The 288358-nt window shown below is 47.2% G+C and overlaps 4 protein-coding genes across 9 annotated transcripts in view; 2 read left to right on the forward strand and 2 right to left on the reverse strand.

Moving 5' to 3' along the window:
• Positions 1-19453: 19453 nt before the first annotated feature.
• On the reverse strand, positions 19454-67869 carry LOC135054612 (gastrula zinc finger protein XlCGF26.1-like). Of its 2 annotated transcripts, none has more exons than XM_063957806.1 (7): positions 67666-67869; positions 46517-46665; positions 38599-38739; positions 36430-36508; positions 36206-36303; positions 35790-36054; positions 19454-32029 (listed from the first exon to the last, which is right to left on the reverse strand). In XM_063957806.1, the coding sequence occupies exons 2-7, from the start codon at positions 46592-46594 to the stop codon at positions 30798-30800; spliced, it is 1893 nt and encodes a 630-aa protein (XP_063813876.1). In that variant the 5' UTR covers positions 46595-46665; positions 67666-67869; the 3' UTR covers positions 19454-30797. The 2 variants fall into 2 exon arrangements, with proteins under 2 accessions (XP_063813876.1, XP_063813877.1); XM_063957807.1 differs by lacking the exon at positions 67666-67869 and adding an exon at positions 67346-67556.
• Positions 67870-104426: 36557 nt separating this feature from the next.
• Positions 104427-147294, reverse strand: LOC135054608 (oocyte zinc finger protein XlCOF6-like). Of its 3 annotated transcripts, none has more exons than XM_063957797.1 (8): positions 147091-147294; positions 129952-129995; positions 128015-128163; positions 110376-110501; positions 109119-109197; positions 108903-109000; positions 108086-108668; positions 104427-107005 (listed from the first exon to the last, which is right to left on the reverse strand). In XM_063957797.1, the coding sequence occupies exons 3-8, from the start codon at positions 128090-128092 to the stop codon at positions 105186-105188; spliced, it is 2784 nt and encodes a 927-aa protein (XP_063813867.1). In that variant the 5' UTR covers positions 128093-128163; positions 129952-129995; positions 147091-147294; the 3' UTR covers positions 104427-105185. The 3 variants fall into 3 exon arrangements, with proteins under 3 accessions (XP_063813867.1, XP_063813866.1, XP_063813868.1); XM_063957796.1 differs by having other exon boundaries at positions 104427-107008; XM_063957798.1 differs by lacking the exons at positions 109119-109197; positions 110376-110501; positions 128015-128163; positions 129952-129995; positions 147091-147294 and having other exon boundaries at positions 104427-107008; positions 108899-108986.
• A 6-nt stretch (positions 147295-147300) lies between these two features.
• Positions 147301-200320, forward strand: LOC135054616 (zinc finger protein OZF-like). 3 transcript variants are annotated; one of them, XM_063957815.1, is made up of 7 exons: positions 147301-147504; positions 166885-167051; positions 180242-180433; positions 181105-181228; positions 196068-196165; positions 196319-196514; positions 199122-200320. In XM_063957815.1, the coding sequence occupies exons 2-7, from the start codon at positions 166974-166976 to the stop codon at positions 200036-200038; spliced, it is 1605 nt and encodes a 534-aa protein (XP_063813885.1). In that variant the 5' UTR covers positions 147301-147504; positions 166885-166973; the 3' UTR covers positions 200039-200320. The 3 variants fall into 3 exon arrangements, with proteins under 3 accessions (XP_063813885.1, XP_063813886.1, XP_063813887.1); XM_063957816.1 differs by having other exon boundaries at positions 196343-196514; XM_063957817.1 differs by lacking the exon at positions 196319-196514 and having other exon boundaries at positions 196068-196169.
• Positions 200321-263314: 62994 nt separating this feature from the next.
• LOC135057111 (uncharacterized) overlaps positions 263315-288358 on the forward strand; it is a 194019-nt gene continuing 168975 nt past the window's right edge. The window contains exons 1-5 of the mRNA XM_063963010.1: positions 263315-263375; positions 268009-268113; positions 271701-271798; positions 286094-286757; positions 287964-288358. The exon at positions 287964-288358 is cut by the window's right edge and continues 762 nt beyond it. Coding sequence (XP_063819080.1) covers positions 268053-268113; positions 271701-271798; positions 286094-286757; positions 287964-288358 — 1218 coding nt within the window. The 5' untranslated portion in view covers positions 263315-263375; positions 268009-268052. The remainder of the gene's footprint in view (positions 263376-268008; positions 268114-271700; positions 271799-286093; positions 286758-287963) is intronic.

Below are 288358 nucleotides of genomic sequence, written 5' to 3' on the forward strand. Positions count from 1 at the left end.
GATTGTGCTTGGTTTTCAGGGAAGTCTATACAGTCTGCTTCTGCACAGCGCTCTCACAGTATGATCCTCCAAAGTCCTCCACTTCCTGGTATTTGGGCCCAAAACCAATGTTCCCTCCAAAACCAGTCATGGACATCGCCATCTTGGTTCCAGTCAGCTGACTTTCTACTGACCAATCCTGTAAAGTCTGGTGCTCAGCTGATACTTTCAGCCAATCCAGAACAAATCAGGTATATAAAGCTTAGTGCTTTACAGGGCCAAGGTTGCCAGTTCCATAAGTCACGCACTTCTGTGTGTGGGCATCCTAGCTGTGCTCCCCTGCTGAACCAGTCTGCTGATTACACTTTCTGTGACGTAGTTTTTTCCAGTGTTAAACCTGGCGTCAGAATTTATCTAGTGCATATTCCTGTCCATCGGTGCAAATCCGATAATTCAGACCATCGGTGCAAGTTCATTATTCCTAATCATTGGTACCAGTCCCAAGTCTTCAGAACCAGTCCGATATCTCTCGGTCATGGGTTCCTAGGCCGACTCCCGTTCACACCTTCTATTTTCATACCAGTGGTATTGTTCCTGCTCTGTGGTCCTAGCCACTACCACCTGAAGGTCTAGTAGCTAAATCAAGCCCTCCAGCTTTACATACCCAACTCCATCTAATCCTGAATCAAAGTCCGATACACAAATATCCCACAACCTGAGAATTCCCTGTTTGCGATACATGGCGATCAAGGCTATTTCCACAAAGTTAGATGTTCAAGAAGTAATACGGTGTTCAGTAGGGTCAATTCTTCTGACCAAAAGGGTCTTATCACAGAGCATAACCGGAATATATGGAAAATGTGACCTTTATCACTATAGTTATAGCAGCACATAGTGGATTTGGTGTGCCACATAGAATGAAACCTACCGTACCAATAGGACCAAAGTTTTTATTCACACTTGTGGACCAATTATAAATTTGATAATATATAAATATGTCCAAATTAGATGAGTATTGAGCACATTGATACAAAAAGGGCTGAAGAGTATTGACTGAAAATAAATGGATCAAGGAAGGTACTCCATTATTATGCCACACCTGTAGGTTCAAGTACGGTATCTAGATAACCTATCCCAAACCTTAAGGAAGGCTTTAGTGGTGGAGAGCATGCCAGGTGAGGTAGTTCAGGAGCCATAACAGATTCTACATTTAACCAGGGTTTAACGATGTGTAAGACCAATCTCACAAATGGACCTACAGACAGGTGCCTTGATAATTCAAGAGCTAGGGGGAGCAAAACCACCCTCACTTTAGGAAGAGTTATATGAGAGTAAAAAAATAATTTGGGGGGATTTCTTCCACATGTGGGACATAAAAATATGGTGGAATGTGCCTAAATAATGGGACAGCATAGGATCACATCAATCTAGGTAGTAACAACATCTTATAGGCCAGAGAGATGTCCAAGCAGAAGATATTAGGCATTTAGTCAATCCATTGTTTAAGTGGGATCACATCTTGGATAAATATCTCATCAGGAAGCTGAACAAAGGGGCATCAGATGTGTTAAGTTTACAGAATGCGGCCTGGCTATAGTGGGCAAGGAGCAAATGTAGGTAAGACAATAAAGTCTCAGGCATAGAAACAACAAAATAACCAGCGAACAAACATAACTTTGTGGCTTTGTGGTTATAATCTCTAATCCGTATACCTGGGGATTCCTCAGAGGGGTGCAATTTACTATCTAGAAGTTCTATAACCAGAACAAAGATAATTGTAGAGACGGGGCACCCTGCCTGGTGCCATTCATGATAAAGACCTCAGACAAGAATCCATTGCTCAAACCTTCCATGGATGAAGAGTCTTAGAGCACCAAACATGAAGTAGCCAAGTAGGTTGGTAGGTGACCTAGGGGTAAATGTACTAAGCAGTGATAAAAGTGGAGAAGTGGCCCATAGCAACCAATCAGCATTGACGTAACATTTCTAATTTGCATACTATAAAAGTATACAGAGCAGCTGATTGGTTGCTATGGGCCACTTCTCCACTGGCTCACTTCTCCATTTTTATCACTGCTTAGTACATGTACCCCCTAATCTGAGTTATGGTTGTAAAGACTTGGTATAGTAAAGTGGCCATTGGTCAACTCCCTGCTGGATACACAATTATACATCCTGGGGAGAGATAACATGATGGATCCTAGGTTGGGTTTTTCTTCATTATGTGAGGCCACCAGTTCCTCAACTTTGGTATCTAGATGGTCTCTAATCTTGGAGATATCTGCATTTAGGGCCCAATTCAGTAATGTAAGTAACCCCGATGGTTTGCGTTCAACATCAATAGGAAGAAATCCGCACATACGGAGGATGTGTACTGTGCATGTGCAGGTCCTTATCTGCAAGATCACTTGCATTGTCCCCAAGCCATTGGGGAGTGGGATGGAGGTGGCAACGAGGACCATCTTTTAAAATGGGGACGTGTCACCCCTATTTTGAAGGCATGTCGAGGCCAGGTTATGTGTCTTCCACTGCAGATTTCAGAGTTCCAGCAGAGAAGTTACGTCACCCATTGTGAGCAAGTTAAGTGATGAGTGTGTCCGTGATAGTGTTCAGATGCTACTGATTCAGATATAACACTCAGATCTGGGATGTCGGCGGAAGGTGTCTTTTCTTCGAATATCTCCTGGGGCATTAGCAAATTTTGGCATCACTGATTGGCTGAGAGCATAGGAACCAGAACGGCAGCTTTTCTCCATTCATGCTTACAAGTGACCGGGAATGGCCCGCCATTACATGCTAGCGCAGTGCTGTCCATTTGGGCTCATTTTTACATATTTTGTTCTCTATGGACACAAAAGGAGCTGATCCAAGGGGTTGGTTTGACATTTATGTTTGTTCCATTTTGAGTAAAGAATTAAAACATATAGTGCCCATGTCTTATCATTATTTTAATATATTCTTTACAGGCAGACTACAGGTGCAGCGGACCCTTAATGTACGGGCATGCTGACACTTGTTCCATAAGACATGGAAGGCTTGCTGGAACCCATCGTCCGGAAAAACAATATTATTTTGTGTTTTGTACCCATTAACCACTTGCCTGGCATGGTGGCATCAGATGCGACCATACCTGCAAGTGCTCTATCTGACCTGGTCGCACGGGATGCAACCAGTCAGATAGCAAGTGTTAGCAGCGGCAGGGAAGAGAAACTTCCCTCCGCTGCTGCTGTCAGAGAGACCGGAAGGTCCCTCTGCCTCCCTGCACTCTCCCCGTGTCTGCCGTGCTGACGATCACTGCTGATCGGTCAGCACGGCAGGATCTGTCCTCTCCAGCGGCTGCAGACAATGGCAGCCACTGGGGAGTGTAAATAAACCCTCCCTAGCTGCCCCCAGACTCCCCCTGCATACCTCGAGGCTGTCTCGGCTTTCAAAACGAAAGCCGCAATGTTCTGATGGTCGCAATGTTCCTGATCAATGTTTGGGAAAAATTATTTTACAAAAAAAATCAAAAAAATATTTTTTGGCCTTTTTTTTAAACTAAAATCATTTGGGATAGGGTTAAATTCATGTTCTTCACCTAATTCACTCAGAAAAAACCCGACAATATCAGAGCGTTTTTTTGCTAAATAAATCGTCAGTTAAGTGGTTAACACTGCACCCAACACCCAGGAGTTTTCAGCCCAGTCATGGGGGTTCGTCAGGAGTGGGTCCCCACATTCACTACTTTGGAAAATTATTACCTATGTAATAGCTGCAATCAACGTGTCCGTTTTTAAAATTCCCCAATGTTTATTTAAGGATTTTTCTATCTCTATATTGGCTACTAAAATATATTATGAAGGCCCAACCAATTTGATTTTTTTCTTGTTGATATCCTTAGTACGTGGTTGTAATAGTTCTTTTCGATCAATTAATGCTACTATTTTCTTAGTATTCTCTATCTTTTCTGTCTGATACCCCTATGCTTCAAACTTATTTTTCATTTTTTCGGCCTGTATCTCATAGACCTCAGATTTCGCACAATTACATTTTAAATGTCTTAATTAACCCTCCAGGATTGACCCCAGCCAATTAGGGTATGGCAACTCGTTGCCTCGATTTCTAGACCCGAATCAGTTGGTTTCTTGTAATTCATGTTATGGATAGCATTGTCTTCTATAAAAACTATCAGGTCTAAAAAATTTATGCTGGTACTATTTTCAAATGTAAAAACAGGTTTGTATTAAGATATTAAAAACATTCTTTTAAAAAGGTCCTCAACTCCCTTCCAGTAGTCAATATATCTTTTCCATGACACCATGTTCGCTCCAATGGGGCAATGGTTCTAATTAGTATCTTCCTCCCACTGACCCGTAAATATATTGGCATAACTTGGCGTGATTTTGGTGCCCATTGCTGTACCGATGCTTTGTAAATATAAAGTATTATTAAATTAAAAATAGTTATTCTCTAAGATGAATAATACTCACTTTTGAATAAAATCCTGTAAAATCCTTTTCTATTCCGCTGTTGTCTAGAGCTTTGGAAAGTGCTTTAAGGCCCGCATGATGCTCAATAATAGTATATAGAGAGCAGACGTCTGCTGTAACCAATATCAATTCCTCTTCCCATTAAATGTTTTCAATAGCATTTAAAAAGTCCTTGGTATCTTTTAAATATGCCCGGTTCTTATCAAGCAAAGGTTGTGAAAAGAAATAGATGAACTCTGATAAATTTGAAGTCACCGAGCCGATCCCTGACACAATCGAAAGTCTGGGGGTCTGACTGGGTCTTTGTGGACCTTAGGTATTATATAGAGAATTTGTATTACCAGTTCTACAATATACAGAAATTTCCTCTCCCTATCTTCCAAAGTCCCCTTAGATTTACATTCCTCCAATAATTTATTTAGTTTCTTCAAAATATTGTTAGTAGGGTCTGCTTTTAATGTCTGATAAAGAGCAGTAAAACTTAATTGTCTCAGGACTCCGTCATTATTCTCCATTGTTATTATCACAACCCCTATTGTGTTGTATATCATAGGAAAGGGCATAAAAAAAAATAAGATTTTAATACCTACCGGTAAATCCTTTTCTCCTAGTCTATAGAGGCTGCTGGGGTCCATTTTAGTACCATGGGGTATAGACAGTTCCGCAGGAGCCTTCGGCACTTTAAGACTTTTTAACTAGTGTGAACTGGCTCCTCACTCTATGCCCCTCCTCCAGACGTCAGTATAGGAACTGTGCCCAAGGAGACGGACAACTTTGAGAGAAGAGTTAATTTAAACTAGGGCGAGATACATACCAGCCCACACTCTACAGACATGCCACCTAACATGGCCATAACATAACCCATGCCAACGTGCATGTACAACGTAACAGCCAACAGCTGTAACCAATCAAAACACGAGAACTGTGTAAAGAATTACAACTCAAATATGCAGAAAAAATTAGCACTGGGCGGGCGCCCAGCATCCTCTACGGACCAGGAGAAAAGGATTTACCGGTAGGTATTAAAATCCTATTTTCTCTTACGTCCTAGAGGATGCTGGGGGTGCATTTTAGTACCATGGGGATGTACCAAAGCTCCCAGTACGGGTGGGAAAGTGCTAATGTTCCTGCAGAACTGACTGACCAAACTAGAGGTAGTCAGCCGCCAAGGTGTCAAACTTGTAATATTTAGCAAAAGTGTTTGCACCTGAATAAGTGGCTGCTTGGCAAATCTGCAATACCGAGACACCCCGGGCAGCCGCCCAGGACGAACCCACTTTCCTCGTAGAGTGGGCCTTTACCGAAGTCGGTATAGGCAAGCCTGCCTTAGAATGAGCGTGCTGAATCGTACCTCTGATCCAGCGAGCAATAGTCTGCTTAGAAGCAGGACACCCAATCTTGTTGGGGTCATAAAGGACAAACAAAGCCTCTGTTTTCCTTATCTGAGCCGTTCTTGTCACTTGCCCTGACGACATCCAAGGACTTGGAAACGACTTAGGTGTCAGAAGCCACTAGCACCACAACAGATTGGTTGATATGGAAAGAAGACACAACCTTTGGAAGAAAACGCTGACGTGTCCGCAGTTCAGCTCTATCTTCATGAAAAATCAAATAAGGGCTCTTGTGAGACAGAGCCCCTAACTCAGACACATGTCTGCCTGATGCCAAGACCAGCAGCATGACCACTTTCCAAGTGAGAAACTTCAACTCCACCTCATGGAGAGGTTCAAACCAGTCCGATTTAAGTAACTGCAACACCACATTAAGATCCCATGGCGCTGCAGGAGGCACAAAAGGAGGTTGGATGTGCAGAACACCCTTCATGAACGTCTGAACCTCAGGAAGGGAAGCAAATTGCTTCCGAAAGAAAATGGACAAAGCCAAAATTTGGACCTTGATAGACCCCAATCTCAAGCCAGCATCCACACCTGCCTGAAGAAATAAGAGGAGACGTCCTAATTTAAACTCCACCGCAGGAGACTCTCTGGATTCACACCAAGAAACATATTTCCTCCAAATACGATGGTAATGTTTGGATGTTACCCCTTTCCTGGCCAGGATAAGTGTTGGAATGACAGCATTGGGAATACCCTTACGGGCTAGGATCTGGCACTCAACAGCCATGCCGTCATTTGTAGCCGCAGTAAATCTTGATAAACTAACGGCCCCTGCTGAAGCAGGTCCTTTTGAAGAGACAGAGGCCAAGTGTACTCCACGAGTAACTCCTGAAGATCCGGATACTATGCCCTCCTTGGCCAGTCTGGAGCAATGAGAATTGCCCAAACCCTTGTTCTTCTGATTAACTTTAGAACTCTTGGTATTAGAGGAAGTGGAGGGAATAGATACACTGACTGGAACACCCACTGGGTCACCAGTGCATCCACAGCCACTGCTTGTGGGTCTCTTGACCTGGAACAGTATGTCGGAAGTTTCTTGATGAGACGTGAAGCCATCATGTCCACTTGAGGAATGCCCCAACGACTTGACACTTCTGCAAAGACCTTTTGGTGAAGGCCCCATTCTCCTGGATGGAGATAGTGTCTGCTGAGGAAGTCTGCTTCCCAGTTGTCTACTCCCGGAATGAAGATTGCTGATAGAGCTCTTGCATATCTTTCTGCCCAGAGTATTTTTTGTAACCTCTGCCACTGCCGCTCTGCTTTTTGTTCCTCCCTGACGGTTTATGGGAGCTACTGTTGTCACATTGTCCGACTGGATCTGTATGGGTAGATCCTGAAGAAGATGCGTCGCTTGTTGGAGGCAATTGTAAACAGCTCTCAACTCCAGAATGTTTATGTGGAGAAGCATTTCTTGACTTGACCATCTTCCTTGGAAGCTTTCCCCTTGCGTGACTGCTCCCCACCCTCAGAGATTTGCATCCATGGTCACCAGGACCCAGTTTTGAATCCCGAACCTGCATCCTTCCAAGAGGTGAGATGTTTGCAGCCACCACAGGAGTGAAATCCTGGTCTTTTTTGACAGAATTTTCTTCTGATGCATGTGTAGATGCGATCCAGACCACTGGTCCAACAGGTCCCACTGGAACACTCTGGCATGGAACCGGCCAAATTGGAGGGCCTCGTAGGCCGCTACCATCTTTCCCAGCAGGCGGATGCATTGATTAACTGTCACGCGTGCTGGTTTCAGAACTTGTTTGACCATCGCTTGTATCTCCAGAGCCTTTTCCACAGGAAGAAAAACTCTTTGCACTTCTGTGTCTAGTATCATTCCCAAAAATTACAACCTCTTCGTCGGTTCCAATTGGGATTTCGGAAGGTTCAAGATCCATCCGTGGTGCTGAAGTACCGAAAGGGACAGAGCAATGTCCTCCACCAACTTCTCCCTGGACCTCGCCTTTATGAGATCGTCCAGATAAGGAATTATTTTGACACCCTTCTTGCGAAGGAGTACCATCATCTCTGCCATCACCTTGGTGAACACCCTCGGAGCCGTGGAGAGCCCAAAGGGCAATGTCTGGAACTGGTAGTGGCAGTGGCAGTTCTGTACTGCAAACCGCAGGTATGTCTGATGTGGAGGGTAGATGGGAACATGCAGGTAAACATCCTTGATGTCCACAGATACCAGAAACTCCCCTTCCTCCAGACTGGAGATCACCACTCTGAGGGACTCCATCTTGAACTTGAATCGTTTTAAATATATTCAGGGACTTTAGGTTCAGAATAGGCCTTACCGAGCCATCCGGCTTCGGTACCACAAAAAGGCTTGATTAAAAACCTTTACCTTGTTGCAATTCCGGAACTAAGGAAATTGCCTTGTCTTCACATAATTTCTGTATTGCACTCAGCACTTTTGCCCTGTCTTGGGCAGAAGCTGGTAAGGCTGATTTGAAGAATCGTCATGGGGAAGATCTTTAAATTCCAACGTGTACCCCTGGGACACTATTTGTAGCACCCAAGGGTCCAGGTCTGAATGACTCCAGACCTGGCTGAAGAACAGTAAGCATGCCCCCACCCGATCGGACTCCCGCATGGGAGCCCTAGCGTCAAGCTGGGGATTTTGCAGTGGCAGCTGCTGGCTTCTGTTCCTGTGAACTAGCGGGTGTTGTAGGCTTTCTGCCTCTACCTCGACCACTTCCAGCAAAGAAGGGGTTGCCTTTTTGTATTTGTTGGGCTGAAAGGACTGCATGGTGTTAGAATCATACGCCTTCTTAGGGGGAGCATATGCGGAAGGCAAAAATGCAGATTTGCCCAACGTAGTGGAAATCATGGCATCCAGCTTGTCACCAAAAAGGGCCTCCCCGTTATAAGGGAGTGTCTCAATATTCCTTTTTGATTCCACATCTGCATTCCAGTGGCGAACCCATAGAGCCCTACGCCCTGAAATTGCCATAGCTGTGTCTCTGGAACTTAGTAAACCCACATCCTTCATAGCTTCAACAAAATACCCTGCCGCATCCTTGATGTGGCTGAGGATGAGGAGTACTTCATCCTTATCCACAGTATCAATGTTAACCATTAAATTGTCTGCCCATTTTTCTACCGCATTACCCACCCACGCCCCAGCAATGGCGGGCCTGAGTAACGTACAGTTAGCGGTATATATGGATTTAAAAGTCGTCTCTAACTTACGGTCAGCAGGATCTTTTAATGAAGTGGACCCCGGGGCAGGCAAAGTGATTTTCCTAGAGAGCCTAGAAATGGAGGTGTCTACCACTGGGGGCGTCTCCCACTTGCACCTGTCCTCAGGGAATAAGTACGCAACCCGTATCCTCTTGGGAATAGTGAATTTCTTCTCAGGGTTAACCCAGGCGCCTTCAAAGAAATTATTCAGATCCTTTGACGGAGGAAAAGTTATCTCCTGTTTTTTATTCAGCCTAAAATAATATTTTCCCTCAGGTGTAGGTGCACTGTCAGGAAACTAACACCTCTTTGATAGCCACAATCATACATTGTATGCTTTTGGACAATTTGAGGTCTACCTCTCGTAAGTCCCCGGTGTCAGCATCCGTATCGGAATCTGTGTCAGTGTCCCCCCTCATAATTTGTGCAAAGGACCTTTTCTGGGAACTGGAAGGGACCCTGGTAGATGAACCAGAGGAATCATTAAATAGCGCATCCTCCACAGACTGTCTCCAATAAAGTCTGTTTCTCTGCGTCTGAGAACTTTTGTGCCAACATGGAAATATTACATTGCAACTTTCTCACCCACTCTGGCTCCTTCTGTGAAGGAAGGGCCTTTACCTCACCCTCTTGGGCATCCAATATAGGTTCCTCTGGAGAAGACTCCCCCCCCCCAACTTCTGACATGCTACACGCATGTACCCCCACACACACAGACCCCTTACCCACAGGATCTATCGGGGACAGACCTTTAGGGAAGCCTGTAGAGGAACACAAGGGGATTTGCCAGCTCACACTCAGCGTTATGTATGTAATGTGCAGCACACACCCAAAACGCTTATATCTACTTAAATATGTATATAATTAATGGGGTAATTCCAAGTTGATCGCAGCAGGAACTTTGTTAGCAGGTGGGCAAAACCATGTGCACTGCAGGGGAGGCAGATATAACATGTGCAGAGAGAGTTAGATTTGGGTGGGGTGTGTTCAATCTGCAATCTAAATTGCAGTGTAAAAATAAAGCAGCCAGTATTTACCCTGCACAGAAACAAAATAACCCACCCAATCTAACTCTCTCTGCACATGTTATATCTACCACACCTGGGGGTAAATTTGTTAGCAGTTGGGCAAAACCATGTGCACTGCAGGGGGTAAATTTACTAAGGTGGGAGATTTTTAGAACTGGTGATGTTGCCCAAAGCAACCAATCAGATTATATCTATTATCTGCTAGAAGCAGCTAAATAAATGGTAAGTAGAATCTGATTGGTTGTCATGGGCAACATCACCAGTTCTAAAAATCTCCCACCTTAGTAAACTTACCCCCTGCGGTGCACATGGTTTTGCCCAACTGCTAACAAAGTTCCTGCTGCGATCAACACAGAATTACCCCCCTAAGCTCCTTCCCTGTGGTAATTCTGGTACTTGTAGTAGCCTGGCAGAGAAGAGCAGCGTGGATCCTCTCAGCAGCGTCTGCAGGAGAAAATGGCGCTGAGCGAGTTGGACGCCCTGAAAAGCTCTGCCCCCCTAATAATGGCGCGTTTCCCCTCGGACAGGGGAATCTTTATACTGGCCCCCCCCCCGGGGTCCCCATCGCTGGGGAGACACATAATATTCATTATAGCCAGCAGAGAGAGGTATCATGCCGCTCAGAGCGTGCCCCCCCCGCGCGTTCTGCACCCGCTGAGAGACATGGCACGCAGTGACCCACTGTTTACAAGCCACCACGATGACCGGAAGACCTTCGCTGCCGGACTCCGGTAATATACTCACCAGTCTTTCTTCTGGCTCTGTTAGGGGGTGGCGGCAGTGCACCGCGAGCCATGGGTTCGCTGTGTTCAGTACCCTCAGGAGCTAATGGTGTCCTGTCAGCGGAGAAAAGAACCATTAAACTAATTGAGAAGTTGGTTGTATTCTCCCCCCCAAGTCCCACGAAGCAGGGAAGCTGTTGCCAGCAGCTTCCCTGTAAAATAAAAAACCTAAGTCTTTTCCAGCAAAGCTCTGCAGAGCTCCACTAGAGTGCGTCCAGTCTCCTGGGCACATTTTCTAAACTGAGGTCTGGAGGAGGGGCAAAGAGGACGGAGCCAGTTCACACTAGTTAAATAGTCTTAAAGTGCCGAAGGCTCCTGCGGAACAGTGTATACCCCATGGTACTAAAATGGACCCCAGCATCCTCTAGGACGTAAGAGAAACACAGTAAAATGACACCACTCCCACCTCTAGCTTAATTAGGAGAGCTGCTATGGTGATTTGAAAGTATTCTGGTTGTGCGGTTTTGACAGATTTTTGAAAACTTTATATAGACATAATTTGGAAACGGCATAAGATATTTAAATACATTTTATTTGTCGTAGAGATACATACATACATATACACATATATAGTTGTGCTCATAAGTTTACATACCCTAGCAGAATATGTGATTTTCTGGCCATTTGTCAGAGAATATGAAGGCTAACTCACAACTTTTCTTTCACTCATGGTTAGTGGTTGGGTGAAGCCATTTATTGTGAAACAACTGTTTACTCTTTTTAAATCATAATGACAACAGAAACTACCCAAATGACCCTGATCAAAAGTTTCCATACCCCAGTTCTTAATACCGTGTATTGCCCCCTTTAACATCAATGACAGCTTGAAGTCTTTTGTGGTAGTTGTGGATAAGGGCTCTTTATTTTCTCAAATGGTAAAGCTGCCATTCCTCTTGGCAAAAAACCTCCAGTTCCTGTAAATTCTTGGGCTGTCTTGCATGAACTGCCCGTTTGAGATCTCCCCAGAGTGGCTCAATGATATGGAGGTCAGGAGACTGAGATGGCCACTCCAGAACCTTCACTTTATTCTGCTGTAGCCAATGACTTGGCCTTGTGTTTTGGATCATTGTCACGTTGGAACGTCCAAATACGTCCCATGCGCAGCTTCCGGGTTGAGGAGTGCAAATTTTCCTCCAGTATTTTCTGATAACATGCTGCATTCATCTTGCCATCAATTTTGACCAAGTTTCCAGTGCCTTTGTAGCTTACACATCCCCAAAACATCAGCGATCCACCTCCGTGTTTCACAGTAGGAATGGTGTACCTTTCATCATAGGCCTTGTTGACTCCTCTCCAAATGTAACGTTTATTGTTGTGGCCAAAAAGATACATTTTGGTCTCATCACTCCAAATGACTTTGTTCCAGAAGTTTTGAGGCTTGTCTCTGTGCTGTTTGGAGTATTGTAAGCGGGATGCTTTGTGGCATTTGCGTAGTAATGGCTTTCTTCTGGCGACTCGACCATGCAGCCCATTTTTCTTCAAATGCCTCTTTATTCTGCATCTTGAAACAACCACACCACTTTTTTTTTCAGAGTCCTGTATTTCAGCTGAAGTTATTTGTGTATTTTTCTTTGCATCCCAAACAATTTTCCTGGCAGTTGTGGCTGAAATTTTTGTTGGTCTACCTGACCGTGATTTGGTTTCCATAAAATCCCCCATTTTCCATTTCTTAATTAGAGATTGAACACTGCTGATTGGCATTCTCAATTGCTTGGATATCTTTTTATATCCCTTTCCTGTTTTATACAGTTCAATTACCTTTTCCCGCAGATCCTTTGACAATTCTTTTGCTTTCCCATGACTCAGAATCCAGACACTTCAGTACAGCACTGGATGAAAGATGTAAGGGTCTTTCAGGAGTCCAGAAACTCACTGACCTTTTATACACACACACTGATAACAAGCAAACAGATCACAGGTGAGGATGGTTACCTTTAGTAGCCATTCAAACCCGTTTGTGTCAACTTGTGTGCATGATATCAGGCCAAAATCTCCAGGGTATGTAAACTTTTTGATCAGGGTCATTTGGGTAGTTTCTGTTGTCATTATGATTTAAAAAGAGTAAACACAGTTGTTCGACAATAAATGGCTTCACCCAAACTGTTAGGCGCCGGGGTCCGCTCGTCGGTGCGGCCCGGCGCCTAGCAACCAGGGACGCCGTACGCGGACAGCCGCCGGCTCCCTGGCAACGCTAGACGCCGGGCGCACGGAGCCGCACGGACCCTAGCAACGGGGACGCCACTGACGGACCGCGTTCCCCGTTGCTGGGTCCAGAGTCTAATGAACCCACACCTGTTTCCTGGCCGTGCAGCAAGGCAGCTGCACGGCATGTTGGTAATTAGCCCTGTCAAGCACCTGATTGGAGGACTCCCGTTTATATGCACTCTCTGGACTTCTCACAGACGCCGGTAATAGCTTCCTGTATGCTGTATCTGTTTGCTGAGAGTGTTTCCAGTCCTGCTTTATCCGGTCGTTCCTGTCCTCAGTTGTCCTGCACTCGGAAGTCGTCATCTGTTCCTGGAGTCCTGACTGAGCACCGTTAAACATCCATGGGTGTTCGTGAGTCGCGGCGTAGCCGTGTGTTGCGGCTTGGCCGCTTTATTACTCATTAATTGTTATTTGTGTTCCGGAGCTTTTTGCGGAGGATTCCGCTCCCACAGATCCACTCTGGTATCCAGCGGTGCTGGTTAGGAGTACGGACTAGTGGATTTTGGTTGTCCTTTTATCTGGCGGTTTTTCCGCGCATACTTTAAGTTTGGTTGGTTGGCTTGTTGCCCTTGGCCTGTTGTTAGTCAGAGGTCCTCTTGTCATCATCCTGCCTCGGATTTCCCTTTGTCTCTCACTAAGACCGGGGGGCACCGGAGTTGGGCAGACATAATCCGCCTTTCAAACGTGGCTGCCAGGGGCTCAAGAAACCATAGTCTCGCAAGGGATTTCCGATAGCACGGGTGAGACAATAGAGTTAGGGTGCCAGGGGCAACTAGGCTTTCCTGCTCCCGTAACCAGCATTCCCCTTCCAGTACTCTGGCCATTGTCTTAAGATCTCCTCCGGCCAGGAGTACTGGAATCATAACATTATTACCGGCCATACCAAAACTTAAAATTAAACAGGGTTTGATTTTTTCCGTATTTCAGTTTTGTAAGAGTTATCGGCCTCATGAATCCCACAGGTTTAGGGCCAAATCCTGGCCAGCTCCTAGTCAACCAGATTCAAGAACTTACTCAGATGGTTCAGGATCTTTCCCTTCGGGTGAAGTCGCAGGAAGATCTTTTACGAACTTCCCCGAGGGTAGTCCCAGAACCAAAAATGCACTTGCCTGACCGTTTTTCTGGTGATAGGAAGGAGTTTTTTAATTTTAAAGAATCCTGTAAACTTTATTTTCGTTTAAGACCGATCTCCTCAGGTACTGAATCTCAGCGGGTCGGAATTATTATTTCTTTGCTCCAGGGGGATCCTCAGACCTGGGCTTTTGGTTTAAAAGCTGAGGATCCGGCATTGTTGTCAGTAGACGCTTTTTTTGGGTCTTTAGGGCTTTTGTATGATGACCCTGATAGAGAGGCATCCGCTGAGAGTCAGTTACGCGCTCTCAGACAGGGTAGAAATCCTGCAGAGGTTTATTGTACAGAGTTTCGCCGTTGGTCGAACGATTGTGGCTGGAATGACCCAGCCCTGCGCAGTCAGTTTCGCCTCGGCTTATCTGAGTCTATAAAAGACAGTCTCCTGCAGTATCCCGCTCCTGAGACTCTCGATAAACTCATGGAGCTTTCTATTAAGATTGATCGTCGTCTCAGAGAGCGGAGGGCGGAAAAAGGAGCACCTGTCAGGTCTTCTCCATGTGTATTTTCAATTCCTGAGGACGTAGAGGAGCCCATGCAGATGGGTCTCTCCCGGTTGTCTCCAGAAGAAAGAGCCAGAAGGCAAAATTCTGGTCTTTGTTTGTACTGTGGGGGTAAGGGACATTTTGCCCGTAATTGTCTGAACAAGTCGGGAAACGCCTCGACCAAGTGAATTGTGAGGGGGTTCACTTTGGTCTGCAGCTTATCTCCTCGAATAACTCCCTTTTAGTCCCAGCTAAAGTTTCCTTTGGCAGCCTCAGTTCTTCGGTGTCGGCTTTTGTTGACAGTGGAGCTGCAGGGAACTTTATGGACTTAACTTGGGCCAAGGCCTTAGGTATTCCTCAGTTAGCCTTGGGTAGGTGTATCACCATGCATGGTTTAGATGGGAGTCCCTTGTCCAATGGGGTTATTTCCCTCTGTACACCCCCTGTACTACTTACGGTAGGAGCTCTTCATTCCGAAAAGATAGAGTTTTTCCTTACCCATTGCCCAGCAGTTCCAGTGGTTCTGGGTCACCCTTGGCTGGCCTTTCATAATCCCACCATTGATTGGCAGTCGGGGGAGATTTCACAATGGGGTACCATCTGTAATAAGGAATGTATTACGTTTCCTGTCAGAATAGCTGCTGCCATTCCCGAACTCATTCCCGTGGAATACCAGGACTTTGTTGATGCGTTTTCCAAGGGCAATGCGGACATTCTGCCTCCCCATCGGCCTTATGATTGTGCTATTGAGCTAATTCCTGGTGCCACATTGCCAAAGGGAAAGTTATATGCATTATCCGGGCCAGAAACTGCGGCCATGAATGAGTACGTTAAGGAGAGCCTAGGGAAAGGATTTATCAGGCCATCTAAATCCCCTTTAAGTGCAGGCTTCTTCTTTGTGGAGAAAAAAAATGGATCACTCAGACCTTGCATTGACTTTAGAGCCCTGAATAAGATCTCAGTTAAAAATACTTATCCTCTGCCGCTGATTTCTGTCCTCTTTGATCAGCTGCGTTCGGCTGTGATTTTTTCTAAAATTGACCTGAGGGGAGCGTATAACCTCATCCGAATCAAGTCTGGAGATGAGTGGAAGACGGCTTTCAGTACTCAGTCGTGTCACTACGAGTATCTGGTGATGCCGTTCGGCTTGTCTAACGCTCCGGCAGTTTTCCAGGATCTCATTAACGATGTGCTCCGTGACTTTCTAGGAAGATTCGTGGTCGTTTACTTAGACGACATCCTGTTTTATTCTGACTCAATTGAACAACATGTTACCCAGGTGCGTCAGGTTCTTCAAAAATTACGTGAAAATCATCTATATGCCAAGCTGGAGAAGTGTGAGTTTCATGTCATGGAGGTATCCTTTTTAGGGTACATTATTTCCCCTCGGGGATTCTGTATGGAACCTAAGAAGCTCCAAGCCATCCTTAGTTGGGCGCAACCCACCAACTTAAAAGCTATTTAGCGCTTTTTAGGGTTTGCGAATTATTATAGAAGATTTATTCATTCTTTTTCCGACCTGGTTGCTCCCATTGTGGCACTGACTAAGAAGGGAGCGGATCCTACCAACTGGTCACGTGAAGCGGAGTTATCCTTTCAGGCCTTGAAACAAGCTTTTGTCTCAGCTCCAGTCCTCAGACATCCCAACCCAGAATTGCCCTTCATTGTTGAGGTTGATGCCTCGGAGGTTGGAGTGGGGGCTATCCTATCTCAAAAGGATCCGGAGTCTCTGGAACTACATCCTTGTGCCTTTATGTCCAGGAAATTCTCATCCGCTGAATCCAACTACGATGTTGGTAACCGGGACTTACTGGCTATTAAATGGGCTTTCGAGGAGTGGAGGCATTGGCTTGAGGGAGCAACACATACCATTTCAGTATTGACTGACCACAAAAATCTTCAGTACATCGAATCAGCTAAGCGGCTGAATGCCCGGCAGGCTCGTTGGGCTTTATTTTTTACTCGTTTCAAGTTTATTATCACTTTTAGGCCAGGTTCCAAGAATACCAAGGCGGATGCCCTGTCACGCAGTTTTCTTCCAGTTCATAATAACAGTCCTGTTACTCCCATACTTCCGTCTTCAGTCATTTGGGCAGGCCTCACACAGGATTTATTTACCCAGTTAAAGCAGCTTCAACATCAAGCTCCTGGAAATACTCCTGCTGGTCGTCTTTACGTCCCTGAGTTTTTGAGAGCTACTGTTTTGACTGAGTTTCATGATAGCAAAGTTGCCGGGCATCCGGGGATCTCTAAGACTTTGGAATTAGTCTCCCGCTCAGTATGGTGGCCTGGTCTTTCTAAAGACATTAAGGAGTATGTTTTTTCTTGTCAGGTCTGTGCACAGCATAAGGTTCCCCGTTCCTTGCCCATCGGGCAACTTATGCCCTTAAATGTTCCTCTCAGGCCATGGTCTCATATTTCCATGGATTTTGTGGTAGACCTCCCTCTGTCAGCCAGACTCCGAGTCATATGGGTGGTGGTGGACCGTTTTAGCAAGATGGCCCATTTCATTGCTCTTCCCCGACTGCCATCTGCCCAGGGATTGGTTGTTTTGTTTCTCCACCATGTTTTCAGACTTCATGGGTTGCCCACTGATATTGTTTCTGATCGGGGTCCACAATTCATTGCACAATTCTGGAAGTCTTTTTGTGCCTCATTAAAGATTAAATTGTCTTTAACATCCGGCTACCATCCCCAATCCAACGGGCAGACCGAGCGAGTTAATCAATCATTAAAACAGTATTTGCGTTTGTACTCAGCCAAACTCCAGAATGATTGGTCCGAGTTTCTTCCTTTGGCGGAGTTTGCTTACAATAATTCTTGTCATTCCTCCACTAATGTGTCTCCATTCTTTTCAGTATTTGGTTTTCACCCCAGAGCTAATTCTTTTTTTCAACATTCTTCTGTTTCCTCGCTAACCTTAACCTCTCATCTCAGAGTCATTTGGAAAAAAGTGCACCTTGCTCTCAGAAAAGCGGCATTTCGAGAGAAAAAAATTTCTGACAGGCTCCGACGTCCTTGCACTTTTAAGGTGGGAGACAGGGTATGGTTGTCGACTCGTAACACTAGACTTCGACAAACCTCAGCTAGATTGGGCCCCAAATTTATTGGACCATTTCATATTATTAAAAAAAACCCAGTTGCTTTCCGGTTACGTTTACCAAAATCTCTTCGGATTGGTAATACGTTTCAATGCTCCCTGTTGAAGCCATACATTTCTTCCAGTAAATTTCCTCGGAAGATCTCTCAGGGAAGACCTCCAGGGGACGTACAGGGACAACAGGAGTTCCTGGTGGAGAAGGTTCTCGATTCCAAGTTGTCCAGGGGCCGGCTTTATTTTCTGGTTCACTGGAGAGGTTATGGTCCAGAGGAAAGGTCCTGGGTCCTGGATAAGGATCTTCATGCCCCAAGGCTCAAGAGGGCATTTTTTCGGGAATTTCCTGGGAAGCCTGGCTTTAGGGGTTCCTTGACCCCTCCTCAAGGGGGGGGTACTGTTAGGCGCCGGGGTCCGCTCGTCGGTGCGGCCCGGCGCCTAGCAACCAGGGACGCCGTACGCGGACAGCCGCCGGCTCCCTGGCAACGCTAGACGCCGGGCGCACGGACCCTAGCAACGGGGACGCCACTGACGGACCGCGTTCCCCGTTGCTGGGTCCAGAGTCTAATGAACCCACACCTGTTTCCTGGCCGTGCAGCAAGGCAGCTGCACGGCATGTTGGTAATTAGCCCTGTCAAGCACCTGATTGGAGGACTCCCGTTTATATGCACTCTCTGGACTTCTCACAGACGCCGGTAATAGCTTCCTGTATGCTGTATCTGTTTGCTGAGAGTGTTTCCAGTCCTGCTTTATCCGGTCGTTCCTGTCCTCAGTTGTCCTGCACTCGGAAGTCGTCATCTGTTCCTGGAGTCCTGACTGAGCACCGTTAAACATCCAGTGGTGTTCGTGAGTGGCGGCGTAGCCGTGTGTTGCGGCTTGGCCGCTTTATTACTCATTAATTGTTATTTGTGTTCCGGAGCTTTTTGCGGAGGATTCCGCTCCCACAGATCCACTCTGGTATCCAGCGGTGCTGGGTAGGAGTACGGACTAGTGGATTTTGGTTGTCCTTTTATCTGGCGGTTTTTCCGCGCATACTTTAAGTTTGGTTGGTTGGCTTGTTGCCCTTGGCCTGTTGTTAGTCAGAGGTCCTCTTGTCATCATCCTGCCTCGGATTTCCCTTTGTCTCTCACTAAGACCGGGGGGCACCGGAGTTGGGCAGACATAATCCGCCTTTCAAACGTGGCTGCCAGGGGCTCAAGAAACCATAGTCTCGCAAGGGATTTCCGATAGCACGGGTAAGACAATAGAGTTAGGGCGCCAGGGGCAACTAGGCTTTCCTGCTCCCGTAACCAGCATTCCCCTTCCAGTGCTCTGGCCATTGTCTTAAGATCTCCTCCGGCCAGGAGTACTGGAATCATAACACAAACACTAACCATGGGTGAAAGAAAAGTTTGTGAGTTATCATTCATATTCTCTGACAAATGGCCAGAAAATCACAAATTCTGCTAGAGTATGTAAACTTATGAGCACAACTGTACATATATACTTCCCATATACCAAATTCTCTGAAAATATGAGCTGGTGATGTAAAAATGTAACAAAAAGTGTGTTGATTTGACACGGAATCACCCTTAACTACTGTATATGTAACTGTAACCACAATGGCTTTCAGGGTGCTGGGAGCAGTGATTGGTCAGTGTTTCCCTAGATACACAGACCATTTCACCTGAGCACCGATATAAAAAAAAACACTCCCTCGCAGATCCTTTACCAGCATTTTATTAAAAGAAACAGCTTTAAAGACATATTCAATATAAAAACAAATCTTCAGCGAATTATCACAGCTATCAGCAGGTAAGAGGGTATCAGAGACGTATAACATTGGGAGGCTCTTACGTAATGGGATGACATCACGGCATCTGGGTTACAGAATGTGCCTACACTGCAGGATCATATGGAGAGACACAGCCGTGATGCTGTCATACAGAACATGTAACTGCCCCTCTGATGTAATGTGCAGGTAATCTCACCATAACGCTGCATCTATATTACATGTACTCAGGTAGCAGGGACGCAGAGATGGCTGGATTAGGTGTTATACACAGCTATTACTCTGGCGCAGGTTACTCAGTGATGCTGCGTCTGTATTACATGTACACCGGTAGCAGAGACGGCTGGATTAGGTGTTATACACAGCGATTACTCTGGCACAGATTACTCAGTGACGCTGCGTCTGTATTACATGTACACCGGTAGCAGAGACGGCTGGATTAGGTGTTATACACAGCTATTACTCTGGTGCAGGTTACTCAGTGATGCTGTGTCTGTATTACATGTACACCGGTAGCAGAGACGGCTGGATTAGGTGTTATACACAGCTATTACTCTGGTGCAGGTTACTCAGTGACGCTGCGTCTGTATTACATGTACACCGGTAGCAGTGATGGCTGGATTAGGTGTTATACACAGCTATTACTCTGGTGCAGGTTACTCAGTGATGCTGCATCTGTATTACATGCACACCGGTAGCAGAGATGGCTGGATTAGGTGTTATACACAGCTACTACTCTGGTGCAGGTTACTCAGTGACGCTGCGTCTGTATTACATGTACACCGGTAGCAGAGACGGCTGGATTAGGTGTTATACACAGCTATTACTCTGGTGCAGATTACTCAGTGATGCTGCGTCTGTATTACATGTACACCGGTAGCAGAGACGGCTGGATTAGGTGTCATACACAGCTATTACTCTGGTGCAGGTTACTCAGTGACGCTGCGTCTGTATTACATGTACACCGGTAGCAGAGACAGCTGGATTAGGTGTTATACACAGCTATTACTCTGGTGCAGGTTACTCAGTGATGCTGCGTCTGTATTACATGTACAACGGTAGCAGAGACGGCTGGATTAGGTGTTATACACAGCTATTACTCTGGTGCAGGTTACTCAGTGATGCTGCATCTGTATTACATGTACACCGGTAGCAGAGACAGCTGGATTAGGTGTTATACACAGCTATTACTCTGGTGCAGGTTACTCAGTGACGCTGCGTCTGTATTACATGTACACCGGTAGCAGAGACAGCTGGATTAGGTGTTATACACAGCTATTACTCTGGTGCAGGTTACTCAGTGATGCTGCGTCTGTATTACATGTACACCCGTAGCAGAGACGGCTGGATTAGGTATTATACACAGCTATTACTCTGGTGCAGGTTACTCAGTGATGCTGCGTCTGTATTACATGTACACCGGTAGCAGAGACGGATGGATTAGGTGTTATACACAGCTATTACTCTGGCGCAGGTTACTCAGTGATGCTGCGTCTGTATTACATGTACACCGGTAGCAGAGACAGCTGGATTAGGTGTTATACACAGCTATTACTCTGGCTCAGGTTACTCAGTGATGCTGCGTCTGTATTACATGTACACCGGTAGCAGAGACGGCTGGATTAGGTGTTATACACAGCTATTACTCTGGTGCAGGTTACTCAGTGACGCTGCGCCTGTATTACATGTACACCGGTAGCAGAGACAGCTGGATTAGGTGTTATACACAGCTATTACTCTGGCTCAGGTTACTCAGTGATGCTGCGTCTGTATTACATGTACACCGGTAGCAGAGACGGCTGGATTAGGTGTTATACACAGCTATTACTCTGGTGCAGGTTACTCAGTGACGCTGTGTCTGTATTACATGTACACCGGTAGCAGTGATGGCTGGATTAGGTGTTATACACAGCTATTACTCTGGAGCAGGTTACTCAGTGACGCTGCGTCTGTATTACATGTACACCGGTAGCATAGGCGGCTGGATTAGGTGTTATACACAGCTATTTCTCTGGAGCAGGTTACTCAGTGACGCTGCGTCTGTATTACATGTACACCGGTAGCAGAGACGGCTGAATTAGGTGTTATACACAGCTATTACTCTGGTACAGGTTACTCAGTGACGCTGCATCTGTATTACATGTACACCGGTAGCAGAGACGTCTGGATTATGTGTTATACACAGCTATTACTCTGGTGCAGGTTACTCAGTGACGCTGCGTCTGTATTACATGTACACTGGTAGCAGAGGTGGATGGATTAGGTGTTATACACAGCTATTACTCTGGCACAGGTTACTCAGTGATGCTGCGTCTGTATTACATGTACACCGGTAGCAGAGACAGCTGGATTAGGTGTTTTACACATCTATTACTCTGGTGCAGGTTACTCAGTGACGCTGCGTCTGTATTACATGTACACAGGTAGCAGAGACGGCTGGATTAGGTGTTATACACAGCTATTACTCTGGTGCAGGTTACTCAGTGACGCTGCGTCTGTATTACATGTACACCGGTAGCAGAGACGGCTGGATTAGGTGTTATACACAGCTATTACTCTGGTGCAGGTTACTCAGTGATGCTGCGTCTTTATTACATGTACACCGGTAGCAGAGACGGCTGGATTAGGTGTTATACACAGCTGTTACTCTGGTGCAGGTTACTCAGTGACGCTGCGTCTGTATTACATGTACACCGGTAACAGAGACGGCTGGATTAGGTATTATACTCAGCGGAACATGACACGTTTCAGTGCAGACGTGCAAATTCCTCAGGGTAAATTTCCTGTTGTATTTCCAGTATTTCATAATGAGTGACCCAATCAACCAAGGAATTCAATCAAATACTTATCAGCTGCAGAAATGAAGCAGTGTGCAGCCAGAAAACACCATATACAGCGCTGAGTAACAAACACTTTCCCTCTTCCAGTCTCTGTTCCCATTATCTCACCAGTCACATTATTTCCCCATGGTCAGTGCAGTCCGATCAGTCATTGCTCCTTCCCAGTCACAGGAGGTCATTGTGTGATGTGTATAATCCTATTCTCTAATAGTACCTTTTACTCTTAGCAGAGACATGCCATAGAAAACTCCATACTGTGTATATACAGTATATCAGATGCGTGCAGTATATTACATGTCACTTCTTCTATACTGCCCTTCTCTTAGTGTTCCATCATCATCCTCTCATTATGTACATCACACACTAATATCCCCGCGCCCCAAATTCAGCTTACATCATTGTAGTTACCCAAGATTTTAACATTTTTGCTTTTTGAATGTTTTTTCTTTGCTTTTTTAAGCATTTACTGCAGACAGATGTAGACACTGATCAGCCATTACATTAACACCTCTGACAGGTGACGTAACACTGTTTGTCTTATTATAATGGCTCCTGTCCAGGGATGGGGTGTCTGTTTTTTACCTATCTAATACACGGGCAAAAACAGACACCCAACTGACTTTTCAAACATTTGAATTCCCCCCCTCTGTATCTAAAGTTGATTTGTTGGAAGCAGGAGAAATGGACAAGTGTAGGGACATGAGCAACACTGACAAGGGCCACATTGTGATGGTTGGACAGCTGGGTCAGAGCATCTCCAGAACAGCAGGACTTGTGCGGTGCTCCTGGTATGCAGTGGTTAGTACTACAAGAAGTTGTGCAAGGAAGGACAACCACAGTCACGGGCCCCCAAGGCTCACTGATTGGAGAGTGAAAGCCAGCTCGCCTGTACCCATCACACAGAAACGCTACTGTAAGATAAATATATGTTATGGTAAGAACTTACCGTTGATAACGGTATTTCTCCTATGTCCACAGGATCACAATGGGACATGATGAAGCGACAGCGGATTTGCACCAATTGGTCAAAGATTTCCGGCCTCTCAGCATGCAACGGGCCTGTCCATATATCCCTGCCTCAGGCAAATCAGTTGTATTCCAAAGCTCAAGGCAGGAGCATCATAGATAGCCCTAATCAGATGATAAGAACACACATGCACACCTTTCCGTACAAGAAGGAGGAGGTTAGTGAGTAAAACGATCCTCAAATCAGGTGCGTCGGGGTGGGATCCCTGTGGACCTATGAGAAATACCGTTATCAACAGTAAGTTTTTACTATAACATATTTCTACGGCAGGGTCCACAGGTTATCCACAGGATAACAATGGGATTTCCCAAAGGAATATATGGATGGGGACGCTAATGAGAGGCAAAGGTAACCAAGGCATAATGTCTAATGAATGTGTTAATGGAAGACCATGTGGCTGCCTTACATATCTGTTCTGCTGAAGCACCACGTTTTGTTGCCCATGATGGACCTACCTTACGAGTAGAGTGAGCAGAGACATTAGCCGGAACAGGGAGATCAGCCTGAGAATATGCTTCTGAAATCGTCATCCAAAGCCATCTTGCCAGTGTCTGCTTATCAGCAGGCCATCCTCTCTTGTGAAATCTGTAGAGAATGAAGAGAGACTCTGTCTTTCTGATGGCACTGGTACGATCCACGTAGAACCCTAATGCACGGACCACGTCCAGCGATGCATCTCCCGCAGAAAGGTCCAGTACCTGGAAAGCTGGGACTACAATTTCTTCATTAAGGTGGAATTTAGAAACCACCTTCGGAAGATACCCAGATCTAATTCTGAGAACTGGGAAACGACATGATAATGCCTCTAGATCTCATACTTTTCTAGCTGACGCCATAGCCAGTAGAAAGAGATCTTTAACTGTGAACTATTTAAGATCCCTGCATCAGTCGATCTGGACGTTGAGGGAGCAGAAGTGGAGCATCCATCGACGTTCTCTGCAGATCTGTGTACCATAGCCTTCTGGGTCAAGCCGAAGCTATTAGTATCACGGCACCTTTCCTTGCTTTATCTTTCTCACTACCCTGGGTAATAGGTTGACTGGAGGAAACACATAAGCCAGATGAAAGTCCCATCTCACCAACAGGGCATCCACAAAGATTGCTCTGGGATCCTTTGTCCTTGACCCGGATACAAGAACTTTGTTGTTCAGACAGGATGCCATAAGAGCTATCTCTGGCAACCCCCACTTGTCTACTAGAGTCTGGAAGACCTCCAGGTGTACAGCCCATTTGCTTGCCTGAGAAAGTCCGCTTCCCAGTTTAGGACTCCCGGAAAGAACACTGCGGACAAGGCTGGATGAAGTTCTGCCCACTTTAGTATGTGACTTCCCTGATGGTTGAGGTACGCTACTGCCGTCGCATTGTCCAAGCGGATCTGGACTGGTTTTCCCCGAAGACTGTCCTTTGCCTGAATCAGTGCCATGTATATGGCCCGAAGTTCCAATATATTTATTGGCAGGCCACCTTCTTCCTTGGTCCATTGCCTCTGGAAACACAACCTTCCTGACACTACTCCCCAGCCCTGGAGACTGGCATCTGTAATCAGAATTTCCCAATCTGATATCCAAAAGGGTCTCCCCTTGTCCAGATGGGATGTCTGTAACCACCAGGCTAATGACCTTCTTACTTCTATCATAAGAACCATCGTCTGTGTTTTTATCATCTGATGCAACCCATTCCATTAGACGCTGCAGAAGCCTTGAGTGGAATTGTGCATACTTCACAATGTAGAATGTTGACACTATGAATCCCATCACACGCACTGACTGTGTAGCAAGTCCTGAATCCTTGACTGAACCTTGGATATCTTGTTCAGAGGTAACATTACTCTCTGAAGACTTGAATCCAGTACAGCCCCCAAGTGAGTCATCCACTGTGATGAAACCAGAGACAATTTCGCCCAATTTATGAGTCACCCGTGGGTCTGCAGACACGATATTGTCTGTTGCAGATGACATAGGAGCAATTCCTGCGACTGTGCCAGGATTAAAAGATCGTTGAGGTATGGAAAAATTCTTATCCCCTGCTGGCAGCGATAAGCTGCCATTACCACCATAATCTTGGTAAATACTCTGGGGTCTGTGGATAACTCAAAAGGTAGAGCCTGGAACTGAAAATGCTGTTGGAGGATAGCGAACCTGAGGTAGCACTGATGGGACAGTGCTATAGGAACATGTAGGCAAGCATCCTGTATATCCAGGGATACCATATAATCCCCTGGCTCCATGGCCAAAATGATGGAATGTAAAGTCTCCATGTGAAACCGAGGCACCCAAATGTATTTGTTCAGCACTTTGAGATTGAGAATGGCTGGAACAGAAATAGGTTGGAGTAAAAACCCTGTCCTCGTTGTGCATGAGGAATTGGAATGACTACTCCTGACTGAAGCAATTTCTGAACTGCCTCTTGCAAAGCCCTGGCCTTCATCTATACCCGAGACGGCTGGTACAAAGACACCTTTGAGGAGGGTGCCTCTCGAAGGCAAAAGCATAACCTAGAGATATCGCTTCCTGCACCCAGGCATCTGTTGTAGACTGCTGCCAGATCTGTGCAAACTGAAGAAGTCGGCCCCCCACCCTGGGATCCCCCAGGTGGAGGCCCGCACCATCAGGCCGATGGCTTGTCTGTCTTACCGACCGGTCCCCTGGTAGCCCAATGCTTTTTAGTCTTACCAGACGTGGTATTGGGACTGCCTGCTATCACTTTTACCTTTAGCTTTTCCTTTAGACCGAAAGGGCCAAAAAGCCAGAATTTAGGTTTGAAATTGTATGTGGAAGGAAGCTTTACTTTCTTGGAGTCTGCTTCTGACTCCAAAATAATTGTCAATTCTTTACCAAAAAGAATATCTCCAGAAAAGGGCAAAGATTCCAAAACCTTCTTAGATTCTTAATCAGCTTTCTACATACGTAACCAAACTGCTCTGCGAGTAGCTATTGTTGAAGCTGATACCCTGGAGGCAATAGTACCCATATCCAATGCTGCTTGTTCCAAGAACATTGCAGCCTGTTTCATATGTGCTATATGGGATTTTGTTCTAGATACTATTGAAAAATCCCCATCCAATGCATCAGCCCAGGCAGCCACTGTCTTTGCCATCGAAGCTGAAGCCATGGCTGGCCTTATGACTGCCTTAGACAGGGGAAAAAATGTTTTTTAGAAAACCATCCACCCTCCTATCCGTGACAACATTTAATGATGTTGAAGACAAAGGTAATATAGATTTTTGCACTAATTGAATCACATGCATATCTACTTTAGGAGCCACCTCCCTTTTTAAACAATCCCCAGCTGGAAAAGGATAATTAAAATTCAATTTCTTAGGAATTCTAAACTTTTAGGCCTCGGCCAAGCTTCTTCCATGATTTCTATCATCTGACCCTGGAAACTCAGTCTTAACTGTTTTGGGACGTTTAAACACAGGTGCCTTGGTTTTTAACACAGGCTCCGCTGAATCTTCTAAGGATAGAATGGCTTTCATTGCGTTAATTAACTCAGCTATATATCCACTGAGCTGAGACCTTCCACCTACTCTTCGTATGCCGAAGTTAAATTAATTGAGCTTTCATCCTCCGATCAATCCTCATCTGAACCATGTGTAGCCTGTGAGGATGAAGATATACTTAACACCGGCTTGTCAGCATGTTTCTTTTGAGAGGCAGCTGCTGGAAATGATACACCACAGGTGGGAAGCTGCATGTAAGGGTTAATCAAGTAACCTATCCCTGGTACACGAGTTGGAGAAATAATAATAATAATAATAATAATAATTTTATTTATATAGCGCTCTTTCTCCAACAGGACTCAAGGCGCTTTACAGACATCAAAAACAATGCACATGATACAGAGGATTTGAGTAATACAACAATAGACAAGCAACACAGACATAAAAGAAAAATCTTAAGTCCACAGAAAGCATAACGCAGGATTGGTGAAGGCATTTTGGGTAATAACTTCCAAGGGTTGTGTATTCCACCCTTATAGGTACCAAGTGCAGCAGCCATCTTGGGCGCTAAGCGTAGGATTACCCAGGTGGAATAGTCTACCCCTAGAAGAGATGACACAAAATGGGGGTGATTTCAGAGTCCTACAGTTTAGAGTAGGGTTCCAACAAAACCACAAGGTCCATGTATTTTTTCATCCCATCCACAAGTGTACCATATGGGGCAGCCATGTTGGGCGCACTTTGAAGGTTACACTGTGGGAGGTGAGCCATGCAAGGGCCAAGTTCATATATGGGAAAACTGATGCTTATGTAATAGTATGATGTACCCTGCATGTAGGGCACAATGGAAAGGTGTGAAATCAGTGGAGGTAAACATTACAGGAAAACACATGGTGGGTTGGAAGCGAGCAATGGAGAGAAAAAATAAAAAAAAAAAAAAAAACACAATAGCAGGTAACTAGTGGCAGAAGTAGGAGTGGGATAACATTTTGATCAGATCTTAGTTCGGTTGGGTATGAGAATGAGGGGGGCATACTCAGACGCAATGGGGATGTCCCTGCTGATCCCGGTCCTGGTGCTCTTCCCCCACAGTTCCCTGTTCATCTTGATGGTTAGGCCCAGGGACAGACTTGATGTTCTCAGACAGAGAGGTTGTAAGCATGGTCTTGGTGTGCTCATGTTTGAGGCGAGGAGAGGCCACATAAAGTTCCAGAGTTTTTAGGTTGTAATGCAGGCCTTTTGTTAATTTGTAAGTTTGTTTGACTTCTGTTTTCCTTCGGTTTAACACAGGTATAACACTGCTATTGATATTAGCTGCCACTTAATAACTAGCCACTTCATACACTAGTCACTGCAACGTCCTTATAGGCCTGACGTCCTATACTATACTGGTTAAGTAAGTCTACAAACACATGCTCTTTGTGATTACACCCCCTCCCCCACACAGCAACCCTCAACCAAAAGGTGATAATCAACTACCAACTGTGAGATCACTAAGCCCCAGTCAATCACAAGGTTTTTGCTGACTACAGATATTAATCCACTTAACAATTTACCAAATATATCTTTTTAGCAATAAACACACAGTGATCAGCTCTCTGCTGTAGTTACCAAATATATCTTTTTAGCAATAAACACACAGTGATCAGCTCTCTGCTGTAGTTACCAAATATATCTTTTTAGCAATAAACACACAGTGATCAGCTCTCTGCTGTAGTTACCAAATATATCTTTTTAGCAATAAACACACAGTGATCAGCTCTCTGCTGTAGTTACCAAATATATCTTTTTAGCAATAAACACACAGTGATCAGCTCTCTGCTGTAGTTACCAAATATATCTTTTTAGCAATAAACACACAGTGATCAGCTCTCTGCTGTAGTTACCAAATATATCTTTTTAGCAATAAACACACAGTGATCAGCTCTCTGCTGTAGTTACCAAATATATCTTTTTAGCAATAAACACACAGTGATCAGCTCTCTGCTGTAGTTACCAAATATATCTTTTTAGCAATAAAAATTATCCTTTCAGGTATACATGATAAAGTCTGTGCAAACATAGCCCAAGGTGGACCAACCGGCACCTGAATCTCCATGTATTTTTCAAGAACCCCTGGTGAAAGCTAAAACAATTTGCACACAAACCATCCCGAACCAGATCCTGAGAGGATAACACAGCTTTGCAAGACAAACATGATATGAGTGTTGGTGTTGCTGTGAGTGTATCTTCCTCACCGTTGCCACTCTTAGACATGATAAATAATCAAACACTTCCACAGTGTACTGCACAATTTGTGACTGTAATCACTTTAAGATTTTTAAAGTGACATACAATCCGACCCTACCCATGCACTAGCATTGAGAATCGGAATAGAACAAAACTGACAGAATATAGTAAAGTCAGCAATCACACTAGCAGTCAGTCACATGTTATACATTAGTATAAGAAGCAATACGAGCACATCATCAACTACATTCCAAGTATGTAGAACATATTACTGAATCATGTTAAAATAGATCTACCGTATTCAGACGCATTGCGTAAGAAACAACAATAAATGTATACAGACTCATATGCAATAGGCACTTATCTAACTATTCATACTCAAAAAGGTAGATAGAGACTTAGTGCTGTATTACCCACACTCAGTAGAGTGGGATACAGGGAGACTCACTTCGCTTCCAGGACCGATTAATATGTTAGCTAACTGGATCCAGACGCTACTAGTGTACACTGCCGCTCCATGAACCTATAGTGAAACAGACGCTCAGTGAACACAGACGCACCAGTCACACAGCCGCCTATGCTGCGACTGGGTCCCCTTTGTGTACAGCATCTGAGACGGAAGCGGGAAACAGTTCATTGTGGGAGACTCGGAGGAAACTGGTCATGAACCGGGTGGGGGAGGGGCGGCCAGGAGAGCACCTGACTCCCCACTGCTGACATCAATCCTAGGTATCGTGGCCTCATACTAATCCTGGAGCCTCTGATCCCTAAGGCCTAGCGCTGGAGCACCCGAGGTGGCAGCCACGTCAGCGACTGTTTGGTAGTCTCCTCCCAAAACAGTGCGGCTGTGTCCATATTCCCCTTCTAAGTGGAACCAATGCCTGACCTTCTCCCCGTGCTCCAGCCACAGCCTGGTAACATCTGCTGGACCTGCTAGTATATCCGACACAGACGCCCGCCAAAACAGCACTGTACTTGTGGGTAAGCATTGTCGCGACCCAGCGGAGAGTTGTTGAAGCGACTCTTTCTAAGGTACGTATAAGATGCTGTTTAGAAAGATTGCTCAGAAAAATATTAAGACTATAAAAATAAAATAAGAAAGCTTAGGGCTGCTAAAAACCAGCGGCCCTCTGACCATGGTCTGGCTCCTGCCGCACCAAACAAAAAACTGATTTGCCTGAGCCAGGAGGTGGGGATATATGGTCGGGCCGGTTGCATGCTGGGAGGCCGGAAAGATTTGACCAATTGGTGCAAATCCGCTGTCGCTTCATCATATCCCATTGTTATCCTGTGGATAACCTGTGGACCCTGCCGAAGAAATTACTGATAAAGTTAACGCTAGCTATGAAAGAAAGATGCCCGATCACACACAGGGCAGACCGGCCTAAGTGCCGATATGGACTCCTGCTCACCGCCGGTAGCTCCTACACTGGGCCTGTGAGCGTTGGATATATCAGTTTCTTTTAGATCATATGGTCTGCCTGGTGCGCATGCATCGTTTATCTGGGAAATGCTCTGTCAATTTTGCATACAAACCTCAATCAGGCCCTCAGTACATGGAAATGGTTACACACCTGTGTGAGTTCTCTCATGTTTAACAAAAACTGGTTCGCATGTAAAACGCTTCCCACACTCAGAACATGGAAACGGTCTCTCACCTGTGTGACTTCTCTGATGTGTAACAAGATCTAATTTCTGTGTAAAACATTTCCCACACTAAGAGCATAGAAATGGTTTCTCACCTGTGTGATTTTTCATGTCTAACAAGATTTGATTTCTGTGTAAAACACTTCCCACACTCAGAACATGGAAATGGTTTCTCACCTGTGTGACTTCTCTGATGTGTAACAAGAACTGATCTCTGTCTAAAACATTTCCCACACTCAGGACATGAATATGGCTTCTCACCAGTGTGACTTCTCTGATGTATAGCAAGAACTGATCTGTATGTAAAACGCATCCCACACTCAGGACATGGAAACGGCCTCTCACCTGTGTGAGTTCTCAAATGTCTAACAAGATTTGATTTATCTATAAAACGCATCCCACACTCAGGACATGGAAACGGCCTTTCACCTGTGTGAATTCTCTCATGTCTAACAAGATCTGATTTCAGAGAAAAACACTGTCCACATGTAAAGCATGGAAATGGTCTCTCCCCGGTGTGACTTCTTTCATGTCTAACGAGCTCTGATTTCACAGAAAAACTTTTTCCACACTTAGAGCATGGAAATGGCCTCTCCCCTGTGTGAATTCTCTCATGTATTACAAGATATGATTTATGTAGAAACCGCTTCCCACACTCAGAACATGAAAACAGCTTTTCACCTGTATGACTTCTCTGATGTCTATCAACAGCTGATTTCTGTGTAAAACATTTCCCACATTCTGGACATGGAAATGGTTTCTCACCGTTGTGACATCTCTTATGTCTAACAAGAGTTGATTTCTGTGTAAAACATTTCCCACACACAGAACATGGAAACAGACTCTCACCTGTGTGACTTCTCTCATGTAGAACAAGATGTGATTTCTGTGTAAAACATTTCCCACACTCAGGACATGGAAATGGTTTCTCACCGGTGTGAATTCTCTGATGTGTAACAAGATTTGATTTCAGTGTAAAACACTTCCCACACTCAGAACATGGAAACGGCCTCTCACCTGTGTGACTTCTCTTATGTGTAACAAACACTGACTGACTTACAAAACTTTTACCACATTCAGAGCAGGTAAATACTGAATTACCTGTAAGACCAGCACTAGGAGTACCAATATTTAAATAATTGGGAGAACATTTTCCATGATCAGAGGGACCAGATGATATATCAGCACTGTGAGGTACAGGATGTACATTTGGAGATATGGGGATGTCTCCCGGAAAATCTTGGGTGATGTTATCTTCTATTTTAATATTTGAAGACAAAATGAGATTTCCCTCTGAGGTCTTCCCGCTTGTGCTTCCACCTGCTGGAAATAAAATATGAAAATAGATTTTTGTTGCCTTGAGGAACAAATTTTCATACTGTTAGTGAGATCAAGATGTTCAGTTGTTTTATTTTAATTTCACAACTACAGGTTATTACACTCAATAGGACTGCACATATAAAACACTGGCTTAAAATAGAAACAGGTCTATTTGATAAGTTTGTGAGATATCAAACTTGTCCTAGTGGCCTATGAGAACACCAAGGCTATTATCTAAGGTCAGTTCTCCACAAACGGAAAGCAAAATAGTAGGAGGCCCCTCACACACTAATATAGTTCTATATGCATCAGTGCCCAAGCTATCACAGTGCAGGTGAGTAGTGTGGATGTTAGTTATGTGATATCACTACTGCTTTGTGAACACATCTTCAAAGGTCCCATGTGTCTCACAAGCAGATGTTGATCCCATCACGGTGCAGACATTCATTCCTACATAACACCATCATGTTTCTCACAGACAGGATGCGATGTAATGGAAGCCAATAACGGCAAAATGTCTGCTACTGTTGCAAACATTGGTCATTTTGCAAAGTTGGCTAATGCAAACCAGCTTTTTCGGACGCTTTCGGCTCTAAAGTAGAGAGACTGATAAAATGTTGATTCTAGATGCTTTCGCCATGTTAAGTTTACAACTCTGCCAAAAGTAATGAAGTCCGATATTGCAAGTCGGACACAAAACGGGATGGGTATGCAGCTTGCCGCCACCGGAGAGTGGGAATAGCCCTTCTAGTCGGCATGCCACTGTCGGGATTTAGAGGGGGGGGCAGGATGTAGCCGTCGGTAATGTGACCACCGGTTACATAACTACATCCCCACAAAACTGCTCTAAAACTCTCAAATTTAGAGGTGTTTTTTTTTTTTTGCCCGAGTTTGTTTACGACAATGTTACACAACAATAAGAAACTTTTCAAGCACATTTGCAATAAACACTTTTCAATTTTTGCCACTTTAATTTTTGAACTCTTCATTGACACTTCCGGGGGGGGGGGGGGGGGGGGCCGGAACCCCTGTAAAAATGCTCCACGTACGGTACATGTCATTTTTACATAATTTTTCCCGGGAAACGTGCACAAGCAGTTCCAGCTGACTGGCTTTGAGGGCGTGGCTCTTGAAGCTTCACTCCTAAGGGCCAAAAGATTTTCTGAGGCGGTCATTCAAACTATGTTGAAGCCCGTAAACCGGCTTTGGCTCGGATTTATTATAGGGTCTGGAATTCTTACTTCACCTGATGTGTGGCTAAGAATTATGATGCATACAAGTTCAGCACGGCCAGACTTTTGGCTTTTCTGCAACAAGGCCTAGATTTAGGTCTCCGTCTGGCCTCCCTCAAGGTTCATATATCTGCCTTGTCAGTGTGGTTTTAAAGAAAAATTGTGTCTCTTCCTGACATTCATACTTTCACTCAGGGTGTTTTAGGGATTCAGCCTCCCTATGTCCCTCCTGTGGCTCCAAGGGATCTGTCTATTGTTCTCGATGCCCTACAAGAGTCTCCATTTGAACCTCTGGAGTCTGTGGACCTTAAATGTCTTACCCTTAAGGTCGTGTTTCTGCTGGCTATTGTGTCTGCTAGGAGGGTGTCAGACTTAGACGCTTTGTCATGTCTTTCACCCTTTCTGATTTTTCATTGTGACCGTGCAATTCTTCGAACTCACCCCGGGTTATCTACCTAAGGTGGTGTCCTCGTTCCACCTTAACCAAGAGATTGTGGTTCTGGCCTTTATCTCTCCCTGTTTATCCTCCAAAGAGCAGTCTTTGGATGCAGTAGAAGCTCTCCGTATATATGTTGCGAGGACTGCCTCCATCAGGAGGTCAGATTCTCTTTTTGTCCTTTTTGGTTTTCACAAACGTGGCAGGCCTGCGAATAAGCAAACTTTGGCCAGACGGATTAGAATGGTGATTGCACAAGCTTATGCGCAGTCTGGACTCCCAGCTCCTGCTGCTATCAAGGCCCATTCTACTCGGTCTTTTGGACCTTCTTGGGCGGCCCCCGTGGCGCGTCCAAAGAACAATTGTGCAAGGCGGCTACGTGGTCCCCAGTGAACACGTTCATCAGGTTCTATGCCTTTGATACTTCCACCTCCCAGGATGCCGGGTTCCTGTGCCCGCTACAGTGTGTCCCCTCCCATGAGGAACTACTTTAGGACATCCCCGATGTTATTCTCTCTGGAATACCAGTGTACCTCGCTGCAGAAAAGGAGATTTATGGTAAGAATTACCATAGTTAAATATCTTTCTGCGAGGTACACTGGATTCCACAGGGCGCCCACCCTGACACACTTAGCTTCTTTGGGTTTGTATGGCATTAGCCGCTGGTCCCTTCTCCTGTCGTGAGAATGTGGTTCTCTGTGGCCAACATCTACCGTCTCTCTTACCTGCTACTGCATTGGACTGGTTAACAAACTGAGCTTGTGCCTGGAGGAGGGGATATAGAGGAGGCGGTGCAGTGCATATTGGGAACAGTCAAAGCTTTAGCCTGTTGGTGCCTCGGATCAAGATCCAACTCTACAACCAGATGTTATTCCCTGTGGAATCCAGGGTACATCGCAGAAAGAGATTTAACAATGGTAAGTCTTACCATAAATCTCCTTTTATCATAGGAATATCTTTCACATTTCAGCAAATAACAGTTTCTGTTAACTTACCAGGACTAGGTGGGGATGCTGGGCGGTCTGTGTCCACTATATGCACTCCTGGGAGGACCTTCGGGGGGATGATTTGTTTGAACTCCTCTTCGAAGGCCATGCAGTGGACCGGTGGGGCTTGTACTCCTCCTGTCCTGAGACTTTGGTGGCGCTCCTCATCCATCTTGCCCTTCAGGACCATCTTGGTGTCTCCATATCTCTTCTTCAGGTCCCGACGGCAGAAACAGACCGCATTAACCATGCCCTGGATCGACCTCCACATAGCCTTCTTCTGGGATGCAGGAGTCCTGTACGCCTGTTCACCCAGCAGGCGTGGGTACACTTGCACCATGGTATGGACTAGAGTGCAGTTCTCAAACAAATACCTTACACTGCGCACAGTCCTGGTCCTGCCATGTGCTGATATTCCAGCCTCTTCATCCTCGTCCTCCTCAGTATCCTCCTCAGCTGTCTCTTGCATCTCCTTCTCCTCTCCTGCCTCTATGTCAGACACAGGCTGCTGCTGGGACATGGCTTCCTCTACCAGCCTCCTCCTACTCTCTCTACCCATTTGCCTGGATGCCATGCCTACTCAGAAAATGCCAACCACTGCTATCTCCTCACTCTTAAACCACCTGCTCTTCTCAAAAACGCCTACAACCTTTCAAAGGATAAAATGAAGGGTGTGTGGTTAATATAGGATGTGTGATTCTTTAATCATGTGAATTTTGAGGGCCAATGGGTAACTCTCTCTCGCAACTGTGTACTAAAAAATGCATTCAGATAGGTCAGAAAATGATGCACATACATTTAAGACGCATTCCGGTTGGTCCGTAAATATCAGACGTTTTCTAGTCTAAATACCTCAACACCTCAGATCAGAGATGATAAAGACGCAAAATAGTTGCATGCCAATACATTTGCCCAAGTTCCGGAAAATAGACGCACATTTGTAATGTCCGTTGCGATGCGTTCATTTACCGGGCAGCATTATCGGCTTCAATTACATGCCGGACATAGTGTCTATGAGCCAATGGTGATCCCCCACAATGCAGATATTCCGTCTTGGAGAGCGGCAACACCATCACAAATCTGTTCTGTAATAAGTGTTTATTACTCACCTGTGCTGATATCTGTAGGTATTTCCTCCTCCTTACACTGCTGATCACTCCCCACATGCATCTCTTCTTCTTCTTCTTCTTCATCTATAACTTCTACCTTCATATCAGTCACATATGTCTCTTCTTCTCCCTCTATATCTTCTGCCTTCATATCAGTCACATACGTCTCTTCTTCTCCCTCTGTATCTTCTGCCTTCATATCAGTCACATACGTCTCTTCTTCTCCATCTATATCTTCTATCTTAAAATAAGTAACATACTCGCCCTAATACACAAAAAATGTAAATAACATCTTACTAATAAATGGTCACTGAGCTAAGCAGTATAATATCACTGTGTAAGAAACACACAGACGCATTACACATCGTATAGCGACAGTCACTTTGGTATTTGGAGAAACACTCAATCCCACCTACCTGATCCTCCTGTGGGATCCTGTGATTCTCCTCTGTACAATCCTGGGAATACAGAGGACTGGGACATCTCTCTGGGGTATCTCTGTTACTGGGTCCATCTGTAGGAGACACACAGTGACTGAGTACAGTGTATATATGTGATTATCAGATGATGTGTGTATATAGGGACCCCCATACCTGCTCTCCCCTGTACAATACATGACAGTCTCCTGTCTCTCACTTACCCAGTGATGTGAGGGGCCGGTGATTCTCCATCATCACGTCCTTGTACAGACCCCTGTGTTCCTCTATATACTCCCTCTCCTGCATGGAGACATAGACAGTGACATCCTGACACCTTATAGGAACCTGACACACACAGTGATACAGTCATCACCCAGACACGTCCCCTGGTGTTACTGTATAATGTCCTATTCCCAGCAGTCACCTCTCCAGTCATCACCCAGACACATCCCCTGGTGTTACCGTATAATGTCCCATTCCCAGCAGTCACCTCTCCAGTCATCACCCAGACACGTCCCCTGGTGTTACTGTATAATGTCCCATCCCCAGCAGTCACCTCTCCAGTCATCACCCAGACACATCCCCTGGTGCTACTGTATAATGCCCCATTCCCAGCAGTCACCTCTCCAGTCATCACCCAGACACGTCCCCTGGTGTTACTGTATAATGTCCCATCCCCAGCAGTCACCTCTCCAGTCATCACCCAGACACATCCCCTTATGTTACTGTATAATGCCCCATTCCCAGCAGTCACCTCTCCAGTCATCACCCAGACACGTGCCCTGGTGTTACTGTATAATGTCCCATTCCCAGCAGTCATCTCTCCAGTCATCACCCAGACACATCCCCTGGTGTTACTGTATAATGCCCCATTCCCAGCAGTCACCTCTCCAGTCATCACCCAGGCACATCCCCTGGTGTTACTGTATAATGCCCCATTCCCAGCAGTCACCTCTACAGTCAGCATCCAGACACGTCACCTGATGTTACTGTACAATGCCCCATTCCTAGCAGTCACTTCTCCGGTCATCACCCAGACACGTCCCCTGGTGTTACTGTATAATGTCCCATTCCCAGCAGTCACTTCTCCAGTCATCACCCAGACACATCCCCTGGTGTTACTGTATAATGTCCCATTCCCAGCAGTCACCTCTCCAGTCATCACCCAGACACATCCCCTGGTGTTACTGTATAATGCCCCATTCCCAGCAGTCACCTCTACAGTCAGCATCCAGACACATCCCCTGGTGTTACTGTATAATGCCCCATTCCCAGCAGTCACCTCTCCAGTTATCACCCAGACACGTCCCCTGGTGTTACTGTATAATGTCCCATTCCCAGCAGTCACCTCTCCAGTCATCACCCAGACACATCCCCTGGTGTTACTGTATAATGTCCCATTCCCAGCAGTCACCTCTCCAGTCATCACCCAGACACATCCCCTGGTGTTACTGTATAATATCCCATTCCCAGCAGTCACCTCTCCAGTCATCACCCAGACACGTCCCCTGGTGTTACTGTATAATGTCCCATTCCCAGCAGCCCCCTCTCCAGTCATCACCCAGACACATCCCCTGGTGTTACTGTATAATGTCCCATTCCCAGCAGTCACCCCTCCAGTCATCACCCAGACACGTCCCCTGGTGTTACTGTATAATGTCCCATTCCCAGCAGTCACCTCTCCAGTCATCACCCAGACACGTCCCCTGGTGTTACTGTATAATGTCCCATTCCCAGCAGTCACTTCTCCAGTCATCACCCAGACACGTCCCCTGGTGTTACTGTATAATGTCCCATTCCCAGCAGTCACCTCTCCAGTCATCACCTAGACACATCCCCTGGTGTTACTGTATAATGTCCCATTCCCAGCAGTCACCTCTCCAGTCATCACCTAGACACATCCCCCGGTGTTACTGTATAATGTCCCATTCCCAGCAGTCGCCTCTCCAGTCATCACCCAGACACATCCCCTGGTGTTACTGTATAATGTCCCATTCCCAGCAATCACCTCTCCAGTCATCACCCAGACACATCCCCTGGTGTTACTGTATAATGTCCCATTCCCAGCAGTCACCTCTCCAGTCATCACCCAGACACGTCCCCAGTGTTACTGTATAATGTCCCATTTCCAGCAGTCACCACACAGACACATCCCCTGGTGTTACTGTATAATGTCCTATTCCCAGCAGTCACTTCTCCAGTCATCACCCAGACACGTCCCCGGTGTTACTGTATAATGTCCCATTCCCAGCAGTCACCTCTCCAGTCATCACCCAGACACATCCCCTGGTGTTACTGTATAATATCCCATTCCCAGCAGTCACCTCTCCAGTCATCACCCAGACACGTCCCCTGGTGTTACTGTATAATGTCCCATTGCCAGCAGTCACCTCTACAGTCAGCAGCTGAATGATCTTGTTGGTGAGATCCAGGATCTTCTGGTCATTGTGTCTCTCGTGTAACAGTGAGTGAGGTGGAGGCACAGTGATGGAGGGACAGCAGGAAAGTGTCTTCTTTACTACTTTATACTCCTGTGTATTTAGAGAGACAACATAGAAAAATGAATAAAAAGTATTTTTTATGATAAAAAATAAATAAAAATAATACAACTGTGTAACTTATAAGGGGGACAGCGCTGCAGGAGAGGTAGGCTGTAAGACTGTAATCATATTTTTTCTATAAATGATCCCACAGAGGCTGCTGGTCACAGCTAATATTACCAGCTACATTCAAATGTACACGCCTTATATACAAAACTTCTACGGAATGTTTCTGTAATATGTCTGACTGGTTGCATCCTAGACACCAGAGTCACAAGGAGAGGAGCCTTCCAGATCCCCTCACCTCCCCAGTCATGTTCCTGTTTTATTACTATAGATATTAGTGATGTCACTGTGACGCTCACAGATCCCCTCAAATCCCCAGTCATGTCCCTGTATTATTACTATAGATGTGATGCCACTGTGATGCTCCCAGATCCCCTCACCTCCCCAGTCATGTCCCTGTATTATTACTATAGATATAAGTGATGTCACTGTGACTCTCCCAGATCCTCTCACCTCCCCAGTCATGTCCCTGTATTATTACTATAGATAAGATGCCACTGTGATGCTCCCAGATCCCCTCACCTCCCCAATCATGTTCCTGTATTATTACTATAAAGTGACATCACTGTGACACTCCCAGATCCCCTCACCTCCCCAGTCATGTCCCTGTATTATTACTATAGATATAAGTGATGTCACTGTGACCCTTCCAGATTCCCTCATCTCCCCAGTCATGTCCCTGTATTATTACTGTAGATATAAGTGATGTCACTGACACTAGAACAATATTTGAAGCGTCTATGTTGTTAATATAAAAGTAAGAATAAATAAGCTGCGTTTCCGAATTCCGATGTTCATCTTCTATAAAGGGGTTGTGCTGATCCCCTAAAAATAATATAGCTCAAAAGAATGGAGGTTTATAGTGGCACTCATAGGATCAGACACACGGTTTAAAAAATATGTCCCTGGAGCCTAAAGATATTTAAAAAATGATACATTTATTTTACAAACAAATCAAACATACTTAATACGGGCGTGGCCACGGCGGTAAGAGGGTAGGGAGCGGGACGCAGGAGCTTTCCGGGACATTAATCCTGACCCTAATCCTGGGCCCTTCCAGAAGCTGACTTGCGGCTGCTGCCGCCTTCGGGCTCCCTGGGGCAGCGGCGGGCGTCACCGGACAGCTCCCGCGGGTGTCTCCAGCCCGCGCCGGCCGCCGCTCACAACCCCGGCTTCGATTTGCGGAGCACCGCCGTGCTGCCGCGGGCGCAAACCCGCGGTGAAGATTGCAGCCGACAACAGCCTGGGGTGACTGGCGCCCCCTGGAGCTTGTACCTGGTTGCTCCTGATCCCCTGGTGCCTGGGCTTGGAGTCTCTGAGGGAGGAGGGGTGAGGCTGTGGGCCCGGTGGCCATCTTGGAGACAGCTCTCTATACAAATCCCCACTGCACTGTCACTGAGGGGGCTGCAGGGCTGAATGTAGTGACCCTGGACACATTGCCCTGCCTTTCACAGCTCTAGTCCTTATTACAATATATATCCTAGGGTCTCCTCCCCCCTAATCTGGAAGACCTCAGCAGCCCTCTGCAGCGGTCTGTGTCCGCAGTCTCTCAGCAAGTTACGACGATGCAAACTAAACTCCTGGATATGGAGGGCCGCCTCCGCAGAAACAATGAGAGTTGTGGGCCTGCCTGAAAAGGAAGAGGGGGCACATCCTGAGGACTTTCTGGAGTCCTGGCTCAAAGAGGCACATGGTGCAGACTCCTTTACATCCCAGCTTGCGGTGGAGCGAGCTCACAGGGTACCTTTCCAGCCTTTGCCCCCAGGTGCCCCACCACGAACATTTATTGCCAAATGTTTGCATTATAAAGACCGGGGCTCTGTCTTGCGTCTGGGCCGCGCGAATGACCCCCTGCTTTGGAATGGTGTCAGAGTGTCGGCATTTCCAGACTTTGCGGCGGATGTCCAAAAAGATCGGGCCCAAATCCTGCCCATGAAGCGGCGTCTGTGACCTGAATCTCCCCTGTTCGATGCGGTTTCCCTCCAGGCTGTGTGTGGTGGCGGGCGGGGAAACCAAATTCTTCAGCTCTCCGAGGGAAGCGGAGGCCTGGCTGTACAGATATGCTCCGGGTGTCCGTCAGCTGGCTCCGGCCTGACACTCAGGTTTGTCCTTACGCGGGCCTAAAGTATGCAAGTTTATGTCCGGGGACCACCCTCTTGCTCTAATGGGTCTGGACTTTGCTGCGTAGTGTTATGTACGCATAGGTTTTTTTTTACATTGATATTCTAGGTCTACGCATAGGTTTGCCGTAGGCTTTTGGATCTCCAGGGATAGAGTTTTGTTAGGGATATGTGTATACCACAGTTCGGGGAGGTATACGGGGAGGGGGGGGGGGGATGTTGTGGAGTTGCTGTTTGTTTTTCTCTAGGATTTTTTTTTTTTTTTAGTTTATTGTTTTCAATATATTTGCATATCAAATTGTGGGCTGACGTTGTGTTATTCTGTGGGATTGGCTTGCGGCTCGGGGTCTGCGGACGGCATGGGTTACGGGATAAAGCTTTATATAAGCGGGTGGGTGCCTGGATACATTTGATAATGGGGCTTCCTCTCCACCCTGCGGGGTCTTTGTGCGATGTGTCCCAGATGGCAATAAGGCCGACATGCCTGCCTTAAAACTTTTGGCGTGGAATGTCCGGGGCATTAACAATAGAGTAAAGCGTTCCCTGGTACTTAAAATTATTAGGAAATATGGCTCGGACATTGTTTGCCTGAGTGAAACTCACCTAGAGGGAAATAGACTGTTGTCGCTCCGCAGACCTCGGGTGGGATGGGCATATCATTCCTCTCACTCCTCCTTTTCTCGAGGGGTGTCGGTCATGATAAAAAAAGAACTGTCCAGTTTGAATTAATCACGGTAAATACTGACCCTTATGGCAGGTTTGTGTTTCTGGAATGCAAATTGAACTCCCGTAATTTTTACCTTCTGTCTGTATATGTTCCTCCACCATTCTCGTATGACGTTTTGCAAAAAGCTGCCTCATTTATTGCCTCTTCTCCTCATAACCCTGTTATTTGTTTGGTGGACTTTAATAATGTGTTAGACGTTTCCCTGGATAGATGGAAGTCTCCTCAGGCTCCCGGGGCGGAGGGTGGCCCATCTAAATCTAAATTTGCGTACTTTCTGGATAACATGCAGTGGGTGGACGCCTGGAGGGTTCGGTATCCTACGCTTAGGCAGTTATGTTTTTCGAGCACGCATGGCTCATTCTCCAGAACTGACCTGGCCCTGGTCTCACCCGAGCTTTTACCTAGAATCTCGGATGTGCATTATGAGGCACGGGGGGGTTTATGAAAATTCACCCCTGATGTTATCTTTAGACGTGGAGTGCCAGGGGGGACAGTCATATTGGAAGTTACATCCGTCCTGGTTGGCAGACATAGCGCAGATGTTTCTCTCATATTTTAAAGGGGTATATGAATCTCAGCTGACGTGCTCCATGGAAGACTTGGACTTGTATTTGAATAATATACCCCTCTCCAAACTTTCCCCCGAGGCTAGAGACATGTTGGACGCTCCTTTGACGTTAGAAGAGGTAACTGCGGCAGTGGGCTTGTCTCCTAAAAGCAAGTCTCCGGGAAGCGATGGTATTCCCACTGAGCTGTACAAACAGTACATACAGTTCTTTGGCCCTAAGTTGTATGATATGTATACGGATATATTTACCACTAATCAACTTCCTCCCTCAATGTCCGAGGCTGTTATTATAGTGTTACCGAAGCCTGGTAAGGCCCCCAGACTCTTAGAGGCCGATTTCTCTCATTCCTACCAATGCCAAGATCCTGGCAAAAATTTTGGCAGTCCGGCTCAACTCGGTTATTACATCCATGATACATGAGGACCAATCTGGCTTTATGCCATGAAAGTCCCCGTCCATCAACCTGCGCAGACTGTACACTATTCTGCAAGCTCCTCGTGACTTCCCCTCGGACTCGGTCGTGGTCTCATTGGATGCGGCTAAGGCATTCGACAGTGCTGAATGGTCCTATCTGTGGGGAGTCATGACCTGTATGGGCTTTGGCCCTAATTATATACAATGGATCAGATTGCTATATCAAAGTCCATGCATCAGGATCTTGGTAAACGGATACATTTCCTCCTCTTTTACTTTGTCTCAGGGTACCAGACAAGGATGCCCCCTCTCCCCTGCCCTATTTGCCATAGCCATTGAGCCTTTGGCTTGCCTGATCAGGACGCACCCAGACATTGGGGGAATCGCTACAGGCCCCTGCATAGACAAAATAGCTCTTTATGCAGACGACCTGCTGTTATTCCTACGTGATTACGCTACAGACATGCCTATTGTGCTGCAGGTCATTGAGAAATTTGGCAGCTTCTCTGGTCTCCGTATCAACTGGTCCAAATCATTTATTATGCCCGTTATTGGTTCTTCTCCCCAAGTCCCAAAGCTATCCCTGCTGCTATGCTGGACAGGCCAGTTTAAATATCTTGGAATCCAAGTTACTAATGTCCCGCCGGATTTTATACCTTTGAACCTTGACCCACTCATGCAACTGATTGTGCGTAAGTTGAGAGCTTGGTGTAAACGCCCGCTGACAGTGACGGGTAGGGTTAGCCTCATTAAAATGATAATTTTGCCCAAACTATTGTATATTCTTTTGCAAACCCCTGTGTACATCTTCCCGGCCTTCTTTAGGAAATTGAATAGTATATCATCGTCCTTGGTATGGTCCAACAATAGGCCTGGAATAAGGCTGAATACCCTCACTCGACAAAAAACTGATGGTGGCTTGGCCCTGCCCAACTTTCAATTATATTATTATGCGGCACAGTTGTCACATATTAGCACTTGGATCCGGGATGGAGAAGCTGGTACTTTATATTGGGCGTTCCTCAGGTGCTACTATCCCGGTCTTTCTCCAGCGCAGGTTTTGCTGGGAGGGAGTGCTTCCCGGTTCTCTCCCCCTATCGTTTTTCAGGCCATGAAGATCTGGCTAGCATTGAAGGGTTTGCTCGGGTACGATGGTATCGACCTGGATACTCCCCTCTGGCACTCCGCTTTGTTTCCTGAGCTGGGGTCCCTGGAGGGTGGGGTAGTGTGAGCACCGTACTCCATAGTTTCCATATCCCAGCTGTATAGTGATGGCATATTGAAATCGTTTCAGCAACTAAAGGAAGAGTTTGGTCTAGCAGGCTCTTACTTTTATAGATTTCTTCAACTCTTTCACGCCTTGCAGTCACAGTTCAGGGATTCTCCCCCGCTGTTCCTCTCCTTCACCATAAAGACTTTTTTAAAGACACTGGGATGAGTTAAGGTGAGATCCTTCACTTACTCGTACCTTCTTAAAACATTTCACGCAGACTCTCTCTCTCGAGCCTTCATGAGCGCTGGGAGAGTGATCTGGGCCCCATGGGCGAGGAGGACTGGGAAGAAGCGCTGGGGTACCCATGTATGGTCACTAAATCACTAAGGTTTCAACAAATACAACTCTTCATTTTGCACAGATCATATAGGACGCCGGATAGGTTGGCCAGGTTTGGGGTTGGCAATGTAGCTGCCTGCCCTAAATGCGGGGCTGCTGGGGGATCCTTCTGGCACCTTGTGTGGGAGTGTCCATCCTTGCAGGCGTTCTGGGCTGGGGTCGGGTCGATTCTGGAACACACAGGGACACCAGGAGGCATGCTGACCCCGTGATTCTGTATTTTGGGAGTGGGAAGTTATGATCCCGGGCCTAGGTGGGAGGGACTCTATTCTCGCAGTATTTGCCCCCTGGCCAAGGTGTCTATTGCACAGACGTGGATTGCCTCACATTCCCCTTCGTTATCTGCCTTTAAGGCCCTGGTGAACGATACCCTTTTGAAAGACCGCTATGTATATCTGAAACATAATGCCACTTCTAAATAAGAGAAAATATGGTCCCCTTGGATTGACTCTGCCTATTCCTCCCCTGCTCTTAAGATTGGGTTACACTGAGCCCTAATGGCGGTGCGCTCTCCGGGTTTTGCGATGCCGAGCTGGGCTAATGCGTAATGCTCATCTTCCATAGTTGTGTCGATTTAGGATTATTATGCTTTTAGTTTTTCTATGTGTAGGTTTGTTTAGTTTCTTACTTTTTTTTTCTTTTCTTCTCCAGTGTTTTTATTTTATTTTTGTAGGCTATACTAAAGCCTACTAGTTGGGAACCAGGGAGAAAATTTTAAATGTTATGTATGTTGATGATAATCTGTTTACAGACATCAGAAATAATGTGTATTGCGGCTTTGGCAGACACTGGGATTTGTACAATTCAGAAATGTTTCCTCTTACTCCTAGCGATCGGGGTGATAATTTGTTCAGAATAATGGGTAACGCCAACTTTGTATTCCAGTGTACACTGAAATGTCTAACGATACTTTCTTGAATAAATGTACTCTATTCAAACCCGCCCTTCCCCAAAAAAAACCAAAACACATACTTAATACACCTATGAATAGGAATAAAACTCAATTCAGTGGCAATTAAAACAAGTTTGTATCAAGCCACCAGGTTAATAATATCTCTAAGAGAACGGTATTAGACGATCATTAATTAAAAGTCTGAAATAGTTGGAATCCAGTGATACTTGTGTGGTATATAATTCCGAAGCACTTGACTTATAGTAACAGTCAGAATTGATACAATTTTTGTAGCAAGCGCCGCCAGAGATTCCGCACTAGGATACAATGTATCAGCGAGCCCAGTAAAGTTAGATAACAAGCGCTATGTAGGCAGGATTGACTGACCCCAGGCGTCCTCGGGTTGAATTACACACGGGGATACTGTCTGCAGCTGTGACAGAGCGATAGCCCGGTTCCTTGTAGCTTGTGATTCAAGACTGGACAATCGGTGCTGCTGCCTGGTAATGTTGCAGAATAGGCACGGCAGACACCTGAAGCAGATTGAATGGGACTTGTTGCAGGTCCTGTTGATGGACTTGGCAGCGTCGGTTGTTAAAGCTGAGTGGGGCACGGCGGACACCAGAGTCACACTGGGACTTGAAGCAGGGTCCCGTTATTTGATAAGGCTGCGGCATCTTTGCAGTCTCGGCAGTGCACTGGTATAGAAACGGTTCACTGGTATAAGAAGTTACATTTTATACTAGCGCCGAATCTCTGGCGGCGCTTCCTACAAAAATTGTATCAATTCTGACTGTTACTATAAGTCAAGTGCTTCGGAATTATATACCACACAAGTATCACTGAATTCCAACTATTTCATACTTTTAATTAATGATTGTCTAATACCGTTCGTTTAGGAATATTATCAACCTGTTGTCACCGTGACCCAGATCTCCTCACCTCCCCAGTCATGTCCCTGTATTATTACTATAGATATGTGACGTCACTATGACACTCCCAGATCCCTTCACCTCTCCAGTCATGTCCCTGTATTATTACTATAGATATAAGTGATGTCACTGTGACACTCCCAGGTCCCCTCACCTCCCGTCATGTCCCTGTATTATTACTATAGATATTAGTTGTGACACTGCCAGATCCCCTCACCTCCCCAGTCATGTCCCTGTATTACTACTATAGATATAAGTTGTGTCACTGTGACACTCCCAGATCCCCTCACCTCCCCAGTCATGTCCCTGTATTATTACTATAGATATAAGTGATGTCACTGTATCGCTCCCAGATCCCCTCACCTCCCCAGTCATGTCCCTGTATTATTACTATAGATATAAGTTGTGTCACTGTGACACTCCCAGATCCCCTCACCTCCCCAGTCAGTAGGTAGATAATCTCCAGGGTGAGATTTAGTATCCTCTCAGACATATGACTGCTGTCTTTATCCATCCTCAGGAAATCAGAGATCGGTCTCCGGACACTTCTAGTACAGATGCTTCAGTTCCTCACGGCTTGGTTGTCTATGAACAAATATAAATAATTATAATAAACACCAAAGAGTACACCTATACATCATCCTCTTGCCCAGAGCCATACAGCCCTGGTCAGTATTTCTCAGATGTTCTATTGGACGAACGCAGGAATAAGGTACAAAATACCCAGGGGTATTCGGGCGCTGTGAGGCGAGGTGCTTGGCTAAGCAGCAGCCAGTTTTTAGGGGAGTCACTCCCTATAGGATAACAAAGAAAAGGAAAAGAAGGCTGCGCTGTCAGAGGAAAGAACAGTACCATTCACTAAGTGTGTAAATTTTAAAACAATTTATTAAAAAATAATAACTCTTTAAAAAAAACAGTATTTTGTGCCAAATAAGCCAATTATAAGCAAGAAGTGATTTTGCCAATTGTATAAGATGGATGAAGTTTACCCCAGGTAATGATTCAGGACTGATGTTTTATATTCTCTAGGATCCGTTCCACATTTTGCCCATAGATGATATGTCCAGTAAGATTCCACTGTAAAGAGTCCCTTTTAGATGGTATTATAGAGAGTCCAAATGAAAGTTCCAGATGCCGCTAGAGGGTTATTGCAATGTCCCATGTATGGTGGGTACCTCATGCAATGCGGAGATAGGATGATGCCTCTCTAGGACTCCACTGGATAGCTGGTAAGCGATGTGGGCCGGTTCGGGTCCAATTCAGGGTTGTCCGGTTCCAGAGGGTAAATGACTGACGCGTTTCGCTGCATAGACCGCGCAGCTTTTTATGCAGCGAAACGCGTCAGTCATTTACCCTCTGGAACCGGACAACCCTGAATTGGACCCGAACCAGCCCACATCGCTTACCAGCTATCCAGTGGAGTCCTAGAGAGGCACCATCCTATCTCCGCATTGCATGAGGTACCCACCATACATACAATGTCCCATGTATTTATTATTTATTTATTTATTAACAGTTTCTTATATAGCGCAGCATATTCCGTTGCGCTTTACAATTAGAACAGATTGTAAGCTTGCGAGCAGGGCCTTCCTACCTCTATGTCTGTCTGTTTTTACCCAGTTTTGTTCTATTACTGTTGTTCTAATTGTAAAGCGCAACGGAATATGCTGCGCTATATAAGAAACTGTTAATAAATAAATAAATAATAAATACATGGGACATTGTAATAACCCTCTAGCGGCATATGGAACTTTCATTTGGACTCTCTATAATACCATCTAAAAGGGACTCTTTACAGTGGAATCTAACTGGACATATCATCTATGGGCAAAATGTGGAACGGATCCTAGAGAATATAAAACATCAGTCCCGAATCATTACCTGGGGTAAACTTCATGCATCTTATACAATTGGCAAAATCACTTCTTGCTTATAATTGGCTTATTTGGCACAAAATACTGTTGTTTTTTTTAAAGAGTTATTGTTTTTTAATAAATCGTTTTAAAATTTACACACTTGGTGAATGGTACTGTTCTTTCCTCTGACAGCGCAGCCTTCTTTTCCTTCTCTTTGTTCTATTGGACGAACTTCATAATACTGGTCACGGACGTCACACAGCGATATAATGCTAATAGTAATACCAATGGTCCTGTCATGTAATTTCTTCCATTTATAATCTCCCACAAAAACATCACATAAAAATGTTCCTGCTCCAGTGATACACACTAATCATTACTATTCACAGGTCACACTAATATCACACAACTGATACACACTGATCACTATACAAAAGGTCACACTGATATCACACGCAGATCACTATACACTGGTCATACTGATATCACACACCTGATACACATTCATTACTATACACTAGAGATGAGCGGGTTCGGATGTAACGCCAGAATTAACGCCAGTTCGGTTTTATCCGGATGTTTCGTATTGGCTGTCCAAAACACGTGATGTCAGTGAGCCAATAAGATGCCGTTTTGAGAACTTAGTAAATCCGAGTAAAACCGTACCTGCTCATCTCTACTATACACAGGTCACACTATCACACAACTGATCCACACTAATCACTATACACAGGTCACACTGATATTTCTCACTTGGGTCATTCCATGTCAAATCAACACACTGATTTTTCCTCACCAGCTCAGATTTTGATATAATTTGGTATATGGAAAGCATATATGTAGTTTAAGAAAAATCCAAAATATTATTTAAATATCTTAGACTACATACTCTTCATATACCAAATTGTATCAAAATCTGAGCTGGTAAAGTAAAATCAGTGTGTGGATTTAACACAGAATAAACCCCCTCCCTCTAGGAAAGCTTTTGATTGAGCCAGGATGCCATGAGGTCGACCTCACTGATCCACCAGCTTCCGTAACATGTCCAGATGAAGGGCCCATTCGCCGGAGTGCAGATCTTGACGACTTAAGATAATCCACCTCCCAATTTTCTGCCCCGGGAATGAACACTGCAGATATTGCAGGAACATGTTTCTAAGGCCACTCTAGAATGCAAGTATTGCCAAACAACGTTGTTATCCCCCTTGCTGATTTAAATATGCCACAGATGTGGAATTGTCGGACTGTACCCATATCAGATCAGAATCCGCTTTATTGGCCTGGTATACTTACGTATACTAGGAATTTATTTGTGGTTTGCTATACAACAGCCAAGTAGGCAACAGACAAGCAGGTTGTGGGGGGGGGGGGGGGGGGGCAAGTAAAGTAATACAGATAGGTATACCTTAGGGACACAAGTGAGTTACATGTACGTCTAGTCAGTCAATGTTCAGGAGTTCAGCAGGCGGGCCGCTTGGGGAAAGTAACGTTTGAGGCTTCTGGTGGACCCAGCAGGGACGGCCCTGTAACGCCTGCCTGAAGGAAGCGCGTTAAACATGCTGTGGCCGGGGTGTAGCTGGTCCTTTACCATCTTCGTTGCCTGCTTTTTAGCTCTGGACTGGTCCTGGACTGAGGGAAAGTCGGCCCTGATGATCTTCTCTGCGGTTCCTTTTGGAGCCTGTCCCTAGCGCAGGCGGAGCCGTACCGTACGAGTATCGAGGAGCACAGTACCAACTCTACAATCGCAAAGTAGAAGAGGAGCAGAAGCTTCTGTGGGATGTTGAACTTCCTTAGTTGCCTGAGGAAGAACAACCTCTGCTGCATTTTCCCAACAGTGGTGTCAGCGTTGGACCCCCATTTAAGGTCCCAGGAGACTGTGGTCCCCAGGAACTTGAAGGTGTCCACTAGCAATACCACACTATCAGCAATCATTAATGGAGGCACACTAGCTGACTTCTTCCTGAAGTCCACTATCATCTCAACAGTTTTGGGGGTTGAGCTCAAGGTTGTTGTGGCTGAACCACTTGGTCAACTGTTCTACTGCCCGTCTATAGGCCGATTCGTCCTGGTCCTTGATGAGGCTGATGACGGTGGTGTCGTCGGTGAATTTGATTATCTTTACTGGCTGCGCCTCTGAGGTGCGGTCATTTGTGTACAGGGAGAAGAGCAGGAGTGAGAGGACACAGCCCTGAGGGGCCCCTGTACTAATGGACCATGCTTGATAGGTGAATTCACCTGCTTTCACCACTTGTGTCCTATCTGTCAGGAAGTCTACTATCCAGGAACAGGTAGCTTCTGGGACCCCTAGGCAAAGTAATTTGGGGTGGAGGATGCTGAGGACGATTGTATTGAAGGCCGAGCTCAAATTGACAAACAGGACCCTCGCGTATGTACCGGGAATGTCTAGGTGCTGTAGAATGTAGTGCAGGCCCAGGTTGACTGCATCCTGGACACACCGATTCGATCGATAGGCGTACTGTAGGGGGTCGTCACAGTTTTCAGGTGATTCAAAACCAGACACTCAAACGTTTTCATGACCACAGACATCAGTGCTATCGTCCTGTAGTCGTTCAGGTTCGTGATAGAGGGTTTCTTGGGGATCGGGACAATAGTGGACCTTTTGAGGCAGGGAGGGACTTTCTGTAGGTCCAGCGATTTGTTGAAGATCTTGGTAAATATGGGGCCGAGCTGACCCGCACATGCTCTCAGGGCAGATGGTGACACTCCATGAGGACCCAGAGCTTTCTTGGGTTTGGCCATTTTGAACAGTGCCTCCACCTCGTCTTGGGCGACTTGCAGTGCCTGGAGTTGGCCGTTGGTGTTCGGGGCATTGTAGAGGTGATGGTTTTGGACGCAGGGGACTTTTGCGAACGTACAATAAAAGTGGTTCAGCTCGTCTGCTAGGTCTTGGTGCATGGTGCTGGACTTCAATGTTTTCTTGTAGTTGGTTATGGATTGCATACCTTTCCATACAGATACGAGGTCATTGGTGGAGAGATCGTTTGTCAGCTCGTCTGAGAACCGCTTTTTTGCAAGACTGATTTCTTTAGTCAGAGAGTTCCTAGTTCGGTTGTATAGTGCTCTGTCACTGCTGCTATAGGCCTCCTCTTTGGCCGGACAAAGTTGCCTGAGCTGGGCGTTGAATCAAGCCTTGTTGTAAATGCGGTAAGTCTTGGTAGGTACACACATGTCCTCACAATAGCTGATGAAGGATGTGACAGTGTCTGTCAGGTTGTTCAGGTCGGTTGCCGAGGCTTCGTAGACCCCCCATGCCGTGCAGTCGAACCAGGCCTGGAGCTTTATATTAGCCTCGTTGGTCCATTTCTTAACAGTCTTGATGACAGGCTTAACCACTCTCAGCTTCTGTGTATAGTTAGGTAGTAGGTGGACGAGGTAGTGGTCAGATAGGCCGAGTGTAGCACGCGGGATAGACCGAAAGGCAGACTTGAGGGTAGTGTAGCAGTGGTCAAGGGTGCGCCCTTCCCTAGTGGTACACGGGACTTGTTGTTTGTACTTAGGTAGCTCCTTGCTCAGGTTAGTTCTCTTGAAGTCGCCCAGCACTATAAGAGAGTCTGGGTGTTCTATGTCGGATATGCATACGGTCAGGAGGGGCAGGGCTTCGTTCGTGCAGGTGAGGGATGTACACTCCCACAAGGACAATTGAGTCAAATTCCCAGGGGCAATAGAAGGGGTTGCAGTTGATACTTAGCATCTCCAGGTGAGGGCTACATGATTTGCCTAGGATCGTGACATTGGTGCACCATATGTCATTGATGTAGAAGCAGATGACACCACCCTTCGTTTTTCCTGGACCTTGGATCGATCAGCCCTATTGTCTGCAATATGGTCGTCCAGCCACGTCTCCATAAAAGCAGAGGACGGACGACCCTGTATTGCCTGACCCTGCACTGCTCAGAAGGAGGGAGTTTGTCCAATTTGTTTGCCAGTGAGCACACGTTCGAGAGCAGGATTGTGAAAGTGCCGACCAGTGCCCTCGCCACCTCACTAGGGCACCTGCGTGACAGCCTCTTCTCTGAACCCAGGTCCTTCTACTGGGGCCGACATGAGGGTCTCCGTCATTCTCTTTCCGGGGCCACTGATCCGCCAGTCTGTCGCCGCCCGGGCTGCAGGGGGCCACAGCCACTCAGTCATTCACTTCGGCATCCACAACGTCTGCATCCATGCTACACAGGGCAGCGAGGGCTGCAAGGGCCACTGATTTGCCCGCTGACAGGCCCGAACGTGGGGTAAGCACCGCGGGAATGCTCCAAATAAGGAGGGCTTCCCTGCTGTATTTGGTCACCGGTGGGGTAGACAAGAGCAGGGGAAGAGGGGAAACAGGTATTTTGCATAGCTCCAAGGCAGCCATCTGCGGTGCCATCTTGGATTGTAATTGCTATTGCTATAACCTATTGCTTCTCTTTAATCCAATGGGTAGATTTGAAACAAGTGATAAATAAAATAACTGTTTTTTTCTGTTGCTGATTTAGAAAATTATTCCAGGACAAAGCAGGCTTGTGGAAAGGTGTTAGAAATCCAATTCCTATTGTGTAGGTGTGAAAAATCTCAGTGTGAGAGGCATTTTAAGTAGATTTCTTGTGGGGGTAGTGATAACATGCGTCCTAGGGAATGGCTGGGGTCCTGCAATTTGAAATGAATAGTGACCCTTCAGCAATTCAGAGCCTGAATATACTGTATATTAGTTAATTAATGCAAGAAGTCAGAGTTATTTGTTGCTCAGAGAATAGAGGTGAATGATATCCAAGTTAGGGGCTGGATGGAGACAAAGATAGGTTGTAGTCCACAGTACCTTGTCTGGGATGTCCAATGTAGAGTACAGTCTATTCAAAACGGAAAGACTTCTCAGTGGAGAGATGCAGAGGTTTCAATCCAGTGTGCATCTCAGCGTAGGAATGCAATCCGTTGGTTTTGATGAGATGTCCGCTTAGAGTAGTACAAGTTAAAAGGCAAGTCCTTGGCTATTTATGATAATTCATAGGTCAGTTGTGGTGAATTTAAGCTGTTTTATGGAGATGATCAGGAGCATGCAAAAGGTGAGGCAACCATCCTGCCCCCAAGAACAGATGAATGACGCAGTTAGCTCGCAGAATATCACCCCGAGTTCCAGGACAATTATTGGTGAATGCCTTCTGGCGAGAAAACCAACCTGAAACAGCAATACCACCCCACCCCCACCCCTGTAGGCAGGCATCTGTGACCACTAAGATCCAATCCCAGATCACGAAAGGGCAACTGGCCTCGAGATGGTCGGCATTCAGCCACCATACAAGGGAGTTACGAGTCTGAGGTGAGAGACGGACCAGCTTGGATAAGTAAAGAGGAGACCATGTCCACTGAGACAGCAGGTCCAGTCGAAAACTCCTGGAGTGGAACCTGCAGAACAAATCACCTTGAAGGAGGACACCATCTTGCCCAGCAAATTGATGCATCAGTGGATTGACAGACAGTGACTGCTTTTTCAGTACCAACCAAAAAATGCACTATAAAGCCTGGATCTTTTCTGGATGAAGAAAAACCCACTGCAAGGATGTGTCGAAAATCATGCCCGGGAACAAAAGGTGTTGAGACATCAGAAGTGGACTAATGAGCTTTGAGAAATGAGAGTCTGATGAGTGAGAGCCACATGTTCTGTCAGTGACTCTGCTGATGACGGAGCCTTTATAAGAACATCAAGATAGAGGACGATGGTTATCCCCAGGGAGCAAAGATGAGCTACCATCACCTTTGCGAACACTTCAAGTGCAGATGACAGGCCGAATAAATGCTCTCCAAAATTGGAAATGGGAGTCCTATATGGCAAACTGAAGGAACGCCTGATGCGGCTCCCAAATGGAAATGTGTAGGTTTGCATCCTAAATGTCCAAATATACCTGAAGCTCCTCTGGCTTCATACTCACAATAATGGAGTGTAAGGATTCCATTTTGAAGCTGTGGAAGAGCAAATGTACATTTAACATTTTGAGATTCAAAATAGGCTGGACTGAACAGTCTGGCTTCAGAATCACAAAAAGATTTACGTTAAAAAATCGTTGAGTCCGCTGATGGACCGGAAATGGAATGATCAGAATCCAGACATTTGTCCACCGCCAGTAGTAAGGCCTTCCATTTATGTGAAGAGTCCATAAGCCGGTGGAAACAATGCAACAGGAGGAGCAGTTAAAAACTCTATTCTGTAACACATCAAAACAATTTTGCAAAGCCAAGAATCTGAAAAAGTTTGAAACCAGAGGTCTTTGAAAAGAAACAGATGAGCACCCACCACGGGAGCCCCCCAGGTGGGGAGGAAGACCGGCTTGGCTGTGGGCTTGGAATCCAGATGACAGGATGGACTGGAATGATGACCGCGCAACTTACCTCCTCTGGTAGCTGACAAGGCTCCTCTGGTTTTGGACCGAAAAGATGGTTCTAAGTAGGTCCATCTAGGAGTTAAGGTAGAGTAAAGTAGGGGAAGGTAGAAAAGTGCTCTTGCTCCTAACCCCATACCAAAAGCAATGATCTTGTCCAGCTCAGGGCCAAACAAAACCACTCCAGAAAATGGAAGGGTCTCTAGAGCACATTTTGAGTCAGCGCCTGCCTGCCAGCCACAAGACACAAACCACAACGGCCTAAGTTGAAATCCTAGAACTGATCTACCCCACATCTGGAGTCGCCTCTCCCAGGCACAAAGCAGATTAATTAATATTTTCTAATAAAGAGATAAGGTTGATCTAGAGGCCTCCAACTAGTTGCCCTGCACACTTCTCCACTGCCTTGTTTACCCATGCTGAAATTAACACAGGGCAAAGAGAAATTCTAGCCAAGGTATACATCCAAATCCTCCAAAACTTCCCCTTCTTCTCGAGAGGAGCAAGCTGAATCAGAGTCGCCCAATAGCAGCGTCAAGGGAAGATGTGTCTTCTTAGATGGTCAGCTAGTGGAAATTTCAGACGTCCTAGAAAATTCTAACAATCGTTCCAAAGAGAAGTACGCCACTATTAAGTCCTACACTGAGCAAGCGAGCCCCTGCACCCATATCGGTTCAGTGGACGACTGAAGAGACCCTCGACTAGGTCCTCTAAAAGGGTATCCAGAAGGGCTGGAGATATGTGGCAGCTCAGGATAGAGAAATCTGCCTTTAAGCAACCAATTGTTGGGTAGCTAGTCTCCACTGGTTCCAAGTCTGAGTTTCCACAGGTGGCGGAGCCATTAATGGGAAAGACATTGGGTGGAGTCACACACTGCCCCCTAGTCTGACTGTGGGTGCAAAAAAAATAAGAATTTACTCACCGGTAATTCTATTTCTCGTAGTCCATAGTGGATGCTGGGAACTCCGAAAGGACCATGGGGAATAGCGGGCTCCGAAAGAGGCTGGGCACTCTAGAAAGATTTATGACTACCTGGTGTGCACTGGCTCCTCCCACTATGACCCTCCTCCAAGCCTCAGTTAGGACACTGTGCCCGGACGAGCTGACATAATAAGGAAGGATTTTGAATCCCGGGTAAGACTCATACCAGCCACACCAATCACACCGTACAACTCGTGATACTATATCCAGTTTGACAGTATGAAAACAACTGAGCCTCTCAACAGATGGCTCAACAATAACCCGATTTAGTTAACAATAACTATGTATAAGTATTGCAGATAAACCGCACTTGGGATGGGCGCCCAGCATCCACTACGGACTACGAGAAATAGAATTACCGGTGAGTAAATTCTTATTTTCTCTGACGTCCTAGTGATGCTGGGAACTCCGAAAGGACCATGGGGATTATACCAAAGCTCCCAAACGGGCGGGAGAGTGCGGATGACTCTGCAGAGCCGAATGAGCAAACTCAAGGTCCTCCTCAGCCAGGGTATCAAACTTGTAGACTCTTGCAAAAGTGTTTGAACCCGACCAAGTAGCAGCTCGGCAAAGTTGTAAAGCCGAGACCCCTCGGGCAGCCGCCCAAGAAGAGCCCACTTTCCTTGTGGAATGGGCTTTTACAGATTTAGGGTGGGCAGTCCAGCCGCAGAATGTGCAAGTTGAATCGTGCTACAGATCCAGCGAGCAATAGTCTGCTTAGAGGCAGGAGCACCCAGCTTGTTGGGTGCATACAGGATAAATAGCGAGTCAGTTTCCCTGACTCCAGCCGTCCTGGAAACAAATATTTTCAGGGCCCTGACTACGTCTAGTAACTTGGAGTCCTCCAAGTCGCAAGTAGCCGCAGGCACCACAATAGGTTGGTTCACATGAAAAGCTGATACCACCTTAGGAAGGAATTGGGAACGAGTCAACAATTCCGCCCTATCCATATGAGAAATCAGATAAGGGCTTTTGCATGACAAAGCCGCCAATTCTGATACACGCCTGGCCGACGCCAAGGCCAACAGCATGACCACTTTCCACGTGAGGTATTATAGCTCTACGGATTTAAGTGGCTCAAACCAATGCGACTTCAGGAAATCCAACACCACGTTGAGATCCCACGGTGCCCCTGGAGGCACAAACGGGGCTGAATATGCAGCACTCCCTTAACAAAAGTCTGAACTTCAGGCAGTGAAGCCAGTTCTTTTAGGAAGAAAATGTACAGAGCCGAAATCTGGACCTTAATGGAACCAATTTTAGGCCCATAGTCACTCCTGACTGTAGGAAGTGCAGAAATCGACCCAGTTGAAATTCCTCCGTTGGGGCCTTCCTGGCCTCACACCAAGCAACATATTTTCGCCATATGCGGTGATAATGTTTTGCGGTCACCCCTTTAATAGCCTTAATCAGCGTAGGAATGACATCCTCTGGAATGCCTTTTTCCTTTAGGATCCGGTGTTCAACCGCCATGCCGTCAAACGCAGCCACGGTAAGTCTTGGAACAGACAGGGCCCCTGCTGCAGCAGGTCCTGCCTGAGCGGCAGAGGCCATGAGTCCTCTGAGATCATTTCTTGAAGTTCTGGGTACCAAGCTCTTCTTGGCCAATCCGGAACCACAAGTATAGTTCTTACTCCTCTCCATCTTATTATTCTCAGTACCTTGGGTATGAGAGGCAGAGGAGGGAACACATACACCGACTGGTACACCCCCCCGGTGTTACCAGAGCGTCCACAGCTAACGCCCGAGGGTCCCTTGACCTGGCGCAATATCTTTTTAGCTTTTTGTTGAGGCGGGACGCCATGATGTCCACCTGTGGCCTTTCCCAATGGTGTACAATCATTTGTAAGACTTCGGGATAAAGTCCCCACTCTCCCGGGTGGAGGTCGTGTCTGCAGAGAAAGTCTGCTTCCCAGTTGTCCACTCCGGGAATGAACACTGCTGACAGTGCTAACACGTGATTTTCCGCCCATCGGAGAATCCTTGTGGCTTCTGCCATCGCCATCCTGCTTCTTGTGCCGCCCTGTTGGTTTAAATGGGCGACCGCCGTGATGTTGTCTGACTGGATCAGCACCGGGTGGTGATGAAGCAGGGGTCTTGCCTGACTTAGGGCATTGTAAACGGCCCTTAGTTCCAGAATATTTATGTGTAGGGAAGTCTCCTGACTCGACCATAGTCCTTGGAAGTTTCTTCCCTGTGTGACTGCCCCCCAGCCTTGAAGGCTGGCATCCGTGGTCACCAGGACCCAGTCCTGTATGCCGAATCTGCCGCCCTCTAGAAGATGAGCACTCTGCAGCCACCACAACAGCGACACCCTGGCCCTTGGAGACAGGGTTATCAGCCGATGCATCTGAAGATGCGACCCGGACCACTTGTCCAACCGATCCCACTGGAAGATCCTTGCATGGAACCTGCCGGATGGAATTTCTTCGTAAGAAGCTACCATCTTTCCAAGGACTCGCGTGCATTGATGCACCGACACCTGTATTTATTTTAGGAGGTCTCTGACTAGAGATGACAACTCCTTGGCCTTCTCCTCCAGGAGAAACACCTTTTTTCTGTTCTGTGTCCAGAACCATACCCAGGAACAGTAGACACGTCGTAGGAACCAGCTGCGACTTTGGAATATTCAGAATCCAGCCGTGCTGTTGTAGCACTTCCCGAGATAGTGCTACTCCGACCAACAACTGCTCCCTGGACCTCGCCTTTATAAGGAGATCGTCCAAGTACGGGATAATTATAACTCCCTTTTTTCGAAGGAGTATCATCATTTCGGCCATTACCTTGGTACATACCCTCAGTGCCGGGGACAGACCACGGCAACATCTGGAATTGGTAATGACAGTCCTGTACCACAATTCTGAGGTACTCCTGGTGAGGAGGGTAAATGGGGACATGCAGGAAAGCATCCTTGATGTCCAGTGATACCATGTAATCTCCTTCGTCCAGGCTTTCAACAACCGCCCTGAGCGATTCCATTTTGAACTTGAACCTTCGTATATAAATTTTAGAATGGGTCCCACCAAACAGTTTGGTTTCGGTACCACAACATTGTGAAATAGTAACCCCGGCCTTGTTGAAGGAGGGGTACCTTGATTTTCACCTGCTGGAAGTACAGCTTGTGAATTGCCGCCAGTACTACCTTCCGAGGGCAGCAGGCAAGGCTGATGTGAGGTAACGGCGAGGGGAAGTCGCCTCGAATTCCAGCTTGTATCCCTGTGATACTACTTGCAGAACCCAGGGATCCACCTGTGAGCGAGCCCACTGGTCGCTGAAGTTCCCGAGACGCACCCCCACCGCACCTGGCTCCACCTGTGGAGCCCCAGCATCATGCGGTGGACTCAGAGGAAGCGGGGGAAGATTTTTGATCCTGGGGACTGGCTGTCTGGTGCAGCTTTTTCCCTCTTCCCTTGTCTCTGTGCAGAAGGGAAACGCCTTTGACCCGCTTGCTTTTCTGAAGCCGAAAGGACTGTACCTGATAATACGGTGCTTTCTTAGGCTGTGAGGGAACCTGAGGTAAAACATTTTTCTTCCCAGCTGTTGCTGTGGATACGAGGCCCCAGAGACCACCCCCAAACAATTCCTCACCCTTATAAAGGCAGAAACTCCATGTGCCTTTTAAAATCAGCATCACCTGTCCACTGCCGGGTCCCTAATACCCTCCTGGCAGAATGGACATTGCATTAATGCTGGATGCCAGCCGGCAAATATCCCTCTGTGCATCCCTCATATATAAGACGACGTCTTTAATATGCTCTATGATTAGCAAAATAGTACCCCTGTCGAGTTAACAATCTGACAGGGTAACAGACCACGCTGCAGCAGCACTATCCATGCTGAGGCAATCGCAGGTCTCAATATAGTACCTGAATGTGTATATACAGACTTCAGGATAGCCTCCTGCTTTCTATCAGCAGGCTCCTTTAAGGTGGCCGTATCCTAAGACGGCAGTGCCACCTTTTTTGACAAACGTGTGAGCGCCTTATCCACCCTAGGGGATATCTCCCAACGTGACCTATCCTCTGGCGGGAAAGGGTACGCCATCAGTAACTTTTTAGAAATTACCAGTTTCTTAACGGGGGAACCCACGCTTCTTCACACACTTCATTCACTCATCTGATGGGGGAACAAAACACTGGCTGCTTTTTCTCCCCAAACATAAAACCCCTTTTTAGTGGTAGTTGGGTTAATGTCAGAAATGTGTAACACATTTTTCATTGCCGAGATCATGCAACGGATGCTCCTAGTGGATTGTGTATAGGTCTCAAACTCGTCGACACTGGAGTCAGACTCCGTGTCGACATCCGTGTCTGCCATCTGAGGTAGCGTGCGTTTTTTGAGCCCCTGATGGCCTTGAAGACGCCTGGGCAGGCGCGGGCTGAGAAGCCGGCTGTCCCACGGCTGTTACGTGTCGGTTAATACCTTCCACATATCCACCCACTCTGGTGTCGACCCCGCAGGGGGTGACATCACATTTATCGGCACCTACTCAGCCTCCACATAAACCTCCTCATCAACCATGTCGACACAGCCGTACCGACACACCGCACACACACAGGGAATGCTCTGACTGAGGACAGGACCCCACAAAGTCCTTTGGGGAGACAGAGAGAGAGTATGCCAGCACACACTATAGCGCTATATAATCAGGGATTTACACTAACAGGAAGTGATTTTTCCCTATAGCTGCTTTTTATATATCTATATACATAGTTTTGCGCCTAAATTTAGTGCCCCCCCTCTCTTTTTAACCCTTGAGCCTGGGAACTGCAGGGGAGAGCCTGGGGAGCTGTCTTCCAGCTGCACTGTGAAGAGAAAATGGCGCCAGTGTGCTGAGGGAGATAGCCCTGCCCCTTTTTCGGCGGACTTCTCCCGCTTTTATATGGATATTTTGGCAGGGGATTTTACACATATATAGTCTTATTTGACTATATTATGTGTTTTTAGCCAGTCTAAGGTACTCTAATTACAGCCCAGGGCGCCCCCCCCCCCAGCGCCTTGCACCCAGTGACCGGAGTGTGGTGTGCATGGGAAGCAATGGCGCACAGCTGCAGTGCTGTGCGCTACCTTAAGGAAGACCGAAGTCTTCTACCGCCGATTTCCAGGAACATCTTCTTGCTTCTGGCTCTGCAAGGGGGACGGCGGCGCGGCTCCGGGACCGGACGACCGAGGCTGGGCCTGTGTTCGATCCCTCTGGAGCTAATGGTGTCCAGTAGCCTAAGAAGCCCAAGCTAGCTGCAAGCAGGTAGGTTCGCTTCTCTCCCCTAAGTCCCTCATAGCAGTGAGTCTGTTGCCAGCAGATCTCACTGAAAATAAAAAACCTAAATATAACTTTCTTTTCTAAGAGCTCAGGAGAGCCCCTAGTGTGCATCCAGCTCAGCCGGGCACAAGATTCTAACTGAGGTCTGGAGGAGGGTCATAGAGGGAGGAGCCAGTGCACACCAGGTAGTCCTAAAGCTTTCTTTAGTTGTGCCCAGTCTCCTGCGGAGCCGCTATTCCCAATGGTCCTTACGGAGTTCCCAGCATCCACTAGGACGTCAGAGAAAATGTTCTTACATTTTACGTAGTTTATGAACGACAACACTCTTTTCTGCAGGAACCCTGGCTGCGTAACACTTCCCAGCCAGGCTGCAATGAGGGAGGGGGCAGGGTACACCATGAAAAAACAATATAGTACAGCAGCAAGAAAAGGAAAAATAAGATTTTACTTACCGGTAAATCTATTTCTCGTAGTTCGTAGAGAATGCTGGGACTCCGTAAGGTCCATGGGGAATAGATGGGCTCCGCAGGAGATAGGGCACTTTAAGGAAGCTTTGGACTCTGGGTGTGCACTGGCTCCTCCCTCTATGCCCCTCCTCCAGACCTCAGTTAGGAAAACTGTGCCCAGAGGAGATGGACAGTACAAGGAAGGATTTTTGTAAATCTAAGGGCGAGATCCATACCAGCCACACCGTATAACTTGTGATACACTACCCAGTCAACAGTATGAACAACAACATAGCCTCGGTTCAACCGATTAACTATAACATAACCCTTATGTAAGCAACAACTATATACAAGTCTTGCAGAAGAAGTCCGCTCTTGGGACGGGCGCCCAGCATCCTCTACGGACTACGTGAAATAGATTTACCGGTAAGTAAAATCTTATTTTCTCTAACGTCCTTGAGGATGCTGGGACTCCGTAAGGACCATGGGGATTATACCAAAGCTCCCAAACGGGCGGGAGAGTGCGGATGACTCTGCAGCACCGGATTAAGCAAACAGGAGGTCCTCCTCAACCAGGGTATCAAACTTATAGAACTTTGCAAAGGTGTTAGACCCCGACCAAGTAGCTGCTCGGCACAACTGTAATGCCGAGACCCCTCGGGGAGCCGCCGAAGAGCCCACCTTCCTAGTGGAATGAGCCTTAACCGATTTAGGCAATGGCAAACCTGCCGTAGAATGCGCCTGCTGAATCGTGTTACAGATCCAGCGAGCAATAGTCTGCTTTGAAGCAGGAGCGCCAACCTTGTTGGCCGCATACAGAACAAACAGAGCTTCAGTCTTCTTGATTCTAGCCGTTCTGGTCACATAAATCTTCAAAGCCCTGACCACATCTTCCACGTGAAGTATTTCAACTCCACAGTTTTGAGTGGTTCAAGCCAAGGTGACTTGAGGAAACGTAACACCACGTTAAGATCCCAAGGCGCCACCGGAGGCACAAAGGGAGGCTGAATATGCAGCACACCCTTCACAAAAGTCTGTACTTCAGGAACAGAGGCTAATTCTCTTTGAAAGAAAATGGATAAGGCCGAAATTTGGACCTTTATGGACCCTAATTTTAGGCCCAAAGTCACTCCTGTTTGAAGGAAGTGAAGTAGAAGGCCCAAATGGAACTCCTCCGTAGGAGCAGCTCTGGCCTCACACCAAGAAACATATTTTCGCCATATACGGTGATAATGTTTTAACGTCACGTTTTTCCTAGCCTTGATCAGGGTAGGAATGACCTCCTCCGGAATACCCTTTTCTGCTATGATCCGGCGTTCAACCACCATGCCGTCAAACGCAGCCACGGTAAGTCTTGGAACAAACAGGGCCCCTGCCGCAGCAGGTCCTACCTTAGAGTAAGAGGCCACGGATCTTCTGTGAGCAACTCTTGCAGCTCCGGATGCCAAGTCCTCCGTGGCCAATCTGGAACAATGAGGACTGTTCTGACCCTGCTTATTCTTATTATTCTCAACACTTTGGGTATGAGAGGAAGAGGAGGAAACACATAGACCGATCTGAACACCCAAGGTGTCACCAGAGCGTCTACCGCTACCGCCTGAGGGTCCCTTGACCTGGCGCAATACCGCTTAAGCTTTTTGTTGAGACGGGATGCCATCATGTCTATTTGAGGCAGTCCCCACCGACCGGTAATCTGTGAGAAGACTTCTTGATGAAGTTCCCACTCTCCCGGATGCAGGTCGTGCCAGCTGAGGAAGTCCGCCTCCCAGTTGTCCACCCCCGGGATGAACACTGCTGATAGCGCGCTTACATGCCTTCCACCCAGCGTAGAATCCTGGTAGCTTCTGCCATGGCCACTCTGCTCCTTGTTCCGCCTTGGCGGTTTATATGAGCCACTGCCGTGACATTGTCTGACTGAATCAGAACCGGTTTTTCCCGAAGCAATTCCTCCGCTTGACGCATTGCGTTTTATATGGCCCTCAACTCCAGGACGTTGATGTGGAGACAAGTCTCTGGTCAAATCTAGAGACCTTGGAAATTTCTTCCCAGTGTGACTGCTCCCCAGCCTCGGAGGCTTGTGTCCTTGGTCACCAGGACCCAGTCCTGAATGCCGAACCTGCGACCCTCTAGTAGGTGAGCACTGTGCAGCCACCACAGGAGAGATACCCTGGTCCTGGGAGACAGGGTGATCCCTCGATGCATTTGTAAATGGGACCCGGACCACTTGTCCAAGAGGTCCCATTGAAAAGTCCTCGCATGGAACCTGTCGAAAGGGATGGCCTCGTATGAAGCCACCATCTTCCCCAGGACTCGCGTGCAATTATGCACTGAAACCTGTTTTGGTTTTAATAGGTTCCTGACCAGGGCTATAAGCTCCTGAACCTTTTTGATCGGAAGATAAACCTTTTTCTGGTCTGTGTCTAGAATCAGGCCCAAAAAAGACACGCTTTCCAGCTACTTCTCCCGAGATCTCGCCTTTATGAGGAGATCGTCCAAGTATGGGATAATTGTGACCCCCTGCCTGCGCAGGAGCACCATCATTTCCGCCATTACCTTGGTGAAAATTCTCAGGGCCGTGGAAAGCCCAAACGGCAACATCTGAAATTGGTAGTGAAAGTCCTGCACTGCAAATCTCAGGAACGCCTGATGAGGGGGGAATACCGGAACATGAAGGTAAGAATCCTTTATGTCCAGGGACACCATCCAATCCCCCCCATCCAGGCTGGCGATGACCGCCCTGAGTGATTCCATTTTGAACTTGAACCTCTTCAAGTACAGGTTCAGGGATTTTAGGTTTAAAATGGGTCTGACCGAACCGTCCGGTTTCGGGACCACAAACAGGGTGGAGTAATATTCCTCTCCTTGCTGGAGATGAGGAACTGTGACAATCACCTGTTGAATATACAATTTTTGGATTGCTGCCAACACTAGCTCCCTCTCTGACGGGGAAGCCGGCAGAGCCGATTTGAAAAACCGGCGAGGAGGCAAGTCTTCGAATTCCAGCCTGTATCCTTGAGAAACAATCTCTAATGCCCAGGGATCCACCTGCGAGTGAACCCAGACATGGCTGAAAAACTGAAGACGAGCCCCCACTAGATCTGCCTCCCCCTGGGAAGCCCCAGCGTCATGCGGTGGACTTTGAAGACGCAGGGGAGGACTTTTGCTCTTGGGAACTAGCTGTGTGCAGCTTCTTTCCCCTGCCTTTCCCTCTGGCAACAAAGGACGATCCCCGTACCTTTTTGTTTTTATTGGAACGAAAGGACTGCATTTGATAATGAGGTGCTTTTTTTGTATGCTGCGGGGGGACATAAGGTAAGAAATTTGACTTACCAGCCGTAGCAGTAGAGACAAGGTCCGAGAGGCCGTCTCCAAACAACTCCTCCCCTTTGTAAGGCAAGGACTCCATATGCCGCTTTGAATCGGCATCTCCCGTCCCGTCGGGTCCACAAGAGCCGCCTAGCAGAAATAGACATAGCATTTATTCTGGAGCTTAATAAACAAATGTCTCTCTGAGCATCTCTCATATACAAGGCAGCATCTCTGATATGCTCTATGGTCATTTGAATGGCATCCCTATCTAAGGTGTCAATCTCCGTAGATAAGGAATCTGCCCATGCCACAACCACACTACAAACCCAGACCGACGCCATAGCCAGTCTAACAATAGTACCTGAATGAGTGTAAATGTGCTTCATGGTAATTTCCTGCTTGCGATCAGCAAGATCCTTGAGGGAAGCCGTATCCTGAGAAGGCAGTGCCACCTTTTTGGACAAGCGTGTCAGCGCCTTGTCTACTTTAGGCGAAGATTCCCATCGTATCCTATCCGTTTGTGGAAAAGGATACGCCATAAGAATCCTTTTGGGAACTTGTGGTCTCCTATCCGGAGATTCCCAAGCCTTTTCGCACAATTCACTCAGTTCAAATGAGGACGGAAAGGTGACTTCAGGCTTTTCCTCTTTATACATGTGCACCCTCGTGTCAGGGACAGGGGGTTCCTCAGTAATATGCAAAACCTCTTTAATGGCAATAATCATGTACCGAATACCTTATGCCACCCTCGGCTGTAATTTTGCATCTTCATAGTCGACACTAGAGTCAGTATCTGTGTCGGTATCTGTGTCATCGATCTGGGATATGGTGCGCTTCTGAGACCCCGAAGGGCCTGGCGCCACAGGGACAGGCATGGACTGGCTACCTGACTGATCCCTAGCTTCTGCCTTGTCTAACCTTTTATGCAATAGATTGACATTTGCATTCAAGACATTCAGCATATCCACCCATTCCAGTGTCTGCGTTGCCGACAGGACATTCAAGCACTCCCCCTCCACATAAAGCGAGCCTTCCTCGTCAAACATGTCGACACACGCATACCGACACTTCACACACACAGGGAACCTCTTTTCTGAAGACAGTATCCCCTTCAAGGCCCTTTGGAGAGACAGAGAGAGAGTATGCCAGCACACACCCCAGCGCAATGACCCTGAAGACCAACACAAAATGTTTTTCCCCCAGCCGCGCTGTATAATATGTTATCCGCTAATTACGTGCCCCCCCCCCCTCTCTTTTAAACACCCCTTCACCGTGTATAAGCAGGGGAGAGTCAGGGGAGCTTCCTCTCAGCAGTGCTGTGGAGAGAAAATGGTGCTGGTGAGTGCTGAGGGAGAAGCCACGCCCCCTCGGCGGCGGGCTTCTGTCCCCCTCAAACTTACAAAAATATGGCGGGGGCTCTTAAATATACATGTACAGTGCCCACCTGTACACGTATATTGTCTTTTGCCATAATAGAGGTGTTATATTGCTGCCCCCCCTGCGCCCTTACAGTGATAAAGGGTGCGCCCTGCACCCTTACAGTGATAATTGCTGGTGTTATATTGCTGCCGCCCCCTGCGCCCTGCACCCTTACAGTGACCGGAGTATGTGAGGTGTATGGGAGCAATGACGCACAGCTGCAGTGCTGTGCGTTACCTCAGTGAAGCTGAAGGCTTCTGCAGCCTGACGTCTTCTGACTTCGGTTCTTCTGGCTCTGTGAGGAGAACGGCGGCACGGCTCTGGGGGTGGACGCCCAGTAAGAACCTGTGTTCACCCCCTCTGGAGCTAATGGTGTCCAATAGCCGAAGAAGCAGAGCCTATCTTAGACAAGAAGGTCTGCTCCTCTCTCCTCAGTCCCTCGATGCAGGGAGCCTGTTGCCAGCAGTGCTCCCTGTAAAAAAGTAGAAATAAATCCAACAAAAATGCTTCAAGGCAGAGAACTCAGGAGAGCTCTCTGCAGTGCACCCATCCTGCTCTGGGCACAGTGTAAAACTGAGGTCTGGAGGAGGGGCATAGAGGGAGGAGCCAGTGCACACCCAGAGTCCAAAGCTTCCTTAAAGTGCCCTATCTCCTGCAGAGCCCGTCTATTCCCCATGGTCCTTACGGAGTCCTAGCATCCTCAAGGACGTTAGAGAAACCAGAAATTACAAATCTGACAGTAGGGAACCACTAACATGGCGGGAGTTGAGTGACAGAACCCAAAACACTGCCCAATGAGTAGAAGCACGTGTACTGATTTTCACCGCACAGAAGTATCACAGCGCCCTCCCAGTAACTCACAGACCCCTGGTATGAGGGGAGGAATGCTGCCAAACTCAGAGGACGAGATGCTGCAGTGTCTGTAAGATGGCTGCTAGCTGAGCCGTGGCTGCTGCGGTCATCTAAACTGAAGGCCTGCAGATGTGTGCTATTCAGGGAGAGGTTGGATTGGGACCTCCTCCTACAGAGCTGACAGACCGACCGGAAACCAAAGGGGGACCCCTAGGCAAAAGAAATCCCCCAGTGCAGCAGTCCGGACGAGGGCACCCCATTGGTGGATACTGATGCTAAGCTTCTCCCCCTAGCCTTCCCACCGCGGCTCTGCAGTTGCACCGAAATGGTTGTTCTGGTGGGATAAAGGAAGCCACCATATACGGGACACCGGGGTGAGGCGCCAAATTCAAACTACTGATGCCGCCGCACCAGATGCAAACTCCCACTGGCACTTTCACTCCCACCCGCAATCACCACTGCCAACAGCACTCTTTCCCAGTATGCCACTCCTCTCTCCTAGTACCAATCTGACCCTTTATAAGTCAACTCTCCCTCCCAGTATCACGTCTGTCAGTACCTAGCAACCATCTCTCCCAGTACCAGTTACCCCACCCCCCTCTCCCAGTAGCAGTCACCCCCCCTTTCCCAGTACCAGTCACCTCCCCACACCCAGTACCAGTCAACCCCCCACTCCCAGTCCCCCTCACCCAGTACCAGTCACACCACCAACCCTCCTCTCCCAGTAAAAGTCACCTCCCCCTCCCTCAGTACCAGTCACCCCCCTTCTCCCAGTACCAGTCACACCGCCACCCCATCTCCCAGTAGCAGGCAGACAGGCCCAGGGGACAGGCAGAGGAAGGACCAGAAGGTAGATGCTAGAATCAAGTGGGCTAAGGGACCTTTTCCGTAAGGGGGAGGAGTTACGACGCAAGGGGGAGGAGCTAGGCCAGCGGGATAGTTCCTCTACTATCCACGCCACCAACTATTACCTTTAGTAATTAGGTGGTGAGCGTTCGCCCGTAGCTCCTCCCCCTGGTGACGTAGCTCCTCCCCTCAATACGTCACAAGGTCCCTTCAGCCCCTCCGATATAGAACCAACCAAGGACAGAACTTACTGTAGCAGAGGATCCCGGTCAAGGTTGAGAGGCTAGATCCAATGGTAGCAATCACCAGGGGGAGGAGAATGAGAAAGGTCAGAGGGCGCGCAGCTGGGAGCGAGGCTTGGCTTACAGAGAGTGCGGGTCACGTGGGGGGAGTGGTGGCAAGAGCGAGGTTCGGCATACAGGAAGTGCGGATCACGTAGGGGGGGAGTGGCTGCAGGAGCGAGGCTTGGCATTCAGGAAGAGCGAGTCACGTGAGGAGGAGTGGCGGCAGGAATTAGGCTCGGCATACGGGAAGTGCGGGTCACGTGAGGGGAGTAACCATAGAGACGAGGTTGGGATACGGGGAGGGGGGAGCAGCGGGTGATGGGGTGTATGTGCAGGAATAGCGGGTGAGATGGGAGCATGTAGCTGATGTGCGGTGACTGCTCCCCCCCTGCAGCCTGCCCGCTGCCTCCAGCTGCTGCGTGTCTCCCCATACAGGGGCTGCGGCTGCAGGGGGGTAGGGGGGAGAGATACAGGTATATACACATACAGGGGGACAGGGAGGTGTAGGTAGGTAGGTAGGTAATAGATAGATAGATAAGCCGTTCTGTGCTGTATATCTTTAGGGAATCAATGCTACAAGCACCAGCATACCCATATATGCTGGACACACTGGGACATGTAGTGCACCGGGTGAGGGGATTTGGGTGTGACTCCTCATTCCATGTAAGTATCCAAGATCCCTGACGTAGCAATGAGTGAACATGGACCAGCCGCCGGACAGGGTGTTACCTTGTTCCCTGATAGGGCGCTCAGGGGCGACTGCAGCTGATGGTATACAGGTGATCCCGCCTCTGGCTTCTCTGCAAGAGAACAACGAAATCTAACACCCAGATAATGTGGGAAAGTGTATAGCGCTCAGTGTAAGGGGAACACATATACAGAAGTGATATAACGATTACCTCCAGATCCTAACTTACCCCAAATATTATAGTTCATGGCAAGCAGCCACTTATTACTGTCACAGAGATGTTTATTAATAATGATGTTGTTATGTAATATGGTGGCGATTTATTACATGACTGCCTCTATATACTGTATATTCTATACATCTATGACTGAAATAAGTTGTATGTGATGAAAATGTATGACACGTATCTCCACTGGATGTCTAATTATATTGCAGTGTGCCATAGCTTCTTTAATGATGTCACTGCACCCATCATTTCAGGGCCAGTACGGAGGCCCCCAAAGCAGCTCCAACCTCGCCCCACTACCAGCTCCCGGACTACAATTTGCTGGCCATTGTCCCTCTCCCGTCAGTTCCAAATAAACTATTAAAAAATAAGTTGCAATGACAAAAGAAGAATCACCTGGCCTCATCAGCCTTGTGTGCCGCCCTCCACCAAGTGCCGCCCCTAGGCACCTGCCTTATGTGCCTAGTGGGAAATCCACAACTGGGTATGACTAAACTTTATGTTATAACACCACACACACACACACGATATCAATGACAGTGTAAAGGGATATGAATAAAGTAAAGCCTATGTTAAATCAGAGGCAGTCAGTATATGTAATACCAAGCTCAGAGTCATGTAACATAAGTCGCCTAAGGCTGGATCACTGCTAGTGAGGTCCATGTTTACGGAACGGGATGCACCAGACTACAGGGCGCTGATATGAGTTGTTACTATATAAAGATTCAGACATCAGATAATGTCAAGGAAAATGGGATTAAATCCTGAACAGAACTATTTGATCGCTGAAGTCATGGTATCACATAGGGACTTAGGGGGTCATTCCGACCCATTCGCACGCAGCGGTTTTGCGGTGCGAACAGGTCTGAACTGCGCATGCGTGGCGTGCGCACTGCCCGGCGACGAACGCTGCCAGGCAACGGAGCGCCCAGCCCATAAAAAAAAGACGCAGCGCTGGACGGAAGAAGACTGACAGCGGAGAGGCGTTCCAGGGCGATAACTCACCGTTGGAGGCCATTTTCGGGAAGTGGTAAGAAGAACGCAGGCTTGTCAGAGGACGGATGTCTGACGTCAGGACCGGGACCTTCATCGCTGGATCCGTCGCACAGGATTTTTGCAGGAAACTTTTTAAGCATAGCAGGGCTGCATAAGCCAGGCATGTCCAAACTGCGGCCCTCCAGCCGTTGAGAAACTACACTCCCCAGCATGCCCTGACACAGTTTTGCTGTCGGAGAATGCTCAAGCTGTGTCAGGGCATGCTGGGATGTGTAGTTTCTCAACAGCTGGAGGGCCGCAGTTTGGACATGCCTGGCATAAGCGATCGCAGCCCTGCTATGCTAAAGTACACTCCCCCATAGGCGGGGATTAGTTGATCACAGCAGCAGCAAAAAGTTGCTGGCTGTGATCAACTCGGAATTACCCCCTTAAAGAGATCTGCATGAGCCACTGCTCTCCGCTGCATATAAGTGATCTATATGTCTCTCTGACGTCTGTCCTCCATGTGTAATGACACTGGGGGTCATTCAGAGTTGATCGTAAACGATCATTCACACTGACATGCGGGGGAACGCCCAGCACAGGGTTAGTCTGCCCCGCATGTCAGTGCCGCCCCCCCCCCTCCCCCGCAGAAGTGCAAAGGCATCGCACAGCGGCGATGCTTTGCACTTCAAGAGTAGCTCCCGGCCAGCGCAGCTTTAGCGTGCTGGCCGGGAGCTACTCATCGCTCCCCGACCCGCAGCGGCTGCGTGTGACGTCACGCAGCCGCTGCATCCCGCCCCCCGTTCGGTCCGGCCATGCCTGCGTTGGCCGGACCACGCCCACGAAACGGCGGCCAAACGCGACCGTTCCCCCCTTTCTCATCCAGCGACCGCCTCTGCCTGTCAATCAGGCAGAGGCGATCGCAGCCCTGCTACGGCCTTCGGGCATCCGCAGTAGAGACCCGTTCACTCGGCTGCGACAAACAGCAGTGATCGAACGGGTCAGAATGACCCCCACTGAGTGGACACACGGGTGTGAGAGCAAAAACTATTGAATTATAAGTTGACCATCATTTCTCTTACGTCCTAGAGGATGCTGGGGACTCCGTAAGGACCATGGGGTATAGACGGGCTCTGCAGGAGATAGGGCACCTAAAAAGAACTTTTACTATGGGTGTGCACTGGCTCCTACCTCTATGCCCCTCCTCCAGACCTCAGTTAGATATTGTGCCCAGAGGAGAATGGGTGCACTGCAGAGAGCTCTCCAGAGTTTTCTGTTGAAGAAGAATTTTGTTAGGTTTTTTATTTTCAGGGAGTCCTGTTGGCAACAGGCTCCCTGCATCGTGGGACCGAGGAGAGAGAAGCAGAGCTGCCTTGTCAAGTTGGGCACTGCTTCTAAGGCTACTGGACACCATTAGCTCCAGAGGGAGTCAGAACACAGGTCTCACCTGGGGTTCGTCCCGGAGCCGCGCCGCCGTCCTCCTCACAGATGCAGAAGATAGAAGCCGGGTGAGTATGAGAAGGCAGAAGACATCATAGGCGACAGAAGACATCAGATCTTCATGAGGTAAGCTGCGCGCCATTGCTCCCATTCACACACACAGAGCAGCACTGAAGGGTGCAGGGCGCAGGGGGGGCGCCCTGGGCAGCAATAAACCTCACATGTGGGCACTGACAAGGTAGATTAGGGTGCTGGGCAGTAATTCTAAGATCCCCCGCCATTTTCTATTTAAAAAAATCACCAGGACCGAAGCCCGCCGTCGGGTGGGCGGAGCTTGATACCCAGCACTAACCAGCGCCATTTTCTCCACAGAAGCTGCATGAGGAAAACGCTGGCTCCCTGGTCTCTCCCCTGCTGAACATTCAGGCTGGAAAAAAGAGGAGGGGGCATTTTGAACGCAGTAAGTGGGAATCTGGTCATTTTATATATATAAAAGCGCTATCTGGTCATATCTTTCCAGTGTTATTAAGCGCTGGGTGTGTGCTGGCATACTCTCTCTCTGTCTCTCCTAAGGGCCTGGTTCGGGTTTTGTCCCCTTATAGGTTAATCCCTGTGTGTGTGGGGTGTCGGTACGTGGTGTCGACATGTCTGAAGCGGTAGGCTTTTCCAAGGAGGAGGTGGAGCAAATGAGTGGTGTGTCCCCGTCGGTTGTGCTGACTCAGGAATGGATGGACATGTGGCATATGTTGAATGCAAGTGTGGCATCCTTACATAAGAGGCTTGATAAGGCTGAATTAGGGGGGACATCAGGGGGTCAATCCTCGGATTGGACCGACTCACAGGGCCCATCAGGGTTTCAAAAGCGTCCCTTAACACAAGACACTACTACCGACACGGACTCTGATTCCAGTGTCGACTATGACGAAGTGAAATTGCACCCTAGGGTGACAAAAAGCATTCAGTGTATGATTGTGGCAACAAGGGATGTGTTGAATATTGCGGATGAACCCTCGGTCCCCGACACAAGGGTGCACATGTTTAAGGGAAAGAAACAGATTATAAATTTTCCCACATCTCATGAACTAAATGATTTCTTTGAAAAAGCTTGGGAGACTCCGGAAAAGAGACCGCAGATACCCAAAAGAATGTATATGGCATACCCCTTCCCTAAACAGGACAGGGAGCGTTGGGAATCACCTCCCACTGTGGACAAGGCCCTGACGCGCTGACCAAGAAGTGGCGCTACCGTCTCCTGACACAGCTGCCCTTAGGGACCCTGTAGATCGCAGGCAAGAGACTACCTTAAAGTGTATTTATTCTCATACTGGAGCAGTCATTAGACCGACAATTGCGTCGGCATGGGTGTGTAGCGCGATTTCAGCTTGGACAGATGAGCTGACAGCTGATTTTGATAAGATGGATAAGGATACTATATTCTTAACTCTAGCCCATATTAAAGACGCAGTCTTATTTATGAGGGATGCTCAAAGGGACATTGGTTTGCTGGCTTCTAGGGCCAATGCCATGTCTATCTCTGCGAGAAGATCCTTATGGACTCGCCAATGGACGGGTGATGGAGATTCCAAAAAATATATGGAAGTTCTACCCTATAAGGGAGATGTATTGTTTGGGGATGGGCTGACGGACCTGGTTTCCACAGCTACAGCAGGTAAATCAAACTTTTTACCATTTATTCCCAACAGCAAAAGAAAGTACCACCCTATCAGATGCAGTCCTTTCGGTCGCACAAGTCCAGAAGAGGTCGGGGATCCTCCTTCCTCGCCAGAGTTAAGGGCAGAGGCAAAAGAGCACCTGCTTCGGCAGGTGCCCAGGAACAAAAGTCCTCCCCGGCTACTCCAAAGCCCACAGCATGACGCTGGGGCTCCCCTGAGGGAGTCCGCACCGGTGGGGGCACGTCTTCGACTTTTCAGCCAGGCTTGGGTCAGCTCAGGCCTGAATCCTTGGGTGTTGGAAATAGTTTCCCAGGGTTACAAACTGGAATTCGAGGAGGTGACCCTGCGCAGATTTTTCAAATCGGCCCTACCAGCTTCCACATCGGAACGGGATGTAGTCTTAGCTGCAATTCAAACACTGTGTCTACAGCAAGTAATAATCAGGGTTCCCCTGAACCAGCAGGGAGGAGGTTACTACTCAACCCTATTTGTGGTCCCGAAACCGGACGGTTCGGTCAGGCCTATTTTGAATCTGAAGTCCCTAAACCTGTACATAAAAAGATTCAAATTCAAAATGGAATCACTCAGAGCGATAATAGCCTATATGGAGGAGGGGGAGTTTATGGTGTCTCTGGACATAAAGGATGCGTACCTTCATGTCCCCATATATTCCCCCCATCAGGAATACCTGAGATTCGCTGTACAGGATTGTCATTACCAATTTCAGACGTTGCCGTTTGGGCTTTCCATGGCCCCGAGGATTTTCACCAAGATAATGGCGGAAATGATGGTGGTCCTGCGCAAGCATGGAGTCACAATTATCCCATACTTGGACGATCTCCTAATAAAAGTGAGATCCAGAGAGAAATTGCTGAGCAGCGTGGCGCTCTCTCTGAGAGTGCTCCAGCAACACGGTTGGATTCTAAATCTACCGAAGTCACAGTTTATTCCGACAACTTGGCTAACGTTCCTAGGTATGATACTGGATACGGAACAAATTAAGGTTTTTCTCCCACTGGAGAAAGCCCAGGACATCCAGAACATGGTCAGAGACCTGCTAAAAACGAAAAGGGTGTCAGTTCACCAATGCACTCGAGTTCTGGGAAAAATGCTGGCGGCCTACGAGGCCATTCCCTTCGGAAGGTTCCATGCAAGGACTTTTCAATGGGACCTTCTGGACAAGTGGTCCGGGTCCCATCTGCACTTACATCGGAAAATAACTCCGTCCCCAGGGGCCACGGTGTCTCTCCTGTGGTGGTTGCAAAGTACTCACTTGCTGGAGGGTCGCAGGTTCGGAATTCAGGATTGGATCCTGGTTACCACGGACGTGAGCCTCCGAGGATGGGGAGCAGTCACACAAGGAAGAAATTTTCAGGGACTGTGGTCAGACCAGGAGTCCAGTCTACACATCAATGTGTTGGAACTCAGGGCCATTTACAATGGCCTTCGACAAGCGGAGAATCTTCTTCGAAACCTACCGGTTCTGATTCAATCAGACAATGTCACAGCAGTGGCTCATGTGAACCGCCAAGGCGGGATAAGAAGCAGAGTCGCGATGGCGGAAGCCACCAGGATTCTTCACTGGGCGTAAAATCACGTAAGCGCTCTGTCGGCTGTCTTCATTCCGGGAGTGGACAACTGGGAAGCAGACTTCCTCAGCAGACACGATCTCCATCCAGGAGAGTGGGGACTTCATCAAGAAGTCTTTGCAGACGTAACGCGTCTTTGGGGAACTCCTCAAATAGACATGATGGCGCAACACCTCAACAAAAAGCTTCGGAGGTATTGTGCCAGGTCTCGGGACCCTCAGGCAGTAGCAGTAGACGCTCTGGTAACACCGTGGGTGTTCAAATCGGTCTACGTGTTTCCTCCTCTTCCTCTCATCACAAAAGTGTTGAGGATCATAAGACGAAGAAGAGTACAGACGATATTCGTTGTCCCAGACTGGCCTCGAGGGGCCTGGTACTCGGATCTACAAGAGATGCTCACAGGAGATCCCTGGCCTTCCCCTCTGAGGGAAGACCTGTTGCAACAGGGGCCCTGTGTATTTCAAGACTTAACGCGGTTACATTTGACGGCATGGCGGTTGAACGCCGAATCCTAGCGAAAAAGGGGATTCCGGGAAGAGGTCATCCCTACTTTAATAAAGGCTAGAAATGAGGTGACGGTAAAACATTATCACCGTATCTGGCGAAAGTATGTGTCTTGGTGTGAGACCAAGAATGCACCTACGGAAGATTTTCATCTGGGTCGTTTTCTCCACTTCCTACAGACAGGAGTGGATATGGGCCTGAAATTAGGCTCTGTTAAGGTACAGATTTCGGCCCTCTCGATTTTCTTTCAGAAGGAATTGGCTTCTCTTCCAGAAGTCCAGACGTTTGTAAAGGGAGTGCTGCACATCCAGCCCCCTTTTGTGCCTCCAGTGGCACCATGGGACCTGAACGTGGTGTTGCAGTTCCTAAAATCACACTGGTTTGAACCGCTTAACAAGGTTGAGTTGAAATTTCTTACCTGGAAGGTGGTCATGTTGTTGGCCTTAGCATCAGCAAGGTGAGTGTCAGAATTGGCGGCTTTGTCACACAAGAGCCCCTACTTGATTTTTCATGTGGATCGAGCTGAATTGAGGACACGTCCGCAATTTTTGCCTAAAGTGGTTTCTTCTTTCCATATGAATCAACCTATTGTGGTGCCTGTGGCTACAAGTGACCTGGAGGATTCCAGATCCCTGGACGTAGTCAGGGCCTTAAAGATTTATGTAGCCAGGATGGCTAGAATTAGGAAAACAGAGGCTCTGTTTGTCCTGTATGCTGCTAATAAGATTGGCGCACCAGCTTCGAAGCAGACTATTGCTCGCTGGATCTGTAATACGATTCAGCAGGCTCATTCTACGGCTGGATTGCCGGTACCAAATTCGGTTAAGGCCCATTCCATTAGGAAGGTGGGTTCTTCTTGGGCGGCTGCCCGAGGCGTCTCGGCATTACAGCTTTGCCGAACTTTTGCTAAATTCTACAAGTTTGATACCCTGGCTGATGAGGACCTCATGTTTGCTCAGTCGGTGCTGCAGAGTCATCCACACTCTCCCGCCCGATTGGATGCTTTGTTATAAACCCCATGGTCCTTACGGAGTCCCCAGCATCCTCTAGGACGTAAGAGAAAATAAGATTTTAAACCTACCGGTAAATCTATTTCTCCTAGTCCGTAGAGGATGCTGGGCGCCCGTCCCAGTGCGGAAACTCTGCAAGACTTGTATATAGTTGTTGCTTACATAAGGGTTATGTTACAGTTGACATCGGTCTTGGACCGTTGCTGTTTTTTGTTCATACGGTTAACTGGTTATGTATGATCCAGGTTACATGGTATGATTGGTGTGGGCTGGTATGAATCTTGCCCTTGGATTTCTAAATCCTGCCTTGTATTGTCCATCTCCTCTGGGCACAGTTCTCTAACTGAGGTCTGGAGGAGGGGCATAGAGGGAGGAGCCAGTGCACACCCATAGTCAAAGTTCTTTTTAGGTGCCCTATCTCCTGCGGAGCCCGTCTATACCCCATGGTCCTTACGGAGTCCCCAGCATCCTCTACGGACTAGGAGAAATAGATTTACCGGTAGGTTTAAAATCTTATTTTTTCTACTTCTCACCCGTTACACCTGGATCTTCCTGGACTAATTTGCGATGGGTATATAATTCTGTATTGTGAGCACCTAAACATACGGAACCATATTGTCATATTTCACAGATTATGTTCCTGTTATAGTTGAATGATTCATTTCCAGATAAAAAGAAAATAGATTCTCCTATATTTACGTAAATTGGGGGCTGATGTCCCAGAGATTCCAATGGGCCCCAGCCCCTCTGAGCTCTCGGGGAGTTCAGTTCATGTGTTCCACTTACCTGCGCTAATACTGTATTTAGCAGAGCACAGGCAGAAAGAGCCGCAGGCCGGCGACCAGCACAGTAAAGTTTTTTTGCATGCCACTGTAGTGCGGGAGATGTCATGACATCATACCGCTGGATTGGAGACGAGCTGAGCAGCAGTAGCCTCAGTAGGAGCTAACTGTGGGCTGGAGAGACATGGGTTGGAGGGGCTGTAGATTAAGTGACACAGGGGTGGAAATGAAGACATGGGGCGACTCAGGTACTGCTGGAGAGACAGGATGATAGGGCTGAGAATGTGGGGGATGATCCTGAAAGACAGGTGGTGAGAGTAACACTGAGACGTGGGGACTACGCTGAGAGACAGGGGTGAGGCTGAAAGACACAAGGAGATGAGGCTGAGCGACACGGGAAATGAGACTGAGGGGTCTATTCATGTAAAAAAGTAAAAATGGTTACTTATCACTATACATTGCATCGGTTCGATACGATATATAGCTGTAATAAGTAGCAATTCATGTATACGCACCTCTTCGGGGATACGATCCAGTAACCTAGGGTCCAGCGGTGAGGTGTTCTCCAGGCGGTCCCTTCTGCGATGAATGGAGTCGGCTGGCTGGTCTCTAGGCGCATGTGTCACCGGCTGACCTCCCAGGAGGCTGTTGGAAGGTCAGGGGGCGGATCCAGCACGGATGGCAGGCAGAGAACAGGGAAGCATTGCGCTTCCCTGCCATCTCTGCATCGAAGTTCAGGTTGCGCCATCCTGAGATGGCGAACCTAAACTCCACGGAGCTGAGCTGTCCATTCCTTCATGAATCGCACTCACCATACAAAAGTATGGTGATGCCATTCAGCTGCAGACCAGGTGCGCCGCTAGGAATGTCAGGTACTTCTCCACGGTAACCTGATCCGTGAATAGCGCGAAGCAGAGAAAAGCCCTGTTTTCTGTAAAAGCATGTGTTATGGTAGACTTAATGTCGATAACTCTGTTACTCTGAAGTCCAGAGTATCCACAGGATCTACCTTGGGATATTAGGTAGCATCAGTGGAACGGGCACCAAACAATCTCAGCTTTTCAGGCTACCGGGATGCAACGGGCCAGCCAGCTATATCCCCGCCTTCCAGCTCAGAAAATTCAGTTTGTTCCAAAGCTCAAGGCAGGAGCAGAATTATCGAGGGCAGACCTATTCAGGCAAGAAGAACCTACACACACTTCCGTACCAGAGGAAAGTAAGAGGTTAGTACGTGCAAAGATTCTCAAATCAGTTGCGTCAGGGTGTGAACCCTGTGGATACTGTGGACTTCAGAGAAACAGAGTTTTCTCTTGCGTCCTAGAGCAGAGATTTTCAACCTTTTACAACTCGCGGCACAAGATTTAAATATTGCCAAGGCACATTCAAATAATGGTGATGCATGGTGCAGTTGCGTGTCCTAGGATGTCATGTCGCAGCTTCTCCATAGGTAATGCCTTCGCTACTTCTGAGAAAGCCAGAAGAACCCAACACTGCCCGGGCCCAAAATTAGAACTGGCTCTGCAACCACTAAACCCACCAGTATTGATCGTCCCATGGCCACAGTAGTGGCAAAACACTGACTGGCATGGCTGTGGCTTCTATGGCGGCACACCTGGACACTGCTCAGGGCACACTAGTGTGCCACGGCACAGTGGTTGAAAAACACTGTCCTAGAGGATGCTAAGGTCCACATTAGTACCATGGGGCATAGACGGGTCCACCAGGAGCCATTAGCACTTTAAGAGTTTAATAGTGTGGGCTGGCTCCACCCTCTACGCCCCTCCTACTAGACTCAGTTTAGAAAATGTGCCCGGAGGAGCCGGTCACAGCTAGTGGAGCTTCTTTATTTTTTGTTTTTTTTCTAAGAGTAAGTTAGGCACATGGAGGCTGCTGGCAACAGCCTTCCTGCTTCGTGGGACTTGGGGGGGAGTAGTGTCCGCCCTGTGGGGTCTAAACCACTATCTCCGCTGACAGGATGTTAGCTCCTGAGGGTGCTGTTTGCTAGCTGCCCCAGGCGACCACTCACTCCCGCAGAATGCCGCCACCCCCTAACAGAGCCAGAAGATTGTGGTGGCGAGTGAGTCAAAGGCCCCCTCGGCAAGCGGGGAGCCGGTGTGAAGATGGCAGCAACAGGGTGGGAGCGCAGTATTAACTGCACTCCGGAGGCTCAGCGGTACTTTGTGCGGCCCTGTGAGGGGCGCCCTAAGCCAACGCTATACCCTACACTGGTCAGCAAGCTTGTCAGGGACCTCGGTACACTGCCAGTAGAATTCCCCAGGCCAGTCTAAAGAAATGAAGAGCGTGAAGCAGCGCCATGTTCAGGCGATGGAGCTTCTCAGAGCGGACCCAGCAGCGTTTAGCGCCATTTTCCTGCCTGCAGATCCTATACAGAGATACTGACAGGGAACGCTGTCCCTCCACACGACTCCAGCTATCCCGTGCGGTACCAGGGGGTTGTAGAAGGTGTGAGGCTGTTTTATTTACTGTGTAGTCTATTAAGGTGCTCAGTAGGTGCTGGGTAGTTGTATTGCATCTACCTGGGAAGCGCTGTGTGTGTGCTGGCTCCAAACTCTGTGCTTCTCTGAGGGATTTGGGGGAAAAACTGTCAACATTTTCCTGTGTGAGTGTGTATGTATGCTTCTCACTTAACCATGTCCAGGCACTCTGTGTCTTATACTGCAGAGAACGCTTCTTCTCCAGAAGAGTCCATTCCTTGTACCCAGGAATGTACTGTATTGTCTCAGATTCCTGTAACTGAGCCTGACTGGCTAAACTTTATTAGGGGACTGATCACTGAGATCTCTACTAGGGCAACCCATACTGAGACTGAAACTCAGGTTTTAAAGAAGTCTTTGGGGTATATTCAATTAACGTCGGATCCATTCCGACATGTATTTGTCGGAATGGATCCAACAACTCCTATTCAATCCCATCTTAATTCGGTTTTGGCCCCGTTTTCGATATAAACACATGGATCGGTAGCTATTCCGCCGATCCACGTGCTTTTCGACAAGTCGAATTTATCGACTTGTCAAAAAAATTTGCAAAATATTGAATAGGTCGAATCAGGATTCGACCTTAAAAAGTCGAAAACTACCGTCTTTTCGACAGACGGCAGTTTTCGACTTCAATTGAATATACCCCTATTGCAGTGTGGTCAGGTTCCATTCCCTCTAATGCCCCTAGCGTATACCCACGGAAGCATGCACTTGCCGAGATTATGGAAGATGACACGGATACAGACTCTGACACGGCAGACGGTGATGGGGATGTGCTGAGGGGGGCGGCATCCCTTGCAAAAGGGGTGTAGTTGATGACTGAGGCCATTAGAGATGTGTTAAACATTGCGGACACACCACCTGAACAGGTTGAGGAGGCTTACTTCACAGACAATAAGAAAGCCTCGCTAATCTTCCCTGCGTCCAAAGAAGTAAACGCTATATTTGTTAAATCCTGCGAAGACCCGGAGAAAAAATTCCAGATTCCCAAACGGATTCTGGTTGCTTTTCCCTTCCCTGAAGAGGATAGGAAAAGTTGGGAGACCACGCCCATTGTTGACGCGTCTGTCTCCAGGCTGTCAAAAAAGGTGGTTTTACCTGTCTCGGGTTCTACCACGTTCAAAGAACCGGCTGATCGTAAGATTGACACTACGCTCAAATCCATATAGACTGCTTCAGGGGTGGCATTAAGGCCTTCTATTGCCTGTGCATGGATTTCTACAGCTATAGTGAAGTGGTCAGGCACTGTAATAGAGGGCTTCGATACACTGAATAGAAGTGATATTGAACTGTTTTTACGTCACATACAGGATTCTGCAGCGTTCATGGTGGAATCCATGAAGGATCTGGGTACGCTGAATGCACGGATATCTTCCATGTCTGTCTCAGCTCGCAGGGGACTCTGGCTACACCAATGGTCTGCCGACGCGGAATCCAGGAGGAGTGTGGAGAACCTACCCTACACAGGTCAGGCTCCATTTAGGGAAGCGCTATATGTGTGGATTTCCACGGCAACCGCGAGTAAGTCACCTTTTCTTCCCTCAGCTCCACCTTCTACGACGAAACCCGTCTCTTCATCTGCTTTGCAGTCCTTTCGGGCCGCTAAGACAAAGAAGTCCAAGCCTTCTACCACCTTCTTCAGAGGAGGTTGTGCTAAATCCAAAAAACCTGCACCTGCAGGTTCCCAGGACTAGAAGCCTACTTCTAGTACCTCAAAATCCTCAGCATGATGGTGAACCGCACAGCCTGTAAGACGGTGAGGTGGGAGCAAGGCTCAGACGTTTCAGCCATGTTTGGGTGTCATCCAGCCTGGATCCCTGGGTACAGGATATTGTGTCCCAGGGGTACAGACTCGAGTTTAAAAATCTCCCGCCTCACCGATTCTTCAAATCAGGCTTGCCAGCTTTACTGACAGACAGAGCTATCCTACAGGAAGCTATCCAAAAATTGGAAAATTCGGAGGTCATTGTTCCAGTTCCACCTCAACTACAAAACAAGGGTTACTATTCGAACCTTTTTGTGGTACCGAAGCCGGATGGTTTGGTCAGGCCAATTTTGAACTTGAAATCCTTAAACCCTTATCTAAGGGAGTTCAAATTTTAAAATGGAGTCTCTGAGGGTGGTGATCTCAGGTCTGGAGGAAGGGGAGTTTCTGGTGTCCCTGGATGTCAAGGATGCGTACCTCCACATTCCCATTTGGTCGCCGCATCAGGCTTATCTCAGGTTTGCACTGTTAGACAATCACTATCAGTTTCAAGCACTGCCATTCGGTCTCTCCGCGGCACCAAGGGTCTTCACCAAGGTGATGGCAGAGATGATGGTTCTCCTCCGCAGGCAGGGGGTGAACATAATTCCATATCTGGACGATCTGCTGATAAAAGCATCGTCCAGGGAGAAGTTGTTATAGTCCATTGCTCTCACGACTCATCTGCTCAGGGAGCACAGTTGGATCCTGAACCTTCCAAAGTCACATTTGGAGCCGACAAGGAGACTGTCTTTCCTGGGGATGATCCTCGACACGGAGGTGCAGAGGGTTTTTCTGCCGGTGGAGAAAGCGTTGGTGATACAGACAATGGTCCGGGATGTCTTAGAGCCTGCCCTGGTATTGGTTCATCAGTGCATTCGCCTTCTGGGGAAGATGGTTGCCTCTTACGAGGCTCTGCAGTATGGAAGATTTCATGCTTGGTGTTTTCAGCTGAATCTACTAGACCAGTGGTCGGGATCTCACCTTCACGTGCACCATAGGATACGTCTGTCGCCGAAAGCAAGGATTTCACTTCTGGTGGCTGCAACTGCCTCCCCTTCTGGAGGGCCGCAGGTTCGCGGTTCAGAACTGGATCCTTCTAACCACGGATGCAAGTCTCAGAGGTTGGGGAGCAGTCGCCCAAGGGGAAACCTTCCAAGGACGGTGGTCAAGTCAGGAATCTCTTCTTACAATAAACATCCTGGAGCTAAGAGCCATGTACAACAGTCTTCTTTAAGCAGCACACCTTCTGCACGATCAGGCAATTCAGGTGGACAATGTAACGACAGTGGCCTACATAAACCGACAGGGCGGAACGAAGAGCAGAGCTGCAATGTCAGAGGTTACAAAAATCCTCCTCTGGGCAGAAAGGCACGCAGTGGCGAATTCAGCAATCTTCATTCCGGGAGTGGATAACAGGGAAGCGGACTTCCTCAGCAGACACGATCTCCATCCAGGAGAGTGGGGCCTCCACCCAGAGGTGTTCGCGGAGGTAACAAATCGTTGGGGAGTACCTCACATAGATATGATGGCCTCCCGCCTCAACAATAAGCTTCGGAGGTACTGTTCCAGGTCGAGAGACACACAAGCAGTGGCTGTGGACGCACTGGTAATGCTGTAGGTGTTCAAGTCAGTGTCTGTGTTCCCTCCACTTCCTCTCATTCCAAGAATTCTAAAGCTTGTCAAAAGAACAAGAGTTCAGGCGATCCTCATTGCTCTGGACTGGCCAAGGAGGGCTTGGTACGTGGATCTGCTGGATCTACTGCTGGAAGATCCAAGGCCTCTACCTCTTTGGGAGGATCTTCTGCAACAGGGGCCGTTTGCTTATCAAGACTTGCCGCGGCTAAAAATGGAGGTTGAGCGCCAGATCTTAGCTCGGAAGGGTATTCCGAGCGCGGTTATTCCTACACTGATACAGGCTAGGAAGGGAGTAACGTTTAAACATTACCATCGATTTTTGGAAAAAGTATGTGTCTTGGTGTGAATCCAAGAAATATCCTGCGGTGGAGTTTCAACTTAGACGGTTTCTCCTATTCCTGCAAGCAGGTGTGGATATGGACCTGCGATTGGGATCCCTAAAGGTCCAGATTTTGGCTTTATCCATTTTCTTCCAGAAACAATTGGCTGCCCTCCCTGAGGTTCAGACCTTTTTGAAAGGGGTTCTGCACATCCAGCCTCCCTTTGTGGCACCGACGGCACCCTGGGATCTTGACGTGGTGTTGCATTTCCTGCAATCGGATTGGTTTGAGCCTTTACAGGAGGCTGAGGTAAAGTTTCTCACGTGGAAGGCTGTCACATTGTTAACCTTGGCTTCTGCACAACGTGTGTCGGAATTGGGGGCTTTGTCCTGTAAAAGCCCCCATTAGGTCTTCCATGAAGATAGGGCGGAACTCAGGACGCGTCAACAGTTCCTTCCCAAGGTTGTGTCTGCTTTTCATATTAACCAACCTATTGTGGTGCCAGTGGCTACTGACTCCTCAATTGCTTCAAAGTCTTTGGATGTTGTGAGGGCTTTGAAGATTTATGTGAAGAGGACTGCTAGTCACAGAAAATTGGACTCTCTGTTTGTCCTTTATGATGCCCAGAAAATTGGGTGTCCTGCTTCTAAGCAGACGATTTCTCGCTGGATCAGGTTCACTATCCAGCATGCATATTCTACGGCAGGATTTCCGTGTCCAAAATCTGTTAAGGCCCACTCTACTCGCAAAGTGGGTTCTTCCTGGGCAGCTGCCTGGGGTGTCTCGGCTTTGCAGCTTTGCCGAGCGGCTACTTGGTCTGTGTCGAACACGTTTGCTAAGTTTTACAAGTTCGATACTTTGGCCTCTGAGGACCTCCAGTTTGGTCAAGCAGTTCTGCAGGATCCTGCGCGCTCTCCCTCCCATTCTGGGAGCTTTGGTACATCCCCATGATACTAATGTGGACTCCAGCATCCCCTAGGACGTAAGAGAAAATAGGATTTTAATTACTTACCGGTAAATCCTTTTATCGTAGTCCGTAGACGATGCTGGGCACCCACCCAGTGCTTTTGTATCCTGCAGTGGTTCTTTGGTTCAGTACTGCCATGTTCTTAAGTAAGTTCTGTGTTTCTTTACTGGTTTCAGTACGGTTTCAGCTGTTACTGAGTTTTCAGGCTTGTTAGCCTGGTTTGCCTTGTTTGTGTGAGCTGGTATGAATCTCGCCACTGTGTATTTCCTCCTCTCAAAGTATGTTGTCTCCTTGGGCACAGTTTCTAGACCGAGTCTGGTAGGAGGGGCATAGAGGGAGGAGCCAGCCCACACTATTAAACTCTTAAAGTGCCAATGGCTCCTGGTGGACCCATCTATACCCCATGGTACTAATGTGGACCCCAGCATCTTCTACGGACTACGAGTAAAAGGATCTACCTTGGGATGTCCCAAAGCAGCAACTAAGGGAGGGGACGCTCCTGATTGGACAGGAGAATCCTTCACCCGAATGCAGCATCCTGAGAGGCAAAGGTATCAAAGGCATAATGTCTAATGAATGTGTTAATTGATGAGCATGTGGCTGCCTTACAGAGTTGCTCAGCTGAGATGCCATGGTGGGCTGCCCATGAAGTACCTACCGCACGAGTAGAGTGGGCAGAGACATTATCCAGGATAGGGAGATCAGCTTGAGAATATGTTTCTGAGATAGTCATCCGAAGCCATCTAGCCAGTGTTTGCTTATTGGCAGGCCATCCGCTCTTGTGGAATCCGTATAGGACGAAGAGAGTGTCTATCCTTCTGATGGCACTGGTACGATCCACGTAGAGCATGAATTACGTCCAATGATGCATCTCCCGCAGAGAGGTCCGGTACCTGAAAAGCCAGAACTACAATTTCTTCATTGAGGTAGAACTTAGAGACAACCTTAGGAAGATATCCAGATTTAGTTTGAAGAACTGCTCTATCTGGATGAAATACCAGAAATGGAGGATGACACAATAGCGCCCATAAATCTGATACTCTTCTAGCTGAAGCAATTACCAGAAAAAAAAGAACTTTAGCTGTCAACCATCTGAGATCCACACAATTCAGTTGTTCACATGGGGAAACTTGAAGTGCCTTGAGAACTATCCCTATGTCCGAGGGAGCTGTAGGGGGAACAAAAGGAGGTTGAATGTGAAGCATTCCTTGGAAAAAAAGTGTGAACATCCTGTAGGTGTCCAATTTTTTTTTGGAACCATACAGTTAATGCTGACACTTGTACCTTTAAGGAAGCTAGACGGAGACATTTGTCCATTCCTGCTTGAAGAAAAGCTAAAATTCTTGAAACTCTGTACTCATATTTCTTGGCAGCACACCACTGAAAAGGTGTATGCCACATCCGGTAATAGATGCGAGCCAAAGATGGTTTCCCTGCTTTAACCATCGTCTGGATTACCTCTTGCGAGAAGCCTTTCACTTTAAGGATGGATGTTTCAAGAGCCACGCCCTCAAAGACAGTTGATCCAGATGTTCATAGAGACAAGGACCCTGAATCAGTAGATCTGGACGTTGAGGCAGTAGGAATGGAGTATCCGTGGACAGCCTCTGCAGATCTGTGTACCTATTTGTTCTGGGCCACAAGGGTGCTATTAATATCACGGCGCCCCATTCCTGTAATGTTCGAATCACTCTGGGTAATGGGGAGATTGGTGGAAACACGTATGCCAGACAAAAATTCCACTCACTGACAGGGCATCCACGAAGATCGCTTTGGGATCCTTTGTTCTTGACCCATTTGCGGATACTTTGTTGTTCTGATGAGAGGCCCTGAGGTCCACTTCCGGTAGTCCCCATTTGTGTACCAGAATCTGAAAGACTTCTGGGTGTAAGGCCCATTCGTTTGCATGAATTTCGTGCCGGCTGAGAAAGTCTGCTTCCCAATTTAGGACTCCTGGTATGAATATCACTGACACGGCTGGATGATGAAGTTCTGCCCACCTTAACGTGCAGCTTACCTCCTTCATTGCCCTTTGACTTTGAGTGCCTCCTTCATGATTAAGGTACACTACTGCTTTGGCAGTGTCTGAGCAAATCTGAATCGGTTTGCCGTGAAGAATTTATTTTGCCTGGGTAAGTGCCATGTATATGGCCCAAAGTTCCAGAATGTTTATGGGCAGGCAACTTTCTTCCCGGGTCCAGCATCCCTGGAAAAAGTACTGTTCTGTCACGACTCCCCATTCCTGAAGACTGGCCTCTGTTGTCAGAACCTCCCAGTCTGAAATCCAATAGGGTAGGCCTCTGTCCAGATGGGATGTCTGTAGCCGCGAGGCTAATGACTGACGCACTTCCTGGGGAAGACCTACAGTCTGAGTTTTTATCGTTTGATGCTGTTCCATTTGGAGAGAATCAGATGTTGAAAGGGTCTTGGATGCAATTTAGCATATTCTACCATGTCTAGTGTCGAGACCATTAAGCCCAAAACTCGCATTGCTGCATGGATGGATATTCTTCGGCTGTGTAGCGACCCTTGAATCCTTGACTGTATTGTGGATATTTTGTTCAGAGGAAGAAAAATTCTCTGAAGACTGGTATCCAACACAGCCACTAGATGCGTCATCTGTTGTGATGGGACTACGGAGGACTAGCAGATGGCATTTGATGAGTTTCCTGGGACTGAGCCAGGATTAACAAGTTGTGTAGATATGGAAAAATCCTTATTCCCTTATGACGAAGGATAAGCTGCCATAATCAGCATAATGTTAGTAAAAATAACCTTTGTTGAATTCTCTTGGATTAACTAAATTAACCATCTTGTTGCTGTTTGGGTTGTTAGGTAAAATTAATGAATTGAAAATGGATTTATAAAAATCAATTATTATTTATTCAAAGGGCCACGCCCGTATACAGGGAAGAGGGACATCCTCTCGTCCTGTGTCAAATCATTTAACAACAACATACACGTATCAACAATGAGTTTTATATAATACAAAGTAACGCCCCTTTTGTATATCCCTCCCATATGATTTCATTCTTCTGGAATACAATGTTAGGCAATATTGGGACAATTGTCAAGAATACTAACAAGATACTCGTGATATATTGAACTGTGTCCATATTAGGAATTACATCTGGTTTCTATGAGCTTTTAGAAAGTGCGTAGTTGGAAACAATACTCAGCCAACAAAGTTGTTTTTCTCTCAGGGTGTGTATAAAGTTCAAGATGAATTTGCTATATCATCTAGCTAGAAACAAGATGGATTCTGTTATGCTTTCATATTATACTAGTGAATATGAGAACCCTTTGCTTATTGGATGTATACATAATATACGTACTATCCCGTAGTGCACACACATAACTGTTAGGCCTTCAGCAGGTTGCCTCAGTCCCAGTATTCGACAGCTCCACCCTTTGATCAGGGACATTATCCATGTGCCCTGTCATCTCAGGAGAATTTCTGGGAACGTATAGTTTGCTAATAATCATTTCATGTAGTATTGCTATTCTGCATTTGACAGTAGCCTTCTAAATACAACATAGGCCACACCTGTATGCGGTGAACATCAAATGAATGTCTATAATCACATCGGGGTGGGTACCAAAGAATAGACCTCATCACAGAATACATCATCACATACAATCACATACAATATATTTAAAAAACATTTTCCTATCCTGAAAATGTAATACTAGGATTTAAACATTTATCTTTTCCAGTCCATATCATAATGCCTTGGTTAAAGTTCTTCTTTTATATCATGGACCTCCTTTATATACTTGGCATTACACGTATCAGGATCCGTAATGTCTTTGGTCAAATAAGCACAGCAGTGAGCTCAAAGTGCTGTTTCCGGAAATCAACAATATCCTCCAATTTGTGGTATTAAAGAATGTAGAACAATATGGTATCGTAATAGTTCATGTCCAATGTCCTGGAATCATCATAAATGTCCACAGTTCTGGAATATCCTATCATAAAGATCAATCATGTTATCAATAATTTAATTGAAATAAAACGTCAACTTCCAGTTGATTAATCATACGACTTCATTAGCCATAGGAGAACTTATTAGCCACCTTTACCACTTCGAGGTTTTATTGATACTCTGGTGGCAGGAACATGTTTCCTGATTACTGAGTCAATTACTCTTTTTAGGAATAGTTCATCCTGCAAGAAAACTTTTCTCAAGTTATTATGTGTTTTTGTATAAAATTGCTAAATCAATCTTCTTAAATAACAAACATCTTTAGAATTAATAGGTAACCGATTATATATATCATATCCTAAGGACATGGTGGCAACTACCATTCCCCGTTATGTATGATATCTTCTTTTAACCTTTGAATCTACTCCTGGTAAAATACATTTATTAAATCATAAACTTTAATGAACATCCTATGTAACCATTACTATTTATATACCTAACTCATTATATCTAGCACATCTAGAAACCTTAGGTTAGTATATTGTAACAATCATTTCACATTCCCTTAAATCAACCTTTTCTATCTACATAAGATAATTTTTTTTTTATTTTTTTTTTCGTGTATTATTGACCTATTTTATTTCCACTAACTGAAATACCCCCGACATTTGTAACTAATATTATCACCAGTGGTTCTTTCTTGAGATACTGTTGTATCTATACACATGTACCGTGTTTCACTATTATCACGACTCTATAAAGTTTTGGTAATCACATCAAATGTAACTTGCATAGAGAACTTTGGCCTGCTAGTGTCTATGTATACATATCTAACAATTATAATAGTCTTAAACAATGATTAGCAATACAATTTATATAGCTGCAGTACTTAAAATCTTTCCAACAATTAATGGTATTGCTGGACTGGATACTCCTCAGAATAATATCCTAAATTATTTAAATTATCCATGCATTAATCTATACATCTGTCTTCAAGTGGAGTATAATACTCACAACCACGTCTTTCAAAGTGTGTGATCGTTACACCAGTCATAAATCCCTCTGGATTTCCTGCTTAGAAAAGAAAAGAGGAAGGAAGGGTCTTATTGAAATAATTCCCATCCACAATAATGGATGAGTACTCATACCTACACCACACGTTTGCTCGCTCTCTCTTCAAAGAAAAATAAATGAAGTCCTAATGCTGTTATAAATAACGTCGCTCCCGTATACTTTCAGAAAAGTTAAAAGTTCTGTAGGATATTAGCTTATAAGCACATAGTCTATTATCAATGATCAGAATCATCTCTATCTTGATTGAAGGGTTCATTCAAATACAACTCTGTGGTAGTAACAGTAGTAACAGTCTCTGTATTGTATATCCATACAATTGTTTTTAGTGTTAGGTTCCTTTAAGCTCTGGTCTCTGACCTTTTCATTTCATTGCAAGCTCATGGATCTAGGTGTCCTTCTTCTGCAGCCTTTGCAACGGCTGTATCAGAGTCAGCGGTACTTGCCAAGGACCATCCTATGCGATCTGTAATGGAACCAAAACATAAGCAACTTCTCACCATAACACCGTCTTCACTCTCTTTAGTGATTGTCCTGTGCCGGACTGTGTGTTTTCGTGTTGATTAAATATCTTTCCAAGGTTCTTGCAGCTTTTGATATTCTTGTAACTGTTTAAATACTTTGTGTGACACATTTGAATCGTCAAATAATTTTGTAGTTTTGAATCAGTCTCTGGATAATATATCTTTGCGGGATAACATATCTTTGCTGGATTCCAAAAAGAATAACAAAAAAAATGATATAGAAGAGAGACAAAGCAGAGGCTTAGGTGTAATTCTACCACTATTGAACCAACGATTGGACCATGCCATGATTCAAATTCTGCCTTTCCTGTCTCTTTTGTAGATTAATAATGCTTAATTCTTTAAACTTTCCTTGTCACATTATGACTTTTTATTCTCAACATTACACATATTAAACACAAAATATTTTTTCAAACTCCTATAAACTCTTTCTATCAGTAAAGAAACTTTACTGTCTTTGAAACAATAGCTCACACCTCTGGCCTTATTATTCATTTCTCAAATAACCCCTTAACACCTGTTACACATCCCATAGTTCCTTTTTAGCATTACACTATGTTGTATTAAAACAATGTTGTTGTTTTTTTTAATCAACCCAACCATCTGCAGTAAACATGCTATAGCTTTCTTTATCACCATCACGATCCCTCTTATTATCACATAAATTATTTTGGTCCCATGCCAAAACACAATGTACACTTCTCCATTAAACTTCATCCCACTATAGAAAGCTTGTGAATCTATTTCATGACATTTCCCCTTAATGAAAATTGGCAACAACACTTTATTATTAATAATACTAATTCACTAATTCCCCATCCCATTATCCCCTATGGATGCTCGAGAAATTATTCTCCTGTTAATCAGTTTTTTTTTTCCTTTTAAATGCAATGTAAAATGCGATGTAATCATTATAATTTTCTTACTCATCCACATTATATTCCTTATACTCCCCACTTTTGGGGGTGAGGAAGACAAGTATGCAGCTGTATCTAAGTTGTGGTGGATCCTGTGAATCATCAGCAGGAAACACTCTGAGCTGGGCATCACTGTGCCACCAGAGGAAACCCTACCAGGATAGGTTCTTGGACAGGGGAATCGGGTGACGAGGGTCAGTGAAGCAAGTAAAAGGACTGATACGCTGAATAAACCATCTGCGGTGGTGCCTAGGCTATCTTCAGCCTCGGACCCATGTTGCTTCTTTAAGCTAGCCCACCGCAATCCCATTATATGTTGAGAGATTTACATCTATCACACGGTCACTTTAACTGGTCCAGATTCACCCATGCACTTTATATATGTAGTATGTCAGTGAGTTTATGTGTCCTAATAAACACATTTTTCATGGAACAAATCATGTGTTACAATTTCCCTGTTAGTTCATATATCCCCTATTGAGTGAAGGGATATATCTTCAAATCTGAAATCCCTCCGTAAGCTACACTATTGCTATATTATATCTGAGTTGTATACTGTTATAGGTAAAATGTACACATCATATAAATCTACTGCTTAACCTCAGTATTAAACCTATATACTCAGTATTAAACATATATGTTCTTGCTTCTGCATAAGTGGATGGTTTGGCTCTGACTGTGTATCCATAATGTTTTATTTATGATAAAGTGTAATATTATATTACCTTCTATAATTTCTTTGGTTATGAACTTGAATGTATGCATATAGCATTTCCAAAAAAAAAAATTACTGTATCTAGAGATTTATCATCTGGTCATACATATCTATCTATCAATAAATGTATACCAAGGCTCAACCCTCTAAGGGTTTTAACTATCTTTGGCCTAGCGCCAAATAATGATCTAGGTAGTTAACTATGTCAGCACACCGTTGACTTTTGTCTTGCGACACCTTGTGGTCTTTTCTGTAAAAAAAAACATAACTGTTTAGTATCTGACACCAACACTTCAGTTAATTTATAGCACAAAGGTATATCATCCACATACTGGTTACATTTCTTTACTTATTTCAACATATCATTCAGACTGGCCAGTCCACACAAACTCTAAGTTTTTCATGCACACTCTTATTTGCTTCCAAGCAAACTTTTCTTGGATTGTGTCCATCCTATGGAATGTCTTGGCACATATACATATTCACTGAAAAATCACTTACAAACTTAACAACGCTCCTATTTTTATCTGTGCTTTTGTATACGATTATATCCCCACACTTCCTGGCTATGGAACCTGGTTCATCACTGCATATTGTGCAGTCCACTAAGAACTTTTGCAACGTATTATATCGATGCCTATACAATGAGATGGATTTTAGCAAGCATATTTTTTTTTTACCTCACGAACCCAGGGTAAGTGATATATAGATATGCTATGCATCCAACTTAATCTGTTCCTACTTTATTCTTCCTGGAATCGTAGTGATTAATTGCTTGTCGCAATCTTTGATTTACAGCATATACATTAAAGAATGCGTATTCCTTTATCTTTCCCTATGATTTTAGCTGCTGCTTTGAAAACTCTTTTCCCCCCGTATAGCTCACCAGAGTTAGGGCGTTGTCTTCTTGACTGCCTGCCAGATGCAGATCTGTTAGCGTTAACGCTGTTAGCGTATCTCCAGCAATCTGTTGCTGGGATTTTTTTGTTCTTATATTTTCTGATTACAGTTATGCTGTAGAAAGAAATTGGCAGCATTTTCTACAGGTTATCTGGTAAAGATATTAGCTTTTTATATTAAAACTAGAGTAGATAGTTTGTATAACAAACATTTCTAGAGTATTGCTTATGCAGAGGTTCCCAAACTGTGTGCCGTAGCTACCTGGGGTGCCTCGGACACTTGCAGGGGTGCCCTGGGTTGATGGTCTAGTACCAATTCAAATTATTCAGTGCTGGTGGCTGCCAGTCATAATATATGTGGCCCAACAGAAGCAAATCTTGTCCCTCACCACACAACTGACTCTAAGGATGACATATAAACGCCATCTACTCCTTTTTTTTTTTTTTTACATTTCTTCCTAGGGGTGTTGTGAAAAAAATTCTGATATTCTAGGGCTACATGATTAAAAAAAAATTGGGAACCACTGACTTATGCTTATTATGATCCATCTTGTTAGATGAAAAAAAATTAAAGCTCACTGAACACTTTTTTTTTTTCTTTACTGCGTCATGGCTTACACTGCTGCTGGAAAGGAGGGGGCACGTTTCTGCGCTGTTAAAACTCTCCGTGTTCTCAGTGATTCACAGCATAGGAAACTGAAGTGTTTTTTTTCTTTTTCTTTTTTTTCTTTTTCTTTCTGCTGGCAGACCTTCTCACAATATATTGCATTAAAGAATATTTGCGTATTAAACAATACCATATGGAAACTTCACTTCATAGTTAGATAGTAACATTAGATAAACACATATTTTTAACTACAGATCTGCCAAAAGCCATTTGAACACGGACATCAACTTTTGTTTCCTCCGTTCACAAATATATATATATATATATATATATATAAACCTTATTATTTCAAAACTTGTAACCATGCCAATCACAGACATAAGGTTTCCATTAGACCCAGATCTGAGAATATACTTAACTGAACATTATGTTCCACACACAAAACATCATAACACAAAATTTAAATACAGTTTGCAAACTTCAATTTCTTGCAGATTTCAACAGTTTTGCCGATTTCAAAATACGCTTAGTATTGGTTGATCCGGCCAATATTATACAGCATGATTGAAATGCAAAACATATACTGTACCCTTTGTCACAGTACTATACAAAATTTGTGCTTCTATGGAATATTTCTTCCATACATGATATGCACACTTAGGGTTAATCCTCCCTGCCCTTCCCATACGCTGGAAAAATTTGCAATCCCTGCAATTTTTCACACACGCGACACGTCTGTCAACTGGGAAGCTGCAGTAGATCCTCTTATCACAGCTACAATCATAAAGCAACATGCCTTGTTATGGTTAGCACAACACCTCTTATGGTTAAAACAACCAGCAGCTCTTAGCAGCTCAGTATTGCAATATATACTTACACTCAGTTACATATAATCCCTATAACCTCGGGTTGTTCACTCTATTTTTTTCTAATGTACCCTTCTTATACACGTGTAGCTGACTAACAAGGGGAGGTGATCTATGTGCTTTTTACTTTATTTGGCTCTTGGTCCAAAGCACTTATTCACGCAATCATTCATAGAGTGAAAAACACAGGTTCTTTGCTCAAATCTTTGAATTAATTTTGGTATTCTTATTTACATGCAACAGCATCTGTCAATCATAATTTCCGAGTTACTTGGTCCTTCAACCGATTTGGACATAATATTGGTATTAATTTTACAAACAAGCAACAACAAACAGGTCCCTGAGTTATTTTACTAGTTTTTTTCAATCTCTCCACTCATACTTCTCATATTATAAAAAATACAATCACACAGACAGCTGGCAGGTATAGAAACAGCATGTACTGGAATACAGCACATACCATGGTATTCTATACTTACCAGTGCTGTAATGATTTGGGATGTTCCTTCCATCATCAGCTGCTGGCTGGCTGGCACACCCCTTTGAGAATTTGATGAAGAGATCGAGATCTATAGTTCCAACGATTACGAGCCCCCATCTGTTGAATTCTCTTGGATTAACTAAATTAACCATCTTGTTGCTGTTTGGGTTGTTAGGTAAAATTAATGAATTGAAAATGGATTTATAAAAATCAATTATTATTTATTCAAAGGGCCACGCCCGTATACAGGGAAGAGGGACATCCTCTCGTCCTGTGTCAAATCATTTAACAACAACATACACGTATCAACAATGAGTTTTATATAATACAAAGTAACGCCCCTTTTGTATATCCCTCCCATATGATTTCATTCTTCTGGAATACAATGTTAGGCAATATTGGGACAATTGTCAAGAATACTAACAAGATACTCGTGATATATTGAACTGTGTCCATATTAGGAATTACATCTGGTTTCTATGAGCTTTTAGAAAGTGCGTAGTTGGAAACAATACTCAGCCAACAAAGTTGTTTTTCTCTCAGGGTGTGTATAAAGTTCAAGATGAATTTGCTATATCATCTAGCTAGAATCAAAATGGATTCTGTTATGCTTTCATATTATACTAGTGAATATGAGAACCCTTTGCGTATTGGATGTATACATAATATACGTACTATCCCGTAGTGCACACACATAACTGTTAAGCCTTCAGCAGGTTGCCTCAGTCACAGTATTCGACACCTTGGAGCTGTTGCCAGTCCAAAAGGTAGCACCTGGAACTGGAAGAGTTGCTGGAGGATAGCAAACCTGAGATAGCACTGATGGGAAGGTGCTATATATAGGTACATGCAGGTAAGCATCCTGAATATCCAGGGATGCCATAAAATCCCCCGGCTCCATTGCCAGGATAATGGAACGCAATGTTTCCATACGGAATCGAGGCATCCAGATATGTTTGTTCAGAGCTTTGAGATTGAGAATGGGCCGGTAGGACCCACTTGGTTTCTTACTAGAAACAGGTTGGAATAGAAACCTCAACCCCTCTGTGCTGAAGGAACCAGTACTGTCATGCCTGATTGTAGCAACTTGAGAACTGCATCTTGTATTCGTTTCCACAGGAGACGGGCTGGTAAAGAAGAATTTCTGAGGAGGGTGTTTCTTGAAGGAGAAAACATAACCGTGAGACACCACTTATTGCGCCCAAATATCTGTGGTGGACTGCTGCCAAACCTGTGCAAGTAGAAGAATTTGGCCTCCCACCCTGGGGACCCACAGGTGGAGGGCCGTGCCATCAGGCCGATGGCTTATCTTCTGGTTTAGAAGCCGTGCATCTGGTTGACCAAGCCTGCTTGGTGTTAGTCTTACCAGATTTATCTGATTCAGACTGTTTACTGTAAACCTTTCCCTTTGCTTTACCTTGGGTCCGACAGGACCGGAAAGCCGGAATTCTGGGTTTAGCTTTGAAGAAAACTTCACTTCTTTGGAGTGTGCTTCAGACACAAGAATATTGTCCAACAAGACAGGGATTCCAGAACCTTCTTGGATTAAGAGTCAGCCTTCCATGCACGTAGCCAGACAGCTCTGCGAGCTGCTACTGAGGAAGCTGATGCTTGAGAAGCTACCGTACCCATATGCAGGGCTGCTACTTCCGTAAAAGCAACTGCTGCTTGCTTTATACATGCAATATGGGATAACTGTTCTTTCGCTGCCATAGAAAGATCATCTTCCAACGCTTCTGCCCAGCCTGCTACTGCTTTAGCCACCTAAACTGTGCCACAGCTGGACTAGCAACTGTGTCAGGGAAAAAATAGTTTTAAGAAAACCATCAATCTGGCTTAATTAGGAGAGCGGCAATGGTGATTTGAATATATGCTGGGCGTGTGTTTTTGACAGATTTTTGAAAACTTTACATAGACATAATTTGGAAATGGCATGAGATATTTAAACAGAATTTTGTATTTGTCTTCAACTCCATACAGTATATACTCTCCATATACCAAATTTTATCAAAATCTGAGCTGGTGAAGTAAAATTTTAACAAAAAGTGTGTTGATTTGACACAGAACCACACCGGCTGTCAGGTCGCTGGGTGCGGTGATTGGTTCAGTGTTTCCCTAGATACACACAGTGACGGCTGAGCACCAATAAAAAACACTCACTCACAGGTCCTTCACCATCATTTTATTACAAGAAATACAACTTTACATATTCATTATAACAACAAATCTTCAGCGACTGATCACAGGTAACAGCAGGTAAGAGGGTATCGGGGACACATAACATCGGGGGCTCTTACATAATGGGATGACATCACAGCATCTGGGGTACAGAATGTGCCTACATTGCGGGATCATATGGAAAGAGACAAAGCCGTGATGCTGTCATACAGTACATGTAACTGCCCCTCTGATGTACTGTGCAGGTAGTGTCACCGTAATGCTGCGTCTGTATTACATGTACACCGGTAGCAGAGACGGCTGGATTAGGTGTTATACACAGCTATTACTCTGGCGCAGGTTACTCAGTGATGCTGCGTCTGTATTACATGTACACCGGTAGCAGAGACGGCTGGATTAGGTGTTATACACAGCTATTACTCTGGTGCAGGTTACTCAGTGATGCTGCGTCTGTATTACATGTACACCGGTAGCAGAGACGGCTGGATTAGGTGTTATACACAGCTATTACTCTGGCGCAGGTTACTCAGTGATGCTGCGTCTGTATTACATGTACACCGGTAGCAGAGACGGCTGGATTAGGTGTTATACACAGCTATTACTCTGGTGCAGGTTACTCAGTGATGCTGCGTCTGTATTACATGTACACCGGTAGCAGAGACGGCTGGATTAGGTGTTATACACATCTATTACTCTGGTGCAGGGTACTCAGTGATGCTGCGTCTCTATTACATGTACACCGGTAGCAGAGACGGCTGGATTAGGTGTTATACACAGCTATTACTCTGGTGCAGGTTACTCAGTGACGCTGCGTCTGTATTACATGTACACCGGTAGCAGAGACGGCTGGATTAGGTGTTATACACAGCTATTACTCTGGTGCAGGTTACTCAGTGATGCTGCGTCTGTATTACATGTACACCGGTAGCAGAGACGGCTGGATTAGGTGTTATACACAGCTATTACTCTGGCGCGTTACTCAGTGACGCTGCGTCTGTATTACATGTACACTGGTAACAGAGACGGCTGGATTAGGTGTTATACACAGCTATTACTCTGGTGCAGGTTACTCAGTGATGCTGCGTCTGTATTACATGTACACCGGTAACAGAGACGGCTGGATTAGGTGTTATACACAGCTATTACTCTGGTGCAGGTTACTCAGTGACGCTGCGTCTGTATTACATGTACACCGGTAACAGAGACGGCTGGATTAGGTGTTATACACAGCTATTACTCTGGAGCAGGGTACTCAGTGATGCTGCGTCTGTATTACCTGTACACCGGTAGCAGAGACGGCTGGATTAGGTGTTATACTCAGCTATTACTCTGGTGCAGGTTACTCAGTGACGCTGCGTCTGTATTACATGTACACCGGTAGCAGAGACGGCTGGATTAGGTGTTATACACAGCTATTACTCTGGTGCAGGTTACTCAGTGACGCTGTGTCTGTATTACATGTACACCGGTAGCAGAGACGGCTGGATTAGGTGTTATACACAGCTATTACTCTGGAGCAGGTTACTCAGTGACGCTGCGTCTGTATTACATGTACACCGGTAGCAGAGACGGCTGGATTAGGTGTTATACACAGCTATTACTCTGGTGCAGGTTACTCAGTGATGCTGCGTCTGTATTACATGTACACCGGTAACAGAGACGGCTGTATTAGGTGTTATACACAGCTATTACTCTGGAGCAGAGTACTCAGTGATGCTGCGTCTGTATTACCTGTACACCGGTAGCAGAGACGGCTGGATTAGGTGTTATACACAGCTATTACTCTGGAGCAGGTTACTCAGTGATGCTGCATCTGTATTACATGTACACCGGTAGCAGAGACGGCTGGATTAGGTGTTATACACAGCTATTACTCTGGAGCAGGTTACTCAGTGACGCTGCGTCTGTATTACATGTACACCGGTAGTAGAGACGGCTGGATTAGGTGTTATACACAGCTATTACTCTGGCGCAGGTTACTCAGTGACGCTGCGTCTGTATTACATGTACACCGGTAGCAGAGACGGCTGGATTAGATGTTAGACACAGCTATTACTCTGGTGCAGGTTACTCAGCGACGCTGCGTCTGTATTACATGTACACCGGTAGCAGAGACGGCTGGATTAGGTGCTATACACAGCTATTACTCTGGTGCAGGTTACTCAGTGATGCTGCATCTGTATTACATGTACACCGGTAGCAGAGACGGCTGTATTAGGTGTTATACACAGCTATTACTCTGGTGCAGGTTACTCAGTGATGCTGCGTCTGTATTACCTGTACACCGGTAGCAGAGACGGCTGGATTAGGTGTTATACACAGCTATTACTCTGGAGCAGGATACTCAGTGACGCTGCGGCTGTATTACATGTACACCGGTAGCAGAGACGGCTGGATTAGGTGTTATACACAGCTATTACTCTGGAGCAGGTTACTCAGTGACGCTGCGTCTGTATTACATGTACACCGGTAGCAGAGACGGCTGGATTAGGTGCTATACACAGCTATTACTCTGGTGCAGGTTACTCAGTGACGCTGCATCTGTATTACATGTACACCGGTAGCAGAGACGGCTGGATTAGGTGTTATACACAGCTATTACTCTGGTGCAGGTTACTCAGTGATGCTGCATCTGTATTACATGTACACCGGTAGCAGAGACGGCTGTATTAGGTGTTATACACAGCTATTACTCTGGAGCAGGGTACTCAGTGATGCTGCGTCTGTATTACCTGTACACCGGTACCAGAGACAGCTGGATTAGGTGTTATACACAGCTATTACTCTGGTGCAGGTTACTCAGTGATGCTGCGTCTGTATTACATGTACACCGGTAGCAGAGACGGCTGGATTAGGTGTTATACACAGCTATTACTTTGGCGCAGGTTACTCAGTGATGCTGCGTCTGTATTACATGTACACCGGTAGCAGAGACGGCTGGATTAGGTGTTATACACAGCTATTACTCTGGTACAGGTTACTCAGTGATGCTGTGTCTGTATTACATGTACACCGGTAGCAGAGACGGCTGGATTAGGTGTTATACACAGCTATTACTCTGGAGCAGGTTACCCAGTGACGCTGCGTCTGTATTACATGTACACCGGTAGCAGAGACGGCTGGATTAGGTGCTATACACAGCTATTACTCTGGTGCAGGTTACTCAGTGATGCTGCATCTGTATTACATGTACACCGGTAGCAGAGACGGCTGTATTACGTGTTATACACAACTATTACTCTGGAGCAGGGTACTCAGTGATGCTGCGTCTGTATTACCTGTACACCGGTAGCAGAGACGGCTGGATTAGGTGTTATACACAGCTATTACTCTGGAGCAGGTTACCCAGTGACGCTGCGTCTGTATTACATGTACACCGGTAGCAGAGACGGCTGGATTAGGTGCTATACACAGCTATTACTCTGGTGCAGGTTACTCAGTGATGCTGCATCTGTATTACATGTACACCGGTAGCAGAGACGGCTGGATTAGGTGTTATACACAGCTATTACTCTGGCGCAGGTTACTCAGTGATGCTGCGTCTGTATTACATGTACACCGGTAGCAGAGACGGCTGGATTAGATGTTATACACAGCTATTACTCTGGTGCAGGTTACTCAGTGACGCTGCGTCTGTATTACATGTACACCGGTAGCAGAGACGGCTGGATTAGAGGTTATACACAGCTATTACTCTGGTGCAGGTTACTCAGTGACGCTGCGTCTGTATTACATGTACACCGGTAGCAGAGACGGCTGGATTAGATGTTATACACAGCTATTACTCTGGTGCAGGTTACTCAGTGACGCTGCGTCTGTATTACATGTACACCGGTAGCAGAGATGGCTGGATTAGGTGTTATACACAGCTATTACTTTGGTGCAGGTTACTCAGTGATGCTGCATCTGTATTACATGTACACCGGTAGCAGAGACGGCTGGATTAGGTGTTATACACAGCTATTACTCTGGCGCAGGTTACTCAGTGATGCTGCGTCTGTATTACCTGTACACCGGTAGCAGAGACGGCTGGATTAGGTGTTATACACAGCTATTACTCTGGTGCAGGTTACTCAGTGATGCTGTGTCTGTATTACATGTACACCGGTAGCAGTGACGGCTGTATTACGTGTTATACACAACTATTACTCTGGAGCAGGGTACTCAGTGATGCTGCGTCTGTATTACCTGTACACCGGTAGCAGAGACGGCTGGATTAGGTGTTATACACAGCTATTACTCTGGTGCAGGTTACTAAGTGACGCTGCGTCTGTATTACATGTACACCGGTAGCAGAGACGGCTGGATTAGGTGTTATACACAGCTATTACTCTGGAGCAGGTTACTCAGTGATGCTGCGTCTGTATTAGATGTACACCGGTAACAGAGACGGCTGGATTAGGTGTTATACACAGCTATTACTCTGGAGCAGGTTACTCAGTGACGCTGCGTCTGTATTAGATGTACACCGGTAGCAGAGACGGCTGGATTAGGTGTTATACACAGCTATTACTCTGGTGCAGGTTACTCAGTGACGCTGCGTCTGTATTACATGTACACCGGTAGCAGAGGCGGCTGGATTAGGTGTTATACACAGCTATTACTCTGGTGCAGGTTACTCAGTGATGCTGCATCTGTATTACATGTACACCGGTAGCAGAAACGGCTGGATTAGGTGTTATACACAGCTATTACTCTGGTACAGGTTACTCAGTGACGCTGCGTCTGTATTACATGTACACCGGTAGCAGAGACGGCTGGATTAGGTGTTATACACAGCTATTACTCTGGTGCAGGTTACTCAGTGACGCTGCGTCTGTATTACATGTACACCGGTAGCAGGATGGCTGTATTAGGTGTTATACACAGCTATTACTCTGGTGCAGGTTACTCAGTGATGCTGCGTCTGTATTACATGTACACCGGTAGCAGAGACGGCTGGATTAGGTGTTATACACAGCTATTACTCTGGTGCAGGTTACTCAGTGACGCTGCGTCTGTATTACATGTACACCGGTAGCAGAGACGGCTGGATTAGGTGTTATACACAGCTATTACTCTGGTGCAGGTTACTCAGTGATGCTGCGTCTGTATTACATGTACACCGGTAGCAGAGACGGCTGGATTAGGTGTTATACACAGCTATTACTCTGGTGCAGGTTACTCAGTGACGCTGCGTCTGTATTACATGTACACCGGTAGCAGAGACGGCTGAATTAGGTGTTATACACAGCTATTACTCTGGAGCAGGTTACTCAGTGATGCTGAAGCTGGTGATGATAGATCTTGATGTTATAAGAACTTTGGGGGTAATTCAGACCTGATCGTAGCAACAAATTTGTTAGAATTACCCCGAAGGTTTTGCCCAACTGCTGAGTTGATCGCAGCAGGAACTTTGTTAGCAGTTGGGCAAAACCATGTGCACTGCAGGGGAGGCAGATATAACGTGCAGAGAGTTAGATTTGGGTGTTTTTTGTTTTTGTTTCTGTGCAGGGTAAATACTGGCTGCTTTATTTTTACACTGCAATTTAGATTGCAGATTGAACACACCACACCCAAATCTAACTCCCTCTACACATGTTATATCTGCCTCCCCTGCAGTGCACATGGTTTTGCCCAACTGCTAACAAAGTTCCTGCTGCGATCAACTCAGAATTACCCCCCATGTGCAGTGCAGGGGGGGCAGATATAACATGTGCAGAGAGAGTTAGATTTGGGTGGGGTGTGTTCAAACTGAAATCTAAATTGCAGTGTAAAAATAAAGCAGCCAGTATTTACCCTGCACAGAAACAAAATAACCCACCCAAATCTAACTCTCTCTGCACGTTATATCTGCCCCACCTGCAGTGCACATGGTTTTACCCAAATGCTAACAGATTTGCTGCTATGATCAGGTCTGAATTACCCCCTTTGTACTGAATAAAACAATTGCTGCAATATTGTGGGAAACTCAGGGGAACGTGACGCGTTTCGATGCAGACATACACATTCCTCAGGGTAAATTTCCTGTTGTATTCCCAGTATTTCATACTGAGTGACCCAATCAACCAAGGAATTCATTTAATTATTAAACAGCTGCAAAAATTAAGCCCTGTGCAGCCAGAAAACACCATATACAGTGCTGAGTAACAAACACTTTCCCCCTTCCAGTCTCTGTTCCCATTATCTCACCAGTCACATTATTTCCCCATGGTCAGTGCTGGCCGATCAGTCATTGCTCCTTCCCAGTCACAGGAGGTCATTGTGTGATGTGTATAATCCTATTCTCTAATAGTACATTTTACCCTTATCAGCCAGACATGCCATAGAAACTCCATACCGTGTATATACAGTATATCAGATGAGTGCAGTATATTACATATCACTTCTTCTATACTGCCCTTCTCTTAGTGTTCCGCCATCATCCTCTCATTGTGTACATCACACACTAATATCCCCCTGCCCCAAATTCAGCTTATATCATTGTAGTTACCCAAGAGTTTAACATTTTTGCTATTTGAATGTTTTTTCTTTGCTTCTTTTAAGCATTTACTTCAGACAGATGTAGACACTGATCAGCCATTACATTAACACCTCTGACAGGTGACATAACACTGATTATCTTATTATAATGGCTCCTGTCCAGGGATGGGATATATCAGGCAGCATGAGAACACTCCATAGCTAAAGTTGATGTGTTGGAAGCAGGAAAAATAGGCGAACCTAAGGTTGTAAGCGTCACGGACAAGGCCCGCATTGTGATGGCTGGACAGCTGGGTCAGAGCATCTCCAGAACAGCAGGACTTGTGGGGTGCTCCTGGTATGCAGTGGTTAGTAACTACAAGAAGTTGTGCAAGGAAAGACAATCAGAGTCATGGGCATCCAAGGCTCATTGATTGGAGAGTGAAAGCCAGCCCATCTGGACCCATCACACAAAAACGCTACTGTAAGAGAAATTCCTGAAGACCAGCCTGAGTGCTGATGCTGACATCTGCCCACCGCAGATAGCTCTTACAATGGGCCTGTGAACGTTGGATACATCATGGTTTCTGTTAGATCATGTGATCTGCCAGGTGCGTGTGCACCTGGGGAATAGATGGCACCAGGATGGGAAGGCAAGCTAGTGGAGGCAGCTAGATACTCTGGCAACGTTCTGCTTGGAAAACTTGGTTCTAGCACCATTAATGAGGATGTTACTCATCACCTACCTAGACATTGTAGCGGACAAGTACACCCCTTCATAGCAGCAGCATTCCCTGACGGCAGTGGCCTCTCAGCAGGATAATGCACCGTGCCATACTGCAAAAACTGTTCAGAAAGTTTGAGGAACGTGATAAAGAGATGAAGGTGGTGACCTGGCCTCCAAACTCCCCAGATCTCAATCTGATCAAGCATCTGTGGGATGTGCTGGAGCCATGGAGGCCTCACCTCACAGCTTACAGGACCTAACGGATCTGATGCTGACATCTTGGTGCCAGGTCTTGTGGACGTGTCAGAGCTGTTATTGCTGCACAACAGGGAGATATTAGACAGGTGGTTATAACGATATGTCTGACAGGTGTATGGGTAAAGAAAATTACCAAGGTAGGATGGCGCTGGCAATTGTTGTGGATCCTCAAGTTGCTGAATAAAAGGGCTAGTTAGACCCTTATTGGAAACAGTAAAAGATAAAAACAATTCAGCGCTAGTAACTGGTTAGGTATATAAAATAAGAAATTTATTTAGGACATAAACCATCAGTTTCATGCACATTGGCATATAATTACTGTTGCAACAGATAAAAAATAAAAAAATACCAAGATTAAAAATTAGGGCAAAAATCAACACTGCTGAATTTAGTGAATATTTCTTGAAATGCTGGGTATATTGTAAGAAGCCTTATCCTAGGGAATTTTTGTACGGTGTTACCAGTTCACTGTATTGAGTCCTCCAATAGGTAGCACTCCTTGGAAATGGAGATCCTCTCACTGGTTTGCTTGTCCTGTGCTGGTACTGGTAGAGGTAATGAACCGTAGCAAGGTCCTGATGTTGTTACCTTCCCAGAAATTGCCCCAAAGGGGTCACCGTTCCCAATGGATGGATTACAGGCAAATCTCGCAGTTTAAAGGTCCAAGTCTTTAGCACCAACGCGTTTCGCTGCTAGCGCAGCTTTTTCAAGGTGGAAAAAGCTGCGCTAGCAGCGAAACGCGTTGGTGCTAAATACTGGGACCTTTAAACTGCGAGATTTGCCTGTAATCCATCCATTGGGAACGGTGACCCCTTTGGGGCAATTTCTGGGAAGGTAACAACATCAGGACCTTGCTACGGTTCATTACCTCTACCAGTACCAGCACAGGACAAGCAAACTAGTGAGAGGATCTCCATTTCCAAGGAGTGCTACCTATTGGAGGACTTAATACAGTGAACTGGTAACACCGTACAAAAATTCCCTAGGATAAGGCTTCTTACAATATACCCAGAATTTCAAGAAATATTCACTAAATTCAGCAGTGTTGATTTTTGCCCTAATTTTTAATCTTGGTATTTTATTTTTATTTTTTTATTAATTTTTGTCTGACAGGTGTATGCTTTACCTACACTTTACCATGACTCAATGTTTAGTATTAACTTTCTACATTCACTAACTCTGATAGGCATCCGGCTAAAAGCCATGTGTAACCCAGACATCCATAAGGAACGCACATAGGGGCAAATTCAGACCTGATCGCACACTAGCTCTTTTTGCAGCGCTGCAATCAGGCCGGAATTGTATTGTATTGCCCCTCACTTGCTCCAAAATGCCATAAAACACTCCTCAAGATCTCACAAGTACTAAAAAGCTCCACAAACGCCAGTCAGTCCTACTCACACACACTTATACCACCCACGCATCCCCACATACCAATCTGTTCTCCTGATGTGGATTTTCTGAAGTGTAACAAGATATTTTAGTGTAATGTATTTTGTGAACGCAGGGCCTGATGTTGATCTGTAAGGAATTGCGCAGATGCAGGGAAGCAGCTGTACAATACCGTACAAATAAAATGCAAATGTAGGAGACGTCTGTAGGAGATAAGACACCTCCTGCTCGCATCCGTGAGATCATTGGGCTGTATTTGAGTACACACCACTGGATCATCATCACAACTTGTGATGGTAGCAGACCTTGATCAGTCTGCGGATCCAGATAGCAGGGTCCAGGAAGTCTGCGTCCAATGATACATACTTATACGCAAACCATTAGGGTTGCATACAAACCCAAATCAGGCCCTCAGCAAATGGAAATGGTTACGTACCTGTGTGAGTTCTCTCATGTTTAACAAGATTTGATTTCTGTGTAAAACATTTCCCACACACAGGACATGGATATGGCTTTTCACCCGTGTGACTTCTCTCATGTTTAACAAGATTTGATTTCTGTGTAAAACTCTTTCCACACTCAAAACATGGAAATGGCTTCTCACCCGTGTGGCTTCTCTGATGTGTAACAAGAACTGATTTGTGTGTAAAACGCTTCCCACATTCAGGACATGGAAATGGCCTTTCACCCGTGTGACTTCTCTCATGTCTAACAAGATTTGATTTCACAATAAAACGCTTCCCACACTCAGGACATGGAAATGGCTTCTCACCTGTGTGACTTCTCTTATGTCTAACAAGGTCTACTTTCAGAGAAAAACATTTTCCACACTCAGGACATGGAAACGGTTTCTCGCCTGTATGAATTCTTTGATGAGTAACAAGATTTGACTTCAGTGTAAAACATTTCCCACACTCAGGACATGGAAATTGACTCGCACCTGTGTGACTTCTCTCATGTGAAACAAGAGCTGATTTCTGTGTAAAACATTTCCCACACTCAGAACATGGAAATGGTTTCTCGCCTGTGTGAATTCTCCGATGTGTAACAAGATTTGACTTCAGTGTAAAACATTTCCGGCACTCAGTACATGGAAAAAGACTCTGACCTGTGTGACTTCTCTCATGTGAATCAAGAGCTGTTTTCTGTGTAAAACATTTCCCACACTCAGGACATGAAAACGGTTTCTCGCCTGTGTGAATTCTCCAATGTGTAACAAGATTTGACTTCAGTGTAAAACATTTCCCGCACTCAGAACATGGAAATAGACTCTCACCTGTGTGACTTCTCTTATGTCTAACAAGATCTACTTTCAGAGAAAAACATTTTCCACACTCAGGACATGGAAACGGTTTCTCGCCTGTGTGAATTCTCTGATGAGTAACCAGATTTGACTTCAGTGTAAAACATTTCCCGCACACAGAACATGGAAATAGACTCTCACCTGCGTGACTTCTCTCATGTGAAACAAGAGCTGATTTCTGTGTAAAACATTTCCCACACTCAGGACATGAAAACGGTTTCTCTCCTGTGTGAATTCTCCGATGTGTAACAAGATTTGATTTCAGTGTAAAACATTTCCCACACTCAGGACATGGAAATTGACTCTCATCTGTGTGACTTCTCTCATGTGAATCAAGAGCTGTTTTCTGTGTAAAACATTTCCCACACTCAGAACATGAAAACGGTTTCTCGCCTGTGTGAATTCTCCGATGTGTAACAAGATTTGACTTCAGTGTAAAACATTTCCCACACTCAGGACATGGAAATTGACTCTCACCTGTGTGACTTCTCTGATGTGAGTCAAGAGCTGTTTTCTGTGTAAAACATTTCCCACACTCAGGACATGGAAACGGTTTCTCGCCTGTGTGAAGTCTCCGATGTGTAACAAGATTTGACTTCAGCGTAAAACATTTACCGCACTCAGGACATGGAAATAGATTCTGACCTGTGTGACTTTTTTGATGTCTTATGACTGACTGATTATAATTTTTTTTACCACATTCAGAGCTGATAAAGACTGAATTACCAGTAAGAGCAGCACTATGTGTAGCAATAGTTGAGGTATCGGGAGAACATTCCCCATGATTACAGGGATCAAATGATAGATCAGCACTATGAAGTACTGGAAGTATATTTACAGTAATGGGGATGTCTCCCAGAAAGTCATGTGTGATATTATCTTCTTTTTTAACATCTGGAAACAAAATGAGATCTCCCTCCGAGGTCTTCCCGCTTGTGCCTCCATCTGCTGGAAATAAATGTATGACAATAGAATATTGTTACCTTGAGGAGCAAATTATCATACTATTAGTGAGATCAAGATGTTCAGTTGTTTCATTTCAATTTCCCAACTACAGGTTATTACAATTATACATGTACATACAGTAAATAGGACTCTATTGCTGCACAGAGAAAACAATGACTTATAATAGAACTGGATCCATCTGATAAGTGTGCGAGCTACAACACTTGTCCTAGTGGCCTCTGAGAAAGTCCAGGCTATGAGCAAATGACTTTTCACCATCAGTGGAAAGCAATAATACAGGAGGCTCCTCACACAGTGCACAAGCTATCACAGTGCGGGTGAGTAGTGTGGGTGTTAGTTATGTGATACCGCTACTGCTCTATGGTGGTCATTCCGAGTTGTTCGCTCGGTAAATTTCTTCGCATCGCAGCGATTTTCTGCTTATTGCGCATGCGCAATGTCAGCACTGCAACTGCGCCAAGTAAATTTGCTATGCAGTTAGGTTTTTTACTCACGGCTTTTTCATCGTTCTGGTGATCGTAATGTGATTGACAGGAAGTGGGTGTTACTGGGCGGAAACTGGCCGTTTTCTGGGTGTGTGTGAAAAAACGCTACCATTTCTGCGAAAAACGCGGGAGTGGCTGGAGAAACGGAGGAGTGTCTGGGCGAACGCTGGGTGTGTTTGTTACGTCAAACCAGGAACGACAAGCACTGAACTGATCGCAGATGCCGAGTAAGTCTGGAGCTACTCAGAAACTGCTAAGAGAGGTCTAATCGCAATATTGCGAATCCGTCGGTCGCAATTTTAAGAAGCTAAGATTCATTCCCAGTAGGCGGCGACTTAGCGTGAGCAAATCTGCTAAAAGCAGCTTGCGAGCGAACAACTCGGAATGAGGGCCAATGTACAGAGGAGGCATCATCTTCATAGGTTCCATGTGTCTCACAAATGGTGCCCACAAGCTGATGGTGATCCCATCATGGTGCAGATATTCCTACTATGAGAGCGGTAACACCATCACGTTTCTCTTGGTAGGAAGCAGCAAAACTAAATCTGTTCTGTAACAAGTACTTATTACTCACCTGTGCTGATATCTGTAGGGATTTCCTCCTCCTTACACTGCTGATCACCTCTCACATGAGTCTCTTCATCCTTTGTATCTTCTCTCATATCAGTCACATACATCTCTCTTTCTCCCTCTATATCTTCTGCCTTCATATCAATCACATACGTCTCTTCTTCTCCCTGTATATCTTCTGATTTCATATCAGTCACATACGTCTCTTCTTCTCCCTCTATATCTTCTGCCTTCATATCAGTCACATACATCTCTTCTTCTCCCTCTATATCTTCTGCCTTCATATCAGTCACATACGTCTCTTCTTCTCCCTCTATATCTTCTGTCTTTAAATCAGTCACATACGTCTCTTCTTCTCCCTCTATATCTTCTGTCTTTATATCAGTCACATACGTCTCTTCTTCTCCCTCTATATCTTCTGCCTTCATATCAGTCACATACGTCTCTTCTTCTCCCTCTATATCTTCTGCCTTCTTATCAGTCACATACGTCTCTTCTCTCGCTATATCTTCTGCCTTCATATCACTCACATACTTCTCTTCTTTCCCCTCTGTATCTTCTATCTTAAAACAAGTAATATATTCATCCTAATACAAAAAAACATTAAAATAACATCTTACTAATAACAGTCGTTGAGTAAAGCAGTAGAATTACACATCATATAGTAACAGTCACTTTGGTACTCATTGAGACCAGGGGCCATATGTAATGGAGTCTTGGCCGGGGGTGTGGTTTTCTGACCAAACTCAGAGTTCGGCCGGGAACCCGCACCTCTGGCCAACTCGGACTTCATTACATATGGCCCCCTAAATCCTACCTACTTGATCCTCCTCTGGGGTTCTGTGATTCTCCTCTGTACAATCCTGGGAATACAAAGGACGGAGACATCTCTCTGGGGTATCTCTGTTACTGGGTCCATCTGTAGGAGACACACAGTGACTGAGTACAGTGTATATATGTGATTATCAGATGATGTGTGTATATAGGGGCCCCCATACCTGCTCTCCCCTGTACAATACATGACAGTCTCCTCTTACCCAGTGATGTTAGGGCCCGGTGATTCTCCATCATCACGTCCTTGTACAGACGCCTGTGTTCCTCTATATACTCCCCCTCCTGCATGGAGACAGATAGTGACATTCTGACACCTTATAGGAACCTGACACACACAATGATACAGTCATCACCCAGACACATCTCCTGGTGTTACTGTATAATTCCCCATTCCCAGCAGTCACCTCTCCAGTCATCACCCAGACACATCCCCTAGTGTTACAGTATAATGTCCCATTCCCAGCAGTCACCTCTCCTGTCATCACCCAGACACGTCCCCTAGTGTTACTGTATAATGTACCATTCCCAGCAGTCACCTCTCCAGTCATCACCCAGACACGTCCCCTGGTGTTACTGTATAATGTACCATTCCCAGCAGTCACCTCTCCAGTCATCACCCAGACACATTCCCCGGTGTTACTGTATAATGTCCCATTCCCAGCAGTCACCTCTCCAGTCATCACCCAGACACGTCCCCTGGTGTTACTGTATAATGCCCCATTCCCAGAAGTCACCTCTCCAGTCATCACCCAAACACATCACCCGGTGTTACTGTATAATGTCCCATTCCCAGCAGTCACCTCTCCAGTCATCACCCACACACATCCCCTGGTGTTACTGTATAATGTCCCATTCCCAGCAGTCACCTCTCCAGTCATCACCCAGACACGTCCCCTGGTGTTACTGTATAATGTCCCATTCCCAGCAGTCACCTCTCCAGTAATCACCCAGACACGTCCCCTGGTGTTACTGTATAATGCCCCATCCCCAGCAGTCGCCTCTTCAGTCATCACCCACACACATCCCCTGGTGTTACTGTATAATGTCCCATTCCCAGCAGTCACCCCTCCAGTCATCACCCACACACATCCCCTGGTGTTACTGTATAATGTCCCATTCCCAGCAGTCACCTCTCCAGTCATCACCCAGACACGTCCCCTGGTGTTACTGTATAATGTCCCATTCCCAGCAGTCACCTCTCCAGTAATCACCCAGACACGTCCCCTGGTGTTACTGTATAATGCCCCATCCCCAGCAGTCGCCTCTTCAGTCATCACCCAGACACATCCCCTGGTGTTACTATATAATGCCCCATTCCCAGCAGTCACCTCTCCAGTCATCACCCAGACACATCCCCTGGTGTTACTGTATAATGTCCCATTCCCAGCAGTCACCTCTCCAGTCATCACCCAGACACGTCCTCTGGTGTTACTGTATAATGTACCATTCCCAGCAGTCACCTCAGTCAGCAGCTGAATGATCTTGTTGGTGAGATCCAGGATCTTCTGGTCATTGTGCCTCTCATGTATCGGTGAGTAAGCGATGGAGGTACAGCTGGGAGGTGTTTTCTTCACTACTGTATAATCCTGTGTATTGAGGCAACATAGAAAAATTAATTAAAAGTATTTCTTCAGGATCCATAGGATACTATGGGGTTGTAGGAGGTAGAGGACCAGGATGTATTGCAGCTTTGCATCCCGGTTCTGGAGACCCCCGAAGGCCCTGATGTTGCCGCCCAGTTCGTCCGCTCGCCCACTAGGCCACCAGAGATTACAATGGCATCGGGGATTTCTCTTATGAGGTCAGCCACCCTGGGGTTAACGTCAGTAAGGGAAGGAGGGCTCTCCCCCAATATCTCCTCCCCTGGCACAGAGCATGATCCATCACTGAGGTTTCCCGCCTTTGAGCTGCTCATTTAAAACCCTCCTCCCCCAGTGAGACGCTCAGGGGCCATTTTTTCAGGTTGCCTACTGTAGCAGGTCTCAGGAGGGTGCTGTCTCCCTGTATACCTCTCCTCCGGGTCCAGGTTTATACAGCATGTGATCCTGCCAGCCATTGAGTCTTGCGTAGTTGATTCAGTGCCAAAATTATTTATGCGTTGTGTGGGAATTGTGAATATATCTGCTGTCGTGATTTACTGTGTTCTCAACTGTCCGCTTCATCTATCCCTGTGCTTCCTCCCTAACCCATTAACAGGTGTATAGGAGTGTATCTACCTCAGTCTGGGAAAGGTGTCACATTGCATTGTGTGGCTTTACTATGTGTTTACCACCATGTTTGCTACAGATAAGGGGAAGGAGGCTGGGGCTCCTACCTCGATTATGTGCAAGTCCTGTTTTGCTGGGTTGTCTCCTCAGGATTTTGTGCAGGTGTTTAAAGTGTTATGTCCCACTACAACAACAGACTTCCTCAGCTTCTACTCCGGAACCACCTTGGGTGTCTTCCTTATCTCAGGTAATGGCACAGTTAGTAGATAATTTGTCTTCTCCTACTCTGTCTCCTACTATGGGTTTTCAGCAGCAATTACAACCTGCATTTGTGGCCCCCCAGTTACAGATCCATGGATGGAGACTTTTCCACACTCTGTTCAGAGTTTAGCACAAACCTCTGTTGCTCTTCAACAATTGTTACAGGACGACAGACAGAACATAGGGGGGGTCATTCTGACCCGAACGCTCGCTGCAGTTTGTCGCAGCGCAGCGTTCGGGTCGGAACTGCACATGCGCCGGCGCTGCAGTGCGCCAGCGCATGGCAGTCGTCGTTGCCTAGCGATCGCCTCTGAGTCAGAGGCTGTCGCTGGTCGGGAGAGGGCTGACGGCGGCGTTAAGCCGCCGTTTAGAGTGGTCCAGCCAACGCAGGCGTGGTCGGACTGTTTGGGGGCGGGCCACGGCGGCTGCGTGACGGCCAGCGGCTGCGTGACGGCCAGCGGCAGCGCCGAACAACTCCCGGCCAGCCACAGAAGCTGCGCTGGCCGGGAGTTACTCCACAAATACAAAAGTATCGCCGCTGTGTGATGCTTTTGTATTTGTGCGGGGTGGGGGAGGCGGACAGACATGCGGGGTGGACTAGCCCTGTGCTGGGCGTCCACAGGGAAGATGATTGTAGCTGTGCTAAATTTAGCACAGCTACGATCAACTCGGAATGACCCCCACAGCTAAGGCGCATAGACATGTCTGCACAAATGTCAGATTCTGAAGCATCATCTGATCAGGAGTAGGATACAGGTGCCTCAGATCCCGAGTTTGCCTTGGTTCAAGAGGAACACAGTTCTAAAGTGGATGTTCCTCCCTTACTGCGGGCAGTAAAAACAATTTTGGAAACTGAGGAGGATCCGGTTCCTAGGCCTAAGGCTCCATTATTTAAACGACAAAATGCTGTTAAAATAGAATTTCCTCTGTCGGATCATCTTTCCGAACTGGATTATACCGACTAAGTGGTTCCAGATACCAAAGATTCTTAAATCTTTTTATCCTCTTTCAAATAAGGAATGTACTAAGTACATTCAAAAAAGGTACTTGAATCTATTACTTTCATAGAAGATATTTTTTGGGCGCTGAGTTGGACAAGATAGTCTCCACTGTGTCAGCTTCATAGGCTACCATCAGCTGCTGACCCAAGGCCCAGGATATCAACCTTCCGGCCTCAGGGGAAGGCTAGGGGTCAGTCCCTTTGTAAACAGACCAGCTCTTTTAAGGCCAAGGCTCGCTCCAAGCAGCCATGGCCTGCCAGATGGCCAGCTGCAAAGGGAACCCGGAAAAAGGATAACTCCTCTGCCTATCAGTACGGACCTCCCCCTGGGGGATCCCAGGGTGGGAGACCAACTTCTTAAGTTTGCAGATACCTGTCATCAGAATAGCACGGATGCCTGGGTACAAGAAGTGGTCTCCCATGGATACGCTCTCTCTTTTCAGAGATATCCTCCTCAACAGGTCTTCCAGCAAGGCTTTAGCTGTGCAACAGGCCATTCATTCCTTTTTACAATTAGGAGTTATAATGCCAATGCCCCCACTACAATAACGGCATGGACAGGCTTTTACACCACACTGTTCCTGAGCTGCAAACCAAAGGGCTCTTTTCGACCCATAGTCAACCTCAAGGCTCTCAACAAATTCATAAGAGTTCCCAAGTTTCACATGGAAGCCCTCCATTCCATTGTCCTGGCATTGAAACCTGGGAACTTTATGGCTTTCCTGGACATTCAGGATGCAATGCCAACCATCAGCAATACCTCAGGCTTGCTATCCTTCACCAGCATTATTAGTTCTGAGAGTTGCCCTTTATACTACCCCTTTATACTATCTACGGTCCCTTGGGTCTTTACCAAGATTATGGCAGTAATGACTGCACATCTCAAGCATCAGGGGGTCAGAATTTTCCCATACCTCGATGGCCTACTCATCTTGGCTCAGTCTCCGGAGGTTTTGCAACAACATTTCCATCTGACTATCACCTTCAATGGACACACGGGTGGATCATCAATTGGAAGAAATCCACCCTGTCTTCGTCCCAAAGGATATTACATCTGGGAGCCATCCTAGATTCTCAGGCTCAGATGATTTTTCTGGCAGCAGACAAAATAACTACACTCCACTCTCGTCTGAGCAGTTTTCTTTGACACGAGTGGATGTCCATCCACTCAGCCATGCAGGTTTTGGGATGCATGACCTCCACCTTGGGCAAGATGGAGTATGCACAATTTCACTCCAGACCAGTTTAGGTCCAGTCCGACAATGTGACTACAGTAGCCTACCTCAACCATCAGAGAAGCACGCAAATTCTAGCCGTCATGAGAGAGGTGACGCATAGCCACACTTGGGCAGAATGTCATCTTCCGGAAATATCAGCAGTGTTCCTCCCAGGAGACTTCCTGAGCTCTACATCTAGAAGTCTCTCAGGATCTAGTGGACAAGTGGGGCCTACCAGAGGTGGATCTCATGGCATCTCGAAATTCAGTCTGGCATACATCTTCCCTCCAATCCCACTCCTTCCGAGAGTGCTTCGCTATTTTAAGCAGGAAGGAGGCAACATGCTCCTCATAGCTTCAGACTGGCCAAGGCATCCTTGGTTCGCAGACTTGCAGGGTCAGTCAATCGACACTCCTCTCAGACTTCCTCTATGGCAAGATCTGTTAATTCAGGGTCTGTGCCTACACCAGGGGGTAAATTTACTAAGATGGGAGTTCTATTTAAGATGGGATGTTGCCCATAGCAACCAATCAGATTCTATGTATTATCTTCTAGAAGGTGCTAGATAAATGAGAAGTAGAATCTGATTGGTTGCTACGGGCAACATCCCATCTTAAATAGAACTCCCATCTTAGTAAATTTACCCCCAGGACCTGATTCGGCTGTCTTGGACAGCGTGGCTCTCGAGACATCCCTTTTTAAGTCTAGGGGTTTCCCGAGCGCGGTTGTCCAGACAATGCTTAAAGCCCATAAGCCGGCTTTAGCAAGGATCTATTACAGGATTTAGCACACCTACTTCCAGTGGTGTACACCCAGGAGCTACAATCCTCCTACTTTCAGAGTTGCAAGAGTTCTTGCCTTCCTTCACGCAGGATTGGACTTAGGTCTTCGCCTAGCAACCCTTAGGGTATACGTATCTGTCCTGTCTGTATGGTTCCAGTGAAAAGCTGATTCCCTACCAGATATCAGAATTTTCTTTCGGGGGGGCCCTCCGCATTCAACCTCCGTTTGTCCTTCCGGTGGCTTCGTGGGTCTTGTCTTTGGTTCTACAGGTGTTACAAGCAGCTCCTTTTGAACCATTAGACTCTGTGGACTTAAAGTGGTTAACGGGAAAGACTCTCTTCCTCCCACTGCCTCTGCTCGCAGAGTGTCTGATTCAGCTGCAATTTCGTGTCGCTCTCCTTTTTTGATTTTTCATCCAGGGCTGTCCTCAGGACTAGGTCTGGATACCTTCCTAAGGTGGTCTCCAAATTTCATATCATTGAACAGATTGTGGTTCCAGAAGTTCAATCTCCAAACCCTTCCACAAGTGATGTATTGTTGAATTTAGTGCGAGCACTTCAGATTTATTTGGCGCTAACTAAGTCTATCTGTAAATCTGATGCTCTTTTTGTTTTGTATGGTGTTCACAGGAAAGGTTGGTCTGCTAACAAGCAGACTTTGGCTTGTTGGATTCGAATTACCATTTCTCAGGCATACATGGAAGTGGATCTCCCTGTTCCTAGTGTGCTCGGTCTGTGGGGACTGTGGGTGGCTAGTCATGGAGCGTCTGCCAAACAGTTGTGTAGAGCGTACATATAAGTTCTCGGGTACTTCTCTTTTGATACACCTCTCAGGGTGCTGCTTTTGGGTGATGAGTTCTCCAAGCTCAGCCACGTCCCCACCCTTAGGGGAAACTGCTTTGGGACATCCCCATGGTATCCCTGTGGATCCCTATGGACCCCGAAGAAGAAAAATAAGATTTTACTCACCGGTAAATCTATTTCTCGTAGTCCGTAGTGGATGCTGGGGACTCCGTAAGGACCATGGGGAATAGACGGGCTCCGCAGGAGACTGGGCACTCTAAGAAAGATTTAGGACTACCTGGTGTGCACTGGCTCCTCCCCTTATGACCCTCCTCCAAGCCTCAGTTAGGACACTGTGCCCGGAAGAGCTGACACAATAAGGAAGGATTTTGAATCCCGGGTAAGACTCATACCAGCCACACCAATCACACCATGTAACTCGTGATAGGAACCCTGGTTAACAGTATGATAACAAAAAAGGAGCCTCTGAATAGATGGCTCGCAATAACAACCCGAATTTTTGTAACAATAACTATTAACAAGTATTGCAGACAATCCGCACTTGGGATGGGCGCCCAGCATCCACTATGGACTACGAGAAATAGATTTACCGGTGAGTAAAATCTTATTTCTCTGACGTCCTAGTGGATGCTGGGAACTCCGTAAGGACCATGGGGAATAGCGGCTCCGCAGGAGACTGGGCACAAAAGTAAAGCTTTAGGACTACCTGGTGTGCACTGGCTCCTCCCCCTATGACCCTCCTCCAAGCCTCAGTTAGATTTTTGTGCCCGGCCGAGAAGGGTGCACACTAGGGGCTCTCCTGAGCTTCTTAGTGAAAGTTTAGTTTTAGGTTTTTTATTTTTAGTGAGACCTGCTGGCAACAGGCTCACTGCATCGAGGGACTAAGGGGAGAAGAAGCGAACCTGCCTGCTTGCAGCCAGCTTGGGCTTCTTGGCTACTGGACACCATTAGCTCCAGAGGGACCGAACACAGGCCCAGCCTCGGAGTCCGGTCCCAGAGCCGCGCCGCCGGCCCCCTTACAGAGCCAGAAGCAAGAAGAGGTCCGGAAAATCGGCGGCAGAAGAGATCAGTCTTCACCAAGGTAGTGCACAGCACTGCAGCTGTGCGCCATTGCTCCTCATACACACCTCACACTGTGGTCACTGAGGGTGCAGGGCGCTGAGGGGGGGCGCCCTGAGCAGCAATAAAAACACCTTGGCTGGCAAACATACATCACATATAACCCCCAGGGCTATATGGATGTATTTTAACCCCTGCCAGAATCCATAAAAATGCAGGAGAAAAGTCTGCGAAAAAGGGGCGGAGCCTATCTCCTCAGCACACTGGCGCCATTTTCTCTCACAGCTCCGTTGGAGGGAAGCTCCCTGGCTCTCCCATGCAGTTACTACACTACAGAAAGGGGTTAAAAAAGAGAGGGGGGCACTAATTAGGCGCAGTATTAATAAAACAGCAGCTATAAGGGGAAAAACACTTCTATAAGGTTATCCCTGTATATATATAGCGCTCTGGTGTGTGCTGGCATACTCTCCCTCTGTCTCCCCAAAGGGCTAGTGGGGTCCTGTCTTCTATCAGAGCATTCCCTGTGTGTGTGCTGTGTGTCGGTACGATTGAGTCGACATGTATGAGGAGGAAAATGGTGTGGAGGCGGAGCAATTGCCTGTAATGGAGATGTCACCCCCTAGGGAGTCGACACCTGAGTGGCTGAGCTTATGGAAGGAATTACGTGACAGTGTCAGCTCTTTACAAAAGATTGATGACATGAGACAGCCGGCTACTCAGCCTGTGCCTGTCCAGGTGTCTCAAAAGCCATCAGGGGCTCTAAAACGCACGTTACCTCAGATGGCAGATACAGACGCCGACACGGATACTGACTCCAGTGTCGACGATTAAGAGACGAATGTGACTTCCAGTAGGGCCACACGTTACATGATTGAGGCTATGGAAAATGTTTTACATATTTCTGATAATACCAGTACCACTAGAAAGGGTATTATGTTGGGTGAGAAAAAACTGCCTGTAGTTTTTCCTGCATCTGAGGAATTAAATGAAGTGTGTGATGATGCGTGGGTTTCCCCCGATAAAAACTGTTAATTCCTAAAAAGTTATTAGCATCATACCCCTTCCCGCCAGAGGATAGGGCACGTTGGGAAACACCCCCTAGGGTGGATAAAGCGCTCACACGCTTGTCTAAACAGGTGGCACTACCGTCCCCGGATACGGCCGCCCTTAAGGAACCTGCTGACAGAAAGCAGGAAAATATCCTAAAATGTATATACACTCACACGGGTGTGATACTGCGACCAGCAATCGCCTCAGCCTGGATGTGCAGTGCTGGGGTGGCTTGGTCGGATTCCCTGACTGACAATATTGATACCCTAGATAGGGACAGTATATTACTGACTATAGAGCATTTAAAAGATGCATTTCTATATATGCGTGATGCACAGAGGGATATTTGCCGACTGACATCAAGAGTAAGTGCGCTGTCCATTTCTGCCAGAAGAGGGTTATGGACAAGACAGTGGTCAGGTGATGCTGATTCCAAAAGGCATATGGAAGTATCGACTTATAAAAGGGAGGAGTTATTTGGGGTAGGTCTAACAGACCTGGTGGCCACGGCAACGGCTGGGAAATCCACATTTTTACCCCAGGTAGCCTCTCAACATAAGAAGACGCCGTATTATCAGGTGCAGTCCTTTCGGCCCCATAAGGGCAAGCGGGAAAAAGGCTCCTCATTTCTGCCCCATGGCAGAGGGAGAGGAAAAAGGCTGCAGCAAACAGCCAGTTCCCAGGAACAGAAACCCTCTCCCGTTTCTGCCAAGTCCTCAGCATGACGCTGGGGCTTTACAAGCGGACTCAGGCACGGTGGGGGCCCGTCACAAAAATTTCAGCGTGCAGTGGGCTCACTCACAGGTGGACCCCTGGATCCTTCAGGTGGTATCTCAGGGGTACAAATTGGAATTCGAGACGTCTCCCCTTCGCCGTTTCCTAAAGTCTGCTTTACCGACGTCTCCCTCCGACAGGAAGACGGTATTGGAAGCCATTCACAAGCTGTATTCCCAGCAGGTGATAATCAAGGTACCCCTCCTACAACAGGGAAAGGGGTATTATTCCACGCTGTTTGTGGTACCGAAGCCGGACGGCTCGGTGAGACCTATTTTAAATCTGAAATCCTTGAACACTTACATACAAAGGTTCAAATTCAAGATGGAATCACTCAGAGCGGTGATTGCGAACCTGGAAGAAGCGGATTATATGGTGTCTCTGGACATCAAGGATGCTTATCTCCATGTCCCAATTTACCCTTCTCACCAAGGGTACCTCAGGTTTGTGGTACAGAACTGTCACTATCAGTTTCAGACGCTGCCGTTTGGTTTGTCCACGGCACCCCGGGTCTTTACCAAAGTAATGGCCGAAATGATGATACTCCTTCGAAGGAAGGGAGTTTTAGTTATCCCTTACTTGGACGATCTCCTGATAAGGGCAAGATCCAGGGAACAGTTGGTAGTCGGGGTAGCACTATCTCAAGTAGTGTTGCGGCAGCACGGTTGGATTCTCAATATTCCAAAATCGCAGCTGATCCCGACGACACGTCTTCTATTCCTAGGGATGATCCTGGACACAGTCCAGAAAAAGGTGTTTCTCCCAGAGGAGAAAGCCAGGGAGTTATCCGAACTAGTCAGAAACCTCCTAAAACCAGGCCAAGTGTCAGTGCATCAGTGCACAAGGGTCCTGGGAAAAATGGTGGCTTCCTACGAAGCAAATTCCATTCGGCAGATTCCACGCAAGAACTTTCCAGTGGGACCTGCTGGACAAATGGTCCGGATCGCATCTTCAGATGCATCAGCGGATAACCCTGTCACCAAAGACAAGGGTGTCTCTCCTGTGGTGGTTGCAGAGTGCTCATCTTCTAGAGGGCCGCAGATTGGGCATTCAGGACTGGGTCCTGGTGACCACGAATGCCAGCCTGCGAGGCTGGGGAGCAGTCACACAGGGAAGGAATTTCCAGGGCTTGTAGTCAAGCCTGGAGACATCACTTCACATAAATCTCTTGGAGCTAAGAGCCATTTACAATGCCCTAAGCCAAGCAAGACCTCTGCTTCAAGGTCAGCCGGTGCTGATCCAGTCGGACAACATCACGGCAGTCACTCACGTAAACACAAGAAGCAGGAGGGCAATGGCAGAAGCTGCAAGGATTTTTCGCTGGGCGGAAAATCATGTGATAGCATTGTCAGCAGTGTTCATTCCGGGAGTGTACAACTGGGAAGCAGACTTCCTCAGCAGGCACGACCTCCACCCGGGAGAGTGGGGACTTCACCCAGAAGTCTTCCACATGATTGTAAACCGTTGGGAAAAACCAAAGGTGGACATGATGGCGTCCCGCCTAAACAAAAAATTGGACAGGTATTGCGCCAGGTCAAGTGACCCTCAGGCAATAGCGGTGGACGCTCTGGTAATACCGTGGGTGTACCAGTCATTGTATGTGTTCCCTCCTCTTCCTCTCATACCAAAAGTACTGAGTATTATAAGACGGAGGGGAGTAAGAACTATACTCGTGGCTCCGGATTGGCCAAGAAGGACTTGGTACCCGGAACTTCAAGAGATGCTCACGGAGGACCCGTGGCCTCTACCTCTAAGAAGGGACCTGCTCCAGCAAGGACCCTGTCTATTCCAAGACATACCGCGGCTGCGTTTGACGGCAGGGCGGTTGAACGCCGGATCCTGAAGGAAAAAGGCATTCCGGATGAAGTCATCCCTACCCTGATCAAAGCCAGGAGGGATGTAACCGCAAAGCATTATCACCGCATTTGGCGAAAATATGTTGCGTGGTGCGAGGCCAGTAAGGCCCCGATGGAGGAATTTCAACTAGGTCGATTCCTGCATTTCCTGAAAACAGGAGTGTCTATGGGCCTAAAATTGGGGTCCATTAAGGTTCAAATTTCGGCCCTGTCAATTTTCTTCCAGAAAGAACTAGCTTCAGTTCCTGAAGTTCAGACGTTTGTAAAAGGGGTACTGCATATACAGCCTCCTTTTGTACCTTGGGATCTCAATGTAGTTTTGGGGTTCCTAAAGTCACATTGGTTTGAACCACTTGAATCTGTGGAGTTAAAATATCTCACATGGAAAGTGGTCATGCTGTTGGCCCTGGCCTCGGCCAGGCGCGTGTCAGAATTGGCGGCTTTATCCTGTAAAAGCCCTTATCTGATCTTCCATTCAGACAGGGCGGAATTGAGGACTCGTCCTCATTTTCTCCCTAAGGTGGTTTCAGCGTTTCATCTGAACCAACCTATTGTGGTACCTGCGGCTACTAGTGACTTGGAGGACTCCAAGTTGTTGGACGTAGTCAGGGCCCTGAAAATATATGTTTCCAGGACGGCTGGAGTCAGAAAATCTGACTCGCTGTTTATCCTGTATGCACCCAACAAGCTGGGTGCTCCTGCTTCTAAGCAGACTATTGCTCGTTGGATTTGTAATACAATTCAGCTTGCACATTCTGTGGCAAGCCTGCCACAGCCAAAATCTGTAAAAGCCCATTCCACAAGGAAGGTGGGCTCATCTTGGGCGGCTGCCCGAGGGGTCTCGGCTTTACAACTTTGCCGAGCAGCTACTTGGTCAGGGGCAAACACGTTTGCTAAATTCTACAAATTTGATAACCTGGCTGAGGAGGACCTGGAGTTCTCTCATTCGGTGCTGCAGAGTCATCCGCACTCTCCCGCCCGTTTGGGAGCTTTGGTATAATCCCCATGGTCCTTACGGAGTTCCCAGCATCCACTAGGACGTCAGAGAAAATAAGAATTTACTTACCGATAATTCTATTTCTCGTAGTCCGTAGTGGATGCTGGGCGCCCATCCCAAGTGTGGATTGTCTGCAATACTTGTACATAGTTATTGTTAACTAAATCGGGTTATTGTTGTTGTGAGCCATCTATCCAGAGGCTCCTCTGTTATCATGCTGTTAACTGGGTTCAGATCACAAGTTGTACGGTGTGATTGGTGTGGCTGGTATGAGTCTTACCCGGGATTCATAAATCCTTCCTTATTGTGTATGCTCGTCCGGGCACAGTATCCTAACTGAGGCTTGGAGGAGGGTCATAGGGGGAGGAGCCAGTGCACACCAGGTAGTCCTAAAGCTTTACTTTTGTGCCCAGTCTCCTGCGGAGCCGCTATTCCCCACGGTCCTTACGGAGTTCCCAGCATCCACTACGGACTACGAGAAATAGAATTATCGGTAAGTAAATTCTTATTTTTCTCTAACGTCCTAGTGGATGCTGGGGACTCCGTAAGGACCATGGGGATTATACCAAAGCTCCCAAACGGGCGGGAAAGTGCGGATGACTCTGCAGCACCGAATGAGAGAACTCCAGGTCCTCCTCAGCCAGGGTATCAAATTTGTAGAATTTTGCAAACATGTTTGCCCCTGACCAAGTAGCAGCTCGGCAAAGTTGTAAAGCCGAGACCCCTCGGGCAGCCGCCCAAGATGAGCCCACCTTCCTTGTGGAATGGGCTTTTACTGATTTAGGCTGCGGTAATCCCACCGCAGAATGCGCCAGCTGAATAGTGCTACAAATCCAGCGCGCAATAGACTGCTTAGAAGAAGGAGCACCCAACTTGTTGGGTGCATACAGGATAAACAGCGAGTCAGTCTTCCTGACTCCAGCCGTCCTGGAAACATATATTTTCAGGGCCCTGACTACGTCCAGAAACTTGGAATCCTCCAAGTCTCTAGTAGCCGCAGGCATCACAATAGGTTGGTTCAAGTGAAACGCTGAGACCACCTTAGGAAGAAACTGAGGACGAGTCCTCAATTCTGCCCTATCCATATGGAAAATCAGATAGGGGCTTTTACAGGACAAGGCCGCCAATTCTGACACACGTCTGGCCGAAGCCAGAGCCAACAACATGACCACTTTCCACGTGAGATATTTTAAATCCACGGTCTTAAGTGGCTCAAACCAATGTGATTTTAGAAACTCCAAGACCACATTGAGATCCCAAGGTGCCACTGGGGGCACAAAAGGAGGCTGAATATGCAGCACTCCCTTGACAAAAGTCTGAACTTCAGGTAGCGAAGCCAGTTCTTTCTGGAAGAAAATCGACAGGGCCGAGATCTGGACTTTAATGGACCCCAATTTGAGGCCCAAAGTCACACCTGCTTGCAGGAAATGTAAGAAACGACCCAGTTGAAATTCCTCCGTTGGGGCCTTCCTGGCCTCACACCAAGCAACATACTTCCGCCAAATGCGGTGATAATGCTTTGCGGTGACATCCTTCCTGGCCTTGATCAGGGTAGGGATGGCTTCTTCCGGAATACCCTTTTCCTTTAGGATCCGGCGTTCAACCGCCATGCCGTCAAACGCAGCCGCGGTAAGTCTTGGAACAGACAAGGTCCCTGCAGCAGCAGGTCCTGTCTGAGCGGCAGAGGCCAAGGGTCCTCTGCGAGCATCTCTTGAAGCTCCGGGTACCAAGCTCTTCTTGGCCAATCTGGAGCCACGAGAATAGTTCTCACTCCTCGCCTTCTTATTATTCTCAGTACCTTGGGTATGAGAGGCAGAGGAGGAAACACATAAACCGACTGGTACACCCACGGTGTCACTAGAGCGTCCACAGCGATCGCCTGAGGGTCTCTTGACCTGGCGCAATACTTTTTTAGCTTTTTGTTGAGGCGGGACGCCATCATGTCCACCTGTGGTTTTTCCCAACGGTTTACCAGCATCTGGAAGACTTCTGGATGAAGTCCCCATTCTCCCGGGTGGAGGTCGTGCCTGCTGAGGAAGTCTGCTTCCCAGTTGTCCACTCCCGGAATGAACACTGCTGTCAGTGCTAACACATGATTCTCTGCCCATCGGAGAATCCTTGTGGCTTCTGCCATTGCCCTCCTGCTTCTTGTGCCGCCCTGTCTGTTTACATGGGCGACTGCCGTGATGTTGTCTGACTGTAACAGCACCGGCCGGTTGTGAAGCAGGGGTCTTGCCTGACTTAGGGCATTGTAGATGGCCCTTAGCTCCAGAATATTTATGTGCAGCGATATCTCCTGAGCTGACCACAGCCCCTGGAAATTTCTTCCCTGTGTGACTGCCCCCCAGCCCCGAAGACTGGCATCCGTGGTTACCAGGACCCAGTCCTGTATTCCGAATCTGCGGCCCTCTAGTAGATGAGCCGTCTGCAGCCACCACAGCAGCGACACCCTGGTCTTTGCCGACAGGGTTATCCGCTGTTGCATCTGGAGATGGGACCCGGACCATTTGTCCAACAGGTCCCACTGGAACGTCCTTGCGTGGAACCGTCCGAATGGTAACGCCTCGTACGAGGCTACCATTTTTCCCAGGACTCGTGTGCATTGATGTACCGACACTTTTCCTGGTTTTAGGATGTCTCTGACTAGAGATGACAATTCCTCGGCTTTTTCCACTGGAAGAAACACCCTTTTCTGGTCTGTGTCCAGAATCATTCCCAGGAACAGAAGACGTGTCGTCGGGACCAGCTGTGACTTTGGAATATTGAGAATCCAGCCGTGCTGTTGTAGCACTTCCCGAGAAAGTGCTACCCCCACTACCAACTGTTCCTTGGACCTCACCTTTATCAGGAGATCGTCCAAGTACGGGATAATTAAAACTCCCTTCTTGCGAAGGAGTATCATCATTTCGGCCATTACCTTGGAAAAGACCCTCGGTGCCGTGGATAACCCAAACGGCAGCGTCTGGAACTGATAGTAACAGTCCTGTACCACAAATCTGAGGTACTCCTGGTGCGGAGGGTAAATAGGGACATGCAGATACGCATCCTTGATGTCTAGGGATACCATGTAATCCCCCTCCTCCAGGCTCGCAATAACCGCCCTGAGCGATTCCATCTTGAACTTTTGATGTAAGTGTTCAAGGCTTTTAAATTTAAGATGGGCCTCACCGAACCGTCCGGTTTCGGTACCACAAATAGTGTGGAATAGTAACCCTTTCCTTGTTGAAGGAGGGGTACCTTTACAATCACCTGCTGTGAATATAGTTTCTGAATAGCCTCCAACACTGCCTCCCTGGCAGAGGGTGTTGCTGGTAAGGCAGACTTTAGGAAACGGCGGGGGGGGGGGGGGGAGCGTCTTGAATTCCAGCCTGTACCCCTGAAGAACTACTTGAAGGACCCAGGGATCTACCTGTGAGCAAGCCCACTGTGCGCTGAAATGTTTGAGACGGGCCCCCACCGTATCCTGTTCCGCCTGAGCAGCCCCAGCGTCATGCTGTGGACTTACCGGACGCAGGGGAGGACTTCTGCTCCTGGGAACTAGCTGTGTGTTGCAGCTTCTTCCCTCTACCTCTGCCTCTCGGCAGAAAGGAGGAGCCTCTAGCCCTCTTGCCTTTCTGGGGCCGAAAGGACTGTACCTGATAATACGGTGCTTTATTTTGCTGCGGGGCAGCATGTGGCAAAAAGGTCGATTTCCCAGCAGTAGCTGTGGACACGAGGTCCGAAAGACCATCCCCAAACAGTTCCACCCCCTTATAGGGTAAAACTTCCATGTGCCGCTTTGAGTCGGCATCACCTGACCATTGCCTAGTCCATAACCCCCGTCTGGCGGCAATGGACATCGCGCTTACTCTTGATGCCAGCCGGCAAATATCCCTCTGTGCATCACGCATGTATAAGACTGCGTCTTTTATATGCTCAAGCGTTAGCAAAATATTGTCCCTATCCATGGTATCAATATTATCCAACAGGTAATCTGACCACGCAGCAGCAGCACTGCACATCCAAGCTGATGCAATCGCAGGTCGCAATATAATGCCTGAGTGTGTGTAAATAGCCTTTAGGGTATTTTCCTGCTTTCTATCCGCAGGTTCCTTCAGGGCGGCCGTATCCGGAGACGGTAGTGCCACCTTCTTTGACAAGCGTTTCAGCGCCTTGTCTACCCTAGGGGGTGTTTCCCAACGTGACCTATCCTCTAGTGGAAAAGGGTACGCTGCCAATAATCATTTTGAAATTATCAATTTCTTATCGGGGGAAGTCCACGCTTCCTCACACACCTCATTTAATTCGTCAGATGCAGGAAAAACTACAGGTAGTTTTTTCTCACCAAACATAATACCCTTTTTTTTTTTTTTTGTGGTACCTGGGGTATTATCAGAAATGTGTAAAACATTTTTCATTGCCTCAATCATGTAACGGGTGGACCTATTGGAGGGTACACTAGTCTCATCACCGTCGACACTGGAGTCGGTATCCGTGTCGACGTCTGTATCTGTCACCTGAGGTAGCGGGCGTTTTAAAGCCCCTGATGACATTTGAGACGCTGGAACAGGCACAAGCTGTGTAGCCGGCTGTCCTATGTCGTCAAACCTTTTGTGTAAGGAGTTGACACTTTCACGCAATTCCTTCCATAAGTCCAGCCACACCGGTGTCGACCCCTCAGAGGGTGACAACACATTCACAGGCATTTGCTCCGCCTCCACATCATTTTCCTCCTCATACATGTCGACACAGCAGTACCGACACCCAGCAGACACACAGGGAATGCTCTTACAGAGGACAGGACCCCACAAAGCCCTTTGGGGAGACAGAGGGAGAGTATGCCAGCACACACCAGAGCGCTATATATCATAGGGATATCACCTATAAAAGTGTGTTTTCCCCTTATAGCTGCTATATATACTGCGCCTAATTTGTGCCCCCCCTCTCTTTTTTACCCTTTTCTGTAGTGCAGGACTGCAGGGGAGAGCCAGGGAGCTTCCTTCCAGCGGAGCTGTGAGGGAAAAATGGCGCCAGTGTGCTGAGGGAGAAAGCCCCGCCCCTTTTTCGGCGGGCTTTCTCCCGCTATTTTAATGTATCTGGCAGGGGTTAATATACACCTATATAGCCCCTGGGGCTATATATGGTGTTAGTTTGCCAGCCAAGGTGTTAATATTGCTGCTCAGGGCGCCCCCCCCCAGCGCCCTGCACCCATCAGTGACCGCAGTGTGTGGTGTGCATGAGGAGCAATGGCGCACAGCTGCAGTGCTGTGCGCTACCTTGGAGAAGACAGAAGTCTTCAGCCGCCGATTTTCCGGACCTCTTCTTGCTTCTGGCTCTGTAAGGGGGACGGCGGCGCGGCTCCGGGAACGGACGACGAGATCGGTGCCTGTGTTCGAACCCTCTGGAGCTAATGGTGTCCAGTAGCCTAAGAAGCCCAAGCTACCTCCACTTGGGTAGGTTCGCTTCTTCTCCCCTTAGTCCCTCGCTGCAGTGAGCCTGTTGCCAGCAGGTCTCACTGAAAATAAAAAACCTAACAAACACTTTCTTGCTAGAAGCTCAGGAGATCCCCTAGTGTGCATCCAGCTCAGCCGGGCACAGAGATCTAACTGAGGCTTGGAGGAGGGTCATAGGGGGAGGAGCCAGTGCACACCAGGTAGTCCTAAATCTTTCTTAGAGTGCCCAGTCTCCTGCGGAGCCCGTCTATTCCCCATGGTCCTTACGGAGTCCCCAGCATCCACTAGGACGTTAGAGAAATAAGAGTTATGGTAGAACCTACCTTTGTTAACTCTTTCTCTTCAAAGTCCATAGGTTCCCCTCTACTGTGAGTGTGTTTCTTGAGTGTACCATTCTTCCTTCTCCTCTGCCTGCTCCTGCCGTAGGGCTTGTTCACAATACTGACTAGGCCTCTGGCTGGGGGCGGGGTATAGGGCAGAGGGACCAGTGCATCCTGGTATCTGAAAGCTTTAACTGTTGGTGCCCTGTCCTCTACCTCCTACAACCCCATGGTATCCCTGTGGACCCTATAGACTTAGAAGATAAAGAGTAAACAAAGGTAGGTTCCACCATAACTTTTATTTATTGTGCAAAAAAAAAAAGATTAAAATATATATATATATATATATATATATATATATATACATATATACATATACAACTGTAATTTTTAAGGGAGGCGGAGCTGCAGGAGAGGCCTGTAAAACTATTATTACTATAAAGGAGCCTATAGAGGTTGGTGGTAAAACCTAATATTACTAGCTACATCCAAATGTACATGTCTGATATACAAAGTTCTATGGAATGTTTCTGAAATATGTCTGACTTGGTGCATCCTAGAGACCAGAGTCACAAGGAGAGGCGCCTCCCAGATTCCCTCAAATCCCCAGTCATGTCCCTGTATTATTACTATAGATATCAGCGATGCCACTGTGACACTCCCAGATCCCCTCACCTCCCCAGTCATGTCCCTGTATTATTACTATAGATATGAGCGATGCCACTGTGACACTCTCAGATCCCCTCACCTCTCCAGTCATGTTACTGTATTATAACTATAGATTTAGGTGAGGTCACTGTGATACTCCCAGATCCCCTCACCGCCCCAGTCACGTCTCCCTGTATAATTACTATAGATATTAGTGGTGTCACAGTGACACTCCCAGATTCCCTCACCTCCCCAGTCATGTCCCTGTATTATTACTATAGATATTAGTGGTGTCACAGTGACACTCCCAGATTCCCTCACCTCCCCAGTCATGTCCCTGTATTATTACTATAGATATAAGTGATGTCACTGCGGCACCCCCAGATCCCCTCACCTAACCAGTCACATCTACCTGTATTATTACTATGGATATAATTGGTGTCACAGTGACACTCCCAGATCCCCTCACCTCCCCAGTCATGTCTCCCCCTATTATTACTATGGATATAATTGGTGTTACTGTGACACCCCCAGATCCCCTCACCTAACCAGTCACATCTACCTGTATTATTACTATGGATATAAGTGGTGTCACAGTGACACTCCCAGATCCCCTCACCTCCCCAGTCATGTCCCTGTATTATCACTATAGATATAAGTGGTGTCACTGTGACACCCCCAGATCCCCTCACCTCCCCAGTCAACAGGTAGATGATCTCCAGGGTGAGATTTAGTATCCTCTCAGTGTTAGGACTCCGGACCTTCTCCATCCTCAGGAAATCAGAGATCGGTCTCAGGAAAATTGTAGTACAGATGCTTCAGTTCCTCACTGCTTGGTTGTCTATGAACAAATATAACAATTATAATAAACACAACAGAGTACACATATATCATCCTCCTCTCTCCCTTCCCCCTTCCCCCGAGCCTTATATCCCTGGTCAGTGTTTCCCAGACGTTCTGTTGGGCCAACTTCATAAGACTGTTCACTGACCATCACACTGATATCACACTCCTGATACACACTGATCACTATACACAGGTCACACTGATATCACGCACCTGATACACACTGATCACTATACACAGGTCACACTGATATCACACTCCTGATACACACTGATCATTATACACAGGTCATACTGACATCACTAACCTGATACACACTGATCACTATACACAGGTCACACCAGTATCACACACCTGATACACACTGATCACTATACACAAGTCACACCGATATCACACACCTAATACACACTGATCACTATACACAGGTCACACTGATATCACTAACCTGATACACAATGGGGTCAATTCTATTCGGCAACTTAAGAATAGCGCCGGGAATTAGCTCCCGACGCTATTCAATTCATCTGCTAGTGACCCGCAATTGTCGGAATTCTTCTCTCATCCCCGGGGGATGAGAGAAGAAACCCGACAAAAGTGCTGCCTCGCGGCCGGCGCGAGGCTGATTCTGTCGGGAATCAGCCTTGCGCCGGGGAGTTAAGTCGGAGAATGCCCGTTCTCCCGACAATTCAACCAGTTTAGTTGGCGAGAACGGGACATCGCCGACTTAACTTTAGCTGAATTGAATAGCGTCGGGAGCTAATTCCCGGCGCTATTCTTAAGTTGCCGAATAGAATTGACCCCAATGATCACTATACAGAGGTCACACTGATATCACACACCTGATACACACTAATCACTATACATAGGTCACACACTGATATCACACACCTGATACACACTGATCACTATACACAGGTCACACCGATAATACACCTGATACACACTGATCACTATATACAGGTCACCCTGATATCACACATCTGATACACACATCCCTATACACAGGTCACACTGATATCACACCTGATACACACTGATCACTATACACAGGTCACACTGATATTAATAACCTGATACACACTGATAAGTATACACAGGTCACACTGATATCAATAACCTGATACACATTGATCACTATACATAGGTCACACTGACATCACACCTGATACACACTGATCACTATACACAGGTCACACAGATATCACACCTGATACACATTGATCCCTGTAGACAGGTCACACACTGAAATCACACACCTAATACACAGTGATCACTATACACAGGTCACACACTGACATCACACACCTGATACACACTGATCCCTACACAAAGGTCACACACTGACATCACACACCTGATACACACTGATCCCTATACACAGGTCACACACTGACATCACACACCTGATACACACTGACATCACACACCTGATACACAGTGATCACTATACACAGGTCACACACTGAAATCACACACCTGATACACACTGATCCCTACAAACAGGTCACACACTGACATCACACACCTGATACACACTGATCCCTATACACAGGTCACACACTGACATCACACACCTGATACACACTGAACACTATACACAGTTCACACTGATATTATAAACCTGATACACACTGATCATTATACACAGGTCACCGATATCACACCTGATATAATAATAATAATAGGACACCACAGGCCGCTCCATCTGTATTACATTAATAACAGGACACCACAGACCACTCCCCCTCTATAACATAACAGGACACCATAGACTTCTCACCTTGTATAGTAATTACAATAACAGGACATCAAAGGCTGCTCCCCCTGTAAAATAATAATAACAGGACATCAAATGTTACTCCCCATGTATTATAATAACAGTACACCACAGGCCGCTTCCTCTGTATAATATTAATAACAGGACACCACAGGCCGCTCCCCCTGTATAACATAACAGGACACCACAGACTTCTCCCCCTTTATAATAATTATAATAACAAGACACCACAGCCTGCTCCCCCTGTATAATAGTAATAACAGGACACCACAGGCTAGTCTCCCTGTATTATAATAATCACAAGACACCACAGGCTGCTACCTCTGTATAATATTAATAACGACACCACAGGCCACTCCCCCTGTATAATAATAACAACGGGACACCACAGGCTACTCCCCATGTATAATAATATTAATAATTATTATTAATAACAGGACACTACAGGCTGCTCCCACTGTATAATATTAACAGGATGCCACAGGCTGCTCCCCCTGTATAATATTAATAACAGGACACCACAGGCCACTCCCCCTATATAATATTAATAACAGGACACCACAGGCCGCTCCCCCTGTATAACATAACAACTACACCACAGACTCCTCTCCCTGTATAATAATTATAACAGGATACCACAGGCTGCTCCATCTGTATAATAATAACAGGACACCACAGGCTGCTCCTGCTGTATAATAATAATAATAACAAGACACCACAGGCTATGGGTGTAGTATGGTATGCCGGCGCTTGGGCTCCTGGTGACCAGCATACCGGCGCCGGGAGCCCGAGCGCCGGCATACCGACAGCGTGGCGAGCGCAAAGGAGCCCCTTTCTACGCACGCCACACTATTTTATTTTTCCCTCCAGGGGGGTTGTGGACCCCCACAAGGGAGAATAGCTGTCGGTATGCCAAGTGTCGAGATTTTGGCGCCGGTATACTGTGCGCCGGGATCCCGACATTCGGCATACTGAAGACCACCGCAGGCTACTACCCCTGTATTATAATAATAACAGGACACCACAGGACGCTCCCTCTGTATAATATTAATAACAGGACACTACAGGCCGCTCCCACAGACTTTTCCCCTTGTATAATAATTATAATAACAGGACGCTACAGGCTGCACCCTTTATAATAATAATAACAACAACAGGACACTACAGGCTGCTCTCCCTGTATAATAATAATAATAATAGGACACCACAATCTGCTCCCCTTGTATAATATTAATAACAGGACACCACAGGCCACTCCCCCTGTATAATATTAATAACAGGACACCACAGGCTGCTCCCCCTGTATTGTAAAAATAACAGGACACCACAGGCCGCTCCCTTTGTATAATATTAACAGGACACCACGGGCTGCTCGTCCTGTATAATAATAATAATAACAACAACAACAACAACAACAGGACACCACAAGCTGCTCCCCCCTAGATAATAATAACAACACCACAGGCTGCTCCCCATGTATAATAACAGGACACTAGAGGCTGCTCCTCCTATATAATAATATTACCAGGGCACCACAGGCCGCTCTGTCTGTATAATAGTAATTAAAGGACACCACAGGCCGCTCCCTCTGTGTAACATAACAACAGTACACCACAGTCTTCTCCCCCTGTATAATAATTATATTAACAGGACAATAGAGGCTGATCCCCTGTATACTAATAATAACAGGACACCACAGGCTGCTCCCCCTGTATAATAATAATAATAATAATAATAATAACAGGACACCACAGGTTGCTCCTTCTGTATTATAATACTAATAGGATACCACAGGCCGCTCCCTCAGTATAATATTAATAACAGGACACCACAGGCCACTACTCCTGTATAATATTAACAGGACACCACAAGCCACACCCTCTATAATATTAACAAGACACCACAGGCCACTCCCCCTGTATAATTTTAACAACAGGTCACCACAGGCCACTCCCCCTGTGTAATAATAACAGGACACCACAGGCTGCTCCCTCTGTATAATATTAATAACAGGACACCACAGGCAACTTCCCCTGTATAATAATAATAATAATAGGACACTACAGACTGCTTCCCCTGTATAATAATAATAACAGGACACCACACGCTGCTCCATTTGTATAATAATAACAACAGGACACCACAGGCCACTCCCCCTGTATAATATTAATCAGAGGCCAAAAAAGGCAGCTCCCCCTGTATAATAATAATAATAACAGGACACCACAGGCTGCTCCCCTTGTATAATAATAATAATAATAATAACAACAGAACAGCACAGGCTGCTCCCTCTGTATAATAATAACAACAGGACACCACAGGCTGCTCCCCTTGTATAATAATAATAATAACAACAGGACAGCACAGGCTGCTCCCCCTGTATTGTAAAAATAACAGGACACCACAGGCCGCTCCTCTGTAAATTATTAAAAGGACACCACAGGCCACTCCCTCTATAATATTAACAAGACACCACAGGCCACTCCACCTGTACAATTTTAACGACAGGTCACCACAGGCCACTCCCCCTGTGTAATAGTAATAACAGGACACCACAGGCTGCTCTCCCTTTATAATATTAATAACGGGGCACCACAGGCCACTCCCCCTGTATAATATTAATAACAGGACACCACAGGCCACTCCCCCCTGTATAATATTAATAACAGGACACCACAGGCCGCTCCTTCTGTATAATATTAATAACAGTACACCACAGGCTGCTCTTTCTGTATAATAATAATAATAACAACAACAGGACACCACAGGCTGCTCCCCCTGTATAATAATAAAAACAGGACACCACAGGCTGCTCCCCCTGTATAATAATAACAACATCAGGACACTATAGGCTGCTGCCCCTGTATAATATTAAATACAGGACCCACAGGCCGCTCCCCCTGTATAATAATAACAGGACACCACAGGCCGCTCCCCCTGTATTATAATAATAACAGGACATCACAGGCCGCTACCTCTGTATAATATTAATAACTGGACACCACAGGCTGCTCCCCCAGTATAATAATAATAACAGGACACCACAGGCTGCTCCCCCTGTATTATAATAATAATTATAATAACAGGACACCACGGGCTGCTCCCCCTGTATAATAATAATAATAATAATAATAACAGGACACCAAAGGCTGCTCCCCCTGTATAATATTAAATACAGGACACCACAAGCTGCTCCTCCTGTACAATAATAACAGGATACCACAGGCCGCTCCCCCTGTATAACATAACAACAGGACACCACAGACCTCTCTCACTGTATAATAATAATAATAATAACAACAGGACACTACAGGCTGCTCCCCCTGTATAATAATAATAATAATAATAATAATAATAATAACAGGATACCACAGGCTACTCCCCCTGAATAATAATAATAGGACACCGCAGTCTGCTCCTCTTGTATAATATTAATAACAGGACACCACAGGCTGCTCCCCCTGTATTGTAAAAATAACAGGACACCACAGGCCGCTCCCTCTGTATAATATTAATAACAGGACACTACAGGCTGCTCCCCCTGTATAATAACAACAGGACACTACAGGCTGCTCCCTCTGTATAATAATAATAATAGGACACCACAGTCTGCTCCCCTTGTATAATATTAATAACAGGACACCACAGGCTGCTCCCCCTGTATTGTAAAAATAACAGGAAACCACAGGCCGCTCCCTCTGTATAATATTAATAACAGGACACTACAGGCTGCTCCCCCTGTATAATAACAACAGGACACTACAGGCTGCTCCCTCTGTATAATAATAATAATAATAATAATAATAATAATAGGACACCACAGTCTGCTCCCCTTGTATAATATTAATAACAGGACACCACAGGCTGCTCCCCCTGTATTGTAAAAATAACAAGACACCACAGGCCACTCCCTCTGTATAATATTAATAACAGGACACCAGGGGCTGCTCCCCCTGTATAATAATAATAATAATAATAATAATAATAAGATTTTAAACCTACCGGTAAATCTTTTTCTCCTAGTCTGTAGAGGATGCTGGGGACTCCGTAAGGACCATGGGGTATAGACGGGCTCCGCAGGAGACATGGGCAGCCAAAAGAACTTTCTAGTATGGTGTGCACTGGCTCCTCCCTCTATGCACCTCCTCTAGACCTCAGTTAGAGAACTGTACCCAGAGGAGATGGACAATACGAGGAAAGGATTTTGTTAATCTAAGGGCAAGATTCATACCAGCCCACACCAATCATACCATATAACCTGGAATACACCTAACCAGTTAACAGTATGAACAAACAACAGTATCGGTCCAAGACCGATTCTAACTGTAACATAACCCTTATGTAAGCAATAACTATATACAAGTCTTGCAGACTTTCCGCACTGGGACGGCACTGTATTTTCTCTTACATCCTAGAGGATGCTGGGGACTCCGTAAGGACCATGGGGTTTATACCAAAGCTCCCAATCGGGCGGGAGAGTGCGGATGACTCTGCAGTACCGACTGAGCAAATGCTAGGCCCTCATCAGCCAGGGTATCAAACTTGTAGAATTTAGCAAAAGTGTTTGACCCTGACCAAGTTGCTGCTCGGCAAAGCTGTAATGCCAAGACGCCCCGGGCAGCCGCCCAAGAAGAGCCCACCTTCCTAGTGGAATGGGCCTTTACTGAATGTGGTAACGGCAATCCAACCGTAACATAAGCCTGCTGAATCGTGTTACAGATCCAGCGAGCAATAGTCTGCTTCGAAGCAGGCGCGCCAATCTTGTTGGCAGCATACAAGACAAACAATGCATCTGTTTTGCTAATTCTAGCCGTCCTAGCTACATACATTTTTAAGGCCCTGACTACATCCAGGGACATGGAATCCTCCAAGTCACTCGTAGCCACAGGCACCACTATAGGTTGGTTCATATGAAATGAAGACACCCCCTTGGGTAAAAATTGAGGACGAGTCCTCAATTCCGCTCTATCCACATGAAAAATCAAGTAAGGGCTCTTGTAAGACAAGGCCGCCAATTCTGACACACGCCTCGCAGATGCCAAGGCTAACAACATGACCACCTTCCAGGTGAGAAATTTTAACTCCACCGTTTTAAGAGGTTCAAACCAGTGTGATTTAAGGAACACCACGTTCAGGTCCCATGGTGCCACTGGGGGCACAAAAGGAGGCTCGATGTGCAGTACTCCTTTTACAAAAGTCTGGACTTCTGGAAAAAAAGCCAATTCCTTCTGAAAGAATATTGACAAAGCCGAAAACTGTACTTTAACAGAGCCTAACTTTAGGCCCATATCCACTCCTGTCTGTAGGAAGTGGAGAAAACGACCCAGATGGAAATCTTCCGTAGGAGCATTCTTGGTTTCACACCAAGAGACATATTTCTGCCAGATACGGTGATAATGTTTTGACGTCACCTCCTTCCTAGCCTTTATTAGAGTAGGTATGACCTCCTCTGGAATACCCTTCTCCGCTAGGATCCGGCGTTCAACCGCCATGCCGTCAAACGTAACCGCGGTAAGTCTTGGAACAGACAGGGCCCCTGCTGTAACAGGTCCTCTCTTAGAGGAAGAGGCCAAGGATCTTCTTTGAGCTTCTCCTGAAGATCTGAGTACCAGGCCCTTCGAGGCCAGTCTGGAACAATGAGTATAGTCTGTACTCTTTTTCGTCTTATGATCCTCAACACTTTTGTGATGAGAGGAAGCGGAGGAAACACATAGACCGACTGGAACACCCATGGCTTTGATGAAGTCCCCACTCTCCTGGATGGAGATCGTGTCTGCTGAGGAAGTCTGCTTCCCAGTTGTCCACTCCCGGAATGAAGACAGCTGACAGAGCGCTTACGTGATTTTCCGCCCAGCGAAGAATCCTGGTGGCTTCCGCCATCGCGACTCTGCTTCTTGTCCCGCCTTGGCATTCACATGAGCTACTGCTGTGACATTGTCTGATTGAATCAGAACCGGTAGGTTGCGAAGAAGATTCTCCACTTGTCGAAGGCCATTGTATATGGCCCTTAGCTCCAACACGTTGATGTGTAGACAGGACTCCTGGTCTGACCACAGTCCCTGAAAATTTCTTCCTTGGGTGACTGCTCCCCATCCTCGGAAGCTCGCGTCCGTGGTTACCAGGATCCAGTCCTGAATGCCGAACCTGCGACCCTCTAGAAGGTGAGCACTTTGTAGCCACCATAGAAGAGACACCCTGGCCCTGGGGGACAGTGTTATTTTTTTATGTAATTGTAGATGGGACCCGGACCATTTGTCCAGAAGATCCCATTGAAACATCCTTGCATGGAACCTGCCGAAGGGAATGGCCTCGTAAGTTGCCACCATTTTCCCCAGAACACGAGTGCATTGATGAGCTGACACTCTTTTCGGCTTTAGTAGTTCTCGGACCATGTTCTGGAGGTCCTGGACTTTTTCCAACGGGAGGAAAACTTTCTTTTGTTCCGTGTCCAGTATCATGCCTAGGAACGGTAGTCGAGTTGTCGGAACCAACTGTGACTTTGGTAGATTGAGAATCCTCCCATGTTGTTGAAGCACTCTCTGAGAGAGTGACACGTTCTCCAGTAATTGCTCTCTTGATCTCGCTTTTATCAGGAGATCGTCCAAGTATGGGATAATTGTGACTCCTCGCTTGCGCAGGATCACCATCATTTCCGCCATTATCTTGGTGAAAATCCTCGGGGCCGTGGACAGCCCAAACGGCAACATCTGAAACTGATAATGACAATCCTGTACCGCGAATATCAGGTATTCCTGATGAGAGGGATATATGGGGACATGAAGGTAAGCATCCTTTATGTCCAGTGACACCATAAAATCCCCCCTTCCAGGCAGGCTATCACCGCTCGGAGCGATTCCATCTTGAATTTGAATCTTTTCAGGTACAGGTTCAGGGATTTTAGGTTTAAAATGGGCCTTTCCAAACCATCCGGTTTCGGAACCACAATTAGGGTTGAATAATACCCTTTTCCCTGTTGGCTCAGGGGAACCCTGATATTCACTCGCTGTTGACACAGCATTTGAATTGCAGCTAGCACTACTTCCCGCTCTGGGGTAGAAGCTGGTAAGGCCGACTTGAAAAATCGGAGTGGGGGCACCTCTTTGAATTCCAGCTTATAGCCCTGGGAGACTATTTCTATCACCCAAGGGTTCACGTCTGACTGTACCCAGACTTGGCTGAATAGTCAAAGGCGTGCCCCCACCTGTGCGGACCCCCGCAGGGGAGCCCCAGCGTCATGTGGTAGACTTATCGGAAGCCGGGAAGGACTTCTGCTCTTGGGAACCAGCCACAGCAGGTGTCCTCTTGCCTCTACCCTTACCTCTGGTGAGGAAAGAGGAGCCCTGACTTCTCCTGGATCTATGCGACCACAAGGACTGCATCTGATATTGTTGGGGTTTCTTTTGCTGTTGAGGAACAAAAGGTAAAAAGGTAGACTTACCCGCGGTAGCTGTAGAGATCAGGTCCGTGAGGCCGTCCCCAAACAATACATCACCTTTGTAAGGTAAAACCTCCATATGCCTTTTTGAGTCTGCATCCCCCGTCCATTGGCGGATCCATAAGGCTCTTCTTGACGAAATAGCCATAGCATTGGCTCTTGAACCCAGTAAACCAATGTCTCTTTGAGCGTCCCTCATATATAAGACTGCGTCCTTAATATGAGCTAATGTTAACAAAATTGTATCCCTATCTAGGGTATCAAGGTCAGCTGACAGTATCCGTCCAAGCTGCTACTGCACTACATACCCATGCCGATGCAATTGCCGGTCTAAGCGAGGTCTGAGTGTAGATAGAGTTTAGTGTAGTCTCTTGCCTGCGGTCCGCAGGATCCTTGAGGGCCGCTGTGTCAGGGGATGGTAGCGCCACCTTCTTGGAAAGGCGTGTTAAGGCTTTGTCCACTGTGGGAGAGGATTCCCAACGTACCCTGTCCTGTGTAGGGAAAGGGTACTCCATAAGAACCCTTTTGGGAATCTGCAGTTTCTTATCTGGAGTTTCCCATGCTTTTTCACATAACTCAATAATTTCATGGGAAGGAGGAAAGTTTATAACTTGTTTCTTTCCCTTAAACATGTGTATCCTCGTGTTGGGCACCGAGGGCTCATCAGTGATATGTAACACATCTTTTATTGCAATAATCATGCACTGAATACTTTTTGCCACCCTGGGGTGCAATCTTGCTTCATCATAGTCGACACTGAAATAAGAGTCCGTGTCGGTATCTGTGTCCCTTTGTTAGGCGCCGGGGTCCGCTTGTCTGCGCGGCCCGGCGCCTAGCAACTAGGGACGCCGTGCGCGTACAGCCGCCGGCTCCCTAGCAATGCTAGACGCCGGGCGCGCTGAGCCGCACGGACCCTAGCAACGGGGACGCCACTGGCGGACCGCGTTCCCCGTTGCTGGGTCCTGTTAAATTAATAGGTGCACCTGTTCTCTGGCCGTGCAGCAAGGCAGCTGCACGGCATTTATTCTAATCAGCTCTGTCACCAGCTGATTGGAGGACTCCTGATTAAATACACTCTCAGGGCTTCTCACAGACGCCGGTAATAGCTTCCTGCATGCTGTCTTGTTTGCTGAGAGTCAGTTTCAGTCCTGCTGTATCCGGTCATTCTAGTCCTCTGAAGTCCTGTACTCGGGAGTTATCATCTCGTCCCTGGAGTCCTGACTGATCACCGTTTATCATCCAGTGGTGTTCGTGAGTCGCGGCTTTGCCGTGTGTAGCGGCTCGGCCGCTTTACCCATTATATTTTGTGTTTGGAGCAATTGCAGAGGGTTCCGCTTCCACAGGTCCACTCTGGTATTCGGCGGTGCCGGGTAGGAGTATTGGACAAGTGGATATTTTGGTTGTCCTTTTCCCTGGCGGTTTCTCCGCACATACCTTAGGTTTTTAGTTAGCTTGTAGCCCCTGGCCAGGTTGTCTAGTTAGAGGGCCTCTTGTTATCATCCTGTCTCGGACTTCCCTTTGTCTCTCACTAAGACCGGGGGGCATCGGAGTTGGGCAGACATAATCCGCCCTTCAAACGCGGCTGCCAAGGGCTCAAGAAACCATAGTCTCGCAAGGGATTTCTGACAGCACGGATGAGACAACAGAGTTAGGGCGCCAGGGGCTATTCCCTTCCCCAGCATTCCGTTCCAGTGCTCCGGTCCTTGCCATACGATCTCCTCTGACCAGGAGTGCTGGAATCATAACATTATTACCGGCCATACCAAAACTTTAAATTAAACGGGGTTTAATTTTTTTTTTCTCATTCAGTTTTGTGAGAGTTATCGGCCTCATGAATCCGACAGGGTTAGGGCCAAATCCTGGTCAGCTCTTAGTCAGCCAGATTCAAGAACTTACTCAGATGGTTCAGGATCTTTCTCTTCGGGTGAAGTCGCAGGAAGATCTTTTGCGAGCTTCCCCAAGGGTAGTCCCTGAACCAAAGATGCATTGGCCTGACCGTTTTTCTGTGGATAGAAAAGAGTTTTTTAATTTTAAAGAATCCTGTAAACTTTATTTTCGTTTAAGACCGACTTCATCTGGTACTGAATCTCAGCGGGTTGGGATTATTATTTCTTTACTCCAGGGGGATCCTCAGACCTGGGCATTTGGTTTAAGAGCAGAAGATCCTGCATTGTTGTCAGTTGACGCTTTTTTTAAGTCTTTAGGGCTCTTGTATGATGACCCTGATAGAGAGGCGTCCGCTGAAAGTCAGCTGCGCGCTCTCAAACAAGGTAGAAATCCTGCGGAGGTTTATTGTACGGAGTTCCGCCGTTGGTCGAACGACTGTGGCTGGAATGATCCAGCCCTGCGCAGTCAGTTTCGCCTCGGCTTATCAGAATCTATAAAAGACAGTCTCCTTCAGTACCCCGCTCCTGAGACTCTCGATAAACTCATGGAGCTTTCTATTAAGATTGGTCGTCGTCTCAGAGAGCGGAGGGCTGAAAGAGGAGCACCTGTAAGGTCCAGTCCGTGTGTATATTCCATTCCTGAAGACGTGGAGGAGCCCATGCAGATGGGTCTCTCCCGGCTGTCTCCTGAGGAAAGAGCCAGAAGGCAAAATTCCGGTCTTTGTCTGTACTGTGGGGGTAAGGGACATTTTGCTCGTAACTGTCCGAACAAGTCGGGAAACGCTTTGACCAGGTGAATTGTGAGGGGGTTCACCTAGGTCTGCAGCTTATCTCCTCGAATAACTCCCTTTTAGTTCCAGTTAAAGTTTCCTTTGGCAGCCTCAGTTCTTCTGTGTCGGCTTTTGTCGACAGTGGAGCTGCAGGAAACTTTATGGACTTAACTTGGGCTAAAGCCTTAGGCATTCCTCAGTTACCTTTGGGTAGGTGTGTCACCATGCATGGCTTAGATGGGAGTCCGCTGTCCAATGGGGTTATCTCTCTCTGTACACCCCCGGTACTACTTACTGTAGGAGCTCTACATTCCGAAAAAATTGAGTTCTTTCTTACACATTGCCCAGCAGTTCCAGTTGTTCTGGGTCACCCTTGGCTGGCCTTTCATAATCCCACCATTGCTTGGCGGTCGGGGGAGATTTCACAATGGGGTACCTTTTGTGATAAGGAATGTATTACGTTTCCAGTCAGAGTAGCAGCTGCCATTCCTGAACTCATTCCTGTGGAATACCAGGAGTTTGCTGATGTGTTCTCCAAAGGCAATGCGGACATTCTGCCTCCCCATCGGCCTTATGATTGTGCTATTGAGCTAATTCCTGGTGCCGCATTGCCAAAGGGAAGATTATATGCTTTATCCGGGCCAGAAACTGCGGCCATGAATGATTATGTTAAGGAGAGCCTAGGGAAAGGATTTATTAGACCATCAAAATCTCCTTTAAGTGCAGGCTTCTTCTTTGTGGAGAAAAAGGATGGCTCGCTTAGACCTTGCATTGACTTTAGAGCCCTGAATAAGATCTCAGTTAAAAATACTTATCCTTTGCCGTTGATTTCTGTCCTCTTTGATCAGTTACGTTCGGCTGTGATTTTTTCTAAAATTGACCTTAGAGGAGCGTACAACCTCATCCGAATCAAATCTGGAAATGAGTGGAAGACGGCCTTCAGTACTCAGTCGGGTCACTACGAGTACCTGGTGATGCCGTTCGGCTTGTCCAATGCTCCAGCAGTTTTTCAAGACCTCATTAACGATGTGCTCCGTGACTTCCTAGGGAAATTCGTGGTCGTTTACTTAGACGACATCCTGATTTATTCTAAATCAATGGAACAACATGTTACCCAGGTGCGTCTGGTTCTTCAAAAGTTACGTGAGAATCATTTATATGCCAAGCTGGAGAAGTGTGAGTTTCATGTCACGGAGGTATCTTTTTTAGGGTACATTATTTCCCCTCAGGATTTTCCATGGAACCAAAGAAGCTCCAGGCCATCCTTAGTTGGGCGCAACCCACCAATTTAAAAGCAATTCAGCGCTTTTTAGGGTTTGCGAATTATTATAGGAGGTTCATTCATTCTTTTTCTGACCTGGTTGCTCCCATTGTAGCCCTGACAAAGAAAGGAGCGGATCCTACCAACTGGTCGCGTGAAGCTGAGTTGTCCTTTCGGGCCTTGAAACAAGCCTTTGTCTCGGCTCCAGTCCTCAGACATCCCAATCCGGAATTGCCCTTTGTTGTGGAGGTTGATGCCTCGGAGGTTGGAGTGGGGGCTATCCTTTCTCAAAAGGATCCGGAGTCTCTGGAGTTACATCCTTGTGCCTTTATGTCCAGGAAATTCTCCTCCGCTGAATCCAACTATGACGTTGGTAATCGGGAGTTGCTGGCGATAAAGTGGGCTTTCGAGGAGTGGAGGCATTGGCTGAAGGGAGCAAAACATACTATTTCAGTATTGACTGACCATAAAAACCTGCAATACATCGAATTGGCTAAGCGGCTTAATGCCCGGCAGGCACGTTGGGCGTTATTTTTTACTCGTTTCAAATTTATAATCACTTTCAGGCCTGGTTCCAAGAATACCAAGGCTGATGCCCTGTCACGCAGCTTTCTTCCGGTTCACAATAACAGTCCTGTTACTCCCATACTTCCATCTTCGGTCATCTGGGTAGGCCTCACACAAGATTTATTTACCCAGTTAAAACAGCTTCAACACCAAGCTCCTGGAAATACTCCTGCTGGTCGTCTTTACGTTCCTGAGTTTTTGAGAGCTACTGTTTTAACTGAATTCCATGATAACAAAGTTTCCGGGCATCCGGGAATCTCTAAGACTTTGGAGTTAGTCTCCCGCTCAGTATGGTGGCCTGGTCTTTCTAAAGACGTTAAGGAGTTTGTTTTTTCATGTCAGGTTGTGCACAGCATAAGGTTCCCCGTTCCTTGCCTATCTGGCAACTTATGCCCTTAAATGTCCCTCTCAGGCCATGGTCTCATATTTCCATGGATTTTGTGGTTGACCTTCCCCTTTCAGCCGGATTCCGAGTCATATGGGTGGTGGTGGACCGTTTTAGCAAGATGGCTCATCTCATTGCTCTTCCCCGACTGCCATCCGCCCAAGGGTTGGCAGTTTTGTTTCTCCGCCATGTTTTCAGACTTCATGGGTTGCCTACTGATACTGTTTCTGATCGGGGTCCACAATTCATCGCTCAATTCTGGAAATGTTTTTGTGCCTCATTAAAGATGAAATTGTCGTTAACATCCGGTTACCACCCACAATCCAACGGGCAAACTGAGCGAGTTAACCAATCATTGAAACAGTATTTGCGTTTGTATTCAGCCAAACTCCAGAATGATTGGTCTGAGTTTCTTCCGTTGGCGGAGTTTGCTTACAATAATTCTTGTCATTCCTCCACTAAAGTGTCTCCATTCTTTTCAGTTTTTGGTTTTCACCCCAGAGCTAATTCTTTTTTTCATCATTCCTCAGTCTCCTCGCTAACCTTAACCTCCCATCTCAGAGCCATTTGGAAAAAAGTGCACCTTGGTCTCAGAAAAGCGGCCTTTCGAGAGAAGAAATTTTCTGACAGGCTCCGACGTCCTTGCACTTTTAAGGTGGGAGATAGGGTATGGTTGTCGACTCGTAACATCAGGCTTCGACAATCCTCGGCTAGATTGGGACCCAAATTTATTGGGCCATTTCTCATTATTAAAAGAGTCAACCCAGTTGCCTTCCGGTTACGTTTGCCAAGATCTCTCAGGATTGGAAATACGTTTCATTGCTCCCTGTTGAAACTATACGTTTCTTCCAGTAGATTTCCTCGGAGGATCTCTCAGGGTAGATCTCCGGTGGATGTACAGGGACAACAGGAGTTCTTGGTGGAGAAGGTTCTCGATTCCAAATTGTCCCGGGGCCGGCTTTATTTTCTGGTTCACTGGAGAGGCTATGGTCCGGAGGAAAGGTCTTGGGTCCTGGATAAGGATCTTCATGCCCCGAGGCTCAAGAGGGCATTTTTTCGGGAATTTCCTCGGAACCCTGGCTTTAGGGGTTCCTTGACCCCTCCTCAAGGGGGGGGTACTGTTAGGCGCCGGGGTCCGCTTGTCTGCGCGGCCCAGCGCCTAGCAACTAGGGACGCCGTGCGCGTACAGCCGCCGGCTCCCTAGCAACGCTAGACGCCGGGCGCGCTGAGCCGCACGGACCCTAGCAACGGGGACGCCTGGCGGACCGCGTTCCCCGTTGCTGGGTCCTGTTAAATTAATAGGTGCACCTGTTCTTTGGCCGTGCAGCAAGGCAGCTGCACGGCATTTATTCTAATCAGCTCTGTCACCAGCTGATTGGAGGACTCCTGATTAAATACACTCTCAGGGCTTCTCACAGACGCCGGTAATAGCTTCCTGCATGCTGTCTTGTTTGCTGAGAGTCTGTTTCCAGTCCTGCTGTATCCGGTCATTCTGGTCCTCTGAAGTCCTGTACTCGGGAGTTATCATCTCGTCCCTGGAGTCCTGACTGATCACCGTTTATCATCCAGTGGTGTTCGTGAGTCGCGGCTTTGCCGTGTGTAGCGGCTCGGCCGCTTTACCCATTATATTTTGTGTTTGGAGCATTTGCGGAGGGTTACGCTTCCACAGGTCCACTCTGGTATTCGGCGGTGCCGGGTAGGAGTATTGGACAAGTGGATATTTTGGTTGTCCTTTTCCCTGGCGGTTTCTCCGCACATACCTTAGGTTTTTAGTTAGCTTGTAGCCCCTGGCCAGGTTGTCTAGTTAGAGGGCCTCTTGTTATCATCCTGTCTCGGACTTCCCTTTGTCTCTCACTAAGACCGGGGGGCATCGGAGTTGGGCAGACATAATCCGCCCTTCAAACGCGGCTGCCAAGGGCTCAAGAAACCATAGTCTCGCAAGGGATTTCTGACAGCACGGATGAGACAACAGAGTTAGGGCTATTCCCTTCCCCAGCATTCCGTTCCAGTGCTCCGGTCCTTGCCATACGATCTCCTCTGACCAGGAGTGCTGGAATCATAACACCCTTATTTGTGAGAAGGGACTTTTCTGAGACCCACGACGGGTCCTGTGAGTCGGTATAATCCGTAGATTGATTACCTGCCGACGCACTGGACTCTGCTTTGTCCAGTCTTTTATGCAGTGAAGCTACACTAGCATTTAACATATGCCACATATCTATCCAATCCTGAGTCGGCACCGCCGACTGAGACACACCACTCATCTGTTCCACCTCCTCTTTGGATAAGCCTTCCGTTTCAGACATGCCGACACACGTACCGACTCCCCGCACACACTGGGATATAACTATAAGGGGACCATTTCCTAAAGAAGGCCCTTTGGAGAGACATAGAGAGAGTATGCCAGCACACACCAGCGCCAACTGACCCAGGAAATAAAAAAACCCAGATAGCTTTTATATATATATAAATGTATATAGATTTTCCCACTCACTGCGCCTTAATTATGTGCCCCCCTCTCTTTTTTTCAGCCCTCTGATGCTCAGCAGGGAAGAGTCCGGGGAGCCAGCGTTCTCTGCAGCCTCTGTGGAGAAAATGGCGCTGGTTAGTGCTGAGGGATCAAGCTCCGCCCCCTGAGCGGCGGGCTTCGGTCCTGCTCGTGAATTTGAAAAAAATGGCGGGGATCCGTAGTTTACTGCCTCCGCAGCCTAACTACATACTTTTTTGCCTAAAACGAGGTTTATTGCTGCCCAGGGCGCCCCCCCTGCACCCATCAGTGCCATGTGTGTGTGTGTGTAAGTGTGGGAGCAGGAAGCTGCGCGCTTATCTCATGAAGATCTGAAGTCTTCTGCCGCCTGATGTCTTCTTATGTCTGAAATACCCACCCGGCTTCTTTTTTCCGGCATCTGTGAGGAGGATGGCGGCGCGGCTCCGAGACGAACCCCAGGGTGAGACCTGTGTTCAGACTCCCTCTGGAGCTAATGGTGTCCAGTAGCCTAAGAAGCAGAGCCTATCACTTAAGTAGGTCTGCTTCTCTCCCCTCAGTCCCACGATGCAGGGAGCCTGTTGCCAGCAGAGCTTCCTGAAAATAAAAAATCTAACAAAATTATTTTTACAGAAAACTCAGGAGAGCTCCCTGTAATACACCCTATCTCCTCTGGGCACAAGATCTGAACAGGTCTGGAGGAGGGGCATAGAGGCAGGAGCCAGTGCACACCATACTAGAAAGTTCTTTTGGGTGCCCATGTCTCCTGCGGAGCCCGTCTATACCCCATGGTCCTTATGGAGTCCCCATCATCCTCTAGGACGTAAGAGAAAATAACAGGACACCACAAGCTGCTCCCCCTAGATAATAATAATAACAGAACACCACAGGCTGCTCCCCATGTATAATAACAGAACACTAGAGGCTGCTCCTCCTATATAATAATATTACCAGAACACCACAGGCCGCTCTGTCTGTATAATATTAATGAAAGGACACCACAGGCCGCTCCCTCTGTATAACATAACAACAGTACACCACAGACTTCTCCCCCTGTATCATAATTATAATAACAGGACACTACAGGCTGCTCCCCCTGTATTATAATAATAATAATAATAATAATAATAATAATAACAGGACACCACAGGCAGCGCCCCCTGTATAATAATAATAACAGGACACCACAGATCACTCCCTCTGTATTATAATACTAATAGGACACCACAGGTCGCTTCCTCAGTATAATATTAATAACAGGACACCACAGGCCACTACTCCTGTATAATATTAAAAGGACACCACAAGCCACACCCTCTATAATATTAACAAGACACCACAGGCCACTCCCTCTGTATAATTTTAACAACAGGTCACCACAGGCCACTCCCCCTGTGTAATAATAATAACAACAGGACACCACAGGCTGCTCCCCCTTTATAATATTAATAACAGAACACCACAGGCCGCTCCCTTTGTATAATATTAATAACTGGACACCATAGGCTGCTTCCCCTGTATAATAATAATAATTATAATAACAACAGGACACCACAGGCTGCTCCCCCTGTATTATTATAATAATAACGATACCACAGGCTGCTCCCCCTGTATAATAATAATAATAACAGGACACCACAGGCTGCTCCCCCTGTATAATAATAATAATAATAACAGGACACTACAGGCTGCTCCCGCCGTATAATAATTATAATAACAGGACACTACAGGCTTCTTCCCCTGTATTATAAAAATAAGAGGACACCACAGGTCGCTCCCTCTGTATAATAATAATAATAACAGGACACCACAGGCCACTCCCCCTGTATAATAATAACAACAGGACAAAACAGGCTGCTCCTCCTGTATAATAATAATAACAACAGGATATCTCAGGCCTCTCCCCCTGTATAATAATAACAGGACACCACAGGCTACTCCTCCTGTATAATAATAACAGGACACCACAGGCTACTCCTCCTGTATAATAATAACAGGACACCACAGGCCGCTCCCCATGTATAATATTAACAACAGGAAACTAGAGGCCACTCCCCCTGTATAATATTAACAGGACACCATAGGCCACTCTCCCTTTATAATATTATCAACAGGACACCACAGGACACTTCCCCTTGTATAATTTTAACAACAGGTCACCACAGCCCACTCCCCCTGTGTAATATTAACAACAGAACACCACAGGCTGCTTCCCCCGTATAATAATAATAACAAGACACCACAGGCTGCTCCCCTTGCATAATAATAATGACAGGACACCACCGGCAGCTTCCCCTGTATTATAATAATTACAGGACACCACAGGCTGCTACCCCTGTATAAAAATAGTCACCATCTCCTGCTGCTGCAGCTTCTTATTGCTCTGAACAATCTACCGGAAGAGCGGTAATCGGGTGGAACGCAAAGGGCGGAAGTCGGGTGGAACGCAAAGGGCGGAAGTCGGGTGGAACGCAAAGGGCGGAAGTCGGGTGTGTAGCGCTCCAGGCGGAGGACTGGCGGTAATTACATACATAGAGATACGGGGAGGGATATAACACGGTGCAGGCAGCGGGTGTGGAATCTGAAGGGGGCTGCAGGGGGCCAAACATAATAATGACACAATTTGGATAGTGCTCGTGATGTGACAGGTCACGAGGTACTGGATGAATTTCGTATCTTCTCGGAGGTGCACATTTGACACCCCAGAGGGTGAAGGAAGGAGAGTGAGATCTCAGTCAAATAATACGGAACCAATCAAATGGTCCAAGTAAGAATTATATTTTATATTTTTATGGAGATATACTAATGCTGCATTAAGACTGCAAATGCCGGATCCTACCCGGTAAGACAAACGTGTACTTACCGGGTGGGATCCGGCATTTGCGCTCCGTTGCAGGCTTTCCGACCCGGCAATATACAGCAGGGGCGGGGGTGGAGGCGGCGCCGGGAGATAAGCTCATCTCCTGCGCCGCCTCTCCCTATCTTGTGAATGGGAACCGTGTCGCATCGACACGGCTCCCATTCACACCGCACCTGACCCAGTAATCAACCCGGGTAAAACCCTTCTTTTTTACCGGGTTGATTTACCGGGTCAGGCGACCCGCTAATTCAGCCAGTGTGCTTTCACATCGCACACTGACCCGGGTCGACACGATACCGGGTTATTTGTGCGATGTGAAAGGGGTATTAACTATCTGCAAGCTGCATAACTTACAACTACTGGACTATGGCTGTCTGTTGAATGATCTCATTTCAAAAGAAGGTAAATATCTGAAAGATTAAGACACACAGAACATAGTGCAACCAATTTTTGGTAATAAATATAGGAGGTGTTTATTTGTTCAACTCACATAAATATGAGTCAATATTGCATATCGTCCACCAGGTGGCGTCGATCCTTAGTTCTCACAATAGATGGTTTAGAACATTAATCCTCACAGATGCACTGGAAGCTCAAGAAGATAAATATATGGTGCAGTAGAGCTTAACCATAAAACACGTTTTTTATTTTGACAAAAACACACTTACATCAAACAGAAAATTAAAAGCATTTCTCTAACGTCCTAGTGGATGCTGGGGACTCCGTCAGGACCATGGGGGGGGGGGGGATTAGCGGCTCCGCAGGAGACAGGGCACAAAAATAAAGCTTTAGGATCAGGTGGTGTGCACTGGCTCCTCCCCCTATGACCCTCCTCCAAGCCTCAGTTAGGTTTTTGTGCCCGTCCGAGCAGGGTGCAATCTAGGTGGCTCTCCTACAGAGCTGCTTAGAAAAAGTTTTTTAGGTTTCTTATTTTCAGTGAGTCCTGCTGGCAACAGGCTCACTGCTACGAGGGACTTAGGGGAGAAGAAGTGAACTCACCTGCGTGCAGGATGGATTGGCTTCTTAGGCTACTGGACACCATTAGCTCCAGAGGGATCGAACACAGGCCCAGCCATGGAGTCCGGTCCCGGAGCCGCGCCGCCGACCCCCCTTGCAGATGCCGAAGATGGAAGAGGTCCAGAAGCAGGCGGCAGAAGACTTTTCAGTCTTCCTGAGGTAGCGCACAGCACTGCAGCTGTGCGCCATTGTTGTCAGCACACTTCACACAGCAGTCACGGAGGGTGCAGGGCGCTGGGGGGGCGCCCTGGGCAGCAATGTATAATACCTTTTTTATGGCTAAAAAATACATCACATATAGCCCTTGAGGCTATATGGATGTATTTAACCCCTGCCAGATCTCACAAACTCCGGAGAAGAGCCCGCCGAAATAGGGGGCGGGGCTTATTCTCCTCAGCACACAGCGCCATTTTCCTGCTCAGCTCCGCTGTGAGGAAGGCTCCCAGGACTCTCCCCTGCACTGCACTACAGAAACAGGGTAAAACAGAGAGGGGGGGGCACTTTTTTTGGCGATATTACTATATTTAAGCTGCTATAAGGATACAACACTTATATAGGGTTGTTCCCATATATATTATAGCGCTTGGGTGTGTGCTGGCAAACTCTCCCTCTGTCTCCCCAAAGGGCTAGTGGGGTCCTGTCTTCAATAGAGCATTCCCTGTGTGTCTGCTGTGTGTCGGTACGTGTGTGTCGACATGTATGAGGACGATGTTGGTGTGGAGGCAGAGCAATTGCCGGTAATGGTGATGTCACCCCCCAGGGAGTCGACACCGGAATGGATGGCTTTGTTTATGGAATTACGTGATAATGTCAGCACATTACAAAAATCAGTTGACGACATGAGACGGCCGGAAAACCAGTTAGTACCTGCCCAGGCGTCTCAGACACCGTCAGGGGCTGTAAAACGCCCTTTACCTCAGTCGGTCGACACAGACCCAGACACGGACACTGAATCTAGTGTCGACGGTGAAGAAACAAACGTATTTTCCAGTAGGGCCACACGTTATATGATCACGGCAATGAAGGAGGCTTTGCATATCTCTGATACTACAAGTACCACAAAAAGGGGTATTATGTGGAGGGTGAAAAAACTACCTGTAGTTTTTCCTGAATCAGAGGAATTGAATGATGTATGTGATGAAGCGTGGGTTAACCCAGATAGAAAAGTGCTAATTTCAAAAAAGTTATTGGCATTATACCCTTTCCCGCCAGAGGTTAGGGCGCGCTGGGAAACATCCCCTAAGGTGGATAAGGCGCTCACACGCTTATCAAAACAAGTGGCGTTACCGTCTCCTGATACGGCCGCCCTCAAGGATCCAGCTGATAGGAGGCTGGAAACTACCCTAAAAAGTATATACACACATACTGGTGTTATACTGCGACCAGCCTCAGCCTGGATGTGCAGTGCTGGGGTGGTCTGGTCGGATTCCCTGACTGAAAATATTGATACCCTGGATAGGGACAGTATTTTACAGACTTTAGAGCAATTAAAGGATGCTTTTCTTTATATGCGAGATGCTCAGAGGGATATTTGCACTCTGGCATCGAGAGTAAGTGCGATGTCCATATCTGCCAGAAGAAGTTTATGGACACGACAGTGGTCAGGTGATGCGGATTCCAAGCGGCATATGGAAGTATTGCCGTATAAAGGGGAGGAATTATTTGGCGTCGGTCTATCGGATTTGGTGGCCACGGCAACTGCCGGGAAATCCACCTTTTTACCTCAGACCCCCTCCCAACAGAAAAAGACACCGTCTTTTCAGCCGCAGTCCTTTCGGTCCTATAAGAAGCGGGCAAAAGGACAGTCATATCTGCCCCGAGGCAGAGGAAAGGGTAAGAGAGGGCAGCAAGCAGCTCCTTCCCAGGAACAGAAGCCCTCCGCGGGTTCTGCAAAGCCCTCAGCATGACGCTGGGGCTTTACAAGCGGACTCAGGAACGGTGGGGGGTCGACTCAAGAATTTCAGCGCGCAGTGGGCTTGCTCACAGGTGGACCTCTGGATCCTGCAGGTAGTATCTCAGGGTTACAGGTTGGAATTCGAAAAGTCTCCCCCTCGCCGGGTTCCTAAAGTCTGCTTTGCCAACGTCTCCCTCAGACAGGGCGACGGTATTGGAAGCCATTCACAAGCTGTTTTCTCAGCAGGTGATAGTCAAGGTACCCCTCCTACAACAGGAAAAGGGGTATTACTCCACGCTATTTGTGGTACCGAAGCCGGACGGCTCGGTAAGACCTATTCTAAGTCTGAAATCTTTGAACCTGTACATACAAAAATTCAGTTTCAAGATGGAATCACTCAGAGCAGTGATAGCGAATCTGGAAGAAGGGGACTTTATGGTGTCCCTGGACATAAAAGATGCTTACCTGCATGTCCCAATTTGCCCTTCACATCAAGGGTACCTCAGGTTCGTGGTGCAAAACTGTCATTATCAGTTTCAGACGCTGCCGTTTGGATTGTCCACGGCACCTCGGGTCTTTACCAAGGTAATGGCCGAAATTATGATTCTTCTGCGAAGAAGAGGCGTATTAATTATCCCTTACTTGGACGATCTCCTGATAAGGGCAAGGTCCAGAGAACAGCTGGAGGACGGAGTAGCACTAACCCAAGTAGTGCTGCAACAACACGGGTGGATTCTGAATTTTCCAAAATCTCAGTTGACCCCGACAACACGTCTGCTGTTCCTGGGAATGATTCTGGACACGGTTCAGAAAAAGGTGTTTCTTCCGGAGGAGAAAGCCAAGGAGTTATCCGAACTTGTCAGGAACCTCCTAAAACCAGGAAAAGTGTCTGTGCATCAATGCACAAGAGTCCTGGGAAAGATGGTGGCTTCTTACGAAGCAATCCCATTCGGCAGATTCCACGCACGAACTTTTCAGTGGGATCTGCTGGACAAATGGTCCGGATCGCATCTGCAGATGCATCAGCGGATAACCTTATCGCCACGGACAAGGGTGTCTCTTCTGTGGTGGTTGCAGAGTGCTCATCTGTTAGAAGGCCGCAGATTCGGCATACAGGACTGGGTCCTGGTGACCACGGATGCCAGTCTGAGAGGCTGGGGAGCGGTCACACAGGGAAGAAACTTCCAGGGAGTATGGTCAAGCCTGGAGATGTCTCTTCACATAAATATACTGGAGCTAAGAGCGATTTACAATGCTCTAAGCCTGGCAAAACCCCTGCTTCAGGGTCAGCCGGTGTTGATCCAGTCGGACAACATCACGGCAGTCGCCCACGTAAACAGACAGGGCGGCACAAGAAGCAGGAGAGCAATGGCAGAAGCTGCAAGGATTCTTCGCTGGGCGGAAGATCATGTGATAGCACTGTCAGCAGTGTTCATTCCGGGAGTGGACAACTGGGAAGCAGACTTCCTCAGCAGACACGATCTACACCCGGGAGAGTGGGGACTTCATCCAGAAGTTTTCCACATGATTGTGAACCGTTGGGAAAAACCAAAGGTGGATATGATGGCGTCTCGCCTCAACAAAGAACTGGACAGGTATTGCGCCAGGTCAAGAGACCCTCAGGCAATAGCTGTGGATGCTCTGGTAACACCGTGGGTGTTCCAGTCAGTGTATGTGTTTCCTCCTCTGCCTCTCATACCCAAAGTACTGAGAATTATACGGCAAAGGGGAGTAAGAACGATACTCGTGGCTCCGGATTGGCCAAGAAGAACTTGGTACCCGGAACTTCAGGAGATGCTCACGGAAAATCCGTGGCCTCTACCTCTAAGACGGGACCTGATTCAGCAGGGACCGTGTCTATTCCAAGACTTACCGCGGCTGCGTTTGACGGCGTGGCGGTTGAACGCCGAATTCTAAGGGAAAAAGGCATTCCAGAAGAGGTCATTCCTACACTGGTTAAAGCCAGGAAGGAGGTGACTGCACAACATTATCACCGCATTTGGAGAAAATATGTTGCGTGGTGTGAGGCCAGGAAGGCCCCCACGGAGGAATTTCAATTGGGTCGATTCCTACATTTCCTACAAACAGGATTGTCTATGGGCCTCAAGTTGGGGTCCATTAAGGTTCAAATTTCGGCCCTGTCGATTTTCTTCCAGAAAGAATTGGCTTCAGTTCCTGAAGTCCAGACTTTTGTAAAAGGAGTACTACATATACAGCCCCCGGTTGTGCCCCCAGTGGCTCCGTGGGACCTTTAATGTAGTTTTGGATTTTCTCAAATCCCATTGGTTTGAGCCACTCAAATCGGCGGATTTGAAATATCTTACATGGAAAGTAACCATGCTACTGGCCCTGGCTTCAGCCAGGAGAGTGTCAGAATTGGCGGCTTTATCGTATAAAAGCTCATATCTGATTTTCCATTCGGACAGGGCAGAACTGCGGACGCGTCCTCATTTTCTGCCTAAGGTGGTGTCAGCGTTTCACCTGAACCAGCCTATTGTGGTGCCTGCGGCTACTGGCGATTTGGAGGATTCCAAGTTGCTGGACGTTGTCAGGGCATTGAAAATATATATTTCAAGGACGGCTGGAGTCAGAAAATCTGACTCGCTGTTTATACTGTATGCACCCAACAAGCTGGGTGCTCCTGCTTCTAAGCAGACGATTGCTCGTTGGATTTGTAGCACAATTCAACTTGCACATTCTGTGGCAGGCCTGCCACAGCCTAAATCTGTCAAGGCCCATTCCACAAGGAAGGTGGGCTCATCCTGGGCGGCTGCCCGAGGGGTCTCGGCATTACAACTCTGCCGAGCAGCTACGTGGTCGGGGGAGAACACGTTTGTAAAATTCTACAAATTTGATACCCTGGCTAAAGAGGACCTGGAGTTCTCTCATTCGGTGCTGCAGAGTCATCCGCACTCTCCCGCCCGTTTGGGAGCTTTGGTATAATCCCCATGGTCCTGACGGAGTCCCCAGCATCCACTAGGACGTTAGAGAAAATAAGATTTTACTTACCGATAAATCTATTTCTCGTAGTCCGTAGTGGATGCTGGGCGCCCATCCCAAGTGCGGATTGTCTGCAATACTGGTACATAGTTATTGTTACAAAAAAATCGGGTTGTTTCTTGTTGTGAGCCGTCTGTTCAGAGGCTCCTACGTTGTCATACTGTTAACTGGGTTCAGATCACAAGTTGTACGGTGTGATTGGTGTGGCTGGTATGAGTCTTACCCGGGATTCAAAATCCTTCCTTATTGTGTACGCTCGTCCGGGCACAGTATCTTAACTGAGGCTTGGAGGAGGGTCATAGGGGGAGGAGCCAGTGCACACCACCTGATCCTAAAGCTTTATTTTTGTGCCCTGTCTCCTGCGGAGCCGCTAATCCCCCCCCCCCATGGTCCTGACGGAGTCCCCAGCATCCACTACGGACTACGAGAAATAGATTTATCGGTAAGTAAAATCTTATTATATCACCCATTGGGATCAGCACCGGAGACCAAATTCCAAACAGAGCCAGCTGTAACTGTGTTGTGGATGGATTTCCGGATAGCAGGAACCTTGTTTTATGGTTAAGCTCTACTGCACCATATATTTATCTTCTTGAGCTTCCAGTGCATCTGTGAGGATTAATGTTCTAAACCATCTATTGTGAGAACTAAGGATCGACGCCACCTGGTGGACGATATGCAATATTGACTCATATTTATGTGAGTTGAACAAATAAACACCTCCTATATTTATTACCAAAAATTGGTTGCACTATGTTCTGTGTGTCTTAATCTTTCAGATATTTACCTTCTTTTGAAATGAGATCGTTATGACACCAATGTAAATATGAGCATTACTGAAAAAGTAAGCTGTTAAAGAAAATCCTATTTTTGGGTGAATTAAGTAGCGCCGGGTGTGGTCACTACATTCTGTTTTCTGGTTTTATTCTGGTCTTGGTGAAGGCTAATTGTACCACACAGGCTGCCACTATATACATTTTAGCGCAGATCAAACCACACTATTTGTTTTGTCTGTTGAATGAGATTTTGGGCACTTTAGAACATATGTATTAGATTTGATTTTTCACGCTCAAGGGCCCTACACATTGGCCGATCCGCCGCCGAGCTGCCAGACGGCGGATACGGGCGACCCAACGGCGGACGGGCAGTGACGGGGGGAGTGAAGTCCCCCCCCCCCGTCACTCGGCTGCATTGAAGTGCAGGCAAATATGGACGAGATCGTCCATATTGGCCTGCATGTACAGCCGACGGGGGACTAGCAATGAACGAGCGCGGGGCCGTGCATCGTTCATCGCTGGAGCCTCCGCACTCAAAGATATGAACAGTATCTCGTTCATTTATGAACAAGATCTTTCATATCTTTCAGTGATATCGCACAGTGTGTGGGGCCTAGTACACTTTTTGCACATATGGGTTGTATGTTTCATTCACTTAATTTTTCACATTTATTCACATTTTTTATGAGGACACGTTTACTTACACACTTATAATACATATATTTTTATTCATTTAATTAAGCAGTGTATTTTCAATGTATCACATATATCACCAGTCCACGAATCAATATCCTGTGGAATAATCCACTCTCTTGAACACTTTTTAGTCATATTTATTTTTATTTCTTCTACTTAATCACATTTTATTCACATACACAATTTAAAGAATTAAAGAGAGAGACTACCAACGCACATATAATTCAATATAAATTAACAATGCACCAAACGCACCAGATATCTACAAAAATGCTCACGTACTGCCGAGCGACAGTGCAGGAAATCACGCTCTAAAGCAGACTTCCCCCATTTCAAATTCATGCTCTCATCCTTCAGTGCTGCCCTTTCCCTCGCTAAACAGTCATACTTCAAAATCCTCATCTCTACCCAGTCTTCCAACCCCCAGCGCCTCTTTGCCACTGTTAACTCCCTCCTCTGCACACCACCACCTCCTCTCCCTTCCTCATTGTCTGCTCTTGACTTTGACACTTATTTCACATACAAGATTGACTCCATACGTCAGGACATCACATCCCACCAGACAGCAATCAGCCACCACCCATCCCTTGCCACCCCTCCCCTTCCCTCTTACCAACTCTGACATCTTTGTCCCATGTATCTGGTGAGGAAGTCATGGCCCTCATCTGTTCCTCCACCCCCACAACCTCCCCACTTGACCCTATCCCCTCCCGCCTCCTCCGCTACCTCTCTCCTTCTGCTTGTTCCCATCTTGCCCACCTTCTCAATCTCTCCCTCTCATCAGGCACTGTCCCCTCTGCCTTCAAGCACGCTCTCGTCTTCCCTATTCTTAAAAAACCTACCCTTGATCCTAACACTCTCTCCAACTATCGACCAATCTCCTCCCCTTTGCCTCCAAACTTCTTGAGCGTATTGTCTATAATTGCCTCACTGCCTTTCTTTCCTCTCACTCACTGCTTGACCCATTCCAGTCTGGTTTCCGTTCTCTCCACTCCACTGAAACTGCCCTCACAAAAGTCTGCAATGACCTCCATGCAGCCAAATCTAAGGGCCACTACTCTCTGCTTATTCTTCTTGACCTCTCTGCAGCTTTTGACACTGTGGACCACCCTCTCCTTCTGCAAATCCTTCACTCTCTTGGTCTGCGTGATACTACCCTCTCCTGGCTGTCCTCCGACCTATCTGATCGTTCCTTCTCTGTCTCCTTTCATGATGCTACCTCCCCCCCACTTCCACTAACTGTTGGTGTCCCCCAAGGCTCTGTTCTTGGTCCTCTCCTTTTCTCTCTCTATACGTCCTCTTTAGGTGAAGTCATTAGTTCTTTTAACGTCCAATACCACCTCTATGCTGATGACACTGAAATCTACCTTTCCACCCCACGGCTCTCCTCACTCGTACCTCCAACTGTCTTTCTGCTATCTCTTCCTGGATGTCCCAGCGCTTTCTGAAACTCAACATGTCTAAGACTGAGCTGATCATCTTCCCACCGTCCCGCACAACCTCACCTCCCACAATCTCATTATCCATTGATGGCACGACTATCCCCTCTAGCCCCAAGTACGCTGTCTTGGCGTAATCCTTGACTCCTCCCTCTCCTTCAAACCACACATTCAGCACCTCTCAAAAACATTTCCAGGATCAGACCTTTTCTCACCCAGGATGCCACTAAGATCATTATTCACTCACCTATTATTTCCAGACTGGACTACTGTAATCTCCTCCTAACTGGCCTCCCTGACAATTACCTCTCTCCACTCCAGTCTATCCTCAATGCTGCTGCCCGGCTCATCTTCCTCACCAAACGCACTATGTCTACCTCCCCTCTCCTACAGGCCCTCCACTGGCTTCCCTTCCCTTTCAGAATCCAATTCAAACTTCTCACACTCACTTACAAAGCTCTCACCCACTCCTCTCCCAGTTACATCTCTGACCTTATCTCCCTTTACACTCCCACCCGTCCTCTTCGCTCTGCTAATGCACGCCGACTCTCCTGTCTTCTGATTACGTCCTCCCACTCCTATCTCCAAGACTTTTCACGTGCTGCTCCCTTTCTCTGGAATTCTTTACCTCTCCCCCTCAGACTCTCCACCTCTCTACAAAACTTCAAACTGGCTCTTAAGACCCATTTCTTTACCAAACCTAGCCATATCTCATCCTAACCCTCTGTTCCACGCTCTCTATGTATCCCATCTGTGTCACCCCTGTCTGTCTAACCCTCCCCTTAGAATGTAAGCTCTTACGAGTAGGGCCCTCTTCCCTCATGTGCTTATCCTTTTCTTACTTTAATAATCCTCAACTGCCCAAATGCCGCAGTTTTTTTGGCCACCTGGAACTTATCTCTATGTTGTTTACTGGTGTAGATATGCTTAGTTACCCTGTACTTGTCCTATATTGTCTTCAACTGTAAGTCACTGTTTTCCTGTTTTGATTATGTGCATATGTACGCTGTAATTGGGCGCTGCGGAACCCTTGTGGCGCCATATAAATAAAGGATAATAGTAATAATAATAATAACAACAATCCCCATGCAATGTAAATATTAGCAGAGAATATATTACATGTCTGTTTTTCCTACAATATTAAAATTACAATTTATAAGACATCTGTATATTTTATGACCAGGAATTTCAGGGTGGTATTCATGTGACCGCCGGTCAGCTGACCGACAGTCACATGACCTCCACCACCAGCCTGACGGGTCACTGTCCCGATGGTCGGCATGCCAACCAACAGGGACTATTTCCACTCGTGGGTGTCCACGACACCCATAGAGTGGGAATAGTACCCATGGCGACCGCAGGTCGCCACCGAGCCCGCAGCGTGGCGAGCGCAGCAAGCCCGCAAGGGGCTTGCTGCACTCGCCCCTCCCCGCCGGGATCCCGGCGTCGGTATGCTGCCGGGATCCCGGCGTCGGTAAGCTGACCGGCGGTCTCCTGCCTACACCCGGAATTTCACTGTACTACCAACTGAAAGGTGAATATTAGATTGTTTGGTAATATACATACATATATATATAGAGAGAGAGAGAGAGAGAGCTTTATCTTGGTATAGTCCACAAAGAATATTACTTTCAAAGGGAGATTACATCTTTATTATTTGAAAATAGCACTCAAACTTTCCTCTTCACCCAATTATGCTGGTGCCCGGGTCCCGAGAAGTGATGAAGACGGGGCAGCGGGAACTGGATTTCTTAAACACACGACAGGTGCTAGACGATCAGCATCATAAGAGCAAGGAGATTTGACCAACAATGACGTAATCCTAAATCTCGTGACCACATATTCGGCTGTAATTGGTTCACTCACCCTAAAGCCATTGTGAAACGTGCACGTGGACGTTTCAAGAGCGCCGTTAGCATGCCCGCCGGGTCTACTGTGTGTTAATGTGTAAATGTTTAATGTAATAAGTTGAAATGTGTGTGAAATACCTCATGAGAATAATAATGCCTTCAAGTGAGCCACAGTTAACAAACTGTGTTAAGTGGGACATGTACAAAGAATGAGATTGTAGAGAGAACGGTGTCTCAGTCGCTATATGAACACCCTCTAGTCAAGTGCATGAACCCACTGCTAACATTAACATGTACAAATCAGTATCGTTGTGAACTACCATATGATATTAAGTGAAATATAATTACCTCTTTTATTCGACACTAGTGTGTAAAATATTATGCTGACTATGCCCTAACCAACAGTGTATGCCTATTGGTTAAAATACCATATGGCATACACTAACAGGGCCAGCGGAATATATTTATGTCACTGAACAGAGACAGCTGTAGCTGGCTACGATATAAGATACGTTACGTGGGAGCCAAACAGCAATATCACATTCTGTCAAATATTATAAATCCTAAGGTACAAGCGGTTTACATCTATCCCGCTGAACACGGCCAGCTGAAGCAGGCTATGATATTATATACTGTGTAGAAGCCAAATAGAAATATTGCACTCAATAAAACGCCATATCATAGTATATTTAATTCAGTCATGAGCTCTTCTGAATGAGGGAGTTGAGCATATAAGCTACGGCATTTGCAGCACTGACCGAATGGCAACATTGTATGACATAGCACACTGGAGGTCATTCCGAGTTGTTCGCTCGTTGCCGATTTTCGCTGATGCGATTTGTTGCTAACTGCGCATGGTACGCAGCGCGCATGCACTAAGTTATTTAACACAAAACTTAGTAGATTACATGGTGTTCGTACAACGCTTTTCAGTCGCACTGCTGTTCGGTAAATGATTGACAGGAAAGGGGCGTTTATGGGCGGCAACTCAGCGTTTTCACGGCGTTGGCTAAAAAACGCAGGCGTGTAAGGGAAAAACGCGGGAGTCTCTGGAGAAACGGGGGAGCGGCTGGCCGAACGCAGGGCATGTTTGTGACGTCAAACCAGGAACTAAACGGACTGAGCTGATCGCAATCTGTGAGTAGGTCTGGAGCTACTCAGAAACTGCAAAGAATTATTTATTAGCAGTTCTGCTACTCTTTCGTTTGCAATTCTGCTAAGCGAAGATACACTCCCAGAGGACGGCGGCCTAGTGTGTGCAATGCTGCTAAAAGCAGCTAGCGAGCGAGCAACTCGGAATGACCGCCACTGTGTTACAAAAAAGCTCATTCTAATTAACCATAAGCAATAGGCTCTAAGGGAGTCGTGTCCTTGTCATATTATATCACACCTGTGTTCATTGCTTTCAGGGCAGATACGACACACCAATATAAAATCAACCCTTCTCATGATACTGTACACTGAGATATTAGCTCATTTCAATTAGCTATGAGCAATAAGTTCCAGGGTAGTTGTGCTCCAGTTATATCAGATCATACTTGGTTCACCGTATGTCCTGTGAGAATGATTACAGCTAAATGTGCGCAATGAGGTTTACCATTGACTGATGCTCACAGTTCCTCTTAATAATAAAAATCATAAACAGCTTTACTGATTTGGGGAGGTGCACAACTGACCTAACATGTGCGATAAGTAGTGAAGATATTACACCACTCCAAACTTACTATCCCAGTTCTTTTACTGTATTGAGAAATTTACTATAGACCTAATAGCAGCAATTTGATACTGCATACTAAGGATATTAAAAGTTCAACATCCTTTTTGCACCTATAGGTGATTTCACAAGCTCAATAAGCTCTTAAAATCACAGAGTGATAAATCCCTGTGCAATCCATTATATATCAACACAATTGATCTGTCCCAAAGGAATCTACGTATTATTATAGATATAGGAGAAGGGACACTAATTGATTGAGATCAATATGCAAAGGCAGATCATCCTTTTCTAATTGGTACTGCGATATATATATTTTCAATAGCCTGATGGATGTATCACAATATAGGTACATGTGTGGTAACAAATATAATCAAGGCAGATCTGTGCAAAAATCATACAGTGGATTTGGTCCCATGAAGTGTTAACACACTGATAAATAACATAAAATAGCGTAAATAAACACACAGTGTACCCAATTTTAAATCGATATGATATCTTTAATTGTCATGTCTTTTCCACATATTTTTCACATCACTTTTTAATTGATTACTATTAAAAGTAATTTTTTTTAATATAACCTTACCTCTCTCTATAGTGCGCCAACCAAGAGACAATCTTTCTTTGTTTTGTGTTACTGCATCTCACGGGTACACAGTCTCTTTCAAGAGACGTCCCCCTTGCCAGTTTTGTGCCATGACTCTTCCTTCAGATCCATTAAAGGCGCAAGCAATGCAAACGGTTGTCAGTTCTCTCCTGAATACAGGAGTTGTTGTGCCGGTACCTCAGTCCCTGAGAGGCAGAGGTTACTACTCGACCCTTTCTAGTCCCGAAAACAAATGGGTTCTTCTGGCCTATACTCAACCTCAAATATCTGAACAAGTTTGTGAGAGTACAAGAAAAGAGGGGCGAGTCAGTTAAATCCTTTGGCGCATAGGAAAAGGGGAACAAGGGAGACCTATGGAAACGATACAGATTGCTTCCCTAGGTGTATTTCAACTAAGCTAGAAGGGAATGATCTGCGTACCCCCACTCACACTGTACGGGGGTGAGATGTATCCATAAAGGTATCTTTTTCAATCGTAAACCGATGTTTACAAATGTCCAGGCGTTATATCAAGCAGGCAATCAGAAATGTTGAAATAAAGAGACAGAGAGTCGTACCCCAACTCACATGAGAAGAAACTCGATGACTCCTATCAAGGTATCTTTAAGTGTTCAATGCAGGTCTTAATGTGACTTCTCAACAAAAGACGGTCTCATAGGATTTGTAAGGATAAAACAAACAAACAATGTGTAGTATTTCAAATGACCCCACTTTTGTGTGCAATAACATAGAATGTGGGTAACCTACACCGTGATCATATAGTATGCTTATGTCATATTTGCTGGGTGCACTGTGCATCTACCCTTCACAATGGTGGAGGAATGAAGCCAAAACGTACCCCTGACTCACACAAGAAAAACTGGGGTGACTCCTATCAAGGTATCTTTAAAACACCAACCACCTCTAATTGGCGTACCCCAACTCACGAGTGAAGGTGTGGACCAATTCTCATCTGGGTTTCTTTATAGCTTTGATATCTTTCTCAATCGTTAAACAATTGGACTCAGGAAACTCTTCTTATTCCATACAATCCATAATACAGTTTATTGTTCCAAACAGAATTCCACCAAACAGATAAAACATGTGCAAAATCCGTAAAAAAAAGTTTTAAAAATTTCTAAAAAGATTCCCGCAAGTCTTTCAATGGTTAATACCGGAAAGGTTTGAACCAAGTTAAAAAATCAAGCAAAAATCACAATAAATCCAAAATGAACTCCAGTGTAGTCTATAAAAAAGAAATTGATGGCTACTCACACAGCGGTATGTCGACGCGTTTCGGTCCTGGGACCTTTATCAAGGCAAGTTTGTGAGAGTGTCCAAGTCTCGTATGGAAACGCTGCGTTCCATTATACTGGCTATGGAACCCGGAGACTATATGGTATTCCTGGATAAAGAGGATGCATATCTGCATATTCCTATTGCCATGTCGTATCAGCAGGTCCTGCGGTTTGCTATTGGCAACCTTCACCATTTGGATTTGGCTATGGCTCCTCAGATATTCACCAAGGTCATGGCCGTGATGACAGCCCATCTCCGTCGACCGGGAGTCAGAATCCTGCCGTATCTGGATGACCTGTTGATTCTGGCAAATTCCCGCAATGTCCCCCTCAGTCATGTACAACTGACGGTAAGCTTTCTACAAGTCCACGGGTGGCTCATCAATTGGAAGAAATCCTCACTGGTCCCAGCTGAGAGCATGGTGCACCTGGGGGCACTCCCGGACACACACAGTCAGCGACTTTCTGTCTCCGTAGAAAGTCCTGAAGCTTCAGGACAGGATACAATGCTTCATTTGTCGCTCCTGAGTGTGAATACACTCGGTGATGCAAGTACTTAGCCTGATGGTGTCGGCATTCCACATGGTGGAGTACGCTCCATTTCATTCCCGCTCTCTGCAGAGGTTAATTCTTTCCAAGTGGGACGGCCTACCTCATCGGATCAGGTCTCACATGATTTCTGTGACTCCGGAGGTTCGTCTGTCGATGACCTGGTGGCTCCAGGACCAGCACTTGAGCAGGGCTCATCCCTTCTGGATCCCCGACTGGGTCCTGCTGACAATGGATGCCAGTCTGCGGGGATGGGGTGCAGTGTTGGAGCAACACTCTTTTCAGGGTCGCTGGACCAAGGAGTAATCACTCCTCCCGATTAACATTATGGAGTTGCGGGCGGTGTTCAATGCTTTCACTCTCGCCCTCTGGTACAGAACAGGCCTGTTCAAGTACGGTCAGACTACGACACCATCGTACATACACCATCAAGTCGGCACCATCATACATACACCATCAAGGCGGCACTCAAAGCCGCATGGCAATGATGGAAGTGTCAAAAACCCATAGTTGGTTGGAACGCCATCTACCAGCAATATCGGCAGTGTTCATTCTGGGCATCCTAAACTGGGAAGCAGACTTCCCCAGTCGCCAGGACGTGCACTCCGGAGAGTGAAGTCTTCATCTGGAAGTCTTTCAACTCCTAATGGACATGTGGGGTCTACCAGATGTAGACCTGGTGGCATCTTGACACAATCACAAGGTTGCAGTCTTCAGATCGTACATGCACAGCGTTCGTACATGCACTAGCCATTCCATGGAACTTTTGACTGCCCTATGTGCTCCCTCCAGTGTCACTCCTGCCCAGGGTCCTGCGGAAGTTCAAACAAGAAGGAATATTGCTTCTAGTCGCTCCTGCGTGGCCCAGACGGCATTGGTTCTCAGTCCTTCAGGGTCTGTCGATAGAGCATCCCCTGCTACTTCCTCAGTGCCCAGACCTCCTCATACAGGGCCCTTGTCTCTACCCAGACCTGGCCAGACTGGCTTTGTCGGCGTAGCTCTTGAAGCCTCACTCCTGAGGGTCAAAGGATTCTCCGAGGCGGTTATACAAACTATGTTGAAGGCCCGCAAGCCGGCTTATGCTCGTATTTATTACAGGGTCTGGAACTCTTACTTCACCTGGTGTGCTGATAAGAATTATGATGCATACAGATTCAGAACTTCCAGAATTCTGGCTTTTCTACAACCTTGGATATTTACAAGGTTTGCAAAATCCAGTAGTTTAAAAAAGAGACATCTTATAATGAGGTATTACAATTGATATACTGCAATATATCTATTATCCTCATATGTATAAATGTATATGTGATCAGTTGAGAGGATGCCACTAGTCTTAAATAAATGAGGATGCCTCCCCTCTAGAGACAACAATTGTGTGTGCACTGGAATACTATCACTATCACATAGATAATTAATGTATATATGTGTTCTCTAGCAGGTGTGATTATATACCCAATAACGCTCACTATACTCACGAATACGGGCCCTCATTCCGAGTTGTTCGCTCGCAAGCCGATTTTAGCAGCATTGCACACGCTAAGCCGCCGCCTACTGGGAGTGAATCTTAGCTTCTTAAAATTGCGAACGAAAGATTCGCAATATTGCGATTACAAACTTCTTAGCAGTTTCAGAGTAGCTTCAGACTTACTCGGCATCTGCGATCAGTTCAGTGCTTGTCGTTCCTGGTTTGACGTCACAAACACACCCAGCGTTCGCCCAGACACTCCTCCGTTTCTCCAGCCACTCCCGCGTTTTTCCCAGAAACGGTAGCGTTTTTTCCCACACGCCCTTAAAACGGCCTGTTTCCGCCCAGTAACACCCATTTCCTGTCAATCACACTACGATCGCCGGAGCGAAGAAAAAGCCGTGAGTAAAAATACTATCTTCATTGTAAAATTACTTGGCGCAGTCGCAGTGCGGACATTACGCATGCGCACTAAGCAGAAATTCATTGCGATGCGAAGAAATTTACCGAGCGAACGACTCTGAATGACCTCCACCATACCTTACCATGTAACCAGTGTTATTATTACCTATCAGATAATGGTTAAAGGTGTCTAGTATTATAATAAAAAGAAATAGAAAAAGAAAAAGAAACAGGGAATAAAAAGTGACTCATGTGCTGTGATCTAAGATTTAATATGAATAAATATATTTTCTCTCTTTGAATTAAGATCTTACAAGGAATATACAATGAGATCAATATCTATAAATACATGAATAGAAATTAATTAAGGAATAAAGGAATGCTGGTTTAATGTAGGATAAATTCTATAAAATTGTTTGTGGACATTAGAATAAGGTACGCCGACACACATTTTTAAATCTTTATTCACACTTATCAATTCTCATTGCACCTTTATATGTTTGTCTATGTCAATGATTTTAACCTCTATGTTTCGCCTCACCTTGTAGTCTAAATAAAGGCAATTTTATTGTTTTATGAAAATAATAATAAAAGTTAAGTTTTATGGAAGAGTGGAAATTAATCCACTGCTCCCTGTGTGCACCGACAATACAGCCCTTTTTTCTTCTTCTGTTGGTTTTCTACAACGAGGCCTGGACTTAGACCTTCGCCTGGCCTCCCTCAAGGTTTACATTTCTGCCTTGTCGATATGGTTTCAGAGAAAGATTGCGTCTATACCTGATGTTCATACATTCACTCAGGGTGTATTACGGTTTCAGCCCCGTATATATGTGGAGGGGACTGCCTCTATCAGGAGGTCAAATACCCTTTTTGTACTGATTGGTTTCCACAAACATGGCTGTCCAGCGAATAAGCAAACCATAGATTAGAATGGTGATTGCACAAGCTTATTTATGCACAGGCTGGACTCCCAGCTCCTGCTGCTATTAAAGCCCATTCTACTCTGTCTTTTTGACCTTCTTGGGCAGACCGCCATGGCGCGTCCGCAGAACTATTGTGCAAGGTGGCTATGTGGTCCTCAGTGAACACTTTCATTAGGTTCTATGCCTTTGATTCTTCCTCCTCCTAGGATGCTTCCTTTGGACGCCAGGTTCTCATACCCACTAAGGCGCGTCCCCTCCCTTGAGGAACTGCTTTAGGACATCCCCGATGTTTTTCTGTGGGACGCAGTGTACCCTGCTGCAGAAAAGGAGAGTTATGGTAGACTTACTATGGTTAACTCTCTTTCTGCGAGGTACACTGGATTCCACAGGGCGCCCACCCTGACGCGCCGAGCTACTATGGGCTTTTATGGCATTAGCCGCTGGTGCCTTCTCCTGTCGTGAGAATGTGGTTCTATGTGACTAACATCTTACCTTCTCTCTTACCTGCTCCTACATTGGACTGGTTAATGAAACTGAGCTCACAGCGCCTGGAGGCGGGGTTCCAGAGGAGGCCCCAATGCATCCTGGGACAGCCTAAAGCTTTAGCCCAGTGGTTCCCAAACTGTGTGCCGTGGCACCCTGGGGTGCCTCAGAACACTTGCAGGGGTGCCTTGGATTGGTGGTCAAGGACCAATCAAAATTATTTCTGGTCAATGTAATAGGCAAAACCAGTGCTGGTGGCTGCCAATCATAAAATGTTTGGACAAACAGAAGCAAATCTTGTTCCTCACCACATAATGGAACCTGAGGATGACATATAAAAACAATCTTTGATTTAATATTTATTACATAATTTCTCGCTAATAAATGTTTGGCCTAGGGGTGCCATGAATAAAATGCTGCTACTCTAGGGTGCCATGATTCCAAAAAGTTTGGGAACCTCTGCTTTAGCTTGTTGGTGCCTCTGGATCAAGATCCACTCTACACCCCCAATGTTTTCCTGTGGAAAACACTGGGTACCTCACAGAAAGAGAGTTAACAATGGTAAGTCTACCATAACTCTCCTTATAATAGATGCTCATCCCAGCATGTAGCTGTACAATAATAACTCCTGTCCCCATATATAGAAGGTGTAACGTTTCTCCTCCTGGATCCCTGCAGCCCCCATAGTTATCTGTGTGGTCTGTGCAGTCTTCCTGGGATTCTGGAGACCAGAATTATCTCTCAGTTTCTGTAATACAATGTAATATGGAGATCAGCCTCCAGATTGCTCATTTATTACAGATTTCACGTGGAACAAATTATATCACATATGTCTCGGCAGAGTGTGATTGACTCACCAGTGTATTACCGGGATCACTTGCCAGGTGGTATATTCCCACCGGGCTCTATGCACTGATTGTGACATCAGTAATGATAACTGTATGTGGCGGAGCAGCTGCAGAGAGCCGGACACAGACCGGCAGTGGATCCCTGCAATAACCGGTGAGCCGCTCCACCTCTGGTCTCAGGACTAAATGCAACATAGTGTGATGGTCACTGAGCAGTGTTATGCAGCTGGATCAGGGATATATCTGAAAAATGCTGACCAGGGCTCTGTGGCTCAGGAGAATAGGAGGATGTTAATGGTCACTCTGTACTCTGTGATACTTATACTAATAATTACATTTATTCCTAGACTACTGTGCAGTGAGGACCAAGAGCCTGTTTTACTGGGGATCACAGCAGGGTGTAACCTGTCCTATATAAATCACTGATTCACTGAGGATGGACATGGACAGCGGAACTGTGACTGAGAGGATACTACATCTCACCCTGGAGATCATCTACCTGCTGACTGGGGAGGTGAGGAGATCTGGGAGTATCACACTGACATCACTTATATCTATAGTAATAATACAGGGACATGACTGGGGAGGTGAGGGGATCTAGGAGTGTCACAGTGACATCACTTACATCTATAGTAATAATACAGGGACATGACTGGGGAGGTGAGGGGATCTGGGAGTGTCACACTGACATCACTTACATCTATAGTAATAATGTAGGGACATGACTGGGGAGGTGAGGGGATCTGGGAGTGTCACAGTGACATCACTTATATTTATAGTAATAATACAGGGACATGACTGGGGAGGTGAGGGGATCTGGAAGTGTCACAGTGACATCACTTATATCTATAGTAATAATACAGGGACATGACTGGGGAGGTGAGGGGATCTGGGAGTGTCACAGTCGCATCACTTATAGCTATAGTAATGATACAGGGACATAACTGGGTAGGTGAGGGGATTTGGGAGCGTCACAGTGACCTCACATATTTATAGTAATACAGGTACATGACTGGGGAGGTCAGGGGATCTGGAAGATAAGCCCTACCCTTTAGGATTCCACTCTCTTAGACATTATTTCTGATCTCAGAGAGGCCACACCCACATGTGTAGAAGTACTAGGACATACTGTGAAATGTTTTTGTATATCGGGAGTGTACATGTGAGTGTATCTGGCAATATTATATGTATTATTTTATCTTTTTCTGAGATCCTATAAAGCGGGCAGCAGGGAGACGCTCTCAGATATAGTACCAGTGCCTCAGGCCTCTCATCAGCACAGCTGTAACCAGGCAGCAGGGAGCCGCTCTCAGATATAGTATCAGTGCCTCAGTCCTCTCATCAGCACAGCTGTAACCGAGCCGAAGGGAGCCGCTCTCAGATATAGTAGCATTGCCTCAGTCCTCTCATCAGCACAGCTGTAACCAGGCAGCAGGGAGCCGCTCTCAGATATAGTATCAGTGCCTCAGTCCTCTCATCAGCACAGCTGTAACCGGACAGCAGGGAGCCGCTCTCAGATATAGTATCAGTGTCTCAGTCCTCTCATCAGCACAGCTGTAACCGAGCCGAAGGGAGCCGCTCTCAGATATAGTATCAGTGTCTCAGTCTCCTCATCAGCACAGCTGTAACCGGGCAGCAGGGAGGCGCTCTCAGATATAGTATCAGTGCCTCAGTCCTCTCATCAGCACAGCTGTAACCAGGCAGCAGGAAGATGCTCTCAGATATAGTATCAGTGTCTCAGTCCTCTCATCAGCACAGCTGTAACCGGGCAGCGGGGAGACGCTCTCAGATATAGTATCAGTGTCTCAGTCTCCTCCTCAGCACAGCTGTAACCGGGCAGCAGGGAGGCGCTCTCAGATATAGTATCAGTGCCTCAGTCTCCTCATCAGCACAGCTGTAACCGGGCAGCAGGGAGCCGCTCTCAGATATAGTATCAGTGTCTCAGTCCTCTCATCAGCACAGCTGTAACCGAGCCGAAGGGAGCCGCTCTCAGATATAGTATCAGTGTCTCAGTCTCCTCATCAGCACAGCTGTAACCGAGCAGCAGGGAGCCGCTCTCAGATATAGTATCAGTGCCTCAGTCTCCTCATCAGCACAGCTGTAACCAGGCAGCAGGGAGCCGCTCTCAGATATAGTATCAGTGTCTCAGTCCTATTATCAACACAGCTGTAACCAGGCAGCAGGGAGCCGCTCTCAGATATAGTATCAGTGCCTCAGTCTCATCAGCACAGCTGTAACCGGGCAGCAGGAAGCCGCTCTCAGATATAGTATGTGTCTCAGTCCTTACTGGATCTGGAATACATTACGTATCTCACAGTATGTAGTTTTTATTCTTCCTCCTCTGGGGGACACTGGAGTTACACTGGGGTATTCAGAAAAATGGAAGTTGGCTCTTCCCCCTCTGTACCTTAGTGGTCTCAGTTTAGATCAAGTGCTCGATGGAGCCAGGTGCTCAGTAGGGCTGTCATCATATTTATTTATTTTATTTCACTTCTGGAGCGTTTCACAGACTGCAAGGCTGCTGCGGTCTGCCTGCATTGCAGGAGCCACTGGAGGGATCATCTACGGCTTGCTGGGGTCTGTTTCCGGGTCCCTAGCTGACAACGCAGTTGTAAGTATATCCCACCCCTTGGGTAACAAGGGGGTAGGTAGTACAGTCGTGGGTCCCCCAGCCTAATAGGCCTTCACAGTAGAGGCGGCGGGAGCTGCCCTTAGGCCCAGGCCAGCCGCTCATTGCCGTTTTGCATTTGAATTGGCACAGAACATGGCTGAGGGTCGGGCTTAGCGGCGATGACAACCATTCAGATGGCCCCGCTCAGTTGGCTGGGGTCCTCCTCTGCTAGTTGGAAGCTCCCTTTTGGACCGGCAGCCTCTTCTAATTTAGCTGGAGTAGTATAAGCTGTTACTGTGTACTCTTTATTTCTCTTACGTTCTAGAGGATGCTGGGTTCCATTTTAGTACCATGAGGTATAGACGGTGTGAACTGGCTCCTCCGTCTATGCCCCTCCTCCAGACCTCAGTTTAGAAAATGTGCCCGGGAGACTGGACGCACACTAGTGGAGCTCTACATAGTTCTGCTAGAAAAGGACTTTGTTAGGTTTTTTATTTTACAGCTTCCTGGCAACAGCTTCCCTGCTTCGTGGGACTTAGGGGGGGAAGTAGGAACCAACTTCTCAATTAGTTCAATGGCTGTGCTTCCGCTGACAGGACACCATTGGCTCCTGAAGGGTACTGAACATAGCCCATGCCTGGCTACAGCTCACTCCCACAGCACTGCCGCCACCCCCTAACACACTAACACAGCCGGAAGTCAGATGAGTGGTGAGTATATTACCGAAGTCCTGCAGAGAGGGGTCCTCCGGTCATCGATGGCGGCACACAGGTACAAGCGCAAGGGCAGGATGCTGCGCAGCATGTCTCTCAGCACAAGGGTGCAGAGCGCGCGGGGGGGGGCACTCTAAGCGGCACAATTAAAATCCTTACTCTCACTGGCATAACGTACATACATGTACAGCCGCTGATGTACAACCCCGGCCAGTATAAATATTACACTTACTGAGGCAGAATCGTGCCATTACAGGGGGGCGGGGCTTCTCCTCAGACTTGTTGCCAGAACACTCACTGGGCGCCATTTTCTCCTGCAGAAACGCCTGAGTGATGCTCCTGAACGCTGTTTCTCATGACAACGCTAATACAAGTACCAGGGTGTTATAGAGGGGGAGGGGAGTGTTTATTAAATTAGGTCTGCGGGCCTAATATTGGAAAAAGCGCTGTGGTTGTGTAATTCTTATACAATTTACATATAGGGCGCAGTGTGTGGACTGGCAAATCCCTCTGTGTATCTCTGACAGACTTTAGTGTGGGTCTGTCCCCGATAGCTCCCCTGTGTGATAGTGGTGTGTGTGTACACAAGTTTAACATGTCAGGAGAGAGCTCTTCCCCAGAGGAACCCATTTTAGATGCACAAGAGGGTACTGTGATGGCCCTTCCCTCTCAGAAGGAGCCGGTGTGGGTGAGAAAGTTGCAGAGTAATATGTCAGCTTGCAAAGAAATTCTCTGAGTCTGAACAACAGACTAAGTATTGGAGACAGTCTGTGGAGGATGCACTGTTTTCTGATCCCTCCATGTCATCCACTCGGGACCCCTCCAGTTCCCAGAAAAGGTCCCTGGCGCAGATTATGCAAGGGGACACAAACACAGATTCCGACACTGACGTCGACACTGGGGATTTGAGAGGGGTAGACCCAAAATTAGCCAAAAGCATTCAATGTATGATAGTCGCTATAAAAGAGGTGTTTGGATTTACTGATACAACACCGGAACCTGAGGAAAAAGATTATTTTAAATTAAATAAAAAGCAGGTGGTGACCTTTCCTCCGTCAAAGGACTTGAATGCATTCTTTGAAGAATCCTGGTCTAACCAAGAAAAGAAATGTACTATTCTTAGAAGGATACATGTAGCGTTCCCTGAGGAAGACAGGCGCAATGGGAGTCACCCCCAATGGTAGACACCTCAATTTCTAGGCTAAGAAAATAATTTTGACTGCCCCAGGGTTAGCTTCATTAAAAGAACCTGCTGACCGCAAGTTAGAGATGACCTTAAAGTCCATCTTTATAGCTACTGCAACGTTACTCAGGCCCGCAATTGCTTGTGCGTGGGTAGGTAACGCGGTGGAAAAATGGTCAGACAACTTGATTGTTAATATAGACACTGTGGGTAAAGATGAAATGATCCTAATTCTAGGTCATATCATAGATTCTGCAGGTTACTTAGTTGAGGCTATGAAGGATGTTGGTTTGCTTGGTTCAAGATCCTCCGTAATGGCGATTTCAGCCCGCAGGGCACTATGGATCCGCCAATGGAATGCTGATGTGGAATCAAAGAGGAATATTGAGGCGCCTGCTGGGGAAAATGGTAGCGGCTTACGAGGCGCTACAATATGGTCGATTCCATACCAGGGTCTTCCAGTGGGAGCTACTGGACAAGTGGTCCGGATCGCATCTACACATGCATCAGAGGATAATCCTGTCGACAAAAGCCAGAATTTCGCTCCTGTGGTGGCTACAAAGTTCTCACCTTCTGGAGGGACGCAGGTACGGGATTCATGCCTGGATCCTAATCACCACGGATGCAAGTCTCCGAGGTTTGGGAGCAGTCACGCAAGGAGAATGCTTCCAAGGAAGATGGTCAAGTCAAGAAGCACTTCTTCACGTAAACATTCTGGAGTTGAGAGCTGTGTACAACAGCCTTCAACAAGCGGCATATCTTCAAGATCATCCCATACAGATCCAGTCAGACAATGTAACAGCAGTAGCTTACATAAACCATCAGGGAGGAACGAAAAGCAGAGCGGCAATGGTAGAGGTGACAAAAATACTCCTGGGCAGAAAGACATGCAAGAGCTCTGTCAGCAATCTTCATTCCGGGAGTGGACAACTGGGAAGCAGACTTCCTCAGCAGACATGATCTCCATCCAGGAGAATGGGGCCTCCACCAAGAAGTCTTTGCGGAGGTAGCAATTCGTTGGGGCGTTCCTCAAGTAGACATGATGGCATCTCGTCTCAACAAAAAGCTTCAGACATATTGTTCCAGGTCGAGAGACCCACGAGCAATAACAGTGGATGCACTAGTAACCCAATGGGTGTTCCAGTCAGTGTTTGTGTTCCCTCCACTTCCACTAATACCAAAAATTCTCAAGATCATAAGAAGAACAAGGGTCCGGGCAATTCTCATTGCCCCAGACTGGCCATGGAGGGCTTGTTATCCAGATCTTCAGGAATTACTGAGGTTTATCAAGACTTACCGCGGTTACGTTTGATGGCATGGCTGTTGAGCGCCAGAGATGAGCCTGATAGAAAATTAGAGACAACCTTTAAATACATTTATACTGCAAATTGGATTTCTCTCAGGGCAACTCTGGTGGGTGCTTGAGTGAGTAAGGCAGTGGAGAAATGGGCAGAACATTTAGTGGAAGGACTCCATTCTAATGTATCATGGTCTGACCTGATCCTCTTAGCTGAGCATATTAGGGAGTCAACGGTGAACCTGGGAGATGCAGCTATGGATGTAGGCCAGGTATGTTCTAGAATTTCAGTTTCAGTGGTACCCGTATGGTGTACCCTATGGCTTAGGGTCTGGCAGATGAAGTGTCCTTTTGTGCACCCTCTAGATTTTGCTCAAAACCCAGAGGTGCCTTGTCTGCTGCCAGAGGAAGAAAAACCAGAGTACGTAAGTCCAGTCTTGCCCATCGTCTGCATCCCAAGCCTGCAGAAAAACCAGCAGCATGATGATTTTCCATTCCACCTAGGGGCCTCACGGTGGAAGCTCACCTATTTTATTTTTTAAGAAATTTGGTTCCAGACCTGTTCAGATGTTTGGGTTTGAAATCTTGTAAGAGAAGGTTACACAATAGTTTCTTCTCTTCTGGCCTCATTGCTCAAGCAGAACGTGTTGCTACAGGCAGTAGACAATCTTCTTGCCTCCGAAGTCTTGGTCCCGGTCCCCGTTCATGAATGGGCTCAAGGTATTTATTCCAAACTGTTCGTCGTACTAAAGCCGTTTGGTTCAGTCCGGCCTATTTTGAAGCTCAAACCTATGTTCATTTGACGTTTTATCGGTTTAAGTTGGGATCCCTACACTCTGTGATTGTGTGCTTGGGGGTCGGGAATATCTGGTGTTGTTGTAAATCCGAGATGCTTACTTCCACATTCCAATTTGGTATTTCTCCGCTGTGCCATTCTGAAATTAAAATTTCAGGCTCTCCCCTTTGGCCTTTCATTGGCTCCCCATGTATTTACCAAGCTGATGGCGGTGATTATTGCTCTTATGCGATCTCTGGGGGTGATCATTGTGCCTTACCTCGACGACCTTCTCATGAAGGTTTCCGTTGGCAGAGGCATTGAGATGTCAGGTGACCTTGACTCATCAGGTTCCCATTACTTACAGGTGGATTGACAATTTCAAGAAGTCCAGACTGGTGCCGTTAGCGAATTCGGTTCCTGGGCGTGATACTCGACACTTCTTTGCAGAAAGTGTTTCTCACACCAGACAAGGTTCAGGTGATCCATTACATGATGCATAAAAAGAGGTTGGTGTTGGCTCACCTTTGCATTTGCCTGCTGGGCAAGATGGTGGCGTCTTTCGAGGCCATTTAGTTTGGCAGGTTCCATTCCAGACTTTTTCAGTTGGACTTACTGTCCCATGGATGGGGTCCCACCTTCAGATTCATAAACTGGTTTGTTTGTCCCCTTGGACCTGCTTCTTCCTGCTTTGGTGGTTGAACACTGATGACCTCAGGTTGGGTCGCCAGCTTGGGATATGGCATTGGGTTCTTCTGACCACAGATGCCAGCTTGCATGGCTGGGGAGCTGTAGTGTTAGAAGGCCACTTTCAGCGTTGGTGGGCTCTTCTACCAATAAATGCTCTAGAACTCGGGGCAGCTTTCAATGCACTCTTAGAAGAATCTCTTCTGCAGAGTCTCCTGATTCGAGTGCCGTTGGACAGCTCTATGGCTGTGACATGTATAAATCACCATGGGGAACACGCAGTTGCCTAGCAACAACGGAGTCTGCATGCATCTTGGGGTGGATGGAAAATCATGTTCCTGCCATCTTGACCGTGTTCATACCTGGGGTATAGAACTGGAAGGCAGACTCAGACTCGTGCATCTGAGTCACCAGGAATTTCACCCTAGGGAGTGGGCCCTTTAGCCAGAGGTGTTTCAGCAGTTGGTCCAGCATCGGGGCAGGCTGCAGATCGATCTCATGGCCTCTTAGCACAATCAGCTGCTGACGAGGTATTGCTCCAGAACGTGGGATCCGGGGACAGAGGCGACAGATGCTATATTCATACCATTGAGTTTTCATGTTGTGTATCTGTTCCAACCTTTTCCTCTTCTGTCATAGGTTCTCAAATGCTGCCAGGCAATGGGGCCAGCGCATCACTTCCACCGCTGAGCATCCGTCTCCGTCCGGTTGCCTAGCAACCGGGAACACTCGGTGGCCGCCCCGCACTCCAGTCCCGGCTCTTACCAGCAGCCGGGACACTGCACTGCTGGACAATTAGGTCTGGGGGGCTGGTCTGCTGGTACTCCCATGATAGGTCAGCAGGACCTTTTTAAGGGAGCCAGGAGCAGGTAGCCTCGCCGGTGATAGCTTCCTGTGGAGCTGCTTCCTGCCCCTGGAGAGTTCCTGTCCAGTCCTGCGATCCTGTATCTGCAGCCTTGGGGTTCCTGTTCGATCTGCGTGCACCTTTACCGGTGTCGTGAGTAGCAGTTCTGCCACATTTTACGGCTGTAGCCGTATTATTTCTTACTTTCTTGCTTTTGTGTTTTCTGCAGAGGTTTCCGCCATTGCTGTCCTTGCCGAGATACGACTGTGTCGTATTTGGCGTTTGGGCAGCGTTGCTTTTGTTATGGTTTTTCTTGGCGGCCGCGCCGCACATAAATTTGGTTATAGTTTTCAGTAGTTTCCCCTTTTCTTTTGTCTGTCAGTTTTTAGTTTCCCCTTCTTGTTCTCTCTCTGTCTCGGGTAACGCCTTGTCACCTACTAAGACCGGGGGGGCATCGGAGTCGGGCAGACCTAATCCGCCCGTCAAACGCGGTTGCTATGGGCCCTAGAAACCATAGTCTCGCAGGCGTTGACCGACCACTTGCGGGAGACAACGGAGTCAGGGTTTCCTTAGGGGTTGCTGCTGAACTCAGCTCAAACTGCAGCATCACGTTCCTGTACTTGGAGCTCATCTATTGCCACCCTGTCACTTGGGTTCCGTGTACAGAGAACGTAACAAATGCGAGTCCACAACAGTCATCTTGGTGGCCTGAATTGGCCTCGGCAAGCATGGTACTCAGATCTTCTTCCGCTCCTTGCAGTCTATCCATGGCCGTTTCACTCTGGCCGGATCTAAACATAGAAACATAGATAGAAACATAGAATTTGTCGGCAGATAAGAACCACTTGGCCCATCTAGTCTGCCCCTTTTTTTTATCTCTAAACTTAATTGATCTTTATTTCTTTGTAAGGATATCCTTATGTCTATCCCATGCATGTTTAAATTGCTGTACTGTCTTAGCCTCTACCACCTCCGATAGGAGGCTATTCCACTTGTCCACTACCCTTTCTGTGAAATAATTTTTCCGCAAATTTCCCCTGAACCTCCCCCCTCCAGTCTCAGTGCACGTCCTCGTGTCCTATTGCTTCTCTTCATTTGGAGAATGTTTCCCTCCTGGACTTTGTTAAAACCCTTGATATATTTGAAAGTTTTTATCATGTCCCCCCTTTCCCTTCTCTCCTCCACACTATACATATTGAGATTTCTTAGTCTTTCTGGGTATGTTTTGTGATGTAGGCCATGCACCATTTGAGTTGCCCTCCTTTGTACAGTTTCTAATGTATTAATATCCTTTTGAAGATATGGCCTCCAGAATTGAACACAGTATTCTAGATGAGGCCGTACCAATGACCTATACAGTGGCATTATTACTTCTTTCTTTCTGCTGCTGATTCCTCTCCCAATACAGCAAAGCATCTGACTAGCCTTCCTCATTGCTTTGTTACATTGCTTACCTGCCTTTAAGTCATCTGAAATAGTGACTCCTAGATCCCTTTCCTCCTCAGTAGTTTCCAGAATAGTGCCATTAATACTATATTTAGCCTTTGGATTTTTGAGACCCAAGTGCATGATTTTGCATTTTTTGGCATTAAACTGTAATTGCCACACTCTTGACCATTCCTCTAGTCTACCTAGATCCTCAACCATTTGTTTTACCCCACCTGGTGTGTCTACCCTGTTGCATACCTTTGTGTCATCTGCAAAAAGGCATACTTCCCCTTTAATGCCATTTGCAATGTCACCAATAAAGATATTAAAAAGCACTGGTCCAAGTACAGATCCCTGGGGTACTCCACTGGTAACATTTCCCTCCTGTGAATGCACTCCATTTACCACAACTCTGTTTTCTATCCTTCAACCAAGATCTTATCCATTCAATAATCCTAATATCCAATCCCAAACTTTCAAGTTTATTTAGCAGTCTGCGATGTAAAACAGTGTCAAAAGCCTTACTGAAGTCTAGATAAGCTATATCCATGGCTCCACCTTTATCCGTCACTTTAGTCACACAGTCAAAAAAGTCAATAAGATTTGTTTGACATGATCTCCCCCCAGTGAATCCATGCTGTTTGGGATCCTGTAAATTGCCGGATTTAAGATAATCTACAACTCTTTCTTTTAAGAGTGTTTCCATCAATTTCCCTACTACTGATGTAAGACTCACTGGCCTGTAGTTGTTTGCCTCTTCCTTGCTTCCACTTTTGTGCAGTGGGACTATGTTTGCTCTTTTCCAGTCCTCTGGAATTACTCCTGTAGCTAATGACTGGTTGAATAATTCTGTCAATGGTGCTACCAGCACCTCTTTAAGTTCTTTTAGTATCCTTGGATGTATCCCATCTGGCCCCATAGATTTGTCCACTTTCAGCTTTGAGAGTTCTGTTAGGACCTTCTCCTCTGTAAATGTACTTGTGTCATTTTCCTGAATATCCCTGAAACTTAACTGTGGCCCCTTCCCCTCTCTTTCAGTAGTAAATACTGAGCAAAAATAATTAAGATGATCTGCTATTAATTGTCTCCCTCAACAAGACTCCCAGTGTCTGTCTTTAGTTTTATTATTCCGCCTTTTGTTTTTCTCCTTTCGCTTATATACCTAAAAAAAGTTTTGCCTCCTTTACCCACTGACTGGGCCATTTTCTCCTCAGCTTGTGCCTTTGCACATCTGATTACCTTCTTAGTATCCTTCTGTCTAACAAGATATATCTCTTTGTCTTCATTGTTTTGTGTCTGCTTATATTTCCTAAAAGCCATCTTTTTTGCTTTCACAATATTTGCTACTTCTTTTGCAAACCACACTGGTTTCCTTTTCCTTGTGTTTTTCCTAACACTTTTGATACAAAGGTCTGTTGCCTTTAATATTGCACATTTTAATGTTTCCCACCTCTCCTGCAAGGCTTCCAAGTTCCTCCACTCTGCCAAAGAATCGCTTACACATTTTCCCATCCCTACAAAATCAGCCTTCCTAAAATCCAATACCTTTGTTTTTGTATGAGATGAGTCAGTCTCTGTCTTTATGCTGAACCATACTGCTTGATGATCACTGGATCCCAGGTTTTCACCCACTTTTACGTCCGATATTCTGTCTCCATTTGTAAGTATTAAGTCTAATATAGCGTCTTTCCGAGTGGGCTCCCTCACCAATTGGTGGAGGGATGCTCCCTGAAGGTAATTTAAAATGTCCCTACTTCTAGTGGAACTAGCAACAGACACTTCCGAGTTTACATCAGGAAGATTAAAGTCTCCCATGATTATTAAATCTCCTTTTAATGCCATTTTAGTTATATCCTGCAATAGGTACTTGTCGAGTTCCTCTTTCTGACCTGGTGGCCTGTATATCACGCCAATACGAATACTCAACTTTTCCCCTGTTTCTATGGTCACCCAAAGGGCCTCAGTTTTTTCTTCAATACTTTGTATTAATGTAGTATTTATGCATTTTTTTACATACATTGCTACCCCTCCTCCGATTTTTGCAATTCTGTCCTTCCTAAATAAAGTATATCCCGGTATAACTATGTCCCAGTCATGATTTTCATTGTACCATGACTCTGTAATTGCCACAATGTCTAGATCATCCCTTGTCATTATTGCAATTAGTCCTGGGATTTTATTTTCTAAGCTCCTAGCATTTGCACACATAGCTTTTAGAGTTTTGTTTGTGCTTTTCCTGTTCCTAGCTATGTTCTTCTCTCTGCCTATTTTTATTTGGTTTTGATCTGAATTATCTTCTATTGCTGTGGATATGCTACCTATTCCCTTTGCCTGCAGAAACAATAACTCTGTGTTGGGGGAGCAGATTTCCTTATTCTTGTTTGGTTCACTGCCCCCCTCTGTTAGTTTAAATAGTTCTTGATGAAGCATCCAAACTGTTCAGTTAGTATTCTCGTTCCCCTTGAAGATGGGTGCAGGCCGTCACTTTTGTATAAGTTCCTATCTTGCCAGATGGTGTGACTGTGGCCTATAAATCCAAATCTCTCCTCATTGCACCATGCCCTTAGCCAAACATTGAAGTTTCTGATGCGATGAGTTCTGTCTTCCCCTCTGTGTACTGGCAATACTTCTGAAAAAGATACAGTGGTTGCCACCTGCTTCAGAGCAGTCCCTAACTTCCTAAATTCATCTTTTACGGCCATGAGTTCAGCATTTGCCAGGTCATTTGTCCCTAGGTGGACAATGACATCCACCTCCCCATCTTTTCTTGCTGCCTTCACAATTCTTAGCATGCGCTCTTTATCCCTTGGAGCTGTGGCTCCAGGTAAGTACCTTACTTGTTTCTCTACTTTATTTGCATTTCCCAGATGTACTCTAATAATGGAATTTCCCAAGAGAAGTGCAGTACTTTTTGGGATGCACTTTTTCTGTTCCATTTCCTGTTCCTGTAGTTGGTAGAAGTCCCCATATCCTCCTGTTCTGTAGTAACTCTATTAGTTGTATCTTCCAGCCCTGCAAGAGTAGCATATGAGTTTTGCAGTGTCACCGCTTGCGTGTACCCTGCATTACAGCATCTTTGCTTAATGGTGTGACTGTTGAAGTCACTATCCTCACGCATAAAGGTATCCCAGAAGCTGTAATTACAACTTTGCTTTGGGCCAGGACACTAGTGTAAATTCTCTGTTTTAGAAGTTTTAGTAAATGTATCCCTTCATCTCTTCATCCAGGCGGGGGTAGATGCTGGTCTTCGTCTGGGATATTTAATAGTGCAGATCCATCCTTTTAGCATTGGTTGGCCCTGTAACCCAACCTCCAGACCTTTCTGCAATGGGTCCTCTGAGTTCAAACTAATGTGTTCCCCCCTACAACCGTGTGTTGACCTTCCTGCAATCAACAGTCTTTGAGCCCATGGAAGATGTGGATCTCCAGTATAAGGTTTCGCTTTTGGCTCTGGCTTCAGTTTGGAGAGTGTCCGAGCTTGGGGCCCTGTCCTGTCATTCTACCTTACGTAGTTTTTCATGACGATCGGGCTTTGTTTCTAATGAAGCCAGCCTTTTTGCCAAAGGTTGTCTCTGCCTTCCATATCAATCAACCAATTGTGGTACTAGTTCTGTTGTCTGAGGATGCCTATTTTCTGTGATTAGATGTGGTTCATGAGAGTGTATGCGTCCACTGCTTCGGTGCGTAAAACAGATTCCTTGTTTGTGTACTATGGTGCCGCAAGTTGCGGCTGGCCTGCTTTTAAGGAGACCCTTTCTAGGTGGATTCTTCTGGTCATGTGTCAGGCCTACATCACTAATAGTCAACCTCCACCTGCACATTCTACTCATTCAGTTAGTGCCTCGTGGACTGTTAGATATGGGGCTTCAGCTTCTCAGCTCTGCCATGCTTGGTCCACAGATCTCAACTTTAAGTTTTACCGTTTTGATACCTGTGCATCCGCAGAAGCAGGTGGTCGCAGGTTACTGCCGGTTTCTCAGCAACTACCCGTCTAAAAGGGCAGCTTTGGGATGTCCCCACTGTAACTCCAGTATCCCCCATGGAATCGGAGAAATGGATTTATCGTAAATACCAAAATTCTGGTTTTTATTGTCACAATGGACGCCTACAAAGTAAGCTTCATATTGATAATTTAGCTATTTTTGATGTCTCCCCCCAATACACAGGATTACACAGTAGTGAGGAAGCCATCTAGTGAGTGTGAGACACCCAGCAGCTGCCCGCATGTGTCAGGAGAACTGAGCAGGACCCAGAGCCTCATCACGCTGCCTCCATCTCACTCACTGATGCATGAGAGGCACAATGACAAGAAGATCCTGGAACTCACCAACAAGATCATTCAGCTGCTGACTGGAGAGGTGACTGCTGGGAATGGGACATTATACAGTAACACCAGGGGATGTGTCTGGGTGATGACTGAAGAGGTTTCTGCTGGAAATGGGGCATCATACAGTAACACCAGGGGACGTGTCTGGGTGATGACTGGAGAGGTGACTGCTGGGAATGGGGCATTATACAGTAACACCAGGGGATGTGTCTGGGTGATGTCTGGAGAGGTGACTGATGGGAATGGGACATTATACAGTAACACCAGGGGATGTGTCTGGGTGATGACTGGAGAGGTGACTGCTGGGAATGGGGCATTATACAGTAACACCAGGGGACGTGTCTGGGTGATGACTGAAGAGGTGACTGCTGGGAATGGGGCATTATACAGTAACACCAGGGGATGTGTCTGGGTGATGACTGGAGAGGTGACTGCTGGGAATGGGACATTATACAGTAGCACCAGGGGACGTGTCTGGGTGATGACTGGAGAGGTGACTGCTGGGAATGGGACATTATACAGTAACACCAGGGGATGTGTCTGGGTGATGACTGGAGAGGTGACTGCTGGGAATGGGACATTATACAGTAACACCAGGGGACGTGTCTGGGTGATGACTGGAGAGGTGACTGCTAGGAATGGGGCATTATACAGTAATACCAGGGGACGTGTCTGGGTGATGACTGTATCATTGTGTGTCAGGTGCCTATAAGGTGTCAGGATGTCACAGTCTATTTCTCCATGGAGGAGTGGGAATATATAGAGCAACACAGGGATCTGTACAAGGACGTGATGATGAAGAATCACCGGCCCCTCACATCACTGGGTAAGAGGAAAATATACACACATCATCTGATAATCACATTTTTCTTACGTCCTAGAGGATGCTGGGGTCCATATTAGTACCATGGGGGTATAGACGGGTCCACCAGGAGCCATTGGCACTTTAAGAGTTTAATAGTGTGGGCTGGCTCCTCCCTCTATGCCCCTCCCACCAGACTCAGTTTAGTTTAGAGAATGTGCCCGGTGGAGCCGGTCCCAACTAGGGGATCTCTACAGAGCTCTTTTAGTAAAAGGTTTTTTTTTAGAGTTTTTTGTTTTACAGAGAGGCTGCTGGCAACAGCCTCCCTGCAGCAAGGGACTAAGGGGGGGGAGCAGTGTCCGCCCTACGGGGTTTTGAAACACTGTATCCGCTGATCGGACACTGAGATCTGGGGGGTCCGATCGTTCTCCACCACAGGGGACCGCTCGCCCCAGCAGCATGCCGCCGACCCCTTTCAGAGCTGAAGTAGTGGATTAGTGGGTCACCGACCCTCCTAGCAAGTGGGGGGCCAGTGTGAAGTTGGCGGCAGTGGGGTGGGAGCGTGGTATTAACCGCGCTCCTGGGAAGGCTCAGAGGCACATGGTGTGGCACTGTGAGGGGCTCCCTGGACCAGCAGTTAAACCCCCAACGGGCCGGAGCTTCTCCTCAGAGCGGACCCAGCAGCGTTCCAGCACCATTTTCCTGCCTGCTTTGCACTGGAAGGAAGACCAGGTCCCTCCACAGCAACTCCAGTTATCTGTATACGGTACCAGGGAGTTGTAGAAGGGGGGGGGGGAGGCTGTCATAAGGCTGTGTATCCTATTAAGGTGCACAGTCAGCGCTGACAAGGGGTCTCCCTTTGCTAAAAAGTGCTGTGTGTGGGTTGGCTCCAATCTCTGTGTCTCTCTGCCATTTCTCTGACGTCCTAGTGGATGCTGGGGACTTCGTAAGGACCATTGGGAATAGACTGCTCCGCAGGAGACTGGGCACATCTAAAGAAAGATTTAGGACTATCTGGTGTGCACTGGCTCCTCCCCCTATGACCCTCCTCCAAGCCTCAGTTAGATTTCTGTGCCCAGCCGAGCTAGATGCACACTAGGGGCTCTCCTGAGCTCCTAGAAAGAAAGTATAGTTTAGGTTTTTTATTTTACAGTGAGACCTGCTGGCAACAGGCTCACTGCAACGAGGGACTAAGGGGAGAAGAAGCGAACCTACCTAAGTGGTGGTAGCTTGGGCTTCTTAGGCTACTGGACACCATTAGCTCCAGAGGGATCGCACACAGGACCCGACCTCGTCGTCCGGTCCCGGAGCCGCGCCGCCGTCCCCCTTACAGAGCCAGAAGCAAGAAGGTCTGGAAAATCGGCGGCTGAAGACTTCTGTCTTCTCCAAGGTAGCGCACAGCACTGCAGCTGTGCGCCATTGCTCCTCATGCACACCACACACTGCGGTCACTGATGGGTGCAGGGCGCTGGGGGGGGGCGCCCTGAGCAGCAATATTTACACCTTGGCTGGCAAAACTGACACCATATATAGCCCCAGGGGCTATATAGGTGTAAAAATACCCCTGCCAGAATTATTAAAAAAGCGAGAGAAAGCCCGCCGAGAAAGGGGCGGAGCCATCTCCCTCAGCACACTGGCGCCATTTTCCCTCACAGCTCCGCTGGAAGGATCGCTCCCTGGCTCTCCCCTGCAGTCCTGCACTACAGAAAGGGTAAAAAAGAGAGGGGGGACACAAAATTAGGCGCAGTATATTAGTATAATGCAGCTATAAGGGAAAACACTCTTTATAGGTGATATCCCTGTGGTATATAGTGCTCTGGTGTGTGCTGGCATACTCTCCCTCTGTCTCCCCAAAGGGCTTTGTGGGGTCCTGTCCTCTGTCAGAGCATTCCCTGTGTGTGTGCTGTGTGTCGGTACTGCTGTGTCGACATGTATGATGAGGAAAATGACGTGGAGGCGGAGCAAATGCCTGTGAATGTGATGTCACCCCCTACGGGGTCGACACCTGTGTGGATGGACTTATGGAAGGAATTACGTGACAGTGTCAACTCCTTACATAAAAGGTTTGACGACATAGGACAGCCGGCTACTCAGCTTGTGCCTGTTCCAGCGTCTCAAATGTCATCAGGGGCTTTAAAACGCCCGCTACCACAGATGACAGACACAGATATCGACACGGATACCGACTCCAGTGTTGACGACGATGAGACTAGTGTACCCTCCAATAGGTCCACCCGTTACATGATTGAGGCAATGAAAAATGTATTACACATTTCTGATAATACCCCAGGTACCACAAAAAAGGGTATTATGTTTGGTGAGAAAAAACTACCAGTAGTTTTTCCTGCATCTGAGGAATTAAATGAGGTGTGTGAGGAAGCGTGGACTTCCCCCGATAAGAAATTAATAATTTCTAAACGGTTATTGGCAGCGTACCCTTTCCCGCCAGAGGATAGGTCACGTTGGGAAACACCCCCTAGGGTAGATAAGGCGCTGACACGTTTATCAAAAAAGGTGGCACTACCGTCTCCGGATACGGCCGCCCTAAAGGAACCTGCTGATAGAAAGCAGGAAACTACCCTAAAAGCTATATACACACACACGGGCATTATATTGAGACCAGCTATTGCATCGGCATGGATGTGCAGTGCTGCAGCTGCGTGGTCAGATTCCCTGTCGGATAATATTGATACCATGGATAGGGACAATATTTTGCTGACAATAGAGCATATTAAAGACGCCGTCTTATACATGCGTGATGCACAGAGGGATATTTGCCGGCTGGCATCAAAAATAAGCGCTATGTCCATTGCCGCCAGGCGGGGGTTGTGGACTCGGCAATGGTCAGGCGATGCCGATTCGAAACGGCACATGGAGGTTTTGCCCTATAAGGGGGTGGAACTGTTTGGGGATGGTCTTTCAGACCTCGTTTCCACAGCTACTGCTGGGAAATCGACTTTTTTGCCACAGGCTACCCCACAGCAAAAGAAAGCACCGTATTATCAGGTACAGTCCTTTCGGCCCCAGAAAAGCAAGAGGGCTAGAGGCTGAGGGCTTTCTGCTGAGAGGCAAAGGTAGAGGGAAAAAGCTGCAGCATACAGCTAGTTCCCAAGAGCAGAAGTCCTCCCCTGCGTCCGGTAAGTCCACAGCATGACGCTGGGGCTGCTCAGGCGGACCCGGGTACGGTGGGGGCCCGTCTCAGGAATTTCAGCGCACAGTGGACTCTCTCACAGGTGGATCCCTGGGTCCTTCAAGTAGTATCTCAGGGGTACAGGCTGGAATTCGAGACGTCTCCCCCCCGCCGTTTCCTAAAATCTGCCTTACCGGCAACTCCCTCTGCCAGGGAGGCAGTGTTGGTGGCTATTCAAAAACTGTATTCACAGCAAGTGATTGTCAAGGTACCCCTCCTTCAACAAGGAAAGGGTTACTATTCCACAATGTTTGTAGTACCGAAACCGGACGGTTCGGTGAGACCCATCTTAAATTTAAAATCCTTGAACACTTATATCAAAAGATTCAAGTTCAAGATGGAATCACTCAGGGCGGTTATTGCGAGCCTGGACGAGGGGGATTACATGGTCTCCCTGGACATCAAGGATGCTTACCTGCATGTCCCCATTTGCCCTCCTCACCAGGAGTACCTCAGATTTGTGGTACGGGACTGTCACTATCAGTTCCAGACGCTGCCGTTTGGGTTATCCACGGCACCGAGGGTCTTTACCAAGGTAATGGCCGAAATGCTGATACTCCTTCGCAAGAAGGGAGTTTTAATTATCCCGTACTTGGACGATCTCCTGATAAAGGCGAGGTCCAAGGAACAGTTGGTAGTGGGGGTAGCACTTTCTCGGGAAGTGCTGCAACAGCACGGCTGGATTCTCAATATTCCAAAGTCACAGTTGGTCCCGACGACACGTCTTCTGTTCCTGGGAATGATTCTGGACACAGACCAGAAAAAAGTGTTTCTTCCAGTGGAAAAAGCCGAGAAGTTGTCATCTCTAGTCAGAAACCTCCTAAAACCAGGGAAGGTGTCGGTACATCAATGCACACGAGTCCTGGGGAAAATGGTAGCTTCGTACGAAGCAATTCCATTCGGAAGGTTCCACGCAAGGATTTTCCAGTGGGACCTGTTGGACAAATGGTCCGGGTCCCATCTCCAGATGCAGCAGCGGATAACACTGTCGGCAAGGACCAGGGTGTCGCTGCTGTGGTGGCTGCAGAGGGATCATCTACTGGAGGGCCGCAGATTCGGAATACAGGACTGGGTACTGGTGACCACGGATGCCAGCCTTCAGGGCTGGGGTGCAGTCACACAGGGAAGAAATTTCCAATGACTGTGGTCAAGTCAGGAGATTTCCCTTCACATAAATATTCTGGAGCTAAGGGCCATTTACAATGCCCTAAGCCAAGCAAGGCCCCTGCTTCGGAACCAGCCGGTACTGATCCAATCGGACAACATCACGGCGGTCGCCCATGTAAACAGACAGGGCGGCACAAGAAGCAGGAGGTCAATGGCAGAAGCCACAAGGATTCTCCGATGGGCGGAAAATCACGTGTTAGCACTGACAGCAGTGTTCATTCCGGGAGTGGACAACTGGGAAGCAGACTTCCTCAGCAGGCACGACCTCCACCCGGGAGAATGGGGACTTCATCCAGAAGTCTTCCAAATGCTGGTAAACCGTTGGGAAAGACCACAGGTGGACATGATGGCGTCCCGCCTCAACAAAAAGCTAAAAAGATATTGCGCCAGGTCAAGGGACCCTCAGGCGATCGCTGTGGACGCTCTAGTAACACCGTCGGTTTATGTGTTTCCTCCTCTACCTCTCATTCCCAAGGTACTGAGAATAATACGAAGGCGAGGAGTGAAAACTATACTCGTGGTTCCGGATTGGCCAAGAAGAGCTTGGTACCCAGAACTTCAAGAGATGCTTTCAGAGTACCCATGGCCTCTACCGCTCAGGCGGGACCTTGTGCAGCAGGGGCCCTGCCTGTTCCAAGACTTACCGTGGCTGCGTTTGACGGCATGGCGGTTGAACACCGGATCCTGAAGGAAAAAGGCATTCCGGAGGAAGTCATCCCTACCCTGATCAAAGCCAGGAAGGATGTCACTGCAAAACATTATCACCGCATTTGGCGGAAATATGTTGCTTGGTGTGAGGCCAGGAAGGCCCCAACGGAGGAATTTCAACTGGGTCGATTCCTGCATTTCTTGCAAGCAGGGGTGACGTTGGGCCTCAAATTGGGGTCCATTAATGTCCAGATTTCGGCCCTGTCGATTTTATTCCAGAAAGAACTGGCTTCACTCCGTTCAGACATTTGTCAAGGGAGTTCTGCATATTCAGCCTCCTTTTGTGCCTCGGTGGCACCTTGGGATCTCAATGTGGTTTTGGAGTTCCTGAAATCACATTGGTTTGAGCCACTTAAAACCGTGGATGTGAAATATCTCACGTGGAAGGTGATCATGCTGTTGGCCCTGGCTTCGGCCAGGCGTGTATCAGAATTGGCGGCTTTGTCTTGTAAAAGCCCTTATCTGATTTTCCATATGGATAGGGCAGAGTTGAGGACTCGTCCTCAATTTCTCCCGAAGGTGGTATCAGCTTTTCACTTGAACCAACCTATTGTGGTGCCTGCGGCTACTAGGGACTTGGGGGATTCCAAGTTACTGGACGTAGTCGGGGCCCTGAAAATTTATGTTTCCAGGACGGCTAGAGTCAGGAAAACTGACGCGCTGTTTATCCTGTATGCACCCAACAAGCTGGGTGCTCCTATAGTGTAAAGAAATTATAGAGAACACGAATGGCGCCAATAGCAACAAGCAGCAACCCCTTTGCACCAGTGGTAATCCCTTGTACCAATATGAGACAGTGAACAGATAAAGTAAGTGCAATAGGGTGCGCTAAATGCGGAAATGGGTGAACAGATCTGATTGACCCTTGTGTGTAATATTAAAAGTTGATACTTCCCTTAATATCACCTATATGCATACACTTCTTGAATCCATTCCACATATGAAAGAAAATAAATAAATGCATATAGTGTAGTATATTTTAAATGGGACAAAATTTAATACAATCAATTGTCAGATTCATACATAAAAAGGTGCACATAAAATGCAGATAAAATTCCTAAAAACACTTATTTTTCACCCAAATGCGGGGTAATAAAGGTGGAGGATTACCAGATGAAAGTGATCAGTGAGCGTATCAGATGTAACCTTAGGGTAACTGGCTCCGGAACCGGGTTCCCTCGTCCATGTCCCAATCGTCTGGTCAGCCTTACACCTGTTGATAATTCAATGGATACTCCACTCTCCTGCTGCTACGCGTTTCGGGAATGTCCCTTCATCAGGCAGTGAGAGTGAAGTGAGAGGCTTCCTTTTTATACCTTCAACCTAGATTACTTCCGGGTCAAGGGTCATAACTTAAAAAAAAATTAACACATACTAAACAGTGTCAAAAAATCATCCATAAAAAATATCCACAATTAAAGATGCATAATAAATGACAAAACTATACAAATGTTTAAAAGCCAGAATGCAAAAATAACGCTATGATGACCGGAAGTGACGTTAATGTGACCTCCGGTTATAGCTATAAATGATAACATCGTAGAATCTACTGAATTGACCTCATGAATTTATTCAACTAAAGTGAATCCAAGATTACCCAAACTGTTTAGTGATTCTAAGTTCAAGAAGTCCTGGGAGTGAATAATGGAATGTTCCGCTTTCGGTGTTACTGGAACGCATTTGGAACGCACAGCAACTTCCGGCGGTATACTTCCGGTCCAGTGGAACGCACTTGAAGCGCATCAGATCTTTAGTGATGTACTTCCGGTCACGGCCATCGGCGTATACAGACTGGATGACTTCTTATTTAAAGATTACCCTCTATGTCCTTATATCAACTGGAGTCCATTAAACAGTTCCCCGATTCTATATACACTGAGCAGGGGACATAAATCGTCCAAAATTCGAAAGTCTTTTAATACGTGTATTTCCTGTATTTCGGTTCCATTTTACTTGTGGGCAGCCATGCCCATACTGCGGACTTAAATAAAATGACAATTAGACTTTTGTTACATAATAATATGAACTAGATACTAATTAACACTATCCAGCTTATAGGGACAATTATAGGAGGAAAAGGAAGTGATAGATAATGGAAGAATTATACCAGAATACATAAAATTGGAATTAAGATCTATAGGAACCACTTTAACTCAAAATCTGAGTTGAGTCCATACGGGGTGAGGCTTTTAACTTTATGGATCCATTTCATCTCACTTTTAGCCAAACGTGTTGCTTCGTCTCTGTACCTCCAGTTGTTCTTAATATTCTCTATAGCTAAAAAGCGGATAATATTATTGGTGGAGCAGTTATGAACTTCTCTAAAGTGATTAGATAGAGAATGTGTAATTAGGCCCTTCTTGATGTTACGGAGGTGTTCACTTAGTCTGGTCTTCAGTGCCCTGCTTGTTCGGCCTATATAGACCAAGTTGCAGCTACATTCAATTAAATAAACTACATTGGTGGTGTGGCATGTCATGAACTGTTGTAATTACAACAGTTCATGACATGCCACACCACTAATTACACATTCTCTATCTAATCACTTTAGACAAGTTAAAAGCCTCACCCCGTATGGACTCAACTCAGATTTTGAGTTAAAGTGGTTCCTATAGATCTTAATTCCAATTTTATGTATTCTGGTATAATTCTTCCATTATCTATCACTTCCTTTTCCTCCTATAATTGTCCCTATAAGCTGGATAGTGTTAATTAGTATCTAGTTCATATTATTATGTAACAAAAGTCTAATTGTCATTTTATTTAAGTCCGCAGTATGGGCATGGCTGCCCACAAGTAAAATGGAACCGAAATACAGGAAATACACGTATTAAAGAGACTTTCGAATTTTGGACGATTTATGTCCCCTGCTCAGTGTATATAGAATCGGGGAACTGTTTAATGGACTCCAGTTGATATAAGGACATAGAGGGTAATCTTTAAATAAAAAGTCATCCAGTCTGTATACGCCGATGGCCGTGACCGGAAGTACATCACTAAAGATCTGATGCGCTTCAAGTGCGTTCCACTGGACCGGAAGTATACCGCCGGAAGTTGCTGTGCGTTCCAGTAACACCGAAAGCGGAACATTCCATTATTCACTCCCAGGACTTCTTGAACTTAGAATCACTAAACAGTTTGGGTAATCTTGGATTCACTTTAGTTGAATAAATTCATGAGGTCAATTCAGTAGATCCTACGATGTTATCATTTATAGCTATAACCGGAGGTCACATTAACGTCACTTCCGGTCATCATAGCGTTATTTTTGCATTCTGGCTTTTAAACATTTGTATAGTTTTGTCATTTATTATGCATCTTTAATTGTGGATATTTTTTATGGATGATTTTTTGACAAGTATGTGTTAATTATTTTTTAAGTTATGACCCTTGACCCGGAAGTAATCTAGGTTGAAGGTATAAAAAGGAAGCCTCTCACTTCACTCTCACTGCCTGATGAAGGGACATTCCCGAAACGCGTAGCAGCAGGAGAGTGGAGTATCCATTGAATTATCAACAGGTGTAAGGCTGACCAGACGATTGGGACGTGGACGAGGGAACCCGGTTCCGGAGCCAGTTACCCTAAGGTTACATCTGATACGCTCACTGATCACTTTCATCTGGTAATCCTCCACCTTTATTACCCCGCATTTGGGTGAAAAATAAGTGTTTTTAGGAATTTTATCTGCATTTTATGTGCACCTTTTTATGTATGAATCTGACAATTGATTGTATTAAATTTTGTCCCATTTAAAATATACTACACTATATGCATTTATTTATTTTCTTTCATATGTGGAATGGATTCAAGAAGTGTATGCATATAGGTGATATTAAGGGAAGTATCAACTTTTAATATTACACACAAGGGTCAATCAGATCTGTTCACCCATTTCCGCATTTAGCGCACCCTATTGCACTTACTTTATCTGTTCAAAGCTGGGTGCTCCTGCTTCTAAGCAGACTATTGCGCGCTGGATTTGTAGCACTATTCAGCTTGCGCATTCTGCGGTAGGACTACCGCAGCCTAAATCGGTAAAGGCACATTCCACAAGGAAGGTGGGCTCATCTTGGGCGACTGCCCGAGGGGTCTCGGCTTTACCACTTTGCCGAGCTGCTACTTGGTCAGGGGCAAACACGTTTGCAAAATTCTACAAATTTGATACCCTGGCTGAGGAGGACCTTTAGTTCTCTCATTCGGTGCTGCAGAGTCATCCGCACTCTCCCGCCCGTTTGGGAGCTTTGGTATAATCCCCATGGTCCTTACGGAGTCCCCAGCATCCACTAGGATGTCAGAGAAAATAAGAATTTACTCACCGGTAATTCTATTTCTCGTAGTCCGTAGTGGATGCTGGGCGCCCATCCCAAACACGGATTGTCTGCAATACTTGTAAATAGATATTGTTACACAAATCGGGTTGTTATTGCGAGCCATCTGTTCAGAGGCTCCGTAGTTATCATACTGTTAACCGGGGTTCCTATCACGAGTTGTACGGTGTGATTGGTGTGGCTGGTATGAGTCTTACCCGGGATTCAAAATCCTTCCTTATTGTGTCAGCTCTTCCGGGCACAGTGTCCTAACTGAGGCTTGGAGGAGGGTCATAGGGGGAGGAGCCAGTGCACACCAGATAGTCCTAAATCTTTCTTTAGATGTGCCCAGTCTCCTGCGGAGCCGTCTATTCCCCATGGTCCTTACGGAGTCCCCAGCATCCACTACGGACTACGAGAAATAGAATTACCGGTGAGTAAATTCTTATTTTTTTGGGGGGGGGGGAAACTCTGCCCTGTCCCCTGTGTGTATGTGGGGTGTAATTGCAAACATGTCTAGGGACTCATATGTTGTAGAGGATATATCTTCACAGGAAGATCCCCTCCCATGTAATCAGGATTGAACTGTTGTAGCGCAGTCCCCGGCTAGGGAACCGGAGTGGTTAGCCTCTCTTAGGGGGACTATATCTCAGATTTCTGACCGTGTTGCTAGGACTGAAACTGCAACTCTGGTATTACAATCCTCTATGGTTGTATGGCCCGGTCCTGTTCCCTCGGGGTACCCTGCGGTACATTCTCATAAGCGTGATCTTGCCCACATTATGCTGGAAGACACGGATACCGACTTTGACAATGGGGATGGGGATGTATTGAGGGGGATGGCATCACTTGCCAAGGGGGTGCAGTTGATGATTGGGGCCATGCGGGATGTGTTGAATATTACTGACACATCCCCTGACCAAGTTGAGGAGGCTTTTTTCACGAATTGTAAGAAAGCCCCGCTCACCTTTCCTGCATCTAAGGAATTAAATGCTATATTTGAAAAATCCTGGGAAAACCTGGAGAAAAAATTCCAGATCCCTAAAAGGGTTCTGGTTGCTTTTCCCTTTCCTGATGATGATAGAAAAAAATGGGAGACCCCGCCTATAGTTGACGCGTCTGTCTCCAGACTATCAAACAGGTGGTCTTACCGGTCCTGGGATCCACTTCATTGAAAGAGCCGGCGGATTGCAAGGTTGATGCTATGCTCAAATCCATTTACATGGTGACGGGGGTGATCCTACGGCCCACTATTGCCTGTGCATGGCTTTCTAAGGCGATAGCAAAGTGGTCAGTCACTCTGCAGGAGGACTTGACTACGATGGATAAAGATGACATTGATTTGTTTTTACGTAACATACAGGATTCTGCAGGGTTCCTGGTAGAATCTATGAAGGATCTGGGTTTCATGGCTGCGGGGATCTCCGCCATGTCTGTCTCGGCTCGCAGGGGTCTTTGGTTGCGCCAATGGTCTGCGGACGTGGAATCCAGAAAAAGTGTGAAGAACCTACCCTACACAGGTCAGGCTCTTTGTGGGGAGGCGCTTGATGCGTGGATTGCCAGGGCTACCGCGGGTAAGTCTCTTTTTCTTCCCTCAGCTGCCCCGGATACGAAGAAACCTTTTACTCCCAAGACGTCACAGTCCTTTCGGCCCGCTAGGACTAGAAAGAACAAGCCCGCTCACACCTTCTTCTTCAGAGGTGGTCGCGCCAAATCCAAGAAACCTGCACCCGCAGGTTCCCAGGACCAGAAGCCTGCTTCTGGTGCCTCAAAGTCTACAGCATGACTGTCTAGCCTGGAGGTAGATCAGGTAGGAGCAAGACTCGTACGGCCTGGATCCCTGGGTACAGGATATTGTGTCCCAGGGGTACAGGCTGGAGTTTCAAACACTTCTACCTCACCGATTCTTCAAGTCAGGCTTGCCATTTTTGCTGGCTGACAGGGACATCCTTCTGGACGCCATAAAAAAATTGGTGCTGTCAGAGGTCATTGTTCCAGTTCCGCCGCATCAGTGGAACAAGGGTTACTATTCGAACCTTTTCGCGGTACCGAAACCCGGATGGTTCGGTACGGCCAATTCTGAATTTAAAATCGTTGAATCCCTATCTCAGGGAGTTAAAATTCAAGATGGAGTCTCTGAGAGCGGTCATCTCAGGTCTGACAGAGGGGGAGTTCCTGGTGTCCCTGGACATCAAGGATGCATACCTCCACATTCCGATTTGGTCGCCGCATCAGGCTTTTCTCAGGTTTGCACTGTTAGACGATCACTTTCAGTTTCAAGCACTGCCATTCGGTCTCTCCACAGCACCGAGGGTCTTCACCAAGGTGATGGCAGAAATGATGGTTCTCCGCAAGCAGGGGGTGACCTACTGATTAAAGCATCCTCCGGGGAGAAGTTGTTACGGTCCATTGCACTCACGACGCATCTGCTCAGGGAGCACGGTTGGATCCTGAACCTTCCAAAGTCTCATCTGGAGCCGACAAGGAGGCTGTCTTTCCTGGGGATGATCCTCGACACAGAGGTGCAAAGGGTGTTTCTCCCGGTGGAGAAAGCATTGGTGATGCAAACAATGGTCCGGGATGTCTTGAAGCCTACCCGGGTATCGGTTCATCAGTGCATCCGCCTTCTGGGGAAGATGGTTGCCTCCTACGAGGCTCTCCAGTACGGAAGGTTTCACGCTCTGTCCTTTCAACTGGATCTCCTGGACCAGTGGTCGTGATCTCACCTACACATGCACCAGGATACATCTGTCACCGAAAGCCAGAATTTCACCCCTCTGGTGGCTACAAATACCACACCTTCTGGAAAGACAAAGGTTTGGAATTCAGGACTGGATCCTGCTGACCACGGACGCAAGTCTAAGAGGTTGGGGAGCAGTCGCTCAGGCGGAGACCTTCAAAGGAAGGTGGTCGGATCAAGAATCCCTCCTCCTGATAAACATTCTTGGGCTGAGAGCCGTGTACAACGGCCTTCTCCAGGCATCGCACCTCCTACAAGGTCAGCTGTTCAGGTGCAGTTGGACAACGTAACCACAGTGGCCTTCATAAATCGACAAGGCGGAACGAAGAGCAGGGCTGCCATGTCAGAGGTGTCAAGGATACTCCTCTGGGCAGAGAAACACGCGGTGGCGATGTCAGCAATCTTCATTCCGGGAGTAGACAACTGGGAAGCAGACTTCCTCAGCAGACACGATCTCCATCCGGGAGAGTGGGGACTCCATCCAGAGGTGTTCGAGGAGGTAACCGGTTGGTGGGGGGTTCCACACATTGACATGATGGCCTCCCACCTCAACAAGAAGCTGCAGAGGTATTGTTCCAGGTCGAGAGACCCACAGGCAGTGGCGGTGGATGCTCTGGTGACACCGTGGGTGTGCCAGTCAGTGTATGTGTTCCCTCCACTTCCGCTGATTCCAAAGGTTCTTCAGCTGGTAAAAAGAACAAAGGTTCTGGCAATCCTCATTGCTCCGAACTGGCCAAGGCGGGCATGGTACGTGGATTTGCTGGATCTTCTGCTGGAAGATCCCAGGCCTCTACCTCTTCGGGAGGATCTGCTGCTGCAGGCTCCGTTCGCTTATCAAGACATACCGCGGCTACGTTTGACGGCATGGCGGTTGAGCACCAGATCTTATCTCGGAAGGGTATCCGGAGTGAGGTCATTCCTACCCTGATTCAAGCTAGGAAGGGGGGTAACGTCTAAGCATTACTAACACATTTGGAAAAGATATGTTTCTTGGTGTGAGTCCAAGAAGTTTCCTACGGGGGAGTTTCAACTTGGACGTTTTTCTCCTTTTCCTGCAAGCAGGGGTGGATATGGGACTGAGATTGGGCTACCTCAAGGTCCAGATCTCTTCTTTGTCCATTTTCTTCCAAAAACAATTGGCTGTCCTCCCTGAGGTTCAGACTGTTTTGAAGGGGGTTCTGCATATCCAGCCTCCCTTTGTGGCACCTACAGCACCCTGGGATCTCGATGTGGTGTTGCGGTTCCTGCAGTCGACTTGGTTTGAGCCTCTACAGGAAGCTGAACTCAAGTTCCTCACGTGGAAGGCAGTCACTTTGTTGGCCTTGGCTTCTGCGCGACGCGTGTCGGAATTGGGGGCTTTATCTTGTAAAAGTCCCTATCTGGACTTCCATGAAGACAGGGCGGAACTTAGGACTCGTCCGCAGTTCCTGCCTAAGGTTGTATCGGCTTTCCATATCAACCAACCTATTGTGGTGCCAGTGGCTACTGACTCCTCAATTGCTTCAAAGGCCTTGGATGTTGTGAGGGCTTTAAAGATCTACGTGACGAGGACTCGTCACAGGAAATCGGACTCTCTGTTTGTCCTCTTTGATCCCAAGAAAATTGGGTGTCCTGCCTCTAAGCAGACGATTTCTCGCTGGATCAGGTTCACCGTCCAGCATGCATATTCTACGGCAGGATTGCCGTGTCCGAAGTCTGTTAAGGCCCACTCTACTCGTAAAATGGGTGCTTCCTTGGCGGCTGCCCGGGGTGTCTCGGCTTTACAGCTTTGCTGAGCGGCTACTTGGTCTGGGTCGAACACGTTTGCCAAGTTTTACAAGTTCGATGCTTTGGCCGCTGATGACCACCAGTTTGGTCAAGCAGTCTTGCAGGAGCCTCTGCACTCTCCCTCCCGTACTGGGAGCTTTGGTACATCCCCATGGTACTAATATGGACCCCAGTATCCTCTAAGACGTAAGAGAAAATAGGATTTTAATTACCTACCTGTAAATCCTTTTCTCGTAGTACGTAGAGGATGCTGGGCACCCGCCCAGCGCTGCGTTTTCCTGCTTTGGTTTTGTAGTTCAGTACTGCCTGGTTCCTAGGTAATTTCTGCATTCTTTACTGTTTCAGCTGTTGCTAAGTTATCCGGCCTGTTGCCGGTTTGTGTTGTTGTGTGAGCTGGTGTGAATCTCGCCACTATCTGTGTAATTCCTTCTCTCGAAGTATGTCGTCTCCTCTGGCACAGTTTCTAGACTGAGTCTGGTAGGAGGGGCATAGGGGGTAATTCCAAGTTGATCGCAGCAGGAATTTTTTTTTAGTAGTTGGGCAAAACCATGTGCACTGCAGGGGGGCCAGATATAACATTTGCAGAGAGCGTTAGATTTGGGTGGGTTATTTTGTTTCTTTGCAGGGTAAATACTGGCTGCTTTATTTTTACACTGCAATTTAGATTGCAGATTGAACTCACCACACCCAAATCTATCTCTCTCTGCACATGTTATATCTGCCTCCCCTGCAGTGCACATGGTTTTGCCCAACTGCTAACAAAGTTCCTGCTACGATCAACTCAGAATTACCCCCATAGAGGGAGGAGCCAGCCCACACTCTTAAACTCTTAAAGTGCCAATGGCACCTCATGGACCCGTCTATACCCTATGGTACTAACATGGACCCCAGCATCCTCTACGGACTACGAGAAAAGGACTTACCGGTAGGTAATTAAAATTCTATTATGTACAATGTACTCAGTCACTCTGTGTCTCCTACAGATGGACCCAGTAACAGAGATACCCCAGAGAGATGTCCTTGTCCTCTGTATTCCCTGGATTGCACAGAGGAGAATCACAGGGTCCCACAGAAGGATCAAGTAGGTGGGATTTAGGTTCTCACCAAATAACAAAGTGACTTTTCACTATAAGAAGTGTAATGCATCTATGTGTGTCTTATACAGTGATATTCTAATGCTTACCTCAGTGACATTAGATGTTGGTAAGTGTTATTTTAATGTTTTGTGTATTAGGGTGAGTATATCACTTTTATTAAGGTAGAAGATATAAAAGGAGAAGAAAATACGTATGTTTATAATAATGAGGCAGAAGATAAAGAAGAGATGTATGATACTAATAATAAGGCATATGATACAGAGAGAGAAGAGATGTATGTGAGAGGTGATCAGCAGTGTAAGGAGGAGGAAATCCCTACAGATATCAGCCCAGGTGAGTAATAAACATTAATAGAGAAAAGTCAAATTTTTTACCTGCTCGGTCACTACAACAGTCTTTTATCCTACACCCTCCTCTGTCCGTACAGACTAATGAGGGAAACGTATCTGCCCAGTAGGGGAGTCGGGAGCCATCAGCCCCTATTATACTCCTGCTCTCCCCTCACATCATGTCACTGTGTGTTACCAGCCCAGAGATCTGACCAGTCTCCTCCCCACACTCTCTGGTGTATCTCATACATCAGGAGCCATCAGCCCCTATTATACTCCTGCTCTCCCCTCACATCATGTCACTGTGTGTTACCAGCCCAGAGATCTGACCAGTCTCCTCCCCACACTCTCTGGTGTATCTCATACATCAGGAGCCATCAGCCCCTATTATACTCCTGTTCTACTCCTCACATCATGTCACTGTGTGTTACCAGCCCAGAGATCTGACCAGTCTCCTCCCCACACTCTCTGGTTTATCTTATACATCGGGAGCCATCAGCCCCTATTATACTCCTGCTCTCCCCCTCACATCATGTCACTGTGTGTTACCAGCCCAGAGATCTGACCAGTCTCCTCCCCACACTCTCTGGTTTATCTTATACATCAGGAGCCCTCAGCCCCTATTATACTCCTGCTCTCCCCCTCACATCATGTCACTGTGTGTTACCAGCCCAGAGATCTGACCAGTCTCCTCCCCACACTCTCTGGTGTATCTCATACATCAGGAGCCCTCAGCCCCTATTATACTCCTGCTCTCCCCCTCACATTATGTCACTGTGTGTTACCAGCCCAGAGATCTGACCAGTCTCCTCCCCACACTGTCTGATGTATCTCATACATCAGAAGCCCTCAGCCCCTATTATACTCCTGCTCTCCTCCTCACATCATGTCACTGTGTGTTACCAGCCCAGAGATCTGACCAGTCTCCTCCCCACACTCTCTGGCATATCTTATACATCAGGAGCCCTCAGCCCCTATTATACTCCTTGTCACTAGCCTAGACTGAGGGTGTTGTGAACTCGGGTATTCTGCCGATGATGGGAAAGAGGAACCACAACTGAGCTGGAAAAGGGCCTAATATAGGATTTCCTCATACAGGACGCTGACAGTGGAGTTTGATGAAATATTAAAGAGCTTTATTGCAAAGGAAAACAACTTAAAGTCAAATGCCAAAAAGGAATAAATGAGGAAATGTCCAGACCTACTGAGGGGTTTAGCAAGCAGTATTGGGGATGCTGGTAATTGAAGAAACTGTGGGTGATGTTTGAAAGTCACTGATAACTTATAGAGCTTATGAATGATGATTAATAGCACAGATGGTTGAAGAACTTGTGAGTGGTGACAGACGCTGAAGATGTGAGAAACTGAAGTGCAGGGGTTTTAGACGCTGTAGATTTGTAGAACTTGGGAACGGAGACTGAGATGCTGTTGGATTTGTGGAACTTGAGAATGGAGACTTGAGATGCTGTTGGATTGGTGGAACTTGAGAACAGAGACTTGAGACGCTGATTACTAGGAACACGGATGACTGGTACGCAGAGACATTACCGGCCGCTGAATACACTGGAGCCGTTGTAGCGAACTGGCTGCTGGAAATGCCGGAGACACTGGAGTACAACTGCAGAGATCCTTGCCGGGAACAAGAGCACTGGCATCTACGTTAGGGAAAGACGATACTCGGGCACTGAAGCTCTGTCTGGCGTCTGGCTTTGAATCTCCCGCCAGCACTGGATTGGCGGAGCAGTCTGATGACGTCACCTGCCCCCCGTCCACGTAATGCCGGTGTAATGGCGGCGCCCATGCCCCGGAGAAACGCCGGTAGCCGCGCCAACCAGACGCCGGAGCCCGTGGCCCACCGAAGGCAGAGGCCGCAACACCGACCAGCAGACGTGCAGGGGTAAGCGCGGCGAACGCCGCCTCTGGTGTGTGACACTCCTGCTCTCCCCTCACATCATGTCACTGTGTGTTACCAGCCCAGAGATCTGACCAGTCTCCTCCCCACACTCTCTGGTGTATCTCGTACATCAGGAGCCATCAGACCCTATTCTACTCCTGCTCTCCCCCTCACATCACGTCATTGTGTGTTACCAGCCCAGAGATCTGACCAGTCTCCACCCCACACTCTCTGGTGTATCTCATACATCAGTGGTCATTCGCCCCTATTATACTCCTGCTCTCCCCCTCACATCATGTCACTGTGTGTTACCAGCCCAGAGATCTGACCAGTCTCCTCCCCACACTCTCTGGTGTATCTCATACATCAGGAGACATCAGCCCCTATTATACTCCTGCTCTCCCCTCACATCATGTCACTGTGTGTTACCCGCCCAGAGATCTGACCAGTCTCCTCCCTAAACTCTCTGGTGTATCTCATACATCAGGAGCCATCAGCCCCTATTATACTCCTGCTCTCCTCCTCACATCATGTCCCTATTAGACTCCTGCTGACCTAAGCCATGTTTTATCTGTGCAACACAAGTCAAATTTGCTCTATTTATATATTTCATTATATAAAAGTGTTTGCAGTCTGCAAATTGCTATTAAAATTTCACTAATAACATTTGTACCTCATAGTAAAACATTTCCACTTTTATACATTTATTTCCAACAGATGAACCCACAAACAGGAACACCTCAGAGGGATATCTCAGTGTGTCTCCAGATTATAAAATAGAAGATAACATCACACAGGATTATCTGGGGAAAAACACCATTATTTTGAATTTACATCCAGTACTTTCCACTGCAGATAAATCATCTGATCCCTACAATCATCTGGAATGTTCTCCTCATCACTCAGATATAACGAAACCTAATACTTCTCATAAAGGTGATTCAGTATTTGCCTGTGCTGAATGTGGTGAACGTTATATACATTGGTCAGTGTTTGTTAAGCATCAGAGAACTCACACAGGTGAGAAGCCATTTCCATGCTCTGAGTGCGGGAAATGTTTTAAACACAAAGCCACTCTTGTTACACATGAGAGAATTCACACAGGTGAGAAGCCATTTCCATGCTCTGAGTGCGGGAATTGTTTTACACAGAAATCACATCTTGTTACACATCAGAGAAGTCACACAGGTGAGAAGCCATTTCCATGCTCTGAGTGCGGGAAATGTTTTAAACACAAAGCCACTCTTGTTGCACATAAGAGAATTCACACAGGTGAGAAGCCGTTTCCATGCTCTGAGTGTGGAAAATGTTTTACACGGAATCTAGATCTAGTTTCACATCAGAGAAGTCATACAGATGAGAGGCTATTTCCATGCTCTATTTGCGGGAAACGTTTTACACGGAAATCAGATTTTCGTAGACATGAGAGAAGTCACACAGGTGAGAAGCCATTTACATGCTCTCAGTGTGGGAAATGTTTTACACAGAAATCTGGTCTTGTTACACATGAGAGAAATCACACAGGGGAGAAGCCATTTGCATGCTCTGAGTGTGGCAAATGTTTTGCAAAGAGGTCAAATCTGATTAGACATGAGAGAATTCATACAAGTAAAAAAACTATTTCCATGAGCTGATCAGTCACTAAATGTGATTGCAGTAATATTGTTCATATTGTAAAATATGATGATGATGATGATAATAATGTGACATAAATACATTGAAACTCTCAAACACAAAGGTGCATGAGTTATTTTTTTTAAATTCAAAACTTTTTATTGAGTTTTTGGATATGCATTACAAATAAAGCTAAACTGTAAACCCCCCAACATGTTACAAGTTATTAAACATTTATACTGCATTTGTCGATAATAATACCAGTATACAGATGATCCAAATAAACATATCTTGAGTAACAACGTGTCACACGTGGTCATTGCATTTTAGTCACAAGTTCAATTATGCCTGTACAGCAGAGACCGGAGCAGATTTAAAATTAACATCACATATTCCATTTAGATAGTAACATATGTTCAACGGCAACCAACCTTAAATGTAGTTATTGATGTGTATATGGTGAGTCCAACCATCTTTCCCAAACACTATAGTATTTTGTTTTGTCTCTTCTAGACAGATATACATACTTCTCATGTTTGACAACCTCATTTGTGAGAGATATCCAGGCAGCGGTTCTAGGACCACACGTGGACATCCACAGTCTGGCTATGCAGACTTTGGCAAGCATACAGAGGTTGATGATATATCGTTGCATATTTTTTATCAAGAGCGTTATCATCAAAGGCTGCCAACAAACATACAATAGGAGTACATGCGTCTAGGGGTACTCCTGTAGAGACAAGAACCCAAATAATCTTATCCCAAAATAATTTAACCACAGGGCAGGACCATATAAGGTGCCAAAACGTGCCATCCATTGAGTTGCATTTTGGGCACTTAGAATCCCCTCTACCTCCCATTCTAAGTAGATGCTCAGGCGTGATATATACCCTGTGTAGTATGAATAGCTGAATCTGCTGAAACCTTGCCGAAGTGGACAAAATACACGGGCCAGTCAGGGCCTCATCCGAGGCATCCTGAGATAGGGGGCTCAAGTCCATCTCCCATTGTATACGGAGGCGTGGTATGTCAGTCACATGGTGTGAAGTAAGCGGAGTAGAATATATCTGGGAAATAAGGTGGGAGCCGTCCAGTGACAGCAACATTTGTTTAACAGGTGACTGTTGTATCTTGATAGAATTGTCAGGGAATTGAGTAGAGCAGGCGTGTCTCAACTGTAAGTATCGATAGAAATAAGTATGGGGAATGGGATAGTCCGGCTGTATCTGAGAAAATGTTTTAAGTATATTTCCGGAATATATCTGCCCAATAGAAATGATGCCCCACCTGCCCCATATTTCACGGAGCTGTAGACCCATCAGCTCTTTAAGCCCAGTAGTACCATCCAACGGGGTATCAGGGTCCCAGCCCTCACTCAGAAGCAAATCCTCAGCCGGTTTCCAAATAAAAATAGCTTGTTTAAAACTCGGTAATTTGAACAAGTTATTGTTGCCAGACAGCAAGCAAGCCAACGGAGTAAGTCCAAGAGTTAAAGCAGATACCACCAGGGAGGGGAGATCTATCCCGGTTTTGTCCCTGAGCCATTCAAAAATATGTGACCGTATTGTGGCATAATAATAAAGTCTAAAACTGGGCACTGCCATACCACCAGAGGCCCTACCACAAGCTAAAGTGTCCAGTTTAATTCGCACTCTCTTGCTGGACCAGATAATCGAGGAGAGTATGCTATCTATTCGCTTAAATATTGCCTGGGGAATGTATATTGGGGAGTGCTGTAGTATATGGACCAATTTGGGCTGTGCCGTCATTTTTATAAGACTGATTCTCCCTGTAACCGTCAATGGGAGCTTGCCCCACACTGCTCTCCGAGATTTCAAATAATCTATTTGGGGTTGTATATTGAGGGCTACAAAGCGAGACGGGTCGTTAGATATCCATATACCTAAGTATTTAAAGACCTCCACCCACTGGAGTCTCCGGACACTGTCCCCTGAACGCCATTATACGGGATTTTTTCCAGTTAATCAGAAGTCCTGAGTATTTACCAAAATTGTTAATTATATTAAGAATTAAAGGCATGGTGACTGCAGAGTTGCAAACAAATAGCAATATGTCGTCTGCATACAATGCTATCTTGTCCTCCCTTGGACCAATTCTAAATCCTGATATAGCTTCAGTGTGTCAGATGAGACACGCCAGCGGTTCCGCTACCATTGCGAATAGCGTAGGTGACAGGGGACAACCTTGCCTAGTCCCTCTCTGTAGTGGAAATGAGGAGGAAACCCGTTAACAGATACTCTAGCCCTAGGGTTCGAATACATTAATTTGACCCACTTAATAAAACTGAGACCTATCCCGGATTTCTCCATGGTCCCCCAAAGGAACTTCCACTCCACCGAGTCAAATGCTTTAGCAGCATCCAATTAAACTATAACCGAGGAATGGTCGTCCCCACGGGGGACCTGCAGATGGGTAAATAGTCTTCTAAGATTAATCAGAGTGGATTTTCCAGGCATAAATCCAGTTTGATCTCTGAATCAGCTGAGTAATAACTGAATTGAGTCTAGTCGCTAGTATTATGGCCAGGATTTTAATATCGGTAGGTAAAAGACATAAGGGTCTATATGACTCCACCCTAGTGGGGTCCTTATCAGGTTTCAGTAAAACTATAATTAGTGCTTCAGACATAGAATCCGGCACTGTCTCCTTCTCAAACATCCCTTCTTATAGTGCCAACAATCTGGGCGTATAAAAGACACCATTTTTTTTATATAACTCTGGAGCAGAGCTAGCCAAACCAGTCCTTGAGATCTACCAACAGTTCACATTTTCCAGACCACCTAGCTGGTACTCAGGTGTAGTCATTACTAATTAAGATGTGCTGCATTCATTCCTAACTGACAATTCTACAGATCTCCAGGAGGACTGGAAAACATGAACTGTTGGTAGATCTCGAGGACCGGTTTGGCCAGCCCTGCTCTAGAGGGATGCCGTCCAGCCCCTGCGCTTTGCCACCAGGGAAGGATTTTATGGCCCTCTCTACTTCATCCAAAGAGATCGGGGAATCGAGCAAATTGCGCGCTTCAGGGGTTAATGTCGGCATGGGGATAGCCCACAAATATGTCTCTAGACGCTAACTTTATTCTATTATCTTGATAAAGAAAAATAATGCTCCACCAAATCTTAATTACTGTTCAGCTGCAAATAGTGAGATTATGCCTGTGTACGCATAAACACCTCCTGTTGCTACAGGAGATAACCATAGAATTAAAGAAATTCACTCTGTGCTTATTCTAATAAAGGCTTGAATGAGATTAGTTCAGACACATGCTTTCACACATACTCTTATTTAATATCAAATTAGCACCAATCGGTGCTTCTAGTTCCACAAATGTAATACACTTTTAAAAATATATAAACATTAATACATCAAGTAAGCAGCCTAGTCTAATATATTTATATATATATCCCCAATTACTTGCAATATATCAATATATCAAATCTTTATAGACTAACTACTAATAGAGGTGGCTCAATTCCTAAAAAAGACAATGAATTGTCAGGGGAAAAAAACAACACAATATTATACTGTGGATGAAAAAAAGCTGTGTAAACTAGTGATGTGCACCGGACATTTTTCGGGTTTTGTGTTTGGATTCGGTTCCGCGGCCGTGTTTTGGATTCGGACGCGTTTTGGTAAAACCTCCCTGAAATTTTTTTGTCGGATTCGGGTGTGTTTTGGATTCGGGTGTTTTTTACAAAAAACCCTCAAAAACAGCTTAAATCATAGAATTTGGGGGTAATTTTAATCCCAATAACCATAATTTCCACTCATTTCCAGTCTATTCAGAACACCTCACACCTCACAATATTATTTTTAGTCCTAAAATTTGTACCAAGCTCGCTGGATGAATAAGCTAAGCGACCTAAGTGGCCGACACCCAAACCTGGCCCATCTAGGAGTGGCACTGCAGTGTCAGACAGGATGGCAGATTAAAAAAATTGTCCCCAAACAGCACATGATGCAAAGAAAAAAAGAGGCGCAATGAGGTAGCTGTGTGACCAAGCTAAGCGACCCAAGTGGCCGACACAAACACCTGGCCCATCTAGGAGTGGCACTGCAGTGTCATACAGGATGGCACTTCAAAAAAAATAGTCCCCAAACAGCACATGATGCAAAGAAAAATGAAAGAAAAAAGAGGTGCAAGATGGAATTGTCCTTGGGCCCTCCCACCCACCCTTATGTTGTATAAACGGGACATGCACACTTTAACAAACCCATCATTTCAACCACAGGGTCTGCCACACGACTGTGACTGAAATGACTGGTTTGTTTGGGCCCCCACCAAAAAAGAAGCAATCAATCTCTCCTTGCACAAACTGGCTATACAGAGGCAAGATGTCCACCTCCTCCTCCGATTCCTCACCCCTTTCACTGTGTACATCCCCCTCCTCACAGATTATTAATTCGTCCCCACTGGAATCCACCATCTCAGGTCCCTGTGTACTTTCTGGAGGCAATTGCTGGTGAATGTCTCCACGGAGGAATTGATTATAATTCATTTTGATGAACGTCATCTTCTCCACATTTTGTGGAAGTAACCTCGTACGCCGATTGCTGACAAGGTGAGCGGCTGCACTAAACACTCTTTCGGCGTACACACTGGAGGGGGGGGGGGGGGGGCAACTTCGGTAAAATAAAGCCAGTTTCTGCAAGGGCCTCCAAATTGCCTCTTTTTCCTGCCAGTACAAGTACGGACTGTCTGATGTGCCTACTTGGATGCGGTCACTCATATAATCCTCCACCATTCTTTCAATGGTGACAGAATCATATGTAGTGACAGTAGACGACATGTCAGTAATTGTTGGCAGGTCCTTCAGTCTGGACCAGATGTCAGCACTCGCTCCAGACTGCCCTGCATCACCGCCAGCGGGTGGGCTCAGAATTTTTAGCCTTTTCCTCGCACCCCAAGTTGCAGGAGAATGTGAAGGAGGAGCTGTTGACTGGTCACGTTCCGCTTAACTTGACAATTTTCTCACCAGCAGGTCTTTGAACCTCTGCAGACTTGTGTCTGCCGGAAAGAGAGATACAACGTAGGTTTTAAATCTAGGATCGAGCACGGTGGCCAAAATGTAGTGCTCTGATTTCAACAGATTGACCACCCGTGAATCCTGGTTAAGCAAATTAAGGCCTCCATCCACAAGTCCCACATGCCTAGTGGAATCGCTCTGTTTTAGCTCCTTCTTCAATATCTCCAGCTTCTTCTGCAAAAGCCTGATGAGGGGAATGACCTGACTCAGGCTGGCAGTGTCTGAATGGACTTCACGTGTGGCAAGTTCAAAGGATTGCAGAACCTTGCACAACGTTGAAATCATTCTCCACTGCGCTTGAGTCAGGTGCATTCCCCATCCTTTGCCTATATCGTAGGCAGATGTATAGACTTGAATGGCCTTTTGCTGCTCCTCCATCCTCTGAAGCGTATAGAGGGTTGAATTCCACCTCGTTACCACCTCTTGCTTCAGATGATGGCAGGGCAGGTTCAGGACTGTTTGCTGGTGCTCCAGTCTTCGGCATGCGGTGGCTAAATGCAATTCTTCGGGCCACCGACAGCATCTCTTGCACGCCCCTGTCGTTTTTTAAATAATTCTGCACCACCAAATTCAATGTATGTGCAAAACATGGGACATGCTAGAATTTGCCCACATGTAATGCACGCACAATATTGGTGGTGTTGTCCAATGTCACAAATCCCCAGGAGATTCCAATTGGGGTAAGCCATTCTGGGATGATGTTCCTCAGTTTCCGTAAGAGGTTGTCAGCTGTGTGGCTCTTATGGAAAGCGGTGATACAAAGCGAAGCCTGCCTAGGAACGAGTTGGCATTTGCGAGATGCTGCTACTCATGCCGCCGCTGCTGTTCTTGCTGCGGGAGGCAATACATCTACCCAGTGGGCTGTCACACTCATATAGTCCTGAGTCTGCCCTGCTCCACTTGTCCACATGTCCATGGTTAAGTGGACATTGGGTACAACTGCATTTTTTAGGACACTGCAAATGGTGGAAGGCGCAACCTCTTTCCGTCCAGTGTTGGAAAGGTCAGGCATCGCAACCGACACAATTGGACTCTCCTTGGGGATTTGTGATTTAGAAGAACACACAGTTCTTTGCTGTGCTTTTGCCATCTTAACTCTTAAGTTTTCTAGCAGGAGGATGAGTGCTTCCATCCTCAGGTGAAGCTGAACCACTAGCCTTGAACATAGGCCAGGGCCTCAGCCGTTCCTTGCCACTCCGTGTCGTAAATGGCACATTGGCAAGTTTACGCTTCTCCTCAGACGATTTTGATTTAGATTTTGGGGTCATTTTACTGAGCTTTATTTTTATTTATTTTACATGCTCTCTACTATGACATTGGGCATCGGCCTTGGCAGACGACGTTGATGGCATTTCATCGTCTCGGCCATGACTAGTGGCAGCAGCTTCAGCAAGAGGTGGAAGTGGATCTTGATCTTTCCCTATTTTACCCTCCACATTTTTGTTCTCCATTTTTTAATGTGTGGAATTATATGCCAGTAATTGATCAATGTATAATACTGGTGGTCACTGGTTAGCAAAACTCTGCACTGTACTCCTCCTATATAATACTGCTGGTCCCCAGTCCCCACAATAAAGCAGTGTGAGCACAGATATATGCAGCACACTGAGCACAGATATGGAGCATTTTTCAGGCAGACAACGTATACTGGTGGTCACTGGTCAGCAAAACTCTGCACTGTACTCCTCCTATATAATATTGCTGGTCCCCAGTCCCCACAATAAAGCAGTGTGAGCACAGATATATGCAGCACACTGAGCACAGATATGGAGCGTTTTTCAGGTAGACAACGTATACTGGTGGTCACTGGTCAGCAAAACTCTGCACTGTACTCCTCCTATATAATACTGCTGGTCCCCAGTCCCCACAATAAAGCAGTGTGAGCACAGATATATGCAGCACACTGAGCACAGATAAGGAGCGTTTTTCAGGCAGACAACGTATACTAGTAGTCACTGGTCAGCAAAACTCTGCACTGTACTCCTCCTATATAATATTGCTGGTCCCCACAATAAAGCAGTGTGAGCACAGATATATGCAGCACACTGAGCACAGATATGGAGCGTTTTGCAGGCAGAGAATGTATAATACTGGTGGTCACTGGTCAGCAAAACTCTGCATTGTACTCCTATATAATATACTGCTGGTCCCCACAATAAAGCAGTGTGAGCACAGATATATGCAGCACACTGAGCACAGATATGGAGCGTTTTTCAGGTAGACAACGTATACTGGTGGTCACTGGTCAGCAAAACTCTGCACTGTACACCTCCTATATAATATACTGGGGTCCCCAGTACCCACAATAAAGCAGTGTGAGCACAGATATATGCAGCACACTGAGCACAGATATGGAGCGTTTTTCAGGCAGAGAACGTATAATACTGGTGGTCACTGGTCAGCAAAACTCTGCACTGTACTCCTCCTATATAATACTGCTGGTCCCCAGTCCCCACAATAAAGCAGTGTGAGCACAGATATATGCAGCACACTGAGCACAGATATGGAGCGTTTTTCAGGCAGAGAACGTATAATACTGGTGGTCACTGGTCAGCAAAACTCTGCACTGTACTCCTCCTATATAATATACTGGGGTCCCCAGTCCCCACAATAAAGCAGTGTGAGCACAGATATATGCAGCACACTGAGCACAGATATGTAGCGTTTTTCAGGCAGAGACTGTATAATACTGGTGGTCACTGGTCAGCAAAATTCTGCACTGTACTCCTCCTATAATACTGCTGGTCCCCAGAATAAAGATATTTGCACTGCAGCCCCCTGAAACAAAGTGAGAGGACGCCAGCCACGTCCTCTCACTATCATTTCCAATGCACGAGTGAAAAATGGCGGTGACGCGCGGCTTTATATAGAATCCGAATCTTGCGAGAATCCGACAGCGGGATGATGACGTTCGGGCGCGCTTGGGTTAACCGAGCAAGGCGGGAGGATCCGAGTATGCCTCGGAACCGTGTAAAATGGGTGAAGTTCTGGGGGGGGGAAGGGGTTCGGATTCCGAGGAACCCAACCCGCTCATCTCTAGTGTAAACTGGACCTTTCCTTTTTAGTCCCACACAAATATTTATTAATTCTCCTGGTGCAGTTTATTCCCAGAAGGTTATATACCGTTCATATATTTGCATTGTAAAATGAATGAGCCAATTCTGTTAGTACACCATTGCGTGTATATGCTCAATGCTAGCCACCTGTGAGGGTATTAACGGGATCACCACAGTCAAATGAGTGAATGATAAAGCAGCTTCTCCCATGGTGAGTCAATGTCGTGTTGTAAAGGAATCGGCTAGGAGGCGCCGGACGTCTCTGTCCTCCCCAGTCTAATTGCCGCTGCGCCTTCCACTGACCGCCAATTGGTTTGCTGCCGCTTTCTGGTGGTGAGCTGATGACCGTATTGTGTATATCCTCAATGGTGGATTCCTCGTCACTGATACCCCTAACGCATTTCACTCGTACTGGAGAGTGTCCTTACTGTTCACGGTGTCACAATTTAAACCTGTTGGATGTTGGTGAAATGCGTCAATAAAATTATCTGGTGGGGACATATTTTTATCTTGTGTCAGATTTACACACACACACACACACACACACACACACACACACACACGCATTATACAAAGGTGCAGCAGTGTATATGTATGTATGTGTGTGTGTGTGTGTGTGTGTGTGTGTGTGTGTGTGTGTATATATATATATATATATATATATATATATATATATTTAATTAAAATGATCCTCTCTCCAGTTATATTAATACTGGAGTTTTGGCCGCACTGTCTTATCAACGCTTTCCATCCTAGGTCGCTGTCTCCCCAGTCACTGCTGTGGATGTGTTACGTCAGTTAATTTGTGACTGCAGTGCAAGAAAAAATGGCTGCCCCACTTGTGATTTGCATGAAGAGCAGAGTGCAGTGTTTCATTGTTTGTGTGGCCCCAGGGTGTGTCCGGGGCCGATATTTATAGAACAGTTTGTGCACAGTATGGAGAAAGTTAATCATCGCAAAAAAGTGTGTATGAATGGATAGAGAAGTTCAAAGATGGTCGCACAAGTGTCAGCCATGAAGAAGGATAGTCCGCTGGGGCAAGATCAGGACTATACGGAAGATGCTTCAACACCTTAATCAGTCTTTCACCAGCACAGTCCCCACATTTTACATGCCTGGGTCATCAGCTTTTCCTTCATATTGGCTGCTCCTGGTTGTGTGCTGGGGATGGCCCTGGATAGGTCACCTGACACTGCACCAAGCCATGCCCCCTCACTGTGCAGATCTGCAGTATTATTGGCCACAGCGTGATCCCGCCCCCAGCTACAGGCAGTGGCTGACTATCACACAAGGGAGGCTGAGCTAATAGCTGCCTCATCTCTGCTCTCTCCCTAACAGTCCCTATATCCCAGCTCACAGCTGCCTCACGTCTGCTCTCCCTGACACTCCCTGTATTCCCAGCTCACAGCTGCCTCACCCCTGCTCTCCCTGACACTCCCTGTATTCCCAGCTCACAGCTGCCTCACCCCTGCTCTCCCTGACACTCCCTGTATTCCCAGCTCACAGCTGCCTCACCTCTGCTCTCCCTGACACTCCCTGTATTCCCAGCTCACAGCTGCCTCATCTCTGCTCTCTCCCTGACACTCCCTGTATTCCCAGCTCACAGCTGCCTCACCTCTCTCCCTCACACTCCCTGTATTCCCAGCTCACAGCTGCCTCACCTCTGCTCTCTCCCTCACACTCACTGTATTCCCAGCTCACTGCTGCCTCATCTCTGCTCTCTCCCGGACAGTCCCTATATACCAGCTCACAGCTGCCTCACCTCTGCTCTTTCCCTGACACTCCCTGTATCCCAGCTCACAGCTGCCTCACCTCTGCTCTCTCCCTGACACTCCCTGTATTCCCAGCTCACAGCTGCCTCACCTCTGCTCTCTCCTTGACTGTCCCAATATTCCCAGCTCATAGCTGACTAACCTCTGCTCTCTCTCCCTGACACTCCATGTATTCTCAGCTCCCTGACAGTCCCTGACAGTCCCTATATCCCAGTTCACAGTTGCCTTACCTCTGCTCTTTCCCTGACACTCCCTGTATCCCAGTTCACAGCTGCCTCACCTCTGCTCTCTCCCTGACAGTCCCTATATCCCAGCTCACAGCTGCCTCACTTCTGCTCTCCCCCCGACACTCCCTGTATCCCAGCTCACAGCTGCATCACCTCTGCTCTCTCCCTGTATTCCCAGCTCACAGCTGTCTCACCTCTGCTCTCTCCCTGACACTCCCTGTATTCCCAGCTCACAGCTGCCTCACCTCTGCTCTCTCCTTGACTGTCCCAATATTCCCAGCTCATAGCTGACTAACCTCTGCTCTCTCCCTGACACTCCATGTATTCTAAGCTCACAGCTGCCTCACCTCTGCTCTCGGACACTCCCTGTATTCACAGCTCACAGCTGCCTCACCTCTGCTCTCTCCCTAACAGTCCCTATATCCCAGCTCAGTTGCCTCACCTCTGCTCTCTCCCTGACACTTCCTGTATCCCAGTTCACAGCTGCCTCACCTCTGCTCTCTCCCTGTATTCCCAGCTCACAGCTGCCTCACCTCTGCTCTCTCCCTGACACTCCCTGTATTCCCAGCTCACAGCTGCCTCACCTCTGCTCTCTCCTTGACTGTCCCAATATTCCCAGCTCATAGCTAACTAACCTCCGCTCTCTCCCTGACACTCCATGTATTCTCAGCTCACAGCTGCCTCACCTCTGCTCTCTCCCCAACAGTCCCTATATCCCAGCTCACAGCTGCCTCACCTCTGTTCTTTCCCTGACACTCTCTGTATCCCAGCTCAGAGCTGCCTTACCCCTGCTCTCTCCCAGACAGTCCCTATATTCCCAGCTCATAGCTGACTAACCTCTGCGCTCTCTCCCTGACACTCCCTGTATTCCCAGCTCACAGCTGCCTCACCTCTGCTCTCTCCCTGACACTCCCTGTATTCCCAGCTCACAGCTGCCTCACCTCTGCTCTCTCCCTAACACTCCCTGTATTCCCAGCTCAGTTGCCTCACCTCTGCTCTCTCCCTCACACTCCCTGTATTCCCAGCTCACTGCTGCCTCATCTCTGCTCTCTCCCAGACAGTCACTATATACCAGCTCACAGCTGCCTCACCTCTGCTCTCTCCCCGACACTCCCTGTATTCCCAGCTCACAGCTGCCTCACCTCTGCTCTCTCCCTAACACTCCCTGTATTCCCAGCTCAGTTGCCTCACCTCTGCTCTCTCCCTCACACTCCCTGTATTCCCAGCTCACTGCTGCCTCATCTCTGCTCTCTCCCAGACAGTCCCTATATACCAGCTCACAGCTGCCTCACCTCTGCTCTCTCCCCGACACTCCCTGTATTCCCAGCTCACAGCTGCCTCACCTCTGCTCTCTCCCTGACAGTCCCTATATCCCAGCTCACAGTTGCCTCACCTCTGCTCTTTCCCTGACACTCCCTGTATCCCAGTTCACAGCTGCCTCACCTCTGCTCTCTCCCTGACAGTCCCTATATCCCAGCTCAGTTGCCTCACCTCTGCTCTCTCCCTGACACTCCCTGTATCCCAGTTCACAGCTGCCTCACCTCTGCTCTCTCCGTGTATTCCCAGCTCACAGCTGCATCACCTCTGCTCTCACCCTGACACTCCCTGTATTCCCAGCTCACAGCTGCCTCACCTCTGCTCTCTCCCTCAAATTCCCTGTATTCCCAGCTCACAGCTGTCTCACCTCTGCTCTCTCCCTCACGCTCCCTGTATTCCCAGATCACAGCTGCCTCACCTCTGCTCTCTCCCTCACACTCCCTGTATTCCCAGCTCACTGCTGCCTTATCTCTGCTCTCTCCCGGACAGTCCCTATATACCAGCTCACAGCTGCTTTACCTCTGCTCCCTCCCCGACACTCCCTGTATTTCCCAGCTAACAGCTGGCTCACCTCTGCTCTCTCCCTGACAGTCCCTATATCCCAGCTCACAGTTGCCTCACCTCTGCTCTTTCCTCACCTCTGCTCTCTCCCCGACACTCCCTGTATTCCCAGCTCACAGCTGCCTCACCTCTGATCTCTCCCTGACAGTCCCTATATCCCAGTTCAGTTGCCTTACCTCTGCTCTTTCCCTGACACTCCCTGTATCCCAGTTCACAGCTGCCTCACCTCTGCTCTCTCCCTGACAGTCCCTATATCCCAGCTCACAGCTGCCTCACTTCTGCTCTCCCCCCGACACTCCCTATATCCCAGCTCACAGCTGCCTCACCTCTGCTCTCTCCCTGTATTCCCAGCTCACAGCTGTCTCACCTCTGCTCTCTCCCTGACACTCCCTGCATTCCCAGCTCACAGCTGCCTCACCTCTGCTCTCTCCTTGACTGTCCCAATATTCCCAGCTCATAGCTGACTAACCTCTGCTCTCTCCCTGACACTCCATGTATTCTCAGCTCACAGCTGCCTCACCTCTGCTCTCGGACACTCCCTGTATTCACAGCTCACAGCTGCCTCACCTCTGCTCTCTCCCCAACAGTCCCTATATCCCAGCTCAGTTGCCTCACCTCTGCTCTCTCCCTGACACTTCCTGTATCCCAGTTCACAGCTGCCTCACCTCTGCTCTCTCCCTGTATTCCCAGCTCACAGCTGCCTCACCTCTGCTCTCTCCCTGACACTCCCTGTACTCCCAGCTCACAGCTGCCTCACCTCTGCTCTCTCCTTGACTGTCCCAATATTCCCAGCTCATAGCTAACTAACCTCCGCTCTCTCCCTGACACTCCATGTATTCTCAGCTCACAGCTGCCACACCTCTGCTCTCAGACACTCCCTGTATCCCCAGCTCACAGCTGCCTCACCTCTGCTCTCTCCCAGACACTCCCTGTATTCCCAGCTCACAGCTGCCTCACCTCTGCTCTCTCCCTGACAGTCCCTATATCCCAGCTCACAGTTGCCTCACCTCTGCTCTCTCCCTGACACTCCCTGTATCCCAGTTCACAGCTGCCTCACCTCTGCTCTCTCCCTGACACTCCCTGTATTCCCAGCTCACAGCTGCCTCACCTCTGCTCTCTCCTTGACTGTCCCAATATTCCCAGATAATAGCTGCCTCATCTCTGCTCTCTCCCTGACACTCCCTGTATCCTCAGCTCACAGCTGTCTCACCTGTGGTCTCCTTTACAGTCCCTGTATTTCTAGCTCACAGCTGCCTAACCTCTGCTCTCTCCCTAACACTCCATGTATTCCCAGCTCACAGCTGCCTCACCTCTGCTCTCTCCCTGACACTCCCTGTAATCCCAGCTCACAGTTGCCTCACCTCTGCTCTCCCTGTATTCCCAGCTCACAGCTGCCTCACCTCTGCTCTCCCGGACACTCCCTGTATTCCCAGCTCACAGCTGCCTCACCTCTGCTCTCTCACCGACACTCCCTGTATTCCCAGCTCACAGTTGCCTCACCTCTGCTCTCTCCCCGACACTCCCTGTATTCCCAGCTCACAGCTGCCTCACCTCTGCTCTCTCCCTGACACTACCTGTATCCTCAGCTCACAGCTGCCTCACCTCTGCTCTCTCCCTGACACTTCCTGTATCCTCAGCTCACAGCTGCATCACTTCTGCTCTCTCCCTGACACTCCCTGTATTCCCAGCGCACAGCTGCCTCACCTCTGCTCTCTCCCTGACACTCTCTGTATCCCCAGCTCACAGCTGCCTCACCTCTGCTCTCCCTGTATCCCAGCTCACAGCTGCCTCACCTCTGCTCTCTCCCTGACACTCCCTGTATTCCGAGCTCACAGATGCCTCACCTCTGCTCTCTCCCTGACACTCCCTGTATCCTCAGCTCACAGCTGCATCACCTCTGCTCTCTCCCTGACACTCCCTGTATTCCCAGCTCACAGCTGCCTCACCTCTGCTCTCTCCTTGACTGTCCCAATATTCCCAGCTCATAGCTGCCTCATCTCTGCTCTCTCCCTGACACTCCCTGTATCCTCAGCTCACAGCTGTCTCACCTGTGGTCTCCTTTACAGTCCCTGTATTTCCAGCTCACAGCTGCCTAACCTCTGCTCTCTCCCTAACACTCCATGTATTCCCAGCTCACAGCTGCCTCACCTCTGCTCTCTCCCTGACAGTCCCTGTATCCCAGCTCACAGCTGCCTCACCTCTGCTCTCTCCCTGACACTCCCTGTAATCCCAGCTCACAGTTGCCTCTCCTCTGCTCTCCCTGTATTCCCAGCTCACATCTCCCTCACCTCTGCTCTCCCTGTATTCCCAGCTCACAGCTGCCTCACCTCTGCTCTCCCGGACACTCCCTGTATTCCCAGCTCACAGCTGCCTCACCTCTGCTCTCTCACCGACACTCCCTGTATTCCCAGCTCACAGTTGCCTCACCTCTGCTCTCTCCCCGACACTCCCTGTATTCCCAGCTCACAGCTGCCTCACCTCTGCTCTCTCCCTGACACTACCTGTATCCTCAGCTCACAGCTGCATCACCTCTGCTCTCTCCCTGACACTCCCTGTATTCCCAGCGCACAGCTGCCTCACCTCTGCTCTCTCCCTGACACTCTCTGTATCCCCAGCTCACAGCTGCCTCACCTCTGCTCTCCCTGTATCCCAGCTCAAAGCTGCCTCACCTCTGCTCTCTCCCTGAAACTCCCTGTATTCCCAGCTCACAGATGCCTCACCTCTGCTCTCTCCCTGACACTCCCTGTATCCTCAGCTCACAGCTGCATCACCTCTGCTCTCTCCCTGACACTTCCTGTATTCCCAACTCACAGCTTCCTCACCTCTGCTCTCTCTCTCTCTATGACACTCCCTGTATTCCCAGCTCACAGCTGTCTCACCTGTGGTCTCCTTTACAGTCCCTGTATTTCCAGCTCACAGCTGCCTCACCTCTGCTCTCTCCCTGACAGTCCCTGTATCCCAGCTCACAGTTGCCTCTCCTCTGCTCTCCCTGTATTCCCAGCTCACATCGCCCTCACCTCTGCTCTCCCTGTATTCCCAGCTCACAGCTGCCTCACCTCTGCTCTCCCGGACACTCCCTGTATTCCCAGCTCACAGCTGCCTCACCTCTGCTCACTCACCGACACTCCCTGTATTCCCAGCTCACAGATGCCTCACCTCTGCTCTCTCCCTGACACTCCCTGTATCCTCAGCTCACAGCTGCATCACCTCTGCTCTCTCCCTGACACTTCCTGTATTCCCAACTCACAGCTTCCTCACCTCTGCTCTCCCTGTATCCCAGCTCACAGCTGCCTCACCTCTGCTCTCTCCCTGACACTCCCTGTATTCCCAGCTCACAGATGCCTCACCTCTGCTCTCTCCCTGACACTCCCTGTATCCTCAGCTCACAGCTGCATCACCTCTGCTCTCTCCCTGACACTTCCTGTATTCCCAACTCATAGCTTCCTCACCTCTGCTCTCTCTCTCTCTATGACACTCCCTGTATTCCCAGCTCACAGCTGCCTCACCTCTGCTCTCTCCCTGACAGTCCCTGTATCCCCAGCTCACAGCTGCTTCGCCTCTGCTCTCTTCTTGACACTCCCTGTATCCCCAGCTCACAGCTGCCCCGCCTCTGCTCTCTCCGTGACTGTCCATATATCCCAGCTCACAGCTGCCTCACCTCTGTTCTTTCCCTGTATCCCAGCTCACAGCTGCCTCACCTCTGCTCTCTCCCTGACACTACCTGTATCCTCAGCTCACAGCTGCCTCAGCTCTGCTCTCTCCCTGACACTCCCTGTATTCCCAGCTACGGTTTTAAAGATTTGGTATAGTCAAGCGCACATTGGTCAGCTCTCTGCTGGTATGTTCCTGTTGAGGCAGAGAGGTTGATTCTGAGGCACGTGCTGCTGCGGCTGACCTAGCGTCTTGTTGTCTCTGTGGCTTTATGCTAATGCTGGTAACAGCCCTTTCCCTGGTGTACAAGTGTCTGACTACACAAGTGCTGTGCTCTGTACAGAATCTCCATTAGAGTATGGCATCCAATATACGTGATTACACGTTTGTAACCACTCTCGTAACAGAGAAAGAAACAATCAAGAGAGCGCTATACACATCTGTTGTGGATTTTTAAAAAATATTTTTATTTCTATCACAATTATACTTAGTGCCGGCCGGCATCACATAAAAAATAAAGACATTTTTTTACAATGCAGGCTAAAATATAAGAATTATAAATGCTTCTACACATGCATATATAGATCTATTTCTGTTCACTTTACTTAATTATCAGTAAACACCTTATAATAATTCTTAGGGAAAATAGATTATAAATATACCCAGCATATGTATACACCAATATGGCTCTTAAACTAATATATACTGCACGCTGGTGTGATCACATCCCAGTGATTTCTATACATGCACGATGAACTTTAGATGGTACTTATGTCCACATGTCAATTTGTCTGGTTAATAAGCATGTGTTAATGTCAATAAAATGGACCAAGCCTCGCTCACAACCTGTATGTGTTATTGGAGCAGTTCATGTAAATGCCTCTGTTGAAGTCACAGTATTTGAGGTGTTCCTCCTGGCTAATGTTCCTACCGGTAGCCTTTTGGTTGGAGTGGACGTCTTATCCGCTTTAACCGCAATGTGACTGCTTGTCCTCCTGGCCGGTACTCTCACTCCCGGCCTTATCCGGAGTCAATGGGCAGATGGTTGCACGGCCGTTCCCCCACTTCGGGGATGTGATTCAGCCAGCCAGCTGATGGATAATGATCCGCTGCAGTCTGTGTATGGAGATAGCGACAGACGCGTTTCGCTGCCTACTCAAAAGCGTTGGCTGCTTCCTCAGATAGGGGGAAGCAGAACTCGGAACCCTACCTGCTCTATTTCCATCTCTGTAAACTATCATTGTATGGTACATAATGCTATCTGACTGAGATCAGACTAACACATATACCAGTACAATTTAAATTTTATGTTGTCATTGTCTTTTATATTTCGCCTTTTTGACACAGGAGTTTACTTCTTTTAATTTTTATTAATAAAAGTTAAGTATTAATATAACGGTTTGACATGATTGTTTAGCGAATATGTATATTCCCGTGTGCACCACCACGAGAGTCTTTGCCCATAACCTTTGGGTGTTTTTTTGTATCCAGTCTTTACTCTCAGGGAGCACCGCCCTGCTCTGCTATTTAATATGTGAAATATGTGTTGAGCATATAACAGGATTAGGGCATATCATATTTTGAATAATAATATTTATGCTACTAGATCAGTGCGGCTAGTCCACAACCTTTTTCTTTTTTTCAGCATATTAAACATGTCCGTATAATGAATGTCGGTATTTTGACTGTCGGTAAATCAACTGCTACAAGAGGCCTTGAGTGGAATTGTGCATACTCCACCATGCCGAGTGGTGACACCATCAATCCCATCACACGCATTGCTGCGTGGATGGATACCATTTGACTGTGTAGCAAGTCCTGAATCCTTGACTGAACCTTAAATATCTTGTATCAGAGGTAACATTACTCTCTGAAGACTTGAATCCAGTACCGCCCCCAAGCGAGTCATCTGTTGTGACGGAACCAGAGACGATTTTGCCCAATTTATGAGCCACCCATGCCGCTGCAGACACGCTATTGTCTGTTACAGATGACATAAGAGCAATTCCTGCGTCCATGCCAGGATTAAAAGATCATCGAGGTATGGAAAAATTCTTATCCCCTGCTGGCGGATATTAGCTGCCATAACCTCGATAATCTTGGTAAATGCTCTGGGGGCTGTGGCTAACCCAAACAGGTAGAGCCTGGAACTGAAAATGCTGTAGGAGGATAGCGAACCTGAGATAGCACTGATGGGAAACTGCTATAGGAACATGTAGGTAAGTATCCTGTATATCCAGGGATACCATGTAATCCCCTGGCTCCATGGCCAAAATGATGGAACGTAATGTCTCCATGTGAAACCGAGGTACCCAAATGTATTTGATCAGTACTTTGAGATTGAGAATGGGCCGAAATGACCCATTTAGCTTCTGAACTAGAAACAGGTTGTAGTAAAAACCCTGTCCTTGTTGTACAGGAGGAACTGGAATGATTACTCCTGACTGAAGCAATTTCTGAACTGCCTCTTGCAAAGCCCTGGCCTTTGTCTCTACCCGAGATGGCCTGGTACAAAAAAACGTTTGGGGAGAATGCTACTTGAATGCAAAAACATAACCTAGAGATACCGCTTCCTGCACCCAGCCATCTGTTGTAGACTGCTGCCAGATCTGAGTAAACTGAAGAAGTCGGCCCCCCCACCCTGGAATCCCCCAGGTGGAGGTCCGTACCATCAGGCTGATGGCTTATCTTCTGATTTGGAAGCCGGCCCTCTGGTAGCCCAATGCTTTTTAGTGTTACCAGACTTCTTGTATTGGGGCTGTTTGCCATCACTTTTCCCTTTAGCTTTTCCTTGAGACCGATAGGGCTGAAAAGCTGGAACTTTAGGTTTGAATTTACCAAAAAGAATATCTCCAGAGAAAAGTAAAGACTCCAAAACCTTTTTCGATTCTTAATCAGCTTTCCATGTACGTAGCCAACTCCTCTGCGAGTGCCTACTGTTGAAGCTGATGCCCTGGAGGCAATTGTACCCATATCCAAAGCTGCTTCTTCCAAAAACATTGCAGCCTGTTTTATATGTGCCATATGGGATTTTTGCTCTCTAGATACCATTTGAAAGAGCTCCTTCCAATGCATCAGCATAGGCAGCCACAGCCTTTGCCATCCAAGCTGAAGCCATGGCTGGTCTTATGACTGCTCCAGACACGGAAAAAATGTTTAAAAAAAAAAACTATCCACTCTCCTATCCATGACATCATTTAATGATGTTGAAGGCAGAGATAATGTAGATTTTCGCACTAATCAAATAACATGCGTATTTACTTTGGGGGCCACTTCCCTCCTTAAACAATCCCTAGCTGGAAGAGGATAATTGGAATTCCATTTCCTAGGAATTTTAAACGTCTTACTGGGCATAGCCCAAGCCTCTTCCATGATTTCCGTCAGCTGCTCTGACTCGGGAAACTCCATCTTAACTGTTTTGGGACATTTAAACACCGGTGCCTTGGATTTGAACACAGGCTCTGCTGATTCTTCTAAGGATAGAATGGCTTTCATTGCCTTAATTAACTCAGCTATGTTTACTGAGCTGAGACCTACCTCCTCCTCTTCGTATGCAGAACCAGAGCTTAATGAGTCTTCATCCTCCAATGAATCCTCATCTGAAACATGTGTAGACTGTGAAGATGTAGATTTACTTACCACTGGCTTTTCAGCCTGTTTCTTTTGAGAGGCTGCTGTTGAAAGTGATAAACCGCAGGTGGAAAGCTGCATGTAAGGGTTAATCGTGTAACCTATTCCTGGTACAGAAGTTAGAATTATCCGCTCAGCTATACTGGATGTTTGTGCAAACATAGCCCAAGGGGGATCAACTTGCACCTGTATCTGCCTTGTATTTTTCAAGAGACCCTGGTGAAAGCTAAAACAATTTGCACACAAACCATCCTGAACCAGATCCTGAGAGGTTAAACCAGCTTTGCAAGACAAACATGATATGAGTGTTGGTGTTGCTGTAAGTGTATCTTCCACACCTTTGCCGCTCTTAGACATGATAAATAATCAACACTTCCACAGTGTACTACACAATTAGTGAATGTAATCACTTTAAGACCTGTTAAAGTGACATACAATCCGATCCTACCCTGCTATGCACCAGCATTGAGGATCGGAATTGATAGAAAAAAACAGACAGACTTATAGTAAACTCAGCAATCACACTAGCAGTCAGTCACATGTTACACATTAGTATAATAAGCAATATGAGCACATAATCAACTACAAATACATTTCACGTATGTAGGCGAACATATTACTGCAACACCTTTAAAAAAGATCTAACCATATTCAGACGCATAGCGAAAGAAAACAGTAATAGTATACAGACTCATATGCAATAGGCACTTATCTAACTATTCGTACTCACAAGGTAGATAGAGACTTAGTGCTGTATTACCCATACTCAGTAGAGTGGGATACAGGAAGACTCACCCCACTTCCAGGACCGTTCAGTACGTTTGCGAACGCTGAGTGGATCCAGACACTGCTAGTGTACACCACCGCTCCATGAACCTACAGTGAACACAGACGCTCAGTGAACACCGACGCACCAGTCACACAGCCGCCTATGCTGCGACTGGGTCCCCTTAGTACACAGCGTCTCAGCCGGAAGTGGGAAAACAGTTCATGACGGGAGACTCTGAGGAAACTGGTCATGAACTGGGGGGAGGGGCGACCAGGAGAGCGTCTGAATCCCCACTGCTGACATCAACCCTAGGGATCGCAGCCTCATACTACACCTGGAGCCTATGATACCTAAGGCCTAGCGCTGGTGCACCCGAACCGGCAGCTGCGTCAGCGACTGTTTGGTAGTCTCCTCCAAAAAAACAGTGCGGCTGTGTCCGTTTTCCCCATCTAAGCGGAACCGATGCCTTCTCCCCGTGCTCCGGCCACAGCCTGGTAACGTCTGCTGGACCTGCTACTATATCCGATAACAGACGCCCGCTGAAACAACACTGTACTCGTGGGTAAACGTTGTCACGACCCAGCGGAGAGTTGTTGGAGCGACTCTTTCTAAGGTATGTATAAGAAGCTTTTTTGTGCACACTTCAACATGCCGAATGTTAACACTATCACCCCATAATTCGTATTACTGCGTGGAATGATATTATTGCTTGTGTAACAACTCCCAAGTCCTTACCGTACCTTGAACATCTTGCTTCAAAGTAAATATTTCCTGCAGACTTGAATTCCGTAAAACCCCATCGTAAATAATCCATTGTGACGAAACTAGACATGACTTTGCCCATTAAAAAACCAACCGTGCCTCTGTAGACAAGTCATTGTCTGTTAGAAATAGCACAAAATCCTGTCAGGATAAGAGGTGGTAAAGTATGGCAATTCTCTTATCCCCTACTTGTGGGGATAAAACTGTCTGGTAAATACTCTGGGGTTGTGGCTAACCCAAAGGGTAAGGCCTAAAACTGACATTTTGATGAAGGATAGTAAACCTTGAGATAACACTGATGGACAATGCCATAGAAACCTATAGGAAACCATGACTATCCAGGGATACTAAGTATTCTCCTGGCTACACCAAAACTATGGGGCGCACCGTTTCCATGTGAACCGTGGTACCCAAACTTATCCGTTTAGGATTTTTGAGAATGGAGTTAGTGGTTACCGGAATGTATCATCTCTGGTCATGAGATGGTTGCTGTACTAACTTCCACCTCCAATGGGACTTGAACCCCTTTCCTAGGAGGCCAGTGTCATAGCCATTAGGCCCCTGGGGCTCAGCAATTTCTGGACTGCTTTTTTCAAATCCCCTGCCTTCGCCTCTACCCGAGACGAGCTGGAGCAAAAGAACCTTCGAGAAGGCTGCTTCGTGAAAGGATAAACTAAATATACCGTTTCTTGCACTCCGGCATCTGCCTGTTCCACCTGAAGAAGTCAGCCCCCCTATTCTGGATATCCCCCAGAATGAGGCCCGCACCATCCTGCTGATGGTTTATCCTCTGATTCGGCAGCTGGCCCTCTGGCCGCTGTTATAATCCTTTTGTTTTCCGTTTATGACCGTCAAGGCCGAAAACCAGACTCCTAAATAGGGATTAAATGTGAGAAAAAGATATGACCTTCCTGGAGTCTGCTTTTGACTGCTGTAAATTTATTTTTCCCTACTCCACAGAGACTTTCAGCCAAAGTCAAGTTCCCAGAACCTTTTTTGATTCTGAATCAATTTTTTCCTGTAAGGAAAATAGCTCTGCAAGCAGTTTTAGTTAAGGGTGATGCTGCAGAAGCATTACCCACATCTATTCCTGCCTCATAAGCTACAGATCGAGCCACGTCTATACTGGCCTATAATAAGAATTGAGCCTCTCTGTATTGTAACAGAGAACCGCAGATGAAGGGCTTATGCTAATAATTATATCACCTCACAGAAACCAAGATAACCGTGGCTCGTATATGGGATACTTGTTCCCAACCAGGTACTGAACGTCTATCAGTTCCTCAGCCCAAGCAGCTATTTGCTTTCATGCAAGTTTAAGTCAGAGCTGGCCTTATGACTGCCCCCGATAGAGACATATGGTTTTGTGAAACCATTACTCCTCTGACGTTGACAGCAGAGGCCATATAGACTTTTGCACTATCAAAATGACATGCATATTTAAGAGGCACCTTTTCAGACAGCTGGAAAAATAAGAATTTACTTACCGATAATTCTATTTCTCGTAGTCCGTAGTGGATGCTGGGACTCCGTAAGGACCATGGGGATTAGCGGCTCCGCAGGAGACAGGGCACAAAAAGTAAAAGCTTTAGGACTAGCTGGTGTGCACTGGCTCCTCCCCCTATGACCCTCCTCCAAGCCTCAGTTAGGATACTGTGCCCGGACGAGCGTACACAATAAGGAAGGATTTTGAATCCCGGGTAAGACTCATACCAGCCACACCAATCACACTGTACAACCTGTGATCTGAACCCAGTTAACAGCATGATAACAGAGGAGCCTCTGCAAAGATGGCTCTCAACAATAAAAACCCGATTTTTGTAACAATAACTATGTACAAGTATTGCAGACAATCCGCACTTGGGATGGGCGCCCAGCATCCACTACGGACTACGAGAAATAGAATTATCGGTAAGTAAATTCTTATTTTCTCTGACGTCCTAAGTGGATGCTGGGACTCCGTAAGGACCATGGGGATTATACCAAAGCTCCCAAACGGGCGGGAGAGTGCGGATGACTCTGCAGCACCGAATGAGAGAACTCCAGGTCCTCCTCAGCCAGGGTATCAAATTTGTAGAATTTTGCAAACGTGTTTGCCCTGACCAAGTAGCTGCTCGGCAAAGTTGTAAAGCCGAGACCCCTCGGGCAGCCGCCCAAGATGAGCCCACCTTCCTTGTGGAGTGGGCATTTACAGATTTTGGCTGTGGCAGGCCTGCCACAGAATGTGCAAGCTGAATTGTACTACAAATCCAACGAGCAATCGTCTGCTTAGAAGCAGGAGCACCCAGCTTGTTGGGTGCATACAGTATAAACAGCGAGTCAGACTTTCTGACTCCAGCCGTCCTTGAAATATATATTTTCAGGGCTCTGACAACGTCTAGCAACTTGGAGTCCTCCAAGTCCCTAGTAGCCGCAGGCACCACAATAGGTTGGTTCAGGTGAAACGCTGACACCACCTTAGGGAGAAACTGGGGACGGGTCCGCAGTTCTGCCCTGTCCGAATGGAAAATCAGATATGGGCTTTTGTAAGATAAAGCCGCCAATTCTGACACTCGCCTGGCCGAGGCCAGGGCCAGCAGCATGGTCACTTTCCATGTGAGATATTTCAAATCCACAGATTTGAGCGGTTCAAACCAATGTGATTTGAGGAATCCCAGAACTACATTGAGATCCCACGGTGCCACTGGAGGCACAAAAGGGGGCTGTATATGCAGTACTCCCTTGACAAACGTCTGGACTTCAGGAACTGAAGCCAATTCTTTCTGGAAGAAAATCGACAGGGCCGAAATTTGAACCTTAATGGAACCCAATTTGAGGCCCATAGACACTCCTGTTTGCAGGAAATGCAGGAATCGACCCAGTTGAAATTCCTCCGTCGGGGCCCTCCTGGCCTCACACCACGCAACATATTTTCGCCAAATACGGTGATAATGTTGTGCGGTCACCTCCTTCCTGGCTTTGATCAGGGTAGGGATGACTTCCTCCGGAATGCCTTTTTCCTTCAGGATCCGGCGTTCAACCGCCATGCCGTCAAACGCAGCCGCGGTAAGTCTTGGAACAAACAGGGTCCTTGCTGAAGCAGGTCCCTTCTTAGCGGCAGAGGCCACGGGTCCTCTGTGAGCATCTCTTGAAGTTCCGGGTACCAAGTCCTTCTTGGCCAATCCGGAGCCACGAGTATAGTTCTTACTCCTCTCCGTCTTATAATTCTCAGTACCTTGGGTATGAGAGGCAAAGGAGGGAACACATACACTGACTGGAACACCCAAGGTGTTACCAGAGCGTCCACAGCTATTGCCTGAGGGTCCCTTGACCTGGCGCAATACCTGTCTAGTTTTTTGTTGAGGCGGGACGCCATCATGTCCACCTTTGGTTTTTCCCAACGGTTCACAATCATGTGGAAGACTTCCGGATGAAGTCCCCACTCTCCCGGGTGGAGGTCGTGCCTGCTGAGGAAGTCTGCTTCCCAGTTGTCCACTCCCGGAATGAACACTGCTGACAGTGCTATCACATGATTTTCCGCCCAGCGAAGAATCCTTGCAGCTTCCGCCATTGCCCTCCTGCTTCTTGTGCCGCCCTGCCTGTTTATGTGGGCGACTGCTGTGATGTTGTCCGACTGGATCAACACCGGCTGCCCTTGAAGCAGAGGTCTTGCTAGGCTTAGAGCATTGTAAATTGCCCTTAGCTCCAGTATATTTATGTGAAGTGAAGTCTCCAGGCTTGACCACAGTCCCTGGAAATTTCTTCCCTGTGTGACTGCTCCCCAGCCTCGAAGGCTGGCATCCGTGGTCACCAGGACCCAGTCCTGAATGCCGAATCTGCGGCCCTCTAGAAGATGAGCACTCTGCAACCACCACAGAAGAGACACCCTTGTCCTCGGAGACAGGGTTATCCGCTGATGCATCTGAAGATGCGATCCGGACCATTTGTCCAGCAGATCCCACTGAAAAGTTCCTGCGTGGAATCTGCCGAATGGAATCGCTTCGTAAGAAGCCACCATTTTCCCCAGGACCCTTGTGCATTGATGCACTGACACTTGGCCTGGTTTTAGGAGGTTCCTGACTAGCTCGGATAACTCCCTGGCTTTCTCCTCCGGGAGAAACACTTTTTTCTGGACTGTGTCCAGAATCATCCCTAGGAACAGCAGACGTGTCGTCGGATTCAGCTGCGATTTTGGAATATTTAGAATCCATCCGTGCTGTCGTAGTACTACTTGAGATAGTGCTACACCGACCTCTAACTGTTCTCTGGACCTTGCCCTTATCAGGAGATCGTCCAAGTAAGGGATAATTAAGACGCCTTTTCTTCGAAGAAGAATCATCATTTCGGCCATTACCTTGGTAAAGACCCGGGGTGCCGTGGACAATCCAAACGGCAGCGTTTGAAACTGATAGTGACAGTTCTGTACCACGAACCTGAGGTACCCTTGGTGAGAAGGGCAAATTGGGACATGGAGGTAAGCATCCTTGATGTCCAGAGACACCATATAGTCCCCTTCTTCCAGGTTCGCTATCACTGCTCTGAGTGACTCCATTTTGAATTTGAACCTTTGTATGTAAGTGTTCAAGGACTTCAGATTTAGAATAGGTCTCACCGAGCCGTCCGGCTTCGGTACCACAAACAGTGTGGAATAATACCCCTTTCCCTGTTGTAGGAGGGGTACTTTGATTATCACCTGCTGGGAATACAGCTTGTGAATGGCTTCCAATACCGCCTCCCTGTCGGAGGGAGACGTTGGTAAAGCAGACTTCAGGAACCGGCGAGGGGGAGACGTTTCGAATTCCAATCTGTACCCCTGAGATACTACCTGCAGGATCCAGGGGTCCACTTGCGAGTGAGCCCACTGCGCACTGAAACTCTTGAGACGATTCCCCACCGTACCTGAGTCCGCTTGTAAGGCCCCAGCGTCATGCTGAGGACTTGGCAGAAGCGGGGGAAGGCTTCTGTTCCTGGGAAGGGGCTGCCTGCTGCAGTCTTTTCCCCCTTCCTCTACCCCGGGGCAGATATGAGTGGCCTTTTGCCCGCTTGCCCTTATGGGGACGAAAGGACTGAGGCTGAAAAGACGGTGTCTTTTTCTGCTGAGAGGTGACTTGGGGTAGAAAGGTGGATTTTCCAGCTGTTGCCGTGGCCACCAGGTCCGATAGACCGACCCCAAATAACTCCTCCCCTTTATACGGCAATACTTCCATGTGCCGTTTGGAATCCGCATCACCTGACCACTGTCGTGTCCATAAACTTCATCTGGCAGAAATGGACAGCGCACTTACTCTTGATGCCAGAGTGCAAATATCCCTCTGTGCATCTCGCATATATAGAAATGCATCTTTTAAATGCTCTATAGTCAATAATATATTGTCCCTGTCCAGGGTATCAATATTTTCAGTCAGGGACTCCGACCAAGCCACCCCAGCACTGCACATCCAGGCTGAGGCGATTGCTGGTCGTAGTATAACACCAGTATGTGTGTATATACTTTTTAGGATATTTTCCAGCTTCCTATCAGCTGGCTCCTTGAGGGCGGCCGTATCAGGAGACGGTAACGCCACTTGTTTTGATAAGCGTGTGAGCGCCTTATCTACCCTAGGGGGTGTTTCCCAACGCGCCCTAATCTCTGGCGGGAAAGGGTACAATGCCAATAATTTTTTAGAAATTAGCAGTTTTTTTATCGGGGGAAACCCACGCATCATCACACACTTCATTTAATTCATCTGATTCAGGAAAAACTACGGGTAGTTTATTCACACCCCACATAATACCCCTTTTTGTGGTACTTGTAGTATCAGAAATATGCAAAACCTCCTTCATTGCCGTGATCATGTAACGTGTGGCCCTACTGGAAAATACGTTTGTTTCTTCACCGTCGACACTGGAGTCAGTGTCCGTGTCTGTGTCGACCGACTGAGGTAATGGGCGCTTTAGAGCCCCTGACGGTGTTTGAGACGCTTGGACAGGCACTAATTGATTTGCCGGCTGTCTCATGTCGTCAACAGTCTTTTGTAAAGTGCTGACGCTATCACGTAATTCCTTAAATAAGACCATCCAATCAGGTGTCGACTCCCTAGGGGGTGACATCACTAATACAGGCAATTGCTCTGCCTCCACACCATTTTCCTCCTCATACATGTCGACACACACGTACCGACACACAGCACACACACAGGGAATGCTCTGATAGAGGACAGGACCCCACTAGCCCTTTGGGGAGACAGAGGGAGAGTTTGCCAGCACACACCAAAGCGCTATAATATGTATAGGGACAACCTTATAATAAGTGTTTCTCCCTTATAGCTGCTATGTAGTTTTATCTAGCCAAATTAGTGCCCCCCCTCTCTTTTTTACCCTGTTTCTGTAGTGCAGGACTGCAGGGGAGAGTCAGGGAGACGTCCTTCCAGCGGAGCTGTGAGGGAAAATGGCGCTTGTGTGCTGAGGAGATAGGCTCCGCCCCCTTCACGGCGGCCTTTTCTCCCGCTTTTTTAGGAAAAACTGGCAGGAGTTAAATACATCCATATAGCCCAGGAGCTATATGTGATGTATTTTTAGCCAAAAAATAAGATTTTACTTACCGATAAATCTATTTCTCGTAGTCCGTAGTGGATGCTGGGACTCCGTCAGGACCATGGGGATTAGCGGCTCCGCAGGAGACAGGGCACAAAAATAAAAGCTTTAGGACTAGGTGGTGTGCACTGGCTCCTCCCCCTATGACCCTCCTCCAAGCCTCAGTTAGGATACTGTGCCCGGACGAGCGTACACAATAAGGAAGGATTTTGAATCCCGGGTAAGACTCATACCAGCCACACCAATCACACCGTACAACTTGTGATCTGAACCCAGTTAACAGTATGACAAACGTAGGAGCCTCTGAACAGACGGCTCACAACAATAACAACCCGATTTTTTTGTAACAATAACTATGTACAAGTATTGCAGACAATCCGCACTTGGGATGGGCGCCCAGCATCCACTACGGACTACGAGAAATAGATTTATAGGTAAGTAAAATCTTATTTTCTCTGACGTCCTAGTGGATGCTGGGACTCCGTCAGGACCATGGGGATTATACCAAAGCTCCCAAACGGGCGGGAGAGTGCGGATGACTCTGCAGCACCGAATGAGAGAACTCCAGGTCCTCTTTAGCCAGGGTATCAAATTTGTAGAATTTTACAAACGTGTTCTCCCCCGACCACGTAGCTGCTCGGCAGAGTTGTAATGCCGAGACCCCTCGGGCAGCCGCCCAAGATGAGCCCACCTTCCTTGTGGAATGGGCCTTGATAGATTTAGGCTGTGGCAGGCCTGCCACAGAATGTGCAAGTTGAATTGTGCTACAAATCCAACGAGCAATCGTCTGCTTAGAAGCAGGAGCACCCAGCTTGTTGGGTGCATACAGTATAAACAGCGAGTCAGATTTTCTGACTCCAGCCGTCCTTGAAATATATATTTTCAATGCCCTGACAACGTCCAGCAACTTGGAATCCTCCAAATCGCTAGTAGCCGCAGGCACCACAATAGGCTGGTTCAGGTGAAACGCTGAAACCACCTTAGGCAGAAACTGAGGACGCGTCCGCAGTTCTGCCCTGTCCGAATGGAAAATCAGATATGGGCTTTTATACGATAAAGCCGCCAATTCTGACACTCTCCTGGCTGAAGCCAGGGCCAGTAGCATGGTTACTTTCCATGTAAGATATTTCAAATCCACCGATTTGAGTGGCTCAAACCAATGGGATTTGAGAAAATCCAAAACTACATTAAGATCCCACGGAGCCACTGGGGGCACAACCGGGGGCTGTATATGTAGTACTCCTTTTACAAAAGTCTGGACTTCAGGAACTGAAGCCAATTCTTTCTGGAAGAAAATCGACAGGGCTGAAATTTGAACCTTAATGGACCCTAATTTGAGGCCCATAGACAATCCTGTTTGCAGGAAATGTAGGAATCGACCCAGTTGAAATTCCTCCGTCGGGGCCTTCCTGGCCTCACACCACGCAACATATTTTCTCCAAATGCGGTGATAATGTTGTGCAGTAACCTCCTTCCTGGCTTTTACCAGGGTAGGGATGACCTCTTCCGGAATGCCTTTTTCCCTTAGAATTCGGCGTTCAACCGCCATGCCGTCAAACGCAGCCGCGGTAAGTCTTGGAATAGACACGGTCCCTGCTGAAGCAGGTCCCGTCTTAGAGGTAGAGGCCACGGATCTTCCGTGAGCATCTCCTGAAGTTCCGGGTACCAAGTTCTTCTTGGCCAATCCGGAGCCACGAGTATCGTTCTTACTCCCCTTTGCCGTATAATTCTCAGTACTTTTGGTATGAGAGGCAGAGGAGGAAACACATACACTGACTGGAACACCCACGGTGTTACCAGAGCGTCCACAGCTATTGCCTGAGGGTCTCTTGACCTGGCGCAATACCTGTCCAGTTTTTTGTTGAGGCGGGACGCCATCATATCCACCTTTTGGTTTTTCCCAACGGTTCACAATCATGTGGAAGACTTCTGGATGAAGTCCCCACTCTCCCGGGTGTAGATCGTGTCTGCTGAGGAAGTCCGCTTCCCAGTTGTCCACTCCCGGAATGAACACTGCTGACAGTGCTATCACATGATCTTCCGCCCAGCGAAGAATCCTTGCAGCTTCTGCCATTGCCCTCCTGCTTCTTGTGCCGCCCTGTCTGTTTACGTGGGCGACTGCCGTGATGTTGTCCGACTGGATCAACACCGGCTGACCCTGAAGCAGGGGTTTTGCCAGGCTTAGAGCATTGTAAATCGCTCTTAGCTCCAGTATATTTATGTGAAGAGACATCTCCAGGCTTGACCACACTCCCTGGAAGTTTCTTCCTTGTGTGACCGCTCCCCAGCCTCTCAGACTGGCATCCATGGTCACCAGGACCCAGTCCTGTATGCCGAATCTGCGGCCCTCTAACAGATGAGCACTCTGCAACCACCACAGAAGAGACACCCTTGTCCGTGGAGACAAAGTTATCCGCTGATGCATCTGCAGATGCGATCCGGACCATTTGTCCAGCAGATCCCACTGAAAAGTTCGTGCGTGGAATCTGCCGAATGGAATCGCTTCGTAAGAAGCCACCATTTTTCCCAGGACTCTTGTGCATTGATGCACAGACACTTTTCCTGGTTTTAGGAGGTTCCTGACAAGTTCGGATAACTCCCTGGCTTTCTCCTCCGGAAGAAACACCTTTTTCTGAACCGTGTCCAGAATCATTCCCAGGAACAGCAGACGTGTCGTCGGGGTCAATTGAGATTTTGGAAAATTCAGAATCCACCCGTGCTGTTGCAGCACTACTTGGGTTAGTGCTACTACGTCCCCCAGCTGTTCTCTGGACCTTGCCCTTATCAGGAGATCGTCCAAGTAAGGGATAATTAATACGCCTTTTCTTCGCAGAAGAAACATCATTTCGGCCATTACCTTGGTAAAGACCCGAGGTGCCGTGGACAATCCAAACGGCAGCGTCTGAAACTGATAATGACAGTTTTGCACCACGAACCTGAGGTACCCTTGATGTGAAGGGCAAATTGGGACATGCAGGTAAGCATCCTTGATGTCCAGGGACACCATAAAGTCCCCTTCTTCCAGATTCGCTATCACTGCTCTGAGTGACTCCATCTTGAACTTGAATTTTTGTATGTACAGGTTCAAAGATTTCAGATTTAGAATAGGTCTTACCGAGCCGTCCGGCTTCGGTACCACAAATAGTGTGGAATAATACCCCCTTCCCTGTTGTAGGAGGGGTACCTTGACTATCACCTGCTGAGAATACAGCTTGTGAATGGCTTCCAATACCGTCGCCCTGTCTGAGGGAGACGTTGGCAGAGCAGACTTTAGGAACCGGCGAGGGGGAGACTTCTCGAATTCCAACCTGTAACCCTGAGATACTACCTGCAGGATCCAGGGGTCCACCTGTGAGTGAGCCCACTGTGCGCTGAAATTCTTGAGTCGACCCCCCACCGCCCCTGAGACCGCTTGTAAAGCCCCAACGTCATGCTGAGGGCTTTGCAGAAGCCGGGGAGGGCTTCTGCTCCTGGGAGGGAGCTGCTTGGTGCACTCTCTTACCCTTTCCTTTGCCTCGGGGCAGATATGACTGTCCTTTTGCCCGCTTGTTCTTATAGGAACGAAAGGACTGCGGCTGAAAAGACGGTGTCTTTTTTTCTGTTGGGAGGGGACCTGAGGTAAAAAGGTGGATTTCCCGGCTGTTGCCGTGGCCACCAAATCCGATAGACCGACCCCAAATAATTCCTCCCCTTTATACGGCAATACTTCCATATGCCGTTTGGAATCCGCATCACCTGACCACTGTCGCGTCCATAAACTTCTTCTGGCAGATATGGACATCGCACTTACTCTCGATGCCAGAGTGCAAATATCCCTCTGAGCATCTCGCATATAAAGAAAAGCATCCTTTAATTGCTCTATAGTCAATAAAATACTGTCCCTATCCAGGGTATCAATATTTTCAGTCAGGGAATCCGACCAAACCACCCCAGCACTGCACATCCATGCAGAGGCGATGGCTGGTCGCAGTATAACACCAGTATGAGTGTATATACTTTTCAGGGTAGTTTCCAGCCTCCTATCAGCTGGATCCTTGAGGACGGCCGTTTCAGGAGACGGTAACGCCACTTGTTTTGATAAGCGTGTGAGTGCCTTATCGACCCTAGGGGGTGTTTCCCAGCGCGCCCTAACCTCTGGCGGGAAAGGATATAATGCCAATAACTTCTTTGAAATTAGCAGTTTTCTATCGGGGTTAACCCACGCTTCATCACACACTTCATTCAATTCCTCTGATTCAGGAAAAACTACAGGAAGTTTTTTCAGACCCCACATAATACCCCTTTTTGTGGTACTTGCAGTATCAGAGATATGCAAAGCCTCCTTCATTGCCGTGATCATATAACGTGTGGCCCTACTGGAAAATACTTTGTTTCTTCACCGTCGACACCAGATTCGGTGTCCGTGTCTGGATCTGTGTCGACCGACTGAGGTAAAGGGCGTTTTAAAGCCCCTGACGGTGTCTGAGACGCCTGGACAGGTACTAACTGGTTTGCCGGCCGTCTCATGTCGTCAACTGATTTTTGTAACGTGCTGACATTATCACGTAATTCCATAAACAAAGCCATCCATTCCGGTGTCGACTCCCTAGGGGGTGACATCACCATTACCGGCAATTGCTCCGCCTCCACACCAACATCGTCCTCATACATGTCGATACACACGTACCGACACACAGCAGACACACAGGGAATGCTCTTATCGAAGACAGGACCCCACTAGCCCTTTGGGGAGACAGAGGGAGAGTTTGCCAGCACACACCCAAGCGCTATAAATATATAGGAACAACCCTACAGAAGTGTTGTTTCCTTTATAGCAGCTTAATATATCAATATCGCCAAAAAAGTGCCCCCCCTCTCTGTTTTTTTACCCTGTTTCTGTAGTGCAGTGCAGGGGAGAGTCCTGGGAGCCTTCCTCGCAGCGGAGCTGTGCAGGAAAATGGCGCTGTGTGCTGAGGAGATAGGCCCCGCCCCCTATTTCGGCGGGCTCTTCTCCCGGTGTTTGTGAGACCTGGCAGGGGTTAAATACATCCATATAGCCCCAGGGGATATATGTGATGTATTTTTAGCCAGAACAAGGTATTATCATTGCTGCCCAGGGCGCCCCCCCCCAGCGCCCTGCACCCTCAGTGACCGCTGGTGTGAAGTGTGCTGACAACAATGGCGCACAGCTGCAGTGCTGTGCGCTACCTCATGAAGACAGAAAAGTCTTCTGCCGCCGGTTTCTGGACCTCTTCACTTTTCGGCATCTGCAAGGGGGTCGGCGGCGCGGCTCCGGGACCGGACTCCATGGCTGGGCCTGTGTTCGATCCCTCTGGAGCTAATGGTGTCCAGTAGCCTAAGAAGCCAATCCATCCTGCACGCAGGTGAGTTCACTTCTTCTCCCCTAAGTCCCTCGTTGCAGTGAGCCTGTTGCCAGCAGGACTCACTGAAAATAAAAAACCTAATAACTTTTTCTAAGCAGCTCTTTAGGAGAGCCACCTAGATTGCACCCTGCTCGGACGGGCATAAAAACCTAACTGGGGCTTGGAGGAGGGTCATAGGGGGAGGAGCCAGTGCACACCACCTAGTCCTAAAGCTTTTATTTTTGTGCCCTGTCTCCTGCGGAGCTGCTAATCCCCATGGTCCTGACGGAGTCCCAGCATGCACTAGGACGTCAGAGAAATAGTGTTTATATTGTGTCTCAGGGCGCCCCCCCCCAGCGCCCTGCACCCTCAGTGACCGAAGTGTGAAGTGTGCTGAGAGCAATGGCGCACAGCTGCAGTGCTGTGCGCTACCTTTACTGAAGACAGCTGTCTTCTGCCGCCGATTTCCGGACCTCTTCGCTCTTCTGGCTCTGTAAGGGGGCCGGCGGCGCGGCTCCGGGACCCATCCATGGCTGGGCCTGTGATCGTCCCTCTGGAGCTAATGTCCAGTAGCCTAAGAAGCCCAATCCACTCTGCACGCAGGTGAGTTCGCTTCTTCTCTCCTTAGTCCCTCGATGCAGTGAGCCTGTTGCCAACAGGACTCACTGAAAATAAAAAAACCTAAGTCTAAACTTTTACTCTAAGCAGCTCAGGAGAGCCACCTAGATTGCACCCTTCTCGGCCGGGCACAAAAATCTAACTGAGGCTTGGAGGAGGGTCATAGGGGGAGGAGCCAGTGCACACCAGCTAGTCCTAAAGCTTTTACTTTTTGTGCCCTGTCTCCTGCGGAGCCGCTAATCCCCATGGTCCTTACGGAGTCCCAGCATCCACTTAGGACGTCAGAGAAAGGATATTAGAATCCCATTTACTGAGATTTCTATACATTTTTATTGGGTGTAGCCCTAACCCTTTCCTTTTAACTGCCAGTGCCCCCTGGAGGAGGCCGTACTTAGTTCTGGGACTTTTAAACATAAATGCCTTATTTTATATTTTAAACCTAGGCTCTGCTGCCTCCAAGGACAGACTAGCCTTTACTGCTCTACTAATTCACTTTACTTACTGAGTTGATACCTTTTACCTGTTCTTCGTATGCCGAAGTATAGTATATAGAGCTTTCATCGTGTAATGAATCATCCTGTGTAGCCTGTGAAGTTGATGATTTATACTCGGCTCATCAGCTTGTTTTATTTTGAGAAGCTGTGGGTGACATACCGTATGTAGGGAGATGCATTTAATAGTGAACCTTTAGGCTGAAACTGGACAAGTCTGTACCAGATCAAAGAGGATAATACAATTCATGCAAACAACATGTATATGAGTGTTGGTGTTACTGTAAGTGTACCCTCGTCACTTTTGCCGCTGTTAAGGCCCGTACACACTGGTCGATATATCGGCCGTTCTCTTGAACGGCCGATATATCGTGGGACCGTCGGCCAGTGTGTACGGCCGATACGTCTGTGAACTCCGTCGTTCACAGACGTATCGCGTCGGCCGTGCAGCACAGCCGACGGCCAATATATCTACCGATATATTGGTGCGTCGCTGTGTGTGTACGGGGCGGTCCCGTACACATGCTGTGGCGGCCGGCGGTGACTGACAGCGGAACTGGGCGGGCGTGTGTACACGCCCGCCCAGTTCATGACGTCAGTCCCCGACGGATCGGGCAGTGTGTATGCACAGCACACTGCCCGATCAGTCCATAGATATATCTGCAGATCAATTGATCTGCAGATATATCTACTAGTGTGTACCCACCTTTAGACATGATAAACAATCAGCACCTTCACAGTGTATTACACAATTTATGACTGTAATCACTTTACTATATGAAAGTGATATCAATCTGACCCTACCCATGCACCAGCATTGAGGCCAGAAGAAAACCACTGACAAACATATAAAAAAGTCAGCAATCACACTAGCAGTCAGTCACATGTTATATATTAGTCACATGAGCATATTATCAACTACAACCCATTTCAAAGTATGTAGGAGTACGTATTACTGAATTCTGTTCTATACAAATGTTAACGTATTCAGACGCAATGCGAAGAAAACCACAGTATTGTACACAGACTCATATGCAATAGGCACTGAACTATTCATACTGACAAAGTAGATAGAAATTTAGTGCTGTATAGCCCGTACTCAGTAGCGTGGGATACAGCGAGACTCACCTCACTTCCAAGCTCGATCAATACGTTAGCGAACGTTGAGTGGAACCAGACACTACTAGTGTACACTGCCGCTCCGGGACTTTAAGCGAACACAGACGCCTGTACAGCGACCGGGTCTACACACAGTAGCGTATTAGTGAACACAGACACAGCGGCCTATGCTGCGACCGAGACCCCTCGTGGTAGCGTCTGAGACGGAAGTGAGGTAACAGTTCATGGCGAGAGACCGACGGAAGCTGGACATGAACTGGGGGAGGGGCGACCAGGAGAGCATCTGACTCCGCACCGCTGACATCAACCCCAGGGATCACGGCCTCATACTAATCCTGGCGCCTATGATCCCTAAGGTATAGCGCTGGAGCACCCGTGGTGGCGGCGCGCCAGCCACTGTTTGGTAGTCTCCTCCCAAAAACAGTGCGGCTGTGCTCGTATTCCCCTTCTAAGTGAAACCGATGCCTTACCTTCTCCCCGTGTTCCGGCCACAGCCCGGTAACGCCTGCTGGACCTGCTAGTATATCCGACACAGACGCCCGCCGAGACAGCACTGTACACGTGGGTAAGAGTTGTTGCAACACGGCGGAGAGTTGTTGGAGCGACTCTTTCCAATATGCGTGTAAGACACTGTTAAGAAAGATCACTCAAAACATAGTAAGACTATAAAACTAAAATAATAAAGCTTAGGGCTGCCTAGAACAGCAGCCCTGTGACCATGGTCCGGCCCCTGCTGCACCAAACAAAAAACTGATTTGACTGAGCCAGTGGGCGGGGATATATGGACGAGCCCGTTGAATGCTGGGAGGACTGAAAGCTTGTGATCGTTTGGTGCCAATCTGCTGTTGCTCCATCATATCCCATTGTGGACCCTGCTGCAGAAAAATAATGTACTCATCCTAATAAAAAAAAAACACATTCAAATAACATCTTACTAATAACGATCATTGAGCTAAACAGTAGAATTACACATCATATAGAGACAGTCACTTTAATACTTATTGAGACCAGAGGCCATATGTAATGAAGGCCGAGTTGGCCGGAGGTGCGGGTTTCTGGTCGAACTCAGACGTTTCTTTTAAGCGGAAAGCATGTACCAAGCAAAACCATGTCTTGTACATGTTTGCCGCTTTAAAAAAAACCTGAGAGTTCGGCCGGGAACCCGCACCTCTGGCCACGTCTGACTTCATTACATATGGACCCCTAAATCCCAGCTACCTGATCTTCCTGTGGGATCCTGTGATTCTCCTCTGTACAATCCTGGGAATACAGAGGACGGGGGCATCTCTCTGGGGTATCTCTGTTACTGGGTCCATCTGTAGGAGTCACACAGTGACTGAGTACAGTGTATATACGTGATTATCAGATGAAGTGTGTATATAGGGGCCCCCATACCTGCTCTCACCTGTACAATACATGACAGTCTACTCTTACCCAGTGATGTGATGGCCCAGTGATTCTCCATCATCACGTCCTTGTACAGACCCCTGTGTTTCTCTATATACTCCTCCTCCTGCATGGAGACATAGACAGTGACATCCTGACACCTTATAGGCACCTTACACACACAATGATAGTCATCACCCAGACACGTCTCCTGGTGTTACTATATAATGTCCCATTCCCAGCAGTCACCTCTCCAGTCATCACCCAGACACGTCCCCTGGTGTTACTGTATAATGTCCCATTCCCAGCAGCCACCTCTCCAGTCATCACCCAGACACGTCCCCTGGTGTTACTGTATAATACCCCATTCCCAGCAGCCACCTCTCCAGTCATCACCCAGACACATCCCCTGGTGTTACTGTATAACGTCCCATTCCCAGCAGTCACCTCTCCAGTCATCACCCAGACACGTCCACTGGTATTACTGTATAATGTCCCATTCCCAGCAGTCACCTCTCCAGTCATCACCCAGACACGTCCCCTGGTGTTACTGTATAATGTCCCTTTCCCAGCAGTCACCTCTCCAGTCATCACCCAGACACGCCCCTGGTGTTACTGTATAATGCCCCATTCCCAGCAGTCACCTCTCCAGTCATCACCCAGACACATTCCCTGGTGTTACTGTATAATGCCCCATTCCCAGCAGTCACCTCTCCAGTCATCACCCAGACACGTCCCCTGGTGTTACTGTATAATGCCCCATTCCCAGGCGTCACCTCTCCAGTCATCACCCAGACACGTCCACTGGTATTACTGTATAATGTCCCATTCCCAGCAGTCACCTCTCCAGTCATCACCCAGACACGTCCCCTGGTGTTACTGTATAATGTCCCTTTCCCAGCAGTCACCTCTCCAGTCATCACCCAGACACGCCCCTGGTGTTACTGTATAATGCCCCATTCCCAGCAGTCACCTCTCCAGTCATCACCCAGACACATTCCCTGGTGTTACTGTATAATGCCCCATTCCCAGCAGTCACCTCTCCAGTCATCACCCAGACACGTCCCCTGGTGTTACTGTATAATGCCCCATTCCCAGGCGTCACCTCTCCAGTTATCACCCAGACACGTCCCCTGGTGTTACTGTATAATGTCCCATTCCCAGCAGTCACCACTCCAGTCATCACCCAGGCACGTCCCCTGGTGTTACTGTATAATGTCCCCTTCCCAGCAGTCACCTCTCCAGTCAGGGATTTCGTCGGGCATCAGCGTGGCACCACTACAGGACGCCCAGGCTGCTACTGCAAACTGTGGAGCTAGTAAAGCAATTCCCTTGCTCAATGGGAATCACGTGTATAGCAGATTTGCTTCACAGTTCTGGAGGCCCTGATGTGGCTGCCCGGTTCGTCCGCATGCCCACTAGGCCACCAGCGATTAAAATGGCATCTGGGATTTCTCTTATGAGTACAGCCACCCTGGGATTAACTTCAGCAAGGGGAGGAGGGCTCTCCCCCGATATCTCCTTCCCTGGCTCACAGCATGGTCCATCACTGAGGTTTCCCGCCTTTGAGCTGCACATTTAAGATCCTCCTCTCCCAGTGAGACGCTCAGTGGCCATTTTTTCAGGTTGCCTACTGTAGCAGGTCTCAGGAGGGTGCTGTCTCCCTGTATACCTCTCCTCCGGCTCCAGGTTTATACAGCATGTGATCCTACCAGCCTTTGAGTCTTGCGTAGTTGATTCAGTGCCCAAATTATTTATGCGTTGTGTGGGAATTGTGAATATATCTGCTGCTGTGATTTACTGTGTTCTCATCTGTCAGCTTTATCTACTCCTGTGCTTCCTCCCTAACCCAGTAACAGGTGCATAGGAGTGTATCTACCTCAGTCTGGGAAAGGTGTCACATTGCATTGTGTGGCTTTACTATGTATTTACCGGGATCCGGATCGAAAGTCGACAGTAACTAGGTCGACCACTATTGGTCGACAGTAACTAGGTCGACAGGGTGTCTAGGTCGACAGGGTCTTTAGGTCGACATGTTCTAGGTCGACAGGTCAAAAGGTCAACATGAGTTTTTCACAATTTTTTTCTTTTTTTGAACCTTTTCATACTTAATGATCCACGTGGACTACGATTGGAACGGTAATCTGTGCCGAGCGAAGCGGTAGCGGAGCGAAGGCACCATGCCCGAAGCATGGCGAGCGAAGCGAGCCATGCGAAGGGACGCGGTGCACTAATTGGGGTTCCCGGTCACTCTACGAAGAAAACAACACCAAAATAACATTAAAAACTCATATCGACCTTTTGACCTGTCGACCTAGAACATGTCGACCTAAAGACCCTGTCGACCTAGTTACTGTCGACTTTCAATACCACACCCGTCATTACCACCATGTTTGCTAGAGACAAGTGGAAGGAGGCTGGGGCCCTACCTGTATTATGTGCAAATCCTGTTTTGCTGGGTTGTCTCCTCAGGATTTTGTGCAGGATGGTCTGTGTTTAAAGTGTTATGTCCCACTACAACAACAGACTACCTCAGCTTCTGCTCAGGAACCACCTGGTGTGTCTTCCTTATCTCAGGTAATGGCACAGTTAGATCGTTTATCTTCTCCTACTCTGTCTCCTACTATGGGTTTTCATCAGCAATTACAACCTGCATTTGTGGTCCCCCAGTTGCAGCCTCCATGGATGGAGACTTTTCCACACTCTGTTCAGAGTTTAGCACAAACCTCTGCTGCTTTTCAACAATTGTTACATGGCGACAGACAGGTCATGGCTAAGGTGCATAGACGTTCTGCTTCCTCATCACAGTCTGCACACATGTCAGATTCTGAAGCATCATCTGATCAGGAGAAGGATACAGATGCCTCAGATCCCAAGTCTGCTTTGGTTCAAGAGGAACTAAGGCCTAAGGCTCCATTATTTAAACGACAAAATGCTGTTAAAATAGAATTTCCTCTGTCAGATCATCTTACCGAACTGAATTATACCGACTAAGTGGTTCCAGATACCAAAGAGGCTTAAATCTTTTTATCCTCTTTCAAATAAGCAATGTACTAAGGCCCTCATTCCGAGTTGTTCGCTCGTTATTTTTCTTCGCATCGGTGCGATTAGTCGCAAACTGCGCATGCGCAACGTTTGCAGTGCGCCTGCACCAAGTAAATTTGCTAAAAAGTTTGGTATTTTACTCACACCCTAACAAAGAAATGTCATCGTTCTGGTGATCGGAATGTGATTGACAGGAAGTGGGTGTTTCTGGGCGGAAATTGGCCATTTTATGGATGTGTGCGAAAAAACGCTTGCGTTTCTGGGAAAAACGAGGGAGTGTCTGAAGAAACGTGGGAGTGTCTGGGCGAACGCTGGGTGTGTTTGTGACGTCAAACCAGGAACGAAACTGACTGAACTGATTGCAGTGGCAGAGTAAGTCTCGATCTGCTCAGAAACTGCAAAGAAATTTCTATTCGCAATTCTGCTATGCTAAGATACACTCCCAGAGGGCGGCGGCTTAGCGTGTGCAATGCTGCTAAAAGCAGCTAACGAGCGAACAACTCGGAGTGAGGGCCTAAGTACATTCAAAAAATGTACTTGAATCTATTACTTTCACAGAAGATATTTTTTGGGCACTGAGTTGGACAAGATAGTTCCACTGTGTCAGCTTCATAGGCTACCATCAGCTGCTGACCCAAGGCCCAGAACATCAACCTTCCGGCCTCAGGGGAAGGCTAGGGGTCAGTCCCTTTGTAAACAGACCAACTCTTTTAAGGCCAAGGCTCGCTCCAAGCAGCCATGGCCTGCCAGATGGCCAGCTGCAAAGGGAACCCAGAGAGAGGATAAGTACTCTGCCTATCAGGACGGGCCTCCCCCTGGGGGATCCCAGGTTGGGAGAACAACTTCTTCAGTTTGCAGATACCTGGCATCAGAATACCACAGATGCATGGGTACAAGAAGTGGTCTCCCATGGATACGCTCTCTATTTTCAGAGATTTCCTCCTCAACAGGTCTTCCAGCAGATCCCATCAAGGCTTTGGCTGTGTAACAGGCCATTCATGCCTTTTTACAGTCAGGAGTTATAATGCCAATGCCCCCACTACAACAACGGACATGCTTTTACTCCATAATGTTCCTGAGCCGCAAACCAAAGGGCTCTTTTCGACCCATACTCAACGTCTAGACTCTCAACAAATTTATACGAGTTCACAAGTTTCACATGGAAACCCTCCGTTCCATTGTCCTGGCATTGGAACCTGCGGGCTTTATGGCTTCCCTGGACATTCAGGATGCATACCTGTATGCAACAATCAATGCCAACCATCAGCGATACCTCAGGCTTGCTATCCTTCACCAGCATTATTCGTTCTGGGGACTGCCCTTTGTACTATCTACGGTCCCTTGGGTTTTTACCAAGATTATGGCAGTAATGGCTGTACATCTCGGGCATCAGGGGGTCAGTATTTTCCCATACCTGGATGACCTACTCATCTTGGCTCAGTCTCTGGAGGTTTTGCAACAAAATTTCCATCTGACTATCACCTTCCTATGGACACACGGGTGGATCATCAATTGGACGAAGTCCACCCTGTCTTCGTCCCAAAGGATATTACATCTGGGAGCCATCCTAGATTCTCAGGCTCAGAGGATTTTTCTGCCAGCAGACAAGATAACTACACTCCACGCTCATCTGCCCAGTTTTCTTTGACACCAGCGGATGTTCATCCACTCAGCCATGCAGGTCTTGGGGTGCATGGTCTTCACCTTGGGCAAGGTGGAGTATGTACAGTTTCACTCCAGACCTCTGTAACACCTGAATCTGTCACAATGGAATGCATCATCTTCTCAGAACTCAGGTGCTGACACTCGAGGTTCGGCTTTCCCTCTCGTGGTGGCTACAGACGTCCAACTTGGACAAAGACCACCCTTTTTAGATCTCGGACTGGGTTCTTTTTTTTTTTTTTTTTTAAATACTGTTTATTGTAGTTTTTGCAAAAATACAAATATAAAGGAGGATGGGGATAGGGAAGACAGAAGGCGAAAAGGGGAAAGGGGGAGGAGGGTACGGGGTACAGCAGTGCAAGCATTTGATATCCATTTCAAAGTATGTCAGAATCCGAATGTCAACGGGGGGGGGCCTTTAAAGTGTGCTAACCAAGGGGACCAGACCTCAGAGAAGGTCCCATCTCTGCTCTCAATTACGCTAGAGAGAAACTCCATATGGTATGTATCCCACACCGCCGCAATCACCGCTGCCATGGATGGGACTGTGTGCGATTTCCAATGGAAAGCAATCTTACATCTTAGTGCGGTCGCAATGTGCCAAATAAGTTTTTGTGTGGGTCGTGAGGCTCCAGGAATGGGTCTTGGGAAAAGGAAGAAAGTAGGGGAGAAGGGCACGGACACTCCGGTGATTCGAGAGATCAATTTCCGGATGGCTTTCCAGCGCAGCGTTATCCGGGGGCAGTCCCAGAATATATGGCGCAGGGTACCCTCCTGTCCGGAACCCCTCCAGCATCTATCTGATGTGGAAGGGAAAATCTTATTTAGTCGTGTTGGGACCAAGTACCAACGAACATAAATTTTAAACGAGTTTTCTCTATGTCTGATAGATGTCGCTGAGGATACTAGATTTTGCTTGATCTGTTCCCATGTCTCTGGCCCCAAGTGGTCTTGTAGGTCAGTTTCCCAAGCTATTTCATGGGGGGTCAATGTGGGTAGGTCATGAGTAAGCATGAGGCGGTATATAGCTGATAGAAGGCCCCTAGAGGGAGAGCGCAGGAAGCATAATGATTCCAGAGGTGATCGGATTGTGGGACTATGTGAGTGTAGGTGCGCTATGTGAAAGCTACGTAGCTGTAGATATTGATAGAAGCAATGTGGAGGGAGGTCATATCTGTTCTGTAAGTCAGAGAAAGTCGGGAAAGAGCGAGAGGGTGTCATGTCGTTAATAAACAGCAAGTCGTGTTTCTGCCAGTATCGGAAGTTACGGGGGTGCTGACCCCCGGGGAACCTCGGGTTGTCCCAGAGGGGTGCTAGGGTGGGTGGGGAGGATAATAAGGAGAAACTCTTAGTGAGCCTGTCCCAAAGAGTGGTGGTGAATGCTATAGATGGGGAGTTAGTGTAGTCGGGTGGTCTGTGGATTCTAGGGATCCAGAGGAGGGTGGAAATGGACCTCATACGTACAAGTTCGGATTCTAATTGAACCCATCTGCGAGACGTTGTTTGTGAGTGCCAAAGGACGGCCTGAGATAGATGAGCCGCATAGTAATATAATTTTATATTGGGTATTCCAAGTCCACCCTCCCTGTTCCTGTTATAGAGGGTCTTAAATCGTACCCGTGGTCTTTTGCCTGACCATAGGAAGTGTGAGAACTTCCTCTGCAGGTCTGAGAACACTTGTGAGGGGATTCGTATTGGGAGAGCTTGGAATAGATATAAGAGGCGAGGTAGGACGTTCATTTTTAGAGCGTTAGCTCGGCCAGACCACGAGATGAATTGTCCCGACCATTTCTGGAGGTCGCCAGTGACGCTATGAATTAGTTCAGGGTAGTTAGCCTTATATAGTTGGGAGTGCTTTCTAGTGAGGAATATGCCTAGGTATTTCAGGCGGGATTTTTTCCAGTCAAACTTAAAGTTGCTGCATAGGGAGGTTTTCAGTTGGGCTTGCAGGTGGAAGTCTAGCACCTCCGTTTTAGTGTCATTGATTTTAAAGTTGGAAATGAAACCAAATTCCTGTATGATTTTTAGAAGGTTTGGGAGCGAGATATGTGGGTTCGAGATAGTTAGTAGGATATCGTCCGCATATAGGGAGATCTTAAATTGGGACGACCCAACTGTTATCCCTGAGATATCCGGGCAGTCGCGGACCCTCGAAGCCAGCGGCTCCATCATCAGTGCAAAAATTAAAGGCGACAAAGGACAGCCCTGTCTTGTACCATTTGCTATCGTGAATGGGGAGGACAGTTGGCCGTTTACTAAGACGCAGGCCGATGGGGATGAGTAAAGGGACTCTACCTGTAAGGAACCGGCCTGTAAATCCGAAGTGTCGGAGGGTGTGGGTCATATATGTCCATGATACGCGATCGAATGCTTTTTCAGCATCTAGTCCCATCGCAAGGGAAGGGATAGCGGAGGTATCTGCGAAGTGTAGAGTATCGATTGCTCGTCTAATGTTGTCAAAGGCTTGCCTGCCAGGGATGAATCCGACCTGGTCCGGGTGAACCAAGGAAGTGATCATTCCCGCGAGGCGGTTAGCCAATATCTTTGCAAACAGTTTCAAATCGGAATTCAGTAAAGATATTGGTCGATAGTTACTGCATTCCGTGGGGTCTCTGCCAGGTTTGGGAATGACAACTATTTCCGCTCTGGTGGTGGAGCAATCAAAGGGGGTACCCGCTAGGATAGCGTTAAACAATACTGCAAGGGCCGGGGTCAATGTACTGCTAAATTTCTTATAATATATGGCCGGAAGTCCGTCCGGACCCGGAGCTGAAGCATTCCTCAATGCTTTGATAGTGGTGTTGACTTCCTCAATAGAGATTTCCTCATTGAGTTGGTCCATCTGTTGTTTAGATAGCGCCGGAAGGGAGCAGGCAGAGAGGAAGCTATCTATTCGTTCTTGTAGGTTAGCGGGATCTTCTGGGGTAGGGAGGTTATACAGGGATTGGTAGTATTTCTTGAAGCATTGGGTTATTTGTCGGGGATCATACGTCAGTTTGTGATGTTGGTCTTTTAGCGAGAGAATCCTATTTCTCTGTTTGCGAGCCCGTAAGCGTGAGGCCAAGAGGGAGTCGGCCTTGTCGCCCTTAGAATAGAATTTGTGTTGTAGCCATCGCATGGTCTTAGCAGCTTTGGCAGACAGTATTTGGTGTAGTTGGCCTTTAAGAGCTAAGAGTTTGTTATAAATCGAGCGTTTAGGGGTACGTTGATGTCTGGTTGTTAGTTCTTTAATTTGGTTTTCGAGATCCGCAACTGCCCGGAGATCCTTTAGTTTTTGAGCTTTTGCTAGAGATATAAAATGACCTCGGATGGTGGCTTTGTGTGCCTCCCAGACTATTGCAGGGGAAATCTCATCTGTGGAATTCAGAGTAAAGAATTCCTTCAATATCTCCGTGGTCTGGACAAGATAGTCTTTTTTCAATAGGAGGGCCAAGTTTAATCTCCAGCGGAATGTTGTGGGGAATGTCGGGGAGGAGTCAATGGTTAAGGACACTGCTAAGTGATCCGACCACACCACGGGGGATGTCGAGGCTCTAATCAGACACTGTACGGTTGAAGAGTCTACCAGAAAAAGGTCTAGTCTGGAGTGTAAATCGTGGGGGACTGAGTAATGGGTGTACGTGCGTTCACGTGGGTGTAGTACCCTCCAGGCGTCATAGAGGCCCGAGGACGTTATATAGTCAGTCAATCGTTTGGATTCCCTGATTGTCATCAGGCTGGGGTTGCGAGACTGAGTGCGGTCCCACACCAAGTCTGGCACCGCATTAAAGTCACCGCCAACGATGACTCGCCCTTTTGCTATTTTGTCTAGATGGGGGCGGAAATCGTCAAGGAAGGCACCCTGCTCCGTATTTGGGGAGTAAATTGAGGCTATGGTTAGGAAAGAGCTTCCCAGTTGTAAGACTACTATGTTGAATCGGCCCTTTGGATCCGAAAAGGAGTTTTCAATAGCGTAATGGAGCGAGGCGCTCAATAGAATAGCGGTGCCCTTGCGTTTTTGGGGGGTAGTGGAATAGAAGGTCTGTGGGTAGGCTCTAGAGGTCAGAGAAGGATGAACTGTTTTGAAGTGCGTTTCTTGCAGAAGAATTATGTCCGCTCTCTGTTTTTTGAAATATTGGATTGCCATAGTACGTTTTTGGGGGGAATTAAGTCCGTTGACATTCAGTGATAAGATTTTAAGAGTCATGGGGGATTCCAGAGCCAATTACGGCTCATGGAGAGTCCAATCTTCAAGAGGGTAGAGCAGTGCTGTCTTGGGGGGGTGTGGAGGAGGGGGGGAAAGCTAGGGGAGGGGAACCATGGGAATAGGGGCCTTACGGCCAACCAAGTAACCGGAATAGGTCGCAGTCTCATAGACACGACATGCAACACCACTATGGAACTCCACCCATATGGGGTGGCGGTCCGGTGTTGTGGGGGGGAGGCCGGGAGGTGGTCAGAGGTATGTCGGAGGTTACTCATCCAGAGCAATCCGATGAGGGCGGTCGACAACCTGAGCATGAGGGGGGGGGGGGTAGTCTGCACGGCAGGGAGGGGGTGCACCCGGCTATCATTTAGGAAGGGTTTCATTGGGTTACAGTCACCGGAGGTTCGCTCCAGCTTCCGAATTATCTTAACCGGTGAAGAAAATGGAACCCTAGAATAACAGAATGCGTTATCACAGTTTAACATTCGAACATGGGGGAACATCAACATATAACAGTCAACGGAGGTTAGCGGTCTGCAGTATTTGAACTAACCGGATCTCCTCCGGGCAGCGAGGCGAGGCCGCCCAGGAGCGCCCACACACCCGCCCCCCCACAACAAGAATGTGTAGGGGAGACGGCCCGCGAGGGCGCCCCCGCAGGGCCCCGCCCCACCACCCAGGGAGACCGGAGGGCAAACACATCCTCAATATACTTAAGTATACAGAATAGGAAAAATATAGATAGTGAGAACGGGAGACAAGATCATATAAGTATATCAATAATATCTCCGCAAAGTTAACTTAGGGGGGGGAGAAACTTTCTGTCCATCCATGTGTTAGATAATTTGGACTTTCAGCGGACGGTCGACTATTCGGCCTGTGGTGGGGTCTTTTTCTTCGAGGTATCTGCGGAATCTGATGGAGAGGCCGGAGAGGAAGTCGAGAAAAGTCCCAGTCGTCTCAGCACTGTTAACCCGTCATCGGGATTCTTAACTGAGTGATTTCGTCCGTTGAGCGTGAATTGTAGGGCGAATGGAAATCCCCATCTATAAAGGATCTGGCGATTGCGTAAGGCTTTAGTGACAGGTAGCATTTCTCTCCGTTTTTTAAGAGTGGAGGGAGCTAGATCCTGGAACACGAGGAGATTTGATCCCTTGTATGGGATGGCGGGGGTGCCTCGGCAAGCATTAAGCACTTTAGTTTTGATGTGGAAGAAGTGCATGCGGAGGACAATGTCTCTCGGAGGTTGGTCTGGAGGTGGTTTTGCGCGGAGAGCTCTGTGTGCTCGATCCAACAGGAATTGGTCATCCGATAGATCTGGAAGCAGTTGTTGAAAGAGGCCCCGGAGATATTCGGGTAGCATAGGCGTGTCTATCGCTTCAGGTACGTTGCGTATTCGTAGATTGTTTCGGCGCGAGCGATTTTCCAGATCCTCTACTTGTTCGCGTATGAGGTCTACTTCCGATCGTAGTTCCGAGACCTCCTGGGTGACCACGTCCTGGTAGTTGCAAATCTCATCGGTCTTGCGTTCAAGAGCGTCGGTCCGAGAGCCCAGGGAGGATATTTCCGTCTTAAGTTCTTGGACTGCTGCTCGCAGTTCCACTCTGAATGTAGCTGCAATCCGCTGCACCAGAACATCATAGGGATCATTGTCAACCGGGAGGGTCGGGTCAGATCTGGATGGGGAGGATCCCGTGTCTCGCTGGTTTTCAGGCGAGGCCGGGAGTTGACTCGCGTTTTTGCCTCGTTTAGGGCCAAAGAATGACGATGAGTCTCCCGGGGGGGCCTTACGGTTTCTGTTAGACATGATCCCTTCTATCTAGGGAGTCAATGTATAAATGTTTAGAGGGGTTCGGAGAACTGTGAAGAGAATGGGGTACGACCCAGTGCCGTGCAGCTAGGAAATGGCAGATCACATTAGCATCGCGGGTGTTTGGACCGCCATGTAGGGGACCGCGGCGATGGAGGCTACTGCCTGGGGTGTCTGCTCAGGTAGGGGTCTGGTTCTTGCCTGCAGGAGTGTTTTTGTTAAATGGGTCCTGGGTATAGGTTCCGGGTTTTTCTGTCTAAGAAAAAGAGAAAGAAAAAAAAAAAATCCAAAATGGCCGCCTGAGTGTGTGTAGGGCCTGAAAGTGCTGGGGTTTCTGTGGTCTTTAGGCCCTGTGGGCCGCGTGTTGGTCCTGGAGCGGTGCCTGGAGGTCCCAGGTAGGCTGGGGTGTAGTGTGGGGAAAGTGCGGGAGAGTCCGGCGTCACCGCGGGGTCCGTCTCAGCCCTCGTCCGGCTCTGGAGCTCAGGGCCTGGGGGAGAGGAAAATCGAGGTCCCGGCTTATACTTTTAGTGGGGGCCCCGGATCCGGCTGGGAGGTATAGGGCTCTCCGCAATGACCTCTAGCCCTGGAGTGTAATTGTGGCCCTGTTCGGCGCCTGGGAGGAGAAGGAGGCCCGGGGGTCGCCCGTCTAATGGTAGCGGTCGGGGACTTACCCGCGTGAGGGCCGCCGGACGTTCGCCCGCTCCGTCCCGAGTCGTCGCTCCCCAGGTAGACAGAGCGCGTCGCTCAGAGCTCAGAGTCCCTTCTCAGTCAGGGGTAGTGGGGGCCGGTCGCCTCGGTGCCCCGGGTGATTCTTGGGTCTTTCTGCTCGGTCCTGGAGCTGTCGTCGGCGCCGCCTTCAACCCGAGGTCCCGGCTTTGTGAGGGCAGTAGGCCGCAATCCGCGGGATCAGTTAAAACTGCTCCCCGATTCCGCGGCTGCTTCGTGGGCCCAGATGGGGGTCCAGAGGGGATCAGGGGATATATCTAAACGGAGTTGTAAGGGGTTTAAAGTGGCTTTATGCTCGGTGTTTGGGGAGCTCAGGGAGAAAGCAGCTTCCTCCGTTCACGACCAGGCCACGCCCCCCCTCGGACTGGGTTCTGCTCACCACGGATGCCAGCCTCCGGGGGTGGGGAGCAGTGAAAGGTCAACAGTCCTTTCAGAGGCATTGGACAGTCCTGAGAGACGCCTGTCCATCAACATACTGGAACTCAGAACAGTGTACAAAGTGCTCAGTCTGGCACAGGACCTTCTTCAAGGCCGGACAGTTTAGGTCCAATCCGACACTGCAACTAAAGTAGCCTACCTCAACCATCAGAGAGGCACGCAAAGTCTAGCCGCCATGAGAGAGATGATGCATATCCTCACTTGGGCAGAATGTCATCTTCCGGCAATATCAGCAGTGTTCATACCAGGAGACTTCCTGAGCCGACAGGACATCCATTCAGGAAAGTAGGCTCTCAGGATCTAGTGGACAAGAGGGGCCTACCAGAGGCGGATCTCATGGCATCTCGAAATTCAGTCTGGCATACATCTTCCCTCCAATCCCACGCCTTCCGAGAGTGCTTCGCTATTTTAAGCAGGAAGGAGGCACCATGCTCCTCATAGCTTTAGACTGGCCAAGGTTTCCTTGGTTCGCAGACTTCCAGGGTCAGTCAATCGACACTCCTCTCAGACTTCCTCTATGGCAAGATCTGTTAACGCAGGGTCCGTGTCTACACCAGGACCTGATTCGGCTGTCTTGGACAGCGTGGCTCTTTTTAAGTCTACGGGGTTCTCGAGAGCGGTTGTCCAGACAATGCTTAAAGCCCATAAGCCGGCTATAGCAAGGATCTCTTACAGGATTTGGCACACCTACTTCCAGTGATGTTCACCCAGGAGCTACAATCCTTCTACTTTGAGTTGCAAGAGTTCTTGCCTTCCTTCAAGCAGGATTGGACTTAGGTCTTTGGCTAGCATACCTTAAGGTACATATATCTGCCCTGTCTGTATGGTTCCAGCGAAAGGCTGATTCCCTACCAGATATCAGAATTTTCTTTCAGGGGGTCCTCAACATTCAATCTCCGTTTGTCCTTCCAGTGGCTTCGTGGGTCTTGTTTTTGGTTCTACAGGTGTTACAAGCAGCTCCTTTTGAACCATTAGACTCTGACGGGAAAGACTCTCATCCTCCTACTGCCTCTGCTCGCAGAGTGTCTGATTTAGCTGCACTTTCGTGTCGCTCTCCTTTTTTTATTTTTCATCCAGAGCTGTCCTCATGACTAGGTCTGGATACCTTCCTAAGGTGGTCTCCAAATTTCATTGAACAGATTGTGGTTTCAGAATTTCAATCTCCAAACTCTTCCACAAGTGATGTATTGTTGGATGTAGTGCGAGCACTTCAGATTTATGTGGAGCGAACTAAGTCTGTCTGTAAATCTGATGCTCTTTTTGTTTTGTATGGTTTTCTTAGGAAAGGTTGGTCTGCTAACAAGCAGACTTTGGCTTGTTGGATTCGAATTACCATTTCTCAGACATACTTGCAAGTGGATCTCCCTGTTCCTAGTGTGCTCGGTCTGTGGGCAGCTAGTCATGGAGCGTCTGCCAAACAGTTGTGTAGAGCATCCACATGATCTTCTCGGGTACTTCTCTTTTGATACATTCGCCTCTCACGATCCTGCCTTTGGGTGATGAGTTCTCCAAGCTCAGTCATGTCCCCACCCTTAGGGGAAACTGCTTTGGGACATCCCCATGGTATCCCTGTGGATCCATATTGACCATGAAGAAGAAAATAAGAGTTATGGTAGAACCTACCTTTGTTAACTTTTTCTCTTCAAAGTCCATAGGGTCCACCGGGTACCCACCCTGACGCACCTGGCTTCTATGGGTATTTCTTTTTTGGTCAATATGTTCCCCTCTACTATGAGTGTGTTTCTTAGTATACCATTCTTCCTTCTCCTCTGCCTGCTCCTGCCTTAGGGCTTGTTCACAATACTGACGAGGCCTCTGGCTCGGGGCGGTGTATAGGGCAGAGGGACCAGTGCATCCTGGGATCTGAAAGCCTTAACTGTTTGGTGCCCAGTCCTCTACCTGCTACAACCCCATGGCATCCCTGTGGTCCCTATAGACTTAGAAGATAAAGAATAAAATAAGAATTTACTTACCGATAATTCTATTTCTCGTAGTCCGTAGTGGATGCTGGGGACTCCGTCAGGACCATGGGGATTAGCGGCTCCGCAGGAGACAGGGCACAAAAATAAAAGCTATAGGACTAGGTGGTGTGCACTGGCTCCTCCCCCTATGACCCTCCTCCAAGCCTCAGTTAGGATACTGTGCCCGGACGAGCGTACACAATAAGGAAGGATCTTGAATCCCGGGTAAGACTCATACCAGCCACACCAATCACACTGTACAACTTGTGATCTGAACCCAGTTAACAGCATGATAACAGAGGAGCCTCTGAAAAGATGGCTCACAACAATAATAACCCGATTTTTGTAACAATAACTATGTACAAGTATTGCAGACAATCCGCACTTGGGATGGGCGCCCAGCATCCACTACGGACTACGAGAAATAGAATTATCGGTAAGTAAATTCTTATTTTCTCTGACGTCCTAAGTGGATGCTGGGGACTCCGTCAGGACCATGGGGATTATACCAAAGCTCCCAAACGGGCGGGAGAGTGCGGATGACTCTGCAGCACCGAAAGAGAGAACTCCAGGTCCTCCTCAGCCAGGGTATCAAATTTGTAGAATTTTGCAAACGTGTTTGCCCCTGACCAAGTAGCAGCTCGGCAAAGTTGTAAAGCCGAGACCCCTCGGGCAGCCGCCCAAGATGAGCCCACCTTCCTTGTGGAATGGGCATTTACAGATTTTGGCTGTGGCAGGCCTGCCACAGAATGTGCAAGCTGAATTGTACTACAAATCCAACGAGCAATCGTCTGCTTAGAAGCAGGAGCACCCAGCTTGTTGGGTGCATACAGGATAAACAGCGAGTCAGTTTTCCTGACTCCAGCCGTCCTGGAAACATATATTTTCAGGGCCCTGACAACGTCTAGCAACTTGGAGTCCTCCAAGTCCCTAGTAGCCGCAGGCACCACAATAGGTTGGTTCAGGTGAAACGCTGAGACCACCTTAGGGAGAAACTGGGGACGAGTCCGCAGTTCTGCCCTGTCCGAATGGAAAATCAGATATGGGCTTTTGTGAGACAAAGCCGCCAATTCTGACACTCGCCTGGCCGAGGCCAGGGCCAACAGCATGGTCACTTTCCATGTGAGATATTTCAAATCCACAGATTTGAGCGGTTCAAACCAATGTGATTTGAGGAATCCCAGAACTACGTTGAGATCCCACGGTGCCACTGGAGGCACAAAAGGGGGTTGTATATGCAGTACTCCCTTGACGAATGTCTGGACTTCAGGAACTGAAGCCAATTCTTTCTGGAAGAAAATCGACAGGGCCGAAATTTGAACCTTAATGGACCCCAATTTGAGGCCCATAGACACTCCTGTTTGCAGGAAATGCAGGAACCGACCGAGTTGAAATTCCTCCGTGGGGGCCTTCCTGGCCTCACACCACGCAACATATTTTCTCCAAATGCGGTGATAATGTTGTGCGGTCACCTCCTTCCTGGCTTTGACCAGGGTAGGTATGACCTCTTCCGGAATGCCTTTTTCCCTTAGGATCTGGCGTTCAACCGCCATGCCGTCAAACGCAGCCGCGGTAAGTCTTGGAACAGACAGGGTCCTTGCTGAAGCAAGTCCCTTCTTAGCGGCAGAGGCCATGGGTCCTCTGTGAGCATCTCTTGAAGTTCCGGGAACCAAGTCCTTCTTGGCCAATCCGGAGCCACAAGTATAGTTCTTACTCCTCTCCGTCTTATAATTCTCAGTACCTTGGGTATGAGAGGCAGAGGAGGGAACACATACACTGACTGGTACACCCACGGTGTTACCAGAGCGTCCACAGCTATTGCCTGAGGGTCCCTTGACCTGGCGCAATACCTGTCCAGTTTTTTGTTGAGGTGGGACGCCATCATGTCCACCTTTGGTCTTTCCCAACGAGTCACAATCATGTGGAAGACTTCCGGATGAAGTCCCCACTCTCCCGGGTGGAGATCGTGCCTGCTGAGGAAGTCTGCTTCCCAGTTGTCCACTCCCGGAATGAACACTGCTGACAGTGCTATCACATGATTTTCCGCCCAGCGGAGAATCCTTGCAGCTTCTGCCATTGCCCTCCTGCTTCTTGTGCCGCCCTGTCTGTTTACGTGGGCGACTGCCGTGATGTTGTCCGACTGGATCAACACCGGCTGACCTTGAAGCAGAGGTCTTGCTAGGCTTAGAGCATTGTAAATTGCCCTTAACTCCAGTATGTTTATGTGAAGTGAAGTCTCCAGACTTGACCACACTCCCTGGAAATTTCTTCCCTGTGTGACTGCTCCCCAGCCCCTCAGGCTGGCATCCGTGGTCACCAGGACCCAGTCCTGAATGCCGAATCTGCGGCCCTCTAGTAGATGAGCACTCTGCAGCCACCACAGAAGAGACACCCTTGTCCTTGGAGACAGGGTTATCCGCTGATGCATCTGAAGATGCGATCCGGACCATTTGTCCAGCAGATCCCACTGAAAAGTTCTTGCGTGAAATCTGCCGAATGGAATCGCTTCGTAGGAAGCCACCATTTTTCCCAGGACCCTTGTGCAATAATGCACTGACACTTTTCCTGGTTTTAGGAGGTTCCTGACTAGCTCGGATAACTCCCTTGCTTTCTCCTCCGGGAGAAACACCTTTTTCTGGACTGTGTCCAGAATCATCCCTAGGAACAGCAGACGTGTCGTCGGGATCAGCTGCGATTTTGGAATATTTAGAATCCACCCGTGCTGTTGTAGCAGTATCCGAGATAGTGCTACTCCGACCTCCAACTGTTCCCTGGACTTTGCCCTTATCAGGAGATCGTCCAAGTAAGGGATAATTAAGACGCCTTTTCTTCGAAGAAGAATCATCATTTCGGCCATTACCTTGGTAAAGACCCGGGGTGCCGTGGACAATCCAAACGGCAGCGTCTGAAACTGATAGTGACAGTTCTGTACTACGAACCTGAGGTACCCTTGGTGAGAAGGGCAAATTGGGACATGGAGGTAAGCATCCTTGATGTCCAGGGACACCATATAGTCCCCTTCTTCCAGGTTCGCTATCACTGCTCTGAGTGACTCCATCTTGAATTTGAACCTTTGTATGTAAGTGTTCAAAGATTTCAGATTTAAAATAGGTCTCACCGAGCCGTCTGGCTTCGGTACCACAAATAGTGTGGAATAATACCCCTTTCCCTGTTGTAGGAGGGGTACTCTTATTATCACCTGCTGGGAATACAGCTTGTGAATTGCTTCCAATACTGCCTCCCTTTCGGAGGGAGACGTTGGTAAAGCAGACTTCAGGAACCTGCGAGGGGGAGACGTCTCGAATTCCAATCTGTACCCCTGGGATACTACCTGTAGGATCCAGGGGTCCACTTGCGAGTGAGCCCACTGCGCGCTGAAACTCTTGAGACGACCCCCCACCGCACCTGAGTCCGCTTGTAAGGCCCCAGCGTCATGCTGAGGACTTGGCAGAAGCGGTGGAGGGCTTCTGTTCCTGGGAAGGGGCTGCCTGCTGCAGTCTTTTTCCCTTTCCTCTACCCCGGGGCAGATATGACTGGCCTTTTGCCCGCTTGCCCTTATGGGGACGAAAGGACTGAGGCTGAAAAGACGGTGTCTTTTTCTGCTGAGAGGTGACTTGGGGTAAAAAGGTGGATTTTCCAGCTGTTGCCGTGGCCACCAGGTCCGATAGACCGACCCCAAATAACTCCTCCCCTTTATACGGCAATACTTCCATGTGCCGTTTGGAATCCGCATCACCTGACCACTGTCGTGTCCATAAACATCTTCTGGCAGAAATGGACATCGCACTTACTCTTGATGCCAGAGTGCAAATATCCCTCTGTGCATCACGCATATATAGAAATGCATCCTTTAAATGCTCTATAGTCAATAAAATACTGTCCCTGTCAAGGGTATCAATATTTTCAGTCAGGGACTCCGACCAAGCCACCCCAGCGCTGCACATCCAGGCTGAGGCAATTGCTGGTCGCAGTATAACACCAGTATGTGTGTATATACTTTTTAGGACATTTTCCAGCTTCCTATCAGCTGGCTCCTTGAGGGCGGCCGTATCCGGAGATGGTAACGCCACTTGTTTTGATAAGCGTGTGAGTGCCTTATCCACCCTAGGGGGTGTTTCCCAACGCGCCCTAACTTCTGGCGGGAAAGGGTATAATGCCAATAATTTCTTTGATATCAGCAATTTTTTATCGGGGGAAACCCACGCATCATCACACACTTCATTTACTTCATCTGATTCAGGAATAACTACGGGTAGTTTTTTCACACCCCACATAATACCCTTTTTTGTGGTACTTGTAGTATCAGAAATATGCAAAGCCTCCTTCATTGCCGTGATCATGTAACGTGTGGCCCTACTGGAAAATACGTTTGTTTCTTCACCGTCGACACTGGAGTCAGTGTCCGTGTCTGTGTCGACCGACTGAGGTAATGGGCGCTTTAGAGCCCCTGACGGTGTTTGAGACGCCTGGACAGGCACTAACTGATTTGCCGGCTGTCTCATGTCGTCAACAGTTTTTTGTAAAGTGCTGACACTATCACGTAATTCCTTAAATAAGACTATCCAGTCAGGTGTCGACTCCCTAGGGGGTGACATCACTAATACAGGCAATTGCTCCGCCTCCACACCATTTTCCTCCTCATACATGTCGACACACGCGTACCGACACACAGCACACACACAGGGAATGCTCTGATAGAGGACAGGACCCCACTAGCCCTTTGGGGAGACAGAGGGAGAGTTTGCCAGCACACACCAGAGCGCTATATATGTATAGGGACAACCTTATAAGTAAGTGTTTCTCCCTTATAGCTGCTATATATGTTTATATGCCAAATTAGTGCCCCCCCCTCTCTTTTTTACCCTGTTTCTGTAGTGCAGGACTGCAGGGGAGAGTCAGGGAGACGTCCTTCCAGCGGAGCTGTGAGGGAAAATGGCGCTTGTGTGCTGAGGAGATAGGCTCCGCCCCCTTCACGGCGGCCTTTCTCCCGCTTTTTATGAGGTAAAATGGCAGGGGTTAAATACATCCATATAGCCCAGGAGCTATATGTGATGTATTTTTAGCCATATATAGTGTTTACATTGCGTCTCAGGGCGCCCCCCCCCAGCGCCCTGCACCCTCAGTGACCGGAGTGTGAAGTGTGCTGAGAGCAATGGCGCACAGCTGCGTTGCTGTGCGCTACCTTTCTTGAAGACAGGACGTCTTCTGCCGCCGATTTCTGGACCTCTTCACTCTTCTGGCTCTGTAAGGGGGCCGGCGGCGCGGCTCCGGGACCCATCCATGGCTGGGCCTGTGATCGTCCCTCTGGAGCTAATGTCCAGTAGCCAAGAAGCCCAATCCACTCTGCACGCAGGTGAGTTCGCTTCTTCTCCCCTTAGTCCCTCGATGCAGTGAGCCTGTTGCCAGCAGGACTCACTGAAAATAAAAAACCTAAGTCTAACTTTTACTCTAAGCAGCTCAGGAGAGCCCCTAGTGTGCACCCTTCTCGTTCGGGCACAAAAACCTAACTGGGGCTTGGAGGAGGGTCATAGGGGGAGGAGCCAGTGCACACCACCTAGTCCTAAAGCTTTTATTTTTGTGCCCTGTCTCCTGCGGAGCCGCTAATCCCCATGGTCCTGACGGAGTCCCCAGCATCCACTTAGGACGTCAGAGAAATAAAGGTAGGTTCTACCATAACTTTTATTTATTGTGCAAAAAAAAAACCTATATATATATATATATATATATATATATATACATACACAACTGTAATTTTTAAGGGAGGCGGAGCTGCAGGAGAGGCCTGTAAAACTATTATTATTACAAAGTAGCCTATAGAGGCTGGTGGTCAAACCTAATATTACTAGCTACATCCAAATATACACGGCTGATATATAAACTTCTATGGAATGTTTCTGAAATATGTCTGACTTTGTGCATCCTAGAGACCAGAGTCACAAGGAGAGGCGCATCCCAGATCCCCTCAACTCTCCAGTCATGTCCCTGTATTATTACTATAGATATAAGTGATGCCACTAAGACACTCCCAGATCCCCTCACCTCGCCAGTCATGTCCCTATATATATATATATATATATATATATAAAACCAATTCTGTGCTCCGGCACTGGGCACTGCCTCTGCAATGGGGCTGACTTGCTCAGGTGCCCTCCTCCAGTTGTAAAAACCATATGGATACCAACAAGGAAAAATGAGGCGGCACTCAGAGTCTTCAACAAACTTAAAACTTGTAATGGTGCATGTCAACGTTTCGGGGTCTCCCCCTTCGTCAGGATTAGTGCAATACAGTACAGAATGTGATTAAATAGAACTTAACCCCCAAAAGGAACATCCCCTCCAGCGTGTGCCGCTGGCCGCGCCGTCCAGCCCGCCGTCTCCAGCGTCTCAGCGGAAGTGACGCGCCGGCGCCCGGGGGCACGTCGATGGCCACGCTGCCTAGCAACAGAGGAGCATGTAAACAACCTTAGTGATCTAGGACTGTGATCCTTACTCAAAACAACAATTATTGTGCCTGTTTACATATTAAAAGAAATGTCATAAAGACAGTGTCAGGGTTTAGGTGCTCTCATTACTTGATGCTAGGTTATTAAACAACTTGCATAAACATACAAACAGCTTTTTTAGACATAGTAAAAAATGTATATGTGCAAAAATAAAAATATAAAATAAAATATAAAACATACACTGATGAACCAACCTCGTGGCTCCGCCACAACCAATTATTAACTCGCTCCATGTACATAGAGTATCATGTAACAATACACACATATTACAGATACCTGGCGCTGATTTTAAACTTATATCAGCTATCCTATACTTTTAATATTTATTGCTATTCTTTAGCTGTTTATTTTCTCCCTTAACGTGGTATCAAAAGGATATTTGACACCCTCTCCAATAATTATGCCTCAAATGACACGTCACTAGGCCAAATTAAAGGGATCGCGGCCCTACCTAGATAAAATTGATAAGCCCCAAGTTGTCATTTAGACCAGCAGGTCTAAGAGTATTTAGCCTATGAATCCACATAGACTCTAGTTGTAAGAGTTTTTTGCCCCTGTCGCCACCCCGCATAGACTCAGGTACATGATCTATGATTCTATGTTTAAAAGTGGCCATGGTATGTCTAAATTAGAGATGAGCGGATTCGGTTTTACTCGGTTTTACTCGGTTCTCAAAACCGACCCTTATTGGCTATCCAAAACACGTGACATCCGTGAGCCAATTAGATGCCGTTTTGAGAACCGAGTAAAACCGAACCCGCTCGTCTCTAGTCTAAATTCCACAAAATGTTTGGCTACAGGTTGATCCCCCTTGCCTGATGCCAGGGCATTCCGGATAGCCAACCTGTGTTGTGCCATCCTGATTTTAAACTGGCATTCAGTCTTGCCAATGTAGTACCTACCGCATGGGCAAATGATGACATAAATTACAAATTTGGTGGTGCAGGTTAGAAGCCATGTGATGGGGAATTTTTTACTTGAGCAATGATGTGTGATACTATCTCCCACCGACATGTGTTAACAGGTCGTACACCCCGTGCATTTAAAGCAACCATTCTTACGTTGCAGAAAATGCTTTGGAGTTTCCTTAAATTTTGCCATGTCAGTTTTAACTACCATATCCTTAATGCTCCGCCCTTTCATAAAACTGGGCATCACTCTCTGATGGCGGGACATAGGTAAATCAGGGTCAGTAGATACCAGTGGCCATAATTTTTTACCTGCTTTTGTGTATGATTACTGTGTGCATTGAAATCACACACCCAGGGGATGACATCACCCAGTTTTTTGGCACCCTTTGGTTTCAGGCTTTCAATTCTATTTTTACTTAAAGCTTTTTATCTGGCCTGGACTAACAATTATCGTGGATAACCTCTGGCAAGTAATCTAGATTCCATTTAATCCAATTGCTTATCTCTCTCGTCTGTATTACTGTTGATTCTACACACTCTCAAAAGTTGAGAATAGGGTACACTCCTGACAGTAGATAGTGGATGGCAACTATCGTATCTAAGAATGGTATTACGATCAGTTGGTTTTTTGTAAAGAGATGTCACCACTATGCCATCCTGTATACTGATCCTAAGGTCCAGGAAGCAGATTTCACTACGACTACTGCTCAACGTCAGTTTAATTGGACTGTCTGTGGCATTGTGTGTCTTAACAATATCATATAGATCAGCCACCTCACCATGCCACATTAAAAACAGATCGTCTATGTACCTGAAATATTGGAACAGTCTGTTAGACACCAGACTGTTGGTAAAAAACAGATTTCGTTCCACCTCCCACATATAGGCATTGGCAAACGAGGGTGCCACGGAAGATCCCATGGCACACCCTGTTTGCTGCCTGTAAAACTGACCGTCAAAACTAAAAAAATTATGTGTTAACGTGAAATTTAGTAGAGTCATAAAAAAATCAATGTCGGGCCTCTCATACAATGCATTCCCGGTAATCATATGCCTAACCGCCTGCATCCCTTGTGTATGCGGGATGCAGGTATATAGGCTTGTGACATCGATAGTGGCTAGGGTAGTATCAGCCGGTACCTGATCAAAAGAAGAAAATTTATATAGGAGCGTGGAAGAATCTTTGAGGTGGGTGAACGTACCCTGTATACAGGGTTGTAGAAAACAATCCAAGAAGATTGCAATTGGCTCACACAGAGACCCCCGGGCTGTATGTTTTATATTTTATTTTTTATTTTTGCCCATATACATTTTTTACTATGTCTAAAAAAGCTGTTTGTATGTTTATGCAAGTTGTTTAATAACCTAGCATCAAGTAATGAGAGCACCTAAACCCTGACACTGTCTTTATGACATTTCTTTTAATATGTAAACAGGCACAATAATTGTTGTTTTGAGTAAGGACCACAGTCCCAGATCACTAAGGTTGTTTACATGCTCCTCTGTTGCTAGGCAGCGTGGCCATGGACGCGCCCCCGGGCACCGGTGCGTCACTTCCGCTGAGACGCTGGAGACGGCGGGCTGGACGCCGGGACGGCGCGGCCAGCGGCACACGCTGGAGGGGATGTTGCTTTTGGGGGGTAAGTTCTATTTAATCACATTCTGTACTGTATTGCACTAATCCTGACGAAGGGGGAGACCCCGAAACGTTGACATGCACCATTACAAGTTTTAAGTTTGTTTAAGACTCTGAGTGCCGCCTCATTTTTCCTTGTTGGTATATATATATATATATATATATATATATATATATATGTGTGTAATGTCACTGTGACACTCCCAGATCCCCTTGTCTCCCCAGTCATGTCCCTGTGTAATTACTATACATATAAGCGATGCCACTGTGACACTCCCAGATCCCCTCACCTCCCCAGTCACGTTTCCCTGTATTATTACTAAAGATATAAGTTATGTTACTGACACACTCCCAGATCCCCTCACCTCCCCAGTCATGTCCCTGTATTATTACTATAGATATGTGATGTCACTGTGACACTCCCAGATCCCCTCACCTCCCCAGTCATGTCCCTGTATTATTACTATAGATATAAGTGGTGTCACAGTGACACTGCCAGATTCCCTCAGCTCCCTAGACGTGTCCCTGTATTATTACTATAAATATATGTGATGTCACTGTGACACTCCTAGATCCCCTCACCTCCCCAGTCATGTCCCTGTATTATTACTATAGATATAAGTGGTGTCACAGTGACACTGCCAGATCCGATCACCTCCCCAGTCATTTCCCTGTATTATTACTACAGATATAAGTGATGTCACTGTGACACTCCAAGATCCCCTCACCTCCCCAGTTATGTCCCTGTATTATTACTACAGATATAAGTGATGTCACTGTGACACTCCCAGATCCCCTCACCTCCCCAGTCATGTCCCTGTATTATTACTATAGATATAAGTGATGACACTGTGACACTCCCAGATCCCCTCACCTCCCCAGTCATTTCCCTGTATTATTACTACAGATATAAGTGATGTAACTGTGATGTTCCCAGATCCCCTCACCTTCCAGTCATGTACCTGTTTTATTACTATAGCTATAAGTGATGTCACTGTGACGCTCCCAGATCCCCTCACCTCCCCAGTAATGTCCCTGTATTATTGCTATAGATATAAGTGATGTCACTGTGACGCTCCCAGATCCCCTCACCTCCCCAGTCATGTCCCTGTATTATTACTATAGATATAAGTGATGTCACTGTGACGCTCCTAGATCCCCTCACCTCCCCAGTCATGTCCCTGTATTATTGCTATAGATATAAGTGATGTCACTGTGACGCTCCCAGATCCCCTCACCTCCCCAGTCATGTCCCTGTATTATTACTATAGATATAAGTAATGTCACTGTGACACTCCCAGATCCCCTCACCTCCCCAGTCAACAGGTAGATGATCTCCAGGGTGAGATTTAGTATCCTCTCAGTGATTGGACTCTGGTCCTTCTCCATCCTCAGGAAATCAGAGATAGGTCTTGGGAAACTTCTAGTACAGATGCTTCAGTTCCTCACTGCTTGGTTGTCTATGAACAAATATAATAATTATAATAAACACCACAGAGTACACATATATCATCCTCCTCCCCCCCCCCCCCACCCCCGAGCCATATGCCCTGGTCAGTGTTTCTCAGACATTCTATTGGGCCAACTTCATAAGACTGTTCACTGACCATCACACTGATATCAAACTCCTGATACACACTGATTACTATACACAGGTCACACCGATATCACTAACCTGATACGCACTGATCATTACACACAGGTCACACTGATATCACACACCTGATACACACTGATCACTATACACAGGTCATACTGATATCGCTAACCTGATACACACTAATCACTATACACAGGTCACACTGATATCACACACCTGATACACACTGATCACTATACACAGGTCCCACCGATATCACTAACCTGATACACACTGATCACTACACACAGGTCACACTGATATCACACACCTGATACACCCTAATTTCTATACACAGGTCACACTCCAGATACACACTGATCACTATACACAGGTCACACCCATATCCAACACCTCATACACACTGATCACTATACACAGGTCACCCTGATATCACACATCTGATACACACTGATCCCAATACACAGGTCACACTGATGTCACACACCTGATCCACACTGATCACTACACACAGGTCACACATATCACACACCTGATACACACTGATCACTATACATAGGTCACACTGACATCACACCTGATACACACTGATCACTATACACAGATATCAAACCTGATACACACTGATACCTGTACACAGGTCACATACTGACATCACACACCTGAAACGCAGTGATCACTATACACAGGTCACACACTGACATCACACACCTGAAACACAGTGATCACTATACACAGGTCACACTGATGTCACACACCTGATCCACACTGATCACTACACACAGGTCACACTGATATCACACACCTGATACACACTGATCCCTATACACAGGTCACACACTGACATCACAGACCTGATACACACTGATCACTATACACAGGTCACCCTGATATCACACCTGATATAATAATAATAAAAGGACACCACAGGCTACTCCCCCTGTATTATAATAATAACAGGACACCACAGGTTGCTCCCCCGTATAACATAACAAAAGGACACCACAGACTTCTCTCCTTGTATAGTAATTATAATAACAGGACATTAAAGGCTGCTCCCCCTGTATAATAATAATAATAATAATAATAATAACAACAACAACAGGACACCACAGGCCACTCCCCCTGTGTAATATTAACACCAGGACAGCAAAGGCTACTCCCCCTGTATAATAATGACAGGACACCACAGGCTGCTTCCCCTGTATAATAATAATAATAATAATAATAATAATAATAACAACAACAGGACACCACAGGCTGCTCCCCCTGTAGTATAATAATAATAATAATAATAATAATAACAACAACAACAACAGGATACCACAGGCTGCTTCCCCTGTATAATAATAACAGGACACTACAGGATGCTTCCCTGTATAATAATTATAACAGGACACTACAGGCTGCTCCACCTGTATTATAAAAATAAGAGGACACCACAGGCCACTCCCTCTGTACGATAATAACTGGACACCACAGGCCAGTCCCCATGTATAATAACAGGACACCACAAGCTGCTCCCCCTGTATAATAATAATAATAGTAACAACAACGAGACACCACAGGCCACCCCCCTGTATAATTATAACAACAGGACACCACAGGCTGCTCCTCCTGTATAATAATAACAACAGGACACCACAGGACACTCCCCCTGTATAATAATAACAGGACACCACAGGCTCCTCCTCCTGTATAATAATAATAACAAGACACCACAGGCCACTCCCCTGTATAATAAAAATAATAACAGGACACCACAGGCTGCTCCCCCTGTATAATAACAGGACACCACAGGCCGCTTCCCCTGTATAAGATTAACAGGAAAGCACAGGCCACTCCCCATGTATATTAACAACGATACCACAGGCCCCTCCCCCTGTATAATATTAACAGGACACCACAGGACACTCCCTCTGTATAATATTAACAACAGGACACTCCCCCTGTATAATTTTAACAACAGGACACCACAGGCTGCTCCCCCTGTATAATAATAACAGGACACCACAGGCTGCTCTCCCTGTTTCATAATAATAACAGGACACCACAGGCTGCTCCCCCAGTATAATAATAACAGGACACCACAGGCTGCTCCCCCTGTATAATAATTATAATAACAGAACACTATAGGCTGCTCCTCCTGTATTATAATAATAAGAGGACACCACAGGCCACTCCCTCTGTATAATAATATAACAGGATACCACAGGCCAATCCCCCTGTATAATAATAACAGGACACCACAGGCTGCTCCCCCTGTATAATAATAACAACAGGACACCACTGGCTGCTCCCTCTGTCTAAAAATAATAACAACAGTACACCACAGGCTGCTCCCCCTGTGTAAAAATAGTCACCATCTCCTCCGGCTGCTGCTTCTTGCTCTGCACAATCTACCGGAAGCCTACAGAGTGTGGAACGCAAAGGGCGGAAGTCGGGTGGAAGGCACAGGGCGGAAGTCGGGTGGAAGGCACAGGGCGGAAGTATGGTGAAACGCAAAGGGCGGAAGTCGGGTGGAACGCACAGGGCGGAAGTCGGGTGTGTAGCGCTCCGGGCGGAGGACTGGCGGTAAGTACATACAGAGAGATACGGGGAGGGAGATAACACGGTGCAGGCAGCGGGTGTGGGTCCTGGAGGGGGCTGCACTGCAGTCTGCGGCCCGGACACCCCTCTCACAGCTCCGGGGCTGCCCTGTACCTATTGCTGCTGCACCTCACACCGAGGGGCCCCGCGTCATATCACACCGAGGGGCCCGTGTTACCTTACATGTATTAATTGCAAAGTATGAATGTTTAAAAAAAATGGAAGTGTTAATAGTTTATTTTTAACAATTAAAATGCAAAATTAATTAACAGTATCCAACATTACACATTTCCACTACTTGTCAATTACAGCTTGCAGGTCTCGCCAGTCTCTGCAAAGGTTTCCTACAAAGGTAATTTTCCTGTCACCTATGTTGCAGAGAAAATTAGGCTATGTCTGATGAATTTTGATACATTATAGGTTGCTTGTTTGATAGATCTTTTGCTCCAGATGAAATGTTTTTGGTGTCTCTTCAAAATATCTCCTGATTCATGGCTATAGGAAGTATCCAGTTCAGCGGGACAATCCTGATCTAAATGGGACCTAACATTCCCGCTAAGCTGTTTTAGTGAGGCGCCTCGGGATCCGGTCTGAAGGTCGACACTGTCTAGGTCGACCACTATGGGTCGACAGTCACTAGGTCGACAGGTCAAAAGGTCGACGTGATTTTTTTCTATTTATTTATTTTTTTAACTTTTTCATACTTAACGATCCACGTGGACTACGATTGGAACGGTAATCTTGCCCGAAGCATAGCGACCCATGCAAGGGGACACAGTGCACTAATTGGGGTTCCCGGTTACTTTACGAAGAAAACAACACCAAAAAACCTTATGTCGACCTTTTGACCTGTTACTCGCGGTCAACCGCTGACCGCAAAGTTCCCACCATTGAATATAATGGAGCGCCTATGCGCTATGCGCCGCCCGACAGCTCAGACGCGCACAGCCAATCAGGAGAGTGCCACGACGTGGCGCTCCCTGATTGGCTGAAGGGACCCTCTTTGACAGCAGTCACGGGGGGTCCCGGCAGTCGGGGAAAGGGGTCCCATGTGTAAACATGGGACCCCTTTCAGTGCGTGGATCGGGTTTTGCGTTTTATTATTTTGCCAAGTACGTGGATTACAAACTAAGAAGAGGACCGAGCTACACAGGATTTTTGTGAGTATAATTTAATTTACAGGTACCCCGTGGATTCTACTGGTGAAGAGAACCGAGTCATCATGTTAACATAGGTAACTATGTGTGTGTCGGTGTGCATGTAAGTAATAAAGTTTTACTATCACGGTGTGTGTGTACTGTTTTTATTTGGGTATTTTTTTTGCAGTAGAACTACGGGTACCAGCGGGCCTGTTTTCCCCCCACGTGCTGGTACTTGTGGTTCTCCAAGTACCAGCTTGCGGGAGAGGCTTGCTGGGACTTGTAGTTCTGCTACAAAAAAACAATATTCTTTATTTTGAGACTTGGCTATCAGCCTCCCATCCGCCGCCCTTGGATGGAGAGGACAGCCGCGGGCTTCACCCCTGGCCCTTGGGTGGCTGGAGGGGGGGGGACCCCTTGATTTAAGGGGTCCCCACTCCTCCAGGGTACCCCGGTCAAGCGTGACTAGTTGGGGATTTAATGCCACCGCCGCAGGGACCGGTATAATAGTGTCCCCCGGCTGTGGCATTTTTTCTCCAGCTAGTGGAGCCCGGTGCTGGTGTGAAAAATACGGGGTACCCCTACGTCTTTTGTCCCCCGTATTTTTTGCTCCAGGACCGGACGCAGAGCCCTGTGCTGGTTGTTAAAATACGGGAGATCCCCTGTCATTTCCCCCCCCCGTATTTTTACAACCAGGAACGGCTCAAAGAGGCCGAGGCTGGTTATGCTTAGGAGGGGGGACCCCACGCAATTTTTTTCAGGGTTTTTTAAACACTTTTGTGCCGTCCATGAAGTCGAATCCAGGCCGCCCACTATCATCAATTGGTCCGTTTTTCGACAGCGGGACTGTCTAATCCGTTTTTTATTGAATATGTCGAATTCGGGTCTCGGCGGGAGGGTGTCTGACTGTCGAATTGTGTCGAATTAAAAAAACGGTCGAATTCCAGCCGGAATTCGACCGCAATTGCATATACCCCATAGTCAAGATTTAATCAGTGGATCTCGGTTAACAATTTAGTCTAATTTTAGTCAATGTTTCTCCGGTGACACTGCAGTGTGACCACCATACAGTGACTCACTCTTCCCCAGTCCGAGTCTAGACTCCACTCCAGTCACATCACGCCAAGAGTCCCGTATCCCACGTCCAGCCTTCCTGCAGTGCTCTCTGGGTAGTTACTATTGTGAGACCTGCGGGCGGGTACGGCAGTGTCCAAACGAAATAGACACAGCTTTTTCATCTCGTTATGATTCGTCAGGACATCATGGACTAATGTTTTGTCATCATTTTCGTTATTAAGAATTTCCTGTTTTCGTTATCGTTGTAATTTAGTCATGAAAAAAACCTTTGTCAACAAATAGTTTTAGTCTAAATTTCCGTTGATGTAATTAACACTAGTATGGACAAAAAAGACAACAGCCCTCCCCCTCCCCCAGAGATAGCACCTCAACCAGGAGAGTAAACAGTCCCACACACAATGACCAGCATCAACACCACTGACAACAGTTCATATTACTTCTGCTGGTTCCCAACTTGTCATGAGAACTATCGCAGTGAAATAGAGGTCCCACAAGTTTACAGTCTTCACAGAGTTTATATAGTACTGCCATTGCAGAGCACATTACTGACCAGCCTTACTCTGTCTCCAAGTTATGTTTGTGACTGTACACATGAGACCATGGAAGGTAGTGAAGGAACTAAGCATAGGCAAAGTTGGATTTGTAGGCAGGAGAGGCATTGATGGGGCATGTGTGGTGGTCTGAGGGGCATTGATGGGACATGTGTGGTGGTCTGAGGGGCATTGATGGGGCATGTGGGGTGGACTGAGGAGCATTGATGGGACATGTGGGGTGGACTGAGGAGCATTGATGGGACATGTGGGGGGGGGGGGGGTCTGAGGAGCATTGATGGGGCATGTGGGGTGGTCTGAGGGGCATTGATGGGGCATGTGGGGGGGGGTCTGAGGAGCATTGATGGGACATGTGGGGTGGTCTGAGGGGCATTGATGGGGCATGTGGGGTGGACTGAGGGGCATTGATGGGGCGTGTGGGGTAGACTGAGGAGCATTGATGGGGCATGTGGGGTGGTCTGAGGGGCATTGATGGGGCATGTGGGGTGGACTGAGGGGCATTGATGGGGCGTGTGGGGTAGACTGAGGAGCATTGATGGGACATGTGGGGGGGTCTGAGGATCATTGATGGGACATGTGGGGGGTCTGAGGGGCATTGATGGGGCGTGTGGGGTGGACTGAGGAGCACTGATGGGACATGGGGGGGGTCTGAGGAGCATTGATGGGACATGTGGGGGGGTCTGAGGAGCATTGATGGGACATGTGGGGTGGTCTGAGGGGCATTGATGGGGCATGTAGGGTGGACTGAGGAGCATTGATGGGATATGGGCGGGGGTCTGAGGAGCATTGTTGGGACATGTGGAGTGGTCTGAGGGGCATTGATGGGGCATGTGGGGTGGACTGAGGAGCATTGATAGGACATGTGGGGTGGACTGAGGAGCATTGATGGGACATGTTGGGTGGTCAACTGCTGGGCATGGCCTTAGAGTGATGGTAATGGGGGGGGGGGGGTCATGAGTCCAAAACCCTTCTAGGAAGAGAGCACCAATGTTGCATGTAGGTAAAATGTGCCATACAAAATGAAAAAGCTCCCTCCTCGGGCACTATGACCACCTTTCTCTATACATAAAGGACTAGAGTCTCTTAACCCCTTGTATGGACCGAAACACAATTGGTAACACCAGTATTTAAATCCTCCTACGTAACATCAGGTAACTGCAGAACACTGCATTTCGGGCCTCATTCAGAATGGATCGTAGATGTGCGAAAAAACTCACATCTACGATCCAGTACACTGACATGCGGGGTGACGAAAGTATGGCCCTTCCCTCCGCCCCCCCCCCCTTCCCCCCGCACACATGTGAAAGCATCTACCCCCCCACCGCACACATGTGAAAGTATCGTACGGTGGCGATGCTTTTGCATGTTTAGGGAAGCCCTCCGTCTACGCAGCTTAGCTATGTTTGGGGTCGCATCGGCTGCATGTGACATCACGCTTGCGTTGTCTGGATCACTCCCCAAATACTCTCCCACATCGTCCCCTCCCACCCTGTGAACGTCTCTGCCTCTAAATCAGACAGGCGTTCGCAGATGTGAGATGCCGTCTCATCTCACAGTGTGCGCACTTCACTGGGCCCTTTGTAGAGACATCTTTCTTTTCTGCCATTAAAGATCCGTCACACACAGAACAGATCCTGTGTCCCGGCGTCTCCTACACTGTTACTGCCCCTGACCTGAGCGCTCCTCTGGCAGCTGTTGGGGCACAGGCTCACGCTGGGTCAGGTAGATGGAATTAGTGACTTCTCCCCTGTATGATGTGTAGGGAATCTGTGTGTCCTATACACCTATGTACTACTGTGTGATCTCAGTCACTGGAGCCAGGTATTATTATCTGTTTTATGTGTTATTTAGGGTGAAGATCTAATTTTACTGTAGAAGATATAGAGACAGCGAAGATGTATGTGAGGGGGGATCAGCAGTGCAAGGAGGAGGAAATCCCTACAGATATCAGCACAGGTGAGTATTAAACACTTGTTACAACACTCATCCTACACCTCTTATAACCCTCCTCTTCTTTGTCACTGTGTACGATCAAACTGACATCTGCCCCCCCCCCCCCACACACACACACACACACACTGATGATTGTTACTTGTCCGTACAAGGGACATCAGTATTGTGATTCAGTCATTGATCAATGGGCCGAGACCCTGTATGACATTTCCTGCAATCCTAACTGTGCAGTACTACATGTAACATTACCCATAATCATAGGCGGATCCGGGAGGAGGGGGGGGGGGGGGGGGGAAGGCACTCGGGCCCGTGCTCCCCCTGTTTCAGGCTTTTTTTTTTTCCAAAAGGAGAACATCAGCAGCTACTGTTATTTCCGTCAGTCAGATTTGATAAAAGAGCCGGCAGGTACTAGGACCCGCCACGGCTCTAACAGCAAGTCCGTGTGGTAACCAATAGGGAGGCTGGAGCTGCAGCTCCAGCCTCCCCCTGCTCACACCGCAACCTACTTAGCCTCAGCTTTGAGAAGGCGGCCCGTGTGATTGTGACAGGGCTGTCCTGCAGATGTCTTATGCTGCTTGTTGGAGATCCAACTGGCTGCTTCTGCTAATCAAAGATGGACAGTTCATGTCCTGCAGTCTGAGTCTCAGCGCAGTGCCCAAAACAAGGTATGCTGCACCTGCCACCACCAACTAAAAACTTTAAGAATTATATTATGCTGGGATGCATTCCAGGCTCCCATAACTAATGGAACAGGTGACCAACATTCCAATACCCAATCAGCCTTTTCATCAGGGTGAAACATTGGCAATAAACCAGGATGCGCTCCTATAGCCAATCATTACCTGATGGTGTATTTTGTGAGGACACACCTCCTATGATACCACACCCCTTATCTGGGAGCACGCGTGGCTTAGGTGCATGTAAATATAACTTACCGTTCGTCTATCATGGTGCCCCCCCCCCCCTTTCATTTTCTTCTGGATCCGCCCCTGCCCATAATCCTCCCTGTTCATCAAATGTGGCATTGCCCATTATGTTCCATGTGTACTCTTAGTTGAACGTTTGATTCTTTATATGCATACAGTGGGGCAAAAAAGTATTTGGACAGCCACCGATTGTGCAAGTTGACACACTTAAAAAGATGAGAGAAGTCTGTAATTTCCATCATAGGTGACAGAATCTGAAAAAAAACAGGAAATCACATTGTATGGTTTTTAAACAATTTACTTGTATATTCTTATGGAAAATAAATATTTGGACACCTACCAAGCAGCAAGAGTTCTGGCTCTCACAGACCTGTTACTTATTATTTAAGAAGCTCTTCTATCCTCCACTCGTTACCTGTATTAATGGCACCTGTTTGAACTGGTTATCTGTATAAAAGACACCTGTCTACACCCTCAAACAGTCAGACTGCTACCTCTCCACCATGGCCAAGACCAGAGAGCTGTCTAAGGATACCAGGGACAAAATTGTAGAGCTGCACAAGGCTGGGATGAGCTCCTCGACAATAGGCAAGCGGCTTGGTGAGAAGAGATCAACTGTTGGCGCAACTATTAAAAAAAATGGAAGAAATACAAGATCACTGACAATCTCCCTCGACCTGGGGCTCCATGCAAGATCTCACCTCGTGGGCTATCAATGATCTTGAGAACAGTGAGGAATCAGCCCAGAACTACGTGGGGGGACCTGGTCAATGACCTCAAGAGAGCTGGGACCACAGTCACAAAGGTTACCATTAGTAACACACTACGTCGTTATGGATTGAAATCCTGCAGCACCTGAAAGGTCCCCCTGCTTAATCCAGCACATGTCCAGGCCCGTCTAAAGTTTGCCAGTGACCATCTGGATGATCCAGAGGAGGATTGGGATGATGTAATGTGGTCAGATGAGAGCAAAATCGAACTTTTTGGTATAAACTCCACTCGCCGTGTTTAGAGGGAGAAGAATGATGAATGGCATCCCAAGAACACCATACCCACTGTGACGCATGGGGGTGGAAACATCATGCTTTGGGGCTGCTTTTCCGCAAAGGGGACAGGACGACTGATCGATATTAAGGAGAGGATGAATGGGGCCATGTATCGTGAGATTTTGGGCAAAAACCTCCTTCTCTCAGTAAGAGCATTGAAGATGGAACGTGGCTGGGTCTTCCAGCATGACAATGACCCCAAACACACCGCCCGGGTAACTAAGGAGTGGCTCCGTAAGAAGCATTTCAAGGTCCTGGAGTGGCCTAGCCAGTCTCCAGACCTCAACCTCCTAGAAAATATGTGGAGGGAGTTGAAAGTCCGTGTTTCCCGGCGACAGCCCCAAAACATGACCGATCTAGAGAAGATGTGCATGGAAGAGTGGGCCAAAATACCTGCTACAGTGTGTGCAAACCTGGTCAAGAACTACAGGAAACGTTTGACCTCTGTAATTGCCAACCAAGGTTATATTACAAAGTATTGAGTTAAACTTTTTGATTGTCCAAATATTTATTTTCTGCAAGAATATACAAATAAATTGCTTAAAAATCAAACAATGTGATTTCCTAGGGTTTTTTTTTTTTTTCCAGATTTTGTCTCTCACAGTTGAAGTGTACCTATGATGGAAATTACAGACCGCTCTCATCTTTTTAAGTGGGTCAACTTGCACAATCGGTGGCTGTCCAAATACTTTTTTGCCCCATTGTATGTTGTGCATGGCTTGTAGGCTCAACATGGCAGACCTGCATTGCGGGAGTTCCTGATTTCAACCACTCTCTGTTGCTGTTTTACGTTCTCCTGCAATCGGCGGTCTGCACACTTACTCTTGGTTGGCTACATTCCTCTGTGGGCTTCCCATTGAGCATTCCAATACTGCTTCTAACCCCTCCATCGCATCCCCAACTACCACTGCAGGCTGGCTTTGAAGGCATTTCCTCTGCCCTCCAGAGCCTGTTTGGAAGTTGCTTGGTGTCTCCCCTTGGTGGTTGGGTGACTTCTGGATTCCTTGAGCCACCTGGGAATGCATCATGGACTGTGGGTCACCTTCATAAGCCCAGCCCCATCATGTCCTCATGGTACCAGACCACACTCTTTCTCCCTGGCTCGTTGAGGTAACGCTATGTCAGATGCAGTAGAGCAATGTTTTTGGTCTGTGCATATGTCTTGGTCACACACCATACTTGTATCTCGATTTTGTGCATACAGAGTCGCCGGGGGTTAGTCCAGGTTTTGATAGTACAGCCAATGGTGGTGTCTAATGATGCACCAAGTAGTATTTCAGCATCTCCAGGCACTGACAGCGGGCACTTCACCCCTTGCACATTCAGACGCTGGATCTACACCAGGGAAAGATTTTGTAGTTGCATTAGCTCAAACATGTAGAAGCAACTACAGCAAAAGACACGGTGACGTCTGCATCTGACTCACAACTCGCCCCTTGGTGCCTGCTGACTCAAAGAGTACTGCTTACTGATTGTACCCGAGGGACTGCATCTTCGATATCTTCTACCTGCACCTTTCCACCTAGGTACCCTGGTTGTGATGTTTTTTGCAGCCATATTGTATCATCTGATAGTCTTATAAATATCACTGCTCTCAGTCACTTTGTGTCTCCTACAGATGGACCCAGTAACAGAGATACCCCAGAGAGATGTCCCCGTCCTCTGTTTTCTCAGGACTGTACAGAGGAGAATCACAGGATCCCACAGGAGCATCAGGTAGGTGGGATTTAGGGTCTCGCCAAATAACAAAGTGACTATCACTGTATGATCTGTGGATCTGCTATGTGTCTTATACACTGATATTGTTCTAATTAATCTCATATAATAGAATCAGACAATTCAACACAAACACTTATAATTTACATTTCACTTCTAATTTCAATAACAGTACTATTTCCTTTCTGGACATAGCCCTTAATATTATAGACAACCAGATACAGACTTCCAATTTTGTAAAGGAAGTAGGCAATAACGGTTACCTTCATTATAAAAGTGCCCACTACATCCCTTAGAAGAAAAATATTCCCAAGGGACAATTATTGAGGTTAAGGAGGAACTGTTCTACAATGGATTACTTTATGGGGGTCATTCCGAGTTGTTCGCTCTGTATTTTTTTCTCGCAACGGAGCGATTAGTCGCTAATGCGCATGCGCTATGTCCGCAGTGCGACTGCGCCAAGTAAATTTGCTATGCAGTTAGGTATTTTACTCACGGCATTACGAGGTTTTTTCTTCGTTCTGGTGATCGTAATGTGATTGACAGGAAGTGGGTGTTTCTGGGCGGAAACAGGCCGCTTTATGGGTGTGTGCGAAAAAAACGCTACCGTTTCTGGGAAAAACGCGGGAGTGGCTGGAGAAACGGAGGAGTGTCTGGGCGAACGCTGGGTGTGTTTGTGACGTCAAACCAGGAACGACAAGCACTGAACTGATCGCAGATGCTGAGTAAGTGTGGAGCTACTCAGAAACTGCTAAGAGGTGTCTATTCGCTATTTTGCTAATCTTTCGTTCGCAATTTTGATAAGCTAAGATTCACTCCCAGTAGGCGGCGGCTTAGCGTGTGCAAAGCTGCTAAAAGCAACTTGCGAGCGAACAACTCGGAATGACCTCCTATGTCCCAAACTGATTTATTGCTTGAAAGATTTAGAAACAAAGAATATCCTCAATATATATTAGATTATGCATTAAAAGAAATATTGCCAATTGACAGACACTCCCTACTACTTCCGAAAACTACCACTATACAAAAAGAAAATATTAGGGAATTGGCCTGTATATCAAAATTCAAAACTATCAAATCAATTATAAAACGTAATTATTCTATGTTGAAGAGTGATCCAATTTTGTTTAACATACTTCCCCCTCACCCAGAATTTATTTTCAGGAAGAATACATCTCTAAATACCAATTGAAAATTGATCACCTGAAATCGATAAAGAAAAATTCTTGGTTACAGTCAGAGATTTGGGGTTTTATCAAATGCGGCGCCAATAAATGTACAACCTGTTTATATGTATGTAACAAAACTTATGTGGTCGAATCTCCCATTGATCAAAAAATACTTAAGATATCTAGCTTGGGTCATTTACCGCCTTCAATGCGGTTGTAAGTTGAATTATGTAGGTAGGACCACGAGAAGTCTAAAACTTAGATTCAAGGAGCACCGTAGAAATAGTATTAATGGTGTTAGCAAACACGGTGTTTCCAGACATTTTGCGAAATTTAATGATAAGTATCCTAAGACACCGACCATTTTGGGTCTGGAACACATTACAAAAACCAGAAGGGGGGGTGATAGGTTTACCAGACTGTGCAAATTTTCTGGACCTTCCAATTAGATTCACTACATCCAGGTGGCCTTAACGAGGCACTAGAGTTAAATGCTATCTTGTGATTCACAAGTTTCTACGTGTTTTAGGAAGTTAACCCATTGTTTTCACTGTTTTTGCTGTACTAGGTGTATATATTTTTCTCTATCGTCCTAGTGGATGCTGGGGTTCCTGAAAGGACCATGGGGAATAGCGGCTCCGCAGGAGACAGGGCACAAAAAGTAAAGCTTTCCGATCAGGTGGTGTGCACTGGCTCCTCCCCCTATGACCCTCCTCCAAGCCTCAGTTAGATTTTTGTGCCCGGCCGAGAAGGGTGCAATCTAGGTGGCTCTCCTAAAGAGCTGCTTAGAGAAAGTTTAGCTTAGGTTTTTTATTTTACAGTGAGTCCTGCTGGCAACAGGATCACTGCAACGAGGGACTTAGGGGAGAAGAAGTGAACTCACCTGCGTGCAGGATGGATTGGCTTCTTGGCTACTGGACATCAGCTCCAGAGGGACGATCACAGGTACAGCCTGGATGGTCACCGGAGCCTCGCCGCCGGCCCCCTTGCAGATGCTGAAACATGAAGAGGTCCAGAATCGGCGGCAGAAGACTCCTCAGTCTTCTAAAGGTAGCGCACAGCACTGCAGCTGTGCGCCATTTTCCTCTCAGCACACTTCACACGGCAGTCACTGAGGGTGCAGGGCGCTGGGAGGGGAGCGCCCTGGGAGGCAAATGAAAACCTATTTGGCTAAAAAAATACCTCACATATAGCCTTCGGGGGCTATATGGAGATATTTAACCCCTGCCAGAATACACTAAAGAGCGGGAGACGAGCCCGCCGGAAAAGGGGCGGGGCCTATCTCCTCAGCACACAGCGCCATTTTCCTTACACAGCTCCGCTGGTCAGGACGGCTCCCAGGTCTCTCCCCTGCACTGCACTACAGAAACAGGGTAAAACAAGAGAGGGGGGGCAAAATAGTGGCAAAAATTATATTATAAAAGCAGCTATACAGGGAGCACTTATTATAAGGCTATCCCTGTCATATATAGCGCTTTTGGTGTGTGCTGGCAAACTCTCCCTCTGTCTCCCCAAAGGGCTAGTGGGGTCCTGTCTTCGTTAAGAGCATTCCCTGTGTGTCTGCTGTGTGTCGGTACGTGTGTGTCGACATGTATGAGGACGATATTGGTGTGGAGGCGGAGCAATTGCCAAATATGGGGATGTCACCTCCTAGGGGGTCGACACCAGAATGGATGCCTTTATTTATGGAATTACGGGATAGTGTCAACACGCTAAAGCAGTTGTTTGACGACATGAGACGGCCGGACAATCAGTTAGTGCCTGTCCAGGCGCCTCAAACACCGTCAGGGGCTGTAAAACGCCCTTTGCCTCAGTCGGTCGACACAGACCCAGACACAGGCACTGATTCCAGTGGCGACGGTGACGAATCAACCGTATTTCTCTATCGTCCTAAGTGGATGCTGGGGTTCCTGAAAGGACCATGGGGAATAGCGGCTCCGCAGGAGACAGGGCACAAAAGTAAAGCTTTTACAGGTCAGGTGGTGTGTACTGGCTCCTCCCCCTATGACCCTCCTCCAGACTCCAGTTAGATTTTTGTGCCCGGCCGAGAAGGGTGCAATTCTAGGTGGCTCTCCTAAAGAGCTGCTTAGAGAAAGTTTAGCTTAGGTTTTTTATTTTACAGTGATTCCTGCTGGCAACAGGATCACTGCAACGAGGGACAGAGGGGAGAAGAAGTGAACTCACCTGCGTGCAGGATGGATTGGCTTCTTGGCTACTGGACATGAAGCTCCAGAGGGACGATCACAGGTACAGCCTGGATGGTCACCGGAGCCGCGCCGCCGGCCCCCTCGCAGATGCTGAAGCAAGAAGAGGTCCAGAATCGGCGGCTGAAGACTCCTGCAGTCTTCTAAAGGTAGCGCACAGCACTGCAGCTGTGCGCCATTTTCCTCTCAGCACACTTCACACGGCAGTCACTGAGGGTGCAGGGCGCTGGGGGGGGGGCGCCCTGGGAGGCAAATGAAAACCTTTAAAAAGGCTAAAAATACCTCACATATAGCCCCAGAGGCTATATGGAGATATTTACCCCTGCCTAAATGTACTAAATAGCGGGAGACGAGCCCGCCGAAAAAGGGGCGGGGCCTATCTCCTCAGCACACGGCGCCATTTTCTGTCACAGCTCCGCTGGTCAGGAAGGCTCCCAGGTCTCTCCCCTGCACTGCACTACAGAAACAGGGTATAACAGAGAGGGGGGGCATAATAAATGGCAATATATTAATATAAAAGCAGCTATAAGGGAGCACTTAATCATAAGGCTATCCCTGTCATATATAGCGCTTTTTGGTGTGTGCTGGCAGACTCTCCCTCTGTCTCCCCAAAGGGCTAGTGGGTCCTGTCTTCGTATAGAGCATTCCCTGTGTGTCTGCTGTGTGTCGGTACGTGTGTGTCGACATGTATGAGGACGTTATTGGTGTGGAGGCGGAGCAATTGCCAAATATGAGGATGTCACCTCCTAGGGGGTCGACACCAGAATGGATGCCTTATTTGTGGAATTACGGGACGTTTGCCGACATGAGGCGGCCGGACACTCAATTAGTGCCTGTCCAGGCGCCTCAAACACCGTCAGGGGCTGTAAAACGCCCTTTGCCTCAGTCGGTCGACACAGACCCAGACACAGGCACTGATTCCGGTGGTGAAGGTGACGAATCAACCGTATTTTCCAGAAGGGCCACACGCTATATGATTTTGGCAATAAAGGAGATGTTACATTTAGCTGATACTACAGGTACCACTAAACAGGGTATTATGTGGGGTGTGAAAAAACTACCAGTAGTTTTTCCCGAATCAGAAGAATTAAATGACGTGTGTGATGAAGCGTGGGGTGCCCCCGATAAAAAAACTGCTAATTTCCAAGAAGTTATTGGCTTTATACCCTTTCCCGCCAGAGGTTAGGGAGCGCTGGGAAACACCTCCTAGGGTGGACAAAGCGCTAACACGCTTATCAAAACAAGTGGCGTTACCCTCTCCTGAGACGGCCGCACTTAAAGATCCATCAGATAGGAGGATGGAAAATATCCAAAAAGGTATATACACACATGCAGGTGTTATACTACGACCAGCTATTGCGACTGCCTGGATGTGCAGTGCTGGGGTAGTTTGGTCAGAGTCCCTGATCGAAAATATTGATACCCTGGACAGGGACAATATTTTACTGTCGTTAGAACAAATAAAGGATGCATTTCTTTATATGCGTGATGCACAGAGAGATATCTGCACACTGGCATCACGGGTAAGTGCTATGTCCATTTCGGCCAGAAGAGCTTTATGGACACGACAGTGGACAGGCGATGCGTAGAGGGGTTATTTGGGGTCGGTCTATCGGATTTGGTGGCCACGGCTACGGCCGGGAAATCCACCTTTCTACCTCAAGTCACTCCCCAACAGAAAAAGGCACCGACTTTTCAACCGCAGCCCTTTCGTTCCTTCAAAAATAAGAGAGCAAAGGGCTATTCATATCTGCCACGAGGCAGAGGACGAGGGAAGAGACAGCAACAGGCAGCTCCTTCCCAGGAACAGAAGCCCTCCCCGGCTTCTACAAAAGCCTCAGCATGACGCTGGGGCTTCGCAAGCGGACTCGGGGGCGGTAGGCGGTCGTCTCAAGAATTACAGCGCGCAGTGGGCTCACTCGCAGGTAAATCCCTGGATCCTGCAGATAATATCTCAGGGGTACGGGTTGGAATTAGAGACAGAGCCACCTCGCCGTTTCCTGAAGTCTGCTTTACCAACGTCCCCCTCCGAAAGGGAGACGGTTTTGGAAGCCATTCACAAGCTGTATTCGCAGCAGGTGATAGTCAAGGTACCTCTTCTACAACAAGGGAAGGGGTATTATTCCACTCTATTTGTGGTACCGAAGCCGGATGGTTCGGTAAGGCCTATTCTAAATCTGAAGTCCTTGAACCTGTACATAAAGAAGTTCAAGTTCAAGATGGAGTCACTCAGAGCAGTGATAGCGAACCTGGAAGAAGGGGACTTTATGGTATCCTTGGACATCAAGGATGCGTATCTCCACGTTCCAATTTACCCCTCACACCAGGGGTACCTCAGGTTCGTTGTACAAAACTGTCACTATCAGTTTCAGACGCTGCCGTTTGGTTTGTCCACGGCACCTCGGGTCTTTACAAAGGTAATGGCCGAGATAATATTTCTTCTTCGAAGAAAAGGCGTATTAATTATCCCATACTTGGACGATCTCCTAATAAGGGCAAGGTCCAGAGAACAGCTAGAGATGGGTTTAGCACTATCTCAAGAGGTGCTAAAGCAGCACGGATGGATTCTGAATATTCCAAAATCCCAATTAATGCCGACAACTCGTCTGCTGTTCCTGGGGATGATTCTGGACACAGTTCAGAAAAAGGTTTTTCTTCCCGAGGAAAAAGCCAAGGAGTTATCTGACCTGGTCAGGAACCTCCTAAAACCAGGAAAGGTGTCTGTACATCAATGCACAAGAGTCCTGGGAAAAAATGGTAGCTTCTTACGAAGCAATCCCTTTCGGCAGATTCCATGCAAAGGGATCTGTTGGACAAATGGTCAGGGTCGCATCTTCAGATGCACCTGCGGATAACCCTGTCGCCGAGGACAAGGGTATCCCTTCTGTGGTGGTTGCAGGAGGCTCATCTATTGGAGGGCCGCAGATTCGGCATACAGGATTGGATCCTGGTGACCACGGATGCCAGCCTGAGAGGCTGGGGAGCAGTCACACAGGGAAGAAATTTCCAGGGAGTGTGGTCGAGCCTGAAAAAGTCTCTTCACATAAGCATTCTGGAACTAAGAGCAATCTACAATGCTCTAAGCCAGGCGGAACCTCTGCTTCAAGGAAGACCGGTGTTGATCCAGTCGGACAACATCACGACAGTCGCCCATGTAAACAGACAGGGCGGCACAAGAAGCAGGAGGGCAATGGCAGAAGCTGCCAGGATCCTTCGCTGGGCGGAGAATCACGTAATAGCACTGTCAGCAGTATTCATCCCGGGCGTGGACAACTGGGAAGCAGACTTCCTCAGCAGACACGACCTTCACCCGGGAGAGTGGGGACTTCATCCAGAAGTTTTCCACATGCTATTAAACCGTTGGGTAAAACCAATGGTGGACATGATGGCGTCTCGCCTCAACAAAACACTGGACAGGTATTGCGCCAGGTCAAGAGATACGCAGGCAATAGCTGTGGACGCGCTGGTAACACCTTGGGTGTACCAGTCGGTATATGTGTTTCCTCCTCTGCCTCTCATACCAAAGGTATTGAGGATTATACGGCAAAGAGGAGTAAGACTAGTGGCTCCGGTTTGGCCAAGAAGGACTTGGTACCCGGAACTTCAAGAGATGGTCACGGACGATCCGTGGCCTCTACCTCTGAGAAGGGACCTGCTGCAGCAGGGTCCCTGTCTTTTTCAAGACTTACCGCGGCTGCGTTTGACGGCATGGCGTTTGAATGCCAGATCCTAAAAGGAAAAGGCATTCCAGAAGAAGTCATTCCTACCTTGATAAAGGCAAGGAAGGAAGTCACCGCGAAGCATTATCACCGTAATTGGCGAAAATATGTTGAGTGGTGCGACCAGCGGAGTGCTCCGATGGAGGAATTTCAACTGGGTCGTTTCCTACATTTCCTGCAATCAGGATTGTCTATGGGTCTCAAATTGGGATCTATTAAGGTTCAAATTTCGGCCCTATCAATATTCTTCCAAAAAGAATTGGCCTCAGTCCCTGAGGTCCAGATTTTTATCAAAGGAGTACTGCATATACAGCCTCCTGTGGTGCCTAAGGTGGCACCGTGGGATCTAAATGTAGTTTTAGATTTCCTCAAATCCAATTGGTTTGAACCACTAAAGAATGTGGATTTAAAATATCTCACATGGAAAGTGACTATGTTACTGACCCTGGCTTCGGCCGGGAGAGTATCTGAACTGGCGGCTTTATCTTATAAAAGCCTTTATTTAATTTTCCATTCGACATAGGGCAGAGCTGCGGACGCGTCCGCATCTTCTCCCTAAGGTGGTATCAGCGTTTCACCTGAACCAGCCTATTGTAGTGCCTGCGGCTACAGACGACTTGAAGGACTCCAAGTTGTTGAACGTTGTCAGAGCCTTAAAAATATACATTTAAAGGACGGCTGGAGTCAGAAAATCTGACTCGCTGTTTATACTGTATGCACCCAACAAGTTGGGTGCACCTGCTTCTAAGCAGTCGATTGCTCGTTGGATTTGGAACAAAATTCAACTTGTACATTCTGTGGCAGGCCTGCCACAGCCTAAATCTGTTAAGGCCCATTCCACAAGGAAGGTGGGCTCATCTTGGGCGGCTGCCCGAGGGGTCTCGGCATTACAACTCTGCCGAGCAGCTACGTGGTCAGGGGAGAACACGTTTGTAAAATTTTACAAATTTGATACCCTGGCAAAGGAGGACCTGGAGTTCTCTCATTCGGTGCTGCAGAGTCATCCGCACTCTCCCGCCCGTTTGGGAGCTTTGGTATAATCCCCATGGTCCTTTCAGGAACCCCAGCATCCACTTAGGACGATAGAGAAAATAAGAATTTACTTACCGATAATTCTATTTCTCGGAGTCCGTAGTGGATGCTGGGCGCCCATCCCAAGTGCGGATTATCTGCAATACTTGTACATAGTTATTGTTAACTAATTCGGGTTATTGTTTAGGAAGCCATCTTTCAGAGGCTCCTCTGTTATCATACTGTTAACTGGGTTTAGATCACAAGTTGTACGGTGTGATTGGTGTGGCTGGTATGAGTCTTACCCGGGATTCAAAAATCCTCCCTTATTGTGTATGCTCGTCCGGGCACAGTACCTAACTGGAGTCTGGAGGAGGGTCATAGGGGGAGGAGCCAGTACACACCACCTGACCTGTAAAAGCTTTACTTTTGTGCCCTGTCTCCTGCGGAGCCGCTATTCCCCATGGTCCTTTCAGGAACCCCAGCATCCACTACGGACTCCGAGAAATAGAATTATCGGTAAGTAAATTCTTATTTTTCCAGTAGGGCCACACGTTATATGATTTTGGCAATGAAGGAGGCGTTACATTTAGCTGATACTACAGGTACCACTAAACAGGGTATTATGTGGGGTGTGAAAAAACTACCTATAGTTTTTCCTGAATCAGAAGAACTAAATGATGTATGTGATGAAGCGTGGGTTGCCCCCGATAAAAAGATGCTAATTTCAAAGAAGTTATTAGCTTTATACCCTTTCCCGTCAGAGGTTAGGGCGCGCTGGGAAACACCTCCTAGGGTGGACAAGGCGCTCACACGCTTATCTAAACAAGTGGCGTTACCCTCTCCTGAGACGGCCGCACTTAAAGATCCAGCAGATAGGAGGATGGAAAATATCCAAAAAAGTATATACACACATACAGGTGTTATACTACGACCAGCTATAGCGACAGCCTGGATGTGCAGTGCTGGAGTAGCTTGGTCAGAGTCCCTGATTGAAAATATTGATACCCTGGATAGGGACAATGTTTTACTGTCTTTAGAGCAAATAAAGGATGCATTTCTTTATATGCGTGATGCACAGAGGGATATCTGCACACTGGCATCACGGGTAAGTGCTATGTCCATTTCGGCCAGAAGAAGTTTATGGACGCGACAGTGGTCAGGCGATGCGGACTCAAAACGGCATATGGAAGTTTTGCCGTATAAAGGGGAGGAGTTATTTGGAGTCGGTCTATCAGATTTGGTGGCCACGGCTACAGCCGGGAAATCCACCTTTTTACCTCAAGCTACTCCCCAACAGAAAAAGACACCGACTTTTCAACCGCAGCCCTTTCGTTCCTTTAAAAACAAGAGAGCAAAGGGATATTCATATCTGCCACGAGGCAGAGGAAGGGGGAAGAGACACCAACAGGCAGCTCCTTCCCAGGAACAGAAGCCCTCCCCCGCTTCTACAAAAGCCTCAGCATGACGCTGGGGCTTCTCAAGCGGACTCGGGGGCGGTGGGCGGTCGTCTCAAGAATTTCAGCGCGCAGTGGGCTCACTCGCAGGTAGATCCCTGGATCCTGCAGATAATATCTCAGGGGTACAGGTTGGAACTAGAGACAGATCCGCCTCGCCGTTTCCTGAAGTCTGCTTTACCAACGTCCCCCTCAGAAAGGGAGACGGTTTTGGAAGCCATTCACAAGCTGTACTCTCAGCAGGTGATAGTCAAGGTACCTCTTCTACAACAGGGAAAGGGGTATTATTCCACTCTATTTGTGGTACCGAAGCCGGACGGCTCGGTAAGACCTATTCTAAATCTGAAGTCCTTGAACCTGTACATAAAGAAGTTCAAGTTCAAAATGGAGTCACTCAGAGCAGTGATAGCGAACCTGGAAGAAGGGGACTTTATGGTGTCCTTGGACATCAAGGATGCGTACCTCCACGTTCCAATTTACCCCTCACACCAGGGGTACCTCAGGTTCGTTGTACAAAACTGTCACTATCAGTTTCAGACGCTGCCGTTCGGATTGTCCACGGCACCTCGGGTCTTTACAAAGGTAATGGCCGAGATGATGATTCTTCTTCGAAGAAAAGGCGTATTAATTATCCCATACTTGGACGATCTCCTAATACAAAATCCCAGTTAATGCCGACAACTCGTCTGCTGTTCCTAGGGATAATTCTGGACACGGTTCAGAAAAAGGTTTTTCTCCCGGAGGAAAAAGCCAAGGAGTTATCCGAGCTTGTCAGGAACCTCCTAAAACCAGGAAAGGTGTCTGTACATCAATGCACAAGAGTCCTGGGAAAAATGGTGGCTTCTTACGAAGCAATTCCATTCGGCAGATTCCATGCACGAATTTTCCAGAGGGATCTGTTGGACAAATGGTCAGGGTCGCATCTTCAGATGCACCAGCGGATAACCCTGTCTCCAAGGACAAGGGTATCTCTTCTGTGGTGGTTGCAGAGTGCTCATCTATTGGAGGGCCGCAGATTCGGCATACAGGATTGGATCCTGGTGACCACGGACGCCAGCCTGAGAGGCTGGGGAGCAGTCACACAAGGAAGAAACTTCCAGGGAGTGTGGACGAGCCTGGAAACGTCTCTTCACATAAACATTCTGGAACTAAGAGCAATCTACAATGCTCTAAGCCAGGCAGAACCTCTGCTTCAAGGAAAACCGGTGTTGATCCAGTCGGACAACATCACGGCAGTCGCCCATGTAAACAGACAGGGCGGCACAAGAAGCAGGAGTGCAATGGCAGAAGCTGCAAGGATTCTTCGCTGGGCAGAGAATCATGTGATAGCACTGTCAGCAGTGTTCATCCCGGGAGTGGACAACTGGGAAGCAGACTTCCTCAGCAGACACGACCTTCACCCGGGAGAGTGGGGACTTCATCCGGAAGTCTTCCACATGCTGGTAACCCGTTGGGAAAGACCAATGGTGGACATGATGGCGTCTCGCCTCAACAAAAAACTGGACAGGTATTGCGCCAGGTCAAGAGATCCGCAGGCAATAGCTGTGGACGCGCTGGTAACGCCTTGGGTGTACCAGTCGGTGTATGTGTTTCCTCCTCTGCCTCTCATACCAAAAGTATTGAGAATTATACGGCAAAGAGGCGTAAGAACGATACTAGTGGTTCCGGATTGGCCAAGAAGGACTTGGTACCCGGAACTTCAAGAGATGATCACGGAAGATCCGTGGCCTCTACCTCTAAGGAGGGACTTGCTTCAGCAGGGTCCCTGTCTGTTTCAAGACTTACCGTGGCTGCGTTTGACGGCATGGCGGTTGAACGCCGGATCCTAAAGGAAAAAGGCATGCCGGAAGAAGTCATTCCTACTTTGATTAAAGCAAGGAAGGAAGTAACCGTGCAACACTATCACCGCATTTGGCGAAGATATGTTGCGTGGTGCGAGGATCGGAGTGCTCCGACGGAGGAATTTCAACTGGGTCGATTCCTACATTTCCTGCAATCAGGATTGTCTATGGGTCTCAAATTGGGATCTATTAAGGTTCAAATTTCGGCCCTGTCGATTTTCTTTCAAAAAGAATTGGCTTCAGTTCCTGAAGTCCAGACTTTTGTTAAGGGAGTGCTGCATATACAGCCTCCTGTGGTGCCTCCAGTGGCACCGTGGGATCTCAATGTGGTTTTGGAATTTCTAAAATCTCATTGGTTTGAACCACTAAAAAAGGTGGATTTAAAATATCTCACATGGAAAGTGACCATGTTACTAGCCCTGGCTTCGGCCAGGAGAGTGTCAGAACTGGCAGCTTTATCTTACAAAAGCCCATATCTGATTTTCCATACGGACAGGGCAGAACTGCGGACTCGTCCGCATTTTCTCCCTAAGGTGGTGTCAGCATTTCATCTGAACCAGCCTATTGTAGTGCCTGCGGCTACAAGTGACTTGGAGGACTCCAAGTTACTGGACGTTGTCAGAGCATTAAAAATATATATTGCAAGGACAGCTGGAGTCAGAAAATCTGACTCGTTGTTTATATTGTATGCACCCAACAAGATGGGTGCTCCTGCGTCTAAGCAGACGATTGCTCGTTGGATCTGTAGCACAATCCAACTTGCACATTCTGTGGCAGGCCTGCCACAGCCTAAATCTGTAAAGGCCCACTCCACAAGGAAGGTGGGCTCATCTTGGGCGGCTGCCCGAGGGGTCTCGGCATTACAACTTTGCCGAGCAGCTACGTGGTCAGGGGAGAACACGTTTGTAAAATTTTACAAATTTGATACTCTGGCTAAGGAGGACCTGGAGTTCTCTCATTCGGTGCTACAGAGTCATCCGCACTCTCCCGCCCGTTTGGGAGCTTTGGTATAATCCCCATGGTCCTTTCAGGAACCCCAGCATCCACTAGGACGATAGAGAAAATAAGAATTTACTTACCGATAATTCTATTTCTCGGAGTCCGTAGTGGATGCTGGGCGCCCATCCCAAGTGCGGATTATCTGCAATAATTGTACATAGTTATTGTTAACTAATTCGGGTTATTGTTTAGGAAGCCATCTTTCAGAGGCTCCTCTGTTATCATACTGTTAACTGGGTTTGATCACAAGTTGTACGGTGTGATTGGTGTGGCTGGTATGAGTCTTACCCGGGATTCAAAATTCCTCCCTTATTGTGTACGCTCGTCCGGGCACAGTACCTAACTGAGGCTTGGAGGAGGGTCATAGGGGGAGGAGCCAGTGCACACCACCTGATCGGAAAGCTTTACTTTTTGTGCCCTGTCTCCTGCGGAGCCGCTATTCCCCATGGTCCTTTCAGGAACCCCAGCATCCACTACGGACTCAGAGAAATAGAATTATCGGTAAGTAAATTCTTATTTTTTGTATATATAATCTGTGTATCTCTAATGTACCTCTATTAAATAAGATGGCCACTAATTAATATGCGATCGTGGTCTCTTACAGTGATATACTAATGTAGTAACCCTTTGGAACAAATCAGTAAGATTAAGTCCCCTTTCTTAAAATAACCTTTGAAATTGTGTTTTGTCTTAAGCATTGTTATATTATGTACCTTATGATAATGAAGCAACTGTGCCAATTTATTGTATATTTGATATGGGTGGATACTAACCCTTGTTGCATGGCAACAGAAATACATTGACATCAGTTGGCTTTTCTAGATCCGAGGGCAAAAAGTCCATGACAATAGAGATATGATCCGGCGCTCTGTTGCCAGGCAACCAAGACACAGTGAGTGGTCACGTGGCCGCGGGTGCGGTCATGTGACCAGGGCCAATTACGACAAACTCACATGGGACCGAATGTCGAATAGAAACGAGATCCGTCACTCGGTCACACCAGCCAACTAGGATCCAGAGAGTAGTCATGTGACCGCGACGTAATAAACTAGCCAGATATGGGTCCGAGTGCCGAGCCGAAAATGAGGCTTGACACTCGATTGCTAAGCAATATGACACCAGGAAGCATTATGACTTCCTGCTTTTTGCGATTACATGACCACGATTTAATGTAAAGGTAAAGTTTAAAATAAAAAACAATAAGAACCTAACTTCCTTTTGTGTATACTTTTATTGAGACTGTCTCTCTGGCTATACACATTTCAATTGAGCTGGGTAAGATATTAATTTTAGAATATATTAAGTTAATTGTTTTGTACACATCTGTGGGACATTTCTGCTATATAAGGGCACAATGTACACTGCACACACACCTTTACAAAGCTGCTGAAGCAGTGAAACGCGTTGGGGATGAGTATGGGATATTAAGTAACGGAGGATTGCCTAGAAGTCCACTATTGGGAGCTGCCGACACTGTACCGTGACGCTGATTGGATCCATTCCTAAAGGACCCTGCCGTGGTCCATATGCTACTGGACGACACTAACATTAGCAAAATTACATTCTGAAGGACCTCTCATTATCATCAGGAGTACTACCTAATGGAGGACTAACCTTACACGGCGAACTGGTAACATTTGTATATGCAGTATCTCCCTAGGACTGTGGCTCCTCTAACGGAACATTTTCCCAGAATACACATTGTTGTATATCAACTAGCAGTGCTGTACTTGCCCGTATTTTAATTTTTGTTGCAACAGTATTCTTTTTAAATATTCTATGAATTTTTTTTATATACATGTTTAAAATAAATATTGTGATAATTTATCTCACCCAGCTCATAGCGCTGTTCATTTATTCTGTGCAAAATTCTAATAGTTTTATATACAACTTAGGGTGAAGATCTGACAAATGTTAAGGCAGAAGATATAGAGGGAGAAGAGACGTATGTGACTGATATGAAAATAGAGGATACAGAGGGAGAACAAGAGACGTATGTGACTGATATGAAGGCAGAAGATAGAGAGGGAGAAGAAGCGACGTATGTGACTGATATGAAGGCAGAAGATACAGAGGGAGAAGAAGAGACGTATGTGACTGATATGAAGGCAGAAGATACAGAGGGAGAAGAAGAGACGTATGTGACTGATATGAAAATAGAGGATACAGAGGGAGAAGAAGAGACGTATGTGACTGATATGAAGGCAGAAGATATAGAGGGAGAAGAAGAGACGTATGTGACTGATATAAAGGCAGAAGATATAGAGGGAGAACAAGAGACGTATGTGACTGATATGAAGGCAAAAGATAGAGAGGAAGGAGAAGAGACGTATGTGACTGATATGAAGGGAGGAGAAGAGACGCATGTGACTGATATGAAGGCAGAAGATACAGAGGGAGAAGAGACGTATGTGACTGATATGAAGCCAGAAGATATAGAGGGAGGAGAAGAGACGTATGTGACTGATAATATGTTAAAAAATATACAGAGAGAAAAAGAAACATATGTGAGATGTGATCAGCAGTGTAAAGAGAAAATACCTACAGATATCAGCACAGGTGAGTAATAAACTTATTACGGAACAGAGTCACATTCTTCTTGTCCAATCACTAAAGCAATCCCTTATTCTATACTCTCCTCTGTCAGTACAAACTAATGAGGGAAATGTATCTGCTCTCTCCCTCTCATCATGTTACTGTATGTTACCAGCCCAGAGATCTGACCAGTCTCCTCCCCACACTCTCTGGTGTATCTCATACATCAGGAGCCATCAGCCCCTATTATACTCCGGCTCTTCCCCTCACATCATGTCACTGTGTGTCACCAGCCCAGAAATCTGACCAGTCTCCTCCCCACACTCTCTGGTGTATCTCATACATCAGGAGCCATCAGCCCCTATTATACTCCTGCTCTCCCCCTCACATCATGTCACTGTGTGTTACCAGCCCAGAGGTCTGACCAGTCTCCTCCCCACACTCTCTGGTGTATCTCATACATCAGGAGCCGTCAGCCCCTATTATACTCCTGCTCTCCCCTAACATCATGTCACTGTGTGTTACCAACCCAGAGATCTGACCAGTCTCCCCACACTCTCTGGTGTATCTCATACATCAGAAGCCGTCAGCCCCTATTATACTCCTACTCTCCTCCTCACATCGTGTCACTGTGTGTTACCATCCAATATAACTGGTCAGTCTGTACTCCACACCCTAAAGTCTGTTGTTGTATCTGCATGTCACTGTGGCTGGGTCTGTGCACTGTGTTTAGCAGTCCGGTTGTTTTATATTGTAAGCTGTCATTTTATCAGTTCAGTACAAGTCACATTTTCTCTATGTATACACAGTATTATAATAAAGTTTTTGCAGTTTGAAACTTGAAATTAAAATCTGGGTAAATTTTGGTCCTGAATGTAAAAAAAATAAAGAGTTCAAGGTGTTGACTCCAAATCCTCCAGATCTCAACCTGATTGAGCCTCTGTGGGATGTGCTTGTAAAACATCCGAGCAATGGAGGTCCCACCTCGCAACTTACAGCTCTCAAGGGATCTGCTGCTAAAGTTTTAGTGCCAGATACCATAGGACACCTATAGAGGTCTTGTGGAGTCCATGTCCCAAACCAGAGCTATTTTCACAGCATGAGAGTGACCTACACATTATTAGGCAGGTGGTGATAAGGATGACTGATTTGTGTATTTGTAAATTGAAATTAAAATTATAAAAAAAATTGTTCCTCAATGTAAAATATTACACTTTCATTTATTTCCAGCAGATGAACACACAAGCAGGAAAACCTCGGAGGGAGATCTCACTGTTTCTCAAGCTTTTAAAATAGAAGATAACATCACGCAGGATTCTTCTGGGATAAACCCCACTATCCTTCATAAACAACCAGCACTTTTCAGTGCAGATAAATCACCTGATCCTTCTAATCATGGGGACTGTTCTCATCCTTCGGCTATAATGATACATAGTGCAGCTCATAAAGGTGATTCAATATTTTCCTGTTCTGAATGTGGTAAAAGTTTTATACATCATTCAGTCTTTGTTAGGCATCAGAGAAGTCACACCGGTGAGAAGCCGTTTCCATGTTCTGAGTGTGGGAAATGTTTTACACATAAGTCAGGTCTTGCTACACATCAGAGAAGTCACACGGGTGAGAAA

This window comes from Pseudophryne corroboree, chromosome 3, assembly GCF_028390025.1.
Source record: "Pseudophryne corroboree isolate aPseCor3 chromosome 3, aPseCor3.hap2, whole genome shotgun sequence".
In the NCBI taxonomy this organism is placed as follows: Eukaryota; Metazoa; Chordata; class Amphibia; order Anura; family Myobatrachidae; genus Pseudophryne; species Pseudophryne corroboree.

What these genes read in the sequence shown, in the direction of transcription:
- LOC135054612 (XM_063957806.1), bottom strand. Translation starts at nt 46,594, where the DNA reads ATGGATAAAGACAGCAGTCATATGTCTGAGAGGATACTAAATCTCACC. An exon ending in CCGGCCCCTCACATCACTGG is followed by an intron (nt 36,304 to 36,429) that starts GTAAGTGAGAGA and finishes TGTCTCCTACAG; the next exon opens with ATGGACCCAGTAACAGAGAT. An exon ending in GGATCCCACAGGAGGATCAG is followed by an intron (nt 36,055 to 36,205) that starts GTAGGTGGGATT and finishes TTTGTGTATTAG; the next exon opens with GGCGAGTATGTTACTTATTT.
- LOC135054608 (XM_063957796.1), bottom strand. Translation starts at nt 128,092, where the DNA reads ATGGAGAAGGTCCGGAGTCCTAACACTGAGAGGATACTAAATCTCACC. An exon ending in TCTACCTGTTGACTGGGGAG is followed by an intron (nt 110,502 to 128,014) that starts GTGAGGGGATCT and finishes CTCAATACACAG; the next exon opens with GATTATACAGTAGTGAAGAA. An exon ending in TCATTCAGCTGCTGACTGAG is followed by an intron (nt 109,198 to 110,375) that starts GTGACTGCTGGG and finishes GTCTCCATGCAG; the next exon opens with GAGGGGGAGTATATAGAGGA.
- LOC135054616 (XM_063957815.1), top strand. Translation starts at nt 166,974, where the DNA reads ATGGACATGGACAGCGGAACTGTGACTGAGAGGATACTACATCTCACC. An exon ending in TCTACCTGCTGACTGGGGAG is followed by an intron (nt 167,052 to 180,241) that starts GTGAGGAGATCT and finishes CCCAATACACAG; the next exon opens with GATTACACAGTAGTGAGGAA. An exon ending in CCCTACAGATATCAGCCCAG is followed by an intron (nt 196,515 to 199,121) that starts GTGAGTAATAAA and finishes TATTTCCAACAG; the next exon opens with ATGAACCCACAAACAGGAAC.